Source organism: Coregonus lavaretus, assembly GCF_964263955.1.
Source record: "Coregonus lavaretus genome assembly, chromosome: 11".
Classification (NCBI taxonomy): domain Eukaryota; kingdom Metazoa; phylum Chordata; class Actinopteri; order Salmoniformes; family Salmonidae; genus Coregonus; species Coregonus lavaretus.
Genome location: NC_139998.1, coordinates 54,050,002 through 54,338,359, shown reverse-complemented (window position 1 = coordinate 54,338,359; position 288,358 = coordinate 54,050,002). Strand labels below are relative to the sequence as shown.

The following is a 288,358-nucleotide window of genomic DNA, read 5'->3' as shown; positions in this document are numbered from 1 at the left end:
GGCCCTGGGTCCTGTGTGTTTGGTCTGACCAGTGAGAGGCCCTGGGTCCTGTGTGTTTGGTCTGACCAGTGAGAGGCCCTGGGTCCTGTGTGTTTGGTCTGACCAGTGAGAGGCCCTGGGTCCTGTGTGTTTGGTCTGACCAGTGAGAGGTCAGGGGTCACATCGTGTGTATGCGTGCATGCATGTGTGATAGAATCTGGCAGACATATCAGTGTGGATGTCGGATCACCACCTCAAGCTGAACCTCGGCAAGACGGAGCTGCTCTTCCTCCCGGGAAGGACTGCCCGCTCCATGATCTCGCCATCATGGTTGACAACTCCGTTGTGTCCTCCTCCCAGAGTGCAAAGAACCTTGGCGTGACCCTGGACAACACCCTGTCGTTCTCCGCTAACATCAAAGCGGTGACCCGATCCTGTAGGTTCATGCTCTACAACATTTGCAGAGTATGACCCTACCTTACACAGGAAGCGGCACAGGTCCTAATCCAGGCACTTGTCATCTCCTGTCTGGATTACTGCAACTCGCTGTTGGCTGGGCTCCCTGCCTGTGCCATTAAACCCCTACAACTCATCCAGAACGCTGCAGCCCGTCTGGTGTTCAACCTTCCCAAGTTCTCTCACGTCACCCCGCTCCTCCGCACACTCCACTGGCTTCCAGTTGAAGCTCGCATCTGCTACAAGACCATGGTGCTTGCCTACGGAGCTGTGAGGGGAACGGCACCTCCTTACCTTCAGGTTTGTTCCTCTCTGTGTGGAGGTATTTTGTATTGGTTTCTTTACTTATCAGTAAAGGACGTGTCCGCCCTCATCTCCTGTCTGTCGGGGAAGACGCTCGAGTGGGCCAACGCCGAGTGGGGAGGAATTGACGCTACATCAGTCCGCTACGAGGATTTCACCCGCCGCTTCCGGCCGGTATTCGATCATCCACCGGAGGGGAGAGCTGCGGGCGAGCGTCTGTTCCACCTAAGACAGGAGGAGCGCCCAGGATTTTGCGCTGGAGTTCAGGACTCTGGCAGCCAGCGCAGGATGGAATGAGAGGGCCCTGATCGACCACTATCAATGCAGCTTAAGGGAGGACGTTCGTCGGGAACTGGCCTGCAGGGATACCAACTTCAACCTGGACCAACTGGTGGATATGTCCATCAGGCTGGAAAACCTGTTGGAAACCCCGCGGACGTTCTGATCGGGGCCCGTCCATTCCATCCCCCAGCACCTCCGACCCTACCCCCATGGAGCTCAGAGGTGCTCAGAGGTGCTCGGTGGATGAATGGTTTCGGCGCTCGGAGGAGACCTGGAATGCTGCCCATGTGCGCCTACAGCGGGCCATCGGGCGGCAAAAGGCGAGCGCCGACCGCCACCGCAGTGAGGCTCCGGTGTATGCACCGGGGGACCGGGTCTGGCTCTCGACCCGAAACCTACCCCTTCGCCTGCCCTGCCGGAAGCTGGGTCGGCGGTTTGTGGGGCCATTCAAAGTCCTGAGGAGATTGAACAAGGTATGTTATAGGTTACAGCTTCCTCCGAGTATCGTATTAACCCCTCGTTCCATGTGTCTCTCCTCAGGCCGGTGGTAGCTGGTCCACTCCAGGAGTCTGAGATACGGAAGGTTCCTCCACCCCCACTGGACATCGAGGGGGCACCGGCGTACTCGGTCCGTTCCATCTTAGATTTGAGGCGTCGGGTGGGAGGCCTGCAGTATCTCGTGGAGGGATGCGGTCCGGAGGAACGGTGCTGGGTCCCTAGGAGGGACATCCTCGATCCCTCCATGTTGAGGGATTTCCACCGCAGTCATCCGACTCGCCCCGCGCCGCGTCCTCCTGGCCGTCCCGAGGCCGGTGTCGGGGGGGGGGGGTACTGTCACGGATTCTGCCGAGGCTGCCCCTCCTCCTTGCTCGGGCAGGCTTCGGCGGTCGTCATCGGAATACTAGCTACTGCCGATCTATTTTCTATGTTCTACCTGTTGTTGTCTGATTGTCACACACCTGTTTCCCATCATGTAATTACTCCTTCCCTATTTAACCCGGTGGCTCCCATTGTGTTTTTTTTTGTTTTTCGTTTCGTGAGCAGGTTTGTTCCTCCCTGTGTGGAGGTATTTTGTATTGGTTTCTTTACTTATCAGTAAAGTACGTTTTCATTGATTTCTGTGTCCTGCGCCTGACTTCGACCCACCACATTACACTGACACTCGTGACATCATGGTAACTCTAATCTTAGATTTGACATCTAAAACTGCTTTTATGGTTTCCTATTGTGATTTCACCAACATAATCTAATTTCAAATATTTAGGTTGTCATCTCTGAAGTATGGCCAACCTGTTGCTACTAGTGGCTCTGGTTCCTGAGGAACAGGTTTACATGGAGATAGAAAACATCCCAAACCAAATGGATCTGAACACAAACACTTATCTGTAACACTTTAGATTTTAAACACCAGAACATGTTTTTTTCGCTGTAACCCCTTTTAAACATGAACACATTTATTCAATACAAGACATTTCAGTTTTAAACACTGGGGGTGTTGTTTTAACGCTGTAGGGTGTAAAGCCGTATTTGCATATTTCCCAGCATGCCTTCCAAGTGAACGTGAGAGATACCCACTCATGACTGGAGTTTGTTAGTGACAGAGACATGGTTGTTGCATTCAATAACTTATATTCCTGAAGCCTTCCCTAAGTGAATGTGTTTCAATTTAAATTAAACCCATTATGACCACATTTCCTAAGGCCTTTAGTTATAGCCTAGTTATCCTTGACATTATGGCCTGAAAATCAGACCTGCATGTCACAATATGTTGGTTTGTTAAGTGATTAGTAATTCCTATCAGAATCCAGCCAGAGGGAGGACATCCAAGAATTTGAATATTTTAGCAGCCACAACCTGTACTCAGAATGACGGTGAAGGACTTAACAAATAAGATAATCTAAACCAGGGTTTTCAGTCCAACCCTAATTTAGCAGATCTGATTCAGCTAGTTAAGGTCTTGTTGAGCAGCTAATAAGTAGAATCAGGTGTGTTAAATTAGAGTTGGACTGAAAACCCACAGGACGGTAGATCTCCAGGAAGAGGGTTGGACAACCCTGATCCAAACCATCTAAACCAGGGGTGTCAAACTCATTCCATGGAGGGCCTAGTGTCTGCAGGTTTTTGGTTTTTCCTTTCAATTAAGCCCTAGACAACCAGGTGTGGGGAGTTCCTTACTAATTAGTGACCTTAATTCATCAATCAAGGACAAGGGAGGAGTGAAAACCCGCAGCCACTAGGCCCTCCGTGGAATGAGTTTGACACATGTGATCTAAACTGTAATAACCATCGCAGTAACGAGTGCAATAAGTCAAACCCGTAACAGATTGGATTAGTTTAGAAAAATGTAAGTTATTTATCTTTGCATAGTATAAGATCAATTAATTAAACATAGATATTAAAACAAACTATTCAAAAAAATCTACCTGCAACAAAGTATGCTTGGAAATATGATAATGAGGCCCTTCCCACGTCTTTTTCACTCTGAGAGAGTTAATGGAAATGAATTCAACACAGTCGAGTGAGAACAATACCACATGATTGAAAATATGTTTTGAATCTAATGTCCTGTTCAGTTTTGCTGAAATGTAGGTAAGGTGACAGACATTCCTAACACTGATCGAGTAAAAGGCATGGAAGTCACATCAATTTCTAATTGCTAAATGAACTCTAAACAGGACGATGGGAAAGTAAAATCTGAATACTTAGGAGATATAGGTGTTCTCCTGGTTGGAAACTATCATGTTTAATCTTGCGTTCTAAATCCCTGTGTTTAAGATTAGAACACTTATTGGCAAATCTAAATGCATAATGTTTTAAACACTGACGTTTAGGTTATAAACGTGTCACGTTTCATGGTTTTACAGGGCACCACATAACCTGCTAGTGATTAAAAAGTGGTGTGTGTGTGTGTCTTTCTGGTTGCACGTGTTTGTATGTAGCGCCAATGTGTATGTGTGAGATTGTTTGTTTAGTTGGCTTTTTCGTTTGCACTTCTCACGTCATTAAAGGTTTGCACTTCTCACGTCATTAAAGGTGCTACACAGGATTCTTTATGAATTTTTGCATTGTAATTTCAGAAAATGGCCATAATATAGCTGCAGTACTAGTGGAATGATAGTGTTTCACAGTATTACTATTCCGACAGTGTTGTGATTGGCTGTGATATTCGCCTATTGATTTTTACCTGCCTTAATCGGAAAGCGGTTTTGACTTTGTGGCTGTGTTATCTAGTTTAAATCGGGTCAAGTGGCCAATGTAGAAATAGGACTGTCATTTCCTGGTGTCAGAAATTCTACACTGTTCACTCAATTTCAGTTTATGTGAGAAAACAAGCACTGAATAGTGTATGGAATCATTCTACCTTCTAAATCGCTGAGAAATATATTTTCAATAACAAACAAAAATATAATTTTTACAGCTGTTTGAAGCTGGTGGACCAAAACCGAATGTAAAACGCTCCACCACGTTATAGAGAAATGGGATTCGGGCGAAGGGGAAGATTTGTTTAGAATGCATCCTAGTGCCGTTGTAATTCACCGAGCTTCCACATAGGGGGCGAAATTCTGATACATTGTAGGTAATGAACCTTTAACACAGACGCAAAGTTAACGATGACAACTCCAATACCTCTAGTGAAATTTGAAAACTTAAAAAGGGGCAATCCGGGATTTGAAAAACAACAAAAATGGTTACCCCGCCACTTGTTTTTTTTGTTTGTTAAAACAGCTGAGAGATTGTGCTGGAGAAATGTAACCACTCTCAAAGATAGAGCGTTTATGGATGCAAGGACTGTCCATCCATGATATCAAAATTATAGTTTTAACCATGTTTTGAGGCTATGACGTGTGTGTTTACAATTACATTGTTTACAAACAATGGAGTAAAACAAACTTATTTGGGGTTCTGACGGGGTACGAAAGTTGAACTAAGCTCATGAGGCATTTATAAGCTATATTCTTAAACAATCATTGGCGACATTTAAAAGTACCAAAATGGTTGTATCAATCTCGGATTGCCCCTTTAAATAGATACTGTATTTAGTTCCCCTACAGCCAGGATTCCCTTGGGTGTCTGTGTCACCGTCATGTCTCAGCTGAACTTTAGCTTATCACTATATGCAAATCAGAAGGCCCTGATTTCGGAATTCATAATTATTGCAAAAATTAGGGTGTGTATTGCGTGTTTGTGTCTCAGTCATCACTTTACAACCACAAAGACATAAAGTGGGAAGTATGTTTCCGTGTGGGTGTGTGTGGGCGTGTTTAACTATACATGTATAGTAAACCAAGAGAAAAATGGCCAACTGGGGACATTGTGTTGGTCCTCACGAGGTCACATGCTATTTCTAGGGAGTGTATGGTTAAGGTTACAATTAGGGTTAGAATTAGGTTTAGAGTAAGACTCAAGAGACAGATTCCAACATCTGTAAAATGTAATACTTCCCCCCAAAAAACAAATCCTCCTCCAAATATGGTATTTTACAGTTAACACCGTCAATGGCACTCACACACACAAAGTCGAAAAAAATAAAAAGTAATGAGGAAATCTTGATGCAAGAGTGTGTGTGTAGAGTATGGCGTATGTAAAGTAATGGTGTGTGTGAAGCTAGGGTTAGTTTTAGGGTTAGGAGCTAGGGTTAGTTTTAGGGTTAGGAGCTAGGGTTAGGTTTAGGGATAGGGTTAAGGTTAGGTTTTTGGGTTAAGGTTAGGGTACGGGTTAGGTTTAGGGTTAGGGAAAATGGTATTTTCAATGGAACTGAATTGTATGTAAGGTTAGCTGTACAAGATTGTGTGTGTGTGTGTGTCTTTGTGAGCATATCTGGATTCGGTCATGTACAGCACATGCTATGAATGTTTTTTTGTTGTTTACACCACTCAGACACGACACGAGACTAAAGAAGTTCAAACCAAATAACCACCACTGTCAACCAGTCACTTATTCTGTCATAGGTCTCTGCCAACCCCTCCAGGCAGATTTCCATATTAGAGGAAGGAGGAAACTGGGGGAAATGGTGAGGGATGAGTGCTAGCCTTGGACAGGTTGCCTATTTCCTGGTTGACTCAGACTAGTGTCACGTGACTACTAGACACCTGTGGAAGATTTCAGCACTATTTTACCAACAGAATTTCCCTGATGCCGAAGACCTCTGAAGGCCTCTAGGGTACAGGTGTCCAACTCATTCCATGAAGGGCTGAGTGTCTACGGGTTTTTGATCCTTCCCTGTACTTGATTGGTGAATTAAGGTCACTAATTAGTAAGGAACTCCCCTCACCTGGTTTTCTAGGTCTTAATTGAAAATAAACAGCAGACACTAGGCCCTCCATGGAACCCCTGCTCTAGGGTTTGCTCTACCTAAACCGCTGCCACTTTTTAGCCTCATCATTGGCTTACCATTTAGCATCTTTCTAAACACACACAAATACACTCACTACCCGAGGGAACCAACAACTGACGAGAGCCACTTTCACAGAAGGACAAACTACGGCAAACTCTCTATGAAGTCAAATTCCTAATCAGCCCTAGTAATTGGTGTCATTAAGTTCTTTACAAATTAATTTGATTGATTGATTGAATAATTGATTGCTGCTAATAGAGACAGCCTATGACCATGCAGTGTTTGTTAGAACAGTGGTGGAAGTAGTATGATATCTCATAGCTGAAATATGGCAGTGGACATCACAGATTCTATATGACCCCCAAAAACACTGTAGTAGAATTGAGAACCTAGACAAAAACTCATAGGCGTAGTTGGCATATAAGTGAGGGGAACACGTCCCCTCCAATATTCTAGAGGGCTGTTTTGTCCCCCTCAATAATTTTCTATCCCTGAATGTGCCGCTTCATTCATAGAACCGCAGTTACGCCAGTAACCTCAGATACCAGCAATTACCGGATGTGATAAAATGTGGGTCTAACTTTTGAACGGTTGGCGCTATCAGCTATTATGAACCCTTCACTGAAAGGTAAGACACTCAGGACCACTGAAAGGTAAGACACTCAGGACCACTGAAAGGTAAGACACTCAGGAACACTGAAAGGTAAGACACTCAGGAACACTGAAAGGTAAGACACTCAGGAACACTTACGTGTATTCTGTTTCCCTCCACGATGCTCACGAGACACATTTCGCGCATGACACATTCGAAAGGACTGTAACAAAATTGCATTTCAAAGCAATTAAGATTTTTCCTACACATACACTAATTACCCTACCACGTGCTCCCAATACCTTTCTGATGCGTTTTAGTCACTAGAAACCATTAATCCTTCAGATTGAAATTTGGGCTACCTGATATGACATATCTTTGTGTGTTATTTAGTGCACTTAATAAGGTAATGGCAGTAAGGCCAAATGCAAAAGTTTTATCATAATTTATACGCATTAGTTTCTGATACGATACCCCCAGGTTTCCTAAAATAGATAATTGTATAGCTTGATGATACATGTTATTACTATCTTAAAACAATGATATGTGTTAACATAGGCATAGTAGTTATAGATCAAATGCATTTTAAAAAAATGTATTTTGAACAAAGGTGGTCAATTCTTTTTTTACCCAAGCGCTCCTCGGAGGAAGAAGGCCATGTCCCTGGCGCACAAAAAAAAAGTTTGAGAAATGCAAAAAAGAAGCCATGTTTCCTTACCTTGAAAGCAACGTAAGCAGATAGAGGCCAGCTATGGACCTAAACTCAAACACTCATGAACATACAAAAGTTATTGTCTATCAAAGAATGTCCTTTCGGCCATAAAGAAATGCTTTCATATAAGTTTATAGAAATTGATAGATGGACACAATTTGTCATTGGAGACATTTTGGCCACGGAAATGGAACATACAACCCCAGTGTTACAAGTGCCATGCTCTACCAACTGAGCCATGAAGGACCGCCCCAACTCATTGGCCTTGTGGGTAAAGTGTCCGCCATGAGATTGGAAGGTTGGGGGTTTGATCCCCGGTCAAGTGCAACCAAAGACTCAAAATAGGACCTGATGCCTCGCTACTTGGTACTCAGCCCCAATCCATCTCCTTAATGCTAAGGCCCTGCAACAGACTAGCATCCTGTCCAGGGGGTGTATTTGTACATCAAGTTGCTTCATTAAGGCTTACTTCTCCAAGGTTTACTTACTTAAAAGGAGTAGATCATGATTTTTCAACTTGATGTTACATGGTTCCTCACCCTGTAAGTGGTCTATGGGAGAGGATACATTACATGGTTCGGTTTTCTTTAGACTTCCACTACAAATTTGGCTAACTTTAGCTACCATTAGCATGTGATCTCTGTGACCAAAATCACCTGAATTAAACTCAAATCAACTCCATATTTGGTTTGATGTTACTTAAAGGTGATTTGACCATAAATAAAAATGATATTCACATGCCCCAATCACTACCATTAATGGCTTAAAAACTATTTGTTGCTTTTTGACTATTTCAATGGAAAACTATTACAGTAAGGTACTTCATTGTTACCCAGAAATGATTTGATATTGAGATAAAATGACTGCATTTGGGCCTTTTAAAAATGCAGGAAATGCGTTCTCAATTTTCAAAGAAAATCTGGGGGAGGACTCCCACCAAAATTGGTCCCCCCCGACTACACCTCTGCATCAACCGCAATATGGCTTCTGTGGACGAAAATCAGCACAGATTCTATGTGACCCTAAAAAGCAATATAGTCGATAATTTGGTAGAACCTACACACAATAGAAATGTAGGTCAACAGAAGTCCGACAGGGTAACGAGGACACATGCTGATGAAGGTGAGTTGATCCCAGGGTTGTCACCATTCTTGTGTACTACTAAATCACTCAACCAAGGTGTCTGGAAAAGACTAGTCCTCCTCTCCACATTTCCTGTTGTTTTGAATATCTCTTCCTTCCAAGCAGTTCTCTTTGTCATCTTGCTTGGGCATGCCCCCATGGACTGAATGCCTTGAGCAAAATGGCTTAAAAGTTAGTTCTCAATCTCTCTGGATTAGTGTAAACTGAGTATAGATCATTTTTACTGTGGAAATGTCGAGTTATGACACCCTAAAAGTCAACTGTAACAAATGCCACAATTGACCATTTGGGAGATATTTTCTATTAAATAAAATGTCAATAGTTTGGATACCAAACACTGAGTTATTTAAGACCAAGTCCCATACTATTCAAATAATTAAGGCAACTTCACTGTGGAAAGGTGTGACACCCTAGTTATTGTATTCCACTGCATGGGGTCCAGTTGAAACGCTTTCAGAAAAATAATGAAAAAGGAATTATGAGTAAATAAAGAAGTTATTATGTGATCGTTATGAGTATTAGAAGTTACACCAACATTATGTGAAAAATGCCATATGGACAATAATCTGAATTTTTCAAGAACCCTTTCAATCTACTACACTAAGCTTACCTCCTTCCTAACTCGACCTCTGACACAACTAGCAATGTGCCACGATCGTTGAGAGACAGGTCAGACCAGGGTTCTTCAATTCCGGTCCTGGAGGGCCCGAAACACCTCTGTGTTTCATCCTCTCCTTCTAATCAGGGGCTAATTCAGACCTGGGACACCAGGTGAGTGCAATTAACTACCAGGTAGAAATAAAAAAACAGAACTGTTTCGGCCCTCCAGGACCGGAATTGAAGACCCCTTGGTCAGACCAAGGTGCAGCGTGCGACGTGAACATGTTTATTAAATAATAAACAAACCACCGTACTGTGACGTCCAAGGCTAAACTAAACTAAACTAAACTAAACTAAACTAAACTAAACTAAACTAAACTAAACACAACACAACACAACACAACACAACACAACACAACACAACACAACACGATCCCACAACTAAGGTAGGCAAACAGGCTACTTAGGTATGATCCCCAATCAGAGACAACGAGCGACAGCTGTCTCTGATTGGGAATCACACCCGGCCAAACATAGAAGCAACACATCTAGATCCTAAACATAGAAATGCATCACATAGATTCACACACCCTGACTCAACAAACAAGAGTTCCATACGTCAGGGCGTGACACAATGATACCACACTGTGTTATTGTAAGCAGGTCTGCGCTATCTTCTAATATTTTTATCGCATTGCAAATCCTGAGAGTTACGGTTATTCTTAAATTGGGGGGCCCCTTTAGGGATTAGGGCAGGGTTCTTCAATTCTGGTCCTGGAGGGCCGAAACACTTCTGTTTTTTATTTCTACCTGGTTGTTAATTGCACTCAGACTGGTGTGCCAGGTCTGAATTAGCCCCTGATTTAGAAGGAGAGGATGAAACACAGAGGTGTTTCGGGCCCTCCAGGACCGGAATTGAAGAACCCTGGGTTAGAGGTTGGTGCCAATATGTCTACCTACCCTAAACAGTCACATATAACACAATTGATGCATTTTGATTACCCCACGTTCACTGTTTACCTGAGTTTGTATCTGCACCTGTGTATTGATTTATTTTTTGAAGTAATCTGTGTTTTGATGTGTTAATAATTCAATCTTTGTCAGTTGATATCGACACACGGTCTAGGTCTGTAGCTTTTTGTAGGTCTGTTGTGCCAATATAGACAGACGGCTACAAGGAAACGTCTTATTCATCGCCGTGGGAAGAAGAAAACATAACAAATACATTTGTGTAACGTTCCCGTCTTGGAAATTCAAGCCAATTGACCTATATTTTACATTTTAGTCATTTAGCAGACGCTCTTATCCGGAGCGACTTACAGTTAGTGAGTGCATACATTTTTCATACTTTTACTTAATTTTCAGACCATTCCCACAGAGCTCATGTGGTCACAACCAACATAATAAAATAACTTGCATGCAAAGGAAAATGAATACTTCAACAAAAGTAGGTGAATTATATGTTCATATTTTAATTGCCCTGCGTGTGCATGAATCATAACATTTACCGGACAATAAAACAATGCTGACTATTCTGGATCCAATCGGTGTTTAGTTACTCACATCGTTACATTGTAATTAGCTCACAGGGATGGATCATTTGATACAAAAAGTCACTAACTCAGTCTCAAGCAGTCCTTGTGCACCATCTACGTGACATTCTGCTCATAACACCAAATCACTTTTTTCCTAAAAATGAATTCAACTTCAGTTACAGGCTCAGGCCACTGTGTGTCTTCATTGAGCAGTAGCACATTCAACGAGAGGAGATACCCAGTTCACAATGGGTTAGTGCTATCAGGGATCCTTGGGACGTCCCTACCCTAAACCCTAACCCTAAGCTTAACCCCTACCCTTACCTTAACCATTACCTAACCTTAACCCTAACCTTAACCATTACCTAACCCTAACCTTAACCATTACCTAACCCTAACCTTAACCATTACCTAACCCTAACCTTAACCATTACCTTTCACATCAAGTTCTCTTTGTTAACCATTACCTAACCCTAACATGAACCCTTATCTTAACCATTTTATATTTCTACTTCAATGGAGTGACCAGTGATGTCAGAGTTGACGTCCCAAGGAGCCCAAATAGCAAGGGCCATTCACAATGTTTGGTTTAGAATTGTTTGGTTAAAGGGGCAATCAGCATTTGCTACATCCATTTTTGTACTTAGTTCAACTGTCAGAACCCAAAATATAAGCTTGTTTTACTCCAATGTTTGTAAACAATGTAAATGTAGCCTCAAAACATGGTTACAATTATAATATAATATGCCACTTAACAGACGCTTTTATCCAAAGCGACTTACAGTCATGCGTGCATACATTTTTGTGTATGGGTGGTCCCTGGGATCGAACCCACTACCCTGGCGTTACAAGCGCCGTGCTCTACCAGCTGAGCTACAGAGGACCACCCATTATAATAAATAAATAATTGTAATACCATGGATGGTCAGTCCTTGCATCCCATTACTCTGACTGTACGTGAGTGATTACATTTCTCCAGCCCCATCCCTTAGCTTTTTACCCAAAGGCTTTGTTTGGTTTCAACTGCTGATTGGCCCTTTAAGGGGCAGTGGCACCCATGGATCACATTCATTCATTTTGATCAGTTAAATATGATTCTATACATTCACCTGTTTTAATTTAATATATAAAACCCAACATGAATTTTGTCTTCTCTACCTCACAGTAATCGTGTGGATTGGAAAGTACCTGCATTCCTTCCCAGCTGTGGTGGTGAATCTGATATTTCCTTGTTAAAGACGATTTGTGTGTAATCGATATTGTCTAAATATGGCCACTTTGCTCATAGTCACGTGATTCCCATGGTGGTCTCTTTGATCTTGTGGTTTCACATCAAGTTCTCTTTGTTTGAGAGTGCAGCAGAAGTAATGAGATATATCAACCCTCTCTACCTCTCTCACCAAGGTAAAACCATCTGAGGAAAAACACCAACTTTGTCCTTTGTTAGCAGCCCTGGAATATTCAAGTCAATTTTCCCAATTCCCATAGATTCACACCAGTCTGATGCAGCACCACATTAAAAATATTGAATCAATCACTTCAATTGCTCATCCCACCTTTCAAAAGCAGCGGTCCTCTCCACTCTGAGGAGCAGCGGTCCACTCCACTCCACTCTGAGGAGCAGCGGTCCACTCCACTCTGAGGAGCAGCGGTCCACTCCACTCTGAGGAGCAGCGGTCCACTCCACTCTGAGGAGCAGCGGTCCACTCCACTCTGAGGAGCAGCGGTCCACTCCACTCCACTCTGAGGAGCAGCGGTCCACTCCACTCCACTCTGAGGAGCAGCGGTCCACTCCACTCCACTCTGAGGAGCAGCGGTCCACTCCACACCACTCCGAGGAGCAGCGGTCCACTCCACACCACTCCGAGGAGCAGCGGTCCACTCCACTCCGAGGAGCAGCGGTCCACTCCACTCCACTCTGAGGAGCAGCGGTCCACTCCACTCTGAGGAGCAGCGGTCCACTCCACTCTGAGGAGCAACAGTCCACTCCACTCTGAGGAGCAACAGTCCACTCCACTCTGAGGAGCAACAGTCCACTCCACTCTGAGGAGCAACAGTCCACTCCACTCTGAGGAGCAACGGTCCACTCCACTCCACTCTGAGGAGCAACGGTCCACTCCACTCCACTCTGAGGAGCAACGGTCCACTCCACTCCACTCTGAGGAGCAATGGTCCACTCCACTCCACTCTGAGGAGCAACGGTCCACTCCACTCCACTCTGAGGAGCAACGGTCCACTCCACTCCACTCTGAGGAGCAATGGTCCACTCCACTCCACTCTGAGGAGCAACGGTCCACTCCACTCCACTCTGAGGAGCAACGGTCTACTCAACTCTGAGGAGCAAAGGTCCACTCCACTCCGAGGAGCAACGGTCCACTCTACTCCACTCTGAGGAGCAACGGTCCAGTCCACTCTGAGGAGCAACGGTCCAGTCCACTCTGAGGAGCAACGCTCTACTCCACTCTGAGGAGCAACGGTCCACTCTACTCCACTCTGAGGAGCAATAGTCCACTCCACTCTGAGGAGCAACGGTCCACTCCACTCTGAGGAGCAACAGTCCACTCCACTCCACTCTGAGGAGCAAAGGTCCACTCCACTCTGAGGAGCAACGGTCCACTCTACTCTGAGGAGCAACGCTCCACTCCACTCTGAGGAGCAACGCTCCACTCCACTCTGAGGAGCAGCGGTCCACTCCACTCTGAGGAGCAGCGGTCCACTCCACTCTGAGGAGCAGCGGTCCACTCCACTCTGAGGAGCAGCGGTCCACTCCACTCTGAGGAGCAGCGGTCCACTCCACACCACTCTGAGGAGCAATGGTCTACTCCACTCTGAGGAGCAACAGTCCACTCCACTCTGAGGAGCAACAGTCCACTCCACTCTGAGGAGCAACAGTCCACTCCACTCTGAGGAGCAACAGTCCACTCCACTCTGAGGAGCAACAGTCCACTCCACTCCACTCTGAGGAGCAAAGGTCCACTCCACTCTGAGGAGCAACAGTCCACTCCACTCTGAGGAGCAACAGTCCACTCCACTCCACTCTGAGGAGCAACGGTCCACTCCACTCTGAGGAGCAACGGTCCACTCCACTCTGAGGAGCAACAGTCCACTCCACTCTGAGGAGCAACGGTCCACTCCACTCTGAGGAGCAACGGTCCACTCCACTCTGAGGAGCAACGCTCCACTCCACTCTGAGGAGCAACGCTCCACTCCACTCTGAGGAGCAACGGTCCACTCTACTCTGAGGAGCAACAGTCCATTCCACTCTGAGGAGCAACGGTCCAGTCCACTCTGAGGAGCAACAGTCCATTCCACTCTGAGGAGCAACGGTCCAGTCCACTCTGAGGAGCAACGGTCCACTCCACACTGAGGAGCAACAGTCCATTCCACTCTGAGGAGCAACGGTCCAGTCCACTCTGAGGAGCAACGGTCCACTCCACACTGAGGAGCAACAGTCGACACCACTCCACACTGAGAAGCAACAGTCGACACCACTCCTCTCTGAGGAGCAACGGTCCACTCTACTCCACTCTGAGGAGCAACGGTCCACTCCACTCTGAGGAGCAACAGTCCATTCCACTCTGAGGAGCAACGGTCCAGTCCACTCTGAGGAGCAACGGTCCACTCCACACTGAGGAGCAACAGTCGACACCACTCCACTCTGAGGAGCAACGGTCCAGTCCACTCCACTCTGAGAAGCAACAGTCGACACCACTCCTCTCTGAGGAGCAACGGTCCACTCCACTCCACTCTGAGGAGAAGCCGCAACTGAAAAGAGACCCTACTACTTCCTAGTCCAGTGAATGGGATTTCTGTGTCATAATCATACTTGTCCTTTTGACCTCAGAATGCCTCGCTCTGTCTCTCTCTGTGCTAGACAAGGCCTCTAGTTCAGATGTAGGCCCGTTTGCTACAGAAATAAAATAATCCTGCAGCAACAGGCAATGTCAATTATGTGGATTATAATGGACATTTTTTTGTAGGGGTTGACACATTTTTTGGTAGGGCAAATCAAGTCTGCAATTTTAAAGTGGAAATTACTAACCTTAGAAGCCTTTGTAAACCTTGAATACACAAGTTTGCATTTCCTGCTGTGCAGGTAAATTCCTGCAACAGGATGATCAAATTAAGGTATGGCATGCAGCTGGGCTGTCTGGTTATTTGCTGCAGTTGACCGGAGTGGAGCAGTAGTGTTTTTGCAGGCTACTATTTTTTAATTTGACTTGCAAACGACTGGTGGCTTTTAGGAAGCTCATCGTTGGGTAGCTCTGAGGTAGTCAGTGTATCTGGTATAGTGACACAAGAACCAAACTAGTAAGGCGCACGCCCCGCCCACCTGATGTATTTTTCAGCCATCTATTTACTGTGTTTGAGGGGTGCAAAAATCCACTTGTCACTTAAATCTCGCTGGATTGCTTGCTTTCATTTTACTCCTGCGACTCTTTCATACTCTTGCTTGTGCCTGTCATTTTCCCCCCGTTAACGTGACGACCACGAAAATGTTTCAAACAAACCCCATTAATGCCTGAAATGGGCTCAAGGGTATACATTGGTTTCCATTGAATCTATAAAAAAAAGTTGGGGATTTAACACACTGTCTCGACACTTACATCACAAGAAAGATAGGAAAACTTTATTTTGATGGGTGTGTTACAGTTGAAATGCTTACAAATGAGCTGCGCTGAAATGAAAGCAACTTCCAAAAATTAAACACTTGGATTATAGTGATTATGTCTGATCTCGCAAACAATGTAAAGTATGTTTAGATAGGTGTAATCTAGAGCCAAGCGTGTTCATTTTTAAACTGAGGGTATCTGTTACGTATATGCCGGGAGTCAGAAAGCAGGTGCAGAAGCTGAGTTCAATACGGAACAGATACAAAATAACAAACATGAGAAGCGTACTGAACGTGAGAGACAAATCAATAACACCTAAGGCCTGATGAACACAGAGGGCTAAATAAAGGGGAAGTAATCAGGGAAGTGATGAAGTCCAGGTGTGCCTAATGATGAGGCGCAGGTGTGCGTAATGAAGGTTGCCAGGTGTGCGAAATGAAAGTTGCCAGGTGTGCGAAATGAAAGTTGCCAGGTGTGCGTAATGAAAGTTGCCAGGTGTGCGTAATGAAGGTTGCCAGGTGTGCGTAATGAAGGTTGCCAGGACCAGTGGTTAGTAGACTGGCGGTGTCGAGCACCGGAGCAGGAGTAGACGTTCCAGTACCCCCCACCCCGACGCGCGGCTCCGGCCGCGAGACGGCCCAGAGGGCGAGGAGCGGGCTGGTCTGGATGGCCAAGGTGGAAATCTTGGATGATGTTGGAATCTAGAATGTCGTCCACCGGAACCCATCACCGCTCCTCTGGACAGTACACCTCCCAGTCCACCAGGTACTGTAGCCAACCCCCACAATGTCGGGAGTCCAGGAGGGATCTGACGGCATTGGTGGGGCCTCAATGTCCAGGGATGGCGGAGGGGTGTCGTGGGGGACGACGTCAGCCAGGAGACCAGGAACCACCGGCCTGAGGGGGGAAACATGAAGAGGGGGAGATCCGGTAGTTGGTGGGGAGGTGTAAACGGTATGTTACCTCATTGACCCACCGGATAACTTTTAAAGGCCCCACAAACTGGGGGCTCAGCTTCCGACAGAACGAGCAGGGCAGGCGAAGCGGGAGGTTCCTGGTGGAGAGCCAGACACGATCACCAGGATGGAACACGGGAGCCTCACTGCGGTGGCTGTCCGCCTGCTCTGTCTGTAAGAGGATGGCGCGTTGGAGCCTCACGTGGGCAGCGTTCCAAACCTCTCCGCGCTGGAACCACTCATCCAGCACAGGGGCTTCGTTCTGGCTCGAGGTCCACAGGGCCAGCTGGTACCCCAGGATGCACTGGAAGAAAGACAGCCCGGTGGAGGAGTGACAAAGTGAGTTCTTCAGGGTAGGTCCGGCACACTCCCCCTGACAGTCCTGACAGTGACTCCTAAGGATCCTCTCCACCTGTCCATTGGACTGAGACCGGTACCCGGAAGTGAGGCTGACCTTGACCCCCTGCTTCTCCATGAAGATTCTCCATACCCGTGACATGAATTTGGGGCCACGGTCGGAGACTATGTCCTCCGGAAGGCCATTGTGCCGGAAGACCTGCCGGAACAGTGCCTCAGCGACCTGGAGAGCGGTAGGGAGACCAGAGAGGGATCAAAACGGCAGGATTTAGAAAAGCTGTCCTCAACAACCATAATAGTGGTGTAACCATCAGAAGAGGGGAGCGCAGTGATGAAATCAATGGACAGATGAGACCATGGCCTCTGAGGCACAGGAAGGAGTTTCCCTGCTGGAGCATGCCGGGGAGATTTGGACTGGGTACATATGGAACATGAGTTGACATAGGGGGCGACATCCTGCGCCAAAGTGGGCCGCCAGCACCTCTCAGAGAGGGATTGTAAGGTGTGGGTGATACCTGGGTGTCCAGCGGCGAGGTATGTGTGTGCTCAGGTCAACAGCCCATCTTTCACCCCTGTGGGAACGTAGATTCATTCTGGAGGGCAGGTAGCAGGAGCGGGTTCCATCTCCAGAGCCTGGAGGATGTACACATCTACGTCCCAAAACACGGGGCCAATGATACGGGAGGACTGATTGATGGGCTGGTGGGCACTCACAGGACTCTCAACCGACGTTGAACCACTGTACGGGGAAGCAGGTCTTCCGACATCCTGGTCCCCAGGCGGTGATTTTCATGCTCGACCATGAGATGGTGGGGTTGTGACGTTGGAGCCATGGGAGGCTGAGGATTACCTTGTGTACGGGTGCGGTGGTGATGTAGGGAAGACTTTCCTGGTGCATGGGTCCCACGGTGAGGGTGAGTGGTGCAGTGATGTGCATAATTCTGCCGGATCCCAATGGTTGTGTATCTAGGGCTTGGACAGGAAAGGAGAGGAGAGCAGGTATGAGGTTAAGTTCAGGGAGGACGAGAGGGCCAGGTCAATGAAGTTCCCAGTGGCACCGGAGTCTACTAGAGCTGTGGGGACTACACTTGAGGGACAGCCAGCGAAATAGGAACCATAAAGGGTTTGGCGGAAACCGCTGATACTGGAATACTCACGCCTATCCTGGCAGACGGAAGGTCATGGGGCCGGTTGGCTCACAGGTTGGCTCACTGTGACGATCGTGTTAGGAAGCCCTCTGATAGGGGTATGGCTAACCTCGCTGGTGGTGTCGAGGCGGTGGAGAACTCTGAGGACCTCCTCCACGGCCATACCCAGTTTCGCCAGCTGGTCGTGGTGTTGATGGAGTAGATGACCTTGTTCATTCACCATCTGGAAGATGGTTGAATCTTCTGCTGCTTCCATCTTGCTGAGGTCTTATTCTGTTACGTATACACCAGGAGTCAGAAAGCAGGTGCAGTAGGTGAGTTTAATACGGAACAGATACAAAATAACAAACATGAGCCGTGTACTGAACGTGAGAGACAATCGATAACACCTAAGGCCTGATGAACACAGAGGGCTAAATAAAGGGGAAGTAATCAGGGAAGTGATGAAGTCCAGGTGTGCCTAATGATGAGGCGCAGGTGTGCGTAATGAAGGTTGCCAGGTGTGCGTAATGAAGGTTGCCAGGTGTGCGTAATGAAGGTTGCCAGGTGTGCGTAATTAAGGTTGCCAGGTGTGCGTAATGAAGTTTGCCAGGTGTGCGTAATGATGGGTTGCCAGGACCGGCGGTTAGTAGACCGGTGACGTTGAGCACCGGAGCGGGGGAACGGGAGTAGACGTGACAGTATCCTGCTACAGTAAACGTGTCATCCCCCACAAATGATGCAGCACACCCCCTTTGGCCATGTGACTAACACATTCCAGTTAATTACTATAAGCTCCCCCCTTTGGCCAATTGAGATATCATGTGTGACTAACACATTCCAGTTCATTACTATAAGCTCCCCCCTTGGGCCAATCAGTGTAATTTTGTAAATGCCGGATCTCTATGGCAAGATGCATCATTCACCTAAGATGTGTCAAAATCGGGCCAGTGCTGTCTGAGATATTGCATGTGACGAATATATACGGACGTGCTGACGGAGACAGATCCACAGGCCCCTCCCCGATTTCATCGTGGGGGACAATAAAATACACAAGAATGGAGCTACAGTGTCTTCAGGAAGTATTCATACCCTTTGACTTATTCCACATTCTATTGTGTTACAGCCTGAATTCAAAATGGATTACATTTATTTTTTCTCTCACCCATTTACACACCAATACCCCATAATGACAAAGTGAAAACAACATGTTTTTAGAAATGTTTGCAAACGTATTGAAAATAAAATACAGAAATGTATTCACAGCCCTGTGTCAATACATGTTAGAACCACCTTTGGCAGCGATTACAGCTGTGAGTCTTTCTAGGTAAGTCTCTAAGAGCTTTGCACACCTTTTAAAAATTCTTCAAGCTCTGTCAAGTTGGTTGTTGATCATTGCTAGACAGCCATTTTTAAGTCTTGCCACATATTTTCAAGCTGATTTAAATCGAAACTGTAACTGTGCCACTCAGGAACATTCAATGTCATCTTGGTAAGAAATGCCAGTGTATATTTGGCCTGTGTTTTAGGTTATTGTCCTGCTGAAAGGTGAATTAATCTCTCAGTGTCTGGTGGAAAGCAGACTGAACCAGGTTTTCCTCTAGGATTTTGCCTGTGCTAAGCTCTATTCCGTTTCTTTTTATCCTGAAAAACTCCCCAGTCCTTAACGATTACAAGCATACCCATAACATGATACAGCCACCACTATGCTTGAAAATATGGAGAGTGGTACACAGTAATGTGTTGTATTGGATTTGCCCCAAACATAACACTTTGTATTCAGGACAAAAAGTTAATTGCTTTGCCACATTTTTTGCAGTATTACTTTAGTGCCTTATTGCAAACAGGATGCATGTTTTGGAATATTTTTCATTATGTACGGGCTTCCTTCTTTTCATTCTGTCAATTAGATTAGTATTGTGGAGTAACTACAATGTTGTTGATCCATCCTCTGTTTTCTCATATCACAGCCATTAAACTCTGGAACTGTTTCAAAGTCACCATTGGCCTCATGGTGAAATCCCTGAGCTGTTTCCTTCCTCTCCGGCAACTGAGTTAGGAAGGATGCCTGTCTCTTTGTAGTGACTGGGTATATTGATGCACCATCCAAAGTGTAATTAATAACTTCACAATGCTCAAAGAGATATTCAATGTCTGTCATTTGTTTTCTACCAACAGGTGCCTTTCTTTGCGAGGCATTGAAAAACCTCCCTGGTCTTTGTGGTTGAATCTGTGTTTGAAATTCACTGCTCGACTGAGGGATCTTACAGATAATTGTATGTGTTGGTTACAGAGATGAGGTAGTCATTCAAAAATCATGTTAAACAGTATTATTGAACACAGAGTGAGTCCATGCAATTTATGTGACTTGTTAAGCACATTTTTACTCCTGAACTTACAGTATTTAGGCTTGCCATAACAAAGGGGTTGAGAACTTATTGACTCAAGACATTTCAGCTTTTAATTTGTCATTAATTTCTAAACATTTCTAAAAACATTATTCCACTTTGACATTATGGCGTATTGTGAGTAGGCCAGTGACACAACATCTCAATTTAATCCATTTTAAATTTGGCCTGTAACACAACAAAATGTGGAAAAGGTCAAGGTGTTTAAATACTTTCTGGAAGCACTGTATATACAGAGTGTACCAGTACCAGATCAATGTGCAGGTGTATGAGGTATACAGTGAGGGAAAAAAGTATTTGATCCCCTGCTGATTTTGTACGTTTGCCCACTGACAAAGACATGATCAGTCTATAATTTTAATGGTAGGTTTATTTGAACAGTGAGAGACAGAATAACAACAAAACAATCCAGAAAAACGCATGTCAAAAATGTTATAAATTGATTTGCATTTTAATGAGGGAAATAAGTATTTGACCCCTCTGCAAAACATGACTTAGTACTTGGTGGCAAAACCCTTGTTGGCAATCATAGAGGTCAGACGGTTCTTGTAGTTGGCCACCAGGTTTGCACACATCTCAGGAGGGATTTTGTTCCACTCCTCTTTGCAGATCTTCTCCAAGTCATTAAGGTTTCGAGGCTGACGTTTGGCAACTCGAACCTTCAGCTCCCTCCACAGATTTTCTATGGGATTAAGGTCTGGAGACTGGCTAGGCCACTCCAGGACCTTAATGTGCTTTTTCTTAAGCCACACCTTTGTTGCCTTGGCAGTGTGTTTTTGGGGTCATTGTCATGCTGGAATACCCATCCACAACCAATGTTCAATGCCCTCGCTGAGGGAAGGAGGTTCTCACCCAGGATTTGACGGTACATGGCCCCGTCCATCGTCCCTTTGATGCGGTGAAGTTGTCCTGTCCCCTTAGCAGAAAAATACCCCCAAAGCATAATGTTTCCACCTCCATGTTTGACGGTGGGGATGGTGTTCTTGGGGTCATAGGCAGCATTCCTCCTCCAAACACGGCGAGTTGAGTTTATGCCAAAGAGCTCGCTTTTGGTCTCATCTGACCACAACACTTTCACCCAGTTCTCCTCTGAATCATTCAGATGTTCATTGGCAAACTTCAGACGGCCCTGTATATGGCCTTTCTTGAGCAGGGTGGACCTTGTTGGTGCTGCAGGATTTCAGTCCTTCACGGCGTAGTGTGTTACCAATTGTTTTCTTTGTGACTATGGTCCCAGCTGCCTTGAGATCATTGACAAGATCCTCCCGTGTAGTTCTGGGCTGATTCCTCACCGTTCTCATGATCATTGCAACTCCACGAGGTGAGATCTTGCATGGAGCCCCAGGCCGAGGGAGATTGATAGTTATTTTGTGTTCCTTCCATTTGCGAATAATCGCACCAACTGTTGTCACCTTCTCACCAAGCTGCTTGGCGATGGTCTTGTAGCCCATTCCAGCCTTGTGTAGGTCTACAATCTTGTCCCTGACATCCTTGGAGAGCTCTTTGGTCTTGGCCATGGTGGAGAGTTTGGAATCTGATTGATTGATTGATTCTGTGGACAGGTGTCTTTTATACAGGTAACAAACTGAGATTAGGAGCACTCCCTTTAAGAGTGTGCTCCTAATCTCAGCTCGTTACCTGTATAAAAGACACCTGGGAGCCAAAAATCTTTCTGATTGAGAGGGGGTCAAATATTTATTTCCCTCATTAAAATGCAAATCAATTTATAACATTTTTGACATGCGTTTTTCTGGATTTTTTTGTTGTTATTCTGTCTCTCACTGTTCAAATTAAAATTATAGACTGATCATTTCTTTGTCAGTGGGCAAACGTACAAAATCAGCAGGGGATCAAATAATTTTTTCCCTCACTGTATATATGTACATGAAGGCAAGGTAAAGTGACTAGGCATCAGGATAGATAATAATAAGGTATTTGAGGTAGACATGTACATGAAGGCAGGGTAAAGTGACTAGGCATCAGGATAGATAATAATAAGGTATTTGAGGTAGATATGTAAATGAAGGCAGGGTAAAGTGACTAGGCATCAGGATAGATAATAATAAGGTATTTGAGGTAGATATGTACATGAAGGCAGGTTAAAGTGACTAGGCATCAGGATAGATAATAATAAGGTATTTGAGGTAGATATGTACATGAAGGCAGGGTAAAGTGACTAGGCATCAGGATAGATAATAATAAGGTATTTGAGGTAGATATGTACATGAAGGCAGGTTAAAGTGACTAGGCATCAGGATATATAATAATAAGGTATTTGAGGTAGATATGTACATTAAGGCAGGGTAAAGTGACTAGGTGTCACGCCCTGACTCAGGGGACTCTTAGATGTTGAGTCAGGGTGTGTATATTCTTTGTTGTGTATGTTCTATGTTGTTTTTCCAGTAGGTGTATATCTATGTTGGCCGGTGTGGTTCCCAATCAGAGGCAGCTGTCGCTCGTTGTCTCTGATTGGGGATCATACTTAGGCAGCCTATTGGCACTAGTGTGTCGTGGGATCTTGTTCCGGTTAAGGTGTGTTGTGTGTGCTACCTTGGACTTCACGTTTCGTTTCGTTTCTTGTTTTGTCGAGTGTTTATTAAGTTAAATAAACATGTACGTATATCACGCTGCGCCTTGGTCTGACCCGTCTGGCCCAATCCCCAAGGCCCCATCCCCAAGGCCCAATCCCCAAGGCCCTATCCCCAAGGCCCTATCCCCAAGGCCCTATCCCCAAGGCCCAATCCCAACGGCCCAATCCCAACGGCCCAATCCCCAAGGCCCTATCCCCAAGGCCCAATCCCAATGGCCCAATCCCAACGCCCCAATCCCAACGCCCCAATCCCCAAGGCCCAATCCCAACGGCCCAATCCCAACGGCCCAATCCCAACGGCCCAATCCCCAAGGCCCAATCCCCAATCCCCAAGGCCCAATCCCCAAGGGCCAAGACTCTTCTGAATGTATTACTCCTCATGCAAATGTCTCTTTCCAAGGACAAGACTCCAGTTCTCCTTCAGATGAATCACTTCCATTCAGTCACCAGAACAGTTGACTATTATACCAGACTGCACATTATAATACCATCCTTCCATGTAGAAAGACTATGTATAACTATCTGCACTGGGCATAATACATTAATACCATGCTTCCACAAAGCCAATGAGTGTATCTATCTATAATCCATCTCCATCTAAGTTATGTGGAGACTGACAGATATGTAACTGAGTGGTTGTTCTGAATGAGTTAATGGTCTGTTGGTGGCTTGCCGCTGGTTAAGGGACAGTGAGCATCAGTTGCGTGGCGGCTGGGACTCGGAGGGAGGAGGGTCCCCCTGGAGAGGGGGTGTGAAGGGAGGATTCTGTGAGCGCGGTCCAGGGGCGGGAGGCTGACTCTCGGGGGCACAGTCGGCTGCAGCTGTCCTCTGAACTGGTTTATGGCTGCAGATGGGCAGAAGTGGTGGAGCACAGCATGGCTCTGTCATATCCCCCCCTCGGTTTGCCCTGGCCTGCTGTGGGGGTGACAGGGGGGGGGGGGGCTTTCTTCTGGCAGGGACACATGGTATGAGCCCACCATGCCACAAGTGAATCCAAAGGCCTTGGAGCAGCCATGTCCAGCGTGTGTGCGTGAGTGTATGTTTGGCGTGCATGCATGTGGGCATGTGTGAGACACTCACGCGTTGCAGTCATGAGCTGCCTCAATGGTTGTGTTGATCCACTCTCCACGGAGGGTGGGGGTTGTGGGCGAATGGGTGACCAATGAACAGACTGTCTTATTGAATGGGTCGCTACTGAACATGCTGGGATTTGTAACGCATGTGGATTTCACTCATTTGATTGGCAAGTGAGGATGGACTTCCTTTGATTCATCATGACCTGTTTGATTAGTGTGAGGGTTAGGATTCGTGTGATTAGTGTGAGTGGTGGTGCAGAAGGTGGGAGTGAACTTTTCTGTCATATAGTGTGGAAGGAAGAGGGGGAGGGAGAGTATGTATAAGAGAGAGAGAGAGAGAAAAAGAGAGAGCGATAGAGAGAGAGAAAGAGAGCACTGTTTACATAGGGTGGTATTTTCTTCATGTTTTACTGCAAATTACACATACCTTGTCCACCCTGCTGAAAAAAAACAGCATAGACCAGCATAGGCTAGTCATGCTGGTCACCAGCCTTGGCTGTGTTTTTTGCTGGTCACCAGCCTTCGCTGTGTTTTTGCTGGTGACCAGCTTTCGCTGTGTTTTGGACACTGTTGACCAGCATACCAGCATAAGTTGGTCACCAGTGTACCAGTATATGTTGGTCACCAGCAAAACCAGCATCAAAGTGCTTAATTATTTAAGACAGTACATTACACACAGGTAACTGTCAGAATAAAGTAAACATCAACATAGTGGCCATGTGTTTGGCCATGATGAGCCGCCAGAACAGCTTGCAACATCACTCTTCCAACAGGAATTCCATCAGTTGGTGTTTTGTTGATGGTAATGGAAAATGCTGTCTCAGGCGCCGCTTCCAGAATCTCCCATAAGTGTTGAGATTTGGTGACTGAGAAAGACAGACACACACACACACACACACACACACACACACACACACACACACACACACACACACACACACAAAGTCACTGAGATCTCTTCTTCTAGCCATGGTAGCCAAATTAATGGGCAACTGGGCATTCGTATACATGACTCTAAGTATGATGGGATGTTAATTGCTTAATTAACTCAGGAACCACACCTGTGTGTAAGCACGTGCTTTTAATATATTTTGTAGTCCTCATTTACTTGTGTTTCCTTTATTTTGGCAGTTACCTGTATATCATAAGGCCTTACTTGGAGGGCCTAGTTTTTCCCTAATAGAGTGGCGACATCAGGCCTGCAAGTAACACTTGGCTGATCCTCAACACTGGGGCCCCACAAGGGTGCGTGCTCAGCCCCCTCCTGTACTCCCTGTTCACCCATGACTGCGTGGCCAAACACGCCTCCAACTCAATCATCAAGTTTGCAAACGACACAACAGTAATAGGCTTGATTACCAACAATGACGAGACAGCCTACAGGGAGGAGGTGAGGGCTCTGGGAGTATGGTGTCAGGAAAATAACCTCTCACTCAACGTCACAAAACAAAGGAGATGATCGTGGACTTCAGGAAACAGCAGAGGGTGCACCCCTCTATCCACATCAACGGGACTGCAGTGGAGAAGGTGGAAAACTTCAAGTTCCTTGGCGTACACATCACTGACAAACTGAAATGGTCCACCAACGCAGACAGTGTGGTGAAGAAGGCACAACAGAGCCTCTTCAACCTCAGGATGCTGAAGAAATTTGGCTTGGCACCTAAAACCCTCACAAACTTTTACAGATACACAATTGAGAGCATCCTGTCGGGCTGTATCACCGCCTGGTACGGCAACTGCACCGCCTGCAACCGCAGGGCTCTCCAGAGGGTGGTGCGGTCTGCCGAACACATTACCGGGGGCAAACTACCCGCTCTCCAAGACACCTACATCACCCGATGTCACAGGAAGGCCAAAAATATCATCAAGGACATCAACCACCTGAGCCACTGCCTGTTCACCCCGCTATCATCCAGAAGGCGAGGTCAGTACAGGTGCATCAAAGCTGGGACAGAGAGAATGAAAAACAGCTTCTATCTCCAGCCCATCAGACTGTTAAACAGCCATCACTAGCACATTAGAGGCTGCTGCTGCCTATTGAAATCACTGGCCACTTTAAGAAATGGAACACTAGTCACTTTAATAATGTTTACATATCTTGCACTACTCATCTCATATGTATATACTGTATTCTATTCTATAATATTCTACTGTATCTTAGTCCATGCCATTCTGTCATTGCTTGTCCATATATGTATATATTCTTAAATTCCATTCCTTACTAGATTTGTGTGTATTGGGTATATGTTGTGAAATTGTTAGATATTACTTTTTAGATATTACTGCACTGTCGGAGCTAGAAGCACAAGCATTTCGCTACACACGCAATAACATCTGCTAAACACGTGTATGTGACAAATAACATTTTATTTGATTTGAATTGAAATGGTCCCCAGCATCACCAGCTGGTCGGCCAGCCTAACCAGCTAGACCATGCTGGTAAGACCAGCTTGACTAACATAGACCAGCATGGACCAGCTTGAAATGTAGACTGGTCTATGCTGTATTTTTCAGCAGGCCAGCTAGGGAGAAACAGTCTACATGACATGCCTGTTATGAGAATATGGTTTCCTGAAAAGCAAGATCTCTAAGGATTTTACGTTTTACTTGTTGCATTGATCAACAATTAGCTGTGTGCTGTTGTATTGATTCTCAATGGGTGTGACAGGGGGTCAGGAGTGTTGAGGATGAAAACAGCACCAACTCAGTGGGTGTGACAGGGGGTCAGGAGAGTTGAGGATGAAAACAGCACCAACTCAGTGGGTGTGACAGGGGGTCAGGAGAGTTGAGGATGAAAACAGCACCAACTCAGTGGGTGTGACAGGGGGTCAGGAGAGTTGAGGATGAAAACAGCACCAACTCAGTGGGTGTGACAGGGGGTCAGGAGAGTTGAGGATGAAAACAGCACCAACTCAGTGGGTGTGACAGGGGGTCAGGAGAGTTGAGGATGAAAACAGCACCAACTCAGTGGGTGTGACAGGGGGTCAGGAGTGTTGAGGATGAAAACAGCACCAACTCAGTGGGTGTGACAGGGGGTCAGGAGAGTTGAGGATGAAAACAGCACCAATTCTCCCATCTTCTCTACCTGCTGCTCCTCCATTTTTTTATGCGCTGCGCTGGTACAGCTCAAGGAAAAACAACCATGGCTAACGTCACCATTCCTCTTGAATGATAGCCCCTCTGGAAAGACTTGATGTCTAAAATCATGCAGCACACCACTCAGACCTCTCCGGAGCACAGGGAAGACAAATACCTTTTGAAATTCCTCTAGCTTCCAGTCTATTCCAGTCATTCACTCCGTTACCTTGTCTCAAGGCCAAGTCAACACATTGTTCTGCGATAGGCGAGGTGCCGTCTATTAAGTCAGCTAAATAAATTGAATAAAAAACACCATTTCATGGGTGTGAAACAATGGGTGCGGAGGAAGTAAGTGAGGGGAGGACGGCATTGGAATGAAGTTAATGGAATGGTATCAAATACATGGAAACTAGGTGTTTGAGACCATTCCATTTATGCCGATCCAGCCATTACTATGAGCCTGTCTTCCCCAGTTAAAGTGCCGTGAGATTACTGTGTAAAAGGGTTGGACAGACACATTCCTTCATTTATTAATGTCGCCTTTGAAATGTCGATAAGGAAAGCTGGGTTCAGCGATGTGTTTATGCCGGCAGAAAGGAGAAAACATGGAAACGGAGTAATTCTGAGCTTTTAATCTCTTGGGGCTTGTAGAATAGAATAGAATAGAATGTGAAACTGTTTACATCAGTGGAGGCCACTGAGTGGAGGGCGGCCATAATAATGGCTGGAACGGAGTGAATGGAATGGCATCAAACACATGGAAACCATGGAAACCATGTGTTTGATGTATTTGATACCATTCCACTGATTCCGCTCCAGACATTACCACAAGCTCGTCCTCTCCAATTAAGGTACCACCAACCTCCTGTGATAGTGATATATTAAAATCACATCTCTCTATATTTAGAGTGTACACACTTACCCATAACCCATTAGTGCTCTGTGTGCCCTATGAGCACAAGACATTAAAAAGATTGAATACGCTTTTATTTATTTTTATATTTCGTGCTCACTGGGTTTCACAACATTCACCCTCTGAATGGCATACATACACAATCCATCCATGTCTCAATTGTCTCAAGGCTTAAAAATCCTTCTTTATCCTGTCTCCTCCCCTTCATCAACATTGATTGAAGTGAATTTAACAAGTCACATCAATAGGGGATTATAGCTTTCACCTGGATTCACCAGGTCAGTCTATGTCATGGAAAGAGCAGGTGTCCTTAATGTTTTGTACACTCAGTGTATGAATCCAGCTAAATAAATCCCACCTGAATTATCTAGTTTCACCAGTTTCATTTTGTTTCATTAAATGACATGTTACCACCACCAATAATATGAATGCAATCTCCTTATTTGTTTTTGGGGAGGGGGACATGCCACTCAAAATAATGAGTGAACAAACTAATTATGGGGTAACCTAATTTGTTTTTAATTTAGATACTCTTCCCCACTATTCGCACAAATGGGAAATACAAGACCTCCCAGATTATAGGGATTACCCAAATCAGCCAAAGATTTGACAGACCCCACACTGTTGAATGACAGCAGGGGGTCTTGGAACGGTTAAGATTTCTAGTAATCTCTATCTCTCTCTCTCTGGGTCATCTTTAGGGAACTAACCACTGTTGTTCCCCTAGTCCAATATATCACTGTTGTTCCTCTAGTCCCATATATCACTGTTGTTCCTCTAGTCTCATATACAGTATCAGCCTCTATATTTGGTCCTGTCTTGGTGTGGAGTAAGGGTGGGTCCATCCGTTCATGACAGAGTAGTGGGTTGATACTCATGTTATTAGTAGTGGGTTGATACTCATGTTATTAGTAGTGGGTTGATGCTCATGTTATTAGTAGTGGGTTGATGCTCAGGTTATCAGTAGTGGGTTGATGCTCAGGTTATTAGTGAACACCAGTGAATGACAGAGTCGATGAGCTTCCCGAGCCGAGAAGCTGTGACAGTAACAGAAGCAGGGATGGGCGACTTTGATGAGGGTGGGGGCCACAAAAAAAATCTGAGCTCATCATGAGGGACCGCAGTTGCTCGCGGATCTGCGTACCCACATCCATAACCACACATGAAGTCAGAGCCGGTTCTAGCCTTTTAGGGGCCCTAAGTTACATTTTGTTGCCCCCCCCCCCCCCCCTTGCAAGCAAAACACTTTAGTGGCCCTTTTCTTGACAGTGCAGAGAAAACATTTAAGCTTTAGAGTTAATTTCCTGCGATTCTACACATTTTGCCATGGGGTGTAGAGAAAATATTGCAGTTTTAAAGCAAGTTAGCTGCAATTCTACACAGTTTGCCATGGAGCGGAGAGAAGATTTTGCAATTGTATAACTAATTTCCTGCAATTCCACTAATTTTTCCATGGGGTGGAGAGAAATGTTTGCAGTTTTGAATATGATATCTGAGTGAGAGTGACTAACAAAAGCAATGGGAGCCCCCCCCCCCCCGGTCTGTAATTTCACCATGATTATTACAAGTTTAGATACTGTAGCTGGCTAGACTAACTTACCAATCTTAAAAATGTTACCTAACATGCGCTAATTGAGTGACTGTCAGTGACTGACATAACAAGAGGAAAACTGCTGATGCACAACCAATTTTCAAAATTGCACCTTTTTTTCCTTCTTTATTTTAAGGGGGGGCGGGCCACCAGTTGCCCATCCCTGTACTATACAATAGGACTATTGTAAGGGTGCTGTGACATATTAGTGAGTGACCATATCAGGATTGCCTTGCCAGCAGTTTACTATTGCTGAGTTATTTCCTCAGTAAAAAAAAAAAAAAGGATCAGCTTTCTGTCTATGACTCATTGGCTGACTGACTCACTCAGTTGGTTGGTCAAACTACCTCTACACAACAAGGGTTGGCCTGGAAATCAACTACATAGGACGGATATGGACGTGGTCAGCTGATTGGAGGTTCTGACTAGAGGGAGTACAGCTACGACCTAAAGTTACTTTTTCGTAGCAGGTTAGGAGAATTTACGCAGAAGGTTAGGATGATTAACTTGGCAGGCTAGGAGAAGGTTATGATTAGGGTTAGCTATTTGACAACACACAGATAAGGCAAGGTGAAACTCCAGGTATTCTGGACTAAGAGAAACTAATGCTATATTGCTATGTTCCTCTGCACCTTTCTGGAAAAACAAAGACAGTCACATACGGTAACTATGGTTATTTCAATTGGGAGGTAAGAGAAGGAAGTATATTTATATAACAGATGCTGGTTTTTATGAGGAATACTTACTTAAACCTCTTAGCCCCTTGGGAGCATAGGGCTTCCACCATGGGTCTCCACTTCACTCTCTTCTGTGAGAAGGCTTTTGCCTCTAGCCAGGAGATCCCCGCTTTACTCAGTGGAGCGTCTCCAGTTGTTTTTTGACCTTCCCTGCCTGAACATATTACTTAGAACCTTTGTGAAAAGTGTATGAACTTTGAACTCAGCAAAACAAACCACACCTCTGAAGTAAATAGTCCCAACATGGCAATATCATGCAAATTGTCAGGGTGCAAAGTGTTTGGATTGGATGAATTCCACAACGGGTCAGGGGTAGAGTCATGGGTAATAACTCAGCCATTCTTACAGTGGGAATTATGTTACAGTACTACTGAAATGCCAAAAGAGAGAGAGGGCCAAGGGATGAATGAATCATCCTAGGTAAAAAAAAAAGCCCAGAGACAATGGTCACATTCTGCCTCTCTGAGGAAATAAAATGATGCCTACTCCCAGATGATGTTCTTTTTGTGAGAGCAAGTTGATGAGAACATGTGGAAAGAGGTTAGCCTGTTCCCAGATCTGTTTGTGCTATCATCAACTTGTCATGACAATGAGAGACAAGGAGTTGACATGATAGAACACAGATCTGGGACCAGGTTAGAAAGAGGTTGCTCTGTTTACCACTTTCTCATATGATTGTTTTTTGTTACATGCTAAATACAGCTTCTGAGAAAAAGCAGAAAATCTATTGTATCATGCAGATTGCTGAATAGACATCTACTCCAATATGTTACACCCTGAGCGAGTTAATATGTAACCAACAAGTGTCTTTATTCTGTACACCACGTTTATTGTGATAGGCGTCACACTGGCCTGACCTGCCACAAGAACTTATACTAGTTCAATCACATGCATTAAATGTCCCCAAATATGGCGACCTCTATTTTCTTATAAAGTGGAGCTAAATAGGCTAGTTTTGGATCTCAGACTTGTTTCTTGTAAAATAAGTAACATTGTAAACTGAAGGAATATAGTGTAACACAATAAATAAAATGTGACTATTGCACGCTTTCAATCATAGATGTCTGACAAATTATCGCACAAGAATCTAATGATCATTGATGATGATATCAACAATTGAATAGAAATTCCAATGACTGATACTTTGAAGCTTTGATTCATAAAGGACATCGTGGCGGGAAAAGAAGGACTATTCATGCATGTCATATGACAAATGAAGTCTGTCATTGGTCAGAGGGGGCATACTGCTTGTGTAAAATACCACATAAGATTGACTTGCAAACGACAATAATTAGCAGCATATTGACAAATAAGTAAAATAGATACCACACCCGTACAAATCATTATTTGGAACGCTCATTTTATTCATCCGCGACAACCAAAGATTTGCTATAAAGTTCAGCCTAACAACGACTGCGCGGAGTGATTTATTTAAGGACTACACCCAAGCGCTGCCCGATTGCTGTGTGGCTTCTCTTCTCTGCCCATACCCAGAAGAAAGCGGGGACGTGACGGAGCTGGGGAATTGTTGGAGACTCCAGAATCACCGAAAATACATCTTACAGAACCCTCACTGTTGCTCCAGATTACCTGTCACGTATTTAAAAAAATATATATATTTCCACATTTCAACTAATACGCAAGTATGTCCTGGCAAGGCTACGTGGATAACCTGATGGCCGATGGCAGCTGCCAGGACTCCGCCATTGTTGGGTACACAGACGCCAAATATGTCTGGGCATCGTTTCCCGGTGGTACATTTGTTAACATAACGGTAAGGACATTTTAATAATAACTAAAATACTAATCTACCAGCCAGGGAAATGCCGGCATTTTAGGCTGTTCGTTTAATATGGGAATTGGGCCCTGCCTAAAGGGAAAGCCCCAGACGGATTGATAAGGCAGGCAGTGTGTGTTAGCTAGTTACGCTAGCGACCTAACTAACACATGGTATCCGGTGTTCTTCGGTACAGCTATGAGGACTTTTCACATGGTTATTAGAAATATCAGTGAATAGGTTTAGGAACACAACTACATTCAAGTAGTTGTGATCTAACTAGCTACTGTTAACGTTAACCAGCTAACTAACACATTTTAACTAGTTATCAACACATTAGCCAGGCTATTTGGCGTCAGCTAGATAACTCGTACATAAAGCATTTAAAGCGTGTGTTCAGAAACTTGTTACCACAAATATTAAATTGAAACCAGTTTCCAGTTATGTCTAGTCGGCAATGCGGGCTTTGGGAGGAACGGCGGTGGCAGCGAAAAATGGCACAAAATCTGTCCGGTCATCCAGATTCGAAAATCATTAGGCAAAGTTGGCGGATCATTGCGCTGTATGCATACGTTAAATGTACAATTGTAGACTCCGCATAGTTCGGAAACGCATTTGTGAATCGGGCCCTCGCAGCAATACTGCCGCCCCTTCTAATTTCCCAAGATGGCGCCTCCACTGCCTGCATTCATTTTTTTTTACCCTTCCAGTCTACGCAATTAATCGTATGGAAACATAATTTATATGCACCAGTTCGAAGCAAATTGGTCGTTGTACAATAAAATACCACACCATTAGCTTGCACGTTTATTAAGATAACATATTGCATCACTCCTGGTCATTCATGAGCCCACCATTTTGTTAGCTATCAAGCATGGAAATGAACTATTTAACAAGGGTTGCTTGTCCCAGATTGCAGCATTTAAATTCACGCGCGTGCAGAGCAATTCTTCCATTGTGTTTGCATCTTCATCATGCTCATAGTTTGCTACATGCTAGCTCGATAACAAACATGTTTTAGCTACCAAACGTTAGCCATCTTTCTAGCTAGGATGGGACTGCGGCAAGATACATTAGACCACACCGGCTCCTCTATCATCGATATCCGTGTGTCTTGGGGGTTATTTTTCATTGAGCTGCTTCCTTGTCAGTATTCTAGCTAGCCGCTTTGCTAAGCTATGGCTAGACAGTTAATCATTAGCTGTTTGATACCCTGGGCTTATTCTCATAGATGTGAAATGAATGAGTTGGCACTTGCTCTGTTAGGCTTATGGTCAAATGTTACAGGTTGTAGGCAAGCTGTAAAGCGGTCAGTTGTCCTACTGTACTGCCTTGGTGGACAGCGTTGCTCGGGCTTCTGCTAAACTAGTGTTTTAGAGACTGACTTAAACGAGGCGGCCAGCTAGCTAGCTAACAACGTTAGCCAGGGCTTGTCTAATCTCCTAAAATTCGATTTCCCCCAAATTTAGAGGCATGCAAAACGAACGGGATAGCATAGTCTAACAGTTAGTGCAGTATTAGCGGTGAAATCTAGTTTTTTGACCAGCTAGAGCTACTAGCTATGCCAAGGTATAGTCTACTGAGAGTCCATAAATATTCAACAAGCCACATGCGGAATATGGACACACTGTCCTGTGAGATGGTTATACTGTATCAATCCCTAACACAAGGTACCCTGAACAACTTTTCAACATGTTTCTTTCTGTCTGGTAGGACAAATGTGAACTGCGATACTTATGAAATGAACTGGACAACAGCAACTCAAAACATTTCCCAATTTTATTTCAAAAGAAGCCAAACTGCATTTGACTGCCAAATAATGCTCTCAGGAACTTTGAATTTTTATTTAGCTTGGAGTCCTGCTGTTTTAGACAGTGTATTGGAGAAAATGAGGCTGTCACATTTGGCTCTTAACTTATCGGGTAAGAGCCCTACCCAGGCTCTGTCGTAGCTGGCCGCGACCGGGAGACCCATGGGGCGGCGCACAATTGGCCCAGCGTCGTCCAGGGTAGGGGAGGGAATGGCCGGCAGGGATGTAGCTCAGTTGGTAGAGCATGGTGTTTGCAACGCCAGGGTTGTGGGTTCGATTCCCACGGGGGGCCAGTATGAAAAATAAAAAAGAATGTATGCACTCACTAACTGTAAGTCGCTCTGGATAAGGTCTGCTAAATGACAAAAAATATATATATATTTTTTTTTTCTGCATTTGAAAATGTGATGGCTTTCAAACTTTTACATGGTGATCCGTAGGTTGACGAAATCGACGTCATTGTAGGAAAGGACCGAGAAGCGTTCTTCTGCGGTGGGTTGACCCTAGGCCAAAAGAAGTGCTCCGTCATCAGAGACAGCCTCCACGCCGACGGGGACTGGACGATGGACATCAGGACAAAGAGTCAAGGAGGAGAGCCCACATACAACGTTTCCATAGGCAAAGCTGGGAAAGGTAGTGTCCATCCCATTTCTTCACTGCTGTATGTAGGCTAGTGCATTGATTTAGTTTGGTTGTAATTGTAGTTTGCTGTGCATGTACAATATACTGGTATTCACCTCCCCCCCCCCCCCCCCTCTCTCTCTCATATATAAATAGTGTATTTATTTAAGAGACATATTCAATTAAAAGCATGACACATTAAATCATCACCATTATGCTTATGCCAATTTGCTCCATCGGTCCCTAGATGGGCATTAAAAGGGTATATGATACAATTGAAATGGGCACGCTTACTTAGTCTTGATATATTGACGCCATTATGTTAAGCACAGAACCTAAGTGTAATGCATTACCTCAACTGTTACAGTACCAGTCAAAAGTTTAGACACCTACTCATTCCAGGGTTTTTTTTTGTAGAATATTAGTGAAGACATCAAAACTATGAAATAACACATATGGAATCATGTAGTAACCAAAGAAGGTTAAACAAATCAAAATATATGTTATATTTGAGAATCTTCAAATAGCCACCCTTTACCTTGATGACAGCTTTGCACACTCTTGGCATTCTCTCAAGCAGCTTCATGAGGCAGTCACCTGGAATGCATTTCAATTAACGGGTGTTTTATGGAATTTCTTTCCTCCTTAATGCGTTTGAGACGGTCAGTTGTGTTCTGACAAGGTATACAGAAGATAGCCCTATTTGGTCAAAGACCAAGCCCATATAATGGCAAGAACAGCTCAAATAAGCAAAGAGAAACGACAGTCCATTACTTTAAGACATGAAGGTCAGTCAATGTGGAAAATCTCAAACTTTGAAAGTTTCTTAAAGTGCAGTCGCAAACACCATCAAGCACTATGATGAAACTGGCTCTCATGAGGACCGCCACAGGAAAGGAAGACCTAGAGTTACCTCTGCTGCAGAGGATAAGTTAATTAGTTACCAGCCTCAGAAATTGCAGCCCAAATAAATGCTTCAGAGTTCAAGTCACAGACACATCTCAACATCAACTGTTCAGAGGAGACTGTGTGAATCAGGCCTTCATGGTCGAATTGCTGCAAAGAAACCACTACTAAAGGACACCAATAATAAGAGGAGACTTGCTTGGGCCAAGAAACACGAGCAATGGACATTAGACCGGTGGAAGTCTGTCCTTTGGTCTGATGAGTCCAAATTTGAGTTTTGGTTCAAACCGCCGTGTCTTTGAGACGCAGAGCAGGTGAACGGATGATCTCCGCATGTGTGGTTCCCACCGTGAAGCATGGAGGAGGTGGTGTGGGGGTGCTTTGCTGGTGACACTGTGATTTATTTAGAATTCAAGGCACACTTAACCACAGTATTCTGCAGCGATACACAATCACCCAACCTCCACCCAATTTGAGATGGTTTGGGATGAGTTGGACCGCAGAGTGAAGGAAAAGCAGCCAATAAGTGCTCAGCATATGTGGGAACTCCTTCAAGACTGTTGGAAAAGCATTCCAGGTGAAGCTGGTTGAGAGAATGCCAAGAGTGTGCAAAACTGTCATCAAGGAAAACGGTGGCTTTTTGAAGAATCTCAAATATAAAATATATTTTGATTTGTTTAACCTTTTTTTGGTTACTACATGATTCCATATGTGTTCTTTCATAGTTTTGATGTCTTCACTATTATTATACAATGTAGAAAAATAAAGGAAAAACCCTTGAATGAGTAGGCGTGTCCAAACTTTTGACTGGTACTGTATGTGTGAGGAAAGAGTTGGGGTTTATGCAGTATAACGTTTTTTAACTTGTTCAGGGAGGGATACATTTAGAGGGAGTGTTCAATTTCAAGTCTTCTTTCAAGTTAAGAAAGCAAATCAAGTACAAAAGTTGTAAAGAAGTGTTAGTTTTGTATCAGATCTGATTCGGGGGACACTGATTTTAACTGCTAGCCAGTCAAACTATCCACCAATGCCATGTTTTTTCTGTCCAATTGAAGGCGAGATGGTCATTTGAAAAACAATATGCCTGTGAGTTGAGTTGGGCCAATGTTCATTTAGCCTTGATTATCCCTATTCTCCAATGGCCCTAGCAGGTTTAAGTCCATAACGCCCCCTACTTGAAGTACACAGGTGGGAGGGTTTTCTGTCGCTGGGCAATCGTTTCTCTTCTGGTTTCGGTCTTCCTCCTCATAGAATTGCTCTTGAATTGCATGCATATCCCCTATCCATCCCTCTGTAATTGATGCACCTTGGCAACTCTTCGGTGTCCAGTTCAAGTTATTCCCCGTCACATGTTAAGACTAGTCCAGAGAGTGGCAGTCAAGGATTATGCTGCTGTTCGTATGTATTGAGGAGTGGTACTGCAAGCATGCTGACACTGCATGTGTATATTGTGTTAGTGTTGGCATGCCATGTAGACGCTGTCAGTTAGCTAAGCAGAGGATGAAGAAAGGCTTAGACCATGGGGTTTTCATTTCTAATTTACAGAATTTGTCATTGCCGCCTTTTTTTTACACCAGTTTAGAAACGGAGCAATTTGTGCTCAACTGTTGCTTACGGCAGTTAGTAATGTCAAGGCTTCCAAATGGGTAAAATACACCATTTATGGACTTTGTTAACATAAGGGGATGATTCAGACGTTCCACTTACTAGTTCAGGAAGAGTAGGATGGATAATGTTAGGTTATTTTACTGTATGCTAATGTAATTTCTGGAATCGTCCGCACTATTGCATCATTGTAGTGACCGCTTTGCATGTTTTCTTCTCCCAGTCCAAGGCCAAGCCTTAATAAAATGAATGCTTGCATATTGGCTATGGGTGGGGGTCCTCTGGTGCTCTTCCTGTCTTCCTGCTTGTTTTTTGATTGGACCGTTTCTTAAACTTTTTTATTTTTAAGATATCCCAACTTCACATTTTCTCTAAATTTCCCTGCTCTCTTTTTCTTTCAGTCTTGGTTCTTGTAATGGGCAAAGGTGTCCATGGAGGTGGATTGAATAATTACTCAATGGCAAAAATACTTGAGGGGTTCTAGTTTTAGTCTTAGCCTAAGTGTAGGAGTTGAGGTAGAGGAAAGAAAAATACATTGCTGTTAAGTTTTTCCTTTTCAAGCAGTCCTATTTTTAAATGAGTCCTGGAAGCGTTAATAGCAGTACAGGGTCACATGGTTAAGACCCTGACTTCAACAATGTAGCCCCACAGTTAACGGGGAAAAGGGGTTTCTTATCCACCCCCCCCCCCCCCCCCCACCAACACATCTGTTCATTTCTGTTCTTGTTTTTTTTTCTTGTACTCCAGCGTTGGTTTTAGTCATGGGAAAGGAAGGTGTCCATGGAGGACAGCTCAACAAGAAAGCGTATACAATGGCTGACTACCTGAGGAAGTCTGGATACTAAAGCAGCATCTGCCCAGCCACCTAGCAGCTCACCCTTAACACGCTCTTCCAGTTCTACTTTTCTCCCCAGCCCCTCCTATTGTCCCCCCCCCCCCCCTTTTTGTTTTATTTTATTCACCCTTTCTCTTGTTCTGCCCCAGTCATCTTGATGCATTCACACTGTGTACTCAATCCCATTCTAGCACTGTTGCACCGTAGTTAAAGATGAGCATGTTGTTAACAGGACATTGTGACAAATCTGTACTTAAAAAAAAAAAAAAAAAAAAAAAATTATTTAAAATAATAAGATGTACACCTGCACCATTCTGGCCAATGCTCAGTGAAAAAACTCTAATAAAGTGAAGGAAACCTAAATTGATGAACTGAGATTTCGTATGATGGTTCCCGGACGTTCACACCCTTGAGCAGCCGATGCCTTTTTGGAGCACTTGAGCGGTAACCGAGCTCATGGTCTTCCTTTTCTAGAGCATGTTTTGGGGTGGGGAAACTGCATGCATATCTTAGAGCCTACTGAAATACTGTTGTTCCCTCTGCCCCCCCCCCCCCCCCCGTAACTCATGCCAAATGTCTGTAGCTCCTTCCTTCCCTCTCTTTCTCTTCCTGTTTGTCCATAGTAGGTGACACTACATCAGTACACGGAAGGAATACTCCTCCATTAACCAACCACTACACCCTAAAGTCCCTTGTAGCTCCGCCTCCCAGCCTCACTACTCTGTACCGGATGGGGGATGGGGGGGGGGGGGGGGGGGGGTTGCGCTTCAATGCAGTCCTGGCAGGCTATCAGTTTTGGTATTGATCGAGTCAAAAGGCAAAATCGGCATTGTTGATGCAGGTAGAATCTCTTCCTTGTCCTCTTCATGACCTCCTTGACTACGTGAACCCCATCATGGACATTCCATCATTACAATGGTTCAGGCGCTTAAACTGTTTGCCAGCTCCTGTAATATATTTCTTTTTATTTTTTTGGGGGGGAAAGGCTGCCATTTTGGACAGTAGATATCCCAGCAAAAACATCCAGTTTGACATTTTTCATAGGACCAATTTTAGTTGCATCTTTTGGGTATTTATACAATTGCTCTTAAGTCATTGTGAAGGATGACTTCTAGCCTCATCTTTCAGGCAAAACGACGCTAATGTAAAACCACATCTTTCTGCTGAAGGCAAAAGGGGAGTGTTTGCGGTGGAGGAAATCGCAGTCTCATAATTTGTCAACCTTTTTAGATTTTTCTTTTTTTAAATTAAATGATTTACTGCATTTCTAAACCCATGCTGTGTGAATAAATGACTGTGGAAGAAATGGCCTTGTACTCTGGTGTTCAACTAAGATATGGTATCAAACTGTCTTTTCAAGCTTGGTACTTACTGTAATGTCCAATTTGAAAATAACTTTAAAAAATAAGGAGAAATTACACAATTTGATGGGATTGGTTGGAATAAACACTTTGATTGTCTTGTGGAATCTTGAATACAATTCCTGTGTATCCTGTGCCATAATGTAGAAACATCGGTTGCTATTGTGTGATGGATTTTAACTGCTGCCCAGGAAGGAGTCATTTCATTGGCACTTTTTTTAGGAGTGTTTTCGCAACAGCTCCAATGTTCAGGCCTTGTGGGATGTGTACTAATTAAAAGTCTTTATTTGCTGATTTCTGTTCATTTCTTTCCCAACACCCCTTTTCTTACATCTGGGATACAGTCTCCTAACACTTCATATGCATAAACCAAGAAATGCCATAAATCAATTTATCACCTTTGTTTACAGACAGATCAAATAAATGATTTCCAACCAGATTGATTGATTGTATGTGCTTTGTTTTTCAAGTTGAACTCTACCCCCTTCTCTGGGGGACCTCTGCTCAAAGGGTTTTTGAGCCACAGCAGCAGTTTCAGAAGGCTGTAACTGGAGCTCAATACGTGCCTCTTCACCGTACAGAAAGGTCCCAATATATTGCAACCTTTGATTTCTTTGTAGTATCCTATCGTAGACTTGATTTATTAATTTGCCATCTGGTTACATCTTGGTTTCTGTAGAAGTAACCAAACTGGGAATTTAAGAGTGTCACTGCAACAACATAATATAATATGCTATTTCGCAGATGCTTTTATCCAAAGCGACTTAGTCATGTGTGCATACATTTTTACGTATGGGTGGTCCTGGGGATCGAACCCACTGCCCTGGTGTTACAAGCGCCATGCTCTACCAATTGAGCTACAGAGGACCACCCTTGACACATGATTTGACTTAAAGCTGTATTTTAATGAAACATAATGGGTGTAGACCAAGACAAGGCGAGTATCAGGGGGAAAAAACGGTTCAGGCTATTTCTCATGTAAGAAACTGCATCAATTGGACACAACACAACTGATTTTCAAGCCGACGTGGAAGTGATAATGGTTTCTCTGTCCAGACAACGTGTGTTGGACTACCTCTGGAGGTGTTCAGGATCTGATCGCAATGTATTTTGATTGTCAATGTGGGCACCATCAGAATGTGGACAAGATCGGGACAAAGGATGCAAGTTAGAACCAGGTATGAACAGGGCTCATGACAATGAACACATTAAATCACTGAGGCGGTGTGTCATAATCAGAACTCCTGAAATGGATGGAAGGCATCAACATTCGGTTGACCATCAAAATAAAACTTTATTGAAGTGAAATTAGATTGAATGCAGATAAGGGTGAGAGACATTTACAAGACATATCAAATAAAAAGGAAAGGCGACATGACTTATCAACATCGAACACTTTATACTGAACAAAAATATAAACGCAACATGCAACAATTTAAAAGATTTTACTGAGATAGTTCATATAAGGAAATCAGTCAATTGAAATACATTCATTAGGCCCTAATCTATGGATTTCACATGACTGGGCAAGGGTGCAGCCTTAGAGGGCATAGGCCCATCCACTTGGCAGCCGGGGCCAGCCAATCAGAATGAGTTTTTCCCCACAAAAGGGCTTTGTTACAGACAGAAATACTCAGACAATCCCACAGGTGAAGAAGCCGGATGTGGAGGTCCTGGGCTGGCGTGGTTACACATTTTTAGTCATTTAGCAGACGCTCTTATCCAGAGCGACTTACATGAGCAATTAGGGTTAAGTGCCTTGCTGAAGGGCAGATTTTTCACCTAGTCCGCTCGGGGATTAGAACCAGCAACCTTTCGGTTACTGGCACAACGCTCTTAACCACTAAGCCACCTGCCAACGTGGTCTGCTGTTGTGAGGTCGGTTGGACGTACTGCCAAATTCTCTAAAACGACATTGGAGGCAGCTTATGGTAAATAAATTAACAAATTCTCTGTCAACCACTCTGGTGGACATTCCTGCAGTCAGCATGCCAATTGCATGCTCCCTCAAACTTGAGACATCTGTGGCATTGTGTTGTATGACAAAACTGCACATTAGGAAATAGCCTTTTATTGTCCTCAGCACAAGGTACATGTGTAATTAGTATTATGTTTAATCAGCTTCTTGATATGCCACACCTGTCAAGTGGATGGATTATCTTGGCAAAGGAGAAATGCTCACTAACAGGGACGTAAACAAATTTGTGCGTATGAACTATCTGGGATTTTTTTTATTTCAGTTTATGAAACATGGGACCAACACTTTACATGTTGCGTTTTATATTTTTGTTCAGTATACTTGTAGAACTTCCTACTTACAGTATTAAAATGATATGACACCAAATACATGTTGCAAGACCTATCCACCAATGACGTCTTGCATTTCAGGGAAATTATCTCTCTGGTACGTCTAGAGCAGCGAAGACGTTGGTATTATCCGAACAGAACAGTCTCCCCACCAATTCTGCTTGTATTACATATGACTTCTGGAGGGGAAACCCATTACATTGGGCAAACAAACAACTTCCTTTGGCTGAACGCAGCGCCACAAACGGTTTGGTATCATTTTGTCTTTGCATATCAACGTACCAGATCAGTCGCATCCAAATCGTACTCTGAGATGAGCGACTGGCTCCCATTATCTCCGGCTAGAGCCCGATTGGCAAAACCCTGTTCCCATGGCCTCGTTTCTATACAGTCACATGGAAAAGGTCAGTTCAATCAATTTATAAAAGGCTGCTGCGTAGTACTTGAAGATATTTCGATACAAGCAGCAAGAATATATACAATATTAGAACTTATTTTTTTAGCTTCCTCACCTTCTGATACAGAGGCGTACCGATATGCAGGCTACAAAATCATGTTTTAAGATGTTAGGTATGGTGATCTATACATTATATACACACACACACACACACAACGCATTCCTTCACAGTTGGTGTTGAGCGCCTTACTGGTGTACTACCACGCCATACTGACTAACCAGAGGACAGTACAGTCCACTGTAGGGAAACGTTCCTGTGAAATCCACGTCGGTTAGCCCAAAACACGCCATGACTCTCCTTGTCATCCAGACACTGCTCAGTAAATCAGGTTAAAAATACAACAAAAGGATTATTATGGTGATTTGCATTCGAAACGTACAGGGAGATAAAATGATTTTTTTTATTAAACAGGGATGTCAAAATTAAACACACACAGTCTCGGTCACGCCTCCAGCGTGAGTCTCTGCTGCTGCAAGCCAGAAGGGCGAGTGGGGTGGGAGAGGCGGGGGAACCGGCGACCTGTCCGTCAACTCAGGCCAACCAATCAGGCGTGTCATGGTCGTCGGGACGGGGCTCCTGCAGCTGCACCACCACCGTCTCCACGGTGACCGTCTCCACGGTGACGTCCTCCTCGCTGTCGTCGCTGGTGTCTTCGTACTCGGAGGACTCCTGATCAGGCTCGGAGCGCGAGGCACCCGACATGGTGCCGAAGGAGTGGCCGCTGGTGGAGGCCAGGGAGCGCAGCAGGGGGGTGCTCTCCGACACCTCATTCTCCTCACCCGCACTGTCGCCCTCCGAGTCGGAGTCGGAGTCGCCTGCAGAGGGGACCACCTTCTGCTTGCACACAGGACACGTCTTCTTGGTCTTGGTCAGCCAGGGGTCCACACACTTGCTGTGGTAAGCTACAGAGAGGGAGAGGGGGAAACGACCCAAGGTCATCAATCACAGGCAGCATCATATAGGTGTTTTGCCCTGGATACGGATCACCAGGGTTGTAAATCAAAAGTAAAAGTACAAGGTAATCCTGAGTTAAAATGTAAATCTGTTGATTTTCTTTCCCCCCCCCAATAAGTCATTAATTATTTGCTTCTCTTTAACGCAAAAGGTCTCTTAATATTCAAAATGTTCCGAAAAGCTGAGCAGCGCCCAACGTTCTGGAACTAGTGTGGTTTTCTAAGCAGTTTAGAGCTCAGACCAGCCTCATGTTAGAAGCAGCAAAGTGAGCTGGAGCCAAATGGATGATTTTCTGGGATGTTGCAGAAGCCGGGCATGGTTCCAGGAACAGCACGGGGTGCTCCCACTGAGATATCACATTCACATGACCTAGTGGGTGTGTGTGTTGGTGCTGGAGGGCAGTAGGTTGTTGAGTGTGTGTGTGTGTGTGGGGGGGGGGGGGGGGTAGAGGGCAGTAGGTTTTTGGGTGTGTGGGGGGGTAGAGGGCAGTAGGTTGTTGGGTGTGGGGTAGAGGGCAGTAGGTTGTTGGGTGTGTGGGGGGGTAGAGGGCAGTAGGTTTTTGGGTGTGTGAGGGGGTAGAGGGCAGTAGGTTGTTGGGTGTGTGAGGGGGTAGAGGGCAGTAGGTTGTTGGGTGTGTGGGGGGTAGAGGGCAGTAGGTTGTTGGGTGTGTGGGGGGTAGAGGGCAGTAGGTTGTTGGGTGTGTGAGGGGGTAGAGGGCAGTAGGTTGTTGGGTGGGGGGGTAGAGGGCAGTAGGTTGTTGGGTGTGGGGGGGGGTAGAGGGCAGTAGGTTGTTGGGTGGGGGGGTAGAGGGCAGTAGGTTGTTGGGTGTGTGGGGGGGTAGAGGGCAGTAGGTTGTTGGGTGTGTGAGGGGGTAGAGGGCAGTAGGTTGTTGGGTGGGGGGGTAGAGGGCAGTAGGTTGTTGGGTGTGGGGGGGGGTAGAGGGCAGTAGGTTGTTGGGTGTGTGAGGGGGTAGAGGGCAGTAGGTTGTTGGGTGTGGGGGGGGTAGAGGGCAGTAGGTTGTTGGGTGTGTGGGGGGTAGAGGGCAGTAGGTTGTTGGGTGTGTGGGGGGGTAGAGGGCAGTAGGTTGTTGGGTGTGTGAGGGGGTAGAGGGCAGTAGGTTGTTGGGTGTGTGGGGGGGTAGAGGGCAGTAGGTTGTTGGGTGTGTGGGGGGGGTAGAGGGCAGTAGGTTGTTGGGTGTGTGTGTGGGGGGTAGAGGGCAGTAGGTTGTTGGGTGTGGGGGGGTAGAGGGCAGTAGGTTGTTGGGTGTGGGGGGGTAGAGGGCATTAGGTTGTTGGGTGTGTGGGGGGGTAGAGGGCAGTAGGTTGTTGTGTGTGGGGGGTAGAGGGCAGTAGGTTGTTGGGTGTGGGGGGGGGGTTGAGGGCAGTAGGTTTTTGGGTGTGTGGGGGGGTAGAGGGCAGTAGGTTGTTGGGTGTGGGGGGGGGTAGAGGGCAGTAGGTTTTTGGGTGTGTGGGGGGGTAGAGGGCAGTAGGTTTTTGGGTGTGTGGGGGGGTAGAGGGCAGTAGGTTTTTGGGTGTGTGGGGGGGTAGAGGGCAGTAGGTTGTTGGGTGGGGGGGGGTAGAGGGCAGTAGGTTGTTGTGTGGGGGGGTAGAGGGCAGTAGGTTTTGGGGTGTGTGAGGGGGTAGAGGGCAGTAGGTTGTTGGGTGTGTGGGGGGTAGAGGGCATTAGGTTGTTGGGTGTGTGGGGGGTAGAGGGCAGTAGGTTGTTGGATGTGTGGGGGGTTAGGGGGCAGTAGGTTTTTGGGTGTGTGGGGGTAGAGGGCAGTAGGTTGTTGGGTGGGGGGGTAGAGGGCAGTAGGTTGTTGTGTGTGTGTGTGGGGGGTAGAGGGCAGTAGGTTGTTGGGTGTGGGGGTAGAAGGCAGTAGGTTGTTGTGTGGGGGGGGTAGAGGGCAGTAGGTTGTTGTGTGTGGGGGGTAGAGGGCAGTAGGTTGTTGGGTGTGGGGGGTAGAGGGCAGTAGGTAATGTGTGGGGGGGAGGTAGAGGGCAATAGGTTTTTGGGTGTGTGGGGGGTACAGGGCAATATGTTGTTATGTGTGGGAGGGGTAGAGGGCAGTAGGTTGTTGGGTGTGTGGGGGGTAGAGGACAGTAGGTTGTTGTGTGTGTGTGTGGGGGTAGAGGGCAGTAGGTTGTTTTGTGTGGGGGTAGAGGGCAGTAGGTTGTTGTGTGTGTGTGTGTGGGTAGAGGGCAGTAGGTTGTTGTGTGTGTGTGTGTGTGTGTGTGGGTAGAGGGCAGTAGGTTGTTGTGTGTGTGTGTGTGTGGGGGGTAGAGGGCAGTAGGTTGTTGTGTGTGTGTGGGGGGGGTAGAGGGCAGTAGGTTGTTGTGTGTGTGGGGGGGGGGGTAGAGGGCAGTAGGTTGTTGTGTGTGGGGGGTAGAGGGCAGTAGGTTGTTGTGTGTGTGTGTGTGGGGGTAGAGGGCAGTAGGTTGTTGTGTGTGGGGGTAGAGGGCAGTAGGTTGTTGTGTGTGTGTGTGGGTAGAGGGCAGTAGGTTGTTGTGTGTGTGTGGGGGGGTAGAGGGCAGTAGGTTGTTGTGTGTGTGTGTGGGGGGGTAGAGGGCAGTAGGTTGTTGGGTGTGTGGGGGGGTAGAGGGCAGTAGGTTGTTGTGTGTGTGTGTGGGGGGGTAGAGGGCAGTAGGTTGTTGTGTGTGGGGGGGGGGGGGTAGAGGGCAGTATGTTGTTGTGTGTGTGGGGTAGAGGGCAGTAGGTTGTTATGTGTGGGGGTAGAAGGCAGTAGGTAGTTGGGTGTGTGGGGGGGGGTAGAGGGCAGTAGATTGTTGGGTGTGTGGGGGGTAGAGGGCAGTAGGTTGTTGGGTGGGGGGGTAGAGGGCAGTAGGTTGTTGTGTGTGTGGGGGGTAGAGGGCAGTAGGTTGTTGGGTGTGTGGGGGGGTAGAGGGCAGTAGGTTGTTGGGTGTGTGGGGGGGTAGAGGGCAGTAGGTTGTTGTGTGTGGGGGGGGGGGTAGAGGGCAGTAGGTTGTTGGGTGTGGGGGGTAGAGGGCAGTAGGTTGTTGGGTGTGGGGGGTAGAGGGCAGTAGGTTGTTGGGTGTGTGGGGTAGAGGGCAGTAGGTTGTTATGTGTGGGGGGTAGAGGGCAGTAGGTTGTTGGGTGTGGGGGGTAGAGGGCAGTAGGTTGTTGGGTGTGGGGGGTAGAGGGCAGTAGGTTGTTGGGTGTGGGGGGTAGAGGGCAGTAGATTGTTGGGTGTGTGGGGGGTTAGAGGGCAGTAGATTGTTGGGTGTGGGGGGTAGAGGGCAGTAGGTTGTTATGTGTGGGGGTAGAAGGCAGTAGGTAGTTGTGTGGGGGGGGTAGAGGGCAGTAGGTTTTTGGGTGTGTGAGGGGGTAGAGGGCAGTAGGTTGTTGGGTGTGTGGGGGGTAGAGGGCATTAGGTTGTTGGGTGTGTGGGGGGTAGAGGGCAGTAGGTTGTTGGATGTGTGGGGGGTTAGGGGGCAGTAGGTTTTTGGGTGTGTGGGGGTAGAGGGCAGTAGGTTGTTGTGTGGGGGGGTAGAGGGCAGTAGGTTGTTGGGTGGGGGGGGTAGAGGGCAGTAGGTTGTTGTGTGTGGGGGGTAGAGGGCAGTAGGTTGTTGGGTGTGGGGGGTAGAGGGCAGTAGGTAATGTGTGGGGGGAGGTAGAGGGCAATAGGTTTTTGGGTGTGTGGGGGGTACAGGGCAATATGTTGTTATGTGTGGGAGGGGTAGAGGGCAGTAGGTTGTTGGGTGTGTGGGGGGTAGAGGACAGTAGGTTGTTGTGTGTGTGTGTGTGGGTAGAGGGCAGTAGGTTGTTGTGTGTGTGTGTGTGTGTGGGTAGAGGGCAGTAGGTGGTTGTGTGTGTGTGTGGGGGGGGTAGAGGGCAGTAGGTTGTTGTGTGTGTGTGGGGGGGGTAGAGGGCAGTAGGTTGTTGTGTGTGTGTGTGGGGGGGTAGAGGGCAGTAGGTTGTTGTGTGTGGGGGGTAGAGGGCAGTAGGTTGTTGTGTGTGGGGGTAGAGGGCAGTAGGTTGTTGTGTGTGTGTGTGGGTAGAGGGCAGTAGGTTGTTGTGTGTGTGTGGGGGGGTAGAGGGCAGTAGGTTGTTGTGTGTGTGTGTGGGGGGGTAGAGGGCAGTAGGTTGTTGGGTGTGTGGGGGGTAGAGGGCAGTAGGTTGTTGTGTGTGTGGGGGGTAGAGGGCAGTAGGTTGTTGTGTGTGTGTGTGTGGGGGTAGAGGGCAGTAGGTTGTTGTGTGTGTGTGTGTGGGGGTAGAGGGCAGTAGGTTGTTGTGTGTGTGTGTGTGGGGGTAGAGGGCAGTAGGTTGTTGTGTGTGTGTGTGTGTGTGTGTGGGTAGAGGGCAGTAGGTTGTTGTGTGTGTGTGTGTGGGGGTAGAGGGCAGTAGGTTGTTGTGTGTGTGTGGGGGGGTAGAGGGCAGTAGGTTGTTGTGTGTGTGTGTGTGGGGGTAGAGGGCAGTAGGTTGTTGTGTGTGGGGGGTAGAGGACAGTAGGTTGTTGTGTGTGTGTGTGTGGGGGTAGAGGGCAGTAGGTTGTTGTGTGTGGGGGTAGAGGGCAGTAGGTTGTTGTGTGTGTGTGTGGGTAGAGGGCAGTAGGTTGTTGTGTGTGTGTGGGGGGGGGTAGAGGGCAGTAGGTTGTTGTGTGTGTGTGTGTGGGGGTAGAGGGCAGTAGGTTGTTGGGTGTGTGGGGGGTAGAGGGCAGTAGGTTGTTGTGTGTGTGTGTGTGGGTAGAGGGCAGTAGGTTGTTGTGTGAGTGTGGGGGGGGTAGAGGGCAGTAGGTTGTTGTGTGTGTGTGTGTGGGGGTAGAGGGCAGTAGGTTGTTGGGTGTGTGGGGGGTAGAGGGCAGTAGGTTGTTGTGTGTGTGTGTGGGGGTAGAGGGCAGTAGGTTGTTGTGTGTGTGTGTGGGGGGGTAGAGGGCAGTAGGTTGTTGTGTGTGTGTGTGTGGGGGTAGAGGGCAGTAGGTTGTTGTGTGTGTGGGGGGGGGTAGAGGGCAGTAGGTGGTTGTGTGTGTGGGGGTAGAGGGCAGTAGGTTGTTGTGTGTGTGTGGGGGGGTAGAGGGCAGTAGGTTGTTGTGTGTGTGTGGGGGGGGTAGAGGGCAGTAGGTTGTTGTGTGTTGGGGGGGGTAGAGGGCAGTAGGTGGTTGTGTGTGTGGGGGTAGAGGGCAGTAGGTTGTTGTGTGTGTGGGGGGGGGGTAGAGGGCAGTAGGTGGTTGTGTGTGTGGGGGTAGAGGGCAGTAGGTTGTTATGTGTGGGGGGTAGAGGGCAGTAGGTTGTTGGGTGTGTGGGGGGTAGAGGGCAGTAGGTTGTTGTGCGTGTGGGGGGGTAGAGGGCAGTAGGTTGTTGGGTGTGTGGGGGGTAGAGGGCAGTAGGTTGTTGGGTGTGTGGGGGGTAGAGGGCAGTAGGTTGTTATGTGTGTGGGGGTAGAGGGCAGTAGGTTTTTGGGTGTGTGGGGGGGTAGAGGGCAGTAGGTGTTTGGGTGTGTGGGGGGGTAGAGGGCAGTAGGTTTTTGGGTGTGTGGGGGGGTAGAGGGCAGTAGGTTGTTATGTGTGTGGGGGTAGAGGGCAGTAGGTTGTTGTGTGTGTGGGGGGGTAGAGGGCAGTAGGTTATTATGTGTGTGGGGGTAGAGGGCAGTAGGTTGTTGTGTGTGTGTGGGGGTAGAGGGCAGTAGGTTATTGTGCGTGTGTGAGGGAGTACAGTGCATGGCAGGCCAGGCTCACCGTGAGAGCAGGGAAGGACCCGGAGCTTGTCTCCCTCCTCATACTCATCCAGGCAGATGGCGCACACATCGTAGACGTCCCCTGGGTCAAAAAGACACAGCTCAGTGGCAGAACAAAACACAGAAACATCCTCCTTATAAAGACATTGTGTTGCCTGCATTTATTTAAATGACGAGCTGAGTCGGGACTACTGACTCATACCTTCACTCACAGGTCATTCCCCTACATTCTCACACAGGTCATTCCCCTACATTCTCACACAGGTCATTCCCCTACATTCTCACACAGGTCATTCCCCTACATTCTCACACAGGTCATTCCCCTACATTCTCACACAGGTCATTCCCCTACATTCTCACACAGGTCATTCCCTTACATTCTCACACAGGTCATTCCCCTACATTCTCACACAGGTCATTCCTCTACATTTGTTTCATACTAAGTTCTCACTCTTTCCAAAATGGCTGCCAGGTAGGTGTCTGCCAAATAGGGCCGAGGCGCATTTCCTTTTTCAGGCCTTCTTGGCTAAGGTAAAGTCAGAAAAAACGCTGGGCCCCCTCTAAAAGCCCAGTAATTCTAAATGCACTCCCTTTCAAATTCCACAGCATTCTTCCCTTCCACTTGGCTTGTGGGGAGGAGGATGTGCAGTGCTGTGGAGGGGCCGTTTATGTGGGCCGGTGTTTATGTGAGCTTTAAATGAGCCTGTTTTGGCTGCTCCCCAGTATCCGTGCCAGGACTGCATGTGACCGTATAAGGATGAGGAGTTACGGCCACTCCCCCCTTCAGTAACGTCACACTCTCTCTCTCCCTTTCTCTCCCTCTTTTTTTTTCCCCTTTCCTTTACCCCCCTCTCTCTTTCTTCTCTCTGTTTCTGTCACACTTCCTCTCTTTTTCTAATTCCACCAGTCTCTCTTCCTTCGTCGCTCACTCTAACCCAGTGCTGGACAGAGGGGTGAGAGAAGGGGAGCGTTTATAAAGGCATGGGTCCAGCACACTCAGGAAATGCTAAACTGTGGCGCTGGGCTATTCTGAGTGAAGTTTAGCACTAAGCAGAAAAATACTTCAACACCACAAACTCAGGGTGTGTTATTAGTTGTATTAAGTAAGACATACCGAATAACACAAAAGGCACATTCACAAACACAGTGACATCTAAGACCTGTTCCTCAGTGTTATAGCTCAGTTTAACAACCTGATACAGCAAAGTAAGCAAAAACACGCGTGACTTGTGGTCTTCAGTACTCCATTGAGCTTGTTAACTTGCCTCACTTCAAGTTCATTTTCCAGTCTTCATTTGATGATTTCTACATGATCTACATTACTACGAGGGCCTTATCTGATCGGTCTGATTTCAGTGTCTTTTTCAAGGCCACTAGAATTCACAGTCTGGTCATCCCTTCTCACAAAAGCAAGGGATTAAACTACTCAGGCTGATCAAATGAGCTGGTGTGGGTACATTCCTCACATTTCCTGGAACTTTCCACTCAATGTACTGGGTACTATTAGTAGTGATGACATCACTATTTTCATCAGATACATCACACGTCAACATGTGCGGGAACCGGAGGATTCACTTGCATGACCGCGTCGTCGGAGAAGGAAAATAACGTTCTTACACAGCAGCATCAAAATGAATTATTGAAACATTAAACCTTCAACCACGTTTGGAAGACTCTCTGTTTAACCGATAATGATAATCAGACTCTGTATACGGTTTGATTAACACGTTATTATCCCATTATCGCTGATTGCGACAGGCTCTTTTCAACACTACCCTCACCTGACATCGTGTTGAAGAGGCCCCCTTAAGGGGTTTTGGGGGGCCAGTAGTTTAAAAAGAGCCAGAATGTCAATGCAAGTCCTCCATTTTGCTCCAGCCAGCCAGCCAGCCAGCATTCCTGGATATCAGGAAGAATCACGCTGCCCTACTGAACTAATCAGAGCGAGGAGACGACAATGTGTGTGTGTGTACACTTGTGACGCGCACAGATCTGCACAGCCACCTACAGCTAGAAGGTTCTAGAGGCTTGAGGCTCCTGCCTCACTGTTCACAAAGTCTCAGACTGTCTTTTCTCAGAGCAGGGGGAGGGGAGGAGCACACACAGTGACTCATCAGTCGGAGAGCCCCGGGGAGAGATGCGGAGGGCAGGGGTCAGAGGGAGAGCCCGGTCCCTCTCAGACACGGTGCGACGAGGTACCATCTTGGGTTGAGTGGTTTTAGAAGGTGAACTGGAGCGAGGGGAAATGAATCTCCCTGGCTTTCTCTGTCTTTCGCTCTCTCAGGTCTTGAGGTTTCTGTGTCTGCTCTTTGTCTGGTGGCGAAACCACACACAGCTGGGCCCCTCCGCCTTAACCAGAGCCGGAAAGCCAGCCAAAAAGCACAGTCACGTGGTAAGCTTATATGGATGATGCACGGGCTAGCAATAAGGCTACACCAAAGTCACTACTTGAAGAGCTATAAAACTGCATTAGCCTCCTTGGAAGACCACAGGAACTAAAACTAGGGATAGCATCAAAGCTAATGCAAAAGCTAATCAAGGGCTAACAACAACAAGGCTAGCAAACATAGTTATCATCAACACATGGTACAAAACGGCACAGTATCAGTGCTAGTACTAGGCCCTATACTCCAGAATTAGCTAACGTTAGACATGTAATACTATCAGCCTAGTATTATTGTATGCTTCACATAATACTAGTATTGTGTGCCAATTACGCTGCTATTGTACATTGCATTGACACAGGTACCGCCTAAGGCTATTCAGACCCCCTCTCATTGTGCTCCGTGTACAGTATATTCTGCCTGTGGAGTCTGATCTCCAGACATGCAAGTCTGACATCATCCCACGCCTGCCTCCACTCTCTCTCTCTCATGCCAAATTCCTCATTAGCACTGCAGGGTAGACTCACCCCTCTGATACAATACTCTAGGCCGGCTAATCAGCTAGCATCTCCCCCACGTCATCCTGCTGCCCAGAGAAGCATGCATCGCTCAGTTAAGGGAATTAACACTCGCTTTATTCACACCACCGGGGGGTATACAGTGAGGGGAAAAAAGTATTTGATCCCCTGCTGATTTTGTACGTTTGCCCCCTGACAAAGAAATGATCAGTCTATAATTTTAATGGTAGGTTTATTTGAACAGTGAGAGACAGAATAACAACAAAACAATCCAGAAAAATGCATGTCAAAAATGTTATGAATTGATTTGCATTTTAATGAGGGAAATAAGTATTTGACCCCCTCTCAATCAGGTGTCTTTTATACAGGTAACGAGCTGAGATTACGAGCACACTCTTAAAGGGAGTGCTCCTAATCTCAGCTTGTTACCTGTATAAAATAAACCTGTCCACAGAAGCAATCAATCAATCAGATTCCAAACACGCCACCATGGCCAAGACCAAAGAGCTCTCCAAGGATGTCAGGGACAAGATTGTAGACAGACCTACACAAGGCTGGAATGGGCTACAAGACCATTGCCAAGCAGCTTGGTGAGAAGGTGACAACAGTTGGTGCGATTATTCGCAAATGGAAGAAACACAAAATAACTGTCAGTCTCCCTCGGCCTGGGGCTCCATGCAAGATCTCACCTTGTGGAGTTGCAATGATCATGAGAACGGTGAGGAATCAGCCCAGAACTACACGGGAGGATCTTGTCAATGATCTCAAGGCAGCTGGGACCATAGTCACCGAGAAAACAATTGGTAACACACTACGCCGTGAAGGACTGAAATCCTGCAGCGCCCGCAAGGTCCCCCTGCTCAGGTTTGAGGTGCCAAACGTCAGCCTCGAAACCTTAATGACTTGGAGAAGATCTGCAAAGAGGTGTGGGACAAAATCCCTCCTGAGATGTGTGCAAACCTGGTGGCCAACTACAAGAAACATCTGACCTCTGTGATTGCCAACAAGGGTTTTGCCACCAAGTACTAAGTCATGTTTTGCAGAGGGGTCAAATACTTATTTCCCTCATTAAAATGCAAATCAATTTATAACATTTTTTGACATGCGTTTTTCTGGATTTTTTTGTTGTTATTCTGTCTCTCACTGTTCAAATAAACCTACAATTAAAATTATAGACTGATCATGTCTTTGTCAGTGGGCAAACGTACAAAATCAGCAGGGGATCAAATACTTTTTTCCCCTCACTGTAATTGCATCAGCTACACTGCGCTGCTCTGGGATGAGTCTCGTGGAATGACAGTGAAAACAACAAAGGCCTAAGCATGCTAACACTCCAATGTGATATCAGAGATACTGGTAACTAACCAAAGATAGTTCATCTGCGTCGTTTCCAACAGGAACAGTGGGCAGAACAAGCAAGGAAGTGGGCAGAGCCAAGCACGAGCTAGCGAGATCCTATTGCTTTGTTTTAGCATGAATTTGCATATTTCTGTTAGGGAACGCCTTCTCTGAAGAGCGTGTGTGCAATAACTCAATTCACCCTTAACAATGCAATTTTGGGAAACTTTGGCAAAGGGTAGTCTACAGAACGTATACACTCTGTTTGTGACAGATATTAGTTTGGGGAACAGAATGTTTCATCCAGGAGAAAATGTGCTAAAAGGTCGGCCCAGTTTCATCTAGCTCCTTCTTCCTGCCACCGGACTTCCTCTCATCATAGTTGGTGGTGACTGGAAGTTCTAAACGGACGCTTCAGATTTATACCCCCTGTGAACTATCTATCTATCTGGGTTTCCCCTTTTATCTGTTGTGATACCGTTAGATTAGCATTGTTAACACCGGCGATAACACATCTAACCTACAGCCACAGGACATAGAGGCCAGTGTAGAGAGAAGTTGATTCTAATTGTCCCTGACTTGTAGGCAGTTGTGGGAGATGTGATTAAATCATTGTGGCGCGTGGTTCCCATCTTCAATTAACATTTTTATATTGCAGTGTGCACAGACTGGTTCCAATCCAAAGCCCTTAGTGACAGGCCTTCTCTTTCAGTTGTCCACGCACGCACGAACACACACACACACACACACACACACACACACACACACACACACACACACACACACACACAGTTCCAATGAGGACCAGGCCCCAAAAAAACATTCAAAACAGACAGACGGCATCACAGTATCACACAGCCTGCTAAAACAAATCCCCATCCACTTACTGCAGGTTAAAATCCTAGAGACCGGACTCAGCAGGCATCAGGTTTAGCTGAGGGGGAAGGAGGTGGGTGGCAGAGGGCACCATTAGGCATCATTACCACATCGCAGCAGACGGCCAGAAAGCCAGCCAAGACCCGAAGAACTCTGCTGTCACAGAGTGGTGTTAGGGACGGCTAAAAATACCCCGGGCTGGAGAACGTGAGAGCTGAGTTGCGTATAAAAAGGTATAAAGATCAGCTATATTCATGTAAACAATAAGCACTAAGATGTAAGTCTCCGTGATTCATCAGTCGCCCCATATAGAGAGATGTATGGGGCGGCTGGTAAGTCTCCGTGATTCATCAGTCGCCCCATATAGAGAGATGTATGGGGCGGCTGGTAAGTCTCCGTGATTCACCAGTCGCCCCATATAGAGAGAGATGTATGGGGCGGCTGGTAAGTCTCCGTGATTCATCAGTCGCCCCATATAGAGAGATGTATGGGGCGGCTGGTAAGTCTCCGTGATTCACCAGTCGCCCCATATAGAGAGATGTATGGGGCGGCTGGTAAGTCTCCGTGATTCACCAGTCGCCCCATATAGAGAGATGTATGGGGCGGCTGGTAAGTCTCCGTGATTCATCAGTCGCCCCATATAGAGAGAGATGTATGGGGCGGCTGGTAAGTCTCCGTGATTCATCAGTCGCCCCATATAGAGAGATGTATGGGGCGGCTGGTAAGTCTCCGTGATTCATCAGTCGCCCCATATAGAGAGAGATGTATGGGGCGGCTGGTAAGTCTCCGTGATTCATCAGTCGCCCCATATAGAGAGAGATGTATGGGGCGGCTGGTAAGTCTCCGTGATTCATCAGTCGCCCCATATAGAGAGAGATGTATGGGGCGGCTGGTAAGTCTCCGTGATTCATCAGTCGCCCCATATAGAGAGATGTATGGGGCGGCTGGTAAGTCTCCGTGATTCATCCGTCGCCCCATATAGAGAGATGTATGGGGCGGCTGGTAAGTCTCCGTGATTCATCAGTCGCCCCATATAGAGAGAGATGTATGGGGCGGCTGGTAAGTCTCCGTGATTCATCAGTCGCCCCATATAGAGAGAGATGTATGGGGCGGCTGGTAAGTCTCCGTGATTCATCAGTCGCCCCATATAGAGAGATGTATGGGGCGGCTGGTAAGTCTCCGTGATTCATCAGTCGCCCCATATAGAGAGATGTATGGGGCGGCTGGTAAGGCTCCGTGATTCATCAGTCGCCCCATATAGAGAGATGTATGGGGCGGCTGGTAAGGCTCCGTGATTCATCAGTCGCCCCATATAGAGAGATGTATGGGGCGGCTGGTAAGTCTCCGTGATTCATCAGTCGCCCCATATAGAGAGATGTATGGGGCGGCTGGTAAGGCTCCGTGATTCATCAGTCGCCCCATATAGAGAGATGTATGGGGCGGCTGGTAAGGCTCCGTGATTCATCAGTCGCCCCATATAGAGAGATGTATGGGGCGTCTGGTAAGGCTCCGTGATTCATCAGTCGCCCCATATAGAGAGATGTATGGGGCGGCTGGTAAGTCTCCGTGATTCATCAGTCGCCCCATATAGAGAGATGTATGGGGCGGCTGGTAAGTCTCCGTGATTCATCAGTCGCCCCATATAGAGAGATGTATGGGGCAGCTGGTAAGGCTCTGTGATTAAATCAGTCGCCCCATATAGAGAGATGTACGGGGCGGCTGCAAGGCTCCGTGATTCATCAGTCGCCCCATATAGAGAGATGTATGGGGCAGCTGGTAAGGCTCCGTGATTCATCAGTCGCCCCATATAGAGAGATGTATGGGGCAGCTGGTAAGGCTCCGTGATTCATCAGTCGCCCCATATAGAGAGATGTATGGGGCAGCTGGTAAGGCTCCGTGATTCATCAGTCGCCCCAGATAGAGAGATGTATGGGGCAGCTGGTAAGGCTCCGTGATTCATCAGTCGCCCCATATAGAGAGATGTATGGGGCAGCTGGTAAGTCTCCGTGATTCATCAGTCGCCCCCATTTAGAGAGATGTATGGGGCGTCTGGTAAGGATCCGTGATTCATCAGTCGCCCCATATAGAGAGATGTATGGGGCGTCTGGTAAGGCTCCGTGATTCATCAGTCGCCCCATATAGAGAGATGTATGGGGCGGCTGGTAAGGCTCCGTGATTCATCAGTCGCCCCATATAGAGAGATGTATGGGGCAGCTGGTAAGGCTCTGTGATTAAATCAGTCGCCCCATATAGAGAGATGTATGGGGCGGCTGGTAAGGCTCCGTGATTCATCAGTCGCCCCATATAGAGAGATGTATGGGGCAGCTGGTAAGGCTCCGTGATTCATCAGTCGCCCCATATAGAGAGATGTATGGGGCGGCTGGTAAGTCTCCGTGATTCATCAGTCGCCCCATATAGAGAGATGTATGAGGCGGCTGGTAAGTCTCCGTGATTCATCAGTCGCCCCATATAGAGAGAGATGTATGGGGCGGCTGGTAAGGCTCTGTGATTCATCAGTCGCCCCATATAGAGAGATGTATGGGGCGGCTGGTAAGTCTCCGTGATTCATCAGTCGCCCCATATAGAGAGATGTATGGGGCGGCTGGTAAGTCTCCGTGATTCATCAGTCGCCCCATATAGAGAGATGTATGGGGCAGCTGGTAAGGCTCTGTGATTAAATCAGTCGCCCCATATAGAGAGATGTACGGGGCGGCTGCAAGGCTCCGTGATTCATCAGTCGCCCCATATAGAGAGATGTATGGGGCAGCTGGTAAGGCTCCGTGATTCATCAGTCGCCCCATATAGAGAGATGTATGGGGCAGCTGGTAAGGCTCCGTGATTCATCAGTCGCCCCATATAGAGAGATGTATGGGGCAGCTGGTAAGGCTCCGTGATTCATCAGTCGCCCCATATAGAGAGATGTATGGGGCAGCTGGTAAGGCTCCGTGATTCATCAGTCGCCCCATATAGAGAGATGTATGGGGCGGCTGGTAAGTCTCCGTGATTCATCAGTCGCCCCATATAGAGAGATGTATGGGGCGGCTGGTAAGTCTCCGTGATTCATCAGTCGCCCCATATAGAGAGATGTATGGGGCAGCTGGTAAGGCTCTGTGATTAAATCAGTCGCCCCATATAGAGAGATGTACGGGGCGGCTGCAAGGCTCCGTGATTCATCAGTCGCCCCATATAGAGAGATGTATGGGGCAGCTGGTAAGGCTCCGTGATTCATCAGTCGCCCCATATAGAGAGATGTATGGGGCAGCTGGTAAGGCTCCGTGATTCATCAGTCGCCCCATATAGAGAGATGTATGGGGCAGCTGGTAAGGCTCCGTGATTCATCAGTCGCCCCATATAGAGAGATGTATGGGGCAGCTGGTAAGGCTCCGTGATTCATCAGTCGCCCCATATAGAGAGATGTATGGGGCAGCTGGTAAGTCTCCGTGATTCATCAGTCGCCCCCATTTAGAGAGATGTATGGGGCGTCTGGTAAGGATCCGTGATTCATCAGTCGCCCCATATAGAGAGATGTATGGGGCGTCTGGTAAGGCTCCGTGATTCATCAGTCGCCCCATATAGAGAGATGTATGGGGCGGCTGGTAAGGCTCCGTGATTCATCAGTCGCCCCATATAGAGAGATGTATGGGGCAGCTGGTAAGGCTCCGTGATTAAATCAGTCGCCCCATATAGAGAGATGTATGGGGCGGCTGGTAAGGCTCCGTGATTAAATCAGTCGCCCCATATAGAGAGATGTATGGGGCAGCTGGTAAGGCTCCGTGATTCATCAGTCGCCCCATATAGAGAGATGTATGGGGCGGCTGGTAAGTCTCCGTGATTCATCAGTCGCCCCATATAGAGAGATGTATGAGGCGGCTGGTAAGTCTCCGTGATTCATCAGTCGCCCCATATAGAGAGAGATGTATGGGGCGGCTGGTAAGGCTCCGTGATTCATCAGTCGCCCCATATAGAGAGATGTATGGGGCGTCTGGTAAGGCTCCGTGATTCATCAGTCGCCCCATATAGAGAGATGTATGGGGCAGCTGGTAAGGCTCCGTGATTCATCAGTCGCCCCATATAGAGAGAGATGTATGGGGCGTCTGGTAAGGCTCCGTGATTCATCAGTCGCCCCATATAGAGAGATGTATGGGGCGGCTGGTAAGGCTCCGTGATTCATCAGTCGCCCCATATAGAGAGATGTATGGGGCAGCTGGTAAGGCTCCGTGATTCATCAGTCGCCCCATATAGAGAGATGTATGGGGCAGCTGGTAAGTCTCCGTGATTCATCAGTCGCCCCCATATAGAGAGATGTATGGGGCGTCTGGTAAGGATCCGTGATTCATCAGTCGCCCCATATAGAGAGATGTATGGGGCGGCTGGTAAGGCTCCGTGATTCATCAGTCGCCCCATATAGAGAGATGTATGGGGCAGCTGGTAAGGCTCCGTGATTCATCAGTCGCCCCATATAGAGAGATGTATGGGGCAGCTGGTAAGTCTCCGTGATTCATCAGTCGCCCCCATATAGAGAGATGTATGGGGCGGCTGGTAAGGCTCCGTGATTCATCAGTCGCCCCATATAGAGAGATGTATGGGGCGGCTGGTAAGTCTCCGTGATTCATCAGTCGCCCCATATAGAGAGAGATGTATGGGGCGTCTGGTAAGGCTCCGTGATTCATCAGTCGCCCCATATAGAGAGATGTATGGGGCAGCTGGTAAGGCTCCGTGATTCATCAGTCGCCCCATATAGAGAGATGTATGGGGCGGCTGGTAAGGCTCCGTGATTCATCAGTCGCCCCATATAGAGAGATGTATGGGGCAGCTGGTAAGGCTCCGTGATTCATCAGTCGCCCCATATAGAGAGATGTATGGGGCAGCTGGTAAGTCTCCGTGATTCATCAGTCGCCCCCATATAGAGAGATGTATGGGGCGTCTGGTAAGGATCCGTGATTCATCAGTCGCCCCATATAGAGAGATGTATGGGGCGGCTGGTAAGGCTCCGTGATTCATCAGTCGCCCCATATAGAGAGATGTATGGGGCAGCTGGTAAGGCTCCGTGATTCATCAGTCGCCCCATATAGAGAGATGTATGGGGCAGCTGGTAAGTCTCCGTGATTCATCAGTCGCCCCCATATAGAGAGATGTATGGGGCAGCTGGTAAGTCTCCGTGATTCATCAGTCGCCCCATATAGAGAGATGTATGGGGCGGCTGGTAAGTCTCCGTGATTCATCAGTCGCCCCATATAGAGAGATGTATGGGGCGGCTGGTAAGGCTCCGTGATTCATCAGTCGCCCCATATAGAGAGATGTACGGGGCGGCTGCAAGGCTCGGCCACGGACGAGTGTGAATCTAGGATGCCATTCCATCCGAGAACACAGCACTGCTAGCCTAGCTATCCAGCTACTCACCTTCCATGTTGAAATGGCACCAAGCTGGCAAACCCACGCCGGCCTATCAGGAACAACTAACAATATTGGCATACTCTCCCTCAGGCCTAACTGGCCAATCAGCAGCGAGAAAAACCCTCAGGATCACAGCTTTAAATACAAAACAGTCCAATCTCTGTCGTTGACGACACTCCCTTCTCTCCCCTTACCTGCCACTACTTAAACACTCCAGAAAAACGGCGAGCTATAGGCCTTCCTTCCTGCGGGCCCTTTCTGTGCGACGCTTGCGGGATCCGGAGTGCATTAAAAGGGTGATTAGGTAGAGATTTGGTGTCCCCGCTTTGTATCGCCAAACACTGTCAGAGCGAGCAGGGACCCAGCTAACTGCCGCAGATGGAACCCATTCCCTGGACGTCTGAACTCCCTGGAACGCCCGCGGAAACAGTCAGTCAGACAAGGGCTGTCGCACAGCCACACACAGCCCATCCAACACACTGTTTTCCGTTTGTGTGTGTCGTCTGTTTGCCTCTCCACAGAGCACATGCATCTGCTACTGCCAGCTAGAGGGAGGAGTCTTGCCATACCCCCATTATAAGCTCTGCGAGAGGGCTATTTAGTATGCGCCACCCAGACTAAGCCAAAATCTCCACAGTTTTCCCTGCACAGCAGATTTTGAATGGCTTCCCACCCCAAACCGGCAGGGGCCTCTAAACTCCTTCCCAGTGTGAAAAGAGGACTGAATGCAGCAAACATGCTACTCAGGACTGACATTTGCAGACTATCTCGGACAAACAGTATTTGCAATGCAAAAGCATGACTATAAACGCATCCTGCGCTGAGAGAGACAAACACAAAATGGAGAAAGTGTCTGAAGTCCAGGAGTTTCAATTCAGGAGTTTAAAATACCTCCCGAGGTAAACAGAATATGTATTTATATTGAGACGTCTCAGTCTGAGATAGTGGCATTACACACCTTCAGCCCTTTGTTTAGTCTCAAGAGTAAAGAGCCTTAATCTGGGGAGCTGGCTTTGTGGAAAATCAAGCTGTATGTTTTATATATATATATTCTTTACCTTCATTTGACCAGAAAAGGTCAATTAAGAACCAATTCTTATTTACAATGACGGCCTGGCTAATCTCATTATTTCATAAGTCGTTCATAACGTCACCCTCATCGTGGTCCAGTCACATGACACAAGGCATAGTGTGGCTAGAGCCGGTGGAGATCTAAGGTCAGTTTGGAGTTCTCTCATCTGGGTCGAAGGTTAGGATGAGCTGATGCTACATCTGCGTTTAGGGTCAACTGTTCATTGAGGACGAAGGTCAATAGATTAATGACCTCATACAAGGGTAAGTGTGCTTTCAGATCATAAAGCCAGGTTTCAATCTTTGTGTTGTTGACGCATACATAGGCAGGCAAACAAACTGACACAAAACTATTTGAAGACTCTTTGTTCTCCCATGTCAAATCCCCATGTAAACAGATACTCCCTCAGCGGTGGCAACTTGAACCTGTGTTGAAGCAGCTTTTAACAGTAATTCATACATTAACACAAAGTGAGAAAAACATAAGGGGGTCCAATACTTCCCTAACAGACATTACTACAACAATTCACAGATTTAAAAAGATCAGGGAATTACACAACAGGAGGGGAGTGGCCAGCAACGCTTATGAACCAAACACAAAACTATCGGCCCATCTCACTTCTCAATGTTAATGTCAATGTCAATGTTCATGTCAATATTAAGCTGATCTACCCCCCCCACCCCCCCCAAAAAAAAAAAAAAAATATATATATTTCTATGTTGATAGCTATATCTGCCTTCATACCTTTCTTGTACTTGTGAATGAGGAGTTTCTTCAGCTGGTCCTTGCGTAGACGGCTTCTCCGAGCCCTGTGTCTGTCCTGGACAAACTTGGTGATCTGAGCGAGGAGGGAAAAGTAAAACAGTCAGGGAGTTATAAGCCCCTTAACCTCACTGGAAATCCTGATGAATACTCCAAAAGTATTTCTGAACCAAACAACGCCCTTGTACTTTAACCATGCATCCTCTTGCCAAAAGTCTAATGTCACCATTTGATTGACAGTTATTTCCAAATTATACGAATTCTCTGCAGTTGAATAATTCCCCAACCAGTACTAAAGCAAAATTTGTATAGGCATTTAGCAGAATTACATGAATCAATGTTCTTGGGTCAATTCTGTAGGAAATGGGATGACTTGGGTAACTGGTTCTTCTTCTCGTAATAACGTTTTGAGTTATCAAGAAAAAAAAAAAATCGAATGAGCACGCGCTCTGTTATTTGTCCTAACTTGATGATATCGTCGCCAGCCCTATGCCTAGTGCCCTCAGACCAGAACTTTCTAGAAGACTCACTACTAATGACGTTGCCAGATCTGCGATGCCACCATTGACTCCATCACACTAATGAATATACTCTCCAGTGTATTTGAAGCCTACCATGAAAACGACCACGAGGACGAGGCAGATTCCCACGGTGATGAGGAAGGGGATCAGGTAGTATTCCAGGGGCAGGCTGAAGTCTGGAATGAGCACCACATGACCCCTGCAGAACAACAACAACAACAACAAGAGCCATTATGGAGATATAGTCAAGAGTGTTTATAACTGACAATAAGACACTCCGAATAATAGCTTTGAGTTCCAAATGGCACCCTATTCCTTATAAAGTACACTTCCCTACGTAGTGCACTATATAAGGAATAGGGTTCCATTTGGGACACAGTCATATTGACCTAAAAAGGAGTCGTTATGATTGTATGAAAAATGTATGCACTCACTAACTGTAAGTCGCTCTGGATAAGAGCGTCTGCTAAATTACTAAAATGTAAAATGTAAATTGGAGCGTTTCGGTACAGCCCCATCATCTCTAGTGTGTTTCACACAAGGCGACTCATTTACATTTTACACAGCATGACGACCCGTCACAAAACAAAATAAAAATCCCTCCATCTGTCTAATGTGGTTTCACACTGAAATAATGGGTTATGGGGCTATAAGACCCATTATCGTCACTCAATGTCATCCTCATTGCCCAAATACATGTAGGCTAATTCAGTTAACGTTGCTAGACAACAATGCAATATTTCCAGGCAAATGACTGGGGATTGGCCCCTATGTACTATTATAGTATACCTGGTTAAAAGTGATACTAACCAGAATGCAGGATTGATATCAAGGAGGAGAATGAGGTTCATTAGTGACAACATGGCAGTCTGCCTATATAGTCTGCCTATATAGTCTGCTATTTCTGAGGAACACGAGACGTTTTAATTCCCAGATAATTCACGGTTCTCGGCAGAGCGCTGGGAAAGTGATGACACGTCGTGAGGCAGATCATACAATACATTATGACATAACAATATAACACAAAGATAGAAATATACTTCAACACAATCCGGTTTATGTTGTCTTTCCACTGAATTCATTGAATAAATAAATATATTATTTAACGACATGACGCTGACAGATTTATGTGGATAATCATTCTTAAGAGAGCCAGTTAAAGTGCCTCTAAATGTCTAAGGCTTGAATTAGCCTTGATGTTGATAGACATGGAAATTCGATTTTGGTCCCCGACTCACCCCTTGTCATATGTGTAGTCCTCTTTCAGGGAGTTGGCAGTCTCTTCGCTCACAAACACCGATGGAATGTCGATCTGCTTCAAAATAGCCACTAAATGGGAAAGGAAGGGAGAAAGCTATTTATACACATGAAGTGGCCACATATTGATGTCCAGCATAAAATAACACTAGACCATCATTAAATAACACTAGACCATCATAAAATAACACTAGACCATCATGAAATAACACTAGACCATCATAAAATAACACTAGACCATCATTAAATAACACTAGACCATCATTAAATAACACTAGACCATCATAAAATAACACTAGACCATCATGAAATAACACTAGACCATCATGAAATAACACTAGACCATCATTAAATAACACTAGACCATCATGAAATAACACTAGACCATCATTAAATAACACTAGACCATCATTAAATAACACTAGACCATCATAAAATAACACTAGACCATCATGAAATAACACTAGACCATCATTAAATAACACTAGACCATCATGAAATAACATTACGTTTGAAGGAAACACGAAGATACGAGTCAGCTATTGGGGAAAGACACTGAGACAGAAAGAAGGCTGTGTTTGCTGTACATCAAGCCAAAGCACTACAGTTCAACGTCTATGCGTTTCCTGAAAACATTTACTTAGACAGACCATAACCATGAGGAACCCCAGATCTTTAAGGTTGTCAGATGAGGTGGTTTTCAGATGAGGTGGTTTTCAGATGGGGTGGTTTTCAGATGGGGTGGTTTTCAGATGGGGTGGTTTTCAGATGGGGTGGTTTTCAGATGGGGTAGTTTTCAGATGGGATAGTTTTCAGATGGGATAGTTTTCATTGTCTATGGGATCCAGGCTGATACCCACTTGTGCCACTGTCATTTAGTATTCTGCTCATGCGCGACTGTGGGCATATTGTGGGCATATTACTAGTTGTCAGGGCCCACCGAACCCCGGTGTCAGAAATGGCTCACTGCCCAACGTTTGAAAAGAAGCCATCCGACTGGATGATCCGTTCTAGACAGTTACCAGCATGAGGAGCTGTCACCATTATTCATGATACGTTGTCATACGCCCCGGAGTGAGAGACGGAGGAGACGGGGGGGGGGGGGGGGGGGGGGGGGGGGGGGGGGGGGGGGGGGGGGGGGGACACAAGCAGCAGATGATGTGAAGAAAAAGCAGTTGAGAAAAGAGAAACAGATATCCCCTCCCTCCATCCCTTCTCCCAAAAACTCCTTCATGTGATGGTAGCTAGGGCCAAGTGATCCACTTGGACGGGGTTGAACCGTTTGGAGACGTACTGCAAACTATGGCACTACATTCCTCCACAACGACATTACGAGTCGGACGTGGTGCTATGGATGCTGCAGCTCCAGCTCCCAGCCAGTCCTAATTCTCCTCTAGGTCCGAGGTTTGGGAATCAAAGCTTCATCTACTCTACTACTCCCCAAAAGGAGCAGACAACTGTGTGTAGTTCAGCTGCACGTTTGTGTGTGTGTGTTGGTGCAGTGGAGGAGGATTGTCAGAGGGGGGAAACTTACGATCATTGGATCCCATGCTGATTAGGTCATCAGAGTCCACGTTGTGAACAATGGCCGACTTGTACCCGGCCTTCTGGGCATTAAGGACCTGCGGGAGACAAAATATTTGTGTTCAGTTTGTGTGGTTCCTATGGATCAGTGTGTGTGTGGTTCCTATGGATCAGTGTGTGTGTGTGTGGTTCCTATGGATCAGTGTGTGTGTGTGGTTCCTATGGATCAGTGTGTGTTCAGCCGGCCCACATAAAACACTTGGACCACCACAGAACAGCGGTGCTTTATTAAATGTGCAGCCCTCTGACGCCACAGACTCAGACAGTAGATATCTCCATACTATAGTAGCCATCTCCATACTATAGTAGCCATCTCCATACTATAGTAGCCATCTCCATACTATAGTAGCCATCTCCATACTATAGTAGCCATCTCCATACTATAGTAGCCATCTCCATACTATAGTAGCCATCTCCATACTATCTCCATACTATAGTAGCCATCTCCATACTATAGTAGCCATCTCCATACTATAGTAGCCATCTCCATACTATAGTAGCCATCTCCATACTATAGTAGCCATCTCCATACTGTATCCATACCGTAGTAGCCATCTCCATACTATAGTAGCCATCTCCATACTATAGTAGCCATCTCCATGCTATAGTAGCCATCTCCATACTATAGTAGCCATCTCCATACTATAATAGCCATCTCCATACTATAGTAGCTATCTCCATACTATAGTAGCCATCTCCATACTATAGTAGCCATCTCCATACTATAGTAGCCATCTCCATACTATAGTAGCCATCTCCATACTATAGTAGCCATCTCCATACTATAGTAGCCATCTCCATACTATAGTAGCCATCTCCATACTGTATCCATACTATAGTAGCCATCTCCATACTATAGTAGCCATCTCCATACTATAGTAGCCATCTCCATACTATAGTAGCTATCTCCATACTATAGTAGCCATCTCCATACTATAGTAGCCATCTCCATGCTATAGTAGCCATCTCCATACTATAGTAGCCATCTCCATACTATAGTAGCCATCTCCATACTATAGTAGCTATCTCCATACTATAGTAGCCATCTCCATACTATAGTAGCCATCTCCATACTATAGTAGCCATCTCCATACTATAGTAGCCATCTCCATACTATAGTAGCCATCTCCATACTATAGTAGCTATCTCCATACTATAGTAGCCATCTCCATACTATAGTAGTTATCTCCATACTATAGTAGCCATCTCCATACTATAGTAGCTATCTCCATACTGTATCCATACTGTAGTAACTATCTCCATACTGTATCCATACTATAGTAGCCATCTCCATACTATAGTAGCCATCTCCATACTATAGTAGCCATCTCCATACTATAGTAGCCATCTCCATACTATAGTAGCCATCTCCATACTATAGTAGCCATCTCCATACTATAGTAGCCATCTCCATACTATAGTAGTTATCTCCATACTATAGTAGCCATCTCCATACTATAGTAGCCATCTCCATACTATAGTAGCCATCTCCATACTATAGTAGCCATCTCCATACTATAGTAGCCATCTCCATACTATAGTAGCTATCTCCATACTGTATCCATGCTGTAGTAGCTATCTCCGTACTATAGTAGCCATCTCCATACTATAGTAGCCATCTCCATACTATAGTAGCCATCTCCATACTATAGTAGCCATCTCCATACTATAGTAGCCATCTCCATACTGTATCCATACTGTAGTAGCTATCTCCATACTGTATCCATGCTGTAGTAGCTATCTCCGTACGGTCCCCAACGCCTCTGCCCTCAATCCAACTCCATCACCTGGGATAGGCCTACTGGGATAATGGGAGGGATTAAACTCTACTGTAGCTGACATCACTTCGGGGCAGGGAGTGAGTGTGTTGTTATATACACTACCAGTCAAAAGTTTGGACACACCTAGTCATTCAAAGGTTTTTCTATATTTTTACATTGTAGAATAATAGTGAAGACATCAAAACTATGAAATAACACATATGGAATCATGTAGTAACCAAAAAAGTGTTAAACAAATCAAAATATATTTTATATTTGAGATTCTTCAGAGTAGCCACCCTTTTCCAACAGTCTTGAAGGAGTTCCCACATATGCTGAGCACTTTCTTTTTTGTTGTTGTCATTTAGCAGACACTCTTATCCAGAGAGACTTACAGGAGCAATTAGGGTTACGTGCCTTGCTCAAGGGCACAGACAGATTTTTCAACTAGTCGGCTCGGGGATTAGAACCAGCGACCTTTCGGTTACTGGCACAACACTCTAAACCACTAAGCTACCTGCCGCCCTTATTGGCTGCTTTTCCTTCACTCTGCCGTCCGACTCATCCAAAACCATCTCAATTGGGTTGAGGTCGGGGGATTGTGGAGGCCAGGTCATCTGATGCAGCACTCCATCACTCTCCTTCTTGGTCAAATAGCCCTTACACAGCCCGGAGGTGTGTTGGGTCATTGTCCTGTTGAAAAACAAATGATAGTCCCACTAAGCCCAAACCAGATGGGATGGCGTATCGCTGCAGAATGCTGTGGTAGGCATGCTGGTTAAGTGTGTCATGAATTCTAAATAAATTGCAGACAGTGTCACCAGCAAAGCACCCCCACACCATAACACCTCCTCCTCCATGCTTTACGGTGGGAAATACACATGTGGAGATCATCCGTTCACCCACACCGCGTCTCACAAAGACACAGCGGTTGGAACCAAAAATCTCCAATTTGGACTCCAGACCAAAGGACAAATTTCCACTGGTCTAATGTCCATTGCTCGCGTTTATTGGCCCAAGCAGGTCTCTTCTTCTTATTGGTGTCCTTTAGTAGTGGTTTCTTTGCAGCAATTCGACCATGACGGCTTGATTACCACAGTACCCTCTGAACAGTTGATGTTGAGATGTGTGTGTGACTTGAACTCTGTGAAGCATTTATTTGGGCTGCAATTTCTGAGGCTGGTAACTAATGAACTTATCCTCTGCAGCAGAGGTAACTCTGGGTCTTCCTTTCCTGTGGCGGTCCTCATGAGAGCCAGTTTCATCATAGCGTTTGATGGTTTTTGCGACTGCACTTTCACAGTTCTTGAAATTTTCCGGATTGACTGACCTTCATGTCTTAAAGTAATGATGGACTGTTATTTCTCTTTGCTTATTTGAGCTGTTCTTGCCATAATATGGACTTGGTCTTTTACCAAATAGGGCTATCTTCTGTATACACCCCTACCTTGTCACAACACAACCGATTGGCTCAAATGCATTTAGAAGTAAAGAAATTCCACAAATTATATTTTAAGAAGGCACACCTGTTAATTGAAATGCATTCCAGGTGACTACCTCATGAAGCTGGTTAAGAGAATGCCAAGATTGTGCAAAGCTGTCATCAAGGCAAAGGGTGGCTATTTGAAGAATCTCAAATATAAAATATATTTTGATTTGTTTAACACTTTTTTGGTTACTATATGATTCCATATGTGTTATTTCATAGTTTTGATGTCTTATATAAAGAAAAACCCTTGAATAAGTAGGTGTGTCCAAACTTTTTACTGGTAGTGTACGTGTCAATGGCCGCGCATATGTCTGGTCTGTAGGTGCACTAGGTGTGTATAATGACAATGACATGCTATATGGCCACACCAAAACATGAAGGACAACGAGGCATAGAATTAGCATAGCATGTAATGTAGCTAAACACATCGTATTCTGAAAGAAAACAATGGCTAAAATAACTTACTTTCATAAAGTCGATGGTATGCATTGACATTAACTCATAGAGGGTATGTAATGTTATGACATGTACTGGCAGACTCCAGTAATAACAGTGTACCCTACAGGTTAACACTGTTGACATGTAGCCATGGAAACTGGGAGTGTTCTACGGCGCCATGTCCAAAACTGTTTGACATTTCACCACTAACAACTCATCTGTTTAGGACCTTTTTCCCAGAAAGTGCTCTCAGTTTAAAATACAACAGCTTCCCCTGCAGTGGTAAACATGGGTCCCTCTCCCTCACATAACGGTGTCCCTGCTACAATGGAGGCTCCGAAACAAGAGAAGGGGAAAAGGGTAATAACCCCATGAATTAAGTAATAACCCCATGAATTAAGTAATAACCCCATGAATTAAGTAATAACCCCATGAATTAAGTAATAACCCCATGAATAAAGTAATAACCCCATGAATTAAGTAATAACCCCATGAATTAAGTAATAACCCCATGAATTAAGTAATAACCCCATGAATAAAGTAATAACGCTTTACAGCCTTCATTTATATTCATAAACTGCCATTTGGCTGGGGATGAAAAGAGGATACCATATACAGTGGATTCGGAAAGTATTCAGACCCCTTTACTTTTCCCACATTTTGTTAGGTTACAACCTTATTCTGAAATGGATTTAAAAAATAATAATTCTCAATCTACACACAATACCCCATAATGACAAAGCGAAAACAGGTTTTTAGAAATGTTTGCAAATATACAGAAATACCTTATTTACATAAGTATTCAAACCCTTTGCTATGAGACTCGAAATTGAGCTCAGGTGCATCCTGTTTCCATTGATCATCCTTGAGACGTTTCTACAACTTGATTGGATTCCAATCAAAAGCACACACCTGTTTATATACAGTGGGGGAAAAAAGTATTTAGTCAGCCACCAATTGTGCAAATTCTCCCACTTAAAAAGATGAGAGAGGCCTGTAATTTTCATCATAGGTACACGTCAACTATGACAGACAAATGTAGATTTTTTTTCTCCAGAAAATCACATTGTAGGATTTTTAATGAATTTATTTGCAAATTATGGTGGAAAATAAGTATTTGGTCACCTACAAACAAGCAAGATTTCTGGCTCTCACAGACCTGTAACTTCCTCTTTAAGAGGCTCCTCTGTCCTCCACTCGTTACCTGTATTAATGGCACCTGTTTGAACTTGTTATCAGTATAAAAGACACCTGTCCACAACCTCAAACAGTCACACTCCAAACTCCACTATGGCCAAGACCAAAGAGCTGTCAAAGGACACCAGAAACAAAATTGTAGACCTGCACCAGGCTGGGAAGACTGAATCTGCAATAGGTAAGCAGCTTGGTTTGAAGAAATCAACTGTGGGAGCAATTATTAGGAAATGGAAGACATACAAGACCACTGATAATCTCCCTCGATCTGGGGCTCCACGCAAGATCTCACCCCGTGGGGTCAAAATGATCACAAGAACGGTGAGCAAAAATCCCAGAACCACACGGGGGGACCTAGTGAATGACCTGCAGAGAGCTGGGACCAAAGTAACAAAGCCTACCATCAGTAACACACTACGCCGCCAGGGACTCAAATCCTGAGTGTCCCCCTGCTTAAGCCAGTACATGTCCAGGCCCGTCTGAAGTTTGCTAGAGTGCATTTGGATGATCCAGAAGAGGATTGGGAGAATGTCATATGGTCAGATGAAACCAAACTAGAACTTTTTGGTAAAAACTCAACTCATCGTGTTTGGAGGACAAAGAATGCTGAGTTGCATCCAAAGAACACCATACCTACTGTGAAGCATGGGGGTGGAAACATCATGCTTTGGGGCTGTTTTTCTGCAAAGGGACCAGGACGACTGATCCGTGTAAAGGAAAGAATGAATGGGGCCATGTATCGTGAGATTTTGAGTGAAAACCTCCTTCCATCAGCAAGGGCATTGAAGATGAAACGTGGCTGGGTCTTTCAGCATGACAATGATCCCAAACACACCGCCCGGGCAACGAAGGAGTGGCTTCGTAAGAAGCATTTCAAGGTCCTGGAGTGGCCTAGCCAGTCTCCAGATCTCAACCCCATAGAAAATCTTTGGAGGGAGTTGAAAGTCTGTGTTGCCCAGCTACAGCCCCAAAACATCACTGCTCTAGAGGAGATCTGCATGGAGGAATGGGCCAAAATACCAGCAACAGCGTGTGAAAACCTTGTGAAGACTTACAGAAAACGTTTGACCTGTGTCATTGCCAACAAAGGGTATATAACAAAGTATTGAGAAACTTTTGTTATTGACCAAATACTTATTTTCCACCATAATTTGCAAATAAATTCATAAAAAATCCTACAATGTGATTTTCTGGATTTTTTTTCCTCATTTTGTCTGTCATAGTTGACGTGTACCTATGATGAAAATTACAGGCCTCTCTCATCTTTTTAAGTGGGAGAACATGCACAATTGGTGGCTGACTAAATACTTTTTTTCCCCACTGTAAGGTCCCACAGTTGACAGTGCATGTCAGAGCAAAAACCTACCAATGAGGTTGAAGGAATTGTCCCTAGAGCTCAGAGACAGGATTGTGTTGAGGCACAGATCTGGGGAAGGGTACCAAAAAATGTCTGCAGCATTGAAGGTCCCCAAGAACACAGTGGCCTCCATCATTTTTAAATGGAAGAAGTTTGGAACCACTTAGACTCTTCCTAGAGCTGGCCGGCCCGCCAAACTGAGCAATCATGGGAGAAGGGCCTTGGTCAGGGAGGTGATCAAGAACCCGATGGTCACTCTGACAGGAGCTCCAGAGTTCCTCTGTAGAGATGGGAGAACCTTCCAGAAGGACAACCATCTCTGCAGCACTCCACCAATCAGGCCTTTATGGTAGAGTGGCCAGACGGAAGCCACACCTCAGTAAAAGGCACATGACAGCCTGCTTGGAGTTCACCTTTCAACAGGACAACGACCCTACGCACACAGCCAAGACAATGCAGTAGTGGCTTTGGGACAAGTCTCTGAATGTCCTTGAGTGGCCCAGCCAGAGCGCGGACTTGAACCCGATCAAACATCTCTGGAGAGACCTGAAAATAGCTGTGCAGCAACGCTCCCCATCCAACCTGACAGAGCTTGAGAGGATCTGCAGAGAAGAATGGGAGAAACTCCCCAAATACAGGTGTGCCAAGCTTGTAGCGTCATACCCAAGAAGACTTTAGACTGTAATCGCTGCCCAAGGTGCTTCAACAAAGTACTGAGTAAACGGTCTGAATACTTATGTAAATGTGATAGTTTATTATGTTTAATACATTTTCAAAAATTTCTAAAAACCTGTTTTTGTTTTGGCATTATGTAGTGTTGTGTGTAGATTGATGGGGAGGGAAACTATTTAATCCATTTTAGAATAAGGCTGTAACGTAACAAAATGTGGAAAAAGTCAAGGGGTCTGATTACTTTCCGAATGCACTGTATATGCATACTTTTATGCTTAGTTTAGTTATTTCCTGTTTGGCAGCCATTTTGTTCAGACTCGCATGGCCTTTTTCCTGTGTGGATCATCATGGCCAACACACATGCAGGCTGGGTTGGCAAGGCAACCTGTTATGGTTGGTGCAGAATTCCAGTTGAAGTCACAGTTGAAATGGTTAAGGAAGCCTGTGATATTGTCACTTCCTTTACTCTCACAGAGTAGACAGCCAAACAGCCAACCACTGTCACAGTAAGTGTGGAAAACTACAGAGGGTTTCCCCCCCCCCCTTCCACCCTGCTGTGGTGTGTACCAGTTTCTCGCTCTCGCACACGCGCACACACACACACACACACACACACACACACACACACACACACACACACACACACACACACCTTTTAGTTGCAGCCAAATGATTGCCTAAACACACCAAGGTCTTACGGTGAGTAAAGTCCAGTTAATAGAGAAGCCAAGACCACACACCCTCACCTAACTACAATCCTAGGCTTTAAATTCAACCAAAACCAAATCAAATACTTAAATGTACAATTAGACTAAATGAAAGGATGTACATGTAGAGTGTAAGTCTAGAGTGTAAGGATGCTACACTTGCAAAACAGGGAAAAATGTATGTCATATTAGATGCTTGAATCACTGTAGATGTTATAACCATATCAATTCAACTTCACTTACAAAACCAAAACATAAAAAGGGAAATAATGTCAAATAAAGCAGGTAAAGAAGAGAGGTGAAAAATCCGGTTCTCTCTCAGTCACATTCCGACTCGCTGTGAGCACAGATAGCCGGAGCAGCGAACCTCATCTGTTGAGATAAATAATGGATGTGTGGGCTCTCAGATATGCTGTGTTGTGTGGCATTCAGAACCCCCCCCCCCATCCACTGACTGTACCAAAGTAGCCTAGCGATAGCTTTCCAATAGCTCGTTTAAGCTCTGAGGCTATAGGTTATGCTAGGCTAGGTCTTCACTCACCTACACTGTACCCAATATAATATGCTGGTGTCATTTTCTGTAGCTATGCTAAGCTAACAAAATGATTGTTCATTCAGACAAAAGAGGACGAGAGAAGAGGGGGTTGTTTGAGGGAATCAAGATGCTAGCAGATATTAGCGCAGGGCAGCCTTTTGTTTGTCACTGTAATTTTCTGCGCTCTGTTCGTGTGTGTTTATGGGTGTGTGCTTGCGCGTGGGTGTGTGTGTGTGTGTTGAGGGCAAAGCTGTGTAAGGGCCTGTGTTTGTGTGTGTGTGTGTGTGTGTGTGTAAGGCCCTGTGTTTGCCTGTGAGGGTGTATTGTGTGAATAAATACCAGGTATTTTTGTGTCTTCTCAGAGCTAACGCAGGCCTCAGTGTGTCCGTACTGTGTGTGTATGTGTGTGAACGTGTCTCCGTATGAGGCGGCCTTTGAGGAGAGACGGAGAGAGCCAGCAGATGATTCTTGTTAAGCCTAACGGGCCCTGTTGCTGTCTCACTCCACCCCCTTCATTCCCACTGCATAAAAGGCTCCTATGAGAAAGAAAGTCTCATCCCCCCCAGAACATACAACACGGGAACAGAGGAGACAAATGCAACCCAATGAGGCCAGGGCTCTCCCACTGGTGCTACCTACTTTTTCAGTTGATGGCACCAGCACATGATTTGGTCGCACCAATGTTTTGCAGCTGCACGGCGATAATGACCTGAGCCCAGGTTTCCCGATCGTTGGAGCATGTGTCGATACTGACAGGATCAAAAGAAAGTGAGCGCTGCTCTCGGGTCAGCTTTCTCCATTCAAATGTTACCTTAACAATAATAATTATTTCACAATACTGATGACGGATCAGCTCCTAGAGAGATATTAGCGCCTACGACTGCACATTTTGAGGGGGCTTATTCTAATGCTTATTCAATAAAAATGCACCAAATCCCAGATTTGGCACATCATTGCACACATGTTAGACTACACATCATGAAATATATTGAGACAAATTACAGACAGTAGCCTACAAGTATCAAAATAGAAAAATGTATTGAACATGAAATATATTTCAATATGATTGAAATAAGCCTATAGCCTACGGTTTATATTTTAATGCAGTCATCTCGGTTTTCATTTGAAGCATTTTCTACATGGCTTGTATCAATTGCAAAGACATTGGCAACATTGTATTTGTAGTCAACTACTTCTGCAGTTATCGGAGGTCACAGAGAGAAGAAAACAGTATGATTATGTTTAGCAGAGACCTCCTTTGTATAAAGTGACGCGGGAGGGGGGAAAAAAGGCATCTGACGACGCACTTAGCTGTTCTACGAGTGGTCTGAGGCAGGCGTTAGATTCCAAGCATTTTCAAGTGCAACTTTATCAACAATGTTTTTGGGAAACAGCTCAGAGATTTAGCGATGCTCCTACCAAGGTTCTAAAAATTAACTTAAGCCTTAAGATGCTTTTGGGAAACCGAGCCCACAATGTACCTGCATTCCATCCAGAACCAGACTAATAATGACTAGCCATCTTTTAAAAATTGGCACTTCAAAAGGTTGCTCAGTGTTCTTTAAGGTAGACTCAGCTAAATGACGTTGCCACGAGCAACACCCCAGATATTGAGATGAGCGAGATGCAAGACTACGCTCTTACACAATATCAGCGAAAGCGTACAGGTTCGCGTCACACTGTTCACAGCGTGGTAGCCACGGGACCAAAACGGCGGAGAAGTTGGGACACACGCTTCAACGCTCTTAGCGGTTGTGTACATTGACCCACTGTGCGGTTTACTTTCTGCATCTACGTCTCATATCGCTGAGTCTACCTTTATAAAGACTTAAAAACATTATTTTAAGCATCCTTTGGGGATTTCGTAAGTATTCTATAAGCGTTTCGTTTTTCTTCATGTTATTTAAGGGTTTTGAAGGGTCCTCGTGTACTCGCACGAAGCCACTCAGGCTGCTTCTCCTCTAATGCCAGCGTGTAATTCCACATGGAATCTGAGAGGAATTCAACCTCTACTGTCTCACAGAATGTTTGCATGGGCAGAGATAAGGACATTCAGTGCATTCCTCACTGCGGGATGAGTGAGAGAGAGAGAGCGCAAGAGAGAGAGAGAGAGTGCGTGAGAGAGTGCGTGAGAGAGAGCGTGAGAGAGAGAAAATGAAAAGAAAAGGTGGGGTGCAAATCAGAGCCTACCGAGACATGAACCCTCACAATGAGAAATCGATAGCACACATACACACACATGGATAGACACACACACACACACACACACACACACACACACACACACACACACAGCAGACCGCTCTTTTCTTAATCCCAGCCTGAAGGAACAAAATGTCTGCAAACAAGTGCCAGAGTAACAACATCCTCGATCGCAATTTAACAGCCATTACTGTGCTTGTTAATTACTGTAATTCCATCGACAACAAATCAAAAGCACCTTTAATGATGTGTTTCCTTTGGAACATCTACATTTAAAAATCGAATGAGTCCATTTAATATTAACCATCACAATAAATCCATTATTTATTTTAGGCAGGTCAAAAGAAAAACATGATATGAAGAAAATGCATTTCATAAGAACAGAATGACTCGTCCATCTGTATGTTATCTGGCTATGTGCCATGCCAGAGGCCGGAGGCTAGTTCATTTATACTGAACAAAAATATAAATAATAATAATAATAATAATAATAATAATAATATGCCATTTAGCAGACGCTTTTATCCAAAGCGACTTACAGTCATGCGTGCATACATTTTTGTGTATGGGTGGTCCCGGGGATCGAACCCACTACCTTGGCTTTACAAGCGCCGTGCTCTACCAGCTGAGCTACAGAGGACCACAGAGGGGGGAACAAAACGGAACATGTAAAGTGTTGGTCCCATGTTTCATGAACTGAAATAAAAGTTCCCATAAATGTTCCATAAGTACAAAATGCTTATTTCTCTGAAATTGTGCGCACAAATCTGTTTACATCCCTGTTAGTGAGCATTTATCCTTTGCTAAAATAATCCATCCACTTGACAGGTGTGGCATATCAAGCAGCTGATTAAACAGCATGATCATTAGACAGGTGCACCTTGTGCTGGGGACGATAAAAGGTCACTCTACAATGTGCAGTTTTGTCACACAACACAATGCCACAGATGTCTCAGGTTTTGAGGGAGCGTGCAATTGGCATGCTGACTGCAGGAATGTCCACCAGAGCTGTTGCCAGATAATTAAATGTTAATTTCTTTACCATAAACCGCCTCCAACGTCGTTTGTGAGAATTTGGCAGTATGTCCAACCGGCCTCACGACCCCAGACCCCGTGTAACCACGCCAGCCCAGGACCTCCACATTCGGCTTCTTCACCTGGCGGGATCGTCTGAGACCAGCCAACCCGGACAGCTGTTGAAACTCTGGGTTTTGCACAACCGAATAATTTCTGCGCAAACTGTCAAAAGCCGTCTCAGGGAAGCACATCACAGCTCCCACACAGTCACACACAGTATCTGCACATGTGGATGGACTCGCTTCACGCTGTTAAAGCATGATCGGTTCAGGACCAAAACAGCTGAGAAGTTGAGCCTCGCGCTTCAACGCTCTTAGTTGTGGTAATTGACCCACTATGCTGTTTACTTTGTGTACCTACATCATATCGCTGAGTCTACCTTTAATGCCAATTTGATTGAGATATTGTTTACTAGATAGCCTAATTAACACACCTTTGCATTTAGCACTAATTTCATTGCCTGTGTCTTGCTTTTTCTGCCTCAGTGCTCTTCGTTCTCCCTCATATGAAAATATACAAGTCAATGTCAGAATGGGAATATTTAAAAAGAGGGAACACTAGCAATTAAATTCCCAAATGTAGACTCTTATGACTTAATTAATCATGTGGCTACAAAACAGTATATATATATATATATATATAAAAAGTAATAAAAAAAAAAAAAAACACTAACCAGGAATTGTAACCAAACATAACATGAAAGGTGAACTTAGGGGAGGGAGAGGTGATCTCGTATCAGTTTTGAATTTGCAGTGGTGGTAGAGTGTGCGTGAGACTACACAACATGTTCAGTACGGGACAGCTGGGTAATGTGGGAGGCAGGGAGGCAGCTCATTGGTCACGGACGGAGCGGTTTAAACGGTGCCACCTGGAGATGCATGACTAACTGGTACATTACTGTTAACTGGAGTGGCAGATATATAGTGTATGGGCAGAAGCATTGAGAGCAGAGAGGTGGACAAACTGTACTGCAACTGTTAACACTTGGAGTGCCACAAAGTGCATGGGCAGGACAGGGAGTGGAGAAAGCTGTGATGTGATGTAAATAAAGAATAAGAATATGAAATGTTTTCAGTACTGTATTCCTCTAATGATTAAACCATTTCACAACAGTGGGATCGATAGCCTTGGCGGTGATGACAGAGACAGCTGATAGCATCAGTAATTACTGCCGCATCAATGTGTGTGTTGCTGCGTTGTCAGCCAGCACTGCAGAATCAGGGCTCCTCAAAAGGTGGTGCAGCCAACAACCAACGTCTCCTGCACAGCTTCTCCTCTCCTGGCCAACTGAGGCTCCCTCCCTCCCTCCCTCCCTCCCTCCCTCCCTCCCTCCCTCCCTCTACTGTTCTCCCTCCCTCCCTCCCTCCCTCCCTCCCTCTACTGTTCTCCCTCCCTCCCTCTAATGTTCTCCCTCCCTCCCTCTACTGTTCCCCCTCCCTCCCTCCCTCCCTCCCTCCCTCCACTGTTCCCCCTCCCTCCCTCGCTCTACTGTTCTCCCTCTACTGTTCTCCCTCCCTCTACTGTTCTCCCTCCCTCCCTCCCTCCCTCCCTCCCTCTAATGTTCTCCCTCCCTCCCTCTACTGTTCTCCCTCCCTCCCTCCCTCCCTCCCTCCCTCCCTCCCTCTACTGTTCCCCCTCCCTCCCTCCCTCCCTCCACTGTTCCCCCTCCCTCCCTCCCTCCCTCTACTGTTCTCCCTCCCTCCCTCTACTGTTCTCCCTCCCTCTACTGTTCTCCCTCCCTCCCTCCCTCCCTCCCTCCCTCTACTGTTCACCCTCCCTCCCTCCCTCCCTCCCTCCCTCCCTCCCTCCCTCTACTGTTCACCCTCCCTCCCTCTAATGTTCTCCCTCCCTCCCTCTACTGTTCTCCCTCCCTCCCTCCCTCCCTCCCTCCCTCTACTGTTCTCCCTCCCTCCCTCCCTCCCTCTAATGTTCTCCCTCCCTCCCTCCCTCCCTCCCTCTACTGTTCTCCCTCCCTCCCTCCCTCCCTCCCTCTACTGTTCTCCCTCCCTCCCTCCCTCCCTCCCTCTACTGTTCTCCCTCCCTCCCTCCCTCCCTCCCTCTACTGTTCACCCTCCCTCCCTCCCTCCCTCCCTCCAATGTTCTCCCTCCCTCCCTCTACTGTTAACTCTCCCTCCCTCTACTGTTCTCCCTCCCTCCCTCCCTCTACTGTTCTCCCTCTACTGTTCTCCCTCCCTCCCTCCCTCCCTCCCTCCCTCTACTGTTCACCCTCCCTCCCTCCCTCCCTCCAATGTTCTCCCTCCCTCCCTCTACTGTTAACTCTCCCTCCCTCTACTGTTCTCCCTCCCTCCCTCCCTCCCTCTACTGTTCACCCTCCCTCCCTCTAATGTTCACCCTCCCTCCCTCTACTGTTCTCCCTCCCTCCCTCCCTCCCTCCCTCCCTCCCTCCCTCCCTCCCTCCCTCTACTGTTAACTCTCCCTCCCTCTACTGTTCTCCCTCCCTCCCTCCCTCCCTCCCTCTACTGTTCTCCCTCCCTCCCTCCAATGTTCTCCCTCCCTCCCTCTACTGTTCACCCTCCCTCCCTCTACTGTTTATACAGTAGCTGCACATCAGTCCACCCCCTCCCCTTTCTTCACTAGGCTGGATTCACACTCCTTGATCTCTCTCTCGCTCTCTCTGTCTTGCTAAGTCTGCAGTCTCTCACTTTCTCTCTCTCCTCTTGTTCTCCCTCCCACTCTCTCTCTGCATTACCTCCTTTTGGAGAAAAAAAAAAACGGTGCAAAGTGGGGCTTAGTTTCAAGGTTCAGACTTCTGATTAGATAAGAGCTATTGAAACTGCAGGGATGGGCTTTGCAACTGATAATACTGCACAGCTGCACTGTAGCACTGAAACAATTGCGTGTATGTGTCCGCCACTCCCTGGAGATGAGATCACCAGGCCACATGTCATTAAGGTCAGGGTAGCAGAGCAGCACGGACTGTGTTGATACCACAACAACACGGAGACATAACAACAGGCAGATAAGCCACATCCTGATCTAGACGAGTCATACACATAGGCTACATCCCAAATGGCGCCCTGTTCCATATAGGTGTACTACTTTGGACCAGAGCCCTGCACTATGTAAGAATTAGGAGGCCATCTTGGATGCAGACATACACAGATACACCTTTCAAACCAATACGTTTTTCCGCCAACTTTAGCATTCCGCCAACTTTCAATTTTTTTTTGTTGATATAAAAAAGGTATTGCTGGCGACAAAGCCTCTACTTTTATTTCTGCCAACCGACCTAGTCATGATTGCATTAAAGTTCTGCCTACGGCTTAGTATGAAACGTAGCCGTAATGCAGAGGTGGCATTGGCACGCACTACGCTCTTAAGCTTCTGATGGTTGCTAGGCAGCGCTGGTTACTACTATCCTCCTGTCAGTTCTAAACTTTGCGAGGCAAGTCACTTCCCCCATCTCTTCACATAGCCCCACCACATGCACTGTTTTCTGAACCACAACTGGATGGATCCATAAAACATTACTGTCTGAATAAATATCACTGAATGACAGAAATATTGGAATAAATTAGGCTAATTGCAATTGAAGGCATCAAATTGTTGCTTACTGAAACTCCAAAAGTCATCCAAATTGTTATAATACATTTGAGGCAATTGCCTAACCGCGTGTTCAACTTCTTCAGCACAGTTTCACGCTGCTTTGAGACTAGCGCGGGGACTCGTCTTGATAAAACAATCAATGTCAACAACAACAAAATTCACTAAATCTCCGTTTGGATATTGGTTAGGCTACAATTAGCCTGTGGTAATGTTAGCTAAGTTGTGGTAATGTTAGCTAATCTATTTGTTTGCTCATCTATCACTGATCAGAAACATTTAGCGTGCGATAATGTAGCCTAAATCAAGTATAGGCCTATTATTTTTGCTTGATCGTGTATAGGCAACTCCAAAAGCCAGCGGATGTTGTGAACTATGAACATGAGACTCACATGGTTTTGAAAATATAGCTTGCTGTTATTTTCTATCACGATGAAGATACTTTCAATGTAAGACCCTACGCCTGCTCCCTAACAAAGCGGAGTGAGGGTAGGAAAGAGATGATACGTTGATCAAAAAAAGCATGGGCTTGTCTTGGGCTCTGTTTCATTTACATTTACATTTTAGTCATTTAGCAGACGCTCTTATCCAGAGCGACTTACAGTTAGTGCATACATTTAATTTTTTATTTTTTTATACTGGCCCCCCGTTGGAATCGAACCCACAACCCTGGCGTTGCAAGCGCCATGCTCTACCAACTGAGCTACACGGGGCCCATGTTTCAAAATACATCTTTATTTTATATGACAGCGGTTCCACAGGTTGCCATGATGCAAGTTGTGTGGGAAAAATATTATTTGTATTTTATTCTGTTATATTTAATTATATTCTTACTACAAAATATGTGTGTGTGTTGACTGTGATCTGGGTAGGTGTGTCTTGTCTGTTTAATTTACAAAATAATGAACTATGGATTTCATTCATTTGGATGTAAAATAAACTCAAAAAATGCCATTCTATTGTTTCTTAGGACCTGCCTAAACGAATCATTTATGGATTTTTTTTAATGGTGTATATTCAATGGATTTATTAAAATAGATGCCCATCCACATCGGTACACCACTACTACCACTCGTCCCCAGCATGGGAGGTATGAAAGGTGTATGCAGGCAAGAATGTGGTAAAAATGGGCCTGTTTGTAAGGGGGTCATACAGTTGAAGTCGGAAGTTTACATACACCTTAGCCAAATACATTTAAACTCAGTTTTTCACAATTCCTGACATTTAATCCTAGTAAACATTCCCTGTCTTAGGTTAGTTAGGATCACCACTTTATTTTAAGAATGTGAAATGTCAGAATAATAGTAAAGAGAATGATTTATTTCAGCTTTTATTTCTTTCATCACGTCCCCAGTGGGTCAGAAGTTTACATACACTCAATTAGTATTTGGTAGCATTGTCTTTAAATTGTTTAATTTGGGTCAAACGTTTCGAGTAGTCTTCCACAAGCTTCCCACAATAAGTTGGGTGAATTCTGGCCCATTCCTCCTGACAGAGCTGGTGTAACTGAGTCAGGTTTGTAGGCCTCCTTGCTCGCACACTTTTTCAGTTCTGCCCACAAATGTTCTATAGGATTGAGGTCAGGGCTTTGTGATGGCCACTCCAATACCTTGACTTTGTTGTCCTTAAGCCATTTTACCACAACTTTGGAAGTATTCTTGGGGTCATTGTCCATTTGGAAGACCCATTTGCGACCAAGCTTTAACTTCCTGACTGATGTCTTGAGATGTTGCTTCAATATATCCACATAATTTTCCTTCCTCATGATGCCATCTATTTTGTGAAGTGCACCAGTCCCTCCTGCAGCAAAGCACCCCCACAGCATGATGCTGCCACCCCCGTGCCTCACGGTTGGGATGGTGTTCTTCGGCTTGCAAGCCTTCCCCCTTTTTCCTCCAAACATAACGATGGTCATTATGGCCAAACTGTTCTATTTTTGTTTCATCAGACCAGAGGACATTTCTCCAAAAAGTACAATCTTTGTCTCCATGTGTAGTTGCAAACTGTAGTCTGTCTTTTTTTATGGCGGTTTTGGAGCAGTGGCTTCTTCCTTGCTGAGTGGCCGTTCAGGTTATGTCGATATAGGACTCGTTTTACTGTGGATATAGATACTTTTGTACCCGTTTCCTCCAGCATCTTCACAAGGTCCTTTGCTGTTGTTCTGGGATTGATTTGCACTTTTCGCACCAAAGTACGTTCATCTCTAGGAGACAGAACGCGTCTCTTTCCTGAGCGGTATGACAGCTGCGTGGTCTCATGGTGTTCATACTTGCATACTATTGTTACTACAGATGAACGTGGTACCTTCAGGCGTTTGGAAATTGCTCCCAAGGATGAACCAGACTTGTGGAGGTCTACAATTGTTTTTCTGAGGCCTTGGCTGATTTCTTTTGATTTTCCCATGATGTCAAGCAAAGAGGCCCTGAGTTTGAAGGTAGGCCTTAAAATACATCCACAGGTACACCTCCAATTGACTCATGTGATGTCAATTAGCCTATCAGAAGCTTCTAAAGCCAAGACATCATTTTCTGGAATTTTCCAAGCTGTTTAAAGGCACAGTCAACTTAGTGTATGTAAACTTCTGACCCACTGGAATTGTGATACAGTGAATTAGAAGTGAAATAATCTGTCTGTAAACAATTGTTGGAAAAATTACTTGTGTCATGCACAAAGTAGATGTCCTAACCGACTTGCCAAAACTATAGTTTGTTAACAAGAAATTTGTGGAGTGGTTGAAAAACGAGTTTTAATGACTCCAACCTAAATATATATAAACTTCCGAATTCAACTGTTTAATATTACCAAACCATTTTTTACAGACAAAATCCTGTAAATCCTACGTGAAAGCAGTCATAGTCATCAGGTCAGTGACAGAAGCTAAGCAGGGTCGGGCTTGGTTAGTGCTTGGATGGGAGATGACCTGGGAACACCAGGTGCTGAAAGCTAAGGTCAATGACTACTAAACCGTACTGTAAGTCAGTCAGGAATTATAAACAGAACTTGTCACTTTTATATGTTTATGGAAAAAACAAAATATAAGTTGTTTGTCTATTCCATTTTCTTTGGCAATGTAAAAATATGTTTAGTTGGTTTTGGACTTGGTTAGTTTTTTTTAGGTTGTTCGGGCACACAAACATCTTTCTGGAGGCAAGCCGAAGTTCTAAGCAGAAGTGTACGCCCCTTCGTCGGTGATTGGTCAGCAGTAGGGATTCTTCAATAAAGTCTTTGTTGTCATTCAACGAGGGACGACTCTCTTTCATGCAAAGGTTTTAATTGAGAAATACTGCACCAAAAATGTGTCAAAATTATTGACAGATTTGAGTTATTTTAGATTTATTCTGCGGCTCAAAAAATGGACAAACTGTATTATTGCCGCTTATTTCTCGTTTTTCAAGCGAAGGTCTTTTAAAAGGGACTATGTGAACACACTAGGTGCCAGCCGAACACACTCGTTCAGGAGAGGAGGGGTGCCTCTTTTCACACAGGCGGACAGGGGTGAGGGGGGACAGAGAAAGTGGGGCGGTGTGTGTGTGGGGGTGGTGTAGTGTCAGGTTTCCCTTCCCAGTCTCCTTCCCCCACAGCTGGGGTCAGATGGGTCACCCAACCAGTCCCCCCCCCCTCCCACTCATCTCCCCTCATTTCAGAGGCCCAGCATGCAGGAAGTGCTAACCTTACACCCCCCCCCCCCCCCCCCCTCTCTTCTTCCCCACTTCTCCTATAGCTGTGAGCCCTCTAAATCTAATCTACCTCGGGAGGCTGCTGTTCTAAAACAAGGCTTGACATTCAGGTAAATGTGTCAGTGGTATACTGCTCAACCCTACTGGCCCGGGCCAAGATCTCACAGGATAGTGGATGTGTGCATCATTTCAATATCAGGTGATTTTATCTTTAATTATCGGGCTGACCAAGCTAGCTTATAATAACCTTTTTATTTATTTGACCTTTATTTAACTAGGCAAGTCAGTTTAGCACAAATTCTTCTTTACTATTTCCACATTATTTATTTCCACAAGATTCAGTTGAGGTTTAGGGTTTAGTGAATGATTTTTCCCAAATACAATGCTCTTAGTTTTTTTAATATTTAGGACTAACTTATTCCTTGCCACCCATTCTGAAACTAACTGCAGCTCTTTGTTAAGTGTTGCAGTAATTTCACTCGCTGTAGTAGCTGACGTGTATAGTGTTGAGTCATCTACATACATAGCCACACTAGCTTAACTCAAGGCCAGTGCCATGTCATTAGTAAAGATTGAAAAAAAGTAAGGGACCTAGACAGCTGCCCTGGGGAATTCCTGATTCTACCTGGATTATGTTGGAGGCTTCCATGAAAGAACACCCTCTGTGTTCTGTTAGACAGGTAACTCTTTATCCACAATATAGCAGGGGGTGTAAAGCCATAACACATACGTTTTTCCAGCAGCAGATGATCGATAATGTCAAAAGCCGCACTGAAGTCTAATAAAACAGCTCCCACAATCTTTTTATCATCAATTTCTCTCAGCCAATCATCAGTCATTTGTGTAAGTGCAGTGCTTGTTGAATGTCCTTCCCTATAAGCATGCTGAAAGTCTGTTGTCAATTTGTTTACAGTAAAATAGCATTCATTGTATCTGGTCAAACACCATATTTTTCTTAAAGTTTACAAAGGTTTGGTAATAGGCTGATTGGTCGGCTATTTGAGCCAGTAAAGGGGCCTTTACTATTCTTGGGTAGCGGAATTACTTTTGCTTCCCTCCAGGCCTGAGGGCACACACTTTCTAGTAGGCTTAAATTGAAGATATGGCAAATAGGAGTGGAAATATCGTCCGCTATTATCCTCAGTAATTTTCCATCCAAGTTGTCAGACCCCAGTGGCTCGTCATTGTTGATAGACAACAATAACTGTTTCACTTCTTCCACAATCACTCATTTTACAGAATTCAAAATTAGAACGCTTGTCTTTCATAATTGTATCAGTTATACTTGGATGTGTAGTGTCAGTATTTGTTGCTGGCATGTAATCCCTAATCTTGCCAATGAAAACATCATTAAAGTAATTGGCAATATCAGTGGGTTTTGTGATGAATGAGCCATGTGATTCAATGAATGATGGAGCTGAGTTGGCCTTTTTGCCCAAAATTTCCTTAAGGTGCTCCAAAGCTTTTTACTATCATTCTTTATGTCATTCATCTTTGTTTCATAGTGTAGTTTCTTCTTCTTTTTATTCAGTTTCATCACGATTTCTCCATTTGCAGTACATTTGCCAATCGGTTGTGCATCCAGACTTATTTGCCATTCCTTTTGCCTCATCCCTCTCAACCATACCATTTTTTAATTACTCATCAATCCAGGGGGATTTAACAGTTTTTACAGTAATTTTTTTTAAATGGGTGCATGCTTATTAGTAACTGGAATAAGCAATTTCATAAATGTGTCAAGCGCCTGGTTGCTCCTCATTACACACCACAGACTAACAAATATTATTTACATCAACAACATAGGAATCACTACAAAACTTATTAGTATGACCTCTAATCATAAGCCTGGAGGCCAAGGTAAGACATTAACCCACCCTCCCTCTCTCACACACACACACACAACAAACACACACACACACACACACACACACACTGACACGCCCCTTCTCAAACCCAAGGTCCCATTTCAAGGAATGTCCCTTATAGTATGCCTCCGCCCTGTTTCCTCAAGCCAGTCTCTCCCCAGCTCCCAACTCAACTGCTATAGAGAAGACTCACATCTGTCTGGCTGATCCTGAGTCAGGCTCGGTAGCTCTGTGCTGTTTTTGGAGCCACAAGGACTGATCCTACATCAGACCTAGGGGGGCAGACTCTCTGCTACTGCTTCGTAAACCTTCAACATCCTGTTTCGTGGTCCGGGGGGAAGAGTGAGAGAGTAAATTACTTGGATTTTGGACTGAACTGTCCTTTTAACTGGTCCGAGTGTGGTATCGACTGTTCTTGGATCAGTTTCCTGTGTCTGTTTGTTTGTGGCGCTGATGTGAGGTCAGGTCTAGTGTGTGTGCTAGTGTGTATGTCTCTGGTTGACGCACAGCAAGCTGGAGAGGGTAGAGGGGGGAGGGCATCCGGTTTCAGTCCCAGGGAACACCTCACTGTGTGTGTGTGATGTAGAATGGCCTTATTAGGCATGGAGCGGGTGAGGGACCAGGGAGAGAAAGCCCTACACTCTACAGCCAGCTCCAGAGACCAGGGACCACAGCCAGCTCCAGGGACCACAGCCAGCTCCAGAGACCAGGGACCACAGCCAGCTCTAGAGACCACAGCCAGCTCCAGAGACCAGGGACCACAGCCAGCTCCAGAGACCAGGGACCACAGCCAGCTCTAGAGACCACAGCCAGCTCCAGAGACCAGGGACCACAGCCAGCTCCAGAGACCAGGGACCACAGCCAGCTCCAGGGACCAGGGACCACAGCCAGCTCCAGAGACCAGGGACCACAGCCAGCTCCAGAGACCAGGGACCACAGCCAGCTCCAGAGACCAGGGACCACAGCCAGCTCCAGAGACCACAGCCAGCTCCAGAGACCAGGGACCACAGCCAGCTCCAGAGACCAGGGACCACAGCCAGCTCCAGAGACCAGGGACCACAGCCAGCTCTAGAGACCACAGCCAGCTCCAGAGACCAGGGACCACAGCCAGCTCCAGAAACCACAGCCAGCTCCAGAGACCAGGGACCACAGCCAGCTCCAGAGACCAGGGACCACAGCCAGCTCCAGAGACCAGGGACCACAGCCAGCTCCAGAAACCACAGCCAGCTCCAGAGACCACAGCCAGCTCCAGAGACCAGGGACCACAGCCAGCTCCAGAGACCAGGGACCACAGCCAGCTCCAGAGACCAGGGACCACAGCCAGCTCCAGAAACCACAGCCAGCTCCAGAGACCACAGCCAGCTCCAGAGACCAGGGACCACAGCCAGCTCCAGAGCTCTACTCTCTCCCTCTTTCCTTAATCTGTTTGTCATTCGGTCTCCTCTCACTCCACTCACTTCCTACCATCTCTGTGTGATTCTGTCTCCCCTCTTCCTCTCTTAAATCCTGCTCTTCACACAGACACAATAATACTGTACGTATCTGTTCTCTCTCCCTCTCTTTACTTTATTCTGTTGTGAGAAACAGTGCTTCCTTGTGCATGACTGTGTGTTTCATCTTTATCCTCAGTATTTTTCATTAGAAGCATGTATTATATCGTGTCATCTGAGAGGCAGACAGTCTATGATGCTACGGCTCAAATGATCAGATCAATTAATCTCCCTCCAGCTTTCATTCTGCCCCACACTCTCTCTCTAACTTTCATTCTGCCCCACACTCTCTCTCTCCACCTTTCATTCTGCCCCACTCTCTCTCTCTAGCTTTCATTCTACACCACTCTCTCTAGCTTTCATTCTGCCCCACTCTCTCTCTCAGCTTTCATTCTGCCCCACTCTCTCTCTCTAGCTTCCATTCTGCCCCACTCTCTCTCCCTCTAGCTTTCATTCTGCCCCACTCTCTCTCCCTCAAGCTTTCATTCTGCCCCACTCTCTCTCCCTCAAGCTTTCATTCTGCCCCACTCTCTCTAGCTTTCATTCTGCCCCACTCTCTCTAGCTTTCATTCTGCCCCACTCTCTCTCCCTCAAGCTTTCATTCTGCCCCACTCTCTCCCTCTTTAGCTTTCATTCTGCCCCACTCCCACTCTCTCAACTTCTATCAACAGACCCTTTCACTCCTTACATCCCTCCCCCTCGCTCGCCCTCTAATTCTATCATTAGACTCCTCTCTCTCTCCCTCTCCAAGGTTGAGTAATGGGGCGGATCGAGTGGTGCTCTCCACAGCTCCTGGGACTTATTAGGAAAACTCAACATTCTGGGCGCCACACACACTTTCTGTAAACTCGAGTAGAGACGGTTCAGAGTGCCGTGCCGCGCAAACGTTAAAAACGGCTCCTTTGTTGCTGAGAAGAAAATAGGCCTACTATCCCGCTACACTGAAGTTGTGGATTTCCATGTATAAAAAAGGTTTTAACTCTGTATAACAAATGATGCTTTCCCTGTCCTTAAAGAACCAAGTCTCGGTCTCTCTTTGGTTGGAGCTCAATTGTGTTGTGACATTGGCGTAAGGTTAAAGGTGTCTTTTCCCTACCATGTTAAAACTACGACAATGCCTTTGTTTACAGCTTTGCATTTCTGCAGAGGGCCGCTGAGGGCACCAAGTTAATGGATCACGAGAGAAGCAGGGGATGAGTGGAGGAAGGGAGGGAGGGAGAGATGGTTCAGTGCCAGAACAGGAAGTCCTGACTGGGCAACAGCCATTTCCTGTGTACTGTGCAGCATGTAAGAGGGGCTCGAGGCAGAAGTTGTGCCTAAGGATCAGCTTTCCCAATCCCATCCCTAACTATATCCATCAAGAGGTAAAAGAGGAAACTGACTTTGGATCAGTGCTAAAGGGCAACTTCATCATAGACATTAAGGGGGTCTTGAGGTAGAATCTGCCTCTTAAGCGCATATCTAGGATCAGATTATCCTACCCCCAATCGTAACATTAACCATTAGGGGGATGCTAAAATATCTGATCTTGTATAATTGGCTAGGGGCAACTTAGGGGCAACCAATAATACATCACATGGGGAGGTTTTTGTGAGTGCAGTGCGCCCTACCTTGATGTCAAAGTTACAGTCGAAGCGCTTGATGAGCACGATGAAGGCGCCAGTGAGGTTGTCCCGGACAGGGGGTGGGTCGATGGGCTCGCAGGCATTTTCGGGCCGTGCACCAATCAGAAAGCCCTGTGGGTGTGACATCACAGTACAGTTAGAGCATCAGTTATGTGACTATCGCTCAAGGAACATGGTCAACATGACCGAAAAGTCAACAAAACAGTGTGTGTGGGATGAATTCTGTCGACTAAGTAAATTTACTTTCCGATACCAAAAACAGGAAATTGCGGTGGTGTGCATTTTCATCTTTGCTCTCCTCAACAGAAACATTCACTGGAAATAAACATTCACTGGAATCTAAATAAATATTCAGTGGAATCTAAATAAATATTCAGTGGAATCTACATAAATATTCAGTGGAAGATCAAACATCTAAAATTACATCAATTAGACTAGAGAGAAATGGTGAGCCACCTACTGAACAAAGAGAACAGAAATGACAAAAATAACAATTTAATAAAATAAAATAAATGTAATGGCTAAAGTAACATTCAATATGGAGCCTGAATTTTGTTTTAATTAAAGCTGCAATATTGAACTTTTTGGGCGACCTGACCAAATTCACATAGAAATGGGAGTTACAGTGGGGGAAAAAAGTATTTAGTCAGCCACCAATTGTGCAAGTTCTCCCACTTAAAAAGATGAGAGAGGCCTGTAATTTTCATCATAGGTACACGTCAACTATGACAGATAAATTGAAAAAAAAAAAAAAAAAATCACATTGTAGGATTTTTAATGAATTCATTTGCAAATTATGGTGGAAAATAAGTATTTGGTCAATAACAAAAGATTCTCAATACTTTGTTATATACCCTTTGTTGGCAATGACACAGGTCAAACGTTTTCTGTAAGTCTTCACAAGGTTTTCACACACTGTTGCTGGTATTTTGGCCCATTCCTCCATGCAGATCTCCTCTAGAGCAGTGATGTTTTGGGGCTGTCGCTGGGCAACACGGACTTAAAACTCCCTCCAAAGATTTTCTATGGGGTTGAGATCTGGAGACTGGCTAGGCCAGTACAGGACCTTGAAATGCTTCTTACGAAGCCACTCCTTCGTTGCCCGGGCGGTGTGTTTGGGATCATTGTCATGCTGAAAGACCCAGCCACATTTCATCTTCAATGCCCTTGCTGATGGAAGGAGGTTTTCACTCAAAATCTCACGATACATGGCCCCATTCATTCTTTCCTTTACACGGATCAGTCGTCCTGGTCCCTTTGCAGAAAAACAGCCCCAAAGCATGATGTTTCCACCCCCATGCTTCACAGTAGGTATGGTGTTCTTTGGATGCAACTCAGCATTATTTGTCCTCCAAACACGACAAGTTGAGTTTTTACCAAAAAGTTCTATTTTGGTTTCATCTGACCATATGACATTCTCCCAATCCTCTTCTGGATCATTCAAATGCACTCTAGCAAACTTCAGACGGGCCTGGACATGTACTGGCTTAAGCAGGGGGACACGTCTGGCACTGCAGGATTTGAGTCCCTGGCGGCGTAGTGTGTTACTGATGGTAGGCTTTGTTACTTTGGTCCCAGCTCTCTGCAGGTCATTCACTAGGTCCCCCCGTGTGGTTCTGGGATTTTTGCTCACCGTTCTTGTGATCATTTTGACCCCACGGGTGAGATCTTGCGTGGAGCCCCAGATCGAGGGAGATTATCAGTGGTCTTGTATGTCTTCCATTTCCTAATAATTGCTCCCACAGTTGATTTCTTCAAACCAAGCTGCTTACCTATTGCAGATTCAGTCTTCCCAGCCTGGTGCAGGTCTACAATTTTGTTTCTGGTGTCCTTTGACAGCTCTTTGGTCTTGGCCATAGTGGAGTTTGGAGTGTGACTGTTTGAGGTTGTGGACAGGTGTCTTTTATACTGATAACAAGTTCAAACAGGTGCCATTAATACAGGTAACGAGTGGAGGACAGAGGAGCCTCTTAAAGAAGAAGTTACAGGTCTGTGAGAGCCAGAAATCTTGCTTGTTTGTAAGTGACCAAATACTTATTTTCCACCATAATTTGCAAATAAATTCATAAAAAATCCTACAATGTGATTTTCTGGAATTTTTTTTCTCATTTTGTCTGTCAGTTGACGTGTACCTATGATGAAAATTACAGGCCTCTCTCATCTTATTAAGTGGGAGAACTTGCACAATTGATGGCTGACTAAATACATTTTTTCCCCACTGTATAGATCTGTCATCATCATTGAACGCAAGTCTAAGAAGCGGTAGATCAGTTCTATTTCTATGCTTCCCGTTCTTAAGTTGAGTTTTTGTGTCTTTTACTTTCGGTTTTGAACACCAGCTTGAAACAGCTGAAAATATCATATTTTTGGTAATTTCACAGCTGTTTAAATGGTACAATGATTCTCTACATTATATTTGCTTGTTTTGTCACGAACTGAAATTAGGCAAACTATTTGATTTTTGCATACTGCACTTTTAAGAGACAGAACGCTGTATTCAAACCCTTCCATTTCTTGTCGATTAGTACGTACAATGACACCACTGATGAAACACACAGACCAGATTAAAATCTTAGCTGGGAATTATTCTGGTTGCCACAGATGTCAAATAATTAAAATAAAATTCTGCATAAAAAAATATTAATAAAAACATGAATAACAAATAATCTCCAGAGAGACAAAAATGCCGTTGCCATGGAGTAGTAACTACGGGAAGTGAGGTGAAAGTGAGGAAAGAAATGCCGTTGCCATGGAGTAGTACCTACAGGAAGTGAGGTGAAAGTGAGGAAAGAAATGCCGTTGCCATGGAGTAGTAACTACGGGAAGTGAGGTGAAAGTGAGGAAAGAAATGCCGTTGCCATGGAGTAGTAACGACGGGAAGTGAGGTGAAAGTGAGGAAAGAAATGCCGTTGCCATGGAGTACCGTAGTAACTACGGGAAGTGAGGTGAGAGTGAGGAAGGAAAGAAGAAATAAAGGAAGAAAAACGATGCTGTCTGTCTGGAACAGGGGTAAGCAACCCCGGTCCTGGAGCATGCTTCTGATTGAACCCACCTGGAAGACCAGGCGTGTTGAATTTAGGCAATCATTGAACTGGTCTATTAGCTCAGTTCGTCAGGTATGGTTTGTAGTTGGGGAGAAAATAAATCCTGCAGTAGCTGCGGCACTCCAGGAACAGGGTTGCCTACCCCTGGTCTAGAATGACTTTCTCAAAACCGTATTTTACATTTATTTTCCTTTTTTTATTGGGTTTCAGAGGGAGAGGTTGTTTGTAGTGCTAGATGAAAGAGGCTGTTGGGGTGACAGTCTTCCATAGGGAGGGAGGAAGAGAGGTAGACAGCGAGAGAGAAAGAAAGAGAGAGGGGGGAGGGAGAGAAAGAAAGAGAGAGGGGGGAGGGAGAGAGAGAAAGAGAGAGGGGGAAGGGAGGGAGAGAAAGAGAGAGAGGGAGGGAGAGAAAGAGAGAAAAATAGTGAAAGTGAGTATGGCTGGCTGGCAAACATGGTTTGAGGTGGGTAGCCATATTGGCATCTAAAGTCCTTGAGTTATAATGCTATTTTCAAGGGAATATCTATGCCAACATTGGCCAAAATGGTAACATATATAGCCCCAGTGAGTCAGACTCCACAGGGTGGGATCCACACGGAGCACTGTGCGAATGAAACCCAGCAGGTCCTGCAGCGCTGGTCTAGGACCCGCCTCGGGCATGACTCAGCCTGTCAGAACACAGCCAGAGAGGCAGGCCTAAGGCCCCAGCCAATCACCCGCAGGCTAGCTGAGATTGAATGACAGATACTGTCCAATCACAAGCATGCTTCCTGAATTTCAGGGCCTGATGCTGTCCAATTACATTGAGGTACTGTTCAGAGAGAGGTGTCCTGGGGTTTCTTCAGTGAGTGAAACGTTCATTACATTGCAGACAGAAACGTAATAAATAGAGCCGACTGACACGATTCTCTTCTACAAGACAGATAATCATATCTGTTCTGCACATTCTACTTCTATCTGAACATTCTGTAATGTTGTGCCCTCCTGAACAAACCGCTGCTCTCCAGTGTTTCACCCACTGGCTTCACAATAACCTCACACCATTAGCTTCACAATAACCTCACACCATTAGCTTCACAATAACCTCACACCATTAGCTTCACAATAACCTCACACCATTAGCTTCACAATAACCTCACACCATTAGCTTCACAATAACCTCACACCATTAGCTTCACAATAACCTCACACCATTAGCTTCACAATAACCTCACACCATTAGCTTCACAATAACCTCACACCATTAGCTTCACAATAACCTCACATCATTAGCTTTACAATAACCTCACATCATTAGCTTCACATTTAACCATAATCACGCTATTATGTTGAGGTTTATTGATTTGATAATACCTGTCCCGTTTCCTTGCACTATTAAAAGCTGCAATATGTAACTTTTTGGGCGACCCGACCAAATTCACATAGAAATGTGTGTTATAGATCTGTCATCATCATTGAAAGCAAGTCTAAGAAGCGGTAGATCAGTTCTATGTGCGCTATTTCTATGCTTCCCATTCTTAAATTTAGTTTTTGAGTCTTTTCCTTTCGGTTTTGTACACCAGCTTCAAACAGCTGAAAATACAATATTTTGGGTTAAGCATTTCACAGCGGTTTAAATGGTACAATGATTCTGTACACTATACTTGCTTGTTTTTGTCACAAACTGTAATTAGGCGAAGCGATTTCTGCATAGTGCATCTTGAATGCACTGTAACTTGTTTGCACATCCTATCAGGTGTGAGTGCAGATAGTCGCCCGGGGCGACAGGCAGAGACAGAGACAGTGTTCTGTCCCAAATGGTATCCTATTCCTCATATACATATAGGCCTATAGGGCCTGGTCAAAAGTAGTGCACTATGTAGGGAATAGGGTGCCAGATGAGCTGTAAATTGCTGCGGGATTGGGTTGACTCAGCAGCAGCTACAGCCAGCGGTGAAAGTGAGGAGATCATTTTAGTGGAGGGGCTAGAGTTCGCTCTCAGGAAATGCGCCAGTGCTGAGCGCTTCAAAAAAGGACCCAAACTTCCTGGGTCAGTACTTTTCTCTCTCTGTGTGTGTGTGTGTGTGTGTGTGTGTACACCTTACACTGGCTAAGACTTGGTGGGTGTCCGTCAAGAGGAGGGACACTAGAAAAGACCAGTGTTTGCGGTAGCTACACACCTCTTGCAAGCTGCCACATTGAGGTCATTCTCTTTATATAAAAGATGGAAAATGAAAGAGTGAAGTGTAAAACATACCATCACCTTTCCAACAGGATGGATAGCAACTCCTAAGTATGTACAGGTCACTGCCAAAATAAAAAGGTAACGCCAACATAGAGTCTTTAATAGGGCGTTGGGAACTCCATTGTAGGAATGCGACACCATTCTTCCACAAGAAATTCCATAAGTTGGTGTTTTGTTGATGGTGGTGTGAAGATGCCGTCTCATGTGCCGCTCCAGAATCTCCCATAAGCATTCAGTTGGGTTGAGATCTGCTGACTGAGACACACACACACACCCCTTTAAAAACTCTCTTTGCTGCTCTGAGACCCCTCTTTCAAAGTCACCGAGATCTCGTCTTCTAGCCATGGTAGCTAAAATAATGGGCAACTGGGATGTTATTTGCTTAATTAACTCAGGAACCATACCAGTGTGGAAGCACCTGCTTTCAATATACTTTGTATCCCTCATTTACTTAAGTGTTTCCTTTAATTTTGGCAGTTACCAGTATGTGGGTAGGGCACTCCAAAAAGCTTGTTACATTCTTTATTTGATACAAAGAGATAGTGAAGAACTGGCAATGGAAACTGATACATTGTCTACTTTATATGGAATCCTGTTTCAAAAAGGAAATTAAGACTTGAAATCTCACTGGATACCTTCTGAAAAGCCTGCAATGACGTCACTCTGCCACTGCCTCACATTTTCACCTGGCTCAAAACAATAGCTCCCCCTGTTGGCAATGGACCCACAAAGAGACCCACAAGGAAATCCCTAAACCCTCCTCCGTACAGAGCCCAGGATACTTGAGGGGAAATAGAATAAAACACCTGTCATTTTTTTAACGTTCTTTTTCAAGTTTAACAACCAATTGTTAGTTTCAGGTTTTGAATCCGGGCCCAAATGTTGGCAAATCATTTCCTCACCATATAAAAAGAGGAACCATTTTTGTTCCGGAGGTGGGTTTCCTCTGACTGGATCATGCTTACCCTAACCCAGTTGGATGGGGAATAGCTACACATTTCTATCTGTTGGGCATTCATGTACATTGGACAATAAAGTCATCTTCCTCTTGCACCGCGGGATCGCCTGGTGGTCGTGAAACCTAATCAGACTGATTCAAATACTATTTTAAATCTTTCAAATACTTTGAGTGTTTTTCTTTAGCCTGCAAGGAGTGCCAGATTGCGAATATTACAATGTTGGGACTATTTGATTGTTCCATTAAACCACACTAACTCAATCAAGCAGAGATTAAGACATAAAAGGATTTGAGATAGTATTTGAATCCAGGTCTGTACCTTATCCCAGTCTGGAGATGTCACTAACGCGGACCACGTTTATGGATTTGCCCCGGTAATTACATTTTACATTTACATTTTAGTCATTTAGCAGACGCTCTTATCCAGAGCGACTTACAGGAGCAATTAGGGTTAAGTGCCTTGCTCAAGGGCACATCGACAGATTTTTCACCTAGTCGGCTCGGGGATTAGAACCAGCGACCTTTCGGTTACTGGCACAACGCTCTTACCCACTAAGCTACCTGCCGCCCGGTAATGACAGAGGAAAACAGAGGAATTCTTAAATAGCCTCCAGCTTGTGCGGTTTTAAACAGATTAAAAAGAATGAATCTAAAGTCAGATTAGTGGACTAGGTCTCATAGATGCACTGAAAAAATGGCCACGCCCCTCAAGCCCATGATGTCATATGTCACAATGAAACTACTAAGCACATGCACACTGAGCAGATGACATAAGGATCTCACGTAACGGTTCATTTTAGACAGCACAAAAATAGGAACTAAACAAGTAGAGCCAAACATATTTTATCTAGGAAAATCAAGTAATATCGGCACCCAGAACCAGATCAACGTCTCGATTTTAATGTTAATCTGTCGCAAGAAACCAAGTGGATCATTTTTACAGCCCAAAACCGGGTTGTAATATTTGATACAGAACAATAAAGTGGTATTTTCTGGACTGAGTCAGCATCCCAAATGGCACCCTATTCCCTATGTAGTGCACTACTTTTGACCAAGGCCCCGTGTCATTTTATGCGCATCCTAGGTGTGCCAGGCCAGGGCTGTAACACAGTGGCAGAGATAGCGGACTGGGCCGCGCTCAGCTGAAAGTCAGGCTCCAGGCCAGGATCTAACTGCATGGGGTTCAGTCTCTAGGTAGGCTAAGGGTAGAAAAACATTTCCCTTTGCAGGGATTAAAACTGACCAAAGCACAGGTAATGTTACAGAATTGTTGCATACAGTGCCATCAAAAAGTATTCACACCCCTTGACTTTTTCCTAATTTTGTTGTGTTACAGCCTGAATTTAAAATTCATTAAATTGAGATTTTGTGTCACTGGCCTACACGCAATAAATCCCCCATAACAAAGCTGAAATGTCTTGAGTCAGTAAGTTATCAACCCATTTGTTATGGCAAGCCTAAATAAGTTGAGGAGTAAACCTTTTCTGTATGGACCTGGCTTTGTGCACGGGGGCATTGTCATGCTGAAACAGGAAAGGGCCTTCCCCAAACTATTGCCATGAAGTTGGAAGTACAGAATCGTCTAGAATGTCATTGTATGCTGTAGCGTTGAGATTTCCTTTCACTGGAACTAAGGAGCCTACCCCGAACCATGAAAAACAGCCCGAGACCATTATTCCTCCTCCACCAAACTTTACAGTTGGCACTATGCATTGGGGTAGGTAGCGTTCTCCTGGCATCCACCAAACCCAGATTCTTCCGTCGGACTGCCAGATGGTGAAGCGTGATTCATCCAGATGGTTTCCACTGCTCCAGAGTCCAATGGCGGCGAGCATTACACCACTCCAGCCGACGCTTGGCATTGCGCATGGTGATCTTAGGCTTGTGTGCAGCTGCTCCGCCATGGAAACCCATTTCATGAAGCTCCCGACTAACAGTTATTGTGCTGTTGCTTCCAGAGGCAGTTTGGAACTCGGTAGTGAGTGTTGCAACCAAGGACAGACGATTTCTACTCGCTACGCGCTTCAGCACTCGGCGGTCCCGTTCTGTGAGCTTGTGTGGCCTACCACTTCACGGCTCAGCCGTTGTTGCTCCTAGACGTTTCCACTTCACAATAACAGCACTTACAGTTGATTGGGGCAGCTCTAGCAGGGTAGAAATGTGACGAACTGACTTGTTGGAAAGGTGACATCCTATGACAGTGCCACGTTGAAAGTCACTGAGGACATTCTACTGCCAATGTTTGTCTATGGAGATTGCATGGCTGTGTGCTCGATATTATAAACCTGTCAGCAACGGGTGTGGCTGAAATAGCCGAATCCACTAATTTGAAGGGATGTCCACATACTTTTGTATATATAGTGTATGTCAGCGTTTACCTTTTCATATTTATTTTTTTACAAATGTTAGAAATTTCCTTCCACTTTGACAGAGTATTTGGTGTAGATTGTTGACAAAAAAATGACAATTAAATCCATTTTAATCCCGCTTTGTAACACAACTAAATGTGGAAAAAGTCAAGGGGTGTGAATACTTTCTGAAGGCACTGTAGATGTGTGGACTGGAAATGGGTCAGCATGATCTTGCTCAAACCAGCACAGAATATGTAAACCAGACCTACTTCATGTAGGCCTATAAGTTATTTGACCACCTAAAATAGTCAGAATCAATGGCCATTACTTCACCATTAAAGGCATCTGTCGTTATGACTGGGAGAAAAGAGGTCTCCATAAAATTGTGTTTATACATCTTGAGACCATCGCTGACTAACATACTGTACAAGACTAACATGCTTTACCATACTAACACCACACCACACCGCTAACACCACACCACACCGCTAACAGAGAACGACAGCAGAGAAGGAACACACACCATTCCTATAAAGACCTGTGTATATATGTGTGTGTATGTCCAGTCAGTTTTGACAGCTGCTACAGACAACTGTTGCCAAGGGAACACACAGTGTTAGTCTGTCAGTCAATCTAGGTCAGGCCTAGCTCCCAGTCTTCTTGAAGACCTCGCCCTCAGTTCCTTCCACATTTTGCCCAGGAAAGGTGTACATAGCCGCATCCCAACTCCAAAGCCACAGGCCGAATCCAGCTACTGCCCTTCAGCTTCCCAGGCCACTCCCCCTCCTGCATCCCGAGCCAGTCATGTGACAGGATATGACACAGTGCTTCCTGTCCCTGCTAAAAGCCAGCCACTGTACCATTAAGTTCCCCCTGGGCAACTATCTGCTGCTTTATCACTAATTGAACAAGGCCTTAAGAATCTCTCTGCATATATTTACCCCAAAATAAACAGGGTAGAGGCTTGGAGCCTATTTGAATTATTTTGAAATGCATCCTTCCGTCCTTAACTAATCACAGATCTGACATGACTTGATAGGGGGAAATCAGGGGTTCCAACACATAGCTTACAGCAATCTAGTCATGTTAGATTAGCGATTAGACTACCCCAAAGTAGGGAGGAATAACATATTTCAAAGTAAACAGGGCCTAATCTAACACCAGTTTTGCGTCATTTGCTTGGCTTGGGTTTGGTTGGCTTGACCATCCGCAGCATAAACCATCCCCAGGTTATGCTGGTATCGATGTTCAGTCTACAGTGCATTCGTAAAGTATTCAGACCCCTTGACTTTTTCCACATTGCTACGTTACATCCTTAATGGATGAAATCATATTTTTCCTCATCAATCACACACAATACCCCATAATGACAATCCGAAAACAGGTTTAGAAATGTTTGCAAATTAATAATAAAATAATATATATATATATATATATATATATATATATATATATATATATATATATACACACACATATACACACACACACACCTAAGTATTCAGACCCTTTGCTATGAGACTCGAAATTGAGCTCAGGTGCATCCTGTTTCCATTGATCATCCTTGAGATGTTTCTACAACTTGATTGGAGTCCACCTGTGGTCATTTTAATTGATTGGACATGATTTGGAAAGGCACACACCTGTTTATATAAGGTCCCACAGTTGACAGTGCATGTCAGAGCAAAAACCTACCAATGAGGTTGAAGGAATTGTCCGTAGAGCGCCGAAACAGGATTGTGTCGAGGCACAGATCTGGGGAAGGGTACCAAAAAATGTCTGCAGCATTGAAGGTCCCCAAGAACACAGTGGCCTCCATCATTCTTAAATGGAAGAAGTTTGGAACCACTTAGACTCTTCCTAGAGCTGGCCACCCGGCCAAACTGAGCAATCATGGGAGAAGGGCCTTGGTCAGGGAGGTGATCAAGAACCTGATGGTCACTCTGACAGAGCTCCAGAGTTCCTCTGTGGAGATAGGAGAACCTTCCAGAAGGACAACCATCTCTGCAGCACTCCACCAATCAGGCCTTTATGGTAGAGTGGCCAGACGGAAGCTACACCTCAGTAAAAGGCACATGACAGCCTGCTTGGAGTTTGCCAAAAAGGCACCTAAAGGACTCTCAGATCATGAGAAACAAGATTCTCTGGTCTGATGAAACCAAGATTGAACTCTTTGGCCTGAATGCAAAGCATCATGTCTGGAGGAAACCTGGCACCATCCCTACGGTGAAGCATGGTGGTGGCAGCATCATGCTGTGGGGATGTTTTTCAGTGACAGGGACTGGGAGACTAGTCAGGATCAAGGGAAAGATGAACAGAGCAAAGTACAGAGAGGTCCTTGATGAAAACCTGCACCAGAGCGCTCAGGACCTCAGACTGGGGCAAAGGTTCACCTTCCAACAGGACAACGACCCTAAGCACACAGCCAAGACAATGCAGGAGTGGCTTCGGGACAAGTCTCTGAATGTCCTTGAGTGGCCAAGCCAGAGCCCGGACTTAAACCCGATCGAACATCACTGGAGAGATCTGAAAATATCTGTGTAGCGACGCTCCCCATCCAACCTGATAGAGCTTGAGAGGATCTGCAAAGAAAAACGGGAGAAACTCCCCAAATACAGGTGTGCCAAACTTGTAGCGTCATACCTAAGAAGACTTGAGACTGTAATCGCTGCCAAAGGTGCTTCAACAAAGTACTGAGTAAAGGGCCTGAATACTTATGTAAATGTGATATTGCCGTAAAAAAATATATATATATTTAATTAATTAATTAATAATAACACAGTTTTTGCTTTGTCATTATGGGGTATTGCGTGTAGATTGATGAGGGAAAAAAACAATTTAATCAATTTTAGAATAATGGTGTAATGTAGCAAAATGTGGAAGAAGTCAAGGGGTCTGAATACTTTCCGAATGTGGAAGTGAGAGTCCCGTGCTTCGCATGAGGAACATAACGTGAAAACCATTGCCTACCAGTTGACCAAAAAAAGAGGAAGGGGTATTTTCAGGGAAATTCCGAACGTTGCAGATAGAAATAGAATGAATAAAGCTGACAGACAATAATTCATTTTCAACACGATACATTTCAAGGATAAAGTTCTGTTGCATCCTGTTCAACAGACATGAGATTTTGCGGGAAAACCTGTTGATGACACACTGTGTTCTATAAGAGAACATTGGGCCTCAGCTATATTTTCCTGTCAGTACTTGCCTTCAGTACGATCATTGCCTTCAGTACTATTTCACCCTTGAGGGAATGGCTGGCACACGTGTGCTTGTGTGTGAGAGATGAATGTTCCCAGTTGTGCCATTTGGGATGCACCGCTAGTCGTACAGAGTGCGATTTGGGACGCACCACTAGTCGTACACTATGCAATTTCGGGGCATGGGAGGGGTGTGATTCCACTGAAAGAAAGCCCAGACTGAGTCCCACGGGGAAATCATGGAAGATAAATAAGCTGGTAAGTCTCTTGTTATTCTGGTACAAGCTGCAGGCTCCATTGTAGGATGGAAGGTTTGTTCCATCAGGACTGCAATCCCTTGGACATGGAAGCTGCTGCGGTTCATTAATAAACATTCTTCGCTCAGTTCTTCCATGGTTCACGATAAGGGAATGGTGGTGGTGTCCCATAAAGCAACAATCAGCAGTTGAAACAATAACAAAGTGAACTCCCCGCCCCTGTTTTAGTAAAAAAGCTGAGGGATGGGGCTGGAGAAATGTAACCACTCAAATTCATAACCAAGCTATGGATGCAAGGACTGGCCATCCATTATATCAAAATTATAGTTTTGACCATTATAGTTTGAGGCTATACGAAGTGTTTGTTTACAAACATTGGAGTAAAACAAGCTATATTTTAGGTTACGATGGGAGACAACAGTTGAACTAAGCTCAAGAGGCATTTATAAGTTATATTCTTCAAGAATCAATGGGTACATATCCTTAATTTAAAAGTCCAAATGGATGCTCCTGAGTGGCGCAGTGGTCTAAGGCACTGCATCGCAGTGCTAACTGTGCCACTAGAGATCCTGGTTCGAATCCAGGCTCTGTCGCAGCCGGCCGCGACCGGGAGACTCATGGGCGGCGCACAATTTGTCCAGGGTAGGGGAGGGAATGGCCGGCAGGGATGTAGCTCAGTTGATAGAGCATGGCGTTTGCAACGCCAGGGTTGTGGGTTCGATTCCCATGGGGGGCCAGTATAAAAATAAAAAAAATGTATTCACTAACTGTAAGTCGCTCTGGATAAGAGCGTCTGCTAAATGACTAAAATGTAAATGTAAATGTAGCAACTGCAGATTGCCCCTTCAAGCACCAAACAGAAGAAATGGGTTCTGGGTCAGTGCACCTGACTGCACAGATAATCACTGGACAGTAGACCGAGACATGGTCGACACGCCACATTGACCAACCAGTCTGTTAACACAGCAGGACAAGCTACTGTCCAAACACTGAAACCATGCCACCGTCGCAGGGCGACCTGCTGAAGCCAAATGGCAGCCGACCGAACATGTAGAAACCATATTGTTTTTACAAGATGGAACAAGATGTCAAAGCGAGACGATGAGCCCTAGGGTGTGGGCCACCGCGCCTGCCTTGCTCAAAGCGCCGCAGTGCATCCACACAGACGCTGGCAGAGAGTTCAAACGAGGGGGTGAAGGGGCTTAGCTCCAGCCAGAGGGGGGAGAAAGGTAGAAGTAGGGTTGTGAATTGCCAGGGACCTCACGATACGGTATCACCATACTTCTGTCTGATGCAGAGGGACCAAAGAGAGCCATGAGAAAATAAGTTTTTTTTTTTTTATCAGTCATGGAAATAAAAGTGCTCACTATTTAAAAAGAAGATGGAGAACAAAATATAGGATGAAAAATACTGGAGTTTTGGCACATTTAACTATTGATTTTCCAAATCAAAATTGTATTTGTCACATGCTTGGTAAACAACAGGTGTAGACTAACAGTGAAATGCTTCTTCCCAACAACACAGAGAAAAAAAGAGAAATGACCAACAACTGAGTTGTCGAAGCCGTTCACCGGATTGGTTAACTGGAGGTTAAGGGTTTCTACCGTATTGCTGGAACACAATGTATGTTGATGTTCTGGTGACATTCTGGCAATTTAAAGTATTGATTGGGGATTTATTTGTGGACGAATGTAACTGTTTTTCTGGGTGATTTTTTGATGTTTTATTTGTGCTCAGACGATCCCGCAGGTGAAGAAGCCGGATGTGGAGGTCCTGGGCTGGCGTGGTTACACGTGGTCTGTGGTTGTGAGGCCGGTTGGACGTACTGCCAAATTCTCTAAAATGTTGTTGGAGGCGGCTTAGAGAAATGAACATTCAATTATCTGGAAACAGCTCTGGTGGACAATCCTGCAGTCAGCATGCCAATTGCACGCTCCCTCAAAACTTGAGACCTCTGTGGCATTGTGTTGTGTGAAAAAACGTTACATTTTAGAGTGGCCTTTTACTGGCCCAGCACAAGGTGCACCTGTGTAATGATCATGCTGTTTAATCAGCTTCTTGATATGCCACACCTGTCAGGGGGATGGATTATCTTGGCAAAGGAGAAATGCTCACTAACAGGGACATAAACAAATATGTGCACACAATTTGAGAGAAATACAGTTGAAGTCGGAGGTTTATATACACCTTAGCCAAATACATTTAAACCTAGTTTTTCACAATTCCTGACATTTCATCCTAGTAAAAATTCCCTGTCTTAGGTCAGTTAGGATCACCACTTTATTTTAAGAATGTAAAATGTCAGAATAATAGTAGCGAGAATGATTTATTTCAGCTTTTATTTCTTTCATCACATTCCCAGTTGGTCAGAAGTTTACATACAGTGAGGGAAAAAAGTATTTGATCCCTTGCTGATTTTGTACGTTTGCCCACTGAAAAAGAAATGATCAGTCTATAATTTTAATGGTAGGTTTATTTGAACAGTGAGAGACAGAATAACAACAAAAAAATCCAGAAAAACGCATTGAATTGATTTGCATTTTAATGAGGGAAATAAGTATTTGACCCCCTCTCAATCAGAAAGATTTCTGGCTCCCAGGTGTCTTTTATACAGGTAACGAGCTGATATTAGGAGCACACTCTTAAAGGGAGTGCTCCTAATCTCAGCTTGTTACCTGTATAAAAGACACCTGTCCACAGAAGCAATCAATCAATCAGATTCCAAACTCTCCACCATGGCCAAGACCAAAGAGCTCTCTAAGGATGTCAGGGACAAGATTGTAGACCTACACAAGGCTGGAATGGGCTACAAGACCATCACCAAGCAGCTTGGTGAGAAGGTGACAACAGTTGGTGCGATTATTCGCAAATGGAAGAAACACAAAAGAACTGTCAATCTCCCTCGACCTGGGGCTCCATGCAAGATCTCACCTCGTGGAGTTGCAATGATCATGAGAACGGTGAGGAATCAGCCCAGAACTACATGGGAGGATCTTGTCAATGATCTCAAGGCAGCTGGGACCATAGTCACCAAGAAAACAATTGGTAACACACTACGCCGTGAAGGACTGAAATCCTGCAGCGCCCGCAAGTTCCCACTGCTCAAGAAAGCACATATACAAGCCCGTCTGAAGTTTGCCAATTAACATCTGAATGATTAATGTACTGTCAAATCTTGGGTGAGAACCTCCTTCCCTCAGCCAGGGCATTGAACATGGGTCGTGGATGGGTATTCCAGCATGACAATGACCCAAAACACACAGCCAAGGCAACAAAGGAATGGCTCAAGAAGAAGCACATTAAGGTCCTGGAGTGGCCTAGCCAGTCTCCAGACCTTAATCCCATAGAAAATCTGTGGAGGGAGCTGAAGGTTCGAGTTGCCAAACGTCAGCCTCGAAACCTTAATGACTTCGAGAAGATCTGCAAAGAGGTGTGGGACAAAATCCCTCCTGAGATGTGTGCAAACCTGGTGGCCAACTACAAGAAAGATCTGACCTCTGTGATTGCCAACAAGGGTTTTGCCACCAAGTACTAAGTCATGTTTTGCAGAGGGGTCAAATACTTATTTACCTCATTAAAATGCAAATCAATTCATAACATTTTTGACATGCGTTTTTCTGTTTTTTGTTGTTGTTATTCTGTCTCTCACTATTCAAATAAACCTACCATTAAAATTATAGACTGATCATTTATTTGTCAGTGGTCAAACGTACAAAATCAGCAGGGGATCAAATACTTTTTTCCCTCACTGTACACTCGATTAGTATTTGGTAGCAATGCCTTCAAATTGTTTAACTTGGGTCAAACGTTTCAGGTAGCCTTCCACAAGCTTCCCACAATAAGTTGGGTGAATTTTGGCCCATTCCTCCTGACAGAGCTGGTGTAACTGAGTCAGGTTTGTAGGCCTCCTTGTTCGCACACGCTTTTTCAGTTCTGCCACACATTTTCTATAGGATTGAGGTCAGGGCTTTGTGATGGCCACTCCAATACCTTGACTTTGTTGTCCTTAAGCCATTTTGCCACAACTTTGGAAGTATTCTTGGGGTCGTTGTCCATTTGGAAGACCCATTTGCGACCAAGCTTTAACTTCCTGACTGATGTCTTGAGATGTTGCTGCAATATATCCACAAATTTCCTTCTTCATGATGCTATCTATTTTGTGAAGTGCCCCAGTCCCTCCTGCAGCAAAGCACCCCCACAGCATGATGCTGCCACCCCAGTGCTTCACGGTTGGGATGGTGTTCTTCGGCTTGCAAGCACCCACTTTTTCCTCCAAACATAACAATGGTCATTATGGCCAAACAGTTCTATTTTTGTTTCATCAGACCAGAGGACATTTCTCCAAAAAGTACGATCTTTGTCCCCATGTGCAGTTGCAAACGGTAGTCTGGCTTTTTTATGGCGGTTTTGGAGCAGTGGCTTCTTCCTTGCTGAGCGGCCTTTCAGGTTATGTCGATATAGGACTCGTTTTACTGTGGATATAGATACTTTTGTACCTGTTTCCTCCAGCATCTTCATAAGGTCCATTGCTGTTGTTCTGGGACTTTTCGCACCAAAGTACGTTGATCTCTAGGAGACAGAACGCGTCTGCTTCCTGAGCGGTATGACGGCTGTGTGGTCCCATGGTGTTTATACTTGCGTACTATTGTTTGTACAGATGAACGTGATACCTTCAGGTGTTTGGAAATTGCTCACAAGGATGAACCAGACTTGTGGAGGTCAACAATTCTTTTCTGAGGTCTTGGCTGATTTCTTTTGATTTTCCCATGATGTCAAGCAAAGAGGCACTGAGTTTGAAGGTAGGCCTTGAAATACATCCACAGGTACACCTCCAATTGACTCAAATGATGTCAATTAGCCTATTAGAAGCTTCTAAAGCCATTTTCTGGAATTTTCCAAGCTGTTTAAAGTGTATGTAAGCTTCTGACCCACTGGAATTGTGATACAGTGAATTATAAGTGAAATAATCTGTCTGTAAACAATTGTTGGAAAAATTACTTGTGTCATGCACAAAGTAGATGTCCTAACCGACTTGCCAAAACTATAGTATGTTAACAAGAAATTTGTGGAGTGGTTGAAAAACGAATTTTAATGACTCCAACCTACAGTGGGGAAAAAAGTATTTAGTCAGCCACCAAGTTCTCCCACTTAAAAAGATGAGAGAGGCCTGTAATTTTCATCATAGGTACACGTCAACTATGACAGACAAAATGAGGGAAAAAAATCCAGAAAATCACATTGTAGGATTTTTAATGAATTTATTTGCAAATTATGGTGGAAAATAAGTATTTGGTCAATAACAAAAGTTTCTCAATACTTTGTTATATACCCTTTGTTGGCAATGACACAAGTCAAACGTTTTCTGTAAGTCTTCACAAGGTTTTCACACACTGTTGCTGATATTTTGGCCCATTCCTCCATGCAGATCTCCTCTAGAGCAGTGATGTTTTGGAGCTGTCACTGTGCAACACGGACTTTCAACTCCCTCCAAAGATTTTCTATGGGGTTGAGATCTGGAGACTGGCTAGGCCACTCCAGGACCTTGAAATGCTTCTTACGAAGCCACTCCTTCGTTGCCCGGGCGGTGTGTTTGGGATCATTGTCATGCTGAAAGACCCAGCCACGTTTCATCTTCAATGCCCTTGCTGATGGAAGGAGGTTTTCACTCAAAATCTCACGATACATGGCCCCATTCATTCTTTCCTTTACACGGATCAGTCGTCCTGTTCCCTTTGCAGAAAAACAGCCCCAAAGCATGATGTTTCCACCCCCATGCTTCACAGTAGGTATGGTGTTCTTTGGATGCAACTCAGCATTCTTTGTCCTCCAAACACGACGAGTTGAGTTTTTACCAAAAAGTTATATTTTGGTTTCATCTGACCATATGACATTCTCCCAATCCTCTTCTGGATCATCCAAATGCACTCTAGCAATCTTCAGACGGGCCTGGACATGTACTGGCTTAAGCAGGGGGACACGTCTGGCACTGCAGGATTTGAGTCCCTGGCGGCATAGTTTGTTACTGATGGTAGGCTTTGTTACTTTGGTCCCAGCTCTCTGCAGGTCATTCACTAGGTCCCCCCGTGTGGTTCTGGGATTTTTGCTCACCGTTCTTGTGATCATTTTGACCCCACGGGGTGAGATCTTGCGTGGAGCCCCAGATCGAGGGAGATTATCAGTGGTCTTGTATGTCTTCCATTTCCTAATAATTGCTCCCACAGTTGATTTCTTCAAACCAAGCTGCCTACCTATTGCAGATTCAGTCTTCCCAGCCTGGTGCAGGTCTACAATTTTGTTTCTGGTGTCCTTTGACAGCTCATTGGTCTTGGCCATAGTGGAGTTTGGAGTGTGACTGTTTGAGGTTGTGGACAGGTGTCTTTTATACTGATAACAAGTTCAAACAGGTGCCATTAATACAGGTAACGAGTGGAGGACAGAGGAGCCTCTTAAAGAAGAAGTTACAGGTCTGTGAGAGCCAGACATCTTGCTTGTTTGTAGGTGACCAAATACTTATTTTCCACCATAATTTGCAAATAAATTCATTAAAAATCCTACAATGTGATTTTCTTAATTTTTTTTCTTAATTTGTCTGTCATAGTTGACGTGTACCTATGATGAAAATTACAGGCCTCTCTCATCTTTTTAAGTGGGAGAACTTGCACAATTGGTGGCTGACTAAATACTTTTTTTCCCCACTGTAAGTGTATGTAAACTTCCGACTTCAACTGTATGTATGGAACATTTCGGGGATCTTTTATTTCAGCTCATGAAACATGGGACCAACACTTTACATGTTGCGTTTATATTTTTGTTCAGTATATATGCATTTTGTGCATATTTATATTGTATTATACAAGGTGATCTGAGGGCCCATGCCAAATCTTTTCAGCCTCCTGAGGGGGATATGGCGTTGCCGTGCCTTCTTCACGACTGTGTTGGTGTGTGTGGACCATGATAGGTCCTTAGTGATGTGGACACCGAGGAACTTGAAACTCTCAACCCGCTTCACTACAGCCCCGTCGATGTGGATGGGGGCGTGCTTGCCTCTCCATTTCCTGTAGTACACGATCAGCTCCTTTGTCTTGATGATGTTGAGGGAGAAGTTGTTGTCCTGGCACCACACTCCCAGGTCACTGACCCCTTCCCTCTAGGCCAGAGATGGGCAACTTTGAAGGGGGTGGGGGCCACAGTTGCTCGCAGGTCTGCATATCCCCCCATCATCTTCGTGTCGTCAGCTAACTTAATGATGCTGTTGGAATGGCCACGCAGTCATGAATGAACAGGGAGTACAGGAGGGGACTAAGCACGGACCCAAGGGGCCCCGTGTTGAGGGTCAGGAAATGCAGGATCCAGTTGCAGAGGGAGGTGTTCAGTCCCAGGGTCCTGATGAGTAATGAGCTTGGAAGGGACTATGGTGTTGAATGCTGAACTATAGTCAATGAACCACATTCTCACGTAGGTGTTCCTCTTGTCCAGGTGGGAAAGGGCAGTGTGGAGTGCAATAGAGATTGCGTAATCTGTGGATCTGTTGGGGCAGTATGCTAATTGGAGTGGGTCCAGGGTGTCTGGGATGATGGTGTTGATGTGAGCCATGACCAGCCTTTCAAAGCACTTCATGGCTACAGACATGAGTGCTACGGGTCGGTAGTCATTTAGGCAGGTTATCTTAGTATTCTTGGGCACAGGGACTATGGTGGTCTGCTTGAAACTTGTTGGTATTACAGACTTAGTCAGGGAAAATGTTGAAAATGTCAGTGAAGAAGCTTGCCACCTGATCATGGTAATCTGAGTACGAGTCCTTGTAATCTGTCTGGCCACGCGGCCTTGTGAATGTTAACCTGTTTAAAGGTTTTACTCACATCGGCTACAGAGAGCGAGATCACACAGTCGTCCGGAACAACTGGTGCTCTCATGCATGGTTCAGTGTTGCTTGCCTCGAAGCGAGTATAGAAGGAATTTAGTTCATCTGGTAGGCTGGCATCACTGGCCAGCTCGCGGCTGGGTTTCTCTTTGTAATCTGTGATAGTTTGCAAGCCCTGCCACATCCGATGAGCGTCAGAGCCGGTATAGTCCTGTATTGACCTTTTGACTGTTTGATGGCTCGACGGAGGTCGTAACAGGATTTATTATAACCGTCCAGATTAGTGTCCCACTCCTTGAAAGCAGCAGCTCTAGCCTTTAGCTCAGTGCAGATGTTGTCTGTAATGCATGGCTTCCGGTTAGGATATGTACGTACGGTCACTGTGGGGACGACGTTGTCGTCGATGCACTTATTAATGATGCCGGTGACAGATATGGTAAACTCCTCAATGTTATCAGATGAATTCCAGAACATATTCCAGTCTGTGCTAGCGAAACAGTCCTGTAGCTTAGCATCCACTTCATCGGACTACTTCCGTATTGAGCGCTATACTGGTACTTCCTGTTTAAGTTTTTGCTTGTAAGGCGAAATCAGGAGGATAGAGTTATGGTCAGATTTGCCAAATGGAGGGCGAGGGAGAGCTTTGTATGCGTTTCTGTGTGTGGAGTGAAGTTGATCGAGAGTTTTTTCCGCTTCTAGTTGCACAGGTGACATGCTTGTTAAAAAGGAGGCAAGACGGATTTCAGTTTGCGCACACAGACATGACCCCTGCTCTTTGTCAGATGCGACCCCAGCTCTTTGTCAGACGCGACCCCTGCACTTCGTCAGCCCACCTTCAGTTCCAGCCAAGCACCTTCCTAGCCCACCCCCCGTACTAGCCCACCCCCCCACCTAGCCCCCTCCCTATCCTACCCCCCCCCCCCCCCCCCCCCCCCCCACCGTCCGGATAGGTGCAATTGTCCTGGACTATGACCAGTAGTGGCGAGATGCAGCTCATGCCGGTCATTGAGGAACTGCGGGCGGTAGCTGCACGATACACCAGGACCAACCCAAGGTGTTGGCACAGAGAACCCGCAGCGCCGGTCTTGAGTCCTGTCCAGCACTCACCAGCTCCGCAACCTCCGACTGGTTACTGGCACCACCCCTCCCCAACACCTGGCCTGCACCGCACGTCCCGGAGTACCACAGGATCGACCAGCCGTATCCTGTGTACCAGGCGGTGTAGCAGACTCAAACGGCCTGGATGCCACGGCCGCTGGTCCAGCCGCCAACGACTCGTGGAGTGGCCACCCGTGCCCCAGGAGGTGCTCCAGCCAGTGCCTCGGCCCATCAGACAGCCACCAGGACTCCAGTACGTCCAACCAGGAACGCAGCACCCTGAGCCCCAGCCAACCGTGCGGCCCCCAGCGCACCAGTCCGTCCAGCATCCCCCAGAGTTGGATCCTGCCACCCAAACCAAATGGCACTACAGGCATCCATTCACATGCCCAGCACCGGAACCAACCCAGCCTCCACCGTCAAGCAGTCGCCAGAGCAAAACCCAGTCCTGTCCAACCTGCTCCAGTCAGCCAACCCGACGCCAGTGGTGCAACCAGACCAGCCAGGCCAGCGACTACCAGTACCCAAGCCTGCTCCGCAGTGGATACCGAGGCCCAAATTGTCCTGTCCTGTCCTGCCCTCAGGACGCCGCCAGATATAGCACCAGCCTTGGATCCACCGCCCGGACCAGATCTGGGCCTGCCTCTGGCCCCTGACCTGGATGACTATCCAGCCCCTGTGGGAGAGCCGCCACCTAACCAGCGCTCTGTCCCCGTTCCGGCCGAGGATCCCTGGCCCGCCTCATTGGGATGGCCTCCTCCACAGGCCTGGAGACCTCCAGCAGCATGGACACGGACTGTCCCTACTCCTGCTGGACGACCCTGCCTCATGGACATCATGATCGCCTTGTCCCTCACTGCCCACTCCATCCATTCCACCGAAGGGGTGACTACATGGGGCTGCGGGACATTCCTCACTACCCGGTGCCCTACAACCACCGGCATTCAAGGGGTAGCCAAGGCGGCAGACTCCTTTGTCCAGTGGCAGAGGCCAACTCACACCTCTGTGTTAGGGACCAGTTTGCCAGGGAACGCAGTCAGCTGACCTGGTCAGCCAATTACAGGCCCTATCAGGTGGGGTAACAGACCCCTATTCCTGCCTGTTCTTTAGTTGGACACAGGGGTGCAGAGAGACAACAGATCAGAAGAACTCTGCACCACCTCAACACAACTCATCACTGGACCCTTCCTACAAAGACAAGCCTCCACCCTGGACTTCCTAAATCAAATCAAATCGCATTTTATTGGTCGCATACACATGTTTAGCAGATGTTATTGCGGGTGTAGCGAAATGATTGTGTTCCTTGCTCCAACAGTGCAGTAATATCTAACAATACACACAAATCTAAAAGTAAAATAATGGAATTAAGAAATATAGACATATTAGGAGGAGCAATGTCGGAGTCCAGAGTATAAATATATACACACACACAGTATATACAGTGCATTCAGAAAGTATTCAGACCCGTTGACTTTTTCCTCATTTTGTTACATTACAGCCTTATTCTAACATGGATTAAATTGTTTTTCTTCCTCGTCAATCCACACACACACACAACACCCTATAATGACAAAGCAAAAACAGGTTTTTAGACATTTTTGCAAATTTATTAAAAATAAAAAACTGAAAAATTACATTTAGATTAGTATCCAAGCGGGCTGTCATGTGCCTTTTACTGAGGAGTGGGTTCCGTCTGGCCACTCTACCATAAAGGCCTGATTGGTGGAGTGCTGCAGAGATGGTTGTCCTTCTGGAAGGTTCTCCCATCTACACAGAGGAACTCTGGAGCGCTGTCAGAGTGACCATCGGGTTCTTGGTCTCCTCCCTGACCAAGGCCCTTCTCCCCCGATTGCTCAGTTATGTAAATAAGGTATCAAAAATGTCTAAAAACCTATTTTCACTTTGTCATTATGGGGTATTGTGTGTAGATTGCTGAGGAAAAATTTTTATTTTATAAATTTTAGAATAAGCCTGTAACGTAACAAAATGTGGAAAAAGTCAAAGGGTCTGAATACTTTCCGAAGGCACTGTATGTGATGGTATGTAGAGACATTATGGACAGTATGTGGATAGAATATGTAGTATATCTGAAGAATACGGAGGATAGAATAGTATATATACAGCAATAGTTGAATAGGATGGACTTGACTAGAATACACTATATACATATGAAATGGGTAAAACAGTATGTAAACATTATTAAAGTGACCAGTGATTCCATGTCTATGTACATAGGGCAGCAGCCTCTAAGGTGCAGGGATGAGTAACTGGGTGGTAGCCGGCTAGTGACAGTGACTAAGTTCAGGGCAGTGTACATCATGAACGTTTCAACCAGACTGAAATGAATGATTCATCAGCGTGGACGTTTCAACCAGACTGAAATGAATGATTCATCAGCGTGGACGTTTCAACCAGACTGAAATGAATGATTCATCGTGGACGTTTCAACCAGACTGAAATGAATGATTCATCGTGGACGTTTCAACCAGACTGAAATGAATGATTCATCGTGGACGTTTCAACCAGACTGAAATGAATGATTCATCATGGACGTTTCAACCAGACTGAAATGAATGATTCATCGTGGACGTTTCAACCAGACTGAAATGAATGATTCATCGTGGACGTTTCAACCAGACTGAAATGAATGATTCATCGTGGACGTTTCAACCAGACTGAAATGAATGATTCATCATGGACGTTTCAACCAGACTGAAATGAATGATTCATCATGGACGTTTCAACCAGACTGAAATGAATGATTCATCATGGACGTTTCAACCAGACTGAAATGAATGATTCATCGTGGACGTTTCAACCAGACTGAAATGAATGATTCATCATGGACGTTTCAACCAGACTGAAATGAATGATTCATCAGCGTGGACGTTTCAACCAGACTGAAATGAATGATTCATCGTGGACGTTTCAACCAGACTGAAATGAATGATTCATCGTGGACGTTTCAACCAGACTGAAATGAATGATTCATCATGGACGTTTCAACCAGACTGAAATGAATGATTCATCGTGGACGTTTCAACCAGACTGAAATGAATGATTCATCATGGACGTTTCAACCAGACTGAAATGATTGATTCATCATGGACGTTTCAACCAGACTGAAATGAATGATTCATCAGCGTGGACGTTTCAACCAGACTGAAATGAATGATTCATCGTGGACGTTTCAACCAGACTGAAATGAATGATTCATCGTGGACGTTTCAACCAGACTGAAATGAATGATTCATCATGGACGTTTCAACCAGACTGAAATGAATGATTCATCGTGGACGTTTCAACCAGACTGAAATGAATGATTCATCATGGACGTTTCAACCAGAGCGGTTAGCAAGAGAGCAAGGCAAGCCCAGTGACGGACGACAACAAGCTCTTCACTTCGGGGGAAACACAAACGGCCTGGCTTAGAAGCACAGACATGAATCATCCCGTTTCCAGCTGTGCGTGGCTCAACAATGAGCGGGCACCTCACAACTCGTGGCTCAACAATGAGCGGGCACCTCACAACTCGTGGCTCAACAATGAGCGGGCACCTCACAACTCGTGGCTCAACAATGAGCGGGCACCTCACAACTCGTGGCTCAACAATGAGCGGGCACCTCACAACTCGTGGCTCAACAATGAGCGGGCACCTCACAACTCGTGGCTCAACAATGAGCGGGCACCTCACAACTCGTGGCTCAACAATGAGCGGGCACCTCACAACTCGTGGCTCAACAATGAGCGGGCACCTCACAACTCGTGGCTCAACAATGAGCGGGCACCTCACAACTCGTGGCTCAACAATGAGCGGGCACCTCACAACTCGTGGCTCAACAATGAGCGGGCACCTCACAACTCGTGGCTCAACAATGAGCGGGCACCTCACAACTCGTGGCTCAACAATGAGCGGGCACCTCACAACTCGTGGCTCAACAATGAGCGGGCACCTCACAACTCGTGGCTCAACAATGAGCGGGCACCTCACAACTCGTGGCTCAACAATGAGCGGGCACCTCACAACTCGTGACCTCATTCTCACTAGAAAGCCATGGTGATCTTGCTGCTGCATATTCACAACACAGTGCTCTTTACTGTAGATCCAGTTTGGCCACAACTGGGCCAAATACTAGTCTGCGTCCCAAAATGTTCCCTATTCAGTGCATTCATTTGGACCAGAGCGAGAGAGAGAGAGAGAGAGAGAGAGAAAGACAGACTATTGAACTATTTGCACATCATTACAACACTGTATATAGACATAATATGACATTTGAAATGTAATGTAATATTTACTGTTCACTTTTTGTTTGTCTATTCCATTTGCTTTGACAATGTAAACACATTTTTCCCCATGCTGATAAAGCCCTTGAATTGAATTCAGAGAGCGAGAGAGAGAGACATGCTATGTGCCCACTGCCCACAAAATGAGGTGGAAACTGAGCACTTCCTAACCTCCTGCCAAATGTATGACCATATTAGAGACACATATTTCCCTCAGATTACACAGGCCCACAAAGAATTCGAAAAACAAACGCAATTTTGATAAACTCCCATTTCAACTGGGTGAAATACCAGTGTGTCATCACAGCAGCAAGATTTGTGACCTGTTGCCACAATAAAAGGGCAACCAGTAAATACAACTTATATTTATGTTTATTTATTTTCCCTTTTGTACTTTAACTATTTGCACATAATATGACATTTGAAACGTCTTTATTCTTTTGGAACTGTAATGTTTACTGTTCATTTTTGTATTGTTTATTTCACTTTTGTTTATTATCTATTTCACTTGCTTTGGCAATGTAAACATTATGTTTCCCATGCCAATAAAGGCCTTAAATTGAAATTATAGAGAGAGAGAGATACTGTATATCATTGGTTATACTTTAACTTGTGTCAATAGCAGTGAAAATGACAGGGTATATGTAACAGTCGACATAGAGTCATATTGAATCATATTGAGTCATATTGTAAGCCTATCATTAAACCTTTGCATTTGACAGACAAAAAAACGACCCTTGTTGTACCCACCTTGAGTCCATCGCTGGGCAGCCGGTACCCAAACCGTGCAGGCAGGTCATCAAAACTCCCTGTTTTGTTGTCAAATGAGTACTGAAAAGAGAAAGAAGAATACAATCACATCATATGGTGTTAATAACTAATAGTTCTTAGTCAGTCAGTCAGTCAGTCATTCTGTCTGTCTCCACGTCTGTCTCCACGTCTGTCTCCACGTCTGTCTCCACGTCTGTCCACCCGCCCGTCTCTGTCTGCGGGACTCACGGCAGAGATGTCGGCCTCGACGGGCAGCAGGTTGAGGAAGGCGAAGAGCTGCACGGTGAAGATGGTGTAGATCTGTGTGGCGGACAGCATCAGCATCCCAAGGGAGAGCAGCATCTTGCATTCCGCGCTGTGCCAGTCAACTGACACACACCTGCGCAGACACACACACGGACGGACTGTCCCAGTACTGGCAGCTCTCACACCTGCAGTGTACACACACACACACACAGGGTTGTCACTGTCTGTAGGCCTACGTCTGCTCCCAGCGTCCCACAGAACAGAACATAAACACCACACAAGTTCCACTGGAAAACTGTAATTATATGTCATTACATGAAACCTGATGTGACCCTGCTCTGTTCTGAAATAAGACAGTAGTGAATTCGTAATTGATTCGTGCCTAGCACACTCAAGATTGAAGGAGCTAAGCCTACTAGCTAGATACCAGGGTTGGGGTCAATTCCATTTCTGGAAGTACACTGAAATTCCAATTCCATGCAATGCTTTTCAATGAGGACATTTGGAATTGGAATTTGGTTTATTTCTGAATTGACTTTAATTGAACAGTACTGGGGCCATGCCCCATTTATAAATTGCCTGGCTACCCCAAGGGGCGCCACTTTGGTTTTAGAAGTGGGGAGGGACATTACCTGGTGGGGATTTGGGGGTCCTCTCCCAGATTTTTTTTGGGCATCTTCCTGCATTTTTACACAATCCAATAAGCGCTCTCTATTTAGAACAAAAAGTAAGAAAAAATGGCCACAGTCATCTAGCTAGGTAAGAATTCATTATTAAATATGTTTAAGTGATTAATAAGACTTAACTAGATCAAAGGTAATTCAATAACAAATGAACAATACTTGAAAAAATACAAAGACTTTTGATTGTCTTTATTAAGACATCCTCTATATCAAATTTCATCCAGCCAGACCAGCCAGCCCAAGCCGCCTGCACGCCTGACCCCCACCAGTCTAGTCAATAACTCAACTCTCTCCCAACACAATTTCCTTCCCAGTTCCCACCTTTAATTTTATTTAATTCCCAAGGGAACGGTTTGGAAACAAAAATTAAATACAAAAAAATTTAAACACATACACCTCAAATATACAGTCGTGGTCAAAAGTTTTGAGAATGACATAAATATTAATTTTCACAAAGTCTGCTGCCTCAGTTTTTATGATGGCAATTTGCATATACTCCAGAATGTTATGAAGAGTGATCAGATGAATTGCAATTAATTGCAAAGTCCCTCTTTGCCATGAAAATGAACTTAATCCCCAAAAAACATTTCCACTGCATTTCAGCCCTGCCACAAAAGGACCAGCTGACATCATGTCAGTGATTCTCTCGTTAACACAGGTGAGAGTGTTGACGAGGACAAGGCTGGAGATCACTCTGTCATGCTGATTGAGTTAGAATAACAGACTGGAAGCTTTAAAAGGAGGGTGGTGCTTGAAATCATTGTTCTTCCTCTGTTAACCATGGTTACCTGTCATCATTGTTTTGCACAAAAGGGGCTTCACAGGCAAGGACATTGCTGCTAGTAAGATTGCACCTAAATCAACCATTTATCGGATCATCAAGAACTTCAAGGAGAGAGGTTCCATTGTTGTGAAGGCGGCTTCAGGGCGCCGAAGAAAGTCCAGCAAGCGCCAGGACCGTCTCCTAAAGTTGATTCAGCTGCGAGATCGGGGCACCACCAGTGCAGAGCTTGCTCAGGAATGGCAGCAGGCAGGTGTGATTGCATCTGCACGCACAGTGAGGCAAATACTTTTGGAGGATGGCCTGGTGTCAAGAAGGGCAGCGAGGAAGCCACTTCTCTCCAGGAAAAACATCAGACACAGACTGATATTCTGCAAAAGATACAGGGATTGGAATGCTGAGGACTGGGGTAAAGTCATTTTCTCTGATGAATCCCGTTTCCGATTATTTGGGGCATCTGGAAAAAAGCTTGTCCGGAGAAGACAAGGTGAGCGCTACCATCAGTCCTGTGTCACGCCAACAGTAAAGCATCCTGAGACCATTAATGTGTGGGGTTGCTTCTCAGCCAAGGGAGTGGGCTCACTCACAATTTTGCCTAAGAACACAGCCATGAATAAAGAATGGTACCAACACATCCTCCGAGAGCAACCTCTCCCAACCATCCAAGAACAGTTTGGTGACGAACAATGCCTTTTCCAGCATGATGGAGCACCTTGCTATAAGGCAAAAGTGGCTCTGGGAACAAAACATCGACATTTTGGGTCCATGGCCAGGAAACTCCCCAGACCTTAATCCCATTGAGAACTTGTGGTCAATCCTCAAGAGGCGGGTGGACAAACAAAAACCCACAAATTCTGACAAACTCCAAGCATTGATTATGCAAGAATGGGCTGCCATCAGTCAGGATGTGGCCCAGAAGTTAATTGACAGCATGCCAGGGCGGATTGCAGAGGTCTTGAAAAAGAAGGGTCAACACTGCAAATATTGACTCTTTGCATAAACTTAATGTAATTGTCAATAAAAGCCTTTGACACTTGCTTGTAATTATATTTCAGTATACCATAGTAACATCTGACAAAAATATCTAAAAACACTGAAGCAGCAAACTTTGTGAAGACCAATACTTGTGTCAGTCTTAAAACATTTGACCACGACTGTACATTAACCTCTTTATTGCAGTTTTATAATATTGCCGTTTAGGCACAATTTAGATTTTGGCCACTACATGGCAGCAGTGTGCGCAACTTTTCAGATTGATTCAGTGAAGCATTGCAATACTGGACTATTTTGTATCAAGTCTGGCCAAATGTGCCGAATTGGTCAATTGATACATTTTCAAGTACATAACTATAGAGAACATACAAAAATGATATGCTAATACAAAATGTAAGTTTACACACTCCCAGGAATGTCATACATGATGGATCATTAGCTTATACACTAACTTTCACACATCTAGATGGCCGGGCGTGGTGGGTGTGGAGCCAGAGACAGCAACGGTTCAAACAGTAGAACCCAGTTCCTACATTTGAATATAAAAATGAATTTTATCAAACAAAACTATGCTACATTTTATCTCTGGGACCCTCAGGATGACAAATCAGAGCAAGATTACTGAATGTAAGTACATTATTTACCTTCAGAGGTGAATGTATCAAACCAGTTGCCGTGATACGTTTTGTTGTTGTTGTGCACTCTCCTCAAACAATAGCATGGTCTTTTTTCACTGTAATAGCTACTGTAAATTGGACAGCACAGTTAGATTAACAAGAATTTAAGCTTTCTGCCCATATAAGACATGTCTATGTCCTGGAAAGTTTGCTGTTACATACAACAGTCATGCTAATCACATTAGCGCACGTTAGCTCAACCGTCCCGTATACGGGACACCGATCCCGTAGAGGTTAACACACAGAAACAGCAAATCCTCCATATAATTAATCTCACAGGCCTAATAGTACTGTAGAGCTCTTTCTACTTGCACACAATATAACTGGGTCGCCCCGTCCTGCCCTTAGGGGTCCACCACCCTGCAGCACGCCAACCCAACACACCACACTCAGCTTTAGGATCTTAGTGAAACATTCATTATTGGTTTCGGGTGTGTTAGGCCAAGGCCAGAGTCCTTTAGTCATACTGTATTCCATATAAGGCATCCAGACCTTATGAAAGTTGTCCAGTATACCCTTAATCTTGTAATAAATCAAATCTAGCGATACATAACTTGACATTATGGGAGGATAACCAACCTTCCAAATAATTGAAATGCATTTCTTAGCCACTATATATGCTTGGTTACACAGTTTCTTCAGATAACAGTCTTCAGTATCAACATTTCCGAGCAAACAAAAACAGGGAGAAGGGAGAATCTGTAGACATGCTGAGATAAAAGAACATACTCTATGCCAGAATTCAGCCAGCCTTCACAAGACCATAACATTTGCAAATATGTCCCCTTTTTGTGTTTTACACCTCCAGCAGAGGAATGACATTTCTGAGTGCATGTAATTCAGTTTAACTGGCATATAGTATGTTCTATGGATGGTCTTAAACTGCAGTAATTTATGTCTGAAATTATATGACCATGACTGGGCATTCCAACATATCTGCATCCATTCATCATCATCATCATCATCATCATCATCAATAGCTTCTACCAGGTCTTCCTCATATTTTTGTTTTACGTCATCGGGAAAAGCCTCTCTCAACCCTTGATACAGTTTGGAAATCAACTTTGGAGGTTTGTCAGACTGCCTTAAAAATAGCATCTGGCTTGTCCAGTGTTTTCTGCACAGAGAGAATAAAGTGTTGTATCTGCAAAAATAAACCTCAGCTCCGTCACAGACTGGTCTTCCCTGGCTGCCTGACCCTGCCGAGACCCCTGTCACCATCTGATCCTCCTAAGATGAGGCATGACAAAGAATTACCTTGGTGTACATTTATACATTATATTATCCAAGAATAGAATCAACGGTTCAATAATTGAAATGACCATTACTCCCAGATCCCAGACTATAGCTTTAAGCTTTAAGCTGCTGTCCTGTGGCTACTGTAGGTCTACCCATCAACTCAAGATGGAACTTTGTATCATTCACTGATATTGTTAATATGCTGCAAAATTCACCTCTGTAGACTGGTCTTCCCTGTCTGTCTGACCCTGACTGGTCTTCCCTGTCTGTCTGACCCTGACTGGTCTTCCCTGTCTGTCTGACCCTGACTGGTCTTCCCTGTCTGTCTGACCCTGACTGGTCTTCCCTGTCTGTCTGACCCTGACTGGTCTTCCCTGTCTGTCTGACCCTGACTGGTCTTCCCTGTCTGTCTGACCCTGACTGGTCTTCCCTGTCTGTCTGACCCTGACTGGTCTTCCCTGTCTGTCTGACCCTGACTGGTCTTCCCTGTCTGTCTGACCCTGACTGGTCTTCCCTGTCTGTCTGACCCTGACTGGTCTTCCCTGTCTGTCTGACCCTGCTGGGACCCCTGTCACCATCTGATCCTGCTAAGACAAGATGAGCATAGTGTTGTGTACTGACTGTGCACTGGAGGGCTGCATTCCCGCGGGATGCCTGTGGGTCCAGACAGAGGTCATTGCGGCGCTGTCAGCATTTTTCATGCTGCGGGCGGTCAGACAGACGACTTTGGGATTAAAATATTTTTGTTGTCCCACAGATTATTTGGAAACGGTCGTCTTTCTGGTTTGCATGCGTTAGTCGACCTATTGTATTAAAAGCACATATTTTTTTGCATTATTCACACACTCAGAATTCGCTGCTTCAACTTCAGTAGCCTACCTCTCCTAGCTGGGAGTGAGAGTTCAAGTGCGCCTAGTATGTGTGGTCTCATCGAAATAGAGTGGGCGGAGAATCACGTGGCAGTTAACTTAAATATGAAATTAACTTAAATATTATTAGACTGTAGTTTACTACAGTGTCTGTAAATAAATAGGCTAATGATAATGTAAAGAAGTCGAGGGCGCTCATCCAACGTGAGTCGAAGTGCAATCAAAAAATGTGATCATTGAAAAGGAAAAGGCACAACGCGCACATAGGTCAGGCTACTATGGTGAGCCAGCGGTGCGCTTTTTCATTTTCAATAAGTATTGATTGCCCATTTATTTGTCTCTGCCTGCAAATCGTCCTCCTAAAAAGGTAGGCTATATCTTATAGGACTATGCAAAACGTAGCAAGTATCGCTGTCGTCATTCTTTCTGCCTCCAGTTCAGTAGCCATACTTGCGAGATCAAGTGCGTGTGTGGTCTCCATTAAATAGAGTAGGCCATAGCCTATGCGGATAAGCACGGGGCAGTTATCTTTCCAAGGAAATATACTTCCTAAATAGTTTACTACATTGCCTAGAAATAGGCCTAAATATTGATCACCCATATTTCTCAGTCTGAAAATCTTCCCACTCCTAAAAGGTAGGCTATAAAAATAGCTCTAGAAAAAGTGCAAGTCTCTCCTACTCTGCTCTCTTCAAACTACATCTAGCATATTGGCTGATATAGCCCAGTAATACAATGTAAGGGCCATGTGAGAATCTCTGGTAATTTAAACTATTTCTGAAGTTATTTTGTTATTTTGATATTGCCTATAGGGCGCTAAATAGCTGGGACCACGGCTGGCAAGTGAGCTGCATGACATACGCCTAAAATAACATTGCGGGACTGCAGGTTGATTTGGGACCAGTTCTTGCGGTAGCGGGTGGGAGTCGGACAGAAAGCCAGCGGGTGCAGGAGCGGGATGAAGAAATCAGTGCAGGCCTCTACAGTGCAGTATGACAGTGAAGCCTGTAACGTTAGAGCTGTTTATTACTGTGTCAGTGTGAAAAGTAGGGAATTTAGCTTGGGAAACTGACAGATCAATAACGTTACATTGCCACACTGACTAATAAAAACTCACATTGCACTGAAAAACTAAATCTTCAATCGTTTGGCTGATGGTTTAATCGTTTGATTCAGGTTAAATGTGATCGAGGCAAAAACAACATCTAACGTTAGCCAACTTTTGGCCAGCTCTCTCTCTCTAACGGTACATCAACTGGCGAAGAGCTGACCTGGCTATGTTAGCTACTAGATAGCGTAGCTAATTCATTCACCTCAGTTGAGAGGGGAAGAGACATTAGCTAACGTTACATGTCTGTTACAATACTAGCTCAGCACTGCGAATAAACTCTAGTTTTTTCTGTTAAATTAAACAGCAGTTACCTTGCCAGCTACATCAGTCAACTAAAGAACAGCCTACCCGACCGCTTGGAGGCGTCCGCATGGTCCTAAAGCACACTGTTGCTGCTTTTTGTATCACATTCCAATGATAATGAGAATGTCAGGAACGGACATGACCCCCCCCCCACCCCCCCAGTGAAAGTTGTGCCCCTGGCTAACCAGCCACATCACTCTGGCCGAACACATTCTGACTGTTCTGATTGGTCCCAGAAAGCGATGGTTGGGCCAGAGCCAGTTTACATGATGACGTTATCAACTTTGATATTCTGATTGGTTAGATTTCTTAGAGATGATCCTATCGCAGATTAATTTGTTTTGTACAACGCCCCTAATTTTGAAGTCAGACAAACGACTTCTAGGATTCCAGATTCAGACAACGTATGCTACGATCGATAGAGCAGTGGAATTGAAATTCTGAGCGAGTCATCAGGAAAATATATAAAATGCTTGTCAAGAGTAGACCTATTACTACGTCCCTGTGTGATGACAGATTGCAGACAGAGAGGAAATAACACGCATTAGCCTACATCAGATAGCCCTACAGCATCACCAAGAGCTAATAATAACACTAAATATCTCCCCAAATACGGAATACGCATTTAAATAATAATAGTAATATGCCATTTAGCAGACGCTTTTATCCAAAGCGACTTACAGTCATGCGTGCATACATTTTTGTGTATGGGTGGTCCCGGGGATCGAACACACTACCTTGGCGTTACAAGCGCCGTGCTCTACCAGCTGAGCTACAGAGGACCACGATCTGTTGCATGTTTCAAGGTGGCACAGGTGTGTGAAGCCACAAATAAACAATTTCAAGAAGCTAGGTCCTTTCAAAAGCACGGGGGACGTTTGCTGTGAGATATTTTCTACAGGTGTCATGATCTCTGGAAAGTAAGGCCTAAAAGTAAAACAGTCATCCGATTTGTTGCAAAAGAAGGATGATGTCAAAGTCATATGGCATGTAGTCCCATGTAATGTGGCTTCCCAGCAGTATGACAGATAGCTACTTTCACCACATGGCCTACTTGGATGACAACCTATTCAGTTAGCCAAGCTATCTATACATTTGCCTTTGGCGATCTTCATTTGGCAAAGTGAGAACTTGCTCACTAATATTATCCTTGTCACAAATCTTCTAGCTAGCTAGCTAACTTAAACATAGGCTCATTTAGTCCAATATTGGGCTAACGTTACTCCTTAGTCCAAGGACCTTACATGTTCTGTTAAAAGGTCCAATTGGCTCTGGAAGCCAAAACAGCCAAATACTCCATCTAAACATGAATCGATCCTCAATTGCGGTACAGTTCTAGACACATCAATCCCTCTACTTTCACATCACATCAATAATTTCACAAATGCAAAATACACACACTTACTGTACACTGTTTTAACCGGTTTTAACACAGCAGCCGACAGTATTTTTCAGCGACAAAACAACACGTTTGTTGGCATCCGTCTTCCGTTTCCACATACAGTAGGTGTTTGGAAACGCAGATAGCTAATTAGCACAGTTAGTCCACTCTGTCTCCCGTCTGTTTTCCTGTTAACAAGCGCTGTAACATGGAACTATGGCCATGTGGGAACCATAATCCTATAAAAAGGTGTGTATCAATATAACCTTTTGTTTTTTAAAACCGTACCGCAAGCGATGCGTGTTAACGTTCAGACCTAGCGTCGCGGATAACCTCCCCCCTACAGAATACGCCTTCGCCCAATGACTCTTATGTGTAATGTTATGGAACTGAGCGTCATGGACCACAACTGCAAAAGTGGAAAATCGGGTTTTATGATACCCACAATATAGGGCTGTTGACGAGGTGCCAAACCTGTTTAGCAAGCTATTGCAAGTCTTCTAAATATACCCGACGGAGCAAGCTAAACACCATTATTAGGCCAGCTTTGCAACTTCCAAGCTTGATAGCAACATCATGACATGACTCGAGTCTAGCCACCAGCGTAGTTGACGTTGCTAACAGCTAGCTAGCTATATCGGCGCTAGCTACAAATGGAAGTTAGCTAGCTAGATAACTAACGTTAGATCGTGGATCCTTACCTTTGAATCAGACCGAAGTTTCTGATGCGAATAATATGGACATTACAATAAATTGCTATCTATACGTATGATCGCAATAACTTTATTCCTTTACTTAAACATGTCAGTACAACAGAACATCAACAGTAATCCCTAGCTAGCCAGCTCCTTCAAGTGAGTGCTGTGCAGAGCTTCCTCTATCTGAACACACCCCCGAGCAAATCATTGCTGCTGATTGGACAGAATGACAATCAATCATTCCCTTTCCGAAACAGTTTCCTGAGGTAAACATGTCCACGTGATGCATCATGTATTTACAGTAGAACAATTATCTGAAATATGTGGGCGTTGTATGTGTGGGGTGTGTGACCATGTATGCAAAGGTTTCAATTGGGTGGCTGACAGTTTGACTATGAATTTGAGCGCAAGATGTGGGAGAATAATAGCGAAGCGAATGGCGGGGCAGGGAAAGGAACCCGTGTTGCTTGCCTGGAATACATTGTTAATAATATATTTTGGAAAAAGGTTGGGTTATTACCACACAAATACCTGCTTGTTAACAAGGTCAAAGAGGTCTCTTTCAGAATTATCCATAAGTATTACCCTGCGAATCATTACCTGAAGAAACTCAAAAAATAAATTAACATTAACTGTACTTTTTGGGATAAGCATCCAGAAACAGTTTTGCATTTATTTTCGCATTGTCTACAAGAAATTATTGCAATATATTTATAGATTTTTAATTGATAATAGTCTTGATAACTTTTGTTTTATTATTGGGTAATATGCTGGTTGGTTTCCTTAACTATAATAACAATAAATAAATACAACTCTTCAATGTAATTGTGCTAATAGAAAAATGGAATTCATAAATGTAAATTCACTAATAAAGACCCACTCTTCCTTGTTTTCTATAAGGAGTTCTAGATCATTCTACATTCTTCGAATAAGAAAGCTGTAAAAGCAGTCAATACCGGTGTCTTTTAAAGGCCTGTGAATAATCTGTAATTGGTTGTTTGTTTGGTTGTATACTTCCTGTATGTACACTGGTGTTTTGTGTAACAATAAGAGTACCACAGTATGAGTCATAATACCCATAAAACCTAGCGGTCAAACAGGGAAATGGTTCCAATCATTTTTCCACCATTCATTTTTCCCATAGGCAATTTTAGAAACACTTAAAATAAGGGCTGTGTTTCGTGTAGGCTTACCCTGCCGTGACGTTTTGATAACCGTGTAAATCTCTCTAGGACAAGGTGACTTTTATCAATATATTCGCCTGTATTTAACCCCCCCCCCCACAAAAAAAATAAATAAATAAAAAATAAATAAATACTAATTAGCTGCTAATGTGGCTATCATAAAGAACTACAAATGCCATGATGAACTGGACGAGACTGCCGAATCGAGGCAAAGGTAAGAATCTCTGGATTAACTATCTAATTTTAGCTAAATGTGGTAATGAGTAAATTGGCTACATTTCTTTAAATTGACAGTTCTGTGAACTCTTGTTCAAGTTTTAAATTGACACAATACCTGTTAGCAAAGGTGTCAGCTAGAGATGACGTGCAGGAGCTTGCAGGGATTTGTAGTTTTGCATAATGTCTACTTTGACGCTAATTCGCATTTTCGAACCTGAGAGTAAATAGAGCTGAATATATTGATAAAAGTCACCTTGTCCAAGAGAGATTTACATGGTTATCAAAACGTTATGCCAGGGTACGCCTACATGACACAGCTCAACTGTAAATGGTCCTGGCGCACCAAAAGAAAGTGTCAAAGGAAGCCAGCTTGAATTTTGGCGTCACTCCTATCAAATCCCATTGAGAGCATACGTAATTGACAGAAAAACATTAATTGTTGCATCTCGTTGTGTTGTTGTCCTCCGGTGGCTAACTAGCTAACTCAAATTGTTCCTTTCCTAAATTAGCCATGGATGGAGATAGGGATTTGGACTTGTGGTTTTACATAATTCTCTGTACTGGCCAATGATTATAACGGCGATTCTGATCCAACCATTCATTCATACATTGTTGTGCCGCTGGCCTGAGATGCTGGGAGTTCAAAATGTAGCTACATGTAGAAGGCTAATGTTAACGAACTAACATTGCCCATGAATGGAAGTTAGGCTAGCGAGCAAGCATTTTAGCCAGGTAGCCTAGGACAACAAAAAAGAAAAGAGTGTACTGTATGACAGAGTGATAGAGCGTTTCGTCAACATGAAAGAGAGGAGGATGGCATTGGCGTTTCTCAACATGTTTTTCTACTTGCACGAACACGCACGCACACACACGCAGACAGAAATCAGACCCAAGGACAACTAAATCGTTTTTGGTATCTTTTAGTTGTCACTGTATTAGACTAAGCAGAGGAGATTTGATTATGTTGAAATGGTGCTGGAATAGTGGAGGCAGCTCCTGTTTTCTTTGCGACTTGCTCTAACTCTCGGTGGTTCTAAATCAATAGTTGTTTAGTGGTCCGAAATTGTCGGGAACATTAACTTGCTAGACAATGCTGTAGGTGATGTAACTATCTGTTACTGTACATGCAATATGCTTTATGGACTTCACTGGACAGAGGTTGCTATGCGGTGTTGTGATAAAACAAAGGTGTGGATTCCCCAGTGATTTTACCCACGCACGCCTACTGGATCTAGCACCCACTATCGGTTGCCTAGGCTACACGGAAGGCATCAGGTAGAAGTAGATTAACCAACAACTGTAACGATGTACACTACCGGTCAAAAGTTTTAGAACACCTACTCATTCAAGGGTTTTTCTTCATTTTTAATATTTTCTTCATTGTAGAATAATAATGAAGACATCAAAACTATGAAATAACACATATGTAATCATGTAGTAACCAAAAAGTGTTAACCTCTACGGGATCAGTGTCCCGTATACGGGACGGTTGAGCTAACGTGCGCTAATGTGATTAGCATGACTGTTGTAAATAACAGCAAACTTTCCAGGACAACGACATGTCTTATATGGGCAGAAAGCTTAAATTCTTGTTAAGCTAACTGCACTGTCCAATTTACAGTAGCTATTACAGTGAAAAAAAGACCATGCTATTGTTTGAGGAGAGTGCACAACAACAACAAAACGTATCACGGCAACTGGTTTGATACATTCACCTCTGAAGGTAAATAATGTACTTATTATATTCAGTAATCTTGCTCTGATTTGTCATCCTGAGGGTCCCAGAGATAAAATGTAGCATAGTTTTGTTTGATAAAATCCATTTTTATATTCAAATGTAGGAACTGGGTTCTACCGTTTGAACCCCTGCTGTTTCTGGCTCCCACCCACCACGCCCAGCCATCTAGATGTGTGAAAGTTAGTGTATAAGCTAATTAACCATTATGTATGACATTCCTGGGAGTGTGTAAACTTACATTTTGTATTAGCATATCATTTTTGTATGTTCTCTATCGTTATGTACATGAAAATGTATCAATTGACCAATTCGGCACATTTGGGCAGACTTGATACAAAATAGTCCAGTATTGTAACGCTTCACTGAATCAATCTGAAACTTTGCATACACAATGCTGCATGTAGTGGCCAAAATTGCGCCTAAACTGCAATATTATATTGTGGCCTTTCTCTTGCATTTCAAAGATGATAAACATTTTTTTTAAAACATGTTTTTTTGTTTGTATTATCCTTTACCAGATCTAATGTGTTACATTCTCCTACATTAATTTCAACTTTCCACAAACCTCAAAGTGTTTCCTTTCAAAAGGTATCAAGAATATGCATATCCTTGCTTCAGGTCCTGAGCTACTGGCAGTTAGATTTGGTTATGTCGTTTTAGGTGAACATTTGGGAAAAAAAAGGGTCTCTATCCTTAAAAGGTAAAAAAAATCAAAATATATTTTATATTTGAGATTCTTAAAATAGCCACCCTTTGCCTTGATGACAGCTTTGCACACTCTTGGCATTCTCTCAACCAGCTTAATCTGGAATGCTTTTCCAACAGTCTTGAAGGAGTTCCCACATATGCTGAGCACTTGTTGGCTGTTTTTCCTTCACTCTGCGGTCCGACTCATCCCAAACCATCTCAATTTGGTTGAGGTCGGGGGATTGTGGAGGCCAGGTCATCTGATGCAGCACTCCATCACTCTCCTTCTTGGTAAAATAGCCCTTACACAGCCTGGAGGTGTGTTGGGTTATTGTCCTGTTGAAAAACAAATGATAGTCCCACTAAGCCTAAACCAGATGGGATGGCGTATCGCTGCAGAATGCTGTGGTAGCCATGCTGGTTAAGTGTGCCTTGAATTCGAAATAAATCCCAGACAGTGTCACCAGCAAAGCACCCTCACACTATAACACCTCCTCCTCCATGCTTTATGGTGGGAAATACACATGCAGCGATCATCCGTTCACCCACACCGCGTCTCACAAAGACACGGTGGTTGGAACCAAAAATCTCCAATTTGGACTCCAGACCAAAGGACACATTTCCACCAGTCTAATGTCCATTGCTCGTGTTTCTTGGCCCAAGCAAGTCTCTTCTTATTATTGGTGTCCTTTAGTAGTGTTTTTTGCAGCAATTCGACCATGAAGACCTGATTCACACAGTCTCCTCTGAACAGTTGATGTTGAGATGTGTCTGTTACTTGAACTCTGTGAAGCATTTATTTGGGCTGCAATTTCTGAGGCTGGTAACTCTAATGAACTTATCCTCTGCAGCAGAGATAACTCTGGGACTTCATTTCCTGTGGCGGTCTTCTGTATATCCCCCCCACTACCTTGTTACAACACAACTGATTGCAACAAACGCATTAAGAAGGAAATAAATTCCACAAATTAACTTTTAAGAAGGCACACCTGTTAATTGAAATCCATTCCAGGAAACTAGTTGAGAGAATGCCAAGAGTGTGCAAAGCTGTCATCAAGGCAAAAGGTGGCTATTTGAAGAATCTCAAATATAAAATATATTTTGATTTGTTTCCATATGTGTTATTTCATAGTTTTGATGTCTGTAGTGATGCCTCAAGCACTGCGATTCAGTGCCTTAGAACGCTGTGCCACTCAGGAGGCCTAGTTTAACAGTTTTGAACAAATTAATTTCTTTAAAAATGAAGGAAAAGCAAGAGAGAGAGAGCTAGCTATATTCCGTTTTATTTTTGTTTCACTTTCACTTAGCTAGCGAATGCAGCTAGCTAATTTAGCCTACTCAAACCCCCGGCTCAAACAGACAAGGATGCTATGTTAGCTAGCTGGCTATGGCTATCCAACACTGGAACTCTCCCAAGTCAAGCTAAGCTTTTATTTGTATTAATTTATTGCAACCGGGGCCCTCCGGTGTAACTGCTAAACTGCTTGCTGACTATACACTGTACTGCATGATTGTAGTGGGTTTAGTAATGCGTTAGTTCTAGTAGCTACTGTATGTTGACTATGACGTTAGCTAATATGGTGACAACGATGTAGGCTGTGTGTAGCGGTTTGACTTAGAAAGGTTTTTTAGCCTGGTCACAGACAGCTGATGTGTTGTACACTGAAGTCCACAAGCGAAGGGAAAGGGTGAGAGGAGGAGAGAACGTAGATAGATGCGAGAAGGAATTATACAATGAGTAAAATATTAATGCTGTTTGTATGTGAAAGTGAACTGTGTTTGCGTGTGATCAGGGGTGTATTCATTCTGCCAATTCTGTTGAAAAACATTTCTTAAACGGAAGCAAACTAAACGAAACGGGGATAAACATGAATTTGTCCAATAGAAACTCTCGTTTGCATCTGTTGGACTAATGATTACACCCTAGATCAGCTAGATGCAGGCAAGAGTGTGCAAGGCGGTATTGAATGTGTCACTGTATGTCACCTTGATTACTCAATTTTTTCTCTCAACCTGTGCACCTACGCTGTAAACTTTCATTCATAGGCTAGGTTGTAGCAACCTCATGATGGGTATAGGGAAAATCTGAGTATCATTTAGCAGCCTAAACCTATCGATGTTACAATGAACTGGGTGAATGGAATATGAATGACAGTCATCCAATATGTTGTAATAGAAATAAGGCCATGCTCATAAAAAAAATGTTTTTGTCCTCCCTCATCTTAAACGTCACCGACCGCCACTGGTGTGGGACTATTATTGATGGCATAAGTAGCTGACTGCTGACCTATATTCTTTTGACGATATGACTACCCCCCCCCCCACATTGATCTATTTTTTCCCTATATTCAAAGGTCTTGGGTGCAAACCACACCATACAGTACTGTTAATAATAATAATAATAATAAATAATAATATGCCATTTAGCAGACGCTTTTATCCAAAGCGACTTACAGTCATGCGTGCATACATTTTTTGTGTATGGGTGGTCCCGGGGATCGAACCCACTACCTTGGCGTTATAAGCGCCGTGCTCTACCAGCTGAGCTACAGAGGACCTACAGAGGACCTGTTACTGATTCAAGAGCTAGGAGTGACAACTGTTTTGCCTTTGTGTGATAGAATCCAGCACAGTTATCAGGGCTCATGGACAGATAGCTATTTTAAAAGGTCACATGTAAATTAGTTGAGTCCTCTGTAAAAGTTTATAACACAATTGTAAAAGTCTACCAAACAATCATGGTGACGGTAACGGAAATTCCTTTGGCAAGCAACACATCTTTCACTTAGGCAGCAACATACAGTATCTTTCAGTTAGGCAGCAACACATCTTTCAGTTAGGCAGCAACACATCTCTCAGTTAGGCAGCAACACATCTCTCAGTTAGGCAGCAACACATCTTTCAGTTAGGCAACAACACATCTTTCAGTTAGGCAGCAACATACAGTATCTTTCAGTTAGGCAGCAACACATCTTTCAGTTAGGCAGCAACACATCTTTCAGTTAGGCAGCAACACATCTTTCAGTTAGGCAGCAACACATCTCTCAGTTAGGCAAAAACACATCTTTCAGTTAGGCAGCAACACATCTTTCAGTTAGGCAGCAACACATCTTTCAGTTAGGCAGCAACACATCTCTCAGTTAGGCAGCAACATACAGTATCTTTCAGTTAGGCAGCAACACATCTTTCAGTTAGGCAGCAACACATCTTTCAGTTAGGCAGCAACACATCTTTCAGTTAGGCAGCAACACATCTTTCAGTTAGGCAGCAACACATCTCTCAGTTAGGCAGCAACATACAGTATCTTTCAGTTAGGCAGCAACATACAGTATCTTTCAGTTAGGCAGCAACACATCTTTCAGTTAGGCAGCAACACATCTTTCAGTTAGGCAGCAACACATCTTTCAGTTAGGCAGCAACACATCTTTCAGTTAGGCAGCAACACATCTCTCAGTTAGGCAGCAACATACAGTATCTTTCAGTTAGGCAGCAACACATCTTTCAGTTACGCAGCAACACATCTTTCAGTTAGGCAAAAACACATCTTTCACTTAGGCAGCAACACATCTTTCAGTTAGGCAGCAACACATCTCTCAGTTAGGCAGCAACACATCTTTCAGTTAGGCAGCAACACATCTTTCAGTTAGGCAGCAACACATCTTTCAGTTAGGCAGCAACACATCTTTCAGTTAGGCAGCAACACATCTCTCAGTTAGGCAGCAACATACAGTATCTTTCAGTTAGGCAGCAACACATCTTTCAGTTAGGCAGCAACATACAGTATCTTTCAGTTAGGCAGCAACACATCTCTCAGTTAGGCAGCAACACATCTCTCAGTTAGGCAGCAACATACAGTATCTTTCAGTTAGGCAGCAACACATCTCTCAGTTGGGCAGCAACACATCTCTCAGTTAGGCAGCAACACATCTCTCAGTTAGGCAGCAACACATCTCTCAGTTCGGCAGCAACACATCTCTCAGTTAGGCAGCATACTGTGTTGCAAATTTTCTGAATGTCATGGAGATGATCAGTGTTGGTGTACTTATTACCTTCATTGGCCCTAACAAAATGACTTATTGGAGTCCCCCAAAATAACAGTTATTGTTTGTTAACTAATGATCGTTATTAATTTTATTACATGAAAAGTGGCTTTGGGTTGTTCTACCATTGAATGATGTAAATGTTTTCTTTAAGTCTCTTTACAGTTATTTGTCTAGGGGTTTTACTTCGCTTTAGTGAAACAGACACACTGTTCTATCATGAAAGCCAACCCAGACTGGAGCCCAGTTGTAGACAGACCATTCATTATTTTGTGTACCCAACTTTTCTCCCCATGTTCACTATCGAATCTTGTGAACTGAAAAAAAACTCATCTCTAATCATTGTTGTATTTGCTGTATGTTGCCATAGGAACCAAACACAACTCATCCAGATGACCTCTAAATAGAGCACCACAGTTTCTCCCACCACCATAAAAATCCTAATTTGGCTTCTTTAACTCATTGCTACTTCAAGAAAGAGAGTTTACCTGAATAAGAGGATGCTGCGTCTAACTAAATGCTTACAAGAAGCTCATTTGATAATACAATGTGCACAGAAATAAAGCAGACCTGGGCAGAAAATAGTTGTATTTATAGTTTATTTGAAAATACCAACTTTTCAAATACTAGTGGTAGTCGAATATAGACAATCAACTAAAGGCAATTATTTCCTTTGATATTCAAATACAGGTCTAAAAAAAACAGATAATATTTTAACTATTTTGAATACCTCTCAGAAAAACAAATAATGTTTGAAGGTAGGCTATTTGAATATATGCACATTATTTGAAAACAGAAACATATTTATTTGATGGCTGCCAAATATTTATAGACAAAACAGTTATAGTCTAAATATATGATAATTAGCACATGGTTTTGAGGGCTTTCAGATATGAATCTTAATTATGTAGTGTAGAATTAAATACTTAATGATTGAAGATTTTTTAAAAAAGTAATACAAATGTAAACCAAACTGATTGTTTTATTGTTGTAAATGTATTTCTCAGAATTTCTTTACAATCATTTTAGATGATAGTGATTCATAATTTCTTAATGGTGGATAATCACATTAAACGGTGATTCATAATTTTAAACGGTGGATAATCACTTTAGATGAGGATTACCGCCAAATGATAGGACACATTTTTAGACCTGAAAACATCTGACAAATAAACTGTCACTTTCAGGCATTTAGCTAGATATAAGCTACAGTTTGTTAGGGACATGGACATGAACATTAGAGTAGATAGAACCCTTTTGTAGTTTCAAAATGACTAAGAAATACATTTTCATACTGAGTGAGACGTAAGGTAATACAGTAACACTTGACATCAAGTTTTGAATACATATGGGCGGCAGGGAGCCTAGCGGTTAGAGCGTTGGGCCAGTAACTGATAGAACGCTGGTTCGAATACGCGAGCCGACAGGGTGAAAAATCTGTCGATTTGCTCTTCAGCAAGGCACTTAACCCTAATTTGCTCCAGGGGCACCGTGCTGCTATGGCTGACCCTGTAAAACAACACATTTCACTGAACCTATCCGGTGTATGTGACAATAAAACATCTGTATTTATTGTATATTTTATATGTAGTAACTTTGTGATTACTACAATAGCAACATTGTTGTTACATAGGACTTCAGAAATGGCTTTATAATTGCATTATATTGGAGTTATTACACAAGTGGAATAAGGAACAGTCCATAACCCTCGTGGACAGTAGTTACAAAAGCTCTAATTGCAATGCAATTACCAAAGTATTATTTAACAACATGATAATAAAATGTTGTTCCATTACACAAGCACAATTACAGTTCAATGTTAAGTTACTGAGAATGCTAACAGTAACAAAATATGACTATTAAGGTTCTAAGGGAACAACATATATTTAAAAAAAAAACTGCCTTCTTAAGTCAACGACAGGCAAGGTAGGTGGAAAATCACGTTAATTTGTATTCTGAATAAATTTGCTCTTTCTTTTTTAAAAATAAAATTCAAGCTTTCAACCTTTTCAATGGCATGTTGGAATCCTACAGTAGTTGAGTGTCACAACTTATTTCTACTTATCTGTACAAAATATCATTGGTTGGTTGTTTTGACTTGATGATCTGCACCTGGGGGGGGCCTGTTCAGGAGAATAGACATTTACAGAATGTTCAAAAAGAAATCTGTTGTATAGATCAAATATGATCAACTGTCAGTTAGATTGATTCGTATAGGACATTATGTGTGCTTTATTTATTCATTCTATTTCTATCTGCAATATGCAGTTCCAGATACAGCCCTGCCATTAGTTGAAGGCAGCCAATCCAATAGTTTGTGAAAAGTTGTCACTTCCTGAGATCTGTATTCAAATATTATTTTTAAGTAATTGCTTTCTCAGATCTGTATTGAAATAGTTTTTAAAAAGTAGTTACTTTCTGATATCTGTATTCAAATAGTTTTAAAAAGTAGTAATTTTTGGGGGGGATCTGTATTCAAATAGTTACAGTCACCTCCAAAGTAGCGAATTGTTCCCCCCAAAAAACGAATTAATTTCCACAAAGCACAACAACTCATGGACATCTGCCCCATTTCAGCGTGCACATTGTTTTCGTGACGTTGTCAGCTAACCCATCTATAGCACGCAACTGGAATTTAAGCAATCCCACAAGGGAAGGGTGGTGTATCTATGTTGCACTGTGGTGTGTGGTGTGATCTGGTTTGTACGAATGGAGATATCTAATGGGTGTGACTTTGTTATGGACCTTCCTCGAGGTGTGTGTGAGTGAATCATGTGAATCATGTGAATCATGTGAATAATCTGAATGATGTGTTTTAAAGCCTGACTGTAGTCACCTGCTCTGATGTGAATAATCTGAATGCTGTGTTTTTATAGCCAATGTAGTCACCTGCTCTGAAGTGAATCATCTAAATGATGTGTTTCATAGCCTACCTGTAGTCACCTGCTCTGAAGTGTAGACACAGTCATACAGTATCTAGATCTATACACATGCTGTGATAACAGTTTTATCTCAGACAAACAGCAACACCAGACAATGTATATACATGCAGTGGTGGAAAAAGTACCCAATTGTCACACTTGAGTAAAAGTAAAGATACCTTAATAGAAAATGACTCAAGTAAAAGTGGAAGTCACCCAGTAAAATACTACTTGAGTAAAAGTCTAAAAGTATTTGGTTTAAAATATACTTAAATATCAAAAGTAAATGTAATTGCTAAAATATACTTAAGGACAAAAGTAAAAGTAAAAGTATAAGTAGTTAAAAATTCCTTATGTAAAGCAAACCAGATGACACAAACCAGGGGCACACCAACACTAATTGACAAACAAAGCATTTGTGTTTAGTGAGTCCGCCAGATCAGAGGCAGTAGGGATGACCAGGGATGTTCTCTTGATAAGCGTGTGAATTTAACCATTTTCCTGTCCTGCTAAGCATTCAAGTACTTTTGGGTGTCAGGGAAAAATGTATGGAGTAAAAAGTCAATTATTTTCTTTAGGAATGTAGTGAAGTAAAAGTTGTCAAAAATATAAATAGTAAAGTACAGATACCCCAAAAAAACGACTTAAGTAGTACTTTAAAGTATTTTTACTTAAGTACTTTACACCCTATTCCCTATGTAGTGCACTACTTTTGACCAGGGATCATTTGGGACCTATTTCTGTACTATCACATTGTCACATGACCAATAGTGTTAGCTTTACTATCTTTGCGCTGATCATTGGGCCAGTAGACATGTTTCAATGTGCCCTGCAAAGGTAGAACTTGTCTTTTGTTCTTCTGTGTGTGTGTATGTGTGCGTGCGTGTGCATATGTGCGCTTGTTTGTGTGTGTGTGTGTGTGTGTGAGTGTGTGTTGTCACTTTCTCTCGTGAACACAACGCCCTCCGTCATACCCTTCTCTAAGTCCCCCTCTGCCTCTTCCCCCTTGCTGAGGGGCTTCTTTAGACCCCCCCCCCCCCCCCCCCCCCCCCTGTCTCCCTTCCCTCCCTGGCCCTCCCCAGCATGGTCTCCTCAGACAAACCCTGAATACAACCTTCAACACTACACAAACACTGCACTCTGTGGTTAGAGCGGTGGTAGAGGGACAGGGGGCCATCCTGCCATGAGGGTTTTCATCACCTTCCATGGTTCCTGTGAGCCTTTTGACGTCTCTCCTGACCAGACCGTGGGGACGGTAAAGCTGATGGTCAAGGTAATTAAACCTCTGTAAGAGGTCCTTGTCGAGTCTCTTTTTCTTGTTTGACAGTCTCATGTGAAAAGAAAGAAGCGTTACTCCCCTCTGTCTGTCTGTACACTGAACAGCTCAAGGAAATGAAGATGATTCTAAGGGGGAACTAACTTGTTCATTTGGCTGGTTTCATGTACAGTATGAGAGTAGTACTTACAGTAGGATACATGGTTATGTGATGGGGTGATAGTACTTACAGTAGGAGACATGGTTATGTGATGGGGTGATAGTACTTACAGTAGGAGACATGGTTATGTGATGGGGTGATATTACTTAAAGTAGGACACATGGTTATGTGATGGGGTGATAGTACTTAAAGTAGGACACATGGTTATGTGATGGGATTGAAATGATGATGATCAACAATGTTTATGTAGATTTTGTTGTCTATTTTACTATTGTACACAATTGGACACTTTTACAATTATGTCTCTCTCTGTATGGTATCTCTGTATCATCCATTGACATCTGTCTGGGTGGAACACTCTCCATAATGGTTCTGTCTGTGTGGAACACCCTCCATAATGGTTCTGTCTGTGTGGAACACGCTCCATAATGGTTCTGTCTGTGTGGAACACTCTCCATAATGGTTCTGTCTGTGTGGAACACTCTCCATAATGGTTCTGTCTGTGTGGAACACCCTCCATAATGGTTCTGTCTGTGTGGAACACCCTCCATAATGGTTCTGTCTGTGTGGAACACTCTCCATAATGGTTCTGTCTGTGTGGAACACTCTCCATAATGGTTCTGTCTGTGTGGAACACTCTCCATAATGGTTCTGTCTGTGTGGAACACCCTCCATAATGGTTCTGTCTGTGTGGAACACTCTCCATAATGGTTCTGTCTGTGTGGAACACCCTCCATAATGGTTCTGTCTGTGTGGAACACCCTCCATAATGGTTCTGTCTGTGTGGAACACTCTCCATAATGGTTCTGTCTGTGTGGAACACCCTCCATAATGGTTCTGTCTGTGTGGAACACTCTCCATAATGGTTCTGTCTGTGTGGAACACCCTCCATAATGGTTCTGTCTGTGTGGAACACTCTCCATAATGGTTCTGTCTGTGTGGAACACCCTCCATGACGGCTTCATCAGTGTTGAGCCCTCTCACTCTGGTTGTATGGGACACTCCATTACAACTCCCTGAGTTTCCAATCTTCTTCCTCTGGCAGGATTACTTCCACGTGCAACTGTCAGACGACCAGCAGGTGAGACACTTCCTGGAGTTGAGCTACGCTGGTGGCATCCTTCTGGACAGCTGGTTCCTGACAGACGTTGGCATCCCCCCTGGCAGTGCCATCCGCTGCCTGCTGAAGGTATCAGCCGGGCACCTAGCTTTTTTTCTACGAGTGCTTGAAAATTCATGTCAAAGAGTGTGCAGGCTATTGCTTCAAACAGCTTCAAATTCTCATTTACAGAAAGTGTTTCATATATACTGTAGTATGGTGAGGTCACCCTGCTTGAGACTTAAAGTAATGTTGCCCTTGCTCAACCAAGACCATGGTTATGGTAGAGCGATTGTTTAGTAAGAACACTGCTTAATGAGTGTGAAGTGTTGTTTTGCAGAGGGTCCCGGGTTCATGTCCAGAGCAGGACAGGCACAGAACTTACTCTGTTACACAAACATCTGTGGAAGAGTTGCTAACAGAGGAGAATGGTTATGTAACAAAGTGCAAATTTAACCATCAGAATAATGTTTCTTTGTGTTCCTTACTCCATACTTACACACCCCCATCATTGACAGAGTCAAAGCCAGACCTTCTGTCTGTCTCTCTCTCTTGCTGGTTGACTAGAATGGAACTCTATAGTAATGTATGGTTGCCCAGGGATGGAGCTGGAATGTGTCCCAATGTAGTGTTGCCTTTGTACCAAACACCCTTACTGTCATAAACCCTTTCCCCATGTAACCGCCTTTACCTCAGTCTGGTGTTTGCTAACAGTGGTTGCAAAAGAGGCCGTATACCCTATTGGTTCATTGAAATACATATTCATTAGATTTCTGTTGTTAACTATTTAATCTCAATATGTTCAATATGATAGAACAAAGCTCAATACAGGACATGAATTAGAAAATGTTGTTACAAGTTTGAGCCGCCAGATGGTGGTAGATCACAAGCTCATATAGCATGGACCTATGATTTGTCTCTGGGTAGAAATTGCCCTCAGGCACAAATCTAGGATCAGCTTACTTTCACCAAATCCTAACCTTTGCCATTAGAGGTAAAAACACAAACCAGACCTTAGATCAGTGCAAAGGAGCCACTTCATCTTACCCCTGTAATTATATCCTAACTTGTCTTACCCAAATATACACTGAGTGTACCAAACGTTAGGAACACCTTCCTAATATTGAGTTGCATCCCCCTTTTGCCCTCAGAACAGGCTCAATTGGTCGAGGCATGGACTTTACAAGGTGTCGAAAGTGTTCCACTGGGATGCTGGCCCATGTTGAAACCAATGCTTCCCACAGTTGTGTCAAGTTAGCCGGATGTCCTTTGGGTGGTGGACCATTCTTGATACACACTGGAAACTGTTGAGCATGAAAAACATAGCAGTGTTGCACTAACCGGTGCGCCTGGCACCTACTACCATACCCTGTTCAAAGGCACTTCAATATTTTGTCTTGTCTATTCACCCTCTAAATGGCACACATACACAATCCATCCATGTCTCAATTGTCTCAAGGCTTAAAAATCCTTCTTTAACCTGTCTCCTCCCCTTCATCTACACTGATTTGAAGTTTATTTAATAGGTGACATCAATAAGGGATCATAGCTTTCACCTGGATTCACCTGGTCAGTCTATGTCATGGGAAAGAGCAGGTGTTCTTAATGTTTTGTACACTCAGTGTATAAACACAACATATAGGTATTTATATTAAACAAGTGAATATTATTGTATGTCCATTGGTCTTATACTTCAGCAGGAGCCGGTGGTGCGTGTGTTCAGTGCCGTGACAGGGGAGACCCTCTCAGTCTTGGGCCCTGTGGTTCTCCTGAGTGCGTCTGTGGCCAGGCTCGTGACCCTGGTGTCCCAGCAGTGTGGGCTTCCCGTCAGCTCCTTCAGACTGAGCTCTCCCACCGGCCTGCAGCTCTACGACTGCAACCGTCTCCACGACTACGCCATTGACCTGGGTATGGCCTTCCGTGTGCAGTAGGTCAATGGTCCTCTGCTGTGTGTGTGTGTGTGTGTGTGTGTGTGTGTGGAGCTTTGTACTGAAATGTTTCATAACAGAATCTTAGCATTACTGTGGAGGTCCAGTGAAGTTTCAGCATTGCAATGCAAAAAAAAAAAGGCTCAACACCTTATGGGTGTAACATAGAGACGAATATGCTGTATGGAACACATTCTTGGTTCATGGCAACCAGGGGGGACAACCTGCATATGTCTCTGTCTCCCAGGGGCAACTCTACGGTTGGACACATGGGATGGGTGGGTGGAGTTCCTCAGAGGCTGCTTCCTGGGACACAGACGGACCGTCCAACGACACCTGTCTAGGGAGAGGCCTGTGATGAGGTCAGAAAACACATCTACACACTGAACTGTATCATACACTAGTACAATATAATTCCCCTCAACTCCTTGTATTATTACCAAATTACCCTGTTTAAAGCTTACAATGATGGTACTGACCCTGTATATAGCTTACAATGATGGTACTGACCCTGTATATAGCTTACAATGATGGTACTGACCCTGTATATAGTTTACAATGATGGTACTGACCCTGTATATAGCTTACAATGATGGTACTGACCCTGTATATAGTTTACAATGATGGTACTGACCCTGTATATAGTTTACAATGATGGTACTGACCCTGTATATAGCTTACAATGATGGTACTGACCCTGTATATAGTTTACAATGATGGTACTGACCCTGTATATAGTTTACAATGATGGTACTGACCCTGTATATAGTTTACATTTTGTGTTTTTTGCCTTTATATTATTTTTCTCTTACCCTGATATTTAATACTGCATTGTGGGAAAGAGCTTGCAAGTAAGCATTTCACTGTACTGTTTTATACCTGCTGTATCTGGTGAACTTGACAAAAAAACTTTGAAACATGTTCTAAATAATTTACATTGATTCTGTATTATTCCAGGTTCCAGCTCCGGGTGGCACTCTACATCGCTGCTTCTCTGGGCCACCTGGACCTGGCCTGCTGGCTGCTGGAGAGGGGGGTGCGTGCCAACGAGCCGGTGGGGGTCCACCCTTACCGTGAGTGGTGCCACCAGACGGCCCACCCCGACGCCGCCAAGTGTCCCGCCATCGCCGCTGTCGAGCGCGGCCAACTCACCATCCTCAAACTCTTTATCGCCAGCAGTGTTCTGACCCTGGCCTGTCGGGACCCCCAGGGTCATGGCCTCCTAAGGATCGCCCTCCAGCACGGCCACAGGGAGTGTGTGCGTCACCTGGCCACCAAGCTGTTCTCTGTGGTGGCCCTCCTAGGTATGGCTCTCCCCATGCGGACGTACGTCCAGATAAAGCGCTGGGTGAAGCTGGGGCAGAGAAGGGCAGCATCCAGGCTCTGCATGGGCCTCAACAGGGCTCCGTTCAGGACCAGGGTGGATGACACGGTCCTGGTGGACGGATTCACCCTCCCTAAGATGTCCTCCAAGCCCAGGAAGGGTGAGGCCAAGGCGGGTATCAGGGTCACATCCAAAGCCTCTCAACCTTTGACCCCAATCAACTGCCCGTCTCATGTATCCTGCACGCTCTGCGCCCTGGCATTCCAGGATGCATCTCTTCATCTGCCGAAGCTATACCCACGAGGGAGGGGATGTGGAGGGAGGGGATGTGGAGGGAGGGGATGTGGAGGGAGGGGGTGTGGAGGGAGGGGATGTGGAGGGAGGGGATGTGGAGGGAGGGGGTGTGGAGAGAGGGGATGTGGAGGGAGGGGATGTGGAGGGAGGGGATGTGGAGGGAGGGGGTGTGGAGAGAGGGGATGTGGAGGGAGGGGGTGTGGAGAGAGGGGATGTGGAGAGAGGGGATGTGGAGGGAGGGGATGTGGAGGGAGGGGATGTGAGGAGAATGAGAGTGGGGATCAGAACAGCAACCAATGGAGGAGCAGAGTTCCGCTCCCGCCCATTTCCAGAGACACCAATCTCAGACCTCTGCTTGTCTCTGCCTCGCCAAACTCCTCCCAGGTCCTCACCACCTCACTGGAGTCCTTTTCTCTCCACTGCGACCGCACACCCAGAGAAAACGCCATATACTGTTTGGCCTTGGCCAGGTTAGTCCAAGTTTAAATTACAGTGATTTACAGTGAGATTACAGTGCTATTGCACTGCTACGGTTTTAATATGAGCATTTCTCTGGAGGTTTCTTAGGATGGGTTTCAATAGTTTCAGAAGAAGCCTCCTTTAAGTCCTATAATCAGTAGTGTAGTGGAGGGTAAACACATGTAATACATGTTTACGCACTTTTATTTTATTTTGCACAAGCGTTTACCCCACCTTTTGTGGAAGATGCATTGAAAGTATAGGGAGCGTTACTTCTTTAATCCTGAACGGCGATCAGCATTTACCAACCATTGTTTTTACCACTTCATCACTGCCTATAATATAACCCTTTTCCTCCCTGACTAGATTTCAGTAAAAACAAATCATGCCTTATTGGTTTACCATAACAAGTCCTAACTTGTTTCAGTAATGGGGAGAGGATAGGATGTAGGAAAGGGAGCTTCATTCATGTATTGAGGCCATCACATACACCGTTTTTCACAATGGTAGACCACAGATTTGGCCTTATAACCTTGCTCTGGTTGATTGTCTCTCCAACAGTGCCTTCACAGAGAGACCATGGATAAAGCAGCTGGATGTAGCGCGTACTCTGGCCAGGAGGAGTGTTCAGAACATGGGGTAGACACCAGGATCGTGGTTAGAAAGGCACCGAATGGAGAGAAAAACGTTTTCCATTGTGTGCCCTCATGAACACAACCCAGAGATCAACTGCACTAACTGGTACCTCACAAAGTCCCTGTATTGTCACTAACAAGGAAGGAAACGAGTGAACAAGATGAGGATGATGCCTGAAACAATGCGGACGATGAAGAATTTTGTTCCTTCAGATGTGCTTATAGGTATCATCAGCACTGTGTTTGATTTGTGTGCAGAAAGTTTATAACGGCAGGCAAGTGGATTCTCAGTCATTCGTATTCTCAAGTAACATAAATGTATCATATTTCACTGGTTATTTGTAGTAGCCACATGTCAATGGAATTATTATTATTATCGTTTGTCTTTATTTTAGGATCATTCAGCTGAATGAACGTGATTGTACAGTATGTGATTGTAAGTGTTTGACAAGGGTCTAATTGAGGCTCCAAACCCCCCACTTAACACTAGTTTTTGTCCATAGAAATCCTCACTTGCTGATGAAGATCTATAGTGGTTGAAACCAATGTACAGTATACACACTGCTGGATTAAAACTCTTTGGGTGCATTTTATTAAGATGTGTATCAGAACTGCTCATATAAATGAGTCTGTGCAGTGTCAAAATAATACATCTGTTACATATGAATAAAAGGAAAATAAAATGCTATTTTGGGCAAAGAAAATACCACAAAAGACATGAAATAAGGGCATTATGGGAAAATAATACAAAAATACATTGCTGTATTTCACATAGAGGATTTGACAAACCCTGTTTACTCACGTTAGAAAACTGCCAACTACTGTATAAAGATTTGTTAGCACAGAACGTGTCATCATAGGCTAAAGAGAAGCCTATTCTCCTGCAGTGTGTGGATTTACACAGCAACATAGCAGACACATTGGAAGGGGAAGGACACAAAATCCAATATCATACACTTCTTCCTTAGTATTCTTAAAAGTTGTCAGATAGCTGTGAGAGCTATGAGTGGATAGTGGACCCATGCATCCCCCCCCAAAAAATGGTCCTCTGTAGCTCAATTGGTAGAGCATGGCGCTTGTAACGCCAGGGTAGTGGGTTCGATCCCCGGGACCACCCATATGTAAAAATGTATGCACGCATGACTGTAAGTCGCTTTGGATAAAAGCGTCTGCTAAATGGCATATTATTATACCATATCATCATTATCATAACTTTGCTTTAACTCAGTGGGGAAGTAGAACACCCGGGTTAGTGTATGTGTATTATGTTGTCAGGTGATTGTCTTTGTCTTAAAGCCTTCCCATTTTGGGGAGAGAAGCTTCTTGGAGGTGATCTAATGATGCCATTGAATCGCTGTCATTGAGTTGCTCACTGTACAAGACAATCAGTCACTGAAAATGAAATCTGTATTTCATTTCACGTATGTTGATATTTGATTGGCTATTTGCTGTCTTTTGAAAATAAGTCATTTAAAAAATAAATATATCTGTTTTATGAAGCACTTGTAGACATTCATTGGTTTTCAAAATCACATTTTCAGCAGAACAGATACATACTTTCACAATATGACATCAAATAAAATCAAAATCAAGTAAGTGATGTAAATGAATGGCAAAAGGCTCCAGCCACCCAAGTCATATACTGTTCTCTCTGCCAGCCACCCAAGTCATAGACTGTTCTCTCTGCCAGCCACCCTAGTAATAAACTGTTCTCTCTGCCAGCCACCTGAGTCATAGACTGTTCTCTCTGCCAGCCACCCGAGTCAGACTGTTCTCTCTGCCAGCCACCCGAGTCATAGACTGTTCTCTCTGCCAGCCACCCAAGTCATAGACTGTTCTCTCTGCTACCGCACGGCAAACGGTACCGGAGCGTCAAGTCTGGGACCAAAAGGCTCCTGAACAGCTTCTACCCCCAAGCCATAAGACTGCTGAACAGTTAATCAAATGGCTACCTGGACTATTTACATTAACCCCCTTTATTATTTATATAATTATTTTGCACTGGCTCTATGCACACTCATTAGACTCTACCCACACACACTACACTGACACTCCAACACATACACACACACTACAAACTCTCACACACAAAACACATACACACATGTCTATTGATGCCACACACACGCTCACACACAGACAGACTTTCACACTTCACATATGCTGCTGCTACTCTGTTTGTTCTATATCCTGATTTCCTAGTCCCTTTTACCCCTGCCCACATGTACATACTGTATTACCTCAATTACCTCGTACCCCTGCACATTGACTCGGTACTGGTACTCCTCGTATATAACCTTGTTATTGTTATTTTTATTATGTTACTATTCTTACTTTTTAACTCTGCGTTGTTGGTTAAGAGCTCGTAATAAAGCATTTTACAGTAAAGTCTACACCTGTTGTATTCGGCGCATGTGACCAATATGATTTTATTTGAACAAATGAATGCTCTTGTTGTTTAATGAGGAATTTAACTAAATAATTTGTCTTTCCTTGAAGATTTAAATGGGTTGGAAAAGCCTTTTAGTGATGGCTCTACACATTCTGGTGAGAAGGGAGGGTTTGCGACTCTTGTCTTCAACTGGGAAGGACGATGCAATGTCATAATTTCCCTCTGGAGCCAAGCAGCCATGAGAATCTGTCATCGACTCTGCAAAGAAAGACCATCCAGTATGGGTGAGTGCAGTATGTCATGGGTAACAATTCAGAGGAGAGTACAATGTCCTTCCAAAATGAATTAGTTGAATGGTAAAGTGATAATGTCTTCGTCTTGACTGAGCAGCAACCTAAACAGCAGCAGGGCTTACCTGTAAAGTATACATTAGGGGAAGTGTTCTGAGGCTGGTGCTCCGTAGACTCTTGAGGACAGAGGTCCTTGCTAACTTCCTTGGAACCCTGGTTGGTGGGAAAAGGCACATAACTGAACATTTCTATATATCTTAAAGTACAGTATATCAATCTGCTAAATGACTAAAATGTAAATGTAAATGTAATTGCAAAGAAGCAGTGCAATGCTATGACCCAAAGAATCATATATCTCATAAAAGTCAACAGCAGTGTTATTCATGAAAGATGCATGTGTACTATACCTTTGTGTTAAAGATGGGGATCTGCTCTCCAGTCATGCTGGTGGTATCCCTTACCAAATTCAACACGCCTTCTACAATGTCACTGGTGGCCATGCTGGTACCGGACTCAAAAGAACATTTAGCAGTGGCTTTCTTGATCATTTGAAGAATGATGCAAGTAGAGGTGCTTGGATTGTTCTGGACTAAAACATCAAAGTTTATATTTTCATACTCATCTGACCCCTGTTTTAGGAAGCCCCTCACTGTCTCTTCAGCAAATATCTGGAGAAGCTGAGAGGAGAGCTTCCTGGATACGGCGCATTGTTCCTGTCCCCATTTCAGCCTTGAAAGAATGGAGTCAGAATAACTTTTGGCTGCTTCCAATGTTAGGACCTGTGGAGTGCTGTGGCTGTCCTGAATGGCTATCACTTTATCCACCAATTCATGACTGAAAATGTGGATGGTCCAAGTGGAAATAATTTTTCTCAATTTCCTAACAGCAGATCGGAGGTCGTCAGAATGAGAAGCATCCTGTCCATCTTCCTGTGTGTTCTCAACACTTTCCACCATTTTGTCCACTACCACCCCAGCAGCTTGCCTGACTTTGTCCACAAAGGGCGGGGGAAGTAAGTCCTCTGTGTGAAAGAAGTCCTCAATGATCGTGTTTCTTATAATGGGACATTCACTCGGAGCAGGCAACTCAGTGGGGATGGGAGTACCGGGCAAAGCAAAGTTCCATTCTGACTGCCTTGATTTTGAAGTAGGTGTTGGAGAGATGGAGGAGCGTGAAGAAGAGGGCTTTCTTGTCTTTTGGCTGTCAGCACTCCTACAGCGGATCGTGCCAATATCCTCCAGCATGGATCCTGAGAGCTCAATGGTCGTTAAGACCTTTTCTGAAGACTTGATTTTAGGTAGTAATTCATGCGGAATATCCACACAGGCATCTTTTCCACCAGGTGTAACACTGCTCTGGTTGACCTCAAGATGGCCGAGACTAGCTCTTTGTGATGCAGAACTGCTTTCATTTGTAAACATTTTGATTGAACCAAGTGTTGTGTCTGATCTTTGAAGATCTTTTCTGAGAAACTCCTTAATCTTACTTTGCAGACTGTGGTAGATGTTACGAGCAACAGACCAGATCCTTTTCTCAGAAACCTGTCCAGTGGTGAGCAGGGAGGTGCCAGATACCATGTCAGATGATTGGGTGTTCTGGTGGAGCTCCTGCAGGTCTTTCACCATGGTTTGTATAATATCAGTAGAGACGGTGGATGTAGATACAGACTGGAGGTGCTTATCTGTTTTACCTTCCTCCACAATGTTAAATGAGAGGACCTCACTCACTCCTTTCTCAGCTTTGGTTTGGAACTCATGACTTGAGAGTTTCTGGAGGCTCTTTGCTGAAAGACTATGGGAAGATGCAATGCCTTTGGAGGTTGTCATGCTGCCACCTGGACTTACTGGAGAGGTTCGCTCAAGAGAATCTTGGAGACGTTCAAACATGTCTTCACATGGTGTTGGGGACCTTGACAAGGACATGTCCTTCAGCTGAGACAGAACACCACCTACAAACACGTTGACCGCAAGGGACATATCAGATATTTTCTTTCCTACTGTGGAGGAGAAAGGTTCATTTGATATCTCGTCCTCGCATGAGGTCAAGATTGTTGAAATGACCTCTTTGGTACTATTGGTCATTAGAGCCTCGTCTATTTCAGTCCAGAGAAGTTTTGAACTCTCGCTGACACCCCTGTGTAGAGCCACTTCATGGTTCAAACTGGGAAAGTGAGGCACACTCTTTCTAGCTTGCCTCGAGTCCTGGCTTGCCAAACCAAGGTACTCCTCTGTCCCAAGATGTCCAGAGTCCTCTGTGGGTGTACGGCTGGACATTCTGCTCTGCATGTCTGACCTCCGCCGGTGAATGGTGAAGTCCTTTAATGTCTTGTTGATGTTCTTATACAAACTAGTGGTAGCAGACCAGATCCTGCTCTGTAGCTTTTGTGCATTTTCCAAGAGGTCAGGTTCTCTCTGCTCTACCTCTGAGGGTTGTGCCAAGTTCTGCAGGTCTTTCACAAATGTGTCAATGATGTCAAAGGCAGCAGAATCCGCACAAATATCCTTTGACCATGTGCACTGGTTTTGAATGGAACCAGAACTGGACACTACAGAATAAGCAGGCTGTGCACTAGTTAAGCTACTAGTGGACTTTTTAACTAGGAACTCACTCACTGCTTGAGTGGCGTTTCTCTTGAATTCCTCACTTGAGAGTTTTTTAATACAATCAGACAGACTGGTCAAAGAAGCTGTGGCCTTGCTGCCGATGATGTCCTCAATTTCAGAGGGGAACTCACATACTATTGGTGATGGGGTCCTGGAATGGGAGATATCCTCAAGCTGAGCCAGAACACCTTCTACAAATTGTTCTCTCTCAATAGAGAAGTCTGATCCTTTTTCTCCAAAAGTGGACAGGTGGTCCTCGTTTGACATCTCAGTGTTGTACAAGACCAGAAGCTCTGAGATGACTTCTTTGGTGCAAGTTGTTAGAAGGAGCTTGTTTTCCTCTGAGTCAGTTTGTGCCCAAATAAGTTTTGAGCTTTCACTTATGCCCCTCCGTAGAGTAACTTCACCAGTGGACTCTGGCAACTGAGGCTCACTCTTGCTAGGCCTATATCTTCTGTCCAGGCATTGAAGAGGAACTGTCTCCTTACACTCAGCATGTGTGGTGTTGTCATCAGATGTGACAGTGCTCTTCAGGGCAAATCTCTGAAGCTTGCTGAAATAATCCTTCAAGTTGTTTTGGATGCTGTGGTAGATGTGAAAAGCAGCAGACCAGCCACTCTTCTGTTGGGGACTCTCTTCAGACTCGGCCAAGGACTTCATATCTGACACGAAAGCCTTAACAACTACTGAAGCTGCTGAGCCCACTGGGTGAATTGACTCTGTCTTTACAATGCCAGACAATGTTTGACTTGCTACAGCACCTGTTAACTCGGACTGAACGACTGAACTAGGAAAGCTCAAACTACTGACTTTTTTGAAAATAACTCCACTCACTGCTTGCATTGCTGATGTTTGAAACTCCCGGCTAGATAGTTTTTGGATGCTCTTAGACATGAGCGTGCAGGAGGATCCAGATTCACTAATATTGTGGCTGCTCTCGTATTTCCTTATCAGGGCATCAAGATCGTCAATGAAGCCACCATGCGATGCCAAAAACGTGATCTTCTCCATCAGATCTCCCAACAAATCCTGTTCGTTCTCGTCAACAAAAACCACCATTGTGTCAGAGATGGTGGTCATGACCTGCCCTGTTAGACTCTTGCTCTCTTGGTCAACTTTTTCAAGTTTAGCTGCGAGGTCTCTCACCATGCCCTCAGTCCCCTTGGTCTGTGAGTCTCCCCTTACAGGTGTCACTAGAGAGGTTTGGCGTGTGGAGACACTCTTAATGGCCACTGAAACGGCCGACTTGACATCTTTAACCACTTCTGCCATTACAGCAGGGGTTAGCGTCAGAGAGCCTGTGCTTCCAGATGGAGAATCAGATACGCATGCCAGTTTGGAGAGAGACCGTTGCAAGCTGTCCTGCACACAGGTGACGAGGGTTTCCTTTGAGAGACCTAAAAGGACTTCTAGCGACTCAGAGTTGGTTGTCTTCTTCTGCACCTCAGACAGAGAGGTTTGAGACCTTGAACAAAACACAGAAATCATCACAGTCAAACAAATAATATGTAAGGCTGTGATGCACGTTGAGTGTGTCAAACACATCTGCACCATTGAAAACAATGGGGGAAATGCTGCTGTTGCTCTGGGAAAAAACCTTAGTGAGATCCCAACCTAACTGCTTAATTTCTAAAGCCAAATAAAATGTTTTTTGTATAAGTAATTTGTATTGAAACTGGCTTAGTAGATGGCAATATCTATCCTCTAAAAAATCAAAATTGCTATAAACTTAAAATACTGTTTAAGGACAATCATAAATACAAGGCAGTATTGAAGAATGGTTAAAGGGACATTTCTAAATGTTTCAACTTCAGATTCATTATCTCCAGCACCACCACTACATCATGTTTTGTAGTAAAAAAGGTAGAGGAAGATAAGTGTTTCCAATGACATCATCAACCAATTAGTAGACAATTAGTAGGCAATGCCTCCTCATAATTGGTTCAAATCAAACGATGCACACCGATGATGTCATTAGAAACTAGAGCTGAGCGATTAACCAAAATGTTAGTTATTTTTTGGTTTTTAAAACAACTAATTGACCGACGTCGGTTCAATTATTTGAATCCATTATTATTATTAATTTTTTTTGTGAGCGCGATGTGCAGTTTCTGTAGAGATAAATCAGATCAAGCACGAACTGTGCGATGTAGTAGGGAGTTGTAGTTTCCAACAGGCCAATATTCTACATAGTTTAGCGCAGAAAACATGGTAATTAACTACAATGACCATAATCCATTGCTCGCCCGCTTACTTGTCCACTCTGTGTGGAGCAGATATGGAGTCCTCATTGACTGAGACGAAGAGACGAGAGAATGCGTGAGAGCGATAAAAAAGCAGTTGCTTTGCGAGGTTTCTCTACCTGGAAATACATTATCTAAGTGATTGATAGTTGGTATTCAGCAGTCATAAAATTATGCCTTATTTATTTTGAAGAACTACTAAAATTGTGATTTTGGCAGACAGGATAGGCAGCAGCTCTATGTACAGTGGGGAGAACAAGTATTTGATACACTGTCGATTTTGCAGGTTTTCCTACTTACAAAGCATGTAGAGGTCTGTAATTTTTATCATAGGTACACTTCAACTCTGAGAGACGGAATCTAAAACAAAAATCCAGAAAATCACAATGATTTTTAAGTAATTAATTTTATTGCATGACATAAGTATTTTTATACATCAGAAAAGCAGAATTTAATATTTGGTACAGAAACATTTGTTTGCAATTACAGAGATCATACGTTTCCCTGTAGGTCTTGACCAGGTTTGCACACACTGCAGCAGGGATTTTGGCCCACTCCTCCATACAGACCTTCTCCAGATCCTTCAGGTTTCGGGGCTGTCGCTGGGCAATACGGACTTTCAGCTCCCTCCAAATATTTTCTATTGGGTTCAGGTCTGGAGACTGACTAGGCCACTCCAGGACCTTGAGATGCTTCTTACGGAGCCACTCCTTAGTTGCCCTGGCTGTGTGTTTCGGGTCGTTGTCATGCTGGAAGACCCAGCCACGACCCATCTTCAATGCTCTTACTGAGGGAAGGAGGTTGTTGGCCAAGATCTCGCGATACATGGCCCCATCCATCCTCCCCTCAATACGGTGCAGTCGTCCTGTCCCCTTTGCAGAAAAGCATCCCCAAAGAATGATGTTTCCACCTCCATGCTTCACGGTTGGGATGGTGTTCTTGGGGTTGTACTCATCCTTCTTCCTCCAAACACGGCGAGTGGAGTTTAGACCAAAAAGCTTTATTTTTGTCTCATCAGACCACATTACCTTCTCCCATTCCTCCTCTGGATCATCCAGATGGTCATTGGCAAACTTCAGACGGGCCTGGACATGCGCTGGCTTGAGCAGGGGGACCTTCCGTGCGCTGCAGGATTTTAATCCATGACGGCGTAGTGTGTTACTAATGGTATTCTTTGAGACTGTGGTCCCAGCTCTCTTCAGGTCATTGACCAGGTCCTGCCGTGTAGTTCTGGGCTGATCCCTCACCTTCCTCATGATCATTGATGCCCCACGAGGTGAGATCTTGCATGGAGCCCCAGACCGAGGGTGATTGACCGTCATCTTGAACTTCTTCCATTTTCTAATAATTGCGCCAACAGTTGTTACCTTCTCACCAAGCTGCTTGCCTATTGTCCTGTAGCCCATCCCAGCCTTGTGCAGGTCTACAATTGTATCCCTGATGTCCTTACACAGCTCTCTGGTCTTGGCCATTGTGGAGAGGTTGGAGTCTGTTTGATTGAGTGTGTGGACAGGTGTCTTTTATACAGGTAACGAGTTCAAACAGGTGCAGTTAATACAGGTAATGAGTGGAGAACAGGAGGGCTTCTTAAAGAAAAACTAACAGGTCTGTTAGAGCCGGAATTCTTACTGGTTGGTAGGTGATCAAATACTTATGTCATGCAATAAAATGCAAATTAATTACTTAAAAATCATACAATGTGATTTTCTGGATTTTTGTTTTAGATTCCGTCTCTCACAGTTGTCTGTAATTTTTATCATAGGTACACTTCCTCTACATGCTTTGTAAGTATCAAATACTTGTTCTCCCCACTGTAGATGAGATGATGACTTGGAATGAAATAATAAAGTCATCAAATAAGTAAAGTAAACGATGGTTAATAAGTGATAAGCAGTGATGGACAGTCACTACCATCATGGGACTTTTACTAATTGTTTTATTCTGTGTTGTTACAGCATTCAACCCACATAATGAATAGTGCACTTAATGTCCCCCCAAACAAATTACATTGAAAACGTGATTATTTTTCAATATTCGAATCGAAACCACCTCAAAATCGCTCAGCACTATTGGAAACACTTATCTCCCTCTATCTTTTTTACTACAAAACATAGAAACGCGCAATTTACACATAGGTTGATGTTGGGGTGATGCTGGAGATGAATATGAAGTTCCCTTTAAGAACATACCTCATGGCCCCCATGGGCAGGTAGCTTCCGCTGCCCAGACTGCGTATCTCCTTAGTCAGGTAAATCTCCTTGAACTTCAATTGTTGTGATTCCTGCTGTTCTTCCTCTTCTTGCTCCATACAGTTGGAGGAAGGGTAGGGAGTCGGGATGCGAAAGCTAGTGGAAGACTTTCGACTGCCTCGCCTCTTAGGTACACCAGCCTCAGTAAATCTCACACGGGACTTGGTGTTAGCCTTATCGTCCTCCAGACTGGTGACTGATGCTGTGAGAGAGCTCTGTGACAATGGAGAGGTGGCAGCATCTTGGATGCCCAGTAGTTCGTAAAGGCCTGGGATGATGATCTGCATCAGCTTGTCCGATAAAAACTGGACGATCCTCAGACACAAGCCGGCAAGCTGTTGTTTTGTCAGCTGTATTCCAGAAACAGAAGAAGGGTTTAAAATGTTGCATAGTGCGTCTTTCAAAAGCTTATGAACAAGGTTAAATATTCGGCAGAGTTTTCATGGTAATCTGATTAAATTGTCAGTAACATGATCTTACCGGGTCAAACATGCCCTCACGAATCCCCCTCCATTGCCTGAAAACAATATTGTTAGAAATGTTGTCAGGATCAGGATGTGTTAGAAATGTTGTCAGGATCAGGATGCGTGGCAGAATTGTTTTTATTTAAATATTTGCCTGATGGTGAAGTTACATTCGCTTTGTGTCAATTGTTTTGACAACATTACAATGTGAAAACCTTTCTAGCACTGAAAAAATGTAGTTGATTAGTCAGTTTCTAATATGACCCTATTTCCTTTAAGGTGTGATAGTACCAAAGAAAACAGAACATACTCCTCAGTTAGGTTTTGAAGGAAGTCCATAAGTGTCAGATCTTCCACACTGTTGCGCTTCCCCTCTTCTGTGGATTCCACAGTGCTGAGATTGCTCTGCTCCTGGTAGAAATTAAATTATGTTGCAAATAATGGCACTATCAGAGTCAAACTTAACATACAACAAATATCATATGAAATAATGATGAACCGTTAGTTAGAGAGTGGAGGAGCATTGGCAACGTTGGACAAATTAAACAACTGCAACACAACAGGGATGGTTGTGGCACTTCAACATTGCCAATGACGGCATCAATATAACATTGGATTGATTTAATGTTGCAATATGAAATGACAAGGACAACTTACCATCTCATTGACAGCTTCAGAGGGCAGGGTGTCATCCCCCACACAGACAGGCAGGTCTGGAGGCTGGGACAAGGCTCTATGGTCATAGCCAGGAGAGAATAGAAACAGCATCAGAGCAATCCCAATGGCAGGATCTAACCACTGGCTTGTTAAAGACTCACTTAGTAGTTAATACATGGCCACAAATAATGAGTGGTTCAAATAGATCTGCTCGGTTGATAGGCCTTACAAATGACTCCAAGAATGACGTCTGACCTGCCCCATAACAAGTGGTATCTTATTAGTTTTTCTCTCTTATCTCCACACAACAATCTTACTGGATAGAAGGTGAGTGGCCTTACCTGAGTGTCTCAGTATCAGAAACATCATAGTCTTGTTGTTCTTTGTCCTCCAGGGACATCTCAGCTACAGTCCGGGATGATCTCTCAAGCTAAAAAAAAAAGTGACTGTATGTGAAGTGAACCATTTCCCACTGGGCAAAAACTGGTTGAATCAACGTTGTTTCCACATCATGTCAACCTTTTGTATTTCAACATGTTTGTTTTTCCAACTTCCCAAAGTCAGCAAACATCCATAGTTTAGAGATTGAATACAGTGTAGGCCTATAAAAATATCACCCAGGATCAAACACAAGCAGTCTATAAGGTATATCTTATTACAGTTTAGGCCTACCTTTTATTTTCTTCCATCTGGCAATATCATTTTAAGGGATGGAATCTATTTTGTTCCGTTTTTTTATGCTAGTATTATTATTACTGTATGAAAATACATCTGTAGAGTAGAAGTATTAGCTACTTTCTGAAGGACAGCCAAGCTGACGGACAATTTAGAACCTACAGACATTATGACATAATTGGAACGCATGTAGGTGTCACAAACGCCTTGTGGCCACATGTTATTTTAGGGAGTGGCTCCGGGTCCGTGACCGGATCTTTTATTTCCGATGCTAAGTATCCGTGAGTGCGAAAATTCTCGCGGGAAGTTGGGAGTTGCGGATACCGGATTAGATACATACCGGTAGTTAAATGCCAAAAATATGATATTCGCAATGTCTTTAAGCAAAAAACAAACAAACATCAAAAAACAAAAACAAACATCAAAAAACAAACAAACATCAATAGCCACTACAATGTCGAAACATGATTTTGTCATGAGTTCAGTACCATTTGCTTGATTGTGTGGATCCACGACTACGGTATATCGAAAATTAGCTAGCTAGCTAACGCATGCTAGCGACGCTAGTCAGAATAGACTGCTACATGATAAGCAGCTCGCGTTAGCGAATTAGCTACCTAGCTAGCCAGCCCAAACTGTCTAGTCCAACTGAAACCGATGCAACCCTGCTGGCAAATAAGGGCTAGCTAGATGACAGTGAGGTCCCTATGAGATTCAAGGCTTTAATAAGTGCTATCGTGCAGAAATAGCAAATAAAATACTGGTTGATGAGCTAGCTAAGTTAGCTAGCAAGGCAGATATGACCGTTACCAGTGTGCATGCACAAATGCATGACGACACATTGTATCGAAATCAAGAAGGCATGCAGAAATGACTGCCTCTGGGACGGGATCGCCCCACCTAGCTAGATAGTAGAAGGGTACAAGAACGCCGGTACACAGATGCATAGCTCATACAATTATATTTTGTTATAGTCAATGACAATACATGTTGCAAAGTAAATACCTACGTCAAATATATCTAATTACATGCTAGTGCATAAAATCTCTAGTTGTGTTTTTTTGCATAGGAAAGGGGACTCAAGCGGGGATACACATTTATGATAACTAATAACCGAGGATTTAAAAAACCCGGTGACCACTAGATGTCCTCGTATACCCATATTTAGATCAAATGTGCTTGATTTTTCATCAGTACTATGTGAATGACAAGCCAATTGAATCTATTTTGGGGTAGTTTAATAATCTTTATACTCAGCAGGTAGAGGCCTAGGTACTTCAGATCACTTGTCTCCATGAAGGGTTTCATGTGAGCTTGGTTGCATCCCCCGTCTTATTAAAGTGTAAGAAGGCATTTGATATCACAAAGTATGCGGTATTTCCATTTCTCCTGGATTGCCATTTCTCATTTAGTTAGCCCCGCCTCACCCCAGAAATGCAAATCAGTTGTCAAATCAGTATACAGAGAAAATACATAGATATATGTATGAATAATAATAATAAAATAATAATAATAATAATGTATGTGTCTAACAGATCCGTAAGTGTTCTCCAAAATGTCCCAGATATGTTAATATACAAATCATATGCAATGTTGACATAGAGGACAGAGAAAAGCAGACCCGATATAATCTGTGACGCTTTTAAGGTGTACATTAGAGGAATGATAAACTCATACTCTGCTAAAATGTAATCGGAGTTAGAAATTAAAATTAAAGAAAAATAAATCACTATCTTAGAAAAAGCCCATAAAAAATATTTACAAGGTAAAGAAGAAAACCACATTTCTGAATTAAAGCAGGAACATGACCTTTTACTTTTGAAGAGAGCCGACAACTACAGGTTAAACAAAAAATAAAGCATACTAATTAATGGCAAATAAACCTGGTAAACATCTCGCAGCGAATACACGCCAAACCAGTCATCATTTTAAAAGATAAAGATACAAATGAGGTAATTAGAAACAACAACATGTTTAATGACAATTTTAAAAGTTTCTATGAAAATCTATATAATGCAGAATTAAACAACAGTTGGACCGTTCCTACAGCCTTCTGAGACTCAACAACCGTGAAGCAATTATCAGCAGACCAAAAATAATCACTAAAAACAGAGATCGCCCAAAAATAAATATTAGACACAGTTAAAACATTGAAAAGCAACAGGAATGGACAGCTTTCCCATATAATTATTTTTAACATTTTGGGACAAAGTAGCACCCCTATTTACACAAATACACGTCACTCAATTCAGTGCTTCCTCCTTCCATGTATCAAACAGTTATTTCAGTTATCTTAAAACCAGGAAAATCGGGAGACGCATAAGTTTAATAAATTGTGACAATAAAATTTAAAATAGACACTTACAAACAAGTACAAGAACATGTTTCAGTTTAATACAATGTGCTAAAAAACAAGATATAGATTTATCAATAATTGCTGTTGATGCTGAAAAGGCTTTCAACTGTCTTGAATGGCATTTTCTATTCAAAACTTTGGAAGCTTTCAACTTTCCAGCTGAAAGAATACATTTAATAAAAATAGTATATACATTTTCAATCTGATGAAATTGCTTTAGAAAGGGGCACAAGACAGGGATGTCCCCCTTCCTGTTTGCACTGGCAATTGAACCGCTTGCAGAAAGAATTAGACAGGGCCTAAACGTAACAGCTACCAGTATTGGTAAACCTGAATATAAACTAAACTTATTTGCAGATGATCTCCTGATATACCTGACCAATACTGAAAACTCAATGCCCCCCTTGCTAAAAATATTTTCTGAATACTCTAAAATAATGGCAATAGGAAAAATAAAAATAATAACTCCCTATCTACAGCAGTACTTTAACAAAAATATAAAATACTTAGGATGCTTAATAAGTGACAACAAACAACAAAAATATAAAGATAACTTCATCCCATTACTCAACAACATATTATATAAACAGATCTAATTAAATGGACAATCTTCCATTAAATCTCACAGGTAGAATAAACCTCTTGGCTCCCAAAGTTGTTACATTTATTCTCTGTTATACCAATCACCCCATCCGAAGGCATTCTTAAAAAAAAAAAAAAAAGTATACTAGGTCATAACAGACTTTATATGGGCAAATAAAACTCATAGAATAAAAAGGAAAATTTTTACATCTTCCTAGGTCTGAGGGGGATTTTAACCTTCCAGACTTGGAATTGTATCAACTCGCCAAGGCTTTTACTTGCAACATATAGTTAAATGAGCATGCTCATCCCCAGAATATTTTTAAGTGTCTATTTTCAAAGGATAAAGCTAAGAACATTAACAACTTCACAGTTAAGAACACTATAACAATATCTATGGGTATACGATGACACCTAGTGGTCGTGTGGTTGATTTGTCCCTAACCATAATTTTTATCTCCAGTTGCTGTTCACAGTTTGTTGTGATCTGGCAGTGGTAATAGAGCTCCAGAGTTGCTCTGTGGAGACGGGAGAACCTTCCAGAAGGACAACCATCTCTGCAGCACTCCACCAATCAGGCCTTTATGGTAGACTGGTCAGACGGAAGCCACTCCTCAGTAAAAGGAACATGACAGCCCGCTTGGAGTTTGCCAAAAGGCACCTAAAGACTCTCAGACCAAAATTCTCTGGTCTGATGAAACCAAGATTGAACTCTTTGGCCTGAATACCAAGCGTCACTTCTGGAGGAAACCTGGCACCAACCCTACGGTGAAGCATGGTGGTGGCAGCATCATGCTGTGGGGAAAATTTTCAGCGGCAGGGACTGGGAGACTAGTCAGGATCGAGGGAAAGATGAACGGAGCAAAGTACAGAGAGATCTGTAATGAAAATCTACTCCAGAGCGCTCAGGACCTCAGACTGGGGCTCTGGAGTAAGAGTTCATTGCGCCGACGAAGATGGCGGCCTCACGACTAGCTTTTAGGAAACTTTGCGGTATTTTGTTTTTTTATGCATAATTTTTTACATTATTAGCTCAGAAAGTGTTTTGTATCATTACATACAGCCGGGAAAAACTATTGGATATCAGAGCGGCGGTAACTCACCAGCATTACGACATCCTTTTAAGCTCTACCTTACCTGTCACCCTAGACCCACTTCAATTTGCTTACCGCCCCAATAGATCCACAGACGATGCAATCGCCATCACACTGCACACTGCCCTATCCCATCTGGACAAGAGGAATACCTATGTAAGAATGCTGTTCATTGACTATAGCTCAGCATTCAACACCATAGTACCCTACAAGCTCATCATTAAGCTTGAGGCCCTGGGTCTGAAAACCGCCCTGTGCAACTGGGTCCTGGACTTCCTTGCTGAGCGGCCTTTCAGGTTATGTCGATATAGGACTCATTTTACTGTGGATATAAATACTTTTGTACCCGTTTCCTCCAGCATCTTCACAAGTTCCTTTGCTGTTGTTCTTGGATTGATTTGCACTTTTCACACCAAAGTACGTTCATCTCTAGGAGACAGAACGCGTCTCCTTCCTGAGCGGTATGATGGCTGCGTGGTCCCATGGTGTTTAAACTTGCGTACTATTGTTTGTACAGATGAACGTGGTACCTTCAGGCATTTGGAAATTGCTCACAAGGATGAACCAGACTTGTGGAGGTCTACACATTTTTTTCTGAGGTCTTGGCTGATTTCTTTTGATTTTCCCATGATGTCAAGCAAAGAGGCACTGAGTTTGAAGGTAGGCCTTGAAATACATCCACAGGTACACCTCCAATTGACTCACATGATGTCAATTAGCCTATCAGAAGCTTCTAAAGCCATGACATCATTTTCTGGAATTTTCCAAGCTGTTTGAAGGCAAAGTCAATTTAGTGTATGTAAACTTCTGACCCACTGGAATTGTGATACAGTGAATTATAAGTGAAATAATCTGTCTGTAAACAATTGTTGGAAAAATTACTTGTGTCGTGCACAAAGTAGATGGCCTAACCGACTTGCCAAAACTATAGTTTGTTAACAAGAAATTTGTGGAGTGGTTGAAAAACGAGTTTTAATGACTCCAATCTAAGTGTATGTAAACTTCCGACTTCAACTGAATATGTTCATGAGAATCCAGGGTTCCCCCATGGGTTCCCCAAATGCACCGAAGCATTCTATAAGGTGCTGTATATCTCATTACAGTTTAGACCTACCTCATTATTTTCTTCCATCTGGCAATATCATTTTAAGAGAAAATACACACATGCGTTTGTAACCCAATTAACTCCCTAGTTTTATTCACAGTTTATAGTAAAGTCTGCCTCAAAGTAGCCTATGTGAAAAAGAGCGCCATCGTGTGGTGGTCTCCGAAAGAGCTGTCGGTTTAGATTATAGGTACAACTGTCCCAGCGCCACGGTTAGAAGATGTAAACAGGGATATAATTCACACTTTATTTACATAAACCAAACAGACACACACACACACGGCAAACAGGAAGAGGATAGTAGTGGTAGTGAATAAGTGGTTTTAATGTCAGTTACTCACTAACACTTGGTTAGGAAGTCCAGGGTGGATGATTGTCCATGTGTCAGTTACTCACTAACACTTGGTTAGGAAGTCCAGGGTGGATGATTGTCCATGTGTCAGTTACTCACTAACACTTGGTTAGGAAGTCCAGGGTGGGTGATTGTCCATGTGTCAGTTACTCACTAACACTTGGTTAGGAAGTCCAGGGTGGGTGATTGTCCATGTGTCAGTTACTCACTAACACTTGGTTAGGAAGTCCAGGGTGGATGATTGTCCATGTGTCAGTTACTCACTAACACTTGGTTAGGAAGTCCAGGGTGGGTGATTGTCCATGTGTCAGTTACTCACTAACACTTGGTTAGGAAGTCCAGGGTGGGTGATTGTCCATGTGTCAGTTACTCACTAACACTTGGTTAGGAAGTCCAGGGTGGGTGATTGTCCATGTGGAATGTTCAGAAATTAGTTGAGGTGGTGCAGAGTTCTTATAACCTGTTTCTCTGCAACCCTAACTTCAACTAAAGAAACAGGCAGGAATGGGGTCTGTTACCCCACCAGATAGGCCTGTGATTGGCTGACCCCTGTCAGTTGGCGGATAGGGAGGATGCGCCATGGGATGGGCTGTAATCCCGAGGGGTTCGTGCTGATTGTACGGAGATTATGACAGCCGGTTAAATGGCGTCCCTTGACAAGGCGAGAACAAGACGTATGTCAGAAGAAGTGCAGTATTATCATAAGGAGACATATACTTGGAATACGGAGGAGGAATGGAGGGAAAAAGAGAGGCAGAGGAGGTCTAAGAGAGAGAGGGAGGAAGAGGGTAAGCTTGAGTCGGTTAAAAATGGTGGAAAAAAGGGAGATGGTTTAAAAAGAAGAATGGTAGAAAGTGTAAACAGAGTGAGTTGAAGACAGGGGGAGAAATGGAATTGAATGAGGGCCAAGTATCGGAGGTGGTAGGAGTGGTGAAGTTCTCGGAGCCCGAGGCTTGCACTGAGGGTCAGGATAAAGATGAGTCTGTGACAGTAGGAGTGAAGTTTTTGGGAAAAGTGGACCCTTGCCTTTTGGCTGATCCATTTGTGGTTTCAGGGTGGGTAAAAACAGAGTTGGGTGCTGTGGAATCGGTGAGGGTAACCAGAAGTGGTCTAGTGATAATTGTTTGTGTTTCTGCTGGTCAGAGGGAGCAGGTGCTCCATGTTAAACGAATGGGGGCAAGAGAAGTGAATTGATTTGCTCTCAAGAAAAGGGCGCCATTGAAAGGAGTGATTACTGGGGTAGCGGTAAATGTGAAAGCTGACCAACTGAAGGGGAAGATTCCCGGTGTTTCTGATGCTAGTCGTTTGGTGCGACGCAGACAGGGATGGCGTGAGTGGAGAAACAGAAGAGTCATTGTCTGTTCTTTTGAGATTTTATGTTGAGTCTTTGCCCGACAAAGTGATGTTAGGATATATAAGTTATTCTGTACTAGCTTTTGTGCCGAATACATTACGTTGTTACAGGTGTCAAGCTTATGGGCATGTGGCAGCAGTGTGTAGGAGGGAGGTTCCAAGGTGTGAGAAGTGTGCAGAAGGGCATGAGACAAAGGAATGTGTAGCATTAGGGAAAGTAGTGGTATGTGTTAATTGTAGGGGTGGCCATGGGGCTGTGGATCAGAAATATCTGGTGCGAGACAGGCAGGTTGAGGTATCCAGGGTTAGAGCAGTGCAGAAGTTGTCATATGCGGAGGTAGTGACGAAAGTAGAGGAAGATGGGTCAAGGGGGAGGGATCCTGAGAGGAATTGTGTGAGTAGTAGATCTGTACCAGTACAGAGGGATACATCAACAAGTGATATATGTTTCAGTAAGATTGGATTTTTGGCATTTATAGCAATGGCTATCAACTGTACTGCAGGGATGGAACGTAAGTCGCAGAAAATACAGGTTGTGGTGGCAGCTGCAGAGAGGTATTTGGGTGTGTGAGACTTGACATCAGAAGAGTTACAGGGTGTGTTAAGTGGTGGTTTCCCATCCTTTCAGGCTGTTGGCCTGAGGTAGGACTAAATAGATTTAAATGGAGTATGGGATATATTTTTTTTGTGAGTGTATTGTTAGATAGTAGGGTATTAGTTATTTTCTTTTTTTTAAAGCAAAGTATAAGGGAGTAATACTCCAGTCTAGTAGGTGGCGGTAATGCAACATTTATTGGATTCCAACCGCTGTTGAACCTCATCGGAGATGAAGACCCCTGTCAGCTGACTTGATCGGCAGAGTTGCGGAACGTTCCAGGAGCAGAGTGTCTGTAAACAATAGAAAGCCCAACCCCCCAGTACCTCTAATCTCTTCAGGGTAATAAAGGGTCCTAAAGTTGTGTCTCTGAAAGAGGGTAAAGGGCCTGGCGTCCCAGCCGAAACAGCTCGGAAGAGTTTGTGCATATATTATGGCGACATTTTGGGACGTTTTTGTTCGTTTTGGACTTCGGTGAGGGTTTCTTCGGGTGTTCGGGCACACAACATTTTTTATGCAGGAAAGCCGAAGTTCGGATCTGAAGTGTACGCCCCTTCGTTGGTAATTGGTCAACAGTAGGGATTCTTCAATAAAGTATTTGTTGTCATTCAAGAAGCGACGACTCGTTTTCATGAAAAAAATGTCATTGAGAAATACTGCACCAAACATAGTTAGATGTAAAATTGCGCGACTAAGATCTCCTTGGCAAAAAAGTCAAAATTAATGACAGATTTATGGAGTTATCTTAGATTAATTCTGACTTTTGAGATAGTGTATACTGGCTACGGCGTCTCAAAATTGACAAACGACGTACTCATGGGCAACTGTAAAGGTTTTTCTACTGTATGCATGTCATAAAACGGGAATTCCGTGACACTTTATGACACCACAAAGGTATGAGATCACTGGAGTATCACTTTAAAAACAATGTCCAAAGCGAAACAAAGTTATTGTTCTATGCATTAGACTTTAAAGATGGCTGCCATCTTGCGTGCTCTGACCCAACTTTGCTATTTTCTGATTATTTTTGCATTAATCTTTACTTTTTTTGGACAAAATATATTTGTTCTAGTTGACTTTATTTAATTTGTTATAGTACTACAAATATTGATTACTGCATTGTTGGGAAAGAGCAAGCAAGGAAGGCATTTCACTGTACTTGATCAGGTGACAATAGAAACTTGATCATACCACAGGAGGTTGGTGGTACCTTAATTGGGGAGGATGGGCTCGTGGTAATGGCTGGAGCGGAATCTGTGGAATGGTATCAAATACGTCAAACACATTGTTTCCATGTGTTTGGTGACATTCCATTTACTCCATTTCGTCCATTATTATGAGCCGTTCAGCCCCTCAGCAGCCTCCTGTGGATCACAGCCACGCATCACCTCAAATCACAAGCCTATAACAGGCTGTATGTAGGCCCATGTGTTTAGTTATGTTGTCAGTTTTATGGACATAGCCTAGGCCTATGTGACAAGAAATTCAGAATTCTTACATTTGACCAACAGGCGCATATGATAGCCCACCTTTTATCTAGCATGGTCATGTTTTCTTTCTCTTGAAATATGATTAATAAGAGCTGAATTCTCCCTTGCCTATCACCTTCAAGACAGGATCATGCATGAACTTTGCCTGCTTCAACTCAGTGGGGCAAGTAGGAGGATTTGAATCCTGTCTTGTGGCGAGTAGTAGGACACGGGTACGCCGTCCATAAATTGGAGAATTTAGCAGTTTTCAAACACCTGAAACAGCTTTTTTTTCTGAAATCTAGAGCCATAATCATTACGCTTAATTCTATGCTTAATTCTATGCATATCTAAGCATACCTCTTAAGCTCTCTGTATCCTCCTGACTGGTGGTTCTTTGTTTAAAGAAACTAAATATTCTTCTCTGCATTTCTGCTAAAATCTGAAAGGAATGTGTCTTATTCAGTACATTTAGTTTGCTTGCTTTTCTAAAGTTTTCCAACCTTGTAAGCAGGCATGCCAGCGAAGATAGTTGGACAAGCTTGCTACTTGTGCTTGATTGATAGCTTGAAATGGCTTCTTTGTAGCTAGTTTTGAGGTTTGGAGATTGGGAACCTATCTGGGCTAGCTAAAGCCAACTTCATAAAATTGCTAGGTGTCTAGTTTAGTTTATTAGGATCCCCATGAACTACTGCACGTGCAGCAGCTACTCTTCCTGGAGTCCACATTTTTAGTCATTTAGCAGACGCTCTTATCCAGAGCGACTTACAGTTAGTGAGTGCATACATTCATAAAACGTACAAATACATGACAAAGTACAGAACAGTAATAGACAAGAACAACATGAGATATTACATTAAATTAAAAATCTAAATAAAATAAGAGTAAAGACAGCAAGAGACAACAAAAATACTATTTACACTCCATTCATATTCAAATTCTTATATACAGTACAGTTAAATTAGATATTTAGAAATCTGTTTTTTAAAGCTTAACTTGCTTTTTTGCCTGAGGAACCTCTGGTGGCAGAGCATTCCATGATGACCAGGGACAGATTAAGAAATCATACAGCCCATGGCTTGTTAAAAAAAAATATATATAAAAAATTAAGCCATAGGCTACTCACAGTGATAGCCTATCTCAAGATGAGCTACAGTACTTTGAAAAACAGTGCTGCTGTTAGCTACAAATTGGGAGTTCTTGAGAAAAAAATGGTTTCTATTGGTTCTACAGACAGATTAGTCTTCTCTTTTCAGCAGTAGGCATTTGCTTTCCAAACTGTACGTTTTGTATTTTGAAATCTACAAAAGGTAAACAGACAGCCGCAACCAACCATATAAATATAATCCATAGATGGCAGTTCCCATTCAAGACAGGACTGGCATCCATTGCTAGCGTACCTATGAGTTTACAGTCAAATTGCCAGGGTAAGAGGTTACAAAACCCTTCTATGGATTATACAGTATGTGTATGACCACATCGCAACAAGCTGTAGCCTATATTTGGCACACATTCTGGCCAAACTTTAGGCATACCAGTAACTGCCAAAATAAAGGAAACACTTTATTAAACAAGGGATACAAAGTATAGTATATGTTATGGTGTGGGGTGCATTTTCATGGCACGGTTTAAATCCACTTGTAGAATCTATGCCAAGGTGCATTGAAGCTGTTCTGGCAGCTCGTGGTGGCGCAACGCTCTTTTAAGACACTTTATGTTGGTGTTAACTTAATTTTGGCAGATACCTGTATGTGCTTGTGATAAAAGTTAATCCACTGTTATTTTGTATAAACTATTGATCCTCTGTGGCAAAATTATGCTCTCTGGTGTATTTTGAACATTGAGAGCGGGCTACTGTGGTTGGATAAAAAAAAAATACATTGTTTTGCCTCTTGGGCCCCCTACGGGCTTGGGCTCAGCCCCTGACTCACACAATTGACCAGTCACATTTATTTATTATGCAGTTTATAAGAATTTGTGTATTAATCAGTTACCCAATCAAGGCAGGGCCCCCCAGTTATTCACGTGGGCCCCCTACCATGTATGTCTGTTTGAAGTGTAGACAAATCTCAGGAGGTTGGCGGCACCTTAATTGGAGAGGACGGGCTCGTGGTAATGGCTGGAGCGGAATTAGTGGAATGGTATCAAACAAATGGTTTCTATCTGTTAGATGACATTCCATTTACACCGTTCCAGACATTATTATGAGCCGTCCTCCCCTCAGCGGCCTCCACTGATGCAGATAGATTATACAAGTGGTAAGGCATTTTCAACACACCAATGTTTCTTAAAAAGACTAGAAGAGTAGTCAATTTCTACTCAACCATTATATATATATATATATATATATATATATATATATATATATATATATATATATATATATATATATTAAACTGGAGTATGGGTATGACGCATCTCTGTGTCACAATAAGCGTTGTTATAGCAACTCTATATTCTCGGGATGATAAAAAAGAAGGGGGTGTCGGCGACGGTTGTCACTAGTTACCACAGCCATAAAGTCAAAATGGTTTGTATTGTAAAAATTAATGAAAACAAAAGCTTTTTGGTCCTAATTTAAGGTTAGGGTTAGGCATAAGGTTGGCAGTGTGGTTAATGTTAGGGTTAAGGGATTAGGGATAGTTAAAAATCTGATTTTAAGAAGAGGAATTGTAGAAATGGGCGGGGTTTATGACTTTGTGGCTGTAGTAACTAGTGACGACAGTCGGCGACTGCTGCTTTTTACCGCTAGTCGCCACCTAAACTCCAGTCGTCCGCACAGACAAAACAGCATGCGGTGTCCGGGGCATGCCCAATAGTTTCAGCTGTGAAGCCGAGCGTGTGTATGAGACAACCGGGAGTTTGGAGTGCAGGAACGGTTGTAGCGTTATCGGGTTTTGCTTTTTGAATCATTAAAGCAAAGGGCACAAAATAAAGGTGCAGTGCGTGACAGCTAGTTCTGAAAATTGACAACCACTCTCCGGTGAGTGACCTAGCGCCTTGTGGAAATGGCAGCTCCCCGGCCGATAAAAGGTATTCTGAAGAACAAGAACAGCGGGACGGGCATCAAAGTGGGTCCAGCCGAAGAAGTGCCAGTAGAGACTCCAGAACAAGTGGAACCTGGACTTCTGGAAGATGACCAACAGTGAGTAGACAGAGTCAGTTAGCTAGCTTAGTTTCTTGTTGACACCGACAGTCTAGGTAGCTTAGCTTACTCGGCGTTGGGTGCTGCCCTGGCTAAAAACTTTATGGACTTACTAGCTAACGTAACGTCGTCAGCAATGTGCCAGGTAACTTAGTACATAACGCTAACTAACTAGCTAGCTAACGTTAGCAAGTCGGTTGTCAGGCTTACTTTCCAATTTCCTCATATTGTTCTCACTAGACTGTTAGCTTACCAGTTCATGTTAGCAAGCCAATTTTGCTAGCTAGTTTGCCCGAGAAGGTAACATTAGCTAGCTACGTTACCTAGCTAACGTTAGCAACGTCACAAATGTCTGCTTGTTGTCAATGTCAGCTGATAAGGTGGCTAGTTAATAGTTTATCCGCGTAAATCTGGCTGTGTCGTCAGCCAACTCACTGAAGTTGGCTGTTAATGGTGGGTGATGAATGGGTTGACTGGCTAGCTATGGACAAAATGACAGGCAGTTGGCACAGCCATTTTTACCAGCGAAAACAAACAAACAATTTGGAAGTTGTTTTTTAATTTATTCTACAGATATGTTCAAATCCAGAGATTATTTTAGTAATTAGTTAACATTTCTTAAATCTTATGTTGGCATCAGGTATGTTAGCCAGCAAGTTACCCATTCCTACTATCCATCACACACAATGTACAGCAGTAGCTGAAGGATTCAGACCTGTAAATGATAAAGGCTCATTATCATTTTGTGGTGGGCACAGACAGTCCCATACAGTTTAGTTTCTAAGACCGTGGGTAAATTTGGAAGCTGGATGGTAGCCTACAGTACACTCCACCCTTTGTGCCTAGAGTGTCATCAGTGAGTATCTTCCCGACTGCTGTCAATGCACTGACCTCCACATCCCAAGCTGTCACATTATATTTACACCATGGCCTCAGTTGTCAGAACTGTGGTGAGTTTATGCCTGAAGTCAGGCGCCTCTGATGCATTGATCTCATTCACTTTGGCTCTTTCACCGCAGTGGCAAGACCAGATGTCTCAGGATAAAGTAACTGCGCTCCAGTTTCGGAGTGCTGCGTCTCCAAGTCTTCACTCATCTGTCCCATGCAAAATGGGTGATATATTGGCTACAATGTAACATTAAACTGTCAGTGAGCTAATCATTTTGAGCGGTTAAGTTGCTCAAATGATACCACTAGGAAATACGGCTTGGCTAATGGCAACAAGAGTGATGTCTTCTCAATTACAGGATGTCTTTTTAACAAAGAGCTGGTGGTCCGTGTGAAGATGCACAAGTGGATAGAGATGGAGGTTGTTCGAGTTTCAATAATTAATGCATGTGATTTATATAGTCAATGTATGGTGTTAGGTGGCTAGCCTTCATATAACCTACTATGAGGCTCATAACTTCCCATCCATGTGAAAATAAGCCATACAAGGATGGCATTTATCAGTGAATTCCATTCCCAGCAGTGAGTCAAGCCAGTTCTGTGTTGATACCAAAATAGTCTCTCTGTAGGAAATGGGTAAAAAGGTTTCCTGAACGATTCTTTGTGCAGCCAATCCCCAAATGTAGTGGGATGAGAGGCGCACGGCTGGCTGTGCTGTAGCCTACTCCTTCAATTCAGACCACGTCTGTAGAAAATGAACAAGAACACGCACACGCAGCTGCATGCACACACTCCTTCCGCACCAAGGGAACTGCTAGGGTTTTTCTATCCTGTCTCTCTGACGTACTCCCAAAACCACACATGGCTTATTTTCTCCTCACGACTCCTTTCAGGCTCTCTCCCAAATTTGAGCTTAAGCCATCTGTTCTGTCTGTATTAGTGTACTACTTTCAGTCAAAATCAGATTTAGCTTTGATGGATGAGCAGTAGGACCGAGACGATACTAGTGTTGCGAATTTTTTTTCCTTGGCAAAAATGAAACCACAAAGTAGACCGAACTATTTGGTCCTTTGAAAACCTGCTGTATGTAAAATATGGTGTGCCATAGCTTGGAAAATAAATGTCACTCTGGATGACAACATCATTTTGGTTTTGTTTTCCTAAAGTTAAATCTGCTTCGTGTTTTTGTTTCCTTTCCACGATACTAACGAATATCGCAATGCTGGTATCGTCCCGGCACTACTGAGCAGAGAGATTTATTGTTGAAGCATATTGTCACACTTAAAAATGTCCATCAACATTTCAAAACAGTCACGTGAGTTCTAATATTAAAGCTTTCACATAATGAAGTCACCATAGAACGTCAGGTAATAATGGAATGCTCAACTGGGACGTCAAAATATCAAGCTTGTTTTGCTATTTGATCAGGGAGGACAGCGGCATGTTCTCGCAGCAGTCTTTCGTTTTTTTTTATGGTGCAATTTAACTTAGTTTAGTAGAGAACTGTACACAGGTGTAGGAGGCTATTTACAATGAATGATGTTTAAAAAGTCTAGTTTTGACCTTACTTTTGACCAGACACTGTCATTCATAAAGCTAATTGAACACATGTGCCAGTGATATTATAACACTGCATGCTATTGTTATGGAGAAACTTGCCACATATTAAGCACTTTAACCTTCAACCTCAACACTATTTGGCTATCCCATCTCAAGGTTAGCTGTGCAGACGGAACAATGAATCAACTAAAGCTATCGGAATTGTATCATTGCCACAGCAGTTTCTCATTCTTTATTATAAAAAAAAAAAAAATATTTCACCTTTATTTAACTAGGCAAGTCAGTTAAGAACAAATTCTTATTTACAATGACGGCCTACACAGGCCAAACCCGGACGCTGGCCAATTGTGCGCCGCCCTATGGGACTCCCAATCACGGCCGGTTGTGATACAGCCTGGAGTCGAACCAGGAGGTCTGTAGTGACGCCTCAAGCACTGAGATGCAGTGCCTTAGACCGCTGCGCCACTCGGGAGCCCAAAGTCATGTATTGTTTGGGAAAACAGTACTTTGTACCTGAAGACATTCCAAAAGACGTGTTCCTATCTGTAGCAAGGGTTTTCCTCCAATTGGCAACAGATTTTCATGCAAATATTCTGAAACCTGCATAAAAACAATATGCACGTTTTTCCACCAGAGATGTGTTTCCATCAAATTGACTTGTTGCAGATAAAACGCTGCCTTATAAACAGCATGCTTTCCCGAGTTGTAGTGGGAGGACCACACAACATATAATCAAAGTTTACTTCGATATGATGGTTATTATATCAATATTTGCAGTTTCCACTGCCATTTCTCGCATAATTAATTTTACCAACACAAAAAGATCCTTTCTGTTACTGGCCCAGCGCTCATAACCGCTTGGCTGTGTTGTCATCGCTTGTGTTTCCCGCAGGGGACAGAAAGGGCTGGAGCTTTTAATTCATTATACAGCACCAAGGGGATATCCTGAGCCAGCTTTCCAAATATCCCTATTGCTGTCACAAAGCATTTGTCCACTCTGCACCTGTCCAGAGTCCAAACAATCACAACTTCCTGCCATAGAGTTCTAGAAAGAGTCACGGGGCATGACTATTGGTGCCCCATGACCAATACAGTCAAACATATTTTCTCAATTTCAATGTAGGCCATTTCATTGCACTCACTAATCAGTCAACATTGATGCACGGACCCCAAGCTCAAGTCATTCATTATTCATTAAAGCCAATGACTTTTAACTGAGTCACACGCATGGTTCCATGAAACTCTATCTCTCCTCCACTGACTTCGATGCCCCATCTGACCGTTTCATGAATGGGTTGAGGGACATGATTTTTCATACAGTGGGTAAAAACCATAGACGGGAACTGTATAGGAGCCTACAGACTGTTGCAGTACAGTAGATCAAATGGGCACTGCAGTCCTTTGACATTGGGCTCCGCTGGGTTCAACCAAAAAATATGTTTATTTAAAAACAGATTTATCTCAACATCAGTTGATTTCATCTGGGCTTTCCCCGCCTCTCCATGTCTGTACTACTCCATATATTGGCTTTGGTGTGCTCTGGTTCTACAAACAACACATTTTTTTACATTTTAGTTGTTTAGCAGGACCTCTTATCCAGAGCGACTTACAGTGGAGCGCATACATTTTCATATTGGTCCCCCCGTGGAAATCGAACCCACAACCCTGGCGTTGATAGCGCCATGCTCTTCCAGCTGAGCCACACGGGAACACAGCTGGAAAGCGTTGACCAGAGAGCTCTTTAACACATTGCTTGTCTTATAATATGCTATCTGATAGTGTAGCACTCCTCTCCAAAGCTCACTTCACTTACTGAGAGTTTTTAGAGGGATGTGCACAGCTGTCGGCGCCTCCAAGAGATGCTCACTCACTGCACACACACTGAATGGGAGAGCCAAATAGCGCCTGCCCGAGTCCGTTCTCGTAAGAGTGCTGTTTTTACCCGAAGAGGTGGTTGTCGTCATTCCATTATGTTTTTTTTTTATAGAAACGTTTTGTTCTGACTGGCTGCGTCAGGTCTTGAGTGGATTTGCACGTCTGCTGTTTACTGAAAATCAGGCCAGGCTGGCTGGCTGTGCCTGGGATGTGTTGTATAACCGTCCCCCCTCACACATACAGACGGATAAAGACAGACACAGAAATACACAGACTGACGTACAGACAGTTCGAGCAGTGCAACGTTACTGGTTCCTCTCCACTACTGGCTTGTCAACACTCCTCACATGCACATACATACAAGACTCCCTATCTGCCCTGGCCCAGATGCAGTCACGCTGACTTGGCCTTTGCTAAAATGATTTAGAAATTGGGCATCAAGGTAGGGTTCAAAGTCTGGTGAATGTAGCTGCATCAAAGTAGGGTTGGTGATGTGCTGCAGTAACTGCAAACTAGTCATTTCCACATATACAGTGAGCTCCAAAAGTATTAGGACAGTGACACATTTTTGTTGTTTTGGCTCTGTGCTCCAGCACTTAGGATTTGAAATTAGGATAAAGTGCAGATTGTCAGCTTTAATTTGAGGGTATTTTCATCCCTATCAGATGAACCGTTTACAAATTACAGCACCTTTTGTACATAGCCCTCTATTTTAGGGGACCAAAAGTATTGGGACAAATTCACTTGTGTGTTTTAAAGTAGTCAGAACGTTTAGTATTTGGTCCCATATTCATAGCACGCAATGATTACATCAAGCTTGTGACTCCAAACTGGTTGGATGCATTTGCTGTTTTGTTTTGGTTGTGTTTCAGATGATTTTGTGCCCAATAGAAGTTAATGGTAAATAATGTATTTTGTCATTTTGGAGTCACTTGTATTGTAAATAACAATAGAATGTTTCTAATCACTTCTACATTAATGTGGATGCTTCCATGATTACGGATAATCCTGAATTCATCGTGAATAATGATGAGTGAGATATTTGTTGTACATTTACCCCTTTTTCGTGATATCCAATTGGTAGTTAGTCTTGTCCCATCGCTGCGTCCTCTGAAACACGACCCTGCCAAGCCGCTCTGCTTCTTTATACACTGCTCGCTTAAGCCGGAAGCCAGCCGCACCAATGTGTCGGAGGAAACACCAAAAGTGTAGAGTCACAAGCTTTATGTAATCATTGCGTGCTAGGAATATGGGACCAAATACTTAACTTTTGACTACTTTAATACACATACAAGTGAATTTGTCCCAATACCTTTGGTCCCCTACAATGGGGGGGACTACGTACAAAAAGTGCTGTAATTTCTAAACGGTTCTCCCGATATGGATGAAAATACCCTCAAATTAATGCTGACCGTCTGCACTTTAACCTCCATAGTCAATGTATCATTTCAAATCCAAACTGCTGGAGCACAGTGCCAAAACAACAAAAACATGTGTCACTGTCCCAATACTTTTGGAACTCGGTGTATGTCTCTGACAATCTGTCATGTAATGATAACAACATTTTATGTTTTGTCTTCACTAGTTTGCATTGGTTTCTTACATGCATACCATGGGTTGTATATGTTATGAAACAGTGCTTAAGAGCCGGGCTACCTCAGCAAGTCTGACTGAGTAGTATGGATATGTGCCTCATCCGATGATGTGCCATTTTAGTGTGAGGCACAGCAGGACAAGGCACGTCTCCCATTTGATTTAGCCCAGTGCCATCGACACAGTCAAACTGCCTGCTGTGTGCCTGACTTATTGAGCACCTCTGTGTGTGTTTGTGTGTGTGTGAGGGGGAAGAGGTGTGTGTGTGTGTGTGTGTGTGTGTGTGTGTGTGTGTGTGTGTGTGTGAGTTAGCAGCTAGCGAAGGCTCTGCAGGATTACTGCAGCAGGGAGCAGATTTATCACCCTCTCCCCCCTGCCTCTCTGTCCCATGATGGCAGGCCTCTCCCCCCATAAACACGTCCGGCAGGCTGGCTGCTTTGACAAAGGGAGAGCGGGGTGTGCCAGTAGAGATAGTTTAACGGCTGTATTTGGCACTGTCTCCAAGTCCAGACAGCGGTGTTATTGAAGGCGCCAACTCCAGCCAGAAGCCCAGAGAGAGCCTACAATTTGTACCCGGGGAAGGCACATTTGTGAAGGATAAGCACCTCTATCCACCCACCAGCTCACTCACTCAATCATCCTCAGCATCACGCTGAAGGTGAAGTGACCCACGTCTGTACGAGGCCACCGTCATTTTCCGAACAATGAATCATTTAATTGTACATAATAAGACCCCTTTTGATTTAATTGCAGCCTTGTTTGTGTTCCCGAAATACACTACGGGAGTGAAAACTGGGGCACAGTAGTCCTAGATTAAATCTGCCAGGTCTCTAGGGTAATATCTGGTTGGCTTGAATACCACCCTGAGCTCTCCTCTCTGGAACCATTCTTTCAGGAAGAAGTCACAGAAATGGGACGAAATGAACATCCTGGCAACGTACCACCCGGCAGACAAGGACTACGGGTTGATGAAGATCGACGAGCCCAGCACGCCCTACAACAGGTGAGTTGCCCCATTCATTGTGTAAAGCGTGACACAATTCATTCTCATGAACAGGTAAGGACATAGTTACCCAGCGAATGTCAAAATGGCTTCCCATATTCAATGTTATCCAGTATTTCCAGTAAGTGTTTTGGACTTTTGTTACAAATACCTCATTATGGACTAATTCATGAATTGATTCAATTAGTTAAGCCTATTACATGTGAAAATTACAGTTGGGCTTTTCACACTACATATTCCTAGCCCTGGGCCAACCAAAAAAACAACTTACTTTTCTGGAGTTTAATATTCAAATTAGGTGACAACAGAGCTTTGTGATTGACTTTGCCTGAGAATAAACTCTGCTCTGGTAAGTTTGGTGTTATCCCACTTTAGAATGTGTGTGAACAGTCCTTTGACCCCCTGGGTAAATGTGACTAATGTGAGGTAGAATAGAGACTAGTCTGGGTTGATAATGTTTTTAGATAATATGTTCACCTCAGATTAAATACAATTCTGATAGCAGATTGGCCTGCTCTCACAGGGCACCTTAATTCTTGCAGTGCAGGTTCAGTGTGAGTGTGTGTGGATGAGTTTCTGCCCAGTCTGCATAAAACAGGGGGGGTCTAAACAAGCATGTAACCCAATCTGCCATAGCCGCTGCTTAGAAGGTCACCGCTGTGACACTCTGTTCTCTCCTTCTCTCCCCCCCCCCCTCCTCTCTTTCCCTCTTCCTCAGGATGGTGGGGGACGAGGAGGACGAAGGGGCGCACAGCGACTCAGAGGGCAACGCGCCAACTGTGGAAGACCTGGCCTCCAAGTAAGTTATCATCACTGACTGGATAGGTCTGGGAGGGAGAAGGAGGGTCATCATCACTGACTGGATAGGTCTGGGAGGGGGGAAGGAGGGTAATCACTGACCGGATAGGTCTGGGAGGGGGAAGGAGGGGCATCATCACTGACTGGATAGGTCTGGGAGGGGGGAAGGAGGGTCATCACTGACCGGATAGGTCTGGGAGGGAGAAGGAGGGTCAAAGTTCAAAGTTATTGGACTCCGGTTTGGAAGGTTAAAATGCTTATCAAAGCTGTATGAAGAGGGTAGTGATGCAACTCAAACATATATCTTAGCATCTCAAAACATCTCTGTCTTATGAGACGGAAGGTGGGGGATCTCACTATGGTTATGGCTTGAACGTGCTGTATAACAGAATGGATTTCAACTATTTGCAATAGGGTCTGGCTGCAGCAGATGCTGTGAGACATACGAGCTCAGACAGGATGCCGAATGGTGCCAGAGAGGATGGTGTGTTACCGCCACCAACAGCATGGGTGGTGAAATTACACTTAGAATTAGAAGATAGGTACTAGCTAGTGTGTGCTAGCTAGCTAGCTTGCTAGCTAGCTAGCTAGTGCTAGAGATAGTTTGTGCTAGCTAGTTTGTGCTAGCTAGCGGCTCAAGCAACAGTGGTTGACATAACGCCCTGGACCAGAGACTTAGTACGTCATCTGGTATGTGCGCACCACCCTGGAACAGAGCTACTGACTCGCGTGATACACGAGGCCAACAAACGTCTACTGGTTGCGCGCGCACATACAATTTGAGGTTCGTGGCGTCAGCGCGCATAATCTGCAGCTGGAAACTGCTCACTATTTGAGGCCAAGGGCATTTGATGTACCCCAACCCCCCCCCCCCCCAACCCCCCCACCGGTAACATTGAGTGTAGATGGAATTTCGCACTTGGGTAAATTGAACGATCAGCTAAATACTTTTGGAGCCCTCACTCAGAAGACTGTCTCACCAGTTGAGTTAACAGTAGAGGTGAAACTGCAGGAGGGAAATCTAAAATGAACACCCTTGCCTTTCGTGAACTGACACTGGCATATATGTTTTCCCTACTAGCACTGACTTTGCTGATAGCTACTTTATTGAGGACAAATGTACTTACTGTGATCTGTGATATGTGGTTGTCCCACCTAGCTATCTTAATATGAATGCACTAACTGTAAGTCGCTCTGGATAAGATTGCCTGCTAAATTACTCAAAATGTAAATGTAATCCATTTGAACTCTGCCGTCAAAGACCCTTATCCCATCAGCTCTATTTGACTAAAGGATAAGTAATTTCTTTGCGAAGAATCCAGTGATACACTCTCAATTAGCCTACAGTCCAAGATAAGCCACTCCCCAAACAAAAACACTGCCCTCGCAGTAACTGATACTGTGTTTATTTACCTATATCCCCTAAAACAGCGAAAGCTGGGGGCATGGCTAGGGTAACATTGTTAAGGTTGTTCAGTACCGGTGTAGTAGGAGCTAGTGGTACTGCCTTAGCATTAGCATTAGCACTAGTCGTAGAGTGGAGCAGATGCTCTGTCACAGCCTCAAGGCCAAACTCCACTGAGGCAAAGCTCTGTTACCACACACCTTATACCCACTTAACAGGCAGGGCGGTCAACCCTTTGTGTGTGTCTGTGTGTGTGTGTGTGTGTGTGTGTGTGTGTGTGTGTGTGTGTGTGTGTGTGTGTAAAGTAAGTAAAATGCCATTATAGCAGTCGCTTTTATCTAGTGCGTGCATACAGTTTTAGTACAGGTGTCCCATGCGGGAATTGAACCTACAACCCTAGCATTGCAAGCGCTCTGTGTGTCCACTCAGGTGTTTCTATTTCCTCTAAATTTGACTCCGCCTTGGACAAAGGCATTCATCTCAGTGTAACCTTTATCCCTCCAATGTATTTATTTATTTTTTATTTTACCTTTATTTAACTTAGGCAAGTCAGTTAAGAACAAATTCTTATTTACAACGACGGCCTACACCGACCAAACCCGACGCTGGGCCAATTGTGCGCCGCCCTATGGGACTCCCAATCACGGCCGGTTGTGATACAGCCTGGAATCGAACCAGGAGGTCTGTAGTGACGCCTCAAGCACTGAGATGCAGTGCCTTAGACCGCTGAGATGCAGTGCCTTAGACCGCTGAGATGCAGTGCCTTAGACCGCTGAGATGCAGTGCCTTAGACCGCTGAGATGCAGTGCCTTAGACCGCTGCGCCACTCGGGAGCTCAATGTTACCACACTACTGACACATGGTGTTTCTGTGCATTTCAGACAGCATGACTAATGCAGAGTGAGTAAGCCCCTGTGTCTCTTCACTGCTGTCTGTTCTCTCTGACAACGTTTTCATCCCGGTGTTGACTACTAGACCACCGATGCTCACGGCACACAACCATGTCTAACCTCACTGAGATTACCTCTCGTCCTAATATCCCCATAGAGTGCAGTGGAGCGTATTGGCTAAACATCACGTAATGGTGCTTTGATGGATCTCCGGCCAGTAATTTATTTCAGTGAAAACAGCTTGGATCGATAAATGCCGCTCCAATAGATCCCATCAACCCTACACCCGGGGGGAATGAGGACATCGTAACGGGAGGTGATTACGGGCTTAGATCAGTTTACTTCCTCCATAAATACAGACCTGTACCTGCAGCGCTGACTCGACCAGTCTGGCTGGTGTAAACTGCAAATGGAAATTAATAACAAACTTACACACAGCCTTGAATTGTGTTATGCTGCTTCGACATGTCAAATCAAACCGTATTTGTCACACGCTTCGTAAACAGAAGGTGTAGACTAACAGTGAAATGCTTACTTACGGGCCCTTCACAACAATGCAGAGAGAAAAATATAGAAAAAATAACTTAAGGAATAGGTACACAATGAGTAACAATAACTTGGCTATATACACAGGGTCCTCTGTAGCTCAGCTGGTAGAGCATGGCGCTTGTAACGCCAGGGTAGTGGGTTCGATCCCCGGGACCACCCATACGTAAAAATGTATGCACGCATGACTGTAAGTCGCTTTGGATAAAAGCGTCTGCTAAATGGCATATTATATTATTATATTACCAGTACCAAGTCGATGTGCAGGGGTACGAGGTAATTGAAGTAGATATGTACATATATAGTGCCTTCAGAAAAATATGCATACACCTTGATTTATTTTGTTGCGCTACAGCCTGAATTCAAAATGGATAAAATGTAATTTGTCACCCATTTACACACGATATCGCCTATTGACAAAGAGAGAACATGTTTTGTTTTTTAAAATTTTTGCAAATGTATTGATAATGAAATACATAAATGTCTCATTTACATAAGTATTCACACCCCTGAATCAATACATTGTAGAAGCACCTTTTGGCAGTGATTACAGCTGTGAGTATTTCTGGGTAAATCTCTTTTCACACCAGGATTGTGCAACATTTGCCCATTATTCTTTTAAGAATTCTTCAAACTGTCAAATTGGTTGTTGATCGTTGCTAGACATCCATTTTCAGGTCTTGCCATAGATTTTCAGGTAGATTTATGTAAAACAATGTTGGTTCCAGACTTTGCATCGTTACCGCATGCTGTGCGGTAGCAGAGAGAACTTTCTGACTTGGGTGGCTGAACAATTTTTGACAATTTTTAGGGCCTTCATCTGACACCGCCTGGTATAGAGGTCCTGGATTGCAGGAAGCTACCCACTGTAGCGCCATGAGGTCGGATGCCAAGCAGTGGCCATACCAAGCGGTGATGCATCCAGTCAAGATGCGGTCAATTGTGTAGCTGTAGAACTTTTTTATGATCTGAGGGCCCATGCCAAATCTTTTCAGCCTCCTCAGGGGGTCGTGCCACGTTCACCACTGTGTTGGTGTGTGGACCATGTTAATTCCTTAGTGATGTGAACACAGAGGAACTTTAAAGCTCTCGACCCGCTCCACTACAGCCCTGTCGATGTGCTTTGCCCTCCGTTTCCTGTAGTCCACGATCAGCTCATTTTGTCTTGGTGAAGTTGAGGTAAAGGTTGTTGTCCTGGCAACACACTGCCAGGTCACTGACCTCTTTTATAAGCAGTCTCGTCGTCGGTGGTAAGTTATCTCTACATTGAAATGACACTCAACCTCCCTCTGCAACTGGATCCTGGACTTCCTGACGGGCCGCCCACAGGTGGTAAGGGTAGGTAACAACACATCTGCCACACTGATCCTCAACACGGGGGCCCCTCAGGGGTGCGTGCTCAGGCCCCTCCTGTACTCTCTGTTCACCCATGACTGCATGGCCAGGCACGACTCCAACACCATCATTAAGTTTGCTGACGACACAACAGTGGTAGGCCTGATCACCGACAACGATGAGACAGCCTATAGGGAGGAGGTCAGAGACCTGGCCGTGTGGTGCCAGGACAACAACCTCTCCCTCAATGTGACCAAGACAAAGGAGATGATTGTGGACTACAGGAAAAAAAAGAGGACTGAGCACGCCCCCATTCTCATCGACGGGGCTGTAGTGGAACAGGTTGAGAGCTTCAAGTTCCTTGGTGTCCACATCACCAACGAACTATCATGGTCCAAACACACCAAGACAGTCGTGAAGAGGGCACGACAAAGCCTATTCCCCCTCAGGAGACTGAAAAGATTTGGCATGGGTCCTCAGATCCTCAAAAAATTATACAGCTGCACCATCGAGAGCATCCTGACTGGTTGCATCACTGCCTGGTATGGCAACTGCTTGGCCTCCGACCGCAAGGCACTACAGAGGGTAGTGCGTACGGCCCAGTACATCACTGGGGCCAAGCTTCCTGCCATCCAGGACCTCTATACCAGGCGGTGTCAGAGGAAGGCCCTCAAAATTGTCAAAGACTCCAGCCACCCTAGTCATAGACTGTTCTCTCTGCTACCGCACGGCAAGCGGTACCGGAGTGCCAAGTCTAGGTCCAAAAGACTTCTCAACAGCTTCTACCCCCAAGCCATAAGACTCCTGAACAGCTAATCATGGCTACCCGGACTATTTACACTGCCCCCCCACCCCATCCTTTTTACGCTGCTGCTACTCTGTTAATTATTTATGCATAGTCACTTTAACTCTACCCACATGTACATATTACCTCAACTACCTCAACTAGCCGGTGCCCCCGCACATTGACTCTGCAACGGTACCCCCCTGTATATATAGCCTCCCTACTGTTATTTTATTTTACTTCTGCTCTTTTTTTTCTCAACACTTTTTTTGTTGTTTTATTTTTACTTTTTTTGTTAAAAATAAATTCACTGTTGGTTAAGGGCTGTAAGTAAGCATTTCACTGTAATGTCTGCACCTGTTGTATTCGGCGCATGTGACCAATAAAATTGGATTTGATTTGACATTGTATCTTATCCCCCCATTAGTTGAAGGGATAAAGTACATGGATTTCAGTAATTTTTCATATTTGATGCAGTGTTCGTCACACGACACCACAAATGAAACGTTTATCGGCTTCGTCACAATCAACACGCCTAAGATAATGATAATGTTCGACTGGACAAGTCCCTGTTCCATCCACCTCGCCCACAACTGTCACAACTCAATGCACCGCCATCATCAGAACAAGACACAGGAAATCATGGCTGCTGGTGAAGGAAATAAAAGCGCTCGGAAAGGTCTCGGGTTTAAAGGACGCTGTTTGAAGTATTACATCAGTGGCAGTCTGGTCGGCTATTGCGCAGTCCTATTGGGTCTGGTCTTGAAAGAAATGTCTATGCTCTGGGCCTGTATCTACGTTGCTCCTGTCTACTCACATCAAAAGCCTGGTGTTGTGGAGATGGATGTCAGTAAGTGAATGAATGAGTGAAGAGGCTTGTTCTGCTCCAGGTCTGAAACTCTATCTGCTGCCATTGTTCTTTTTCACTCAGTGCTCCATTGTTCCACCTCATCCCATTCCCGCCTCAGAGAGATTAAAATGGCTACTGCCTGGTCTCTCGCTCCTTCGTTTTCTTTGTCCCTCCCCCTCTTTCTCTTACACATAAACACACAAACTCATTTTGTTTCTCTCTACTTTCGTCCCACTCCCGTCCCTTCCTCCTTCCCCTCTTCCTTTCTGATTCTTTCATCTCACTCTGTTCCTGCCCTCAGCTGTCTGCCTCCCCGAGAGAATAGTCTTTTCTCCAGGGCCTATTGTTTTTTTCTTCTTCTCTATTGTTTTTTTGTTCTTCTCTATTGTTTTTTTCTTCTTCTCTATTGTTTTTTTTTCTTGTTTTTTTCTTCAATTGATTTTTTTCTTCTTCTCTTGCTCCTTAGAGGTCATTTAGAAAGTGAATGTGGACCAGGAAATGTTCTGATAGTGACTACTGCTATGCTCATCTCCTCCCAGTAGAAAACTCCATAGATGTAGAGCTCATAATCCTACTATGATATTGTCTATGACTCAATCTCGCTGGCCTTCACGAACAAGAATGTTAATTAAGGACAAAATGGATTCATTAGAAGTGTTTCTCACAGTCAAAAGTCCGATTATTGTGCCATGTCCCAAAGTTCAGCTTGACTGTAGGAAGAGGGAAAGAATGAATGGCTTCCTCTGAAGGCGTGAAAGGTTGCCAGATTCAGCTGGACAAAAATGAGGGAATTATCGAGGCACTGACTGAACACAAGCAGTGTGAATCGTGACTTTCCCTTGGGTTTCACCCATAAGAATCTAAGGCGGGGGGGGGGTTGGGATTTGAAGACCCCTCAAAGTAAAAAAAAAAAAATACATATTTGAAGAAACATTTTATTTATTGAATAACAGATTCACTACGTGGAACAACAGATAGTCCTTACTGCTATTAGCCCATACAAACGCATTGAATAACATATTCACTACATGGAACAACAGATAGTCCTTACGGCTATTAGCCCATACAAACTCATTGAATAACATATTCACTACGTGGAACAACAGATCCCCCCCCAAAAAAAATCTAAAGAAAGTTGGTTCTGAACCGTCTATCCTGTATCTGAGCGATAAGAAAGATCAGGAAACATGTATTAAAAAATATATACAGTGGGGAAAAAAAGTATTTAGTCAGCCACCAATTGTGCAAGTTCTCCCACTTAAAAAGATGAGAGAGGCCTGTAATTGTCATCATAGGTACACGTCAACTGTGACAGACAAAATGAGGGAAAAAAATCCAGAAAATCACATTGTAGGATTTTTTATGAATTTATTTGCAAATTATGGTGGAAAATAAGTATTTGGTCAATAACAAAAGTTTCTCAATACTTTGTTATATACCCTTTGTTGGCAATGACACAGGTCAAACGTTTTCTGTAAGTCTTCACAAGGTTTTCACACACTGTTGCTGGTATTTTGGCCCATTCCTCCATGCAGATCTCCCCTAGAGCAGTGATGTTTTGGGGCTGTCGCTGGGCAACACGGACTTTCAACTCCCTCCAAAGATTTTCTATGGGGTTGAGATCTGGAGACTGGCTAGGCCACTCCAGGACCTTGAAATGCTTCTTACGAAGCCATTCCTTCGTTGCCCGGGCGGTGTGTTTGGGATCATTGTCATGCTGAAAGACCCAGCCACGTTTCATCTTCAATGCCCTTGCTGATGGAAGGAGGTTTTCACTCAAAATCTCACGATACATGGCCCCATTCATTCTTTCCTTTACACGGATCAGTCGTCCTGGTCCCTTTGCAGAAAAACAGCCCCAAAGCATGATGTTTCCACCCCCATGCTTCACAGTAGGTATGGTGTTCTTTGGATGCAACTCAGCATTCTTTGTCCTCCAAACACGACGAGTTGAGTTTTTACCAAAAAGTTATATTTTGGTTTCATCTGACCATATGACATTCTCCCAATCCTCATCTGGATCATCCAAATGCACTCTAGCAAACTTCAGACGGGCCTGGACATGTACTGGCTTAAGCAGGGGGACACGTCTGGCACTGCAGGATTTGAGTCCCTGGCGGCGTAGTGTGTTACTGATGGTAGGCTTTGTTACTTTGGTCCCAGCTCTCTGCAGGTCATTCACTAGGTCCCCCCGTGTGGTTCTGGGATTTTTGCTCACTGTTCTTGTGATCATTTTGACCCCACGGGGTGAGATCTTGCGTGGAGCCCCAGATCGAGGGAGATTATCAGTGGTCTTGTATGTCTTCTATTTCCAAATAATTGCTCCCACAGTTGATGTCTTCAAACCAAGCTGCTTACCTATTGCAGATTCAGTCTTCCCAGCCTGGTGCAGGTCTACAATTTTGTTTCTGGTGTCCTTTGAAAGCTCTTTGGTCTTGGCCATAGTGGAGTTTGGAGTGTGACTGTTTGAGGTTGTGGACAGGTGTATTTTATACTGATAACAAGTTCAAACAGGTGCCATTAATACAGGTAACGAGTGGAGGACAGAGGAGCCTCTTAAAGAAGAAGTTACAGGTCTGTGAGAGCCAGAAATCTTGCTTGTTTGTAGGTGACCAAATACTTATTTTCCACCATAATTTGCAAATAAATTCATTAAACATCCTACAATGTGATTTTCTGGATTTCTTTTTCTCAATTTGTCTGTCATAGTTGACGTGTACCTATGATGAAAATTACAGGCCTCTCTCATCTTTTTAAGTGGGAGAACTTGCACAATTGGTGGCTGACTAAATACTTTTTTCCCCACTGTATATATATATTTACATGTATTTAACCCCTTATTTTTGACACTAAACAGTCTCCATATACTGTATACTTCCATTCATTTTTTTCAACTGGTACCAGGGGACCTTCAGACGAGTCTTGTGAGCACAACAACCAACATGTACGTGTTCGTGAGAGTCTCACCTTTTACACAGAGGGGTCATATTAGGCTGTAGCCAAAACTGTAAGGACGCTACCGACAGAAGTTGGCAGATCGGCTGTACCGACTTCAGACGAGTCCCAAGACGCATCTTTCCATAGACGCTCTACGAGAGTCATCTTTTCCATAGAGCGGTCGTAATAGTTTGTAGGCCACACGATTTTGTGAGAAGACCGACGTTCGGAATGTGTCATGGTCAGGAAAAACACCGCTCTAGCTCCGTCACCTTTCACCGCAGATGCGGAAGTGTTACATAGGTGTATGCGGTGGATTGAGATGCATCCAATGCAAAAGAAACCGATATCTCTAGCTTAAACTAAACGGACACGTTTTTATGGGGATTTTTTTATTATGTTTTTTTTTCTTCCCGTTTGGTGCTGATGGCCGTCATGGGTCAACGTCAATTCACGTGTTCTGATGGCCGTCATGGGTCAACGTCAATTCACGTGTTCTGATGGCCGTCATGGGTCAACGTCAATTCACGTGTTCTGATGGCCACACCTGCTTCCACTGCACACATTTATTTATGTCTCTTTCTTTGTCACACTCCCCCCTCTCTTTCTCACACTTATTGTCTCCTCTCTCTCTCACTTTCTCTCGATCTCTCTCTCTCTCTCTCTCTCTCTCTCTCTCTCGCTCTCTCCAGGTTGGCGGCGGCAGAAGGAACAGAACCACGCTTCATGAGAGAGGAGGAAGAGGAGGAGAGCAGTGAGGAAGAGGATGAACTAACCCCAGAGAATCAAGGTGGGCCCTGCATCCCCCTCCCCCCTCCTCGTCATCCTCCTCTCACCCCCTCACGTTGTCTCTATTCCCTCTGGGCATCAGGCCCGGACCTTTCCTTGACCTCTCCCTGTGTTGTCAAGCGCTGTGTGCCCTGATAACGGGTTGTCTCAGCTCAGCAGCCCCGGGCACGGCCGACGGTCCAAACGGAGCTCGCTCCCGGGGACCGTTCCAGTTGACTCGAGTCCATTTTGGCTCCAGACACACACGTCTCTCTCCTCGCTTTCCTGCATTTTTATCTCAGGAGTACAGGGGAAAGCAAATACTGAAATGTGTGTAGTACGAGGCGTGTCCAGACATACCCGTCATAGACCTATAATAGAATGTTCAACATTACAGAACATTGCTTTGAGTTAGAATTCTACCCATTTTTAAATAATAACTTTGAATATGAGACCTGGTGAAAGACACTTCATACATACTATTCATCAGAGTTAGATGGGCCATCAACTGAATATAAAATGTATTTAATATTAGATTATCTTTTGATTTTCAAAACTGAGTGACCTGGATTTGAAGTAGTTCCCCCCCCCCCAGTGTGAATCTCCCAGTATAGTGGTGACTAGACTAGAAAATGAGGAGTTGGATAAAATCAACAAGGGAATTGATGGAGTGATTTCGATGACTAGTAGTAACAAAAGTCATCCCCAACACATTGAGCCGGCTGTCCCCCAACCTCACACTGGTACTCCATGTGACTGTACCACTGTGACTTCCCTAAGCCACCTGACATTGGCTTCCAAATTTTGAAATCTGTGTCACATCCTCTCTCCCACCTAATTTCCATGAAACAATGTCCCTCAAGGTTGTTGCTCCACACTCCAAAGCTATTGTTTGCTAAAAATAAGCCTCTCCTGACCTGCCTCTCGCAGCACCGTGTACGGCTGCAGTTGCAAGTAGTCTTTGAAAATGTATCTTACTGCTTTCACGAAGGGTTCATGGTATGTTGGCTGTAAACATTTATTGAAAGAAATCCCAATTTTTACCTCTTTCTTGTCGGCATTTGCTTTTCGTATAGCCACCGTTACCTTTGCCGGGAAGGAGCAAGAAACATTCAACTTTGACCCCGTTGTTGTGACCATGTCATGGTAACCTGACAGCTGCATGTTCTAAATTCCTCCGTTTCAATAGACTTTCCACTGCTTTCATTTCTTACATTCACAACAGTAGATTAGCAGCTTGCCATAGTTCCCTTGTATTTTCCTGTTGTGGAGAATAGTAAGTTGGCTACTCAAAACGTTGTCAGGCATATTCTGGTAATTATGAGGTGGGTAGACAAATAAATCCATTAATTTGTTTATGCAGGTCCTAAGAAACACAAGATGAATAACGTATTTTCTAAAGAATAGAATAGCATATTTTGAATGTTACTGGTCTGTGCAGCCCATGGCTGCAACATGCAAATGAAATCAATAGTTATTATTTGGTTCATTAAACAGACGAGACACAATTAGCTTACATTTCCCTGCCCTGATCACAGTCAACACACATGGGGCCTATATTTTATAGTAAGAATGTATATAATGGAATATAACAGAATAAAATATAAATAATATTTTTCCTACACAACTTGATTGTCACGAACGTGTGGAACCGCTGTCATAAAAGTTATATTTTAAAAACTGAGCCCATGTCCTCTTGTATTTTGCCATAGAAACATTTAGAATCTGCTCTTTCTGATCATGTAAAGACATAACAAGTTCAGGAAGTAGCTTTTTTGATCCACGTTGGACGTGATCACACCATCGCTCACTTTCTCTTCTTTCAAACTCCCCAACATTTATTTTGGCCGAAGACAGAAACTACAAATCGCTAGTAGGCTAATAAGTTAGACTTATGCATATTAACCCATTTATTAGCAAAATACAAGGGCCTATAAATATTTACCTGTCAAGAAAAATAAATATGAAATGGCAGTGTGCATTCTCCCAGGCTAAATGTGACAATAGACAAGACAGCTCAAGGACAGAACTACATACATTTAAATGGAGAGAATGAATGCATTAAAAGCTTTTCTGTGAAGCTTTGTCACTGACAAGTACAAGTTTGATGTTGGACAACAATAGAATGTTCATGATTTAATGCGTGCCAAAGACAGTAAGATGAAAGGAGACATTTATACTGAGGGGTTGGCGGGAATTTTAAATACGTTACCGCAATCATGACCAGGTCGGTTGGCGGAAATAAAAGTACAGGCTTTGTTTCAGATATAAAGAAAAGGCGACAAAAAGTTGACTGACATTTTTTTGGGTATGAAAGGTATATTTGTGTAGTAGTAGATTGATGCTATAAGCCCTGGATTTAGAAAGCAGCTTTTTACAGTATTTCATCTCAGAACCATGTCCTTGAAAGTGGATTAGATTCTACTGGAGATGTTCAGTCAGGATCCTCATACAAATTGTTTATGGTTGATGTATTGATCCATGAACCGCCATTTGAGGAGGAGTGTGTTAAGACTCTCCCTTTCCTTTCAGCTAAAACGTCCCTTTTCCTTCAGCTTTTGAATGCTCCATCCCAGCCTCCCCTAAAGTAGCTCTCTATTTGTCTCCTCCACAGACTGTGTAAATCAGGATATTTACAGTACGTCTCTGAGTTGTGGCTCCCCCTAGCCTCCCTTCTACCACATTGCCTCTCGCTCTCTCTTCTCGATCTCTCTCTTCTCGATCTCTCTCTTCTCGAGCTCTCTCTCTTCTCGAGCTCTCTCTCTTCTCGAGCTCTCTCTCTTCTCGATCTCTCTCTCTTCTCGATCTCTCTCTTCTCGATCTCTCTCTTCTCGATCTCTCTCTCTTCTCGATCTCTCTCTCTTCTCGATCTCTCTCTCTCCTCGATCTCTCTCTCTCTCCTCGATCTCTCCTCGATCTCTCTCTCTCCTCGATCTCTCTCTCTCCTCGATCTCTCTCTCCTCTCGATCTCTCTTCTCAATCTCTCTCTTTCTCTCCATCAGTGAAAAAGAAGCAGTTCCAAATGATGAGGAAGATGCACTACAACGAGGGCCTCAACATCAGGATGGCCCGGCAGCTCATAGCCAACGAGCTGGCGGAAGAAGAGGACGAGGACGAAGAGATGAGGGAGGACACGGAAACGGAGGACATCAACGTAGACCCCCCGCAAGACGGTAAGACAAATGGGGATACTCCGAAACCTTAAGTATTGAGCTGTGTTCGAATACTAACCGCTCTAACTGTACTATTTGTGACGTAAATTGAGGATGTAGTATGCTTATTGGTCATAGTATGGATATAGTTATTATGGCAGAAGTTCCCGGATGTCGTGCTAAATTTGTCAAAATACGGAGTATACAAGCAGTGGACACTATTTCTGTGATTTTAGGGCTCATAATCTACTCCGATTTCAGAGCACTCTCGTCTGAGTGTGCCAGAGTGCAGAATAACTGATTTAATTTACAAACGCTCAACACTTGTTGAATATGGCCGATGTCAGTAAACGCAGTACAGTTACAGGCACCAGCGCTCTGGATAACATGAAAACAGCCTAACCAGCTCTGCTAGGGTGAGTAAAATGGTCAGAGTGAGGTGTTCTCTCATTTGTCTGGAAATAACTAGCCAATGTTAGCCAGTTAGCTTGGGTGCTTGACTGCCATTGTGAGGTCAGAACGCTCGGATCAACCCTACTCCTCGGCCACAGCGTCCAGTGTGCGCTCCATGAGCGAAACACTCTGAATTTATGAATGGACAATCTGACAACTCTCCGGATTTACGAACGCCCAGAGCGCACTCTGAGCGCACTCCAGATTGAATGTACGAACAGACCCGAAATCGTAAAATGTCTAACTAGTCATTTGTTATGCTAACATGCTAGCAAGAGGTTGCATAGCAACAGCATCAACTTCCGGTAGACAGGCAAAGCGCTAGTACGCTCAACTGAAAGGATACAGTTCGTTTTATAGTATACTAAAATGAACTTATAGTATGTAGTATATACTCATTAAGTATGTAGTGTAAAGCATGTTAGTATGGTTATTCGGACACAGCTTTGGTCTTTTAAATTAATTAATTTGATTTTAAAGGCCGCAATAATCTCAATGTATTAAATTCAGTTTCGAAAAGTCTTAGAAAGTGAGACGGAGATGACTACAGTGTTTCCGGTATATTGTGCCACTGCTTAATTGTAGCCACCATTGCCCAAATTATAACTTGTGTAATCTAATAATATTTATGTTTGCCAGTGTGAGTCGGGCTGTTGCTGGAAGAGAGAGGAGAGCCCAGTTGAGCAACATTTCAAAATGGAATTGCACAAAAAACATGCAGGCAAATTAATCTCTAAAGAGCCAAAAAGATATCTGATTATAGTGGATTGTATTTTGACATGTTGCACATCAAAATATCCATAATGCATTCCCCGAACATGTTAGATGAAATAGCTAACTTTTTTCATGTTTTACTTGGCACTGGAAAAAGTCAGTCTGGAGCCCTCCCACACCCGTTAGGCTACAGGAGAATGCTCATTGCTAAAATAGCACACCTGGCTTATAATATGAGCCGTGGAGGTTATAACCTTTTGGTGTAATAGCCAGCCCTACAAATGACTTTTTGCGAACATAAACTCATTTCTTGAGAGGAATATTAGCAGGTGTGTGGCGTGCACTGAACATCAGGAGTATGGGGAACCATCTAGAAAGGCAATCGGATTCTAAGAGGGTTAGATAAGTGTAAACTCCACTCAAAGGTTACCAGGCCCTGATTTTAGTAGGCCCTCCAAATGTCAGAGGTCACGCAGTCCTCTGCAGGGGGACTGGTGTGGCACGATGGGAAAAGGTTGAAGGTCTTAATGCTGGACTCTGAACAGTCTGAAATTGAGAACTGGGCCCGTATTCACAAAGCGTGTCAGTGTAGGAGTGGTGATCTAGGATCAGGACCGACCTCTTATTCATTGTGATTTTAAAAAGGCAAAACTGATCCTGGATCAGCACTCCTACTCTTGAGAAGCTTTGTGAATACGGGCCATGTTCCCTCTACTATAAGACTACTAAAATGTTAGCATTTCTGCTGCTTCTCTGTTAGATTTGCTGTTGTATTAATTAACACATATGGTGCTGTCACTCACATTTCCTCTCTTTTGATTGCAGCTCTGGATTCCTAGAGGAGGAGGACATGCCACCACTCCTGTCCCCAGCCTATGTGTCTCGGCTCATGAAACATTCAAAAGAGACACTTCGCTACGTGTTACAGTGCCGGGCCATAGAGCAGTCGGCTTCATAACCTCCCCTCGAACACCCCCCCCCCCCCCCTCCTCTTCACGCGTGTGTATTTTTCCCAGAAACACTGCAATGCATATCGACCCTGCCGGTCGCTTCTCCTCGTTGCAGACTCCCTCTCAAAAACTTGCCGTCACTTCAAAGGAAACCAGACCCATAGGAACCGAGACCTAAAGACTGTTATAACAGACTGTTATTATCATCGAGGACTCCTGCCTCACTCCTTGCTCAATCACTCACCCACGCGCTCGCTCGCTCGCTAGCTGCTGTTTGTCTGTCTTTTGATTGTCCGACTGTCCCGGCTCCTCCTGAGCCCCTGGCGTAAGCTGTCGGAAACCCCACTTCTTAAAAAAAATAGCAGCACCCATTGGATGGAAGTGGTGGATAATTATGATGACGGTGGTGGGAGGGTAGGAGGATTTTGGTCTCTTTCTTTTTTGTGTTTAGTTCCTCCTGTACCCGTACCTGTTTAAAAAATAAAATAAAATAAAAAGTAACTAGCAACAGAACCATCATTGGAGAAACCTTGTTGAGATAGCTGCTGTTCTGGTTTTTTTTGTCTCTGCCTTCTCCGTTCCCCTGATCTTGGATGTAGGCTTGTCTGGTGTAGATATAGGAACAGCATACTCGGCATCTTCAACCAGCCCACAAGGCACCTCGATGTCCAAGGTGACCAGCATTTCAGTCCTACATGATATATATACACGCCCGCTATAGGATTTGGTACAGGACGTACATGTCCGCTGACTTAATAGGAATAGATGTGTTTCCAACAAGGTCCCATTCTCTTAACAGGGTGGCTAATGTACTGAAACTGACAGCAATAAAGTGATCATTTGATTATGGATCGCTTTGTGATAAAAGTAACAATACAATTGCGTAATATATATATATATATATATATATATATAACGTCATTTCTCACAGGACATCAGCGTATCAAAATGTAGATGTCCGTGCTTGCCATTTATACCTAATGAAACCCAGCTGTATTATGCATGGCTAACAAAGCCTTGAGCTCATCAGCACTAAAACCATGTTTGCTCACTAACCGAATAAGAAGGACAACGTTGGGGGAAATAAACCTCCCAGAAAAGGTTTATACTACTGATAAGCAGGGGGTGTATTCACCAGTGACCAAACGGGCCAAAACGGCGAGGGACTAACCTGCATTTTGTTCAATAGGAAACACTTGTTTCCGTTGCAAAACGTTTTGCTACAGTGCGCACTAATGAATACACCCCATGACTGTTTCCTATACAATGTCAATAATGCTACTGACCCTCCTACAGTAGGACTGTGGGGGGGGGGGGGGTAATGGGTTGATTGGCTGCATGAACGGAAAGATATCTGGGATATGTAGTTGATATTATGCTCACTCTTACATTCTGTATGAAGGGTATGGTATTGGAACATGTCCTTGATTAGGAACGATTTACCCCCATTTATTTTTTGCGACATGCTACCTGTGTAATCTGCTAGCTTACCTGGCTGACAAAATGAGTGATATCTGGGCAACCAAGACAGTTGGTTACTGTGTATTATTTATTGCTTCTATGATATTTGAGTCGTGGTACCTCGATCTACATGAACCTTTGAGAACCACTGACCTCCCATGATAAATTAAGTCTTAAATATTGAGTTTTGATGTCCTTCTCTTCCTGAATAAGCACATTACGAAACATTTATTGTTTTATCAGGACAGGTAGAGATGGTTTCTTTCTTCTCAAAACGTACTACCAAGTCCTTTACTTCTGGGACTGAATGACCAAATAGGCTAGGTGTCCATCCATTGGATTCTGTCTTTACGATTTCAAAAGCTAAGCGCTGGATCCCTTTTGAAAATTACAGCATCCCACCCACAGGAAATACAGATTGATAAGTGACTGTTCCCACTTTCTGCCTTGGTCTTAATTTTTTTTAAATAATCAACTATTGTCTGAATAATAACGGGAAGGCACATAGGCAAAAACAAACAAGGTCATTAACACTTAACATCTATTCATGGTAATTACTCTTTTTTATGTTTTTTTTTGTTCCATTTTTCAGGGCTGAAGAAAAAAGGATGAGGTTGTCTGTGAATCAACTTGTATGACATTAACCCGGGGTGGTTATTGCAAGGCAAATGTGCCTATATGAAGTATTTATGTGTATTGTAAGTGAATAGGCTACACTCATTTTCCCCTGTGCAGTTCAACAGCTTGGATTCCACTGCCTACTTGTTGTCTCGCTTATATTCTACCATGTTTTCTTTCTTTACGAGGGACAGTGGACTAACATTGTCTCACATGATAATTTGTGTCTGTCCCCAAATAATAGGGACTTTTGATTTCGTTTTTTTGTATCTTAAATTTGCATGTTCTTAATCATAAGGATGTGTGTATTTGTCTCCCATAATTAAAAGATGCTGTTTATGGAGCGTCTGCTTTTGAGCCTTGTGTTTTTATTATGTGGCAGTAGTATGAAATACCATTATCACCATTTGCTCTCAGGTTCATGTTTTTGATCCAGGTACAGACAAAAAGATAGCTCTATATGCCCACTAGATGGCAATAGTGTACAATACATCTGTTCATATTGAGACGAGTCGTTACTAAATGCTTTTAGTTCTGTGGATTCATATTCTATAGTTTCTCCTTTGTATTAGAATAATCCATTGGCAACTAGATTAGGTATGATACCGACATTAAGGTTACAATTTATGTAAAAATATGTACAACTTCTGATTTTTATTTCTACTAATCTTTATCACTATGTTCGATCAAATAAGAGGGGAAGAGGCAAAATGAGAGGTTTTACTCACAAAGTGAGGAGTTTTTGTACGGAGGTCAATGAGCGTTGAGTTTGGTCAGCTAACTGCTAATTTCCTACGTGGGGTTTATTTGATTGAATATTAGTTTCGTCATGTTTAGGTTGATACGAATGCACTGATAGAAGTGGACGCAAGTGACATTTGGCCAATCTTGAAAAAACTACTATCTGGGAGTTGTTCCGGTTGTCATAGAGATAGATAGAGGACTCATCATGGATATAAACCATCTTATTATGGACATTGCCATTGAGGGCGTCCACCATTTTAAAGTAGTCAACTGGGTGGGGATTCCCATAAATTGGGAGCAGTCAGCCAATGAAGAAAATTGACTAATTGTTTCACTGAATGTATAAATCTGAAGCATCCGGTTGGAATTTCCACTCACCACCAAATATGGTGATGAGAGGAAGTCCAGTGGCCAGCAGTGGGAGAAGATGCATAATTTTCTCATCGATGGAACATTTGATTTCAATACAGTTTTCTGTTCCCAAAAATAGAATATGTTACGAACAGAGTGGACTACGTTTTGTAGACTTTAGCCTTTGTCAACGTTTAAAAAAAAATGGCGTTGTTTAGAAGGAGTGCAATGGCGAATTGAGTTATTGCACACGGGGCTTCACAGGGAAGGCATTCCTTAACTGATATATGCAATACATGTTAGAACGCGCCAATAGGATCTCGCTAGTTCGTGCTTGGCTCTGCCCACCCCCTTGCTTGTTCTGCTCACTGTGATTAATTTGCTCCCATTGGAAAAAACAGGATGTGGTCTATCTTGGGTTAATTATAAAACATCTTTGGTATTAGCATGGGCAGGGCCATTGAGGGCGTCCACCATTTTAACGTAGTCAACTGGGTGGGACTTCCAACTTCATTGGCTGATCCTTCCTGGTGACCCTGTTGGAGTGATGTTCAAACGGGTCATCAAGAGGGATCAGCCAATCGTGAAGAAGAATATGTACTTCAACATGGCCCAGGCTGTCACAGATACAAAAATGAGTCCTCTATCTATCTCTATGGTTACAGTGCAGAAACTACCACATGTCCAGCCTCTAGTCCCGAAGAGAGCGTTCTCTTTGGATGTTCCAAGTATCACTCACGTCGTTTTTCATGGATCAGGAAGCACTTGACACGATGATTCGTAGATACAGCAGCAGCTTGTAGTGTAACGTTATGCGTGAAAGAAAAGCCTCATCCCACTGGCTGCTATGACCTAGCTAGTGAAGCGTTCTTTTCATATTGATTTTAACCAACAACAAAAAATCCATTTTGGTATTTATTTAAGTAGTTATTTTACTTGTAACTGTTTATGGTTGCATTGTCGGGAGCCTATTATTTGCTAGCCAGCCACGCAGCGGCTAGCTGGCTAGTTGACCGACGTCTTGTGGGTTGATATCTCAGCTCGCTGACGGTAACGTTAGTAGCGGGTAGCCGAGTCCAAGGCAAGGAACAGCTGCTTTTAATCCTAGTGTTTTAATCCCTGTTTTTACTTGTTAAAGAAGATGAAGATAACGGTGGAATTCGAGGAATGTCTCAAAGATTCTCCAAGATTCAGGTAGACCAAGTGTCCTCTATGCTTTGTTCCTACATGATCTAACAAGTTGGTCAATTTTAGCGAGCTAACATTACGCTATCTCATTTCTTGTCAAAATAATTGGCTGGATAGCTAGCTAACGTTAGCTCAGGGGGTTCAGCTCTTGTCCCCTAGCTAGCTAAATGACCTAACCATTTATCTGTGTATGTGAGACGGAATAAAAAAACATAATGTCAATACAACGACTAGATTATTTGATTCTAGAGAGGAATGGTAGCTAGCTAAGTGAACACTGCCAGGGTCAACTCGGTTGTAGTTACCTGCATTGTAACCTCGATATCACAATCACTTATTTTCTTTGGTTTGTTTGGGTCATGGGATGGGAGGATGTCATTCATGCTAATGACAAACATTAAAAATGAACATCCAGAGAGGTCTCAACTGGCAACCATATAGTTGCAAGTGTATTGCTGCTCATGATCCTACAGTAGTAGTAACGTTAGCGCTTGGTTCTAGGTTTTCAACAGTGCTGTCATTGACCTCATTACATTGTCTTGAGGAATATTAGGCTGTTAATAGCTCTATTATAATGCCCTGTGCTTGCTTTGAAGATGTACAAGATGCGTCACCCTGCCCTGCAGCCTATCAAAGGTTTGCCACCTTATGTAGTCAAATGTTTAGCCTTTGTTATCCAATTGTTATTTCATCGTATTCAGTAAAACTTGGGCTTCCCAAGCTTTGAGAAAGAGCCACCCCTTCCTCTCTGACTGCCCCCTCTCCCTCCCTCTGCGCTGAACAACATCCTCATCTCTTACAGAATGAGAAGCAGATGTTAGAAAGTTGTTGGCAGGAAATGTGGAAAGAGGCTTTTTTATGAGAACATTTCCTCAAGGATCAGCTTGGGGGATGAACGAAAAGCCTTCCAATCAGCTGAGCGTGAGACGATGACTGGCACTCTGGTTTGCACTGGTCGTGGTGGTGGCACCTGTGCTTTCGTTTGGCTCCTTCACAAGACTTGTGATTCAAAATGCCTGCCATATCATAATTACATTTTCGTCATTTAGCAGACGCTCTTATCCAGAGCGACTTACAAATTGGTGCATTCTCCTTATATGATAGCCAGTGGGACAACCACTTTACAATAGTTTTTTAATTTTTTTGGGGGGTGGGGTAAGGGGGGGGTAGAAGGATTACTTTATCCTATCCCAGGTATTCCTTAAAGAGGTGGGGTTTCAAGTGTCTCCGGAAGGTGGTGAGTGACTCCGCTGTCCTGGCGTCGTGAGGGAGCTTGTTCCACCATTGGGGTGCCAGAGCAGCGAACAGTTTTGACTGGGCTGAGCGGGAACTGTGCTTCCGCAGAGGTAGGGGAGCCAGCAGGCCAGAGGTGGATGAACATAGTGCCCTCGTTTGGGTGTAGGGACTGATCAGAGCCTGAAGGTACGGAGGTGCCGTTCCCCTCACAGCTCCGTAGGCAAGCACCATGCTCTTGTAGCAGATGCGCGCTTCAACTGGAAGCCAGTGGAGTGTGCGGAGGAGCGGGGTGACGTGAGAGAAGTTGGGAAGGTCGAACACCAGACGGGCTGCGGCGTTCTGGATGAGTTGTAGGGGTTTAATGGCACAGGCAGGTAGCCCAGCCAACAGCGAGTTGCAGTAATCCAGACGGGAGATGATAAGTGCCTGGATTAGGACCTGTGCCGCTTCCTGTGTAAGGCAGGGTCGTACTCTGTGAATGTTGTAGAGCATGAACCTACAGGATCGGGTCACCGCCTTGATGTTAGCGGAGAACGACAGGGTGTTGTCCAGGGTCACGCCAAGGCTCTTTGCACTCTGAGAGGAGGACACAACGGAATTGTCAACCGTGATGGCGAGATCATGGAACGGGCAGTCCTTCCCCGGGAGGAAGAGCAGCTCCGTCTTGCCGAGGTTCAGCTTGAGGTGGTGATCCGTCATCCACACTGATATGTCTGCCAGACATGCAGAGATGCGATTCGCCACCTGGTTATCAGAAGGGGGTAAGGAGAAGATTAATTGTGTGTTGTCTGCGTAGCAATGATAGGAAAGGCCGTGTGAGGATATGACAGAGCCAAGTGACTTGGTGTATAGCGAGAATAGGAGAGGGCCTAGAACTGAGCCCTGGGAGACACCAGTGGTGAGAGCACGTGGTGTGGGGACAGATTCTCGCCACGCCACCTGGTAGGAGCGACCTGTCAGGTAGGACGCAATCCAAGAGTGAGCCGCGCCGGAGATGCCCAACTCGGAGAGGGTGGAGAGGAGGTCTAGAAGGACGAGCAGAGGAGAGGGAGTTAGCTTTAGCAGTGCGGAGAGCCTCCGTGACACAGAGAAGAGCAGTCTCAGTTGAATGACCAGTCTTGAAACCTGACTGGTTTGGATCAAGAAGGTCATTCTGAGAGAGATAGCAAGAGAGTTGGCTAAAGACGGCACGCTCAAGAGTTTTGGAGAGAAAAGAAAGAAGTGATACTGGTCTGTAGTTGTTGACATCGGAGGGTTCGAGTGTAGGTTTTTTGAGAAGGGGTGCAACTCTCGCTCTCTTGAAGACGGAAGGGACATAGCCAGCGGTCAAGGATGAGTTGATGAGCGAGGTGAGGTAAGGGAGAAGGTCTCCGGAGATGGTCTGGAGAAGAGAGGAGGGGATAGGGTCAAGCGGGCAGGTTGTTGTGCGGCCGGCCGTCACAAGTCGCAAGATTTCATCTGGAGAGAGAGGGGAGAAAGAAGTCAAAGCATAGGGTAGGGTAGTGTGAGCAGGACCAGCGGTGTCATTTGACTTAACAAACGAGGATCGGATGTCGTCAACCTTCTTTTCAAAATGGTTGACGAAGTCATCCACAGAGAGGGAGGGGGAGCAGGATTCAGCAGGGAGGAGAAGGTAGCAAAGAGCTTCCTAGGGTTAGAGGCAGATGCTTGGAATTTAGAGTGGTAGAAAGTGTCTTTAGCAGCAGAAACAGAGGAAGAAAATGTAGAGAGGAGGGGTGAAAAGATGCCAGATCCGCAGGGAGTCTAGTTTTCCTCCATTTCCGCTCGGCTGCCCGGAGCCCTGTTCTGTGAGCTCGCAATGAGTCGTCAAGCCACGGAGCAGGAGGGGAGGACCGAGCCGGCCGAGAGGATAGGGGACATAGAGTCAAAGGATGCAGAAAGGGAGGAGAGGAGGGTTGAGGAGGCAGAATCAGGAGATTGGAGGGAGAAGGATTGAGCAGAGGGAAGAGATGATAGGATGGAAGAGGAGAGAGTAGCGGGAGAGAGAGAGCGAAGGTTGCGACGGCGCATTACCATCTGAGTAGGGGCAGAGTGAGTAGTGTTGGAGGAGAGCGAGAGAGAAAAGGATACAAAGTAGTGGTCGGAGACATGGAGGGGAGTTGCAGGGAGATTAGTAGAAGAACAGCATCTAGTAAAGATGAGGTCAAGCGTATTGCCTGCCTTGTGAGTAGGGGGAGACGGTGTGAGGGTGAGGTCAAAAGAGGAGAGGAGTGGAAAGGAGGAGGCAGAGAGAAATGAGTCAAAGGTAGACGTAGGTAGGTTAAAGTCACCCAGAACTGTTAGGGGTGAGCCATCCTCAGGAAAGGAATTTATCAAGGCGTCAAGCTCATTGATGAACTCTCCAAGGGAACCTGGAGGGCGATAAATGATGTTAAGCTTGAATGGGCTAGTGACTGTGACAGCATGGAATTAAAATGAGGAGATAGACAGATGGGTCAGGGGAGAAAGCGAGAATGTCCACTGGGGAGAGATGAGGATTCCTGTGCCACCACCCCGCTGACCAGATGCTCTCGGGGTATGCGAGAACACATGGTCAGACGAGGAGAGAGCAGTAGGAGTAGCAGTGTTTTCTGTGGTAATCCATGTTTCCGTCAGCGCCAAGAAGTCGAGGGACTGGAGGGTAGCATAGGCTGAGATGAACTCTGCCTTGTTGGCCGCAGAACGGCAGTTCCAGAGGCTGCCGGAGACCTGGAAATCCACGTGGGTCGTGCATGCAGGGACCACCAGATTAGAGTGGCAGCAGCCACGCGGTGTGAGGCGTTTGTATGGCCTGAGCAGAGAGGAGAGAACAGGGATAGACAGACACATAGTTGACAGGCTACAGAAAATGGCTACAATAATGCAAAGGAGATCGGAATGAAATGAACTAAACATCTGGGAAAGCGAGAGAGCGGGGCCTCCCTCACTTACGTTTCACTGAAACACCCAAATATAACTCTCCCAACTTCCACCTCAGAAACTATAATTGTTGTAAACTACAGCGGTTCAATGTTTTCTAGAACTTAGTTTATTCAGCTAGCTAACTTGGTACAGTATTCTTCAGTGAAAACCGTCCAGGGCACCGAATCCTATGACGCCATAGCCAACTAGCATGCCAGCCTCCAACAACACGGTTTAGCACCAATACTCGGCCACAACAAACCACCAGTGTGTCAACACGCCAAGCAGATCATTCGTGTCCGTGTCTAAAGTTCTGGGTTAGTCCCGACAGCTTGAGCGAGTCCGTCGTCAACTTATTCAGCCAGTTAGTTAGCTAGAATAGTTAGCATACTAGCTAGCCATTGCTCTCTGCCAACGAAAAAAACTCCTCCCACGGCACGAACTCACAGAGAGAGCCAAGCTAACGTTAACTAGTCACCCATGTCCCGAATTCCCTTGAACGACTCTGGTTACCAGTAAGTAAAAACAAAACACAAATGTAGGTTATAACTTACCCCTAGCAGCTACTGTTAGCCAGCCAAGTGCAAAGCTAGCCACTGAATCGACTCACCCAGTTCGCGTCTGTTCGCTAGGTCGTTCCAGCTATTGTTTAGTTAGCTATCCAGGTAGCAACAAGCTAACTACTAACTACCTAACGCCAACGCTTCAGACAATGAGGTTAGAAAAACAGCTGAATGGTAGGCAGCTAGCTGGCATAATTACAGGTACTCTCAAGCGTGAAACAACTATCCACAGTTGCTAATAGTTACCAGTAGCTACCTGCTAGTTAGTCCAGGTAGTGGGTTAGCTAGCCTCGTGCTTCACCGGGCTCAGCCGAATACAATAATTACATACAATAACCTACGATAACTACAATAACTACCTACAATACCTAACTACAATCTAAATACATGGTTTAAGCTTTACTCGACACCATATAAGCCACATAAGCCAAGCTTACCTCCCGCCAGAGAGAGAGACAACCTCACCCGACGACTCACAGCACCAATAATATGCCATTTAGCAGATGCATTTATCCAGAGCACCTTAGTCATGCGTGCATATTTTTTTTTACATATGGGTGGTCCTGGGAATCAGACCTATTATTTTGGGATTGCAAGCGCCATGCTCTACCAGCTGAGCTACAGAGGACGTTGTCATATCACACAGCCTAGTTTGCCTATGTGAATCAGGGTTCTCCCCAAACATTATGAGGTGCTGCTCTGCCTAGTGGACTGGCTGCGCCACTATTTTAAAAACTATTTGTTATCATATAAGGCATTTATTTTGCTCTTGATTGCAGGAAATGGCAGAGGTGTTCAAAAATGCCCCCCTCCGTGTCTCCCCCCGGCCGTACTCAGCAGCAAAACACGTTGTTAAAAAAATCCTGGGGAGAACCCTGTGAATGATGCCTACAGTCTCGCACAGACCCTCAAACAATATCTATAGTGATGATCTTTTCACCTCCATAGCGCCTGGTTAAAGGAAATACAATTATAAATAAATATTTCCATGCTGTAAACCGTCATCTGTCAGGAAGTTGGTTCATCTGTGAGCTTTCGTCAGACACCCACCAGCGCAGTCCACTGTGACAGGTAAACCTAAAGCCTAACAGCTGCCAGGTTTCTACTGACCCCTGTACTGTGGGGAGGGGGGGTCATCGCTTCCAGTCGCCTGACCCTAAGCACCGCTGGGGTTCAATCATTGTGGGTTAGAATTGACCAACATCCTTAAACAACAGACATTCTTTCCACTTTGACCACCATTACTTCACTCTGTTTTCCATGGTGTTTGATTTGGCAGAGAACGAAGAGAGAGCTGGAGAGTGATGGACAAAACAGGGATGCAGACCAGCAAGGAACAACTGTCTTTTGACATCTGTTTCCATTTGTGTGTGTCCACTTTCAATTCTGTGCCAGTGAATGTGGAGTCCCCATACAGTGAGGGAAAAAAGGATTTGATCCCCTGCTGATTTTGTACGTTTGCCCACTGACAAAGAAATGAGCAGTCTATAATTTTAATGGTAGGTTTATTTGAACAGTGAGAGACAGAATAACAACAACAAAATCCAGAAAAACACATGTCAATAATGTTATAAATTGATTTGCATTTTAATGAGGGAAATAAGTATTTGACCCCCTCTCAATCAGAAAGATTTCTGGCTCCCAGGTGTCTTTTATACAGGTAACGAGCTAAGATTAGGAGCACACTCTTAAAGGGAGTGCTCCTAATCTCAGTTTGTTACCTGTATAAAAGACACCTGTCCACAGAAGCAATCAATCAATCAGATTCCAAACTCTCCACCATGGCCAAGACCAAAGAGCTCTCCGAGGATGTCAGGGACAAGATTGTAGATCTACACAAGGCTGGAATGGGCTACAAGACCATCGCCAAGCAGCTTGGTGAGAAGGTGACAACAATAACACACTACGCCGTGAAGGACTGAAATCCTGCAGTGCCCGCAAGGTCCCCCTGCTCAAGAAAGCACATATACAGGCCCATCTGAAGTTTGACAATGAACATCTGAATGATTCAGAGGAGAACTGGGTGAAAGTGTTGTGGTCAGATGAGACCAAAATCGAGCTCTTTAGCATCAACTCAACTCGCCGTGTTTGGAGGCGGAGGAATGCTGCCTATGACCCCAAAAACACCATCCCCACCGTCAAACATGGAGGTGGAAACATTATGCTTTAGGGGTGTTTTTCTGCTAAGGGGACAGGACAACTTCACCGCATCAAAGGGACGATGGACGGCGCCATGTACTGTCAAATCTTGGGTGAGAACCTCCTTCCCTCAGCCAGGGCATTGAAAATGGGTCGTGGATGGGTATTCCAGCATGACAATGACCCAAAACACACGGCCAAGGCATCAAAGGAGTGGCTCAAGAAGAAGCACATTAAGGTCGTGGAGTGGCCTAGCCAGTCTCCAGACCTTAATCCCATAGAAAATCTGTGGAGGGAGCTGAAGGTTCGAGTTGCCAAACGTCAGCATCGAAACCTTAATGACTTGGAGAAGATCTGCAAAGAGGAGTGGGACAAAATCCCTCCTGAGATGTGTGCAAACCTGGTGGTCAACTACAAGAAACGTCTGACATCTGCTATTGCCAACAAGGGTTTTGCCACCAAGTACTAAGTCATGCTTTGCAGAGGGGTCAAATACTTATTTCCCTCATTAAAATGCAAATCAATTTATAACATTTTCGACATGTGTTTTTCTGATTTTTTTTGTTGTTATTCTGTCTCTCACTGTTCAAATAAACCTACCATTAAAATTATAGACTGATGTCTTTGTCAGTGGGCAAACGTACAAAATCAGCAGGGGATCAAATACTTTTTTCCCTCACTGTATGTGGGATGTTTTTTTCCCAAGTGGGTAGGCTACTGTCACGAGAATTGTTATCTCAATGGTTGAACTCAACTATCACTCAAGCTTTGAATAGTTCCCAGAGGGTGTAAGGCTCTGGTTTAATAATGAATTAAACAAAGTCCCGTTCTGCAATAGGTCAGTCTTTTTATTCATGAGAGCTCTGGCGCTAAAAACACACACACCCTTTTTATATACCTTCACACAAAGGAACTTTGCTCCGCCCACCTTTAGGCGACCTGTGACTTTCCACAGTATATAATGTTTATGTCAGCAGTTTCTAAGTCCCCCCTTACTATGGAATGTTCGCCTCCAACAGTTTCTACCCATCTTCCCTGTTAGTGGTTTTATTGTCTTAAAACTCTAACACAGTTTACACATTTATACAGTATTGGGGTGGAAACACTTTAGTCGTTACTTTACACATTTTAGATGTAGCTAAAGTTATTAAATAAAAGACAATTTTATTTGCCACATGCGCCGAATACAACTGGTGTAGACATTACCGTGAAATGCTTTCTTACAGTCCGGGACTCGGATGCCAAAAGGATGCTGATGCTGTAGACCTTATTTGCAATATGTTATGAGATTGATGGCTGAAATATCTACTCTAGCTCACTGAAGGGTTTTCAGTACAGTTATACTTGCTCCTCTTCAAATATGCAATTTGAAATTCCCGGAAGAGTACCATAAGAATATTATTTTCTCTGATCTGTGGGATTAAGTTCACGTCTGCTTTTCAGATCCGGCTAAACCCAATGGAACTTTCCTACAGTCATTATTAACGTTTTCAGTGACAGTTAGGCCTAGACTAGGCAATGTGTTGGTTATGACGAACTTTGAACCAAATGTAAGACTTTAAAGCTTGCGTCAAACACATTCTGCGGAGGGCTGAGTGTCTGCAGGTTTTCACTCTACCCTTGTACTTGATTAATTAAGCTCACTAATTAGTAAGGAACTCCCCTCACCTGGCTGTCTAGGGCTTAATTGAAAGGAAAAGCCAAAAACCCGCAGACAATTTCTTTTTTTGTGACAGTTTGGTTTTGCGCACAGTTGTTCGACCCATTCATTTCAGCTTACAGTATATCCAGGTTTGAGGAAGTTTGCCGTTTCATTTTGCAATTATGGATTGGCCTTATGTTCTCCTTCCTCCTCACCCTGTAACATTCTTGTAATTGAAAGTTGTGCAGAAACCGAGCTTGACTGAGTGTCATAGGCCGCTTGATAATGGTACCAATTTGACCTGCCTCATTGACGACCCCACAGCTGACGCCTCAACACTAGCATTGATAATGCAGAGGACAGCGCCGGATACATTCACCACAGTTCAAGGACGTTGACGGTGGTCCGGCCAGACCCTGGGCTAACTTTAGTTAACCTTTTGTTAGTTTCTCACAGAAGTCAAGTGCTGGTTGTAAACAAACGTCTTTGCTTTCCTTCAGGTGAGGCCATTTGCACGCACGATGTAGCCTCAGCCTAATCTACGATTCCCTTGTGATTTTTACGGGATCCCATTAACGTTAGTAATGAACACACAGGACATGCTTGCTTAACAGACTATTGAGCAGCCGGGACTCTACTGGGTACAGTAGCGAATTCATCTTTATCACTGTCCTCTTTTTAAAATGGGTATGCTCAAGGTTGAGGTTTGTGGTTATAACTGACTTTTGGGTACGCCTTTTGGATCTAGCCTACAGTTGAGCAGAACACTTGAGACGTTTTCTATCAACCGATTACACTGCAACAGAATAGTGGTATGGGGATCATCAGAGAGTTCTGGGTGAAGTCGGAGGACATGTGTTGATTGTGTTTCTCTCTTGATCTTGGTCCCTAGTTACTGTAACTGAATGACACAACCAATCACACACAAACACTTGCTTACACTCATTGAGTCCCTTAGCCTGCACCATCTGGGGGCATGCTGTACTTTGCCTAAGATCCTTCATTTTAATTTGACCACCAAGGATTTCATCTTGTTTATGTTATTCCTGAGAGTTTGTGTGTAATGGTGGGTTTTTACCCCAGCGGGAACCCCCTCCCTCCAACACATCCCCGCTCTCTAACAATGACAGGATATACGCCACGGCACGGGCTCGGCCCAGTGCTGTGACGTTACAGAAAAGTATGAAGGAGACGTATCCAGGTTGGGACTGTCATCCTTTCCCTCTCAAACCCCACTTTCTGCTTGTCTCGTAGGATCCTACAGGATATCGACGTCCCCACAAGTTGGCAGGAAGAGGCTGTGCGAGACGGCCTTTGATTTTGGGAGGTGTTTTTCTAAGTACTGCTCAGATCGGTGCCTCAGTTTCACTGTGTCGGGCCCCCTGAGAGGAGGCCATTGTGTTGAGGGGTGTGTCTGTGTGACTAACCAGTTTAAATGCCTCACTCCCACTCTAAGGCTAACACACAAACCCCTCATGGCCCACAGCCAGCAGAACACCTCTAAGTAGCCAGAGCCTTTCTCTGGCAACGCTCAATGAGTCATTGTTTAGAAACGATACAGGTCTATATCAGTGCTCCACCACCTCTATTATGGCCATTTTGATTCAGTCGGAGTCTTTTTTGGTGTGGACGTGGGTGAGAAGGTTGGCTAAATGTAGCCTAAACAGAGTCCCCACTACTCTCCATCTTGACAAGCCCATCCACACCCTCCCAGTTTTAGCACTGCGTTGTGAAATGGTAAAGCGGATGATGTGTCAGCCAGGGCGACATGACAGTGGTTTGGTCTAAATCCGGGGCGATATAGGGGAGTTGGTACTTGTTACAGATGAAGTAGGACCTACGTTGTTGGACTTCCAGATGGGCCCTGTTGATGTCAAAGCTTCCCCAAACACTGATCTAGAATCAGCTTTCTCTTCCCTAGTGAACTGAATCTAAACTACAGCAGCCTAACCCAAACATTACCTTGGACCAGTGCCTTGAGGCTGCTTCTACATCTTGGCCTAGACGGCCTCGCCTCTGCAATGCTGAGTTGGCCTCTCTGTTATTGATGTGGTTTCCCCAGACCTGATTTGAAATTAGTCTTCATGGGCCTGTTTCAGGCTCCCTCACACAAGTCTGAATGTCAATCACACCCAAACTGCACTAAAAATAGTTTTTCTCACTCTCGCAATACTTGCTTTTTCATACTGCAATAACTATTAATCATGTGCTTTTTATTATGTTACCAGATTGTTCTGTTGTCTGGCCTCTTCTGAGAGGGAAATCTGTATACACATACTTTCGCACTGATTCAAATTAGAGGTTACTGAGTGTGCTGGTCTTGCTGGTCAGTCCCTGTCCTTTTCTCCCAGAGTGGATTGGACCAGATTACCTCCTCTTCAGATGACTCCCTGTCTGCCTTTTTGGCGGCTAGCCGTCTTTATTTTTAGATAGCGAGAGACCGATACCTGCATTTTGGCCAGGATCCATTTGAGAGGAAGTAGGGACACCTCTATATGTTGCTTTTTATCACAGATCAGCTTGAGTTCTGGTGATGCAGGGATGGGAGCTGGACTTTTAAAGCCATTATGAAAGGATGTGGTAATAACCAATGTATTACATCAAATCAAATGTTATTGGTCACATACACGTGTTTAGCAGATGTTATTGCGGGTGTAGCGAAGTGCTTCTAGCTCCGACAGTGCAGTAATATCTAACAATTTCACAACATATACCCAATACTCACAAATCTAAGTAAGGAATGAATATATACATATATGGACAAGCAATGTTAGAGTGAAATGAACTAAGATAGTATAGAATACAGTATATACATATGAGATGAGTAATGCAAGATATGTAAACATTTATTAAAGGGGCTAGTGTTCCATTTCTTAAAGTGGCCAGTGATTTCTAGTCTATGTCTATAGGCAGCAGCCTCTAATGTGCTAGTGATGGCTGTTTAACAGTCTGATGGCCTGGCGATAGAAGCTGTTTTTCAGTCTCTCGGTCCCAGCTTTGATGTATCTGTACTGACCTCAACTTCTGGATGATAGCGGGGTGAACAGGCATTGGCTCGGTTGGTTGATGTCCTTGATGATCTTTTTAGCCTTCCTGTAACATCGGGTGCTGTAGGTGTCCTGGAGGGCGGGTAGTTTGCCCCCGGTAATGCGTTGTGCAGACCACACCACCCTCTGGAGAGCCCTGCGGTTGCGGGCGGTGCAGTTGCCGTACCAGGCGGTGATGCAGCCCAACAGGATGCTCTCAATTGTGCATCTGTAAAAGTTTGAGGGTTTTAGGTGCCAAGCCAAATTTCTTTAGCCTCCTGAGGTTGAAGAGGCTCTGTTGCGCCTTCTTCACCACACTGTCTGCGTGGGTGGACCATTTCAGTTTGTCAGGGATGTGTACGCCAAGGAACTTGAAGCTTTCCACCTTCTCCACTGCGGTCCCGTCGATGTGGATAGGGGGTTGCCCCCTCTGCTGTTTCCTGAAGTCCACGATCATCTCCTTTGTTTTGTTGACGTTGACTGAGAGGTTATTTAATTAAGATGTGTTGGGGCACAATCATCAGTCTGCTGCTGATTAACTACTGATCCTTATTAATTAACAATATTCCTCAAGTGAGCGTCATTATTTCATTATTCAGCACCAACCTCGTAGTTTTCTTTCACATGCCTCCTATTTAAAGTCTAGCTTTAAAGACCCAAGTGCTGTGTCTGGTACTTTACCAATACATTGTAATGTTTGGAAATGCTGTGTGTGTGTGTGTGTGTGTGTGTGTGTGTGTACAGTGCCTTCGGAAAGTATTCAGACCCCTTCACTTTTTCCACATTTTGTTACGTTTACAGCCTTATTCTAAAATGGATTAAATTGTTTTTCCCCTCATCAATCTACACACCCCATAATGACAAAGCAAAAACAGGTTTTGCAAATGTATAAAAATAAATAAGAAATATCACATTTACATAAGTATTCAGACCCTTTACTCAGTACTTTGTTGAAGCACCTTTGGCAGCGATTACAGCCTCAAATCTTCTTGGCTATGATGCTACAAGATTGGCACACTTGTATTTGGGGAGTTTCTCCCATTCTTCTCTGCAGATCCTCTCAAGCTCTGTCAGGTTGGAAAGGGAGCGTCGCTGCACAGCTATTTTCAGGTCTCTCCAGAGATGTTAGATCGGGTTCAGGTCCGAGCTCTGGCTGGGCCACTCAAGGACATTCAGAGACTTGTCCCGAAGCCACTCCTGCGTTGTCTTGGCTGTGTGCTTAGGGTCATTGTCTCGTTGGAAGGTTAACCTTCGCCCCAGTCTGAGGCCCTGAGCGCTCTGGAGCAGGTTTTGATCAAGAATCTCTCTGTACTTTGCTCCGTTCATCTTTCCCTCAATCCTGACTAGTCTCCCTGCCACTGAAAAACATCTCCACAGCATGATGCTGCCACCACCATGCTTCACCGTAGGGATGGTGCCAGGTTTCCTCCAGACGTGGCTCTTAGTATTCAGGCCAAATAGTTCAATCTTGTTTTCATCAGACCAGAGAATCTAGTTGCTCATGGTCTGAGAGTTCTTTAGTTGCCTTTTGACAGCCCGCTTGGAGATTGCCATGTGCCTTTTCCTGAGGAGTGGCTTCCGTCTGGCCACTCTACCATAAAGGCCTGATTAGTGGAGTGCTGCAGAGATTTGAATTTTTTATGGATCCCCATTAGCTGCTGCCAAGGCAGCAGCTACTCTTCCTGGGGTCCAGCAAAATTTAAGGCAGTTATAGATTTTAAAAACATTTACAATACATTCACAACAGATTTCACAACATATTAAGTGTGTGCCCTCAGGCCCCAACTCTACTACCACATATCTACAACACAAAATAATAATAATAATAATAATATGCCATTTAGCAGACGCTTTTATCCAAAGCGACTTACAGTCATGCGTGCATACATTTATGTGTGTGTATCGTGCGTATGCTATCTATCGTGTGTTTGTATGCATGTACCTATGTTTGTGTTGCTTCGCAGTCCCGCTGTTCCATAAGGTGTATTTTTGTATTTTTTTTATCTAATTTTACTGCTGGCATGAGTTACTTGATGTGGAATAGAGTTCCATGTACAGCTCGGAGCATTCAACATGTCAATACCTCTCACAAATACAAGTAGTGATGAAGTCAATCTCTCCTCCACTTTGAGCTAGGAGAGATTGACATGCATATTATTTATGTTAGCTCTCTGTGTACATCCAAGGGCCAGCCGTGCTGCCCTGTTCTGAGCCAATTGCAATTTCCCTAAGTCCCTCTTTGTGGCACCTGACCACACAACTGAACAGTAGTCCAGGTGTGACAAAACTAGGACCTGTTGGACCTGCCTTGTTGATAGTGCTGTTAAGAATGCAGAGCAATGCTTTATTATGGACAGACTTCTCCCCATCCTAGCTACTGTTGTATCAATATGTTTTGACCATGACAGTTTACAATCCAGAGTTACTCCAAGCAATTTAGTCTCCTCAACTTGCTCAAATTCCATATTATTCATTACAAGATTTAGTTGAGGTTTAGGACCAGTTAATGATTTGTCCCAAATGCAACACTTTTCTCGTTTTTGAAATATTTAGGACTAACTTATTCCTTGCCATCCATTCCAAAACTAACTGCAGCTCTTTGTTAAGTGTTGCTGTCATTTCAGTTGCTGTAGTAGCTGACGTGTATAGTGTTGAGTCATCTGCATACATAGACACACTGACTTTACTCAAAGCCCGTGGCATGTTGTTAGTAAAGATTGAAAAAAGTAAGGGGCCTAGACAGCTGCCCTGGGGAATTCCTGATTCTACCTGGATTATGTTGGAGAGGCTTCCATTTTAAAGAACATTCTCTGTGTTCTATTAGACCGGTAACTCTTTATCCAAAATATAGCAGGGGGTGTAAAGCCATAACACATACGTTTTTCCAGCAACAGACTATGATCGATAATGTCAAAAGCTGCACTGAAGTCTAACAAAACAGCCCCAAAACAAATGGTTGTCCTTCTGGAAGGTTCTCCCATCTCCACAGAGGAACTCTGGAGCTCTGTAAGAGTGACCATCAGGTTCTTTGTCACCTCCCTGACCAAGGCCCTTCTCCCCCGATTGCTCAGTTTGGCCGGGTGGCCAGCTCTAGGAAGAGTCTTGGTGGTTCCAAACTTCTTCCATTTAAGAATGATTGAGCCCACTGTGTTTTTGGAACCTTCAATGCTGCAGACATTTTTTGGTACCTTTCCCAAGATCTGTGCCTCGACACAATCCTGTCTCGGAGTTCTACGGACAATTCCTTCAACCTCATGGCTTGGTTTTGCTCTGACATTCTCTGTCAACTGTGGGACCTTATATAAACCAAATCATGTCCAATCAATTGAAGAAACATCTCAAGGATGATCAATGGAAACAGGATGCACCTGAGCTCAATTTCGAGTCTCATAGCAAAGGGTCTGAATACTTACAGTACCAGTCAAAAGTTTGGACACACCTACTCATTCCAGGGTTTTTCTTTATTTTTACTATTGTTTACATTTTAGAATAATAGTGAAGACATCAAAACTATGAAATAACACCCATGGAATCATTTAGTAACCAAAAAAGTGTTAAACAAATCAAAATATATTTTAGATTCTTCAAAGTAGCCACCCTTTGCTTTAATGACAGCTTAGCACACTCTTTAAATTCTCTCAACCAGCTTCACCTGGAATGCTTTTCCAACAGTCTTGAAGGAGTTCCCACATATGCTGAGCACTTGTTGGCTGCTTTTCCTTCGCTTTGCGGTCCAACTCATCCCAAACCATCCCAATTGGGTTGAGGTCGGGGGATTATGGAGGCCAGGTCATCTGATGCAGCCCTCCATCACTCTCCTTCTTGGTAAAATAGCCCTTACACAGTCTGGAGGTGTTTTGGGTCATTGTCCTGTTGAAAAACAAATGATAATCCCACTAAGCTCAAACCAGATGGGATGATGTATCGCTGCAGAATGCTGTGGTTGCCATGCTGGTTAAGTGTGCCTTGAATTCTAAATAAATCACGACAGTGTCACCAGCAACGCACCATCACACCACCACCTCCATGCTTCACGGTGGGAACCACACATGCAGAGATAATCCGTTCACCCACACTGCATCTCACAAAGACACAGCGGTTTGAACCAAACATCTCCAATTTGGACTCCAGACCAAAATACAAATTTCCACCGGTCTAATGTCCATAGCTCGTCTCTTCTTCTTATTGGTGTCCTTTAGTAGTGGTTTCTTTGCAGCAATTCGACCATGAAGGCCTGATTCACACAGTCTCCTCTGAACAGTTGAACTCTGTGAAACATTTATTTGGGCTGCAATCTGAGGCTGGTAACTCTAATGAACTTATCCTCTGCGGTAGAGGTAACTCTGGGTCTTCCTTTCCTGTGGCGGTCCTCATGAGAGCCAGTTTCATCATAGCTCTTGATGGTTTGTGCGACCTGAAGTTGAAGAAACGTCCAAAGTTCTTGAAATGTTCCGTGTTGACTGACCTTCATGTCTTAAAGTAATGATGAACTGTCATTTCTCTTTGCTTATTTGAGCTGTTCTTGACATAATATGGACTTGGTCTTTTACCAACTAGGGCTATCTTCTGTATACCACCCCTAACTTGTCGCAACACAACTGATTGGCTCAAACACATTAAGAAGGAAAGAAATTGCACACATTAGCTTTCAACAAGGCACACCTGTTAATTGAAATGCATTCCAGGTGACTACCTCATGAAGCTGGTTGAGAGAATGCCAAGAGTGTGCAAAGCTGTCATCAAGGCAAAGGGTGGCTACTTTGAAGATTCTAAAATATATTTTGTTTTGTTTAACACTTTTTTTGGTTACTACATGATTCCATATGTGTTATTTCATAGTTTTTATGTCTTCACTATTATTCTACAACGTAGAAAATAGTAAAAATAAAGAAAAACCCTTGAATGAGTAGGCGTGTCCAAACCTTTGACTGGTACTGTATATATATTATATTTTGTGGAGGCTATGGTTTAGCAGCGGTGGTGTGCAGCTGCTGAATGCATATAGGGGAAACACTGGCATTGCAGGTATTGCTATCGCTTCATTGGACCCACACATAAGTACAATACCCCATATTCCTCTAAGTATGCAGCTGGTGTTGCGAAAACAGCTGCAGTGTCTTGCTATGCTCTAACCTAAACAGTGAAGAAAATCAATTTTTCCCTCTCACAGATAGGCCTGCTTAACTATTGGCAAACGAAGCAATCCTAATGTTTTTGTTCATTATGTTGCCTTAACTCGATTCTCCGTACTGACTTGATTTAGACTCTTGGAGGTTGTTGATCTCTCAGAGCTCAGTATCATCCTGCTGTTGTTTTTCTTTCAAGCCACGCTTGTAATGCACAGCCTGCTTATAATTCGACGCTATTCTATGACCTGTAGTTTGGTGCAGTAGCATAAGAAGGGCGGCAGGTAGCTTAGTGGGTAAGAGCGTTGTGCCAGTAACCGAAAGGTCGCTGGTTCTAATCCCCGAGCTGACTAGGTGAAAAATCTGTCGATGTGCCCTTGAGCAAGGCACTTAACCCTAATTGCTCCTGTAAGTCGCTCTGGATAAGAGCGTCTGCTAAATGACAAAAAAAAAAATAAAAAAAAATAAGAGTAGCAGTAGTAACCCAAAGTCACTGACAACCGCAACGTAGCCAGCGTGTGGTGACCAGTACAGCTACTGAGTTTGTGGAAGCGGTATGTGGGTAGACTTAGCTAAAATTACTCACGCAGCAAATGTGCAGAATTAGCCTAGTAGGGTCGCTGCGTTTCCCCAGCTGTGGCAGTAGCCTAACTATATAAGCAGCAACATTTTAATGGTAGCTGTACATTTTTAGTAGGCTAGTGGTAACGGTAGCAGCAACATTAGTGGTAGGTAGCCGTTGTGATAGCTGGGCCTGTTTTTTTTTTTTTATAGCTTTGTCAGTGAATTCCTGGTCTAAAGCGCTACCTTTTTGTCTCTGTGAACTTCCCTCGTTAGTGTGACTCGCTCTCTCTCTCTACTCGTTATACAGACATCCAATGGAGGCTGTGGCTGTGAGACTACGTCCCAGAATCACACCTTTATTATCCTCTGTCAGCACGTTCACAAGTTCTCCCCCGAGGCAGAGTTTCATATGAAAAGAAAACATTCATTTTGTCTTGGCTAGAGAGAGCAGGAAAGTGGACAAATTAATTTAGATTTTGGTTAGATAGCAGCTATTGGGATTTTTCTAAGGAATTGACCAGAACAAACCACCATTAATTACCAGACTACTTAGCCCTAGATCTACATTATTATTCCCAGGGGGATATGAAGTTGGGCCTAACCTTTTTAAGTCTTATCCCTTAAAGTTGAATCAGGTCGAATATTGTTAGTTGTGTGAAAGTGGCCACTCAAACTTTGGATGTTGTCATCATCGCAGGTGTGATTTAAACCCTTGTCATCTTCCATTGATATTTTCCAAGAGGCATAGTCATCCAACTTAACCTTTTATTATGAATGATAAATCAATGAAATGGCATTTGTCTGTGGCCTCCTAGACAGTCATTTTTATTTAACAGTGCTCTGTCATTGTGGAGAGCACATAGGGATAATTGAACCTGTTGAATCCATTTGTTCCTTTTCATTTAGTCCCAATCTATTCGTTTTTTTAAACAGAAGGGGGATGGTGCCTCCCGAGTGGCGCAGTGGTCTAAGGCACTGCACGCAGTGCTTGAGGCATCTCTACAGACCCGGGTTCGATCCCAGGCTGTGTCGCAGCCGGCCGCGACCGGGAGACCCATGAGGTGGCGCACAATTGGCCCAGCGTCATCCGGGTTAGGGGAGGGTTTGGCCGGCTGGGAAGTCCTTGTGGCCAGTTGTACGGTGTTTCCTCCGACACATTGGTGCGGCTGGATTCCCGGGTTAAGCGAGCAGTGTGTCAAGAAGCAGTGCGGCTTGGCAGGGTCGTGTTTCGGAGGACACATGGCTCTCGACCTTCGCCTCTCCCGAGTCCGTAAGGGAGTTGCAGCGATGGGACAAGACTGTAACTACCAATTTGGATATCACGAAATTGGGGAGAATAAGGGGTAAAAAGGACCCAAAAAACTAAAGGCGAATATCTAATTTTAAATAACTGGTATTTTGGGCAGCTGGAGTGTGCAGTCTACCATCATTATCAGATCTGACATCTGTCTATATTGCGCATTGCAAGTAGGAATCAGTGGCAGCCCATATCAACCTAGAACATCCCATATTAACCTAGAACATCCCATATCAACCTAGAACATCCCATATCAACCTAGAACATCCCATATTAACCTAGAACATCCCATATCAATCTAGAACATCCCATATTAACCTAGAACATCCCATATTAACCTAGAACATCCCATATCAACCTAGAACATCCCATATCATCCTAGAACATCCCATATCAACCTAGAACATCCCATATCAACCTAGAACATCCCATATCAACCTAGAACATCCCATATCATCCTAGAACATCCCATATCAACCTAGAACATCCCATATCAACCTAGAACATCCCATATCAACCTAGAACATCCCATATCAACCTAGAACATCCCATATGAACCTAGAACTGCCCATATGAACCTAGAACTGCCCATATGAACCTAGAACTGCCCATATGAACCTAGAACTGCCCATATGAACCTAGAACTGCCCATATGAACCTAGAACTGCCCATATGAACCTAGAACTGCCCATATCAACCTAGAACATCCCATATCAACCTAGAACTGCCCATATCAACCTAGAACTGCCCATATCAACCTAGAACTGCCCAGCGGAATTGTGAAACAAACAACAAAGGAATGTAGCCTATGGAATGACTTGGCTTCTTGTCTGAAATATAATGGGTGGCTGGAGTGACAGCTCATACATAGCTCTTTGGCTTCAGCCAGCTCCTGATAAACAGATGTCATTTGGAAAGCTGTCAGACTGCGAGGATGCATTATGTCTGTAAAAAGGCTTTTACAACGCCCCACAGTTTGTTAGCTGTTAGTTCGGTGTAGGTGCATTGATATGTTTTTCGGCTCCATTTTTGTGCCAGTAGCCAGACAACATTTATTTGATAACATAACTCCATTCTTACAATTTAGTTTAATTGCGATCTGTCTGTGCATATCTCCCACAAACACACACACACAGCCCAACACCGACAGGCACACACACAAAATCAGTGAGATAGAAAAAAGTTGTGTTCAAGGGGAGAGTTGGGGGCTCATCTTCAAAGCATCTTCTCACTGCTCTAAGTGTTTCGACAGCAACATGCTTGCGTCTTGTTATTCTCACTCCGCTGCCAGATGTTATGGCATGTCGGTGCCGTGCGGGACGTGGCAGCCATAGAAACAGCTGGAGGGGTTTTGGATGGGCCCTCCCGCCTGGTCCTCCCGGGGTGTCACTGTAATCCCAACGCCCCGCCACCCCCCCCCCTCGCAACACCGTCCTCATTTCATTATGCCGGATGCACCAATGGCATCGCATCAAACCCACAGGGGATTATTCCAACATCCCCAATCGCCACTACCACACTCTTATTCAGACTGTCACTGATCCCTATCGGTGGCTCATTATCTCCATGAGGAACCACGCTATGATGTTTGGAGGAAACAAGATAAGCTTTCACTGCAGTATGTGTTCACAGTACTGCGGAAAACCCCAGACTGTAACTCTGCACTCAGTAACATGCAGTGCATTCGGAGAGTATTTAGACCCCTTGACTTGTTCCACATTTTGTTATGTTACAGCCTTATTCTAAAATTGATTAAAAAAAAAAAAAAAAACGTCATCAGTCTACACACAATACACCATAATGAAGTAGTGAAAACAGGTTTTAGAACATTTTCAAAATGTATTAAAAACAGAAATCCCGGATATCTTATTTACATAAGTATTCAGACCCTTTGCTATGAGACTCGAAATTGATCTCAGGTGCATCCTGTTTCCATTGATCATCCTTGATTTTTCTACAAATTGATTGGAGTCCACCTGTGGTAAATTAAATTGATTGGACATGATTTGGAAAGACACACACCTGTTTTATATAAGGTTTCACAGTTGTCAGAGCAAAAACCAAACCATGAGGTCAAAGGAATTGTTCGTAGAGCTCCGAGACAGGATTGTGTCAAGGTACAGATCTGGGGAAGGGTACCAAAACATTTCTGCAGCGTTGAAGGTCCCCAGGAACACAGTGGCCTCCATCATTCTTAAATTGAAGAAGTTTGGAACCACCAAGACTCTTCCTAGAGCTGGCCGCCCGGCCAAACTGAGCAATCGGGGGAGAAGGGCCTTGGTCAGGGAAGTGACCAAAAACCTGATGGTCACTCTGACAGAGCTCCAGAGTTCCTCTGTGGAGATGGGAGAACCTTCCAGAAGGAAGGTTCTCTGCAGCACTCCACCAATCAGGCCTTTATGATGGGTTAATGTTGCATAGGCCTACGTTTTTTTAAAGTCATGTAAAAAAAAAAATGAAAAAAAAAAATGAACATTTACATTACATTTACGTCATTTAGCACACGCTCTTATCCAGAGCGACTTACAAATTGGTGCATTCACCTTATCGGTAGATATCTGCTTGGATTTTGACTCTGTGATCTCGACTCCAAAAAAGGTTGGTGACCACTGTTCTGAAGTGACGCCTCTGTTCATCATTAAGTCTTCTTCCTCCCTGGTGGCATTCTGCCGCTGCTACTCCAAGGGTGTTGTTGCCGGGAAGGCCAAGCTGTGCTTTGTTACGTATTAGTTGAGCAAAATGCTAGATATAGGCCCATGGCGTTACCCAATGTGGCATCTCTCAATCTGGCCCCTCATGATGTGTGTTCCCTTTTCCTCCGCTTTTCACTTCCTTTCTGCGTCAACCCTACACATAGCACCACCATCACGTGGAATGACTCGCCTTCCAGTGCAAAGCAATGCATCGACCGTCCATTTTCCCTTGTAGCCTATGTCTATTGACTGTTATCTGTTGAAATGAAGCTCCCCCTTCTACACGTGGAGTAACTGTGTCATGTTTTTCTTCTCTCAGGGCCACTATAGAGGAGGTGGAGGGGGATGTTGGGGAGTTGGAGTCCAAACTCGACAAGGTGAGTCCATATGATCCACATTTGGAGAAATGAACACCAGTGATGGAACTCTTGTTGTTTGCATGATGAACCACTCCCTCGCCATAGTAACCCAGTGTCCCGGTCCCCTCTAACTGGCCTTAGATCAGAACGAGTTGACACCGAGTGAGGGGAGCGAGAGTCTCAAACTGGAATGCATGGTACATAAGAGGAGTGTGATGAAATTCCACTTGTAGTTCTATAAAGACCCTGCAGCCAGTCACCAGAGCATTTGTAATGGTGGAAGAGGTGGGATTTTACTTCATTCACTAATCCTGGATCTCCAGTGATTTGCGGCTGCATTGTTCTTAAGATTGTGTCTCCCACCCTTTGGCCATCATTTGACTCACACCATACCCTGGTGTCACTTCCCTATTGCGGAAGGATCTGCTGCAGGGGGGTGTGGTGTGACTGCAGGGTGGGGGATGCAGGGGGGCCTGGAAGAGGAGTTCAGGCTTTTCTTAGAAACTAGGCCTTGCCATTTGAGAAAGAGAGCCCACCCACACAACCAAGATGAATCTTAAAACAACAAAGGCTTTATTGTGATAATACTAAATCTCTTTTGAAGATCATTTCCCCATAACGTCGAATGACCGGTCATACAATCAAGGAAATCTCGTTTTTTTCTTTGGTGTGTTTTTCTTTCTCCAGTATTGAATCTGCTGAAAGACAAACATTTGATGTATCTAAATTAAAGATACTGCTGATTTTAAAACACAGCACTGTTGATATTAAATAAATGTTATTATTGTATAACTTGCCACAAGTTCAAGAACAGTTACACCACCTTACATTGAACCCAGTAGCAAAATGGATTCTTTGAGGCTTTGTGAGCTCTTCTCGCCTACCTGGCTTGATCAATATACGGCTGCATTTCATTACAGAAAGTGTTTTCTGCTCTGCCCTTGTTGGCTCTCCTGCACTGATCTGAAATGGCTGGATGGGTAGCAGCGAATAGCTCCCCCGAGCCCTCTAGGAATACTGGTTGAGTTCTGCCACATTGCTTTCACCTATCCAGTCCCATCTCTAGTTTCGTGAGCAGCAGTCAACGATGGCAGTAAGGGAAGTGCGCAGCTTTCTTGGGAGTGGGGAAAGAAACGCGTCCTTAGCGAACCAGGGTTTTTTCTGGATCAAAAAGGGACTTAGATGGTGGGCAGGGGGAGTGGTTGGCCCGTCGGCGAGTGTGAATTTTAGAGAACATTTTAGAGGCCCCCATCGTGACGGCGTATAGGCATTTTTACATTTTGTAAGCCAATTGTCCTGCAATTCTACACATTTCTCCATGGAGCTGAGACATTTCTGCAGTTTTAAAGGGATACTTTGGGATGCTAAATTGTGCTAACGCTAGTTAGCATTGGCTCACGAAACTACCTCCAACTTCTTTCATACTGGACACAGAAACATACAAATGGGATCCACTAATGAATCTGTCTCTGGGGAGGTAGATAAAGGGCCTCATTGCCAAAATCCCGAAGGATCCCTTTAAAACAAATTTCTTGTATTCTGCCATGGAGCTGAGATCAAATCTTTTCAGTTTGAAAGCTAATTTCCTGTAATTCTATGCATTTTGCCATGGCTAATGCTGTGTTCTTTTGCTCAAACATAATAACAATCTATACTGCTAAATTCTATTTTTTGTTCTTTCTTCTTCCTGACTGTCTAGCTTTTTATTTTTGGTGATTTAATAGTTCTCAAAGATTATATTATATAAAAAAAATAGGTACATCATCTTTTCTATATACTTTATATCTGGTTTTAGTCGTTTAAGCTAACACTGAAATGCTTTTTCCATCCCAAAAAACAAAACAATCAAAACATTTATATCCCTGGCGAAAGTATCACAAGTGTCCTTGACAATTTGGCATATAACCCGTCCAATTCCACCTGAAGCTACAGAATCTCTGCTGAAGGTTTTCACTTTTAGTCATACACCCTGTCGGATAGCGAGCCCATTTGTCATAAGCACTGAAGCGATCGGACAGACTACAGAGGAACATTCCGCTTCCCTGCTTCCTCTCGTGTGAGAGTGCATGGATAAGGTCCAGGGTTTGTTTGTGACTTTACGTAACCTGGGATTATGTCTGCCCCTAATGAGTTAGAAAAAATTAAAAAATCTTAAATGTAGAGGGTTGCTTGTTAAGCTAATTAGCGTTAGCTAGTTTCTGGTGATTTTTTTTTTTTTTTTTTTGATTCTCAGCCTCTCTCCAAGATGTATTTATTTATCAAATGTCCAGTGTTTGAACATGGAACAGTGGCCTAAAGGGATAGTGTGGAAAGCAAGCACTATTTCATCCATTACTCACTTCTGTCATCTCTCTCTCTCTCTCTCTCTCACCTCTCTCTCTCTCACCTCTCTCTCTCTCTCTCACCTCTCTCTCTCTCTCTCTCTCTCTCTCTCACCTCTCTCTCTCACCTCTCTCTCTCACCTCTCTCTCTCACCTCTCTCTCTCACCTCTCTCTCTCTCACCTCTCTCACCTCTCTCTCTCACCTCTCTCACCTCTCTCTCTCACCTCTCTCACCTCTCTCTCTCACCTCTCTCTCTCTCTCTCTCTCTCTCTCTCTCTCTCTCTCTCTCTCTCACCTCTCTCTCTCCCACCTCTCTCTCTCCCACCTCTCTCTCTCTCTCTCTCTCTCTCTCTCTCTCTCTCTCTCTCTCACCTCTCTCTCTCTATCTATCTAGCTGGTGAAGCTATGCATCGGGATGATCGACGCCGGCAAGGCCTACAACACGGCAAACAGACAGTTTGTCAACGGAATCCGCGAGCTCGCTGCGAGCTCCACCAAAGATGAGGTCATTGAGGTAAAAGACCTATAAGTAACCTAGCGTGAGCTTCTCAAGTCAAAACGGTCCGTTCATACTGTTAGAAAACCGCCAGTTTCCCCAACTCTCTCTCTTTAGTGGGACTCCTCTGTTTTAATCTTCTTCTCACATTTCTGCGTTGAGGCCTGCATTTCTGCTCCTTTTTTTGTGTGTATATTTCCTTTACAGCTTCTCCCCTGGGTCTGAAGTTCAGCCAAAGTGCATTTATTTTTTTGAAAGAATGCCCTGGCTGAAGAATTATCCCTGGAAGCACCCATTTATTGCTCAAGTTTCAAATGACCTAAAGCAGCGTAGCAGTACAGTAGAGGATTTCCTCTTACCCGTACCTCAGTCACTGTCAGGAGGTTCTACTAGTCTGGAATTCAGAGTTTATACCCTGTCGCTCATACGTGTGTGTGTGTGTGTGTGTGTGTGTGTGTGTGTGTGGTCTGTCGTGTGTGTTTCAGGGCTCCAGACTTAACATTTTCCCCCTGCTGCCACTTAATTTTACAGTTGGTCGCACCAGCCCATGATTTGGTCGTTACTAGAAAGAAATCTGCGGCATCACGCAATAGAAAAAAATAAGTAATTCCTTATAAAGCCATTCACAGTGCTTTATTAAGAGGTGCAATAGACTACTGGGATGGTATTCAATAAATATGTTGTATCTAACACGTCCATGCAGGAATGCATGATTCAAGATATTTTTGACGTGCAATCTCCAGTGATTGTCAGGAATTTTGGGTTGACACTTAGGCTATTGTAATAATATGTGACAATTCAGATGCCCTATTTTAACAATATTTTATTCAATAGATATTAAATTGCCTACGTCTTTATGTGCACTAATATCATAGGCTATTTTATTTGGAGCTAATTCACCACCTCAGTAAGTGGAAACTTACCTCTGGTAGGCATGTATTAATCTAACAGGAAGTTCAATGTCCTAAAAAAACAGATGCAGTTGTAGCCTACTACCCAATGAGGCCAATATGCACTCGCAATGGCCGATGCGCATTTCGCACACTCCCTATCTCAAAAGCCATATCAAATATCTTAATTGTAAAATAGTTGTTATAGAGCGCAAATGAGAAATATAAATTATACCTACAGAAAGCTGAGAACCTCCTCTCTTTAAGTGTGTTTCTCCTGCAATTGGATTTTGAAATGTTATAGCCTACAATCAGGACAAAACACTTTTTCTCCCAGTACGCAGGGGGGAGAGGGAGGGAGGAGGGAGGGAGTGAGTGGCTTGCTCATCACAGCAGCAGGCCCCAGCGAAACGGGCAAAGTGGCAGGGCAGAGACTTTCTTTACAGGAATCGTGAGGATAATGCACATTTACTGTTTGATCAAATCATGGTTTTAGCCTCCTAAACGAAATTGGACGTTTGGAGTGAAGTGACCATGTAGAATTGGCAGCACACACCGACGAAACCAATTAAAAAATGTAACACACTGCCAAGTCAAAGGGTCGCAAAATGCGACTAAATGGTTGCAGCCTGGAGCCCTGTGTGTGGGACTATTTCATACAATAGCACTATTATCCATGGATGGATGGATGGATGGATGGATGGATGGATGGATGGATGTATAATACATGTTTTTACATAGCACTGTTCTGTCCCATGTATCTGTACACACGTCACAATACAGATAGATCTACAGACCTAGTATCTTATATACAGACCTAAGACCTAGTGTCTTATATACAGACCTAGTGTCTTATATACAGACCTAGTGTCTTATATACAGACCTAGTGTCTTATATACAGACCTAGTGTCTTATATACAGACCTAGTGTCTTATATACAGACCTAGTGTCTTATATACAGACCTAGTGTCTTATATACAGACCTAGTGTCTTATATACAGACCTAGTGTCTTATATACAGACCTAGTGTCTTACGTACGGACCTAGTGTCTTACGTACGGACCTAGTATCTTACGTACGGACCTAGTGTCTTACGTACGGACCTAGTGTCTTACGTACGGACCTAGTATCTTACGTACGGACCTAGTATCTTTGTGTTACACTCCTTTTTTTCTCCCACAGTCCAGTCTCACAACGTTTGCTGAGAGTCTGCAAGAGATGATCAACTATCACACGGTACGGCTGGCGACATTTTGATTTAAAACAGAACGTGGTTGTGATATACACCAGTTAAGTGCCAGTGGGTGGTTTTAACAGGAATGGGACCTTAAAATAGTCTGGGCTTTCATCACTCTGAAAAACAGAACTGCAAAACCCAAAAACATCTCATGATCATGCTTTAACCGCATGTAATAGGGAACAAGCATCCTGCCTGCTTAAATACATCCCTAGTCCCTTCTTTCAAGTGTGGGAGGACACTTCTTAATGTCCTACCCTCTCTATCAATACCCCCTAAACCCCATGGTGCCTCAGGGCAAGTTTTTTTTTTAGATGGTGACTTAACACTGGAGAGACCTCCCTAGTCCTGTCTTGGTGTCCTACCCCGTCCCCATACTCCCTAAACCCCAGGGTCTGAGACCAATGACTCAACACTGGAGACTGCAGTGAGATCAGCTGAATGATTTGTTAAAGTTTGCTACTCAGTGTTAACCCGAGCACATGATCCTTAAAGCACAGAGCCAAATCTGTTTTGTCACCGGAGCACGGCACTCCAGTCCAGTCCCAACCACACACTGGTCGTATTGTCTGGCCCCGCATCAGCAGGCTCAACACCGTGAGGCCTTCAGCTTTGGTGTCTTTGAGGCTAATTCTGCTGACCGTCCGTTTTGAAGGAAGTTAAAGTTCTACGAGTCGGTCTCTGACTAACTAGCGAGAATGAACACTGCATCACAGCATGTCATTATTGAGCGGATTGGGTTTTGAAACCTATAGGCTGTTGTGCATTAGAATATGCGCCTGAAAGGTACAGTCCGATCAATGCTGATTTTTGTCATGTTTTGTGAACTCACCTATAAAGTAGAGGGGTACACACCCTGGTTTGTTGAGGTGCCGACTGGCAGAACATACACACCATTCCATGTAAAGAAATGAGTTTCACACGCTCCAGCTCGTAATATTTAAAATATAAAAAAGGTTGTGACTGTTACTCGGTTGCATAAAGTACTAATCAGTCGTGTTTCTCTGCTTAGATTTTGTTTGACCAGGCCCAGCGATCGATTAAGACGCAGCTTCTAACGTTTGTCAAAGAGTAAGTATCTCGACACGTCACTGTTAAGAGTATTCTTCTTGTACACAATAACAATGGACATTATGTTATGAACAGTAGCAGTGCGGTCGTGTTTTCTGTAGTGTCCAGTTTTTTTTGTTTTTGTCTATTTTGTATATATTTCTCAATTTTACTTTTCATTCTTTAACTAAAATATTATTTCCTGCAACCCGCCTCACCCAACGTGGAAAGGATTCTATTATTTCTTTATAACTTTTATCAAGAACCTTAAGCTGAAACTAGTCTAGCTGCAACCGAATAGCTACTTGCTATTAGCCACAGTTAGCATCTTCACCATTGTCCGTGGCCTGCACTGCCCACCAGCCAGCTCTAGCCTGGACAATTTGTCGGCCAGTCTGCACAGCGTGCTATCGACCCAGAGCATATCGGATTTTCTGCCGGAATCACTGGACCCTAGCGCCGGATCATCGCAACTAGCTAGCTGCAACAGAATGGCTGTTGTCGTTGGCTAATTACTATTGCCCCTTAGCAAGCATTTAGCCTTGAGCTAGCCTCGAGCCAGGCCCATCTCCCGGCTATCTACCTCTCTGTCAACCGGACGGGACCTCCTAGTGTTGACACGGAGCCCCGCCGATCCAACACGACTGGTCTGCCGACGAAATTGTCTGATGTGGTTTCAACAGGCTTCCCGTTACGACGTCGACCACGAAGAGCCATCTGCTAGCCCCGGCCCACTAGCACACGCAAGCTATGCCTCTTGCTCGCCAGTGCTATAGCAGCCCCCGAACTACCTCCGAACTCTCCTATTGCTGTTCACCGGATCTTATAATAACTCAGCTATACAGCTGATGCCTGCTGGACTGTTCCTTTATACGGTACCGCATCCTGTTTATGTTTAGCCTCAGCCCAAACTTTGTCGCCATTACCAGCTGTTGTCTTAGCTCTCTCGAATAACACCTGTGATTGCTTTATGCCTCTCTCCCATGTCAATATGCCTTGCTTATTGCTGTTTAGGTTATTTCTTATTGTACTATTTCACTGTAGAGCCCCCAGTCCAGCTCAACCTGCCTTAGATAGCTCCTTGGTCCCACCCCCCATACACGCGGAGACCGACTCAATCGGTGCCTCCAGAGATGCTATCTCTTTCATCGTTACCCAACGCTTAGGTTTACACTACAATGTTACAAATACCTAGGTGTCTGGTTAGACTGTAAACTCTCCTTCCAGACTCACATTAAGCATCTCCAATCAAAAGTTAGATCTAGAATCGGCTTCCAATTTCGCAACAAAGCCTCCTTCACTCATGCTGCCAAACATGCCCTCATAAAACGGACTATCCTACCGATCCTTGACTTCGGCAATGTCATTTACAAAATAGCCTCCAACACTCTACTCAGCAAATTGGATGTAGTCTATCACAGTGCCATCCGTTTTGTCACCAAAGCCCCATATACTACCCACCATTGTGACCTGTACGCTCTTGTTGGCTGGCTCTCACTACATATTCATCGCCAAACCCACTGGCTCCAGGTCATCTATAAATCACTGCTAGGTAAATCGCCGCCTTATCTTAGCTCATTGGTCACCATAGCAACACCCACCCGTAGTATGCGCTCCAGCAGGTATATCTCACTGGTCATCCCCAAAGCCAACACCTCCTTTGGCCGCCATTCCTTCCAGTTCTCTGCTGCCAATGACTGGAACAAATTGCAAAAATCTCTGAAGCTGGAGACTCTTATCTCCCTCACTAACTTTAAGCATCAGTTGTCAGAGCAGCTTACTGATCACTGCACCTGTACACAGCCATTCTGAAATTAGCCCACCCAACTACCTCATCCCTATATTGTTATTTATTTTGCTAATTTGCACCCCAGTATCTCAACTGCAATCTCAAGTTGCACATGTTTTGCACATCTATCATTCCAGTGTTAATACGAAATTGTAATTATTTTGCACTATGGCCTATTTATTGCCTTACCTCCATAACTTACTACATTCGCACACACTGTATATTTTCTGTTGTATTTTTGACTGTACGTTTTGTTTACCCCATATGTAACTCTGTGTTGTTGTTGTTTTTATCGCACTGCTTTGCTTTATCTTGGCCAGGTCGCAGTTGTAAATGAGAACTTGTTCTCAACTGGCTTACCTGGTTAAATAAAGGTTAAATTAAAAAAGTATATTTTGTATTCAACATCCAAATGGTTTCTGATAGATCATGGCCTAGGTCTAAAATAACTAAGGAAGCAAATGACATGGTGGAGTTGAGCCGTGTAAAATAAATTCACACAGCACAACTGCTCAAAAGGAGGAAGCTCACGCACACAAACAGCACATCAACACGATGAAGAATGGGATGAGATGAAGTCCGGGATGCAATGTGGAATACTCGGTTATTTGTTCAGAATATTAGGTCCTGTTAATGTAGTGTACAGCTTGTACATGTTTGCTAACCTACTAGCTAATGCACCCACATTTTCCCCAGACAGTTTGCGTAAGCGTTTAAGCCTGCGGGGAAACCTCATTTTATTTCATTATGCGGGATTAGCCAGCTGCCTTTGCCCAAACATGAGCTAAACTCCTACGTCAGTGTTTTTTTTTTTTTTTTTTAAGAATCACTCAAAACCATCTTACTGAACAATTACTCACTCCTCCTAAGCAGTCCAAGGTGACTTTGTTTCACTCAGACTCGAGCAGTACAAGCCAAAAAAACAAGATTTTAGGACATTTTGAGTTGAAGTAGTGGCCTTTTGTCCTTCTGTTTTAGAGTAAATAGTGTCCTCATATCTGTGCCAATTCATTCTAAATGTACAATTCACACTGCACACACTAGCAAATGATTTCAAGCTTTAACATAGAGTTCCAATTGGAAGTTGTCAGGGTGCATGTGAGGCTAATATCAGAATAGTCATTAATTGCTTCGTCAAATACTTAACTGGAGTAATATGACATGTCACCCTGAAGACAGTAGACTCATTTGTACTCACAGGAAGGGAGAGAAATTAGATGTTTAGGGCCATTTGCTTCCCTTAAAAATATTATAGACCTAGAATATAGAATATATACTTTTTCCTCTAATGATTTAGCTAGGCTGCTTGTTAATAATTATTTTCAATGTCTCACATTTTCTTATTTTCGCCAGAGAATCTCACTAGCTCTGTATGTTTTTGAAACCAGAGAATCTCACTGCCTTCTCCAAAACATGGCTGCAAAGAATCGGTGGTCTCAAAAATAAAATGAACAATTGAATGCCAATGAATGAAAGAAAGAAAGGCCTATATTCCTGGAAATGAAGTACAATTTGACTAGATTGACAAACATTTAGCCGAGATGAGGCTTCCTCAGTGTCATTTCTTGCCTATGTTTCACCCCCCGCCCTTAGGGACCTGCGTAAGTTCAAAGAGGCCAAGAAGCAGTTTGACAAGGTGAGTGAGGAGAAGGAGGCGGCGTTGACCAAGAACGCCCAGGCGCCACGCAACAAGCAGCACGAGGTGGAGGAGGCCACCAACATCCTGACGGCCACACGCCAGTGCTTCCGCCACATCGTCCTTGACTACGTCCTCCAGGTACAGACCAAGGATCAGTTTGCCTTAAATCCTTAACTTAACCTTCAGGGTTAAGTAAACCTGCTTAGACTGACCTTTATATCAGTTTTTAAAATTCATATTACTATGAAGTAGCATAGACATGGGTTCACCAAGCCCTGTCCTGGAGCGCAACATGAAGGTGTGCAGGCTTTAGTTCCAGCCCAGCACTTGCACACAGCAGACGATCGGCTGAATCAGATTCAGGATTGTACTCTTAAGGGCAAAACTTAGCAAAATCGCTTTGCACTGGAAAACGAAAATTAGTGTTTCTTATTGGACTAGTTCAGTCCCTCAGTTTCCGTCAGTTTTCTGTTTAGTGTCAAATTAATAAGGTTCAGGTGTGACGGTGTTAGGCTGGAACAATCGAGCCCCACAGTGGAGGTATCATAATACCCATAAAACCTAGAGGTAAAACAGGATGATGGCTCCAATTGTTTTTCCACCATACATTTTTCCCATAGGGGATTTTAGAAACACTTAAAATAAGGGCTGTGTTTCATGTAGGCTTACCCTGGTGTGATGTTTTGATAACCGTGTAAATCTCTCTTGGACAAATCAACTGAAATATGACATTTACATAAGTATTCAGACCTTTTACTCAGTACTTTGTTGAAGCACCTTTGGCAGCGATTACAGCCTCAAATCTTCTTGGGTGTGATGTTACAAGCTTGGCACACCTGTATTTGGGGAGTTTCTCCCATTCTTCTCTGCAGATCCTCTCAAGCTTTGTCAGGTTGGATGGGGAGCGTCGCTGCACAGCTATTTTCAGGTCTCTCCAGAGATGTTCGATTGGGTTCAAGTCCGTGCTCTGGCTGGGCCACTCAAGGACATTCAGAGACTTGTCCCGAAGCCATGCCTGTGTTGTCTTGGCTGTGTGCTTAGGGTCGTTGTCCTGTTGGAAGGTTAACCTTCGCCCCAGTCTAAGATCCTGAGCACTCTGGAGCAGGTTTTCATCAAGGATCTCTCTGTACTTTGCTCTGTTCATGTTTCCCTCGATCCTGGCTAGTCTCCCAGTCCCTGCCGCTGAAAAACATCCCCACAGCATGATGCTGCCACCACTATGCTTCACCGTAGGGATGGCATTGGCCATGTGATGAGTGGTGCCTGGTTTCCAGACGTGACGCTTGGCATTCAGGCCAAAGAGTTCAATCTTGGTTTCATCAGACCTGAGAATCTTGTTTCTCATGGTCTGAGAGTCCTTTAGGTGCCTTTTGGCAAACTTTTGCTCTGACATGAACTATAATAATAATAATAATAATAATAATAATAATAATAATAATATACATGAACTGTCAACTGTGGGACCTTATATAGACAGGTGTGTGCCTTTGCAAATCATGTCCAATCAATTGAATTTACCACAGGTGGACTCCCAAGTTGTAGAAACATCTCAAGGATGATCAATGGAAACAGGATGCACCTGAGCTCAATTTCGAGTCTCATAGCAAAGGGTCTGAATACTTATGTAAATAAGGTATTTCTGTTTTTTTATTTGTAATACATTTGCGACCTTCTTTAGCAGCTGTAGTGGAATAGTGAGACATTTTCCAATTGACTCTGTGCTTTACGTTGCTCAATATCCTCTCAACTGCCCAGTGGGAAAACCAAGCAGCACCCTAGAACCTTCCACTAGACTTTAACCCTTCAGCAGATATCAAGTAGAAGCAATATGGTGATAGCCCTCCACCTATCCTGTTCCTATCGCCTGCTTCCACCGATCCAATTCCTACACACACACACACACACACACACACACACACACACACACACACACACACACTACAATATCTATTCGTCCGCGTAAGCCCAGATGAAGAAAAGCCCCTGTCTGTTTAATGACCGACCTATAGCTCCTCCGGCTTTATTGAAATGAACCTGATTTGACCTGCAGACTGCAGCAGATGCTGTGTGGGACGTTAATTAGCTCTGTCTAAAGGGTAAATAGGCCATAACAGCAGTCTGTGTACAGTGCAGCTGGGCATATGAGATCACAGGACACATCACACTGACTACAGCATCTCTCTGCTAGAGGGAGGCGGGGCTCCCCCTGATGTCAAAGAGGGGGATAGCCATCTGTTCAATCTAGAGTGGCGTAATTCTTGCTAATTATATGCTAGTCATGATGCCTGTTTTAATGGGAACCAACTAATTTTAAATACATTTAAAGTTCATTGGTGGGAACTAGGAAGAGTATTTGATTCCATAATTTCACTAGTACAGTGCTCTCTTTTTCTCAAAGACACAATCTAACCCTGAGCTTTCCTTTCCGCCCACAGATCAATGTACTACAGTCCAAGAGAAGATCGGAAATCCTCAAATCGGTAAATATTGTTTCCCCGAGGACTTTCTCTGAAAATAGCCATATAAACCTAAGTTACCAGTATGTTGATCCTACATCTCTTGCCTCGTATGCGACATCTCTGATTGGTCCGTTCCTCTCCGCAGATGCTGTCCTTCATGTACGCCCACCTGACCTTCTTCCACCAGGGTTACGACCTTTTCAGTGAACTGCAACCGCTCATGAAACAGCTGGGGGGACAGGTAGGCCTTAACCCTATTTCCTCCTGTTGTTCTGCACCTCCACCTTGCCCATCCAAACACATTGCCACAGCCCTGGGACTCATAATAATAATAATAATATGCCATTTAGCAGACACTTTTATCCAACGCGACTTACAGTCATGTGCGCATACATTTTTACGTATGGGTGGTCCCGGGGATCGAACCCACTACCCTGGCGTTACAAGCGCCGTGCTCTACCAGCTGAGCTACAGAGGACCACAACATGCCTTATAGCAGTGTTTCTCAAACCTCTCCTCGGGGACCCCAAGACGTTTCACAATTGTATTGTAGCCCTGAACTATCTCACCTGATTGACCTAGTCAAGGTGTTTATGATTAGTCAACATGTTGAATCGGGTGTGCTAGATCTGGAATGGAACGGCAGGGCGTCCCCGAGGAGAGGTTGGAGAACCTCTGTCATAGCATTGCTCTCGATACAGAAGGGTATAGCCATGATGCAAATCAACACTTTTCCTCCCTGCTTAGGAGTTGAGCTAGGGTGAAAAGTAATTGCTTCTGCCTATAAACAGTTCTCTTTTCTGACGGCACAAGTGTGCCCTAGTTAACAGTGGCACTAGGTGGGGTTTTTGGCCAGAGATTATGCACTTTCGTGTGTGAGCTTGTGTGTGAATGTTTGTGTCAGGTAAACCAGTAGATTCCTTCTTGGCCAGGGGAGGTTTAAACAGGGAAAATGTGACCGAGCTGCTGTTCCTCCTCCTGCTGCTGTTCCTCCTCCTGCTGCTGTTCCTCCTCCTCCTGCTGCTGTTCTTCCTCCTGCTGCTGTTCTTCCTCCTGCTGCTGTTCCTCCTCCTGCTGCTGTTCCTCCTCCTGCTGCTGTTCCTCCTCCTGCTGCTGTTCCTCCTCCTGCTGCTGTTCCTCCTCCTGCTGCTGTTCCTCCTCCTGCTTCTGTTCTTCCTCCTCCTGCTGCTGTTCCTCCTCCTGCTGCTGTTCCTCCTCCTGCTGCTGTTCCTCCTCCTCCTGCTGTTCCTCCTCCTCCTGCTGTTCCTCCTCCTGCTGCTGTTCCTCATCCTCCTGCTGTTCCTCCTCCTGCTGCTGTTCCTCCTCCTGCTGCTGTTCCTCCTCCTGCTGCTGTTCCTCCTCCTGCTGCTGTTCCTCTTCCTGCTGCTGTTCCCCCTCCTGCTGCTGTTCTTCCTCCTGCTGCTGTTCCTCCTCCTGCTGCTGTTCCTCCTGCTGCTGTTCCTCCTCCTGCTGCTGTTCCCGCTGCTGTTCCCCCTCCTGCTGCTGTTCCTCCTCCTGCTGCTGTTCCTCCTGCTGCTGCTGTTCCCCCTCCTGCTGCTGTTCCTCCTCCTGCTGCTGTTCCTCCTCCTCCTGCTGTTCCTCCTGCGATAATTATTATCTTGGTAGAGCAGAGTGGGAATGAGGAAGCTGGAGGAGGAATGACAGGGTATTCCCACCCTGGGACTCAGGCTGCTGCAAGCCACACTGAACCTGGGCTTATCAGAGGAGAGGAGCACAGAGGAGAGGAGCATAGAGGAGAGGAGGAGCACAGAGGAGAGGAGGAGCATAGAGGAGAGGAGGAGCACAGAGGAGAGGAGAGGAGAGGAGAGGAGAGGAGGAGCAGAGGAGAGGAGAGGAGAGGAGGAGAGGAGGAGGAGGAGGAGGAGGAGGGAGGGGAGAGGAGAGGAGAGGAGAGGAGAGGAGAGGAGAGGAGAGGAGAGGAGAGGAGAGGAGAGGAGAGGAGAGGAGAGGAGAGGAGAGGAGAGGAGAGGAGAGGAGAGGAGAGGAGAGGAGAGGAGAGGAGAGGAGAGGAGAGGGGCCAGTTTGGAGGACTGTGCCACGGTGGGAAAGGTAGACCGGGCGTGAAGGAAGACGGGAGGCGTCGTGTGACAGACGGAAGGAGAGAGAAAGGAGGGAACAGTGGTGGACAGACGGCGGAGGAGGAGTGTAATGGTAGACAGGGCTTGAAATTAACTATTTTTTTTGCCATTTGACCTTCAGACAAGTAGGAAAGATGTTTTGGTTGTCCAAAAGCTCAAGTCACTTGTCTAAAATTGTGAAATGGTCTATTTACATCGTTGTAAGATGCAGAGAACCATTTTACAAACAATACAGTATATTTTTTACCTTAGAGAATCAGACAGAAAGGCAGGCTACAATGCCTATTGGCTTCTTTGCATATTCAAGCCATTGATTTATACACTTCCAGTCAGAAGTTTGGACACACCTATTCATTCAAGTGTTTTTCTTTATTTTTTTACTATTTTCTACATTGTAGAATAATAGTGAAGACATCAAAACTATGAAATAACACATATGGAATCATATAGTAACCAAAAAAGTGTTAAACAAATCAAAATATATGTTATATTTGAGATTCTTCCAAGTAGCCACCCTTTGCCTTGATGACAGCTTTGCACACTCTAGGCATTAGAGCATCAGAAGTGTTTAGTAAATCATTTCCTCCACATTTCTATGGTCTTATTTTGGGCTAGGCTACTTTGAAACAAGGGAAGACGTGCTTCATAAAATAAATGTTATGGTTAAATAGTTTCCTAATGCTGACCGCCTCCACTCGGATTCAAGGTGGGTGATGTGCTGTGAGCAACAGGCACTGTCCTTCACTCTCCAGTCTAGTGACCATTTGATCTGAACAAACTGTGCCTCCAGTATGTCGACAGAATCAAGCCTTTCGACGTTAATGTTAATTATCCTCCATTGTATTTGTCGAACATGACTGGTGTTTAGCCTATATTTTTGTATCCTAATTAAGTCTCATTTAAAGTTTGGCTACATTTTCTGGTGCCTCCCTCATGTCAGCATCGGTTTGATATGGATATCACCTACACTCTTATTTATGCGCATGAAAAATGTATTTGAATATTTTTCCAATGTTGTTTTTTATATATATATATATTTTTTTTTACTTGTCGATTTGGACAACTTAAATCTATATTCTTCTTGTCCACATTTATTAAAACTTGTCGAGCACAAGCATTAATGTCGAGCCCTGGTAGACAACCAGCGCTGGAGTCTTAACTCCATCATGAAGCTGAAGAAGGTGGAGAGGCTGTGCAGGGAGGTATGGAGGAACTGCCAACAGGTCTTAGACCAGCGATTTAACGACAACATGACCAGTTGGTGGAGCTGCCAACAGGTCTTAGACCAGCGTTTTAACGACAACATGACCCGTTTGATATCAATAGGAAGAGGGCATGACTTACAAGGGTTTAGGTTTTGCTCTTTTATTTGACCCAGGGCAGACCACAGTGGTGGCCAATGCTGAGTTGAAGTCTACGTTGATGAGAGGTCAAGGAAGCAGGTCTGATGTTGACTTGAGCGACTTTACGCTGTTAGCCTGGTACACGCAGTATGTTTAGGACGAGACTACGATCATGTTTTGTATGAAAATACCTGCAGTAGTTCACCACTAGACATTGTCATTCGTGATCGATTGTCTAAAGATGTCCATTCTTGCTTTCAGATACTGTTTGTTTCAGAAATAACAACCATATCAGGAACTGAAAGATTGGAAGTGATTTTGTCTTTCCAAGCCACTTGAAGTCTTAGGCTGAATAAAGTTAAATGGAACAGAAAGATACACGCCCACTGCCGTAGTGAAGTGAGACGTTTTGTGGTCTGGAGTGAGACGTTTTGTGGTCTGGAGTGAGAAGTGGATGAGTCAGAATCACAAGGCCTACTTCTGAATGAACCAGCAACAGGGATGTAGCCTACACAGAGAAATAGAACGGCCAGATGGGACTAATTATCTTTCTATGGATATACAGTCCTTGGTACTGGAAGCGTACAGTCTATAGTGGATTTTATCATGCTGGTTATGGACAAGGGGGAAAACATTTCCCATCTTATCTGGACGACCGCCCACTTCCTGCTAAAACAAAACAAAAACCGTCCCGAAATATGTATCTCGTGTCACCTCCGGGGGCCCCAAGTATTGGACTATAGTGGAGTTTTTACTGTGGGTAGAATTGAATCCCGATTTTAAGGCTCCCTACAATACATTTCTTCCGTAGTATAGGCTATGTCTTGTACGAATGATGAATTTAAGCCTATGCTGTGCTGAATTAATGGCCAATCTATGCTATAATTGTGCTATTGTGTTTCAATAATGCCCTCCAGATGGCCTCTGAAGACTGTTTCAATTTAAAAAATCTATAACGTTACTTATAAATAAATAAATAAATAAATAATTTGCCATTTAGCAGACGCTTTTATCCAAAGCGACTTACAGTCATGCGTGCATACATTTTTTTTTTTTTTTGTGTATTGGGTGTAATGTAGTATAGATTCTGTGGATTGTTAGCTAGTGACCCTCAGTGTATTCATTCATAAGAATGTTTTATAAGTTGTCAGTGATGTTGGTTATGCCTTCATTTACAGACCCGGGGTATGTTCAGTATGACAGAACGGTGTTTAACGTTTAATTCAAGGGAAACGGTACTGTGCTGAACCACCAGTTGAAGAACGGCGTGATTTATGGTGGCCCAGAGGCATTTGTGTATGGTTTAAGGAACCCTTGTCCGAGCCAGAATGGCCCATAGTGGCAGGAGCCTATCTTCTGTTTCTGGATGTACAAGTACACCCCCAGACAGGACGCTAGACTGTGACTGGGCCTTGCCTCCAATCTATCTCCTTAATGCTAAGGATGGTGTGCTGCACAAGTTTAGCTATTTTCAAATGGTCACACCCCCATATTGATCAGGCCACACCCATATTCATCAGGCCACGCCCACCAAATGGGGGAGAACATACCTCTAATGCTGTTGAAGGACGGTGTGCACCATTTTGGGGAGACGTGTCATTCACTACAAACTGTCACACAGCGTAGAAAACACTGAACTGAATGCACCCCTGTTATTTTGACGTCACATGAAAAATGTTATTACCAATTGACTACGTACTTTTTTTTTTTTCTTTGTGGTTCATTGGAACTCTAAGCCTAAGGAAAAGGTAGTGTCTCAGTTAATACCAGGGCTGAAACAGGACTGTTAAATATCCCATAGTTCCTTTAGGTTCGATAGTTACAGTAGGTTGTGATGATACAGGAGTTTAATTGGACACACTCGCTGCATCCTGCCTCCTTTCTCTCCCAATGACATCTCTCTCCAGATGGTGTTTCCTCTCTCTCCAGATGGTGTTTCCTCTCTCTCCAGATGGTGTTTCCTCTCTCTCCAGATGGTGTTTCCTCTCTCTCCAGATGGTGTTTCCTCTCTCCAGATAGTGTTTCCTCTCTCACCAGATAGTGTTTCCTCTCTCACCAGATAGTGTTTCCTCTCTCTCCAGATGGTGTTTCATCTCTCACCAGATAGTGTTTCCTCTCTCACCAGATGGTGTTTCCTCTCTCACCAGATGGTGTTTCCTCTCTCTCCAGATGGTGTTTCCTCTCTCTCCAGATGGTGTTTCCTCTCTCTCCAGATAGTGTTTCCTCTCTCTCCAGATAGTTTCCTCTCTCTCCAGATGGTGTTTCATCTCTCACCAGATGGTGTTTCCTCTCTCTCCAGATAGTGTTTCCTCTCTCTCCAGATGGTGTTTCCTCTCTCTCTCTCCAGATGGTGTTTCCTCTCTCTCTCTCCAGATGGTGTTTCCTGTGTCTGTGAGATGAGTTATCCTAGATGCTGATTTAGACTAGAATTACACTGAAGTAGGAAACAAGCTCTGGGGTCATCCAATTACCTAATTACAGTCTAATACATTTTATTTTGTGTGTGTGGTACTAACCAGGAAGGAGAGAATCAATCTCCCCACAATCCAATTTCACACATGATAAAGCATCGATGGCCCAGTCCATTTTGTTCAAGGAGGAGAGCTCATCTCTTAGAGGAGCAGTTGTTTATCCACGGGACACTGACATGTCTATAGGCTAGATTGAAAAGGAGCACGCAGACTTTTCTCTCTAGCTACATCAAAGGGAAGTTCAAGTTCGTAGCCTAGTTTGGGGTCTCTGGTTGCTAGTTGGTTTTCAGTTTCTCCTACAAATGGAGTCTTCCTCTCCTCGTCTCGCGTCCTTCATCAGCACTGTTCTGAAAACACTAGATCCCCCATAATCAACTGGTGGACCGCGGCCCGGACCCAGAACACTAGATCCCCCATAATCAACTGGCGGACCGGACCCAGAACGGGGTCAATACAGACCACAGGTCCTGACTATAAAACTGTTGGGTCTTCGACCCCTGGTATCGTAAAAACACACGTAAGACATGGAAAATGAGTAGAATTGCAGGAAATGAGCTTTAAAACAGCAACAATGAGAAATCTGCCCACATGGAAATGTGTAGAATTGTGGGGAATTAGCTTTAAAATGGCATTTTCTCTTCGCCAACAAGAGGGGTGTGAACAGTTTGGGGTCGCATGGGTTGCAAGGTGGGGGTTTGTTACTACGTCGATAAATGACAATATCCATCTGGACCTTTGCCACCTACGAGATTTGTGTGCCTTGACCTTCTCAAATAGTACCTGGATACCCTTGCACTGGATGCATTAAAGAAGTATTGCTGGGGCCTACTGGGGATTGTGGGGAACAGAGCTGGATCGTGTTCATTAGGCACCAGACAAAAGAAAGCGACGGATTTCCTGAATTTGTCCAAAAAAATACTGTCATATTAGATTTTTGTTGCAAAAAAAAAAAAAGTGTTGCATGCCCCAATGAACACAACCCTGTTGAGGTGAAGAAAGCCTCTTTAGATGACTGGTGGGGTACAAGGCTTTAGATGACTGGTGGGGTACAAGGCTTTAGATGACTGGTGGGGTACAAGGCTTTAGATGACTGGTGGGGTACAAGGCTTTAGATGACTGGTGGGGTACAAGGCTTTAGATGACTGGTGGGGTACAAGGCTTTAGGTGACTGGTGGGGTACAAGGCTTTAGGTGACTGGTGGGGTACAAGGCTTTAGATGACTGGTGGGGTACAAGGCTTTAGATGACTGGTGGGGTACAAGGCTTTAGGTGACTGGTGGGGTACAAGGCTTTAGATGACTGGTGGGGTACAAGGCTTTAGATGACTGGTGGGGTACAAGGCTTTAGATGACTGGTGGGGTACAAGGCTTTAGATGACTGGTGGGGTACAAGGCTTTAGATGACTGGTGGGGTACAAGGCTTTAGGTGACTGGTGGGGTACAAGGCTTTAGATGACTGGTGGGGTACAAGGCTTTAGATGACTGGTGGGGTACAAGGCTTTAGGTGACTGGTGGGGTACAAGGCTTTAGATGACTGGTGGGGTACAAGGCTTTAGATGACTGGTGGGGTACAAGGCTTTAGATGACTGGTGGGGTACAAGGCTTTAGGTGACTGATGGGGTACAAGGCTTTAGGTGACTGGTGGGGTACAAGGCTTTAGGTGACTGGTGGGGTACAAGGCTTTAGGTGACTGGTGGGGTACAAGGCTTTAGGTGACTGGTGGGGTACAAGGCTTTAGGTGACTGGTGGGGTACAAGGCTTTAGGTGACTGGTGGGGTACAAGGCTTTAGGTGACTGGTGGGGTACAAGGCTTTAGATGACTGGTGGGGTACTTAAGGTGAGCAAAACCATGCAACCTACCTAAAAACATGACACACACACTTAATGGTTTCCACACTCTGCTATGTTTCAGCTGGACCAGCTGGTGGTGGATGCAGCCAAGGAGAAGAGGGACATGGAGCAGAAACACTCCACCATTCAACAGAAGGTAACACACTCTCCCTCCCTCCCTGTCCCTAGCCTTGGAGAGCTCTATGAGCCTCTGCACTGGTCTAAAGCGGTGATGTGATGGGAGTGGATCCCTCAGCCGTTTCTTATTGTACGCCCTGAAACTCCAATATACCCCCCAGTTACTCCACCACTTTTGCCCTTACTCAATCCAATGCATACAGACATAGAAAAACAATCTATTTACATTTACATTTTAGTCATTTAGCAGACGCTCTTATCCAGAGCCACTTACAGTTAGTGAGTGCATACTTATTATTATTATTATTATTATTTATTTTTTTATACTGGCCCCCCGTGGGAATCGAACCCACAACCCTGGCATTGCAAACGCCATGCTCTACCAACTGAGCTACATCCCTGCCGGCCATTCCCTCCCCTACCCTGGACGACGCTGGGCCGGCTACGACAGAGCCTGGATTCGAACCAGGATCTCTAGTGGCACAGCTAGCACTGCGATGCAGTGCCTTAGACCACTGCGCCACTGTATACAGTATATTGTTATGAATTAAGTCATTATTAATGACTATCTATGATTTAATTTGGTCCCCCCCTTAGCCAATCATTTGTGTACCTACCTACTCACACTAATGCTCACACTATCGTTCTACTGAGCTACAGTTTATATTTCCATGCATACAGTATGTATTGTGATTTAAGGATTTCATAAATGGCGACACTTGATGGTTAATTTGGTTGCGGAACACTAGAAGACTAGAGGAGTTATTGGGCAGGCTTGGGTAGCTCAGTTGGTAGAGCATGGCGCTTGCAACGCCAGGGTTGTGCGTTCGATTCCCACGGGGGGCCAGTATGAATAAATAAATAAATGTATGCACTCACTAACTGTAAGTGGCTCTGGATAAGAGCGTCTGCTAAATGACTAAAAATGTAAATGTAAAATGTAATGGGATCTCACAGGCTGTGTTCTAAATGGCACCGTATTCCCTATGGGTCCTGGTCAAAAGTAGTGCACTAGATAGGGAACAGGGTGCTGTTTGGGACGGAGCCTTAGGGTGATCTCATGCAGCCGTCACGGACACAGTCACACACCATGCATTATTCAAGTGGGTCGGAAGCTCCGGGGCTCACTTACCAAACAACACGGATGCATTTCACCGCCGTCATGTCACCCATCACAGCCCTCAAATGCCACGGTGTTGGGTGGTAGATGTCCTCTGTAGCTCAGCTGGTAGAGCACGGCGCTTGTAACGCCAAGGTAGTGGGTTCGATCCCCGGGACCACCCATACACAAAAATGTATGCACGCATGACTGTAAGTCGCTTTGGATAAAAGCGTCTGCTAAATGGCATATTATTATTATTATGTCAACTAGGCCTAAGTCGCCAACTAAATTAAAATGTGTGCATGCAGGGCTCCCTTGCGAAAGAGACCTTGGTCTCAATGGAACTCCCTGTTAAATAAAGGTAAAATAAATCAAATTCCTTTTGTATTGGTAGGTAATGTAAGTCCAAGACACTCGGGACAAGACTAACTGAAACCTGTTTTTGTGCATGGGTGAGTTTGGTGTGTGTCTGAGTGTGTTTGTCTGTCTGGCCTCTTACAGCGCGTCAGGCAGTCTGTCTTCATGAGTGTGTCTGTCTGGCCTCTTATAGCACGTCAGGCAGTCTGTCTTCATGAGTGTGTCTGTCTGGCCTCTTATAGCGCGTCAGGCAGTCTGTCTTCATGAGTGTGTCTGTCTGGCCTCTTATAGCGTGTCAGGCAGTCTGTCTTCATGAGTGTGTCTGTCTGGCCTCTTATAGCGCGTCAGGCAGTCTGTCTTCATGAGTGTGTCTGTCTGGCCTCTTATAGCGCGTCAGGCAGTCTGTCTTCATGAGTGTGTCTGTCTGGCCTCTTATAGCGCGTCAGGCAGTCTGTCTTCATGAGTGTGTCTGTCTGGCCTCTTATAGCGCGTCAGGCAATCTGTCTTCATGAGTGTGTCTGTCTGGCCTCTTATAGTGCGTCAGGCAGTCTGTCTTCATGAGTGTCTGTCTGGCCTCTTATAGCGCGTCAGGCAGTCTGTCTTCATGGAAATATCTTTCTCGCTCCATTTTTTTCCTCCTGTCTGTTTTGTGTGTGTCTGTGTGTGCGTGCGGCATGCGGGGAGCAGCAGCTGGCTCTCCAGCCTAAGCACCACTTCCAGCCGGGACCCCTCTCATAGGCAGCCCGTGCCAGCTTCCGCTCGTCCTTGAGCGCCTTGCTTCCCAGCGCCCTCCCTCTCCAATCCCCTCCCTTTCAGTAGATGCTATTTATATATTGTCTCGCTCCCTCCATCTCTCTCTGCCTCTCTCCTACACTCCCTCTTTCCCCCTCTCTCTGCCTCTCTACACTCTCTTTCCCTCTCTCTCGCTCTTCCTCTCTCTCGTTCTTCCAGTATGTATCAGCAGATCTAATTTCTGTTTTCCTCTTCTCTCCACTCTTTCCCAGGCTGCACTGCAGGTAAGCCTTTTCCCTCTCCTGTTCCTGTTCTTTATTTCTGCATGCTGACTGTCTGAAGCCCCTGACAGTGATTTAGTCATATTCAGTAGACCACTAGAGCAAAACCGACCAGTCGTTCATGTAGTAGACGGAGTAGGCTAGTCACCATTATATATTATTGACACATAAATGACGTGACCGGGTTAAGACATGCATGACGTGACCGGGTTAAGACATGCATGACGTGACCGGGTTAAGACCACACTTGCTCCGGGTCGTGTGTGTCCGTTGAAATCCATGGCCATGTCGGCTGTGGTAAATGCCAATCATTCATTCACCTTTATGTATTGTTGATACAGCATATTATTTTACTCTCTAGTCATTAAGCCTTGGTGCAAAGTGAATGGGTGAGAGATTCTGTTCAAAGGTTGATACATCTAGAACTATAACCTTATTGCTATAGGTGGGTAGTTGACTTTCTGATGTCCAGAAGCTCTTTTCGGTCATAAGAGACGGTAGCAGAAACATTATGTACAAAATAAGTTACAAACAATGTGAAAAAAAAAACGAAAAAAAAAAACGGCATGGTTGTCTAGACTTATGTGCGTTTTAGTTTGCCTTAAATCTGCCTGTGTCAATTACTAATACCCAGAGGGCACCATCGTGTCACAGCCTCATTGGGCGGAGGGGGCTTGAAGTTTGTACATGCTGCAGAGAAACGTGTCTAACGTTAGACAGGCGTACAGTGTGTCAGAGAGAGAAGTGGAGTACACGGCTCTCAAACAGAAGCTGGATAAATGTTTCATGCCGGAGCTACTCTGTATGGAGTTCGGTTGGTTATTCTAACCCCATAGCGCCAGCCAGCATCTACCTACACACACACACACACACACACACACACACACACACACACGCACACTCTCACATCCCAGTGACCTTCGCATGCCGCTGTGGTCTTAGCGGAAGGGGGAGGGGCCAAGCTCAGCCAGCAGCGGTGACAAGCGTTTGATGACGGCCACACGCACACCGGGAAGGAAGGAAGGGAGGGCGGCAGCTAGCCTGCGAGTGTGACAGGGCTGTCACTAGAGATGCTGCGAGGGGACAGGTGAAGGTAGCTAACGCTAGCTAGCCATCGTCACGGTGACTGGGGCACACACACACACTGACCTGTCACAGACATGAAGATGAAGATCTTCAGCAGGTTCCACTATGTGTGGTATCTGGTGAGTGCGCTGGAAGAATGGGGTAAAACGTGTGTTTTACTTTCAGCTTGACATGGCTCTGTGCTATGGCCATTCTCTCTCTCTGTGTGTGTTAACTATCTCCAATTGTATGTCAGGGAAACAAGTGTCCTCTTTCTCAGTTTCTGTGTTTCTCAGCCCTTCCTCATTCTTCCGGTGAGTCTTTTAGGAGGTGACAGAGGTTGACCCTTTACCCGATGGCCGCAGCTTTTGCGCATGGAGATCCTCCGTATGTAATAATTAATTTAAATTTGATATTTGGTTTCCATTGACCCCCCCCCACCCCCCCCACCCAACCAACCAACCCCCTCCTCTCCTGCCTGTATAACCGGAGTGATGAGTGATTTGCATTCATGTAGATTTTGCTGACGCGTGTGGTTTTCTCATTCTAAAGTATGGCTCCAACTGTTTTTTCCTTCTCACTACAAAGCATTAGCCTGGTCCCAGATCAGTTTTTACTGCCATGCCAACTCCTTGTCACTCATTGTCCAGTTAGCAAGACAGGTTGCTGTCATTACTTGGGCCCTGTTTGAAACATTTACTTCCCCTTCTCCTTGAAGCAATACCTGATCGGACATGAATGGATTGGTGGAAGCTCTGTGGTGCAACCCCCTGCCTTCACCTCTCCAATCCCGTTAGATCGCTGATTACTCCAAGGAAGGAGAGAAGGATTAATAAAATATTACTTTTCAAGCAGGGCGACGGTTTGCCACACAATCCATTATTGCCTTGGCTTTTGATTGGTTGGGGATTGGATTCTATGTCGCTGTCTGTCGTGAGCCCTTGCTGAACGGCCGGTTTGCGGTATGGCTTTGTGTCTGCAGAGGGATGACATGTTTTTACCGCTTCCCAAAATGAACAACTATTTAATTCCTTCAGGGTATATGCTGGGACAGAGTCCTTGAATAATACATACATACAGCCCAAAAAGACCTTCTGAAGAGTCTGTTTGAGTAGACTACACACTAGTACACGGGGGGCCAGTATGAAAATGTATGCACTCACTAACTGTAAGTCGCTCTGGATAAGAGCGTCTGCTAAATGACTAAAATGTAAGATGTAGTGAGGCTACACTGTACAACCAGACTACACTGTACAACCAGACTACACTGTACAACCAGACTACACTGTACAACCAGGCTACACTGTACAACCAGACTACACACTAGTGAGGCTACACTGTACAACCAGACTACACTGTACAACCAGACTACACTGTACAACCAGGCTACACTGTACAACCAGGCTACACTGTACAACCAGGCTACACTGTACAACCAGACTACACTGTACAACCAGACTACACTGTACAACCAGGCTACACTGTACAACCAGGCTACACTGTACAACCAGGCTACACTGTACAACCAGGCTACACTGTACAACCAGACTACACTGTACAACCAGACTACACTGTACAACCAGACTACACTGTACAACCAGGCTACACTGTACAACCAGACTACACTGTACAACCAGACTACACTGTACAACCAGGCTACACTGTACAACCAGGCTACACTGTACAACCAGACTACACTGTACAACCAGACTACACTGTACAACCAGACTACACTGTACAACCAGGCTACACTGTACAACCAGGCTACACTGTACAACCAGACTACACTGTACAACCAGACTACACTGTACAACCAGGCTACACTGTACAACCAGGCTACACTGTACAACCAGGCTACACACTAGTGAGGCTACACTGTACAACCAGACTACACTGTACAACCAGACTACACACTAGTGAGGCTACACTGTACAACCAGGCTACACTGTACAACCAGACTACACTGTACAACCAGGCTACACTGTACAACCAGACTACACTGTACAACCAGACTACACTGTACAACCAGGTTACACTGTACAACCAGACTACACTGTACAACCAGGCTACACTGTACAACCAGACTACACTGTACAACCAGGTTACACTGTACAACCAGACTACACTGTACAACCAGACTACACTGTACAACCAGGCTACACTGTACAACCAGACTACACACTAGTGAGGCTACACTGTACAACCAGACTACACTGTACAACCAGACTACACTGTACAACCAGGCTACACTGTACAACCAGACTACACACTAGTGAGGCTACACTGTACAACCAGACTACACTGTACAACCAGACTACACTGTACAACCAGGCTACACTGTACAACCAGACTACACTGTACAACCAGGCTACACTGTACAACCAGACTACACTGTACAACCAGGCTACACTGTACAACCAGGCTACACTGTACAACCAGGCTACACTGTACAACCAGGCTACACTGTACAACCAGGCTACACTGTACAACCAGGCTACACTGTACAACCAGGCTACACTGTACAACCAGGCTACACTGTACAACCAGGCTACACTGTACAACCAGACTACACTGTACAACCAGGCTACACTGTACAACCAGACTACACACTAGTGAGGCTACACTGTACAACCAGGCTACACTGTACAACCAGGCTACACTGTACAACCAGGCTACACTGTACAACCAGACTACACTGTACAACCAGGCTACACTGTACAACCAGACTACACTGTACAACCAGACTACACTGTACAACCAGGCTACACTGTACAACCAGACTACACTGTACAACCAGACTACACACTAGTGAGGCTACACTGTACAACCAGGCTACACTGTACAACCAGACTACACTGTACAACCAGGCTACACTGTACAACCAGACTACACACTAGTGAGGCTACACTGTACAACCAGACTACACTGTACAACCAGGCTACACTGTACAACCAGGCTACACTGTACAACCAGGCTACACTGTACAACCAGGCTACACTGTACAACCAGACTACACTGTACAACCAGGCTACACTGTACAACCAGACTACACTGTACAACCAGACTACACTGTACAACCAGACTACACTGTACAACCAGGCTACACTGTACAACCAGACTACACTGTACAACCAGACTACACTGTACAACCAGGCTACACTGTACAACCAGACTACACTGTACAACCAGACTACACTCTACAACCAGGCTACACTCTACAACCAGACTACACTGTACAACCAGGCTACACTGTACAACCAGGCTACACTGTACAACCAGGCTACACTGTACAACCAGGCTACACTGTACAACCAGACTACACTGTACAACCAGACTACACTGTACAACCAGGCTACACACTAGTGAGGCTACACTGTACAACCAGGCTACACTCTACAACCAGACTACACTGTACAACCAGGCTACACTGTACAACCAGGCTACACTGTACAACCAGACTACACTGTACAACCAGGCTACACACTAGTGAGGCTACACTGTACAACCAGGCTACACTCTACAACCAGACTACACTGTACAACCAGGCTACACTGTACAACCAGGCTACACTGTACAACCAGACTACACTGTACAACCAGACTACACTGTACAACCAGACTACACTGTACAACCAGGCTACACTGTACAACCAGGCTACACTGTACAACCAGGCTACACTGTACAACCAGGCTACACTGTACAACCAGACTACACTGTACAACCAGGCTACACTGTACAACCAGACTACACTGTACAACCAGACTACACACTAGTGAGGCTACACTGTACAACCAGGCTACACTGTACAACCAGACTACACTGTACAACCAGGCTACACTGTACAACCAGGCTACACTGTACAACCAGACTACACACTAGTGAGGCTACACTGTACAACCAGACTACACTGTACAACCAGGCTACACACTAGTGAGGCTACACTGTACAACCAGACTACACTGTACAACCAGACTACACACTAGTGAGGCTACACTGTACAACCAGACTACACTGTACAACCAGACTACACTGTACAACCAGACTACACACTAGTGAGGCTACACTGTACAACCAGACTACACTGTACAACCAGGCTACACACTAGTGAGGCTACACTGTACAACCAGGCTACACTGTACAACCAGGCTACACTGTACAACCAGGCTACACTGTACAACCAGGCTACACTGTACAACCAGGCTACACTGTACAACCAGGCTACACTGTACAACCAGACTACACTGTACAACCAGGCTACACTGTACAACCAGGCTACACTGTACAACCAGGCTACACTCTACAACCAGACTACACTGTACAACCAGACTACACTGTACAACCAGGCTACACTCTACAACCAGGCTACACTGTACAACCAGGCTACACTGTACAACCAGGCTACACTGTACAACCAGGCTACACTCTACAACCAGACTACACTGTACAACCAGACTACACTGTACAACCAGGCTACACTGTACAACCAGGCTACACTGTACAACCAGGCTACACTGTACAACCAGGCTACACTGTACAACCAGGCTACACTGTACAACCAGGCTACACTCTACAACCAGACTACACTGTACAACCAGACTACACTGTACAACCAGGCTACACTCTACAACCAGGCTACACTGTACAACCAGGCTACACTGTACAACCAGGCTACACTGTACAACCAGGCTACACTGTACACACACTGTACAACCAGGCTACACTGTACAACCAGGCTACACTGTACAACCAGGCTACACTGTACAACCAGACTACACTGTACAACCAGACTACACTGTACAACCAGACTACACTGTACAACCAGGCTACACACTAGTGAGGCTACACTGTACAACCAGGCTACACTGTACAACCAGGCTACACTGTACAACCAGACTACACTGTACAACCAGACTACACTGTACAACCAGACTACACTGTACAACCAGGCTACACACTAGTGAGGCTACACTGTACAACCAGACTACACTCTACAACCAGACTACACTGTACAACCAGACTACACACTAGTGAGGCTACACTGTACAACCAGACTACACTGTACAACCAGACTACACTGTACAACCAGGCTACACTGTACAACCAGACTACACTGTACAACCAGGCTACACTGTACAACCAGGCTACACACTAGTGAGGCTACACTGTACAACCAGGCTACACTGTACAACCAGACTACACTGTACAACCAGGCTACACTGTACAACCAGACTACACACTAGTGAGGCTACACTGTACAACCAGACTACACTGTACAACCAGACTACACTGTACAACCAGACTACACTGTACAACCAGGCTACACTGTACAACCAGGCTACACTGTACAACCAGACTACACACTAGTGAGGCTACACTGTACAACCAGACTACACTGTACAACCAGACTACACTGTACAACCAGGCTACACTGTACAACCAGACTACACTGTACAACCAGGCTACACTGTACAACCAGGCTACACTGTACAACCAGGCTACACTGTACAACCAGACTACACTGTACAACCAGACTACACTGTACAACCAGGCTACACTGTACAACCAGACTACACACTAGTGAGGCTACACTGTACAACCAGGCTACACTGTACAACCAGGCTACACTGTACAACCAGGCTACACTGTACAACCAGACTACACACTAGTGAGGCTACACTGTACAACCAGACTACACTGTACAACCAGGCTACACTGTACAACCAGACTACACACTAGTGAGGCTACACTGTACAACCAGACTACACTGTACAACCAGACTACACTGTACAACCAGACTACACACTAGTGAGGCTACACTGTACAACCAGACTACACTGTACAACCAGGCTACACTGTACAACCAGACTACACTGTACAACCAGACTACACTGTACAACCAGACTACACTGTACAACCAGGCTACACTGTACAACCAGACTACACTGTACAACCAGACTACACTCTACAACCAGGCTACACACTAGTGAGACTACACTGTACAACCAGACTACACTGTACAACCAGACTACACTGTACAACCAGACTACACTGTACAACCAGGCTACACTGTACAACCAGACTACACACTAGTGAGGCTACACTGTACAACCAGGCTATACTGTACAACCAGGCTACACTGTACAACCAGGCTACACTGTACAACCAGACTACACTGTACAACCAGACTACACTGTACAACCAGGCTACACTGTACAACCAGGCTACACTGTACAACCAGACTACACTGTACAACCAGGCTACACTGTACAACCAGACTACACTGTACAACCAGACTACACTGTACAACCAGACTACACTCTACAACCAGGCTACACACTAGTGAGACTACACTGTACAACCAGACTACACTGTACAACCAGACTACACTGTACAACCAGACTACACTGTACAACCAGGCTACACTGTACAACCAGGCTACACTGTACAACCAGACTACACTGTACAACCAGGCTACACTGTACAACCAGACTACACTGTACAACCAGACTACACTGTACAACCAGGCTACACTGTACAACCAGACTACACTGTACAACCAGGCTACACTGTACAACCAGGCTACACTGTACAACCAGGCTACACTGTACAACCAGGCTACACTGTACAACCAGGCTACACTGTACAACCAGACTACACACTAGTGAGGCTACACTGTACAACCAGACTACACTGTACAACCAGGCTACACTGTACAACCAGACTACACTGTACAACCAGGCTACACACTAGTGAGGCTACACTGTACAACCAGGCTACACACTAGTGAGGCTACACTGTACAACCAGACTACACTGTACAACCAGGCTACACACTAGTGAGGCTACACTGTACAACCAGACTACACTGTACAACCAGACTACACTGTACAACCAGGCTACACTGTACAACCAGGCTACACTGTACAACCAGACTACACTGTACAACCAGACTACACTGTACAACCAGGCTACACTGTACAACCAGACTACACTGTACAACCAGACTACACTGTACAACCAGGCTACACACTAGTGAGGCTACACTGTACAACCAGACTACACTGTACAACCAGACTACACTGTACAACCAGGCTACACTGTACAACCAGACTACACTGTACAACCAGACTACACTGTACAACCAGGCTACACTGTACAACCAGACTACACTGTACAACCAGGCTACACTGTACAACCAGGCTACACTGTACAACCAGACTACACTGTACAACCAGGCTACACACTAGTGAGGCTACACTGTACAACCAGACTACACTGTACAACCAGACTACACTGTACAACCAGGCTACACTGTACAACCAGGCTACACTGTACAACCAGGCTACACTGTACAACCAGGCTACACTGTACAACCAGACTACACTGTACAACCAGGCTACACTGTACAACCAGACTACACTGTACAACCAGGCTACACTGTACAACCAGGCTACACTGTACAATCAGACTACACTGTACAACCAGACTACACTGTACAACCAGACTACACTGTACAACCAGGCTACACTGTACAACCAGGCTACACTGTACAACCAGGCTACACTGTACAACCAGGCTACACTGTACAACCAGGCTACACTGTACAACCAGGCTACACTGTACAACCAGACTACACTGTACAACCAGGCTACACACTAGTGAGGCTACACTGTACAACCAGGCTACACTGTACAACCAGACTACACTGTACAACCAGGCTACAATGTACAACCAGGCTACACTGTACAACCAGACTACACTGTACAACCAGGCTACACTGTACAACCAGGCTACACTGTACAACCAGACTACACTGTACAACCAGACTACACTGTACAACCAGGCTACACTGTACAACCAGGCTACACTGTACAACCAGGCTACACTGTACAACCAGGCTACACACTAGTGAGGCTACACTGTACAACCAGGCTACACTGTACAACCAGGCTACACTGTACAACCAGACTACACTGTACAACCAGGCTACACTGTACAACCAGGCTACACTGTACAACCAGGCTACACTGTACAACCAGGCTACACTGTACAACCAGGCTACACTGTACAACCAGGCTACACTGTACAACCAGACTACACTGTACAACCAGGCTACACTGTACAACCAGGCTACACTGTACAACCAGACTACACTGTACAACCAGACTACACTGTACAACCAGGCTACACACTAGTGAGGCTACACTGTACAACCAGGCTACACTGTACAACCAGGCTACACTGTACAACCAGGCTACACTGTACAACCAGGCTACACTGTACAACCAGGCTACACTGTACAACCAGACTACACACTAGTGAGGCTACACTGTACAACCAGGCTACACTGTACAACCAGGCTACACACTAGTGAGGCTACACTGTACAACCAGGCTACACTGTACAACCAGGCTACACTGTACAACCAGGCTACACACTAGTGAGGCTACACTGTACAACCAGGCTACACTGTACAACCAGGCTACACTGTACAACCAGACTACACTGTACAACCAGACTACACTGTACAACCAGGCTACACTGTACAACCAGGCTACACTGTACAACCAGACTACACTGTACAACCAGACTACACTGTACAACCAGGCTACACTGTACAACCAGGCTACACTGTACAACCAGGCTACACTGTACAACCAGGCTACACACTAGTGAGGCTACACTGTACAACCAGGCTACACTGTACAACCAGGCTACACACTAGTGAGGCTACACTGTACAACCAGACTACACTGTACAACCAGACTACACTGTACAACCAGGCTACACTGTACAACCAGGCTACACTGTACAACCAGGCTACACTGTACAACCAGACTACACTGTACAACCAGACTACACTGTACAACCAGGCTACACTGTACAACCAGGCTACACTGTACAACCAGGCTACACTGTACAACCAGACTACACTGTACAACCAGGCTACACTGTACAACCAGACTACACTGTACAACCAGGCTACACTGTACAACCAGACTACACTGTACAACCAGGCTACACTGTACAACCAGACTACACTGTACAACCAGGCTACACTGTACAACCAGGCTACACTGTACAACCAGACTACACTGTACAACCAGGCTACACTGTACAACCAGGCTACACTGTACAACCAGGCTACACTGTACAACCAGACTACACTGTACAACCAGGCTACACTGTACAACCAGACTACACTGTACAACCAGACTACACTGTACAACCAGACTACACTGTACAACCAGACTACACTGTACAACCAGACTACACTGTACAACCAGACTACACTGTACAACCAGGCTACACTGTACAACCAGGCTACACTGTACAACCAGGCTACACTGTACAACCAGGCTACACTGTACAACCAGGCTACACTGTACAACCAGGCTACACTGTACAACCAGACTACACTGTACAACCAGGCTACACTGTACAACCAGACTACACTGTACAACCAGGCTACACTGTACAACCAGGCTACACTGTACAACCAGACTACACTGTACAACCAGGCTACACTGTACAACCAGGCTACACTGTACAACCAGGCTACACTGTACAACCAGGCTACACTGTACAACCAGGCTACACACTAGTGAGGCTACACTGTACAACCAGGCTACACTGTACAACCAGGCTACACACTAGTGAGGCTACACTGTACAACCAGGCTACACTGTACATCCAGGCTACACTGTACAACCAGACTACACTGTACAACCAGGCTACACTGTACAACCAGGCTACACTGTACAACCAGGCTACACTGTACAACCAGACTACACTGTACAACCAGACTACACTGTACAACCAGGCTACACTGTACAACCAGGCTACACTGTACAACCAGGCTACACTGTACAACCAGGCTACACTGTACAACCAGACTACACTGTACAACCAGGCTACACTGTACAACCAGACTACACTGTACAACCAGACTACACTGTACAACCAGGCTACACTGTACAACCAGACTACACTGTACAACCAGGCTACACTGTACAACCAGGCTACACTGTACAACCAGGCTACACTGTACAACCAGGCTACACTGTACAACCAGACTACACACTAGTGAGGCTACACTGTACAACCAGACTACACTGTACAACCAGGCTACACTGTACAACCAGGCTACACTGTACAACCAGACTACACACTAGTGAGGCTACACTGTACAACCAGACTACACTGTACAACCAGGCTACACTGTACAACCAGACTACACTGTACAACCAGGCTACACACTAGTGAGGCTACACTGTACAACCAGACTACACTGTACAACCAGGCTACACACTAGTGAGGCTACACTGTACAACCAGGCTACACACTAGTGAGGCTACACTGTACAACCAGACTACACTGTACAACCAGGCTACACTGTACAACCAGGCTACACTGTACAACCAGGCTACACACTAGTGAGGCTACACTGTACAACCAGACTACACTGTACAACCAGGCTACACTGTACAACCAGGCTACACTGTACAACCAGACTACACTGTACAACCAGACTACACTGTACAACCAGACTACACACTAGTGAGGCTACACTGTACAACCAGGCTACACACTAGTGAGGCTACACTGTACAACCAGGCTACACACTAGTGAGGCTACACTGTACAACCAGACTACACTGTACAACCAGACTACACTGTACAACCAGACTACACTGTACAACCAGGCTACACTGTACAACCAGGCTACACTGTACAACCAGACTACACTGTACAACCAGACTACACTGTACAACCAGACTACACTGTACAACCAGACTACACTGTACAACCAGGCTACACTGTACAACCAGGCTACACTGTACAACCAGGCTACACTGTACAACCAGACTACACTGTACAACCAGGCTACACTGTACAACCAGGCTACACTGTACAACCAGGCTACACTGTACAACCAGGCTACACTGTACAACCAGACTACACTGTACAACCAGGCTACACTGTACAACCAGGCTACACACTAGTGAGGCTACACTGTACAACCAGACTACACTGTACAACCAGGCTACACACTAGTGAGGCTACACTGTACAACCAGACTACACTGTACAACCAGACTACACTGTACAACCAGGCTACACTGTACAACCAGGCTACACTGTACAACCAGGCTACACTGTACAACCAGGCTACACTGTACAACCAGGCTACACACTAGTGAGGCTACACTGTACAACCAGGCTACACTGTACAACCAGGCTACACTGTACAACCAGGCTACACTGTACAACCAGACTACACACTAGTGAGGCTACACTGTACAACCAGGCTACACTGTACAACCAGGCTACACTGTACAACCAGGCTACACTGTACAACCAGGCTACACTGTACAACCAGGCTACACACTAGTGAGGCTACACTGTACAACCAGGCTACACTGTACAACCAGGCTACACTGTACAACCAGGCTACACTGTACAACCAGACTACACTGTACAACCAGGCTACACTGTACAACCAGGCTACACTGTACAACCAGACTACACTGTACAACCAGGCTACACTGTACAACCAGGCTACACTGTACAACCAGGCTACACTGTACAACCAGGCTACACTGTACAACCAGGCTACACTGTACAACCAGGCTACACTGTACAACCAGGCTACACTGTACAACCAGGCTACACTGTACAACCAGACTACACTGTACAACCAGGCTACACTGTACAACCAGGCTACACTGTACAACCAGACTACACTGTACAACCAGACTACACTGTACAACCAGGCTACACTGTACAACCAGACTACACACTAGTGAGGCTACACTGTACAACCAGACTACACTGTACAACCAGGCTACACTGTACAACCAGGCTACACTGTACAACCAGGCTACACTGTACAACCAGGCTACACTGTACAACCAGACTACACTGTACAACCAGGCTACACTGTACAACCAGGCTACACTGTACAACCAGGCTACACTGTACAACCAGACTACACTGTACAACCAGGCTACACTGTACAACCAGGCTACACTGTACAACCAGGCTACACTGTACAACCAGACTACACTGTACAACCAGGCTACACTGTACAACCAGGCTACACACTAGTGAGGCTACACTGTACAACCAGGCTACACTGTACAACCAGACTACACACTAGTGAGGCTACACTGTACAACCAGACTACACTGTACAACCAGGCTACACTGTACAACCAGACTACACTGTACAACCAGGCTACACTGTACAACCAGGCTACACTGTACAACCAGGCTACACTGTACAACCAGGCTACACTGTACAACCAGGCTACACTGTACAACCAGGCTACACTGTACAACCAGACTACACTGTACAACCAGGCTACACTGTACAACCAGGCTACACTGTACAACCAGACTACACTGTACAACCAGGCTACACTGTACAACCAGGCTACACTGTACAACCAGGCTACACTGTACAACCAGGCTACACTGTACAACCAGGCTCTGTCTCCATCCGTACGTTAGTTTGTACGTTAGTTCGTACGTTAGTTCGTACGTTAGTCATACGCGATATCACAGACGGCACTGGCCCGATTTTGACACATCTTAGGTGAATGATGCGTCTTGCCATAGAGATCCGGCATTTACTAAATTACACTGATTGGCCCAAGGGGGGATCTATAGTAATTAACTGGAATGTGTGAGTCACACCAGAGAGGAAGAGGCGATGCCAGAGTGATAACTGGGCCCAAAATCTGGCTTCTCCAGCAGGTAACTTCTTTTTCAATCACCAAGCAAGGAGTTTAGTATGGAGGTCAATTAGTGTCGAATTTGGTTAACAGAAAATGTAATAGCTTATTTGCTACGTGTGGCTTATTTGATCGAATAGTTGTTTCGTAGTGCTTAGGTTGTTACGAGTCTACTGATAAGTAGCACACGTGACATCTCGGCAACTTTGAGAAAAAACACTTTATATCAGAGTTGTGCCTGTTGTTCACACATGTATCTGCCCTCTCATTGGTTAGAATGGTCCCACCTGATCTTGGCCCCTTCTGAGTACCGCCCCTTTAGCTAACGTTCCACTCCTTGTCATTGCCAAAGAGACTGGCCTTTCGGCAATCTCAAAGTTCAATATGCGCTGGATTTAGTGGATTTTCTCTTTGGTTGTTGGAAATAACATGAATTTCCATGACTAGATGTGGAGCCTCAAATATAATTTTGTTTTATAACAAAGTCAAAAACTAACATTTAGCTGTTAGCTAGGAATGTTGTATTTTGAGGCTTAAAATCAAAACTAAGGCGTTTTGTGGTTGGAATTGCAGTATGTATTTAGTTTGAGAATTTAGACATGCGCTAGCAACTTTTGACGGACTGGTTTAGTATGGACAAACAAATTGTTGATTAGCAACCTGATACCGTTGTCATAACCCGGAGGCTTGCCAAACAGACCAGGCCGAGGTTTGAGAAGTCAATGAGAGAAATTAGAAATTCTTCGTTAGTAGGTAATTTTCTCGAACTCTAAAGGCACAACCTAGATTTGAGCCAATGTCTTAAGTAGTTAAACATGTTATTATTCCAACCTTGTGAAAGTGACTAACTGACACGTTTTCATTTTCGTTAAAAAAACAACAACTTTATATCGAAGGAGGGCCTATGATTTGAAGGCCTGCACATGCGCAGTCCGTCACAAGACGACAGTTATACCCGATGACGTGTTTCTGCACGTAAATGTATGAGTTTAGCTAGCCAACGTCGCCATGGCATTGGAAACGCCTTTTCTGCCAACCTTCATACTGTACTGTCTTCGCCGACATGTTCTGTGGAGAAAAAAAGTCATGAGTTCCAATTTAATCATTGTGGTTGGAGGATAGCTGTGAGGGTGATCGAATCAGGAGCAAATCCTCTGTTTTCTTCTACTCGTTATGATAGAATGTTCATATTTGAAGACTGCGTAAAGCCCAGTCTCTTTGGCACATGACATGGAGTACAGGGAGGGGATTAGCTAAAGAGACTGGTACCCAGGCTAACTGTCTTCCATTTTGAATACATTATTTTTCATTTGTTAGAGCGGCCACTTGTTTCGGGTCAATATATTGGATAATCTGTGGACGCACCCAGTAATTGAAATTTGTTAGTCACACGCGATATCTCAATTGGCCCAAGGGGGGCGCTGCATCATTCCTGGGGGAAGACATGTTTACTGTTGCCTTGTTTGATCATGGTTAGTGATACACGCAGCAGTCATACGAGACAGAATTTACTTACCAAGCTCTCTCTCTCTCAAGACTGATTGGGGAGGTTGAGTGGAGAACTCTGTCCGTTTTCTAGTCATACGAGACAGAATTTACTTACCAAGCTCTCTCTCTCTCAAGACTGATTGGGGAGGTTGAGTGGAGAACTCTGTCCGTTTTCTAAAGCTTATTTCTTGTTTCTATTTTCACAGTGGATGGCTAAAACATCATTATTTTCCACCACGATGAAATCGGAGCGGGGACTATGGTCTGGATCTGTCTCAGTTAATGTGTTAGTCACATGCAATATCTCACACCACTGGCCTGATATTTTTATTAACAGCAGTACAACAATACATTTTAAAACCGTGACAATCTCTAGTGATATTTACTGGTAGTAAGAGTTGTTGCATTTAGTAGTCACCCTCTCTAGGATTGAAGGGGTTCATTTAGTAGTCACCCTCTCTAGGATTGAAGGGCTTCATTTAGTAGTCACCCTCTCTAGGATTGAAGGGGTTCATTTTGTGATGGGAGTCTTGTATTGACACAGTTGGGCATCTTCGTACAGCCAGTTTCCGTTCCCCCCTCCATTTATCTGCCTGGCATTGCCTACATTCTGTACTGTACACCCCCCCCCCCCCCCCCCATCTAAAAATAACCTCTGTTGTCCTACAGTGTAATGGTGGAAGTGTGTGTGTCAAACCAGGGGATTGCTAGGCTGAGGGGTGTTTAGCTCCAGGCCCCTTTGCTCAGGTTTCAGTGCAGAATGCAATCTGGTCACGAGTACACACACACACACACACACACACACACACCGCATCCTGCTAGCTGTAAGTAGATGCTGAAGGAGTGATGTTGAAGCGCAACACAGTGGTCAAACTCCTATTACACACAGATCAACCAACGGCGTCTTGCAGACCTTACTGGGACGAATACAGGCTAGTGGAACCTGACAGGAAGGTTCTGATGCCGTGGTGCTTTGGGTTCTCAATATCGTGTGCTAGTAGTCATTTGGAACTGAGAGGATTACTGTCATCGTTTTCCACTTGGATGTTTATTATCTTACAATTTTAAAGCCGTATCTTTCCTATCACAGATGATCTGCTTCGAGGACTGTTTCATTAAATCCTATATCCCATTCAAGTTAATGATGCTGTAATGGGTGGATTGGCAGCCGTTTTAAGAGATTCTATTTCTATGGTCACTGCAACGTCCATATGTGTGCCCCCTGGGCCTGTATCTCCCCTGGGCCTGTATCTCCCCTGGGCCTGTATCTCCCCTGGGCCTGTATCTCCCCTGGGCCTGTATCTCCCCTGGGCCTGTATCTCTAGTACATGTATATTTCCAAGGATAGGCATGTTCAGTAGGCACTAAATAGGAAAATGTCTCGTTTGTGTGAGCCTACCTCATCCGTTTACAAAAAAGCATTCTCCCTTTGCATTTTGATCAAACCCACATATTTAACCCACATCTTCTCAAAGTACCCCTCTCTTCCTGTCCCAACTCCATAGAAATGCCATTACTATGTAAGTTGTATAATTAGCCACTACTTTTATAGAAACATATTGCTCTTGTCTAGTGTTTGTTACCTACTGAATTGTCCCTTTTGTAAGGTCAACAGGGTTGTGTTCATTAACGCCCACCGTAGCAGAACGTTGTGATACGGAAAACGAAAACAGGCTTTTCTTCAGTTCAGTGGTTTTCTTCCTTTTTATGGCTAGTGAACACGACCCCAAATGTGTGGCTCAATGGCACAGTGCTGAGTCCCTCCTCACCTGGCCGCCCACAGTGAATCAGGATCAGACTGTTTTTTTGCCTGCCTCATTGACTGAACATGTCTGTATGCCTCAAGCCTGTTTGTGTGCTGTGTATTCGATGTACAAAACCAAGCGCTACCAACACAAAATGCCATTTTCTATTTTCTCTCCCGCTCTCTCTCCCTCTCTCTGTTCTCCTACCTCTGGTCTCTCTCTCTCTCTCTTCTCTCTCTCTCTCTCTCTCTCTCTCTCTCTCTCTCTCTCTCTCAGGACTTCTCGAATGACGACACCAAGCTGGAGTACAATGTGGATGCAGACAATGGCATTGCGATGGAGGGCTACCTGTTTAAGAGGGCCAGCAATGCCTTCAAAACATGGAACAGGTAAGACATGATGCACCTCTCTCTCTCCTTCTCCCCCCTCTCTCTCTCTCCTTCTCCCCCCTCTCTCTCGCCTTCTCCCCCCTCTCTCTCTCGCCTTCTCCCCCCTCTCTCTCTCGCCTTCTCCCCCCTCTTTCTCTCTCTCCTTCTCCCCCCTCTTTCTCTCTCTCCTTCTCCCCCCTCTTTCTCTCTCTCCTTCTCCCCCCTCGCTCTCTCTCCTTCTCCCCCCTCGCTCTCTCTCCTTCTCCCCCTCTTTCTCTCTCTCCTTCTCCCCCCTCTTTCTCTCTCCTTCTCCCCCCTCTTTCTCTCTCCTTCTCCCCCCTCTTTCTCTCTCCTTCTCCCCCCTCTTTCTCTCTCTCTCTCCTTCTCCCCCCTCTTTCTCTCTCTCCTTCTCCCCCCTTTCTCTCTCTCCTTCTCCCCCCTTTCTCTCTCCTTCTCCCCCCTTCTCCCCCTCTCTCTCCTCCCCCCTCTTTCTCTCCTTCTCCCCCCTCTCTCTCTCCTTCTCCCCCCTCTCGCTCTCCTTCTCCCCCCTCTTTCTCTCGCTCTCCTTCTCCCCCTCTTTCTCTCTCTCTCTCTTTCTCCCCCTTCTTTCTCTCTCTCATTCTCCCCCCTCTTTCTCTCTCTCATTCTCCCCCCTCTGTCTCTCTCTCCTTCTCCCCCTCTGTCTCTCTCTCCTTCTCCCCCCTCTGTGTCTCTCTCTCCTTCTCCCCCCTCTGTCTCTCTCTCTCCTTCTCCCCCCTCTGTCTCTCTCTCTCCTTCTCCCCCTCTGTCTCTCTCTCTCCTTCTCCCCCTCTGTCTCTCTCTCTCCTTCTCCCCCCTCTGTCTCTCTCTCTCCTTCTCCCCCCTCTTTCTCTCTCTCTCCTTCTCCCCCCTCTGTCTCTCTCTCTCCTTCTCCCTCCTCTTTCTCTCTCTCTCCTTCTCCCCCCTCTTTCTCTCCTTCTCCTTCTCCCCCCTCTTTCTCTCCTTCTCCCCCTATCTCTCTCTCTCCTTCTCCCCTATCTCTCCCCTTCCTCTCTCTCTCCTTCTCCCCCCTCTTTCTCTCTCCTTCTCCCCCCTCTCTCCTTCTCCCCCCTCTCTCTCTCTCTCTCTCCGTTTCCCCCCTCTTTCTCTCTCTCCTTTTCCCCCCTCTTTTGCTCTCCTTCCTCTCCTCTCCCCGCCTCCCCCTCTCTTCCTCCTCCTCTCCTCCGCCTCCCCTTTCTCTCTCTCCCCCCTCTATCAGTCTCTCTATCCCTCTCTCTCTAGCTGTGCCCTGAAACGGCTTCACCATTGCACTAAACACCACGATGTCCAGTAGGTAGAACATTCCTGGTAGTGGTGATCTTTCTGTGTCCTCTAACCTTGTGGTGATTAGTTATTAGCTGGGTGGGGAGGTGATAAATCACAGTTTAGTATGCAATCATCCAGGGCCAGTCGGGAGGGAGGGAGGCCAGGAAGAATGGTGGGAGGGAGGTAGTGACGTAGCGTAGTCATCTGACACCTGGGAGAGCGCAGCCTGAATGGCAATGGTGCAGGGCTCCGTGAGCTGCATGGCGTTAGCAAGAAGAGCTCCAACTCTTTATTGTCCTGCAGCATCAGAAGACATTCCCTGTACTGCAAGATGGAGGTCTCTGGAACCATGCTGCTGACTGAGAATGACTTGTGTTACCTATTCACTTGTTTCTCAGACAAACAATTGGGTTTCAAAAGTTCAATATTACGGTGCAGAAAAGCTTTTTTTCCCGACATTATCTGTCAAACCAACAAACGGCTAAGTTTTCTACCTAGCTATTCTCCCACGATAATATCAGATTATTATTTTTTTGTCAATTTATTTGTCCTTCATTAAATCTCTATCCATTTCAATTGACTATATTAAATGCTTTAAATTGTCGTGACCGTGATGTGAACGCTCTTGTGATCTCCTTTCAGGCGCTGGTTCTCCATTCAAAACAATCAGCTAGTTTACCAGAAGAAATTCAAGGTAAATCAGATTACACCAGCCGTGTCCTAAATTGGTACCCTGTTCCCTATAAATAGTGTACTACTTTTGACCAAAACCCTATGGGTAGTGTACTGTATAGGGAGAAGGGTGCCATTTGGGATGGCTCCTCCAGCTGCTACGCACAACATCAAATATAAACTTCCAGCCCAAATATTCCCCTTGCATTTTAATATAATGAGGTAGCGTTGAATTTGAAGCACAGTTAACACAAAATATTCACTTTGCTCAAGGTTACCAGGTTACAATATGGAATTAAATTAACACCTGTGTTGTGTATACCTCTGAAGAAATTACATTTGCGTGTGTGCGCTCGCGCATGCAATTTGTAAATGAGTGTGTATGTGTACATTGCATTGTTTCTGCGTGTGTGTGTGTGTGTGTGTGTGTGTGTGTGTGTGTGTGTGTGTTACTGAAGCTGTGTTCCCCTTTCCCAGGATAATCCCACAGTGGTGGTGGAGGACTTGCGGCTATGTACAGTCAAACACTGTGAGGATATCGAACGCCGCTTCTGCTTTGAAGTGGTGTCCCCCACCAAGTAAGTACACACACACATACTATAATGCACATCTATACACTAGATATACAAAAGTATGTGGACAACCCTTCAAATGAGTGGATTCGGCTATTTCAGCAACACCCGTTGCTGACAGGTTTATAAAATCGAGCACACAGCCTATGGAGATTGCATGGCTAACATTGGCAGTAGAATGTCCTCAGTGACTTTCAACGTGGCACTGTCATAGGATGGCACCTTTCCAACAAGTCAGTTCGTCATATTTCTAGCCTGCTAGAGCTTCCCCGGTCAACTGTAAGTGCTGTTATTGTGAAGTGGAAACGTCTAGGAGCAACAACGGCTCAGCAGGGAAGTGGTAGGCCACACAAGCTCACAGAATCTGTCCTCAGTTGTAACACTCAATACCGACTTCCAAACTGCCTCTGGAAGTAACGCCAGCACAAGAACTGTTCGTCGGGAGCCTAAAATCACCATGCGCAATGCCAAGCGTCGGCTGGAGTGGTGTAAAGCTCGCAGCAATTGGACTCTGGAGCAGTGGAAACACGTTCTCTGGATTGATGAATCACGTGTCACCATCTGGCAGTCCAATGGATGAATCTGGGTTTGGCGGATGCCAGGAGAACGCTACCTGCCCCAATGCATAGTGCCAACTGTAAAGGTGGAGGAGGAATAATGGTCTGGTGCTGTTTTTCATGGTTCGGGCTAGGCCCCTTAGTTCCAGTGAAAGGAAATCTTAATGCTACAGCATACAATGACATTCTAGATGATTCTGTGCTTCCAACTTTGTGGCAACAGTTTGGGAACGCCCTTTCTTGTTTCAGCATGACAATGCCCCCGCGCACAAAGCGAGGTCCATACAGAAATGGTTTGTCGAGATTGGTGTGGAAGAACTTGACTGGCCTGCACAGAGCCCTGATCTCAACCCCATCGAACACCTTTGGGATGAATTGGAACGCCGACTATGAGCCAGGCCTAATCGCCCGACATCAGTGCACGGCCTCACTAATGCTCTTGTGGCTGAATGGAAGCAAGTCCCCGCAGCAATGTTCCAACATCTAGTGGAAAGCCTTCCCAGAAGAGTGGAGGCTGTTATAGCAGCAAAGGGGGGACCAACTCCAGGTGCAGGTGTCCACATACTTTTGGTCATGTAGGCCAGGCAGCAGGCTGACGTCCCAGTGTCCCTCCCCCATCCAGGAGCTGTATGATGCAGGCTGACTCTGAGAAGTTGAGGCAGGCCTGGATCAAAGCTGTCCAGAACAGCATTGCCACTGCCTTCAGGGAGCAGGGAGAGGACGCTGAGGTGAGTCACCACACACTAGCATAACTAATGACCTCAATACATTTCTCCATGTTATTTATTGCTATTTGTTTCCATTTTGTCAATGTCAGGATGAAAATAATCAGACGTACCTCTTAGACAAAAGATGTGAACAAAAATAAAGGATTTCCCTCTAGTGTGTGTGTGTGTGTGTGTGTGTGTGTGTGTGTAGTCGGTTGGTCTGTACCAATAGACAACGAAGTATCGTTCTTCTTCTAGTGTTGTATCTTGTGTATAACCTCATGTTCATGGCCCTCCATGCCAGAAGCTGGACCGGAAGTCTTCCACGTCCACAGGCAGCCTGGACTCGGGCGGCGAGCCCAAAGAGAGGTCACTGAAGGGGGAGAGCGCCCTCCAGAGGGTCATAGTCATTGGGGGCAACGCCTGCTGCTGTGACTGTGGCCAGCCTGACCCACGCTGGGCCAGCATCAACCTGGGCATCACCCTCTGCATCCAGTGCTCTGGGATACACAGGTATACTACATACTGAAGTACTGGTACTACACTGAACAAAAATATCAAACGCAACATGTAAAGTATTGGTCACATGTTTCATGAGCTGCATTAAAAAATCCCTGATATTTTCCATACGCACAAAAATCTTATTTCTCTCAAATGTTGTGCACACATTTGTTTACATCCCTGTTAGTGAGCATTTCTCCTTTGCCAAGATAATCCATCCACCTGACAGGTGTGGCATATCAAGAAGCTGATTAAATTGCATGATCATTACACAGGTGCACCTTGTGCTGGGGACAATAAAAGGCCACTTTAAAATGTGTGGTTTTGTCACACAACACAATGCCACAGATGTCTCAAGTTTTGAGGGAGCGTGCAATTGGCATGCTGACTGCAGGAATGTCCATCAGAGCAGTTGCCAGAGAATTTAATGTTCAGTTCTCTACCATAAGCTGCATCCAGTGTCTTTTTAGAGAATTTGGCATTACGTCCAACCGGCCTCACAACCGCAGACCATGTGTAACCACGCCAGCCCAGGACCTCAACATCCAGCTTCTTCACCTGCGGGATTGTCTGAGGGAGGGGGGGGGAGGGGGGGGGTGCTGAGGAGTATTTCTGTCTGTAATAAAGCCCTTTTGTGTGGAAAAACTAATTCTGATTGGTTGGGCCTGGCTCCCCAGTGGTTGGCTATGGCTCCTCCCAGCCCCACCCATGGCTCCACCCCTGCCCAGTCATGTGAAATCCATAGATAAGGGCCTAATGAATTTATTTAAATTGACTGATTTCCTTATGAACTGTAGTTCAGTAAAGTCTTTGAAATTGTTTGCGTTTTTATATTTTTGTTCAGTGTGTATATATATATATCACCCTCTGCATCCAGTGCTCCGGGGATACACAGTACATTCCTATCACTGCAGATACTACACATCAAGGTACTACTGACTTCATATGTATTCATAGGCGTCAAACCCCAATTACTTTTATTAGGCTACTAGCCACTTAGCCATTTTATGAAGATGGCTTTAGCTAGCCCAGATAGGTTCCCAACCTCATAACTAGCTACCCAGGAGCCATTTCAGGCTATCGATCACGTTCGAGTCGCAAGCTTGTCTAACTATCTTAGCTGGCGTGCATGCTGGCATGATTGGTAAGACTTTAGAAAAGCAAGCAACAACTAAATGTACTGAATAAGACTCACATTCCTTTCAATATTTAGCCCAGATTTTAGCAGAAATGCAGAGAAGAATATTTAGTTTCTTTAAACAAAGAACCACCAGTCAGGAGGATACAGACAGCTCAAGAGGTGTGCTTAGATATGCAGAAAAAATATACATATTTTTTTTTACATAGAATTAAGCGTAATGATTATGGCTCTAGATTGCAGGAAAAAGCTGTTTCAGGTGTTTGAAAAATGCAAAATTCTCCAACGTACGGATGGTGGGCCACCCCATCCCCAAGCCATCCTCACGTACTTTGTACCCCCTCAGATTTTGGGGGTGCGTGACGCCCCTGTATGTCTTCAAGGTATAACACCGAAGTACTTTACCAATATTGCACCTTCTTTCTATGTGACACACTGAGATTAATCCAAAGTGTTATCTTAACATGGTAACATAAAGCTGCTGTACAACAAGATACTGGACAGAATGGTCCTATACAACACGATACTGGACAGAATGGTGCTATACTGGACAGACTGGTGCTGTACAACAAGATACTGGACAGACTGGTCCTATACAACAAGATACTGGACAGAATGGTCCTATACTGGACAGACTGGTACTGTACAACAAGATACTGGACAGAATGGTCCTATACTGGACAGACTGGTGCTGTACAACAAGATACTGGACAGAATGGTCCTATACTGGACAGACTGGTGCTGTACAACAAGATACTGGACAGAATGGTGCTGTACAACAAGATACTGGACAGAATGGTCCTATACTGGACAGACTGGTGCTGTACAACAACATACTGGACAGAATGGTTCTGTACAACAAGATACTGGACAGAATGGTGCTATACAACACGATACTGGACAGACTGGTGCTATACTGGACAGACTGGCACTATACAACAAGATACTGGACAGAATGGTGCTGTACAACAACATTTTTAATAGATGGGAATAAAACAAAAATCAAAGGCTCAGTAAATCTGTCCCCAAGTGCATTTTTGACTGTTTACTTTCTGTTACTAACTGCATACTCCCACCTTCTGGCCACACTACAAACTACACCCTCGGTTGAACAGCATGTTCCTGTGATTAAAATGTTATTTTTTTAGACAATCTCTTTGATGTATGGGTTGATAAGACTCTCCCACCATCTGCAGGAGTCTGGGGGTCCATTTCTCCAAAGTGCGCTCGCTCACCCTGGACTCCTGGGAACCGGAACTACTCAAGGTGAGAGGAGGGAGGGAGAGGGAGGGGAAAGGAGGGAGGGAGGGGAAAGGAGGGAGGGGCAGAGGGATGGGAAAGGAGGGAGGGAGGGGGAAGGAGGGAGGGGCAGAAGAGGGAGGGGCAGAGGAGAGAAGAGGGAGGGAGGGGCAGGGGAGAGAAGAGGGAGGGGCAGGGGAGAGAAGAGGGAGCGGGAGAGGAGAGAAGGGAAGGGGCAGGGAGGGGCAGAGGAGAGAAGAGGGAAGGGCAGAGAGGGAGGGGCAGAGGAGAGAAGAGGGAAGGGCAGAGAGAGAGGGGAGGGAAGGAGGGAGGGAGGGAGGGGCCAGAGGGGGGAGGGAGGGGCAGAGCGAGGAGAGGGGGGAGGAGAGGGAGGGAGGGGCCAGAGGGGGGAGGGGAGGGGAGGGGTAGAGCGAGGGGAGGGGAGGGCAGAGCGAGGAGAGGGGGGAGGGGAGGGGTAGAGCGAGGAGAGGGGAGGGGTAGAGCGAGGAGAGGGGGGAGGGAGGGGCGAGGGGAGGGAGGGGCGAGGGCAGGGGAGGGGTGGGGAGGGGCAGAGCGAGGAGAGGGGGGAGGGGTAGAGCGAGGAGAGGGGGGAGGGAGGGGCGAGGGCAGGGGAGGGGTGGGGAGGGGCAGAGCGAGGGGAGGGGCAGAGCGAGGAGAGGGGGGAGGGGCAGAGCGGGGGGGGGGGGGGGGGGGGGAGGAGAGAAAGGATAAGGGAGGGAAAGGGAGGGGACAGAAAGAGAGAGGTAGGAGACTTTCACGCTCACATACTCCCTCTCTTGCATTCACTAGTGACAGATCAATGCGAAAATGTAATGGTTACAGATTACAGCTGTCTTTAATGTCAAGAATTTACATGAATGACATGCTGTCCTCAGAGTGTGCTGGTTAATTTAGTCATAGTAACATTATTGTGTGTGTGGTGTGTTGTACACAGCTGATGTGTGAGCTGGGTAATGGGGTCATCAACCAGATCTACGAGGCTCGGAGAGAGGAGCTGGGAGCCAGGAAGCCAAAGCCGGCAGACCCTAGGTACTACCTCCATGTTCTACCTCCATGTTCTATAGCTACCGCTATGTTTAGCTACCTCCATGTTTTATAGCTACCACTATGTTTAGCTACCTCCATGTTTTATAGCTACCACCATGTTTTATAGCTACCACCATGTTTTATAGCTACCTCCATGGTTTATAGCTACCTCCATGGTTTATAGCTACCACCATGTTTTATAGCTACCACCATGTTTTATAGCTACCTCCATGTTTTATAGCTACCACCATGTTTTATAGCTACCACCATGTTTTATAGCTACCACCATGTTTTATAGCTACCACCATGTTTTATAGCTACCACCATGTTTTATAGCTACCTCCATGGTTTATAGCTACCTCCATGGTTTATAGCTACCTCCATGGTTTATAGCTACCTCCATGGTTTATAGCTACCTCCATGGTTTATAGCTACCACCATGTTTTATAGCTACCTCCATGGTTTATAGCTACCACCATGTTTTATAGCTACCTCCATGGTTTATAGCTACCTCCATGGTTTATAGCTACCTCCATGGTTTATAGCTACCACCATGTTTTATAGCTACCACCATGTTTTATAGCTACCACCATGTTTTATAGCTACCACCATGTTTTATAGCTACCTCCATGTTTTATAGCTACCACCATGTTTTATAGCTACCACCATGTTTTATAGCTACCACCATGTTTTATAGCTACCGCTATGTTTTATAGCTACCACCATGTTTTATAGTCTCCTGAGTGGTGCAGTGGTCTAAGGCACTGCATCGCAGTGCTAACTGTGCCACTAGATCCTGGTTCGAATTCAGGCTCTGTCGCAGCCGGCCGTGACCGGGAGACTCATGGGCGGCGCAGCGCTGTCTCAATTGGCCCAGCGTTGTCCAGGGTAGGGGAGGGAATGGCCGGCAGGGATGTAGCTCAGTTGATAGAGCATGGCGTTTGCAACGCCAGGGTTGTGGGTTCGATTCCCACGGGGGGCCAGTATTAAAAAAATATGTATTCACTAACTGTAAGTCGCTCTGGATAAGAGCGTCTGCTAAATGACTAAAATGTAAATGTCAATAGCTACCACCATGTTTTATAGCTACCTCCATGTTTTATAGCTACCACCATGGGAACTGTTTGAGGACAGTGGTTCATCTTAACCATTTGGTTCCACCAGTGATTGATTGAGTAATAATAATAATAATAATAATATAATAATAATAATAATAATAATAATAATATAATAATAATATAATATTGAGTGATGTTGATTGTCCTTCAAGAGACAATTCATGGTGCTTGCCCAACATCAGAGTTGTCGGTTGGATTCCTCCATGAACCTCATCAAATAAATACAGTGCATATTTTAACAGCTATTCGATTGTGATCAAAGTGTCTGCGAATGACTTTCTTTTTTGATTTCTATTAAATAAATAAAGGGTAGTTCCATACAAGTGGTACTACAGCATGTGTGCAATAGGATTGCTCAAAGATTGCCATCTTTGCTTGGGTTGCCAGATTGGTTTAATTTGTTGAATTAGATCTCAATTTTGCTTGCTGTCTTTGCCTGATTTGTTCAGGTAATTGAATTCCGTCTTCCTCTCTCTCGGTGTGTCTTTCCCCAGGCAGGAGATCGAAGCCTACATCAGGGCCAAGTACGTGGACCGGCGTTTCGTGCAGCGCCTGTCCAATGAAGAGTTGCGCTCCAAGGTGGTATCACTGTCCAAGCAGGAGAAGAGGCTGAGCAGCAGCACGGAACACCTGCCCCCCCGGCCGCCCCCGTCCACGCCCAAACTCCGTCCCGCCTCCAACGCCTCAGGTCAGTCCGGTAGGTGTGAACCCGTCCCAGATCCAGTTTCTTGAAGGTGCGCTCTGGAGCTCTTCCTCCTCTGTTTGGTAGTATTACGAATGAATGTACACTGTGTAGGCTAACTATACATAAACATGGTTCTAACCATGCAAATTCACCAAAAATGCCAATCATAGCGCCTGTTCCTGTTCCGTTTTGATTTTACACTTGCACAAAAAACCTCCCACTCAGTCCTTCAAAACAAACAAGCAGTAGGGCCTGTTACTGTTGACCAGGAATACAGTACAAGCTACGGAGAGTGCCTTTTTTAAAACAGAATTGCGCTACTGCTCAGGACACACAACGGAAGGCACCCTCTCTCTCCCATCTTCTCTCTCGCTTTGTCTCTCTCTTTTCGTTGTAGCCTAGCCTGTAGTCTAACAGCTGTGCTCCTCTCCTCTCCTCTCCTCTCCTCTCCTCTCCTCTCCTCTCCTCTCCTCTCCTCTCCTCTCCATCCCCCTCTTCTCCACCCTCCTCCGGCTGCTTTGTGCTTCTGGACTAACCCCATTCCCCTCGCTGCTTTTTATTCCTTCCTACCCCTCCATCTCGTGCCCTTTGCTCTCTGACCCCATCCACTGCCCTTGCCTAGCTGCAGCCAAGGGCTTGGAGGCGCGCCGCGACTCTCTCTTCTGTCCCGACGAGCTTGACTCGCTCTTCTTCTACTTTGACACCTCTGCCAAGCTCAGGAGCAGTAAGTATAGCTCTGTGTGTTTTGCTCTCCACCTCCTTTCCTCCCTCCCTCCTTCCCTCCTCCTGTCCTTCCCTCCTTCCCTCCATCCATCTGTACTCACCGCTCTGGCTGTAGACTAATACCCATTCCACACCCCTCATCTTGCAACATGAGCCGTGCCGTCATGTTGAGGGTGTCGGTGCGGAGCGTACCATGTGTTCCTCTCAGGTGACTCATCACGTGGTTGTGGTCAGTGTCTTGTCTATGGGTTTCATCTGTCTTATTGTGGCTGTGGGGTCAGCTGGGTGGTGCGGTGACTAACCACTTGGTTGAAGTTGGTGAATGTGTGTGCGCTGGTGTGTAGTGACTGAGGGATTGACTGTTTGGTCCCCCGCAGTAAGAAGTGCAGACAGTGGTATCCAGAACAGTGCTGATGGGAGTAGAGAGATGCTGGCCAAGAACCCCTCCACCAACAACCTGGCTGAAGCAGGTGATTCACTCTCACTCACTCACTCACTCACTCACTCACTCACTCACTCACTCACTCACTCACTCACTCACTCACTCACTCACTCACTCACTCACTCACTCACTCACTCACTCACTCACTCACTCACTCACTCACACACACACACACACACACACACACACACACACACACACACACACACACACACACACACACACTAGGGCTGTGATGACATTTTGGATGATTGTTATTGGTCAGCCAAATGATTGCATTCACTGTTATAATCGTTTTAATAGCGCACAAAAAATACTTAAAATAACAACAAAATATTAAACGGTTTTGATCCATAATCGTCAGTTACACGATTATACAGTAATTGTGCCAGCCCTAACACGCCCACACACACGCACCCAATGAGTCTCACTCCTATCCAGCTTATATTCAAATAAAGTTATTCAATAACCCCACACACGAGAACGCATTGAAACTACAACTACCTTACTTCAATTCCTATATTTAGATATCCACCGGATTGCCCCCCCTCTCTCCCTCCACCCAGAAGCTGCCGAGGCGCCCCCCATGGCCATGCCTGCCACCCTGCCCCCTCCATCGCCCTGTAAGGAGCTGGTGGTGTTCACGGAGCCCAAGGAGTACTCCCCGGGGCTGCAGCTGTACTGGGCCTCGCGTGCCCGCAGCCTGCCCGACATGGCCGAGGCCCTGGCGCACGGAGCAGAGGTCAACTGGGTCAACACCGACGATGACAAGAGGACCCCGCTCATCATGGCTGTGCAGGGGGTGAGGATACTTGAGTGTTGTGGACAGGCTTGGGGAGTGTGTGTGTGGATTTGGTCGTGTGTGTGTGTGGATTTGGTCGTGTGTGTGTGTGGATTTGGTCGTGTGTGTGTGTGGATTTGGTCGTGTGTGTGTGTGTGTGGATTTGGTCGTGTGTGTGTGTGTGTGTGGATTTGGTCGTGTGTGTGTGTGTGTGTGGATTTGGTCGTGTGTGTGTGTGTGTGGATTTGGTCGTGTGTGTGTGTGGATTTGGTCGTGTGTGTGTGTGTGGATCTGGTCGTGTGTGTGTGTTAAATGGACTGTTCCTTTTCTATTCTTCCAGGGCTCGTTGGTGACCTGTGAGTTCCTGCTCCAGAACGCAGGAAACGTGAACCAGCAGGACGCACTGGGCCGAGGACCCCTCCACCATGCCACCATCCTGGGACACACCGGGTCCGTCCCCCCCCCACACACACCATCTACCACAACCTCCGATCTGTCGTTTAACAGGCCCGTTAAAGACCCCATGACCACGACTGCTCTCATAGATAAGACATTAGAGGCCTGTAGTAAAGCAACTGTAGCATATAGACGATCTCACCTGGCTTAGTAATACACGCCAGACTGTTCTGGTTTAGATTAAAGCCTTTATGGCAAGCCTCGGCTAAGCCTTTTTGTAAATTATATTTCATCGTAATAGACGAGGGTAGTATTTGAGGTTAATTAGTGTTTGAGGTTAATTGTGGTAACCCAAGTTGACAAAGGGGAACTTAGTCTATGATCTTAGTTCATGTTAGGGTATTACAATTGATTGTTTCCTTTTTTATTTTTTTTCTCTCCAATTCAGTCAAGTGTGTTTATTCCTGAAAAGAGGAGCCAATCAGAATGCGGCAGACATTGAAGCGAAAACGCCCCTATCCATGGCGGTGGACGCAGCCAACGCAGACATAGTCACATTGTGAGTGCAAAGCCGTTTGGCCTTTTCTGAATATAATATACTGAACAAAAATATAAACGCAACATGTGAAGTGTTGGTCCGATGTTTCATGAGCTGAAATAAAAGATCCCATACATGTTCCATACGCACAAAAAGCTTATTTCTCTCAATCTGTGCACCAATTTGTTTACATCCCTGTTAGTGAGCATTTTTCCTTTGCCAAGATAATCCATCCACCAGACATGTGTGGCATATCAAGAAGCTGATTATACAGCATGATCATTACACAGGTGCACCTTGTACTGGGGACAATAAAAGGCCATTAAAATGTGCAGTTGTGTCACACAACACATTGCCACAGATGTCAAGTTTTGAGGGAGCGTGCAATTGGCATGCTGACTGCAGGAATGCCCACCAGAGCTGTTGCCAGAGAATGAATGTTCATTTCTCTACCATAAGCCGCCTCCAACATTGAATTTGGCATTACGTCCAACCGGCCTCAAAACCGCAGACCACGTACGTGTATGGCACCGTGTGGGCGAGCGGTTTGCTGATGTCAATGTTGTGAACAGAGTGCCCCATGGTGGCGGTGGGGTTATGGTATGGGCAGGCATAAGCTATGGACAACGAACTCAATTGTATTTTATCAATGACAATTTGAATACACAGAGATACCGTGATGAGATCCTGAGGCCCATTGTCGTGCCATTCATCCAACGCCATCACCTCAAGTTTCATGTTTCTGCATGTATTGTTGTGAATTGTTCGATATTACTGCACTGTTGGAGCTAGGAACACAAGCGTTTCGCTACACCCGCAATAACATCTGCTAAATATGTGTATGCGACCAATAACATTTGATTTGATTATATGATTTGATGATAATGCACGGCCCCATGTCGCAAGGATCTGTACACAATTCCTGGAAGCTGAAAATGTCCCAGTTCTTCCATTGCCTGCATACTCACCAGACATGTCACCCATTGAGCATGTTTGGGATGCTCTGGATATATGTGTATGACAGCGTTTTCCAGTTCCCGCCAATATCCAGCAACTTCGCACAGCCATTGAGGAGGAGTGGGACAACATTCCACAGGCCACAATCAACAGCCTGATCAACTCTATGCAAAGGAGATGTCAAGCCAGTATGAAAATGTATGCACTCACTAACTGTAAGTCGCTCTGGATAAGAGCGTCTGCTAAATGACTAAAATGTAAATGGAATGTGTCGCGCTGCATGAGGCAAATGGTGGTCTCACCATTTTCTGATCCATGCCCCTACAATTTTTTAAAAGATATCTGTGACTAACAGATGCATATCTGTATTCCCAGTCATGTGAAATCCATAGATTAGTGCCTAATGAATTTATTTAAATTGACTGATTTCCTTATATGAACTGTAACTCAGTAAAATCTTTGAAATTGTTGCATGTTGGTTTATATTTTTGTTCAGTATACAGAAATAATAGATACATAAAGTGCATTTACTTTTTATGGTAAAACAATTTGCCTTATATTTGTCAATTGATCTCAAATTCAAAATGGTGGAGTATTGAGGCAACATTTTATTTTACCTTACAACGTCCCAATTCATGTTTTGGGGTACTTTTTACCCCTTTTTCTCCCCAATTTCGTGATATCCAATTGGTAGTTACAGTCTTGTCCCATCGCTGCAACTCCCGTACGGACTCGGGAGAGGCGAAGGTCGAGAGCCATGCGTCCTCCGAAACACGACCCTGCCAAGCCGCACTGCTTCTTGACACACTGCTCGTTTAACCCGGAAGCCAGCCGCACCAATGTGTCGGAGGAAACACCGTACAACTGGCGACCAAAGTCGGCCAAACCCTCCCCTAACCCGGACGACGCTGGGCCAATTGTGCGCCGCCTCATGGGTCTCCCGGTCGCGGCCGGCTGCGACCACAGCCTGGGATCGAACCCGGGTCTACAGTGACACCTCTCGGGAGGCCCTGCTTCTATATGTCGAAAGGTGGGTTGGATAAAGATGACTAAATGAATGTCTCCCCGCTCTCCTTTCCCAGACTGCGATTGGCCAAGATGAACGAGGAGATGCGGGAGGCGGAGGGGCCCTACATGCAGTCAGGTCAATATTCTACCAACAGCCCCACAGAGATGCAATACAGGAAGTGCATGCAGGAGTTCATTTGCCTGCAGCTGGCTGAGCCTTAGAGATCATAGAGCCCCAATACACAGACAGGAGAAGCAACATACCTTTATTAAGCAGGCATTTGGCCCTGCGATGTCCTGTGTTGTTCAATACCCACTTTATTAAGCAGGCATTTGGCCCTGCGATGTCCTGTGTTGTTCAATACCCACTTTATTAAGCAGGCATTTGGCCCTGCGATGTCCTGTGTTCAATATCAGCCAGGTGGTGAGCGAAGCTGCATTTTGTGTTTAGAGAGAGGTGCTAGACTTTTATTTATGTGACCAACCGGGGTCAAAGACAGCCGTAGAGCCATTGTTTTGACTATTGAACAGCTGTGACATAAACAGTCGCTGGTCCTCTGAAGTCATGGCTGTTGTTTCGTCTGTTCCGACTTTTGTCTTTTCCAACTTTCAAACAATAGCCACGTCTTTATTAGCTGTGATGTCGAAGAGCGCTTGCAACAGAGGTTGTCATTATATCGAACAGCAATGGTACGTCAGTCTTGACTAACAGGCAGTAATCCTGACTTTGGAAATGCCCGTTTTCACCATCAGGCTGTTGAGTGGCTAGCCGTGTGTTGCCATGCACCAGGTGTGATGATTAGTGATTATTTACCTGAGGGAATATTTATGCACATTCCTGGGATGCTTATGCAATATTTCAGTGTGTTACATGTTTGGTTTCCACAGTGAGTCTTCACCTCCCCCTTTTTAAAATACCATTTTCTTCCTCTCTTGTTTGAACTGTTTACCGTTACAATGATGAAGTATCAATCTTGGTACATGTTATGTAGGCATTTTACTTTTGTGGGGGAAGACATATTTTTGAAAACAGTTGCTTTTTTAAAAATAACAATTGGAACCATATAATCGTAAGATGTCATTGTAAATGATGTGTTGTACATAAATATACATACATTTCTATATCATATACAGTATAAGCAGAATAGGAAGTAAAGTTGAGGGAGATTCTCTGAAGGCGTAAGGCGACTGTGCTTGCATCCTTGTCTTTGTGTGTTTCTGTATTGTGTTGTATTTTCTACACCTGTTTTTAAGAGTATTAAGCTTTGATTGATTGTTAGTCTACCTGGCTACGGTATAGAACATTTACCCCCTCTGGGAATCCTGTTCTTTGTCTGACATTTGACATTGAGACCACCCTTAAAGGGATACTTCTGAGACCACCCTTAAAGGGATACTTTGGGATTTTAGCAGAGGCCCATTATCTACTTCCAGAGTCAGATGAACTTGTGGACACCATTTTTTATGTCTCTGTGTCCAGTATGAAGGAAGTTGGGAGGTAGTTTTGCAAGCCAATGCTTACTAGCGTTAGTGCAATGACTGGAAGTCTATGGTTATCTGCTAGCATGCGAAGTATTCCTTTAATGTTAGCTGAGACTGGTAAGGGTGTGAATTTTAAGTTTAGACAAGGGATATCAAGGTGGTAGAGGGTACCAAAAAGGAAGGACAATAGTATAGAAAAGTATCTACAGCATTTTACCACATAGTTATATAATTAACTTAAACCTATTGGATAAAAAAAAAAAAAAAAAAAAAGAGAGACTTTCTCTAAGAATGTGAATATAGGACAGCGTGAAGCTCACTCAAGTATTGTTGGTAAATAATGAATGAAATGTACCCCTCTTCATCCATTATGCTTTCATCTTCTCCATCGCGCAGTCTGTGCCCCTGGAAATGCGCCTGGGCCTGATGGGTAATTTAAATGGGCACAAAAAAGCACTTTTTATAGTTACTGACGTATCAAAGCTGTTTCTAGAAGTCCATACAAGCCAAGATGCCCCCTAGTGCTTCCTGGGTATCGGTGTTACATGACACTGGCTATGTGGCCAAAGGGGATGGATATCAGCTGAAAGAGAACACGCTGGCCCGATCCCAAATCGACCCCTACACCCTGTGCACTTGTGAAGATCTGAGAGGATTTGATTGGTGTAAGCAATATGCTAAACATAGGATTTGGGATTGGGCCAGAGACTCCATGTCTCCAGTCAGCCATCTTTACTGTATGTTGAGCCAGTTGGACAGTTCAGAGGCAAGACATTGGTTGTTCATATTATGTCAATGGTGGTCTCATGGACCATGGAGACCAGCCAATGGTGATGCACGGAGGAGATTTGGATATCAGTTTAAATATAGAGATTTTAATGATTGATGAATAGTGCTGTTCCTGAAAAGTCTTGTCTAAGGCTAGTTTGTAATAGGTCTGACAGGGTGAGGAAACAACTAGTTTATAGTGGGTCTGACAGGGTGAGGAAACAACTAGTTTATAGTGGGTCTGACAGGGTGAGGAAACAACTAGTTTATAGTGGGTCTGACAGGGTGAGGAAACAACTAGTTTATAGTGGGTCTGACAGGGTGAGGAAACAACTAGTTTATAGTGGGTCTGACAGGGTGAGGAAACAACTAGTTTATAGCGGGTCTGACAGGGTGAGGAAACAACTAGTTTATAGTGGGTCTGACAGGGTGAGGAAACAACTAGTTTATAGTGGGTCTGACAGGGTGAGGAAACAACTAGTTTATAGTGGGTCTGACAGGGTGAGGAAACAACTAGTTTATAGTGGGTCTGACAGTGAGGAAACAACTAGTTTATAGTGGGTCTGACAGTGAGGAAACAACTAGTTTATAGTGGGTCTGACAGGGTGAGGAAACAACTAGTTTATAGTGGGTCTGACAGGGTGAGGAAACAACTAGTTTATAGTGGGTCTGACAGGGTGAGGAAACAACTAGTTTATAGTGGGTCTGACAGTGAGGAAACAACTAGTTTATAGTGGGTCTGACAGGGTGAGGAAACGACTAGTTTATAGTGGGTCTGACAGTGAGGAAACAACTAGTTTATAGTGGGTCTGACAGGGTGAGGAAACAACTAGTTTATAGTGGGTCTGACAGGGTGAGGAAACAACTAGTTTATAGTGGGTCTGACAGGGTGAGGAAACAACTAGTTTATAGTGGGTCTGACAGTGAGGAAACAACTAGTTAATAGTGGGTCTGATAGGGTGAGGAAACAACTAGTTTATAGTGGGTCTGACAGGGTGAGGAAACGACTAGTTTATAGTGGGTCTGACAGGGTGAGGAAACAACTAGTTTATAGTGGGTCTGATAGGGTGAGGAAACGACTAGTTTATAGTGGGTCTGACAGGGTGAGGAAACGACTAGTTTATAGTGGGTCTGACAGGGTGAGGAAACAACTAGTTTATAGTGGGTCTGATAGGGTGAGGAAACGACTTGTGCAATTACCTCTTGTGGCCACTGGAGAGAGTGCTAGATTTAGAAATCCCCCAATTCACTCTGAGTGAGTGGAATATACAGAGGGATAACTGTTGCGTTTGAGAGGGAGTCTTGCCCATTCACCCTATGAATGGCACACATACACAATCCATATCTCAATTGTCTCAAGGCTTAAAAATCCTTCTTTAACCTGTCTCCTCCCCTTCATCTACACTGATTTGAAGTGAATTTAACAAGTCACATCAATAAGGGATCATAGCTTTCACCTGGTCAGTGTGTCATGGAAAGAGCATGATTTTGTATACTCCGTGTAGATTCAGTCAATGACCATAGATTCTTGGACCTGTAACGAGAAGGATACTTGATTGAATACGACTGTTCATGTACCATTTTCTGTCATGATTTAAATCCAATGTGAGCGATATTTGTTATTACCTTGAAGTCAACAGCAGACGGTCGTAGTAGTGGGGATACAGTAGTGTTGTCTACAAAGACAATGTTTTACACTTTGTTAGTGTACGAATGTGTTGTAGAGATGGGATCCAATTGAAGTGTAGGACGACACTGTTTTGTCAAGCTCTCTGCTCAGTTACTTGTTGGTCTTATTGTCTCTCCCTCTCTCATTGCTTGTCTCTCTACATCTCTCTCATTGCTTGTCTCTCTCCCTCTCTCATTGCTTGTCTCTCTCCCTCTCTCATTGCTTGTCTCTCTCCCTCTCTCATTGCTTGTCTCTCTCCCTCTCTCATTGCTTGTCTCTCTCCCTCTCTCATTGCTTGTCTCTCTCCCTCTCTCATTGCTTGTCTCTCTCCCTCTCTCATTGCTTGTCTCTCTCCCGCTCTCTCATTGCTTGTCTCTCTCCCTCTCTCATTGCTTGTCTCTCTCCCTCTCTCATTGCTTGTCTCTCTCCCTCTCTCATTGCTTGTCTCTCTCCTGCTCTCATTGCTTGTCTCTCTACATCTCTCTCATTGCTTGTCTCTCTACATCTCTCTCATTGCTTGTCTCTCTCCCTCTCTCATTGCTTGTCTCTCTACATCTCTCTCATTGCTTGTCTCTCTACATCTTTCTCATTGCTTGTCTCTCTACATCTCTCTCATTGCTTGTCTCTCTCCCTCTCTCTCATTGCTTGTCTCTCTCCCTCTCTCATTGCTTGTCTCTCTCCCTCTCTCATTGCTTGTCTCTCTCCCTCTCTCATTGCTTGTCTCTCTCCCTCTCTCATTGCTTGTCTCTCTCCCTCTCTCATTGCTTGTCTCTCTCCCTCTCTCATTGCTTGTCTCTCTCCCTCTCTCATTGCTTGTCTCTCTACATCTCTCTCATTGCTTGTCTCTCTCCCGCTCTCATTGCTTGTCTCTCTACATCTCTCTCATTGCTTGTCTCTCTACATCTCTCTCATTGCTTGTCTCTCTACATCTCTCTCATTGCTCGTCTCTCTCCCTCTCTCATTGCTTGTCTCTCTACATCTCTCTCATTGCTTGTCTCTCTTCCTCTCTCATTGCTTGTCTCTCTCCCTCTCTCATTGCTTGTCTCTCTCCCTCTCTCATTGCTTGTCTCTCTCCCTCTCTCATTGCTTGTCTCTCTCCCTCTCTCATTGCTTGTCTCTCTCCCTCTCTCATTGCTTGTCTCTCTACATCTCTCTCATTGCTTGTCTCTCTACATCTCTCTCATTGCTTGTCTCTCTCCCTCTCTCATTGCTTGTCTCTCTCCCTCTCTCATTGCTTGTCTCTCTCCCTCTCTCATTGCTTGTCTCTCTCCCTCTCTCATTGCTTGTCTCTCTCCCTCTCTCATTGCTTGTCTCTCTCCCTCTCATTGCTTGTCTCTCTACATCTCTCTCATTGCTTGTCTCTCTACATCTCTCTCATTGCTTGTCTCTCTACATCTCTCTCATTGCTTGTCTCTCTACATCTCTCTCATTGCTTGTCTCTCTCCCTCTCTCATTGCTTGTCTCTCTCCCTCTCTCATTGCTTGTCTCTCTCCCTCTCTCATTGCTTGTCTCTCTCCCTCTCTCATTGCTTGTCTCTCTCCCTCTCTCATTGCTTGTCTCTCTCCCTCTCTCATTGCTTGTCTCTCTCCCTCTCTCATTGCTTGTCTCTCTCCCTCTCTCATTGCTTGTCTCTCTCCCTCTCTCATTGCTTGTCTCTCTCCCTCTCATTGCTTGTCTCTCTACATCTCTCTCATTGCTTGTCTCTCTACATCTCTCTCATTGCTTGTCTCTCTACATCTCTCTCATTGCTTGTCTCTCTCCCTCTCTCATTGCTTGTCTCTCTCCCTCTCTCATTGCTTGTCTCTCTCCCTCTCATTGCTTGTCTCTCTACATCTCTCTCATTGCTTGTCTCTCTACATCTCTCTCATTGCTTGTCTCTCTACATCTCTCTCATTGCTTGTCTCTCTCCCCCTCTCTCATTGCTTGTCTCTCTCCCTCTCATTGCTTGTCTCTCTCCCTCTCATTGCTTGTCTCTCTACATCTCTCTCATTGCTTGTCTCTCTACATCTCTCTCATTGCTTGTCTCTCTCCCTCTCTCATTGCTTGTCTCTCTCCCTCTCTCATTGCTTGTCTCTCCCTCTCTCATTGCTTGTCTCTCTCCCTCTCTCATTGCTTGTCTCTCTACCCCTCTCTCATTGCTTGTCTCTCTACATCTCTCTCATTGCTTGTCTCTCTCCCTCTCTCATTGCTTGTCTCTCTCCCTCTCTCATTGCTTGTCTCTCTCCCTCTCATTGCTTGTCTCTCTACCCCTCTCTCATTGCTTGTCTCTCTCCCGCTCTCATTGCTTGTCTCTCTCCCTCTCTCATTGCTTGTCTCTCTCCCTCTCTCATTGCTTGTCTCTCTACCCCTCTCTCATTGCTTGTCTCTCTCCCGCTCTCATTGCTTGTCTCTCTCCCTCTCTCATTGCTTGTCTCTCTCCCGCTCTCATTGCTTGTCTCTCTACATCTCTCTCATTGCTTGTCTCTCTCCCGCTCTCATTGCTTGTCTCTCTCCCTCTCTCATTGCTTATCTCTCTCCCTCTCTCATTGCTTGTCTCTCTCCCTCTCTCTCATTGCTTGTCTCTCCATCTCTCATTGCTTGTCTCTCTCCATCTCTCATTGCTTGTCTCTCTACATCTCTCTCATTGCTTGTCTCTCTCCCTCTCTCATTGCTTGTCTCTCTCCCTCTCTCTCATTGCTTGTCTCTCCATCTCTCATTGCTTGTCTCTCTCCCTCTCTCTCATTGCTTGTCTCTCCATCTCTCATTGCTTGTCTCTCTCCATCTCTCATTGCTTGTCTCTCTCCCTCTCATTGCTTGTCTCTCTACATCTCTCTCATTGCTTGTCTCTCTCTGTCTAACATCACTTTGTTCTATACTGTTTCTCTCTCTCTCCCCGGAGTTTGTGCCTTTCCTCTGTTTTCATGTTTCTTTGGGGTGCTGAGGCCAACACAGCTGTATTTTTGTACATAAACCCTGCACTTTAAATACAATACAGTTGGTATCAAAACTCATCTTGTGGGCTTCTTTCTTTCCACATCACAATTCACTGCAAAGAAAGGGCTCCTTGCCTTAGTACTGTTTTAGACCTGCACACTCCTCAAACATTGGTGCTTCCTCTTTCATTCTGACACCTCTTCCTCTGCATAATGCTGTTTCTCCACTGCGCCGCAGTGATGCTTTAAGGTATGGCCAACTTTCTATATTTCTTTCACTCGCTCTTCAAACTTTTCATGTGGCAATAAAAAAAAAAAAACATCTTATCTTACCTGTGTTATGTGCATGCGTGTCTGTGACAAAAGTCTGAGCTCTCGAAAGCCTTCGTTTTGCAGGCTTGCATTTTATTATACAATACCAACTTGTTTTCTTCTCTAAGTCTCTGGTAGTGTCTCTGCTAGTATCACTCCTAGTGTCTCTGCTAGTATCACTCCTAGTGTCTCTGAGTTGTACTTACACTGTAATGGTTTACTTTGTCCTTGCAGGAGATGAAACCTACCAAGACATTTTCCAGGATTTTTCCCAGATGGCTTCAAACGATCCGGAGAAGCTGAACCGCTACCAGCAGTACGACTCGCAGCAGAGGCCATGAGGGAGGGAGACGACCTGGAAGTCTGGGAAACGGTCTGGGGTTTTTCCTGGTCAGTGTAGTGCTCAGCACCAATATTGGAGCGTCTGTTTCACCAGGACCTCAATGCCGACGGCATCTGTCGTATATCACTTTCTATTGGTTTTAATGGTCTAGAATTTTACATCTAAAGTAAAACATTTATACATTTCATTGAGGCTGGAGAGCTGTGAACTTAAACAATGGTTTATGGGACTCTGGACTGGAGCCCAGTTTGTAATACAGTTCCCATTAGGACCTGAATGGTACAGTGTTATGGTTTTTACATAATGTGACAGTTTGGTTCAAAACATAACCATAAACAAAATCAAGTCAAGTCATAATTGTCTATTCTGAATGCATGTAAACCAAATAGACCACTCATCGTACCTTTTGAAGTTTAGTATGCTTTTTACAAGTAGATAATGTTTTTACTATATAGAATAATCTGAATTTATTTGTGCTATCAATTTGCTAAAATCATCCCATTTCAATGTGGTGTTTTGTTGTTGATCCATAAGCAGCTTTTTGCGATTTTGGCTATGGTAACTTGTTTTATATAGCATTGGTCTGTTGTATATTAAAATGCAAATGAGACTCATTATGTCAAGATGTTAAAAATGAAGGTTAATGTTAATGGTTAACCCCCAGGTAGGTGACATATCCTGCCACCTTAATTATTTGCACAAAGTCCCACTTTTCCTCGTCAACACTGTTAAACAACGTTTGTATGGGGAAACTTTGACGTGTGAGTTAATGTACAGTTGGTGTAGAGTGTACATTTTGCTGAAGTATAGGTTTGTCACTCTTCCGTTAATGTTGAAAAGCCCTTAATGTGGCTCATGCTTAGATGTTGATAGTGGGTATTTTGGTGTTTAAATTTTTTTGATGAGGCAATACTTTTGTTTTGTGTGATTTTTAGGGGTATAAATGAAATGGTCAGATTCTCCATGTTTGACACCAGGCTAGTTCTTTGTTTGTGAAGGGGGTAATCATATTTTTATTTTTTTGTATAACTTTTTTTTGAGTGAGGAAGACGAGCCTTATGTTGTTTTGGAGTATTTCATATTCAATCTTATTTTAGACGGGAAACAATGACTGTTAAAAGGAGAACAGATTGCATGTTAGGCCCTTTCTGTACATGCATGTTAGGCCCTTTCTGTACATGCATGTTAGGCCCTTTCTGTACATGCATGTTAGGCCCTTTCTGTACATGCATGTTAGGTCCTTTCTGTACATGCATGTTTGAATTTAGGTCCCCATATTGTAGCGTCTGCCTTTTCTGACATGTCTCACTATTTTATTTCAAACATCCTGTTCATTGGATGGCAAAAAACGACTTTACTTCTATAAAAATATACCTTGTTTATTAGTATAGCAGTGTATTAGACACACTAACAAGCATGTCCCACCTGACTGGATACATACTACTGTGGCACTGCATTGCAATTACAATATGAGGAGCTCTCTTAAGCCCTGGTTATACATGCTGCTAACATGTGCCCTTTGTCTTGATCTTGTCCACATTCTGATTGTGTCCACATTTTTAGATCGGTGTAGACGATTAAAGCGACTGATTGTGATCAGATCCTCCTTACTACTTCTGGAGGTGGTCTGGAACGTATTGTATCTGGATATCTAGCAAGTGTAAACAGATCTGGATTATCAAACCATTTAAATCGTCCCTCATCATTCACAGGGGGGCACCATTTGACTAAAGGCATCAATATTTAGTGATTGACAGATAGTGATTGTGATCTGATCAAGCTGATTCAAAAATCACATGTAAATGGAAGGGTTAACTAGGGATTTACTTTTCTTGATTTTTATTTGACTCTCACCTGTAAACTCTACCCACTGACCTGTCACCAAGCTGTTTTTTTATCTACACCGGTCTAAAAATGTGGGCAGGATCAGGACAGACGACATGTTAGCACCAGGTATAAACGGGGCTATTCTTAAATACAACATGGGATACAGATCTTGTACAGCTTTTGAATATGCTTAAGAAGTTAAATCTAAAGTATAGTACTTGAATCATTAAATAAGCTCTTGTAAATGCTGATAAAATTACAAGATAAAATGGTCTGCCTATACCACTCAGATATGCATATTATCCATGTAATTAAGGACTATTACATTTACTGCAAATCATGGACTGAATTCCTTGCAGAATGTTGAACTGTTTGCTTTGTCGTATTGATTTTATGAAGCAATTTTTCGTTCTGATTGTCTGTTTATTACTGTAATTGTTGTTGAAATTAAATTAATTAAAAGGGATACTTCAGGAACTTAGGCAATGATACCATTTTTGTCTGCATCCAGTATGAAGGAAGTTAGAGGTAGTTTCGCGAGCCAATGCTAACTAGCGTTAGCCGCAATGACTGGAAGTCTATGGCATCTACTAGGATGCTAGCAGTTACCATAGACTTCGTCATTGCGCTAACCCTAGTTAACAACTTCCTTCAAACTGCATGCAGAGACATAAATGGAATCCACGAGTTCGCCTGACTCTGGGAAGGTAGATAAAGGGCTTCATTACCAAAGTCCTGAAGTATCCCTTTAAAGGGCTTTACTCTTATACACAAAATGTTGCTTGGCTTCCATATTAAATATCCTGTCCTCATTTCATCCCTGAAGCATAGATGTTATCGGATCCTTCTGAGAAATGTTGCCCCCTCTTCCATGCAGAGTGCTTACCTCATGAAGGATTGCTGTTTCTACTTCATGGAAGTCTGGCAAATATACTGAACAAAAATGTAAACGCAACATGCAACAATTTCAACGATTTTACTGAGTTACAGTTCATAGAAGGAAATCAGTCTATTGAAATAAATTCATTAGGCCCTAATCTATGGTTTTCACATCTGGACAGGGGCGCAGCCATGGGTGGGCCTTGGAGGGCGCAGGCCCACCCAATGGGGAGCCAGGCCCAGCCAATCTGAATTATTTTTTCCCCACAAAAGGGGTTTATTACAGACTGAAATACTCCTCATCAATCATTCAACCAAAATGTATCGTCAGCATTTAACCTGTTGTGGAAATTCTACACAGGGATACTCTAAGTCAAACTGAAATGAATAATTCTTTATTAACAGCATGCTGGAGAGGTCACAGTCAAACTTAGATGCATAAAGTACCGGTCTGAAGTGAGCTTTTCTGGGGCAGTCCCGTTAGTTCTCTTATATACTGCAGACAAGTTATATTTGCATGATTTAACTTGTTCATCATTCATAATTAATTCATCATTAACGTTTGCTTCATTCATCTGACAGACCAATACCTCACGAGGCTTCTTCTCTCTAAGCTGAGACATCTTACGTTCTCAAAACAAGGGTCTGGGCGTATGGCCAAATTACAGATACTGATAGTGAGGATTCGTTCAATCAGTCACTTGCATGAACACAGAAATTGGTTATTAGAAAAGCACAAACATAAAATGTTCCAGCACAAATCCAACCCCTCTGAATCAGAGAGGTGTGGGGGGCTGTCTTAATCGACCTCCACGTCATCGGCGCACAGGGAGCAGTTGTTGTAGGGGGTTATCTGCCTTGATTAAGGGCAGAATGTCAGATTTTTCCTCCTTGCCGGCTCAGGGATTCAAACCAGCAGTTATGTGACCATGTTTCAAAGCATTGTCCTGGGCCACCACAATACTCCTACCCTGGTCACATAACTGCAATTGGCAATGGAAAACATCTGCCGTGTATGCCTGAATCTGCTATTTAAGATCCTATAGACTCGGACTCAGCCTGTACCTGTCGAGGTCCAGACTGGTCGTGGTGGTAAGGCCCCAACTGTCCAGTCTGTACCCAGCCACAGGGCCTGGATCCTGGGCTTTTTTCTGGGAAGTCTGTTGTGGGCTCCCCTGCAGAGAGGCGGAGGGCCGCTGCTGGAGACGTTTCCCCTCCATAAAAGCGCAAACGCAAAGAGGCCAAGCTCCATTAATGTCACTCGCCACAACGTCCAAGGGTCTCGGTACACTGAGCCTGCCAGGACTACATCTAATTCCCCCTCCAGGGACTACATCTATCCCAGAGACCGAAAGGACGTGCCCACCCCTTTTCATTTGACAGTGGCTGGTATAGATCTGAGGACCTCAAAACTGATGGGTCCCAAAGAATCTTCCAACAAGTGTAGAGGGGCTAGGTTACTATATTTATACCTCCCAGTAAACAGAAGTGATCAATTAACCACCTTATTAAATGACAACGATCCAGACAACAGTATTGTATCGTGGTGTCTGTTTAATACGGCCTTAGGAACAGTCCTCTAGTTATGTTATTAGTTTTTTTTTTATAATGATATTGTAATCATATACAACACTGCAGACACCTTACTTTTGCTCTTAAAAACATGCAAGAAAGGAAGATCCTAAGCCATCAGGAGAACGCCGACAGTCGCAAGACAAGGTAATAACTTTATCTACTGGAAAAAGAGGCTGAGACTGAGGCCACATAGACAATGGCTTGGCAGGATACAACCGTTCCTCCCTCTCAGACCTTGATGCATCCACCTCATTAGCGGTAGCGGGTAGTTTTGGCATCGCCTCTAACTCTCCAGTCCCACAGCTCAGCGAGCTAACGGCACTAAGCGGGTAGACTGCTCAGGAGTTCACTCTGAAAGAATGGCTAGGGTTTCATATTTTGGAACTACTTGTGCAGGGAATCCAAACAGTCCTGCCTGTATTTTCTAAACGCTGATGATGAATGGATGGCCAGGATGAATAGGTGCAGTGTTACGGGCATTCTTTCACACCGTAAATCCTCCGTCCTCCTCCTCAGTCCTCCTCCACACACCCAGACAATAAGGGGGGGTATGTGTAACATATGTGTAACATACTATACCATCCTTCCACCCCCCCTCCCCTCTCTCTTACTTGCTACTTCATGCTGTTTGTCTCCAGCCCTGGTTCCCAGAAAGGGCTAGCCCTGTAGCCCCTCCTTTAGAGGATACCTAGCGGGCGCCCCGGAGGCCTGTCCTCCACACCCCGGTGAGCAGCCAGCGGTCAGCCTTTCCAGCGGGACGCCCCGTCTAGGAAAATGAAGTCCTCACCATCACAGGTCTGGCCTTCAGCTGTTCAGAGGGCCACAGAACGCCCCTCTCTGCCAGGTGTGAGGAACCCAAGCTGGAGAGAGTGAAGGATGGCTAGTCTAGCCCTAGGGACATCCCTCCTTTGGGTCAATTAGCTTTGACCATTCAACTTTTATGGAAGTATATATGATATTATGGCTTCCGTACTTCTGTAAGATTTGGAATTCAAGCTTCAGGCTTGTTGTCCGAGGGGGCCACAGTACCCAAACTACTGGCGAAAAGCAAGTGGATAAATGGCAGTATGCACTGTAGTCGGGGCTTGTCCCCGGGGGTTCAGGGTTCAGGGTTCAAAGCATTACATAACCCTTCAGCCAATGTTTAGATATCAGTTCCCGTTAACAGCCTTTGGACTGTGGTTACAGGGCAGGGCAAGGTTGGCTAAACACAACGCATGTGGCGCTAACTGATGGAACTCTCTGCGCCGCCTAGTCTGCTCTAAGGGGTGTGGAAGGCGGGGGCGGGGGGGGAGATAACCTCCGGTGGTAACCCTGCCATAGCTATTACACAACCCAGTTCACCCAGACAGTCTCTCTAATTCTGTCCTTGAGCTGTTCTTGTCTATTAATGTTCTGTATTATGTCATGTTTTGTGTGGACCCCAGGAAAAGTAGCTGCTGCTTTCGCAATAGCTATTGGGGATCCTAATAAAATACCCATATACAGCCTCTCATCTTCCACACTAGCCTTGGTGGTTGTGCCAGCCATCCGAGAGCTGAAACCCAATATGTCTGTGAGGTCGAAAGAAGAGGACATTTGAGGCATTTGTTTCAGCAGTCGCAGAAGCTTTGAGAGTCCAAAAACCTTGCTGAACAGAACCTAACCACCTGCAAAAGCAACAGGGCTCCTGTTGCGGCGGGTGACTGGAATCAAACATACAGTTAGCCATTCATGTAAACACGAGAAAGCTAGCTCGCGTGAGCGCAGCTACTCTTGTGATGCAAACTAGACTGTCATGCCTTGGGTACAGTATTTCTCTGCGATGTACTATAGACATTATTTTTTTATATAGACAAACGTGTTGTCCACCCTCCAACGCAAACGTAATGGATTAAGGAAGGGTTCTGAACTCAGCTGCACTAGTTGATTGTAACTGGGGGAAAGGAAGGACACATGGCTCAATTTGGTATTTTTGAAAAGAACATTTGTCAAGTACTTTAGAAGAAATGACAATGGAGGAATGCAAACAAACCACAGCATATTCATCATATCACGACACAATAGATCATATCTTCATATTTCTCTAGACGATGGGAGGTCTGACTGATGTATCCTGCCCTTTAGTTTTCAGAGATACTAGGATTTTGGACATCAGCCAAGATCCACAACATCCCACCCGTTAGATCTCAAGTCTCATTGAGAGGAGTCAAAACAGTCTGCCCTGTCCAGAGTCCCATGGACCGCCTGCATGTCACTCGCTGGCCTATAAATCAAGCGAACATGCTGGGGCCTTGACCCTGCCTTCAGCCCCATAGCCACCCCCTCCTCTCCGATGACTACTGGCCCATCCTGACCCGGTGGGACTGCTTGTTAAACAACATGAGAGCTGTTGAGCCGCCATCTTTTCATCGACGCTTACTCACCAACGCTCCCAACAGACGGTGACTCCACGGGCGAGAACGCCAAAGGTATGCTCGCTCCTGCCCCCCCCTTCTTTCCGTTTCACTTCTCTCATTCGTTCACCAGTTTGCTGAAAAGGCACTGGAGGCGCCAGTCTACCGCCTGCCCATAACTGCTCCCCAGGGTTCACGGCTTGGCCTGGCTGGATGCCACCTCAGGAGGATCTTTTCGCCTTGTATGGCGTTGTGCATGTCCCCGTTGGGAAATGACGCTGAGGATTTTTGATCACTCTAACACCAAGTACACCACAGCCCACCAATTTTAGAACTGACTGATGTTGCTCCGGGATATTGATTCATAAAAAAAGACAAGTTCCTGTTTTAGAACTTGTTAAGGTTACAGGACAGGTTCAGGAGGTGACAGAACAAGGCCATGGTTAGAGCGGGTTAACTATAGAATTATTCCATGTGGCAGTACTGGGGTCATTAAAAGCACCATTGCTGCTGATGATGGAAAGGGTTTGCGTGCCTACATCTCATTACTCTGTTGAATTACTTGGTCAGATAAGTGAGTGCCAAGGATGGGATGTTTGGAGGAAGAAGACAAAAGTCAATGTGAACTATTTAAGATTTACAAGGTTCTTCCAGGAATTTAGATTTTCCACTTCTTTTTTTTCTCTTCTCCAGAAATCTGCAATATCCCACCCGCGTAGAACAGACATTACGGGAAGTGAAACATTGGCGGTCATCTCATCTCCTTTGGGAAACAGGGTGGAGAGAAGGGAGGCTCAGTGTGACTAAACATTTCTGCCTGTCAGTTGGGGAGTACAGGCTGTTTGAATCTGAGCTTCCTGGGCGTTAGAGGAGACACGTCATACTCATCGTCGACATCTCTAACACACAGATATAGGGGCAAGTTTGGGTACAGTGCATTCGGAAAGTATCCAGACCCCTCGACTTTTTCCACATTTTGTTATGTTACAGCCTTATTCTAAAATGGGTTAAATAAATAAAAATCCTCATCAATCTACACACAAGACCCAATAATGACAAAGTGAACAGGTTTAGACATTTTTTGCAAATGTATTAAAAAATAAAAAACAGAAATACCTCATTTACATAAGTATTCAGACCCTTTGCTATGAGACTCGAAATTGAGCTCAGGTGCATCCTGTTTCCATTGATCATCCTTGAGATGTTTCTACAACTTGATTGGAGTCCACCTGTGGTAAATTCAATTGATTGGACATGATTTGGAAAGACACACCTGTCTATATAAGCTCCGAGACAGGATTGTGTTGAGGCACAGATCTGGGGAAGGGTTCCAAAAAATGTCTGCAGCATTGAAGGTCACCAAGAACACAGTGGCCTCCATCATTCTTAAATGGAAGAAGTTTGGAACCACCAAGACTCTTCCTAGAGCTGGCCACCCGGCCAAACTGAGCAATCGGAGGAGAAGGACCTTGGTCAGGGAGGTGACCAAGAACCCGATTGTCACTCTGACAGAGCTCCAGAGTTCCTCTGTGGAGATGGGAGAACCTTCCAGAAGGACAACCATCTCTGCAGCACTCCACCAATCAGGCCTTTATGGTAGAGTGGCCAGACAGAAGTCACTCCTTAGTAAAAGGCACATGACAGCCCGCTTGGAGTTTGCCAAAAGGCACCTAAAGGACTCAGACCATGAGAAACAAGATTCTCTGGTCTGATAAAACCAAGGTTGAACTCTTTGGCCTGAATGCCAAGCGTCACGTCTGGAGGAAACCTGGCACCATCCCTACGGTGAAGCATGGTGGTGGCAGCATCATGCTGTGGGGATGTTTTGCAGCGGCAGGGAGACTAGTCAGGATTGAGGGAAAGATGAACGGAGCAAAGTACAGAGAGATCCTTGATGAAAATCTGCTCCAGAGCGCTCAGGACCTCAGACTGGGGGCGAAGGTTCACCTTCCAACAGGACAACGACCCTAAGCACACAGCCAAGACAACGCAGGAGTGGCTTCGGGACAAGTCTCTGAATGTCCTTGAGTGGCCCAGCCAGAGCTCGGACCTGAACCCGATCTAACATCTCTGGAGAGACCTGAAAATAGCTGTGCAGCGACGCTCCCCATCCAACCTGACAGAGCTTGAGAGGATATGCAGAGAAGAATGGGAGAAACTCCCCAAATACAGGTGTGCGAAGCTTCTAGCGTCATACCCAAGAAGACTCGAGGCTGTAATCGCTGCTAAAGGTGCTTCAACAAAGTACTGAGTAAAGGGTCTGAATGGTTATGTAAACGTGATATTACAGTTTTTTGTTACATTACATTTCTAAAAACCTGTTTTTGCTTTGTCATTATGGGGTATTGTGTGTAGATTGATGAGGGGGAAAAAAACGATTTAAATCAATTTTAGAATAAGGCTGTAACATAACAATGTGGAAAAAGTCAACGGGTCTGAATACTTTCCGAATGCACTGTATTTTGTTTTGCCCATTTAAAGCACAAGTTTTAAATCAGCAAGAGATTCCTGCATAGGTATAAAATGTGACTGTAGTTGACACAGGCAGAACAACAGTCAGGGCAATAGCATACATAATAGTATCATCTGCATATAGGATGAAGTTTATCATTTTTAACAGATTGACCAATGGTGTTTATATGAAATAGTGAGGAGAACAGGTCCCAAAATCGACTCCTGTGGTACACCTTTATGTACATCAAGAAATGCAGACTTAACCCCATCAATCACGATGGCCTGGAGTTCTGTCACTAAGATAATCATGAAACCATGAAAAGGCGTCAGAGCTCAGGCCTATCGAGGACAACTTATTCAATAAAATAGCACGATCAACAGTATCAAAAGCTTTTTTTTCAGGTCCACAAACAAAGCAGCACATTTCATTTTACGTTTAAAAAAAATGTATGCACACATGACTGTAAGTCGCTTTGGATAAAAGCGTCTGCTAAATGGCATATTATTATAATATTATTTTAGTGTCTAAAGCGTTGACAAGATCATTAACAACTAAAGTGGTTGCTGTAATAATGTAATGCCCAGGCCTAAACCCTGATTGGTTTACATTCAAAATACATTTCTCAGATTTAAAAAATAGCAAAGTTGTACATTTACTAAGGATTCAAGAATCTTACAAGGAAGCCTTGAAATGGGCCGATTTAATTATTAAGATCACTACTATCCCTGCTCTTGTGGAGTGGCAGCGCAAGAGCTGATTTCCATACTTTTGGAATATTTCCTGATAACAATATTAAATAAAAAATGTGGGTTATTAAACCAACAATGAAGGACGCTGCACACTTAAGCAGACTGGGATCCAATTGGATGGCCCCTGTGGGTTTCTTTTCCAATGCTAGCAAAGCATCCAGGACTTATTTTTCTGTAAATAGCCTAAAAAGAAAAGCTTTGACTATAATTTATCTGATAATTCAGCAAGTTTCCCCTATCAGCATTCAGCCAAATATCATTGTGAATTGGCTTAGAAGTTATTTCAAAGAGATAGCCCGCTGAAATAAAATGGTGTTTAAATGCATCAATGATGGCATTTTTTTTCCCGTAATGAGGCCAGCGGTTACATAATAATCCGATTTAGCCTTCCTGATTTGTCTTACACAATGATTCCTCAGTTGCTTAAAAGCTTGCCAGTCCGGGCCTAAACCCGTGTTCCTGGCCTTGACCCAAGCATCATCTCGTTCATAAATGACTTCTGATATATTCTGGATTGTACCAGGCATTCAATCTACCTTTAAACCTTAAGGTTTTTGAAGGGAGCATGATTATTCACAATATTATTGAAGACATCGGGAAAAAGGCTCAATGCTAGATCAGGTTCAGGGATAGCTGAAATACAACCAAGGTCACTAAAATAAAGATCATGTAAAAAAAAAAGCCTGTTAACTGAAGTTTGTAAAGTTCCTCTTTGTGATGACACAAGACTTGGATTTGTGTATTCTCACATTTCTAACAATAACAACTGGGCAACAGTCACTAATATCTTGGGCGAAGTCACCAATAGAAACATATTTCTCTGGTGTTTTTGTTAGAATAAGATTCATCCGAGATGACTTTGAAGGATCTTTTGGGTTGGGTCGTGTAGGCTTTTTCACCAGCTGGAACTGTCCAAAATAGGTGCAACTCCTACATGGGATGAAACGTTCACCATAGTCTCTGAAGGTGGTAGCCGCTAATCTGGAAAAATTCTGTTTTCCCCGTATGGCAGAAAGTGGTGGACACCATTTTGGAAAGAGTCAGTTAACCTCTACGGGATCGGTGTCCCGTATATGGGACTGTTGAGCTAACGTGCGCTAATGTGATTACCAGGACTGTTGTAAGTAACAGCAAACTTTCCAGGACATAGACATGTCTTATATGGGCAGAAAGCTTAAATTCTTGTTAATCTAACTGCACTGTCCAATTTACAGTAGCTATTAGTGAAAAAATACCATGCTATTGTTTGAGGAGAGTGCACAACAACAGAAAACTTATCACGGCAACTGGTTTGATACATTCACCTCTGAAAGTAAATAATGTACTTACATTCAGTAATCTTGCTCTGATTTGTCATCCTAAGGGTCCCAGAGATAAAATGTAGCATATTGTTTTGATAAAAATCAATTTTTATATTAAAATGTAGGAACTGGGTTCTACAGTTTGAACCCCTGCTGTCTCTGGCTCCACACTAATGATGGGAAGTTCGGCTCTTTTCTGAGAGCCGGCTCTTTTGACTCGGCTCCCAAAGAAGAGCCGGCTCTTTCGACTCCCGAACGGCTCTTTATTTAGGATCTTTTGTAGCCTATATTTTACCTTAACTTTGAAAAAAAATCATGGTTTATGTGTTGAAAACCCTTTTGCTTTCAGTGTTTTTATGAGAGACCTTATAATGCCTAATTCTGTGCATTTATTCTGTGACAAAACCACTCTTACATTTGTTTATTTCAATTAAACTTTTTTATTGCACAAATTAACAATAAACTTCAAACAAATCCACAGAACAGAATCAAAACCAGAACCAAACTCCAGCAAACAGCATTAGTCCTCAGGGCAGGTTGGCATTCAGGAAGATCAGATGCCTCAGCTTGGATGGGCTGATAGGCCTGATACGATTTCGCCTCTCCGTGAGTATCTGCCCTGTTTTGGAGAAGATTCTCTCAGAAGGAACTGATGTGGCAACAATACATAGTCTCCCCTCCATCACCTTCACCAGGAGTGGAAAGACTGAGGCCTTGGCCTGCCACCAGCTCAGTGGGTCTTCTGCTCTCTGGATGAGGGGCTCCTCAAGGTAGCTCCTCACCTCCAGGACGGCGCAGACCTCTTTCACCAGCTCCCATTCCTCTTGGCTTAATGGCTCAATAGATGCGTTGATGAGGGCCAGGGTGGAGATGATGGCATCTTTTATTTCAAGCATTCGTTTCAACATATCAAATGTTGAGTTCCACCTGGTGGCACACTCTTGTTTGGGCCTCAGTTCAGGAATCCCCATTTGGCGCTGTGTGGACTTTAGCTTCTGTGCTGCTACTGTGCTTTTGTGGAAAAACTCCACAACAGCCTTCACCTTATCCACGGTTGTTTTGATCACCTTCAGAGCATCTCTAACCACCAGGTTTAGTGTATGCGCCAGACATGGGTGATGGGTCCACTTCAAAACTTTTATGGCTTTGGTGATGTTTGCAGCATTATCACTCACACAGCACACCACTTTGTCCTCTACTTGCCACTCTTTTGCCACTCTTAGTAGCTCCACTGCCAAGTTTTCTGCAGTGTGTCTGTCGGTGAACTCGAAGCAGTCCAGAAGGCAAGATGTCATCTTGTAATCTTCAATAAAGTGGCAAGTGACAGACATGAAAGAGCAGGTTGTTCTGGAGGTCCAGCAGTCAGTTGTCAGGCAAACTGATGGAGCTTTTGTCACCCTTTCTTGCCATAATGCACGTTCTGTGTCATATAGTTTTGGGATCATTGTTTGGGAAAGTGTTTTTCTACTGGGTAGAGTGTATGTGGGATTTAGGGCTTTGACAAAGTTTTTCATTCCTTTGTCCTCCACAATGGAAAAGGGTTGAAAATCAGAAGCTACCATTTTAGCCAACTCATCATCAATACTGTGCTGTTTGGCTGGGGTCATCAGTTTAGGTAAAAACTGACTTATTTTGCTTTGAGTTGCAGTAGGAGAGGTTATACTTGCACGCATGGGGATGGCAGTAGACGTTACAGCAGCTGTTGTTCTGGTATGAGACACACCAGGATCAGTAGATGGTGAGCTGGCTTGCCCTCTCTCCTCTAACTGCACTGTAGGATGGACAGTTCTTGTATGTCTATGCAGGTTTGTGGTGGAACCTGCTCTTATAGTGACCTTCGTTTTGCAGTGAAGGCACTCTGCTTTCTTGTTCCCAATATCTTTAAACTGCAGCCAGATGCTGCTTCGCTTTCTAGTGTCACTCATAGTTAAACGACACGACAATGCAAGACGCACACACGCTCCTCAGTCCGCTCTGTCTCTCTCTTCACTTGCAGTGGAGTCAAGTGGTGTGTCTGCCCCGCCCCCTCTCTGTTTACACATCCTTAATTCTCACGTGAATGCCGCATGCTGGTCGCCATGCTGGCCAATCATAACAGACCTCTGTGAAAGTGAAACCTAAGCAGCGAATGGGCAAAAAACTGGGAGCCGGCTCTCACTCGATGCGAGCCGGCTCTTCTGATTCACTACAAAGAGCCGGCTCTCAGAGCCGATGCTTGTGCGCATGACCCATCACTACTCCACACCCACCCCGCCCGGCCATCTAGATGTGTGAAAGTTAGTGTATAAGCTAATGATCCATCATGTATGACATTCCTGGGAGTGTGTAAACTTACATTTTGTATTACCATATCATTTTTGTATGTTCTCTATAGTTATGTACTTGAAAATGTATAAATTGACCAATTCGGCACATTTGGGCAGACTTGATACAAAATAGTCCAGCATTGCAATGCTTCACTTGATCAATCTGAAACTTTGCACAGACACTGCTGCCATCTAGTGGCCAACATCTATAATGCGCCTAAACTGCAATATTATATTGTGGCCTTTCTCTTGCATTTCAAAGATGGAACAAAAAAAATAGAAAACGCATGATGTTTTGTTTGTATTATCTT

The 288,358-nt window shown here is 44.7% G+C and overlaps 5 protein-coding genes across 11 annotated transcripts; 4 read left to right on the top strand and 1 right to left on the bottom strand.

The window, feature by feature from the left end:
- Positions 1-31,855: 31,855 nt before the first annotated feature.
- LOC311137812 (profilin-2-like) lies at positions 31,856-39,737 on the top strand. The gene is made up of 3 exons (XM_084172410.1): positions 31,856-32,157; positions 34,411-34,603; positions 37,850-39,737. Exons 1-3 carry the CDS (start codon positions 32,029-32,031, stop codon positions 37,945-37,947), a joined length of 420 nt encoding a protein of 139 aa, XP_084028536.1. The 5' UTR covers positions 31,856-32,028; the 3' UTR covers positions 37,948-39,737.
- Positions 39,738-40,572: 835 nt separating this feature from the next.
- On the bottom strand, positions 40,573-123,262 carry LOC311137745 (E3 ubiquitin-protein ligase RNF13-like). Of its 5 annotated transcripts, none has more exons than XR_014613975.1 (11): positions 123,099-123,257; positions 114,343-114,545; positions 114,094-114,174; positions 88,052-88,177; positions 64,365-64,452; positions 62,812-62,902; positions 61,667-61,772; positions 61,035-61,128; positions 48,710-48,790; positions 41,598-42,965; positions 40,573-40,700 (listed from the first exon to the last, which is right to left on the bottom strand). XR_014613975.1 is itself a non-coding variant. In XM_084172317.1 (10 exons), exons 2-10 carry the CDS (start codon positions 114,454-114,456, stop codon positions 42,595-42,597), a joined length of 1,152 nt encoding a protein of 383 aa, XP_084028443.1. In that variant the 5' UTR covers positions 114,457-114,545; positions 123,099-123,262; the 3' UTR covers positions 40,573-42,594. The 5 variants fall into 5 exon arrangements, 3 of the variants coding, with proteins under 3 accessions (XP_084028443.1, XP_084028444.1, XP_084028445.1); XR_014613976.1 differs by lacking the exon at positions 123,099-123,257 and adding an exon at positions 122,422-122,761; XM_084172317.1 differs by having other exon boundaries at positions 40,573-42,965; positions 123,099-123,262.
- Positions 123,263-135,067: 11,805 nt separating this feature from the next.
- On the top strand, positions 135,068-141,067 carry LOC311137597 (protein ANKUB1-like; the record flags this gene model as incomplete). Its single annotated transcript, XM_084172103.1, has 7 exons — positions 135,068-135,157; positions 136,366-136,509; positions 138,117-138,327; positions 138,595-138,709; positions 139,305-139,984; positions 140,225-140,435; positions 140,986-141,067. 7 exons carry the CDS (start codon positions 135,068-135,070, stop codon positions 141,065-141,067), a joined length of 1,533 nt encoding a protein of 510 aa, XP_084028229.1.
- Positions 141,068-164,314: 23,247 nt separating this feature from the next.
- Positions 164,315-187,688, top strand: ppp1r2 (protein phosphatase 1, regulatory (inhibitor) subunit 2). Its single transcript, XM_084172177.1, has 6 exons — positions 164,315-164,683; positions 171,495-171,602; positions 172,321-172,401; positions 181,840-181,937; positions 184,918-185,088; positions 187,060-187,688. Exons 1-6 carry the CDS (start codon positions 164,547-164,549, stop codon positions 187,071-187,073), a joined length of 609 nt encoding a protein of 202 aa, XP_084028303.1. The 5' UTR covers positions 164,315-164,546; the 3' UTR covers positions 187,074-187,688.
- A 3,456-nt stretch (positions 187,689-191,144) lies between these two features.
- LOC311137448 (arf-GAP with coiled-coil, ANK repeat and PH domain-containing protein 2-like) lies at positions 191,145-275,542 on the top strand. Of its 3 annotated transcripts, none has more exons than XM_084171956.1 (23): positions 191,145-191,552; positions 213,053-213,110; positions 215,810-215,929; positions 217,985-218,038; positions 219,052-219,110; positions 222,472-222,655; positions 224,953-224,997; positions 225,122-225,217; positions 232,800-232,874; positions 252,638-252,750; positions 254,656-254,707; positions 255,163-255,263; positions 256,437-256,542; positions 256,826-257,034; positions 259,357-259,426; positions 260,355-260,449; positions 262,059-262,252; positions 263,350-263,442; positions 263,981-264,216; positions 264,536-264,645; positions 265,040-265,150; positions 267,169-267,230; positions 274,472-275,542. In XM_084171956.1, the coding sequence occupies exons 1-23, from the start codon at positions 191,500-191,502 to the stop codon at positions 274,576-274,578; spliced, it is 2,403 nt and encodes an 800-aa protein (XP_084028082.1). In that variant the 5' UTR covers positions 191,145-191,499; the 3' UTR covers positions 274,579-275,542. The 3 variants fall into 3 exon arrangements, with proteins under 3 accessions (XP_084028082.1, XP_084028081.1, XP_084028080.1); XM_084171955.1 differs by having other exon boundaries at positions 262,059-262,261; positions 263,984-264,216; XM_084171954.1 differs by having other exon boundaries at positions 262,059-262,261.
- The last annotated feature ends 12,816 nt before the right edge of the window (positions 275,543-288,358 follow it).

Excerpts from the sequence above, each read along its gene's own strand:
- LOC311137812 (XM_084172410.1), top strand. The coding sequence starts at position 32,029 with ATGTCCTGGCAAGGCTACGTGGATAACCTGATGGCCGATGGCAGCTGC. Across the intron at positions 32,158-34,410 it reads GTACATTTGTTAACATAACG|GTTGACGAAATCGACGTCAT; the intron begins GTAAGGACATTT and ends GGTGATCCGTAG. Across the intron at positions 34,604-37,849 it reads CATAGGCAAAGCTGGGAAAG|CGTTGGTTTTAGTCATGGGA; the intron begins GTAGTGTCCATC and ends CTTGTACTCCAG.
- LOC311137745 (XM_084172317.1), bottom strand. The coding sequence starts at position 114,456 with ATGCTGCTCTCCCTTGGGATGCTGATGCTGTCCGCCACACAGATCTAC. Across the intron at positions 62,903-64,364 it reads CAGCATGGGATCCAATGATC|TGGCTATTTTGAAGCAGATC; the intron begins GTAAGTTTCCCC and ends TTTCCCATTTAG. Across the intron at positions 61,129-61,666 it reads TCCTCGTGGTCGTTTTCATG|ATCACCAAGTTTGTCCAGGA; the intron begins GTAGGCTTCAAA and ends CTCCTCGCTCAG.
- ppp1r2 (XM_084172177.1), top strand. The coding sequence starts at position 164,547 with ATGGCAGCTCCCCGGCCGATAAAAGGTATTCTGAAGAACAAGAACAGC. Across the intron at positions 164,684-171,494 it reads CTTCTGGAAGATGACCAACA|GAAGAAGTCACAGAAATGGG; the intron begins GTGAGTAGACAG and ends CCATTCTTTCAG. Across the intron at positions 171,603-172,320 it reads CCCAGCACGCCCTACAACAG|GATGGTGGGGGACGAGGAGG; the intron begins GTGAGTTGCCCC and ends CCTCTTCCTCAG.
- LOC311137448 (XM_084171954.1), top strand. The coding sequence starts at position 191,500 with ATGAAGATAACGGTGGAATTCGAGGAATGTCTCAAAGATTCTCCAAGA. Across the intron at positions 218,039-219,051 it reads AGATGATCAACTATCACACG|ATTTTGTTTGACCAGGCCCA; the intron begins GTACGGCTGGCG and ends TTCTCTGCTTAG. Across the intron at positions 224,998-225,121 it reads GATCGGAAATCCTCAAATCG|ATGCTGTCCTTCATGTACGC; the intron begins GTAAATATTGTT and ends TCCTCTCCGCAG.